Here is a 288,358-nt window from a genome sequence, read left to right as displayed (position 1 = left end):
TTGGGGTCATCTTTGGAGTTTGTCCGAACAAAAACTTCTTGTTTAGATGTTTTCCCTAGAGGTGAAGGAGCATTCTGGAGGGAAAGGATCATTTCCTCAGGCTTGATCCATTTCCATTTTGCACACATTGGAGATCCCGTGACATTTTTACAACTATCTCCGGGAGAAAGGTTTGGAAAGGTCTTAATGACTTCTATGAAGCAATCAAATACATACTGAAAAAAAAATTAAAAAAAGCTTTTCTCCATATGTTAAGGATCACTAAGTAACACTCAAGTTGCCCAGCAAAATACTGTATGCATCAGCCTTACCTCATGCCTTCCCCTCCTTAGAGAGCAAAGCCTTTTAATGCTTCTCAGTCCTCACTAGCTGCTCTGCAAAAACACCAGAAAAATAAAGGCACCAAAGAAAATACATTAAAAAAATCAAGCTGGACATCAAGAACTTTTTACTGAGAGTTAACTTTATTAATTTTAAGAAATGTGAGATTTGATTTTATTAATCAATGTGATTTTATTTTATTCCACTCTCTTTATTAAAGACAGATTTATCTCCATTTTGGATTGGCCACAATACAATCATGGAGGTGAAAAAATGCAAAAGAAATGTCAGCTCACATTCTTCACATTCATTAAACTCATGTGCTAGCAGTTTAAGCACTGTCTTAAAGATACAGTTTCTGTAGTATCTTTTCTGTATGTCTTGTGTTCAGACAGGTTATTCATGACAGCTGCTGTTAGCAGCTTCCATATTTCTTCACTGTCTTCAATAACTCAGTAAAATTTGTGTTTGGACACAATGTAGCCAAGATCACAGCACGCTACATGAAAGGTAAAGTTGCTGGTAATCAATGAAAACAACAAAAACTTTTTTATGATCAATTATGAGAAAGTGGTCTGGTAACATGTGCAATGTGTTAACACTGAGATAGGAAATACACCACAGGAAAATAAAGACTGGTCCTGTAACTGAGGAACTGTTTCCATCGTCAGATTGGATTAAACTGTAACATGTGCTGTGTGGCTGTGCATGTGAGCACCAAGGGCCATTTTATGGTCCTTTCTATTCAGTGGATTATTCACCTTGCCTATAGTTGTTCCTATCGAAGTAAAACACATTCAGTAACTCAGAATTACCAGTCTAAAAAAAGTATTCTTTTAGCAGGCTCTTGCAGTCAGTTTCACAACGGAAAAATTCAAAAGATGAAAACATTACTGCCTTTATGATTAGAACAACACCAAGGAGAGGAGTTAGATTCAAACAGTGATTCTTTTAATCCTAGAAAACTAGTGAGAAGTGCCTGAAGAATTTCAGTATCTATAGGATTAAATGTATTTTAAATACTCACCAATATTGTGAAAAAGACCAAACATCAGAATAGCAAAGGAAGTTGCAAATGTTCAAGATCTGTATGGATTTGATGTAGCAGATCTCTGTAACCATCACATACTCCAAATCCTAACAGTCATCATATTCATGGGTTATTCATCTGGGGTGGTTTCTGTCCCTTCTGTGGAGTAATTCTTCACTCCTGAAGTGAATCAGCAAAGGGGTGGCAGCTGCACCACACAATTTCCCTTACCACATTTGTGTTTCCTGCATGTCTCTCATTCTTGCTCTTGACATCCTTCCCAATGTTGCTCTTCAGCCTTCTCTTTCATTTGAATCCACGAATATAGGAATCAAGTCCTTCTAAAAGGGTGAAGCTCCTGTGAAGCTAAGACTGGAAGGAATCCTCATTCTACGATCAAGTAAAGGGAGAGAAATACACACAAAACATCATAGAACAGTAAATAGTGAAACCTGAGCAGCTTAGTTTGAAGACTCTCAAAAGCAGTTTTGAGAAGATGGAAAAGTTATGAAAAATTATATATTTGACAGAGAATGCAAGGTGCACTCTTGAGCTCTGTGGAAAAACAAGAAAATATTATTTCATTTGGAGCAAAGCTAAACCCAGTGCTTCAAAACCAAACAGCTGGTTCTTCAAGCAATGATATTTCTTAAATACATGATATTTTTATCTCTGCTTCAGCCTTAAATGAGAATTTAAACATCTTGAGAATTCTTCTCTCCCAAACCACACGCTCTCACTGAGTTAAACAGATTTTAGGGAACTGCAGATGAAAGAAGGGTATCTGTAAGTCATGGGAGTGTCAGTACATCCTCAGTGCTTTATGGCTTCTCAGCATTATAAATCATCTTCTAAGCACTGTAGATAAAGTCTAAGTGGCTTACTTGCCATAAATAGAAACATTAAAAAGAATTTTATCCTCTGTGTAACTCTGAGGAAGCCAGTAAGCAGATACTGCAGTTGAACTGAGGTAGCAATGTACAATTTTCTAAGCACACGTGCAATTCACCTCATGCTAATGGCATGTTTCCCATCAGATATACTACATATGCCCTTTTGCTTTCACTGGTGTTTTATCTCCCTCAAGAGACCTGTTACAGCCAATGAGTAAAGGTTGTGGTATGGGGAATTATTGTTGTTGTTGTTGTTGTTATTACTATTATTATTATTATTATTAATGAAATATAGAAGGAAAAATATTATTTATGTCAGTTTAGTGAACCAAAGCAGCCTAACTCCTACTCTTGAAGATGTGGGGGCTAAAATGCCAGAACTGAAGTGTTTTTACTTCAGTCTCTCCAGCATTAAACTTACTGTGCTCCCAGAGAAAAGCACACTCCAGAATGAACAAAAGTGATTTTTTTTATAAAAGAAAGGACAGCATGTTCTCACTTCTTTCTTTAAAGGCCATCTTTGATGTGAACACAAATTGACTACTCCAGATGATGCCATAATTTTGTATAGTACTTACAGGACAACAGACACATAGCAGTTCTTTTACTCAGCAGCATTTAGCATATGGTAGGCATATTAAAAGGGTCATATTTTGTAATAAATAATATGTATTTTCTCAAATCCCTCTCTGCTCTCAGCACCCTGTGGAGATGGCCCCCTGGCACTGAAACAGGCTGTGTGTCTCCCTGGGGAGTTGGACCTGAGAGACAGACAGGCAGTGTCCCTGTGTTCCCCAGCCCCACCAAGACCAGATTTGTGGAGCCCTTGGATTCCACTCAGTCACCATTTCCTGATGGAAAACAATTCAGATGAAAACATTTTTAGGAGCTCCACTGGATAGACAAAAGTTTTGATATAAGAACCTTTTAATCCTAGGTTTGTTTTCAAGCTTGAGAGTAAGGTGCCAGCAGCCGTAAAACTGCGTAGCTTTGTCAGCATTTGCTGAAAGTAAAGATTTTGCCTGCAGAATTATTAGTTCTTTAATTTGCTTAGCCCGACTGTGTTTGGGATAATATGCAAAAATCCAACCAGTCCTACTGCTGACACAAATCATCTATTCCTGTCACTTTGATCATTCTGTGACCAAAGTGCAGAAAGTTATTTGTTCAGGTCTGAGAGAAGAAATTGACAGTGTTTCAGAAAAACTGATGCAATTCTTACAGTGCCTGATCCTGGAGGAGGCTGAATACCCTGGGTTGATGGTGACCTCTGACGGGAGACAGGAGATTCACGGGTTCCACTGTGTTTCTCTTCCTACAAGCATTGAAGTGCCCTTTGAATTCTGGCCATGATTCCTTAGACAAAAAGAAGATAGATGGTAAAATTTTTTAATTGGGATGTTGTGTTTTGCTGAAAATAAAGGGGTTCTGCCCTCAAAAAGCTATAAAGTCATTATCACCTTCCTCTCTGCTAACATATGTCTTGAGCTTTCTATTTTATTCTTGAAATGTTTTAACAAGCTGATAAGAGAAGAGGAGGAGGGGAAAGAAGGGAAGGGAAGGGAAGGGAAGGGAAGGGAAGGGAAGGGAAGGGAAGGGAAGGGAAGGGAAGGGAAGGGAAGGGAAGGGAAGGGAAGGGAAGGGAAGGGAAGGGAAGGGAAGGGAAGGGAAGGGAAGGGAAGGGAAGGGAAGGGAAGGGAAGGGAAGGGAAGGGAAGGGAAGGGAAGGGAAGGGAAGGGAAGGGAAGGGAAGGGAAGGGAAGGGAAGGGAAGGGAAGGGAAGGGAAGGGAAGAGAACTGCTTTCAAAATTATTCTTTTGAGCACTGAAACAAGTACCTGGTGAATCCATCAGATACAGTGTCAGGGAGTTCCATGTTTGGTTGCTTTATTTTTTTACACATTACTTACAGAACATTAGAATGGAATCTGCTTTTCACAGCACTGTATTGCTGTGTACAGTGAAGGAGATGCTCATCTGCAGCTACATCAAATAATGTGGGATCTTTCCCATGACGGGTTTGAAATAACTAGTAATATATATATTTCTGAGAGAAGAGAGAAAAAAAATGGAGAAAGACAACAGCCTTTTTTATTTCCTTTATGAAATCTGCTTTGATTTAACTCTCAGAGGAATACATTAAATGCCTCTGGGAATAATTGTTCATGTCACAGAATAAAGCTCATGTAGCCTATGAAAATGTTCAAGTCTCTCCCTTGTTTCTACTTCTCTTCCTACTTATTCAAGCTGATTTGCAGCTGAGAAAAGTAAGTGTCTAACAGTCTGTGAAGGACAATGACACCAATTCTCAGTAAACTGTGACAAATTACAGTGCTCCACAAAGCCAAAACCTTCTGTTTTCACCAGTCATCTGTCCAACTCCTCACCTTCAAGATGTTCTCTTTTTTGATTTTCATAAAACCCAAAACATCACTTGAATTTCTCTCTGCTTTTCTAATCTTCTGCACCTCTCACACCTTTAATATTTATGCTGTTCCATGTAATATTTTTGTGTATTTTCAGCAGAGCAAAACCTGCCTGACTGATCATTCCATTCAATATTACTGTCACATTTCTTCATTTTTGCACTTGGAAAACAGGACATTTGTTGTGCCTTCTTTCTTCTTGAATGTTTATGCATTTATTTTCATTTAGATTACAGACTGCATGTCTTTCTTTTTAAGACATCTCAAAAAGCTCTTAGTTCCTGTTTCCTGTAGTGACAATGTTTATTAGGGGAGTCTCTCTTTTTTCCCAGCTGGTAACTCAGTAAGTGTCTGATACTGAGACAATACTATTAGACAGATTAAACACCTCTTAGTTGCAGATCACTGGTCCACTGCATCAGTTTGCAACCTAATCAGTTGCCTTGCCACTGTGGCAATGAGCTCCAAATCTGCTCCCCAGAAAAGCAGTTCTTTAATTCTGCTCTACGCTGAACTTGGCATTTCTAGGTCGCATATCTTATCCTCTGGAATAGCCATTAATTTGTACTTGGTGCATCATAAATCTCCCCAGTCTTTCAACAGAGTGGTATAAAACTGCAAAATCACAATAAGGGTTTCTTTATCAATCATATTAAGCAAACAGCTCCCCAGCACCTTTTCCCTACCAGCGCAGGCTCTGTGTAATGTAAATACTAATGATGAACATTTATGAGAAATTAGTATGGATCCAGATCCTGATTGATTGAGACCTGCAAAGCAGTGTCAGACAGACATTATTCACAAGAATGTTTTAAAGCACTTTTCCAAAACATTTGAATCAATAGACCTTGTCAACCTTTATCCTGTCCTGCAGAACACTGTGAAACTAAACAACTCTTAATGTGTAGTGCTGTTGAAGCCACCCAGACAAACCCCACTCAGAAAAGAGCTCTTATGCCTACTGCTGCTTTGTATGATTCCTGCAGGCCACTGACCAGAGACACTTTTCAGAAACAGGTTTGAAGATCAACAGCTCTTCCTATTAGCCCTTGTGCCCTGAGAAAACTAATAATGATCTCTTGATTGGAGTCTGGAAAAATCTGCTTTACCTGAAAAGATTTCATTGGCCTCTTGTGTTAAAAAATATAATTTTCACATAGCAATACATTAGTACATAAGCTAGAATAAATTTAAAGTGTAAAATAAATTAGTGTGAGATAAAACTCAAAAAGCTTGGATTGCTGTTGGATTGCTGTACATTACAGCTCTGACATGGCTTTACAGTCTTGCTCTCCTAGCTTATATAAGGAGGACAATGACCAGAAAAAAATTGACATTAGCAATGATCCTGTTGTGAAGTGGGTATCAGCTTGGACATAGAAATCACATACTATTGATTCCTGTTTTCTGTGTTTTAGTGTTTTGTTTGGTTTGGTTTTATTTTTTAAGATACTAAGCAAATTACAATAGAGGCTTTATTTATATTCCAAGATTTAAAACTTTAATTAAAAACCTTGGCCAAAATCACCGTGGTTTTACTGCACAAGCTTAAGAGTTTATGTAACTGAGCAGAGATAAGGCTACCAGTAAGTGCTACCATTGGTGGTAATCCAGCAGAGAGTCAAAGTTACTTGTAGGTGTAACAAGAAGCCCTGGTATCAATTCTTCACAATTCTTCTGCAATTTTGAACACGGTAACAGAACATGTTGCACTTGTCTTGCATCTAGCATCATGAATCTTTCAGCAAGCCTTGCAACTTGAAGATTTTTAAACTCCACACTTCACCTCTGGACATGTGCTTCTATTTTATTACCTACTTCATTCACCCACCACTTCAGACTAAAATCAATTGTGCCACTTTAGAGGTATTTGCTGTAGAAGGTGCTTTAGTGTGGGGTTGCTGAAGGAGACAGCAAGAACCTTGGTTTAGTGACAAAAACATGGAGAAACACTGTTAAGTTACTCACTTGTGTAACTTCATGCATAGCTCGTCTTTCTGGGCCACAGTTTCTTTATGATTAATGTAGAATTTCAGCTGTCTGCATATCTGTCTATGCTACAGAAAACTACTAAAATGTTATCTAACAAAAGACAGCACACATGGAAACACACTGATTTCACAAATGGAATTGCACCACAGAGCCTTTCAACACAGCTTCTTTTAAATTTCTAGACTTCCTTAATTTCTACTCTCAATCCAAAATGAAATGAGTACCAAAAACATTTTCAGGAAACAGAGATGGCCAAGAGGAAGATGGGCAAGGCCTGAGACAAGTTTTTGAAAACTGTTGGAGGAGGCTTCCAAAGAGGAATGAAAGCAGTATGTGATGTTTTCCCCGGAAGGCCTGGCTGATAGCCTGCAGACAAAAGCAGTGCTTTTGCTGTTGAGGCAGCCTTAAAATGTGTCCTGACAGATTGGCAAACTCAGCTGTAGCACCAATCTGGAATGGAAGAAAGGGCCAAGAATAAGAACTGTCTCTTCAGGAACAAAAGTTACCAGGAGCACTGCAAAGCTCTGCTGGGGGATTTCAAAAGCATCCAAATCAAATTTAAGGTCTTGAATCTTTTCTTTGAAGCTCCTTTTGGTGTGGACCCAGGTTATATAAAATATCTACTGAGATCTGGAAAAGCCCAACAGCACCTCCCACAAGTGCAAGGTTTCCTCTCTCAGGAAAACACTGCAGTCTCAGGAGCTGGTCCATTCTGTGGCATGAACTCCCCATGAACTGGGAACTGAGTGCATCACTGACTTCCTTACCTGCTCTAAGGTCAGGGCAGGTTTTTGTCTATTTTTACACGCTCGTAAAAAATCTATTCCAACAAAAATCCTATCAAAACAGGGCACCTTACTGAGCACATTACACTCCCTACAGAGAGGATCAGAGGACAAACACATGACAGATGGCAGGTACAATGCTTAATGCACTGGTGAATGGTACTCAAATAGTGTGGTGATAAAGGCTGTAGAAGAGATGATATAGACGAAAACAGGTAGAATACAGGGTGCTGGGGTTATGCAATAAATCCCTGACAGTGGGAAGAACAATTGCTGTGTGGGCTCAGCATATAGAAAAGTACAAGCAAAGGATTCAGTTAGCTGCACAACAAAAACACACACGGTTGTTAGCAGGGTTTCACTGATCTCTGTGTGTGTCTAACAGGTTTTACCCAAGAGGGTGACATATTAGTTTTAATAATTTCAAAGAGGACTCTGCCCTCAGAGAAATCTTTTTTCCTCCATTCACTACCTTACATCTGTGTTGTTGTCCATCTGGCAGGTAAATGTTATTAAAGAGTAGTTGGTAAAATGGTAAAGTTTGATGAATGCATGAGGGAAGTGCAGGCTCAGCTGGTAAGTAGTCTGATACAGACAATTTTATTTAAATATATTTAAAACATTTGGGGTCTACTTGCAGTTTAAAACCATGGGGGATGAAAAGGAAAGGGGCAAAGAGAAGTAGCTTAATGCTAATCTACATTTAATTTTATTTTCTATTCTGCAGTGAAGCATGGGTTCTCCCTCTTGTTGAAATTAAAGATGAAAGCAAAGTTAAAACATGAAGGGGAAAATGTCAAGAAGCTCAGAAATGAAGTGCTGGGCAAATGAAGCCATGTTATTAGCTATCTCAAGTTTTATTGAATACAAAATATCTTCCCCCATGACTGAATGTTGCTGGTTTTCATAATAAATCTCTGGGAATTCTAAACCACCACTGTGTACACACAGTCAACGCATATAGATCATGTTCATGCTAACTCTTGGACATTGTGCACTCTCCCTGCACTAATCATGACCCCTTTCCAAATTTAGTGACTCCAGTTGCACCTTCTGTAGTCAAGAGGTCAAAGTCCAGAATGCAGGTGAGGGATTTGAGACTATGAACCACCACCTATTAGCCAGACTCTGCATTGACTTCAATGTGTATCCTGACTGCCAGTTCTATAGGATGGGCTGTCTGTGCAGTCTCCAGATCAGACATCAGCATTTGTTCCCAGTGAAATCACTCCAGCCTTGCACCACTGAACTCTGGTGAAAATTCCCCATTTATCAGCCATTCACTTGGTGCTTCTATCCAAGATCAGCTGTCCATGCCAGCACCTGAGCCCAAAGCTTGTGCAGCAGTGCAGCCCCCGCACCCACAGGGCACACAGGCAGTGAGAGCCACAGATCCCCTTCTCTGTCTGGGCCAGCTCAGGGACACAGGAGTGGGAAAAGAAGAGAGGGTAATGTTTGAGATTTTTGGGGGTTTTTTTTTGTGATTATATCTTTCACAACAAAATACCATGTTTTAAAATGTGAAGAGATGGCAAAAGAAATGCATTTTTGATTCCAAACTCACTGAAGGCAATGGCAAGAACATTTGAGTTTAACAGGCTTCAAACTGGGCCATTGGTATGACTTGCTCCATCATCTTGTGTCCTCTCTGTGGATTTAAGTGATATTGCTGTGATTTCCACTACATATTGCTTTGAACCTCTTACCCTACTGTTATAGAACAAATGTCACTTTTGAACAAAAATATATTTGGAAAAGAAGCTTGACACAAATTTCTGTTCCCCTGGTCCATTTTTCATGACTGATCCAGCTTTATTGAAAAAAAAATTAAAATTTCCTGATCTGTTTACTAATAAAATATTTCTAAGGAAGACACTGACAGCCAACTGTGTCATAAAGCCCATGTATTTTAGAGGAAAAATCTAATTAAATAAATACTAAACAAAAGCTATTAGACAGCCCACAGCAAAAATAGTGTGGTTATTGTTTCCTCCAATCTCACTGGTATTTATGTTGCTATAAAATCAGTACTGCAAGTAAACTAATGTAAAAACAATACTCAATATAATATCAGTATAATTAATATATCATGTGATTAAACTGCACATGCAAATATATTGGAAATTAGTCAAAATGTTGTTCTATGCTAATATGTACACACAGGCTAGGTTTTATATTCTAGTGCTTACTGGCAAACTGAAAAGATCCAGGTATTTTAATTTTTTCCTTAAAAATATTTGCTCCAATGGAAGTTTTGTAGAATTATAACTGGCTTTCTTTTGTCTCTTAATCTACTTTCCTGAAGACAATATTCTAACCTTTTCGTGTAAAATAAGCTGAACTGAAGCACCATCACAATTTCAAAATATTTGTAGACTTTTTTAGAATTTGAAGACCCAGTCACTAAGAGGACAAAATTGGGAGAGAAAAAAAATAGACAAGAAAAATAAGATCAATAATGAAGAATTGTCAAGGAAGAAATTAGGCTAACAGAACAAACATATAAGCAAGCGGTTTATCAATGAAAAAGACATTTAGACAATGTAAACCACAATGGGTAAAGATTAAAACTTCTTTTGACAGAAATAGCAATGGAACTTCCAATTTAATGAAGTTTGAGGAAAAGTATTTGTGTGGTCAAAACCACACATATGGACGTTTTCAGAATAAAGTTTCTGTCCCTCATCTAAGATGAAATCTGTTTTGGAATTGTATTTTTCCTGTCTCAAGAAAAGGAAGGAGAGATTACATGAGATCAAAAGTAGTGCAAACTTCTCAAAAATCTCGAGTCAGCACCCTCTGGTGCTAATTAACTGTGACAATTAGGGCTTCACAGTCCATTTTAGCATAAAGGGTGAAAACCTTGTAATTTCGTACCCTTTTGAAATGGGAAAATTGTTTTTTTCCTGCCTTACTTTGGAGCAGGGAGATCCAAGGAAGGACTCTGTGAAATGTTTGGGTTTTTTTTTTCCCACAGGAGGAGCTATTTGTTGCCAGCATTGCTCAGAATATTTGCTGCTTTTACTCCTCAGCTCCCAAACCTGATTGTTTAGGATACCTCCCACCCCCTTCTGGAACAAGAGCTTCTGTACTGGCCCTCACACAGCCACAGCCTCTGAACCTCCCTTTCCTCCAAATCCCTGCCTGTGCATCACAGTCACACACCTGTCCTGGCCATGCACTGCACCCTCCAGGGAGAAGAAAGGAAGAAAGAGGTATTACAGCGGCCTGAGTGGGTCGCTGCTGGTGAGAGAGAGACGGTGAATCTTGTATCTTGATCAGAAGGCTGAATTTATTAATATATGATATATAATACATTATTACTATACTAATAGAATATAGAGAGAGGTTTGCAGAGCTGCTAGCTAAGCTAAGAATAGATAGAAAAGAATCCACAACAAAGTTGTGTCCAGGGACTCAGTCCCCTGGCTTGCACTGATGATTGGCCCTTAATTATAAACATAGAAAATGAGCCAATCAAGGTGAATCCTATTGCATTCCACAGCAGCTGATAATAATTGTTTACCTTCTCTTCGGGGGCCTCTGGCTCCCGAAGACACAGAAATATGAAAGAAAAGGATTTCTGTGGAGAAATGTCTGCGACATCTCACTTTTCTAAATTGTATAAAAATAAAAGAAAAATGCTGATGTGGAATGAACAGGAAATTCCTTCACCTATAAAATATAGAATACTAATAATTCACTAAAACAATCCTACATTATAAGAAAATTGCAAGAAACAATGCAAAGAGAATTCAAGTCCATGCAGCTGAGTTTCAGGAACAGTCCATCAGCTGAAGTTGTTTCTTTTGGACATCTGAGAGTCCTTTTTGGTCCTGAAACAGCATAACACAATTTTAAACAATTTGAAACAATTTGAACAATTTTTAGAATGTCCTTTTCTGGCCCTTCAGTGCTTCAGCACTTCAGAGCTGCTGCCCGCCTATTTTCAATCTTTTTTATTTAATTTTAAATTTTTTTTTTTTTTTTTTTTTTTTTTTTTTTTTTTTGATCGAAAAGCAAAAGAGCAGCAGCCTAGCAAAGCAATGCCAGAGAAAGAAAAGGCCCTGGGGGCCCTGGCCCATACTGGACCAGGAACCCCAAAACTGGCTCACACAGGGGGACCCGGACCGGTAGGACAAACCAGAACCCCTAGAAACATCAAGAGGCCTCGCAGCGGGCCCGGCCCAGGAATTTCCTGAGCCCAGCATCCCAGGCCAAACCCATGAGGAAGGCTCTGCATTCCTACGGGCCTGAGCCTTGCTGCCAGCACAATGGCAGCACGGGCAGTGAGACGCTTCCTTTCCCCTAAACCACTGAGGCATGCCAGCAGCAGGGAAATAGAAGCTGCCCCGAGAATCTTCATCTCGGGTCTGGGAATGTTTGTTTCCCACAGCAAACCAGCTATGGTCTCCTCCAACTGTGCCCTCTCCCTCTGCAATACATCGGGTTTGTCTCTCATCCGCCCCCTGGCTTCATCCCCATCCCCTCCGGGCTGGGGATCAGAGGCAGAACTCTCTGGATGCACCTGCCCCCCCATGCCACTAGGACACAAGAGAGGCGGCGGCCTCCATGGGACAATCCCCGAAAAACCACCCCCCAAACCGCCGAGAATGCTGATCTTAAAAACAGGCAGCTGGACTGCCACAACAGTGAGCTGGCGGGCAGCCCCCGCTCCACGGAAGGAGAGACCCCCTGCCGGAGCGACTGCTGGGACGTCCGGTGGAAGCATCGGGGAGGGAGCCGGAACCGGGGGGGGAACCGCGCTGAGCGTGGGATCCGCCGCGGGCTGCTCCGAGGGTCCCGCGGGCTCAACTCCATTTTCTGCTGCTGACTCTGGGGTCTGCTGTGGAGGCGGCGGGGACACGCGGGAACACGCTGGTGCTGCGTCCTTGGGCTCTGAAAACGGCGGCGGGCACGGCACGGGCACCAGCGGAGCTGGGAGGAGCGGCGAAGCGTCGCCGTTGCTTAGCAACAGGTCAATCGGCGGAAGTGCTGTCTCTTCGGCCTTCTCCGACACAGGCTCTGGCGGGGGCAGGGAGACCGGTGCCACCGCGGGCGGGACCTCCTGGAGAGGCGGAGACGGGATCTCCTGGAGTGACGGCTCTAGCAGGGCCGTGGAGGAAACCTCGGAGACCGGTGCCGCCCCCGTTTCTGAAGGCGGAGTCTGAGAGGCCGGCGCTGGCTTGAGCGGCCGCTCCCATCCCCCCGGAGAGAGAGAAGGGGGGGAAGGAGGAGGCTCCATCTGAGCATGCTCTGGAGCAAGAGTAAAAAAAACTTCTTCGCGCCGCGAAGTTTCGCCCCCCCCCGCCATGAAGCAGGGGGGGCTGGGAAGAAAAATGTCCTCCCCCACCGCGTCTTCTGCCAAAGGTGGTGGAAACGGAGCTTGGCCATAACAATTAGAGATCCACTGAAAACAAGCTGCTCTGCGCTTCAGGACTGGGAAAAGCTTTATAAATGCTGGGTAGATGGAAGGCAACACGCGTCCCTCCAGGTAGACGCACTGGATAATCGAGTCCATGCACTCCCAGACAAAAGCATCTAAAGCATATAAGACATCAGCAAAGAACCCAAAAAGCTTTGCCCATCGAAAGAATTCATAGATATCTGTTTTTGACAAAAAGAAACCGTCTTCCCTGCACCAATGTTTCCAGAGGGCTATTTTTTTCTCCTCTGAAGGGGAGAATTGAATCTCTTCTGGCAAGGCATGGGTCTGCCATACAAACAGCCACAAGCTACGAAGGGCTGGTTCATCAGGGATAGAAAAGTGAACAGTACCTTTTGAAAGAGTCCAGCTTGCTCTGGCCAGCTCCACAGGTCTGCTGCTCTTTTCCATCATCTTTCCTGATGGTTTTCCAGAAGAAAGATTCTCTTTGTGGTCAGCCTTGGCTGTGAACTCTGTCCAAATCAGGATCTTCGGTTCTTCAGCTCCTGGCTTGAATCCACTTTCTGAGGTCGCTTCAGAGCAACCATCAAATGCTACACATACAGGATTTTTACCCAGTGCAGCAATTTTGCTCCTCTGGTCTTATCAGATTAATTTTTGCTCTGACACGAGGGGTCACCAGATATTACAGCGGCCTGAGTGGGTCGCTGCTGGTGAGAGAGAGACGGTGAATCTTGTATCTTGATCAGAAGGCTGAATTTATTAATATATGATATATAATACATTATTACTATACTAATAGAATATAGAGAGAGGTTTGCAGAGCTGCTAGCTAAGCTAAGAATAGATAGAAAAGAATCCACAACAAAGTTGTGTCCAGGGACTCAGTCCCCTGGCTTGCACTGATGATTGGCCCTTAATTATAAACATAGAAAATGAGCCAATCAAGGTGAATCCTATTGCATTCCACAGCAGCTGATAATAATTGTTTACCTTCTCTTCGGGGGCCTCTGGCTCCCGAAGACACAGAAATATGAAAGAAAAGGATTTCTGTGGAGAAATGTCTGCGACAAAGAGGAGCTTAGTTATGGAGCTGAGGCTGGGCTAAGCTCATGAGGAGCCCCAATTTCTGCACACAGACATGAAAGCATGGATGGGAGGGGCAGCAGTGGGGCCTTATGGTAACACCGTCTTCCAGAAGCAGCCAGGCCTTCTTAAAACACAATGAAGTGACACTGCTAAATGTAACGTTCAGTTTTGCAAAAGAGTTCTGCATTATCTGGTAATTTGTTTTGTTCCGTGACATTTAATTTCTTCCTACTTTTCCCAGGACAAATGCTATTCTCAGGGATGGCTGCATCAAAGGAAGTGACAGTGAAAACACATGCAATACCTTATGTGCATCTTTGTTGACCTGGCAATCATAAAGTGGAAAAGAAATGCTGCATACTTTACAGGACGCTCTAAGTGTGCATGGCACTAATAGTACACAGTACGTACCTGCAAATAACTTTTCTTTTATGAGATGGCCGTTCTTAAGAAGGCAAAGTCACAAATCACACCTTTACAGTCTAAATGGTAGTGGTAAAACAAAAGTCTTCAGGTACTGGAGTCATGTGTAGTTGCACACATGTATTTGTAACCCAGGAGAGCAAAACCATAGGCTGGGATAAATAGGATATATGGCTATGTAAAACACAGGCCTCCAGAAAGAATTCAAAGCTGCAGCGCTCGCTTCTTTTTCTAAACAGAGCACTGTCATATTTATCAGGTGAATTAGATACAGAGAAGTTTCTTTGTTATTTAACCAAACTCTGCATAGCTGGAGGCAGCCCCTCACATTCAGGAAACTACTGAGGCACTGATGGTGGGCAAAAGGAGGAGAAGAGAGAGAAGAGCCTGTGAAGGGAATGAGGAAGGCAAATCAGGGCTCAGGCTATCATATTTATAATAATCTTGAAGGGCTCTGTTGGAGATATACAGTCAGCTCATGACAACTGAAATATGGTTTAAGCAATGATATATTTTCTGACAGTTTACAGTCTTAGCCTTGCTCTGACCAGTACAAAATATCCTCATCAGCAAATAAAATTACACTGTCCCCTCATCTTAAATATCCATTACAGTCTGGAAAATTGAAGTTGATATCTGTTTCCACAGTAAAACACTGTTTTTGCCAGATATGTCTGAAGTGGTGTGTTTTGGTAGTAACTAAAATTAAATCATGCACAAATAATAAAAACAAGACTCTCAGCCCTTATATTTTAATGCAGAAGATGCAATTAAATGAGAAAACCCTAAGCAAATGTAATTTCAAACCAGGAGACCTGGAAGGTGTCTATTTTGTTCAGAAAAAAAGATGATTTAATGACTTGAGTTAAACAGAAAACTTCAAAATGTTCAAATTTATTGTGAAATGAGATTATGCCTGTGGCTGCCAACCAGCTGGCTATAATATGCAGGCTAGCTGCCAGCAGTGTGCTGTTTTAACAAGAAATGTAGAGTCCCTAGGCTTGTGGCATCATTATTCATTCTCCCCTTCTTGGAGAGAATACTCTTCTGCTTTACAGATCTGTTTCAGCAACATCCAGTATCAGGTACTACTAGTTCTGTCTGCCTGGAGTTTCCACTAGAAGGAACATGTTTCCTTGGTCAGTAATTCCATGCACAGCTTCAATAAGAAGTGAAGCCTTAGGAACTCTGCATGGCAAACTGCTGAAGCAATTGTAGCACAACACAATGAAGAAAGAGAAAATTCTCAGGAAAAAGGTTGGTTTGCCTTCAGCAAACAACAGCCTGCAAGTACTGCACTGTGTTAGAGGTCCAGACCTTAAAATATATTAAAATGCCTCTTATCAGTTTCAAAAGAAATTAGACAACTCTGCATGTCTGTATGGATCAAAGGTCCAGCAAGTCCTAGATTAGGTGTAAAGCCACCAAAAAAAAAAAAAAACTCCCTCTTGAGAGCTTTTTCCTTAAGATTAATTTCTAGATCCTAAACACTTTAAGTTAACTTCAAAAACCTTTAGGTTTAATTAACAAAATTGAATTTTGAAGTATAAATTTGAGAAGCCATTGTAGTATATGAAGAATACAACATATGAAAAGATATGGTAAAGAAACAACAAATATCAGGCTCATTGATGGGAAGGCTGATATACTGTGAGCAAATTCATGTCCTCATAAACCTTCAGAAAAATTTGTTATGATCGGAAACTCTCTCCAGACAAAAATCTCACTCTGTGTTTTTTGATGCTGTGTTTGTACTTTCTGAAAAACATTGTCTTGTTCCTCTGCAGTGTGGAAATACTGTTTACTTAATGTGTCATTATAATTTCAGCCAAAGCCAACCATGCTGCATAAACCTGAAAGACATTTGTAACTGTTCAGATTTATGAAAACTGGACATGACACTTTCCTTACTACAGAAATTGGTCCCACTATATCTTTGGGAATTTTTTGTTCTTGGAGGCACTCATTTGCATTGTACTATCTCTTATTCTTATAATGATGAAATTAATTTTGAGTGTTAATTGCACATAACTCAAGGTTTTCATTCCTCCAGAAATTTGAATTGTGTTTGTAATCTAGCAGTTTTGTCCCAAAGTGCTGAGCAGCAGCCTGCCTCTGTGGAAAGGGAAGAGCATTAGAAAGAACTGAAACATTGTCTATAGCAAATTTATATTTGGGACAGAAACGCCCTCAGGACTCCAGTCTGCAAGTCCACAGTCTGGACTGCAGTCAGGGTAGGTGCCCCACGGTGTGAGCTGGCACATCAGCACGGGTGTTCTAAACCAGGGTGAGCCAGTGCCTGGAAATGCCTGCTTTCCTCACTGAACAGACAGGGATCTTGGGCAGCCAGCTTAGAGTAAGCATGCAGTTTTGAAGAGGAGAAAGCTAGAGCCCTAATGAACCCTACCCCATTTGAGAATCACAGAATCACAGAATGGAAAAGGTTGGAAGGGAGCACTGGGGATCATCTAGTTCAACCTCCCTGATCAAGGAGGTTCATCCCAGAGCACATGGCACAGAGTTGTGTATTCCAAACAGTTCTTGAATATCTTCAGTGAGAGACTCCACAGTGTCTCAGGGCAATCTGTTACAGTGCTCAGTCACCTGCATGATAAAGTCGTTCTTTATATTCAGAACCTTCTGTGGAACTTTCTGTGTATTAATTTCTGCTGGTTGCCTCTTGTCCTATTGTTTCATGGAGAAGAGCCTGGATCCATCCTCATGGTGCCTTCCCTTCAGATAAATGTATACATTGGCTAGGCTCCCTCTCAGTTTCCTCTTCTTGAGGCTGAACAGGCCCAACTCTTTCAGCCTGTCCTCCTGAGTGAGATGTTCCAGTTCCTTAATCATCTTTGTAGACCTCTCCACAATCATCATGAACCCACAGCAAAATCTGCCACTTAGTTGAGGGTACTTAGAAATTGTCTTATTACATCAACATGCAGTTGAATGGAGCTATAATGCATATCCTTGAAAATATCACTGTAATTTAGGACAGATTAAAGCAGAACAAGTATCCAAGGATCTCAGTTTCATTTTCAGATCCACTACTTGTGATGCTTTCCTCAGCAAGTCCCTTAACCTCAATTCCACTTTTCTAGACAATCATCAGTCTTCATCCATGACTTTTGAAAGCTGTTCTGAGTGCTTTAGGTCATATAACATGCTACAAAAGAAAAGAGAAAGAGAAACAGTAAGTAATAATGATTGCTAGGAACTGGAAAGAATTTGCAATTATTTCTTTGACAGCCCAAACTGGCTTTCACTAAGAAAGCTGCATTTAAAACCAAATAAAGTGTCTAGATTAGTTCCTCCTCAAGCAGAGTCAGAGTTGTGTATAAGTGATTTCCAGGCCATTATGGCACAGCCTGGAGCAACTCTAATGAGACTGTCTGCCTTGTTGGATTATTTTTAAATACACTTTTTCCAATTACTTTCTAAAATGTCGGTTTCTCATGTAAATGAAGCATGAAGCTGGAAAATCCAAAGGCTGTTTTGTGGGGGTGTAAAGGGAAAGAAGCTGGCAAGCAAATCAGACTCTGAACTACTGGCATCACTTATTGTGCAGGGTTGAGAAAGGAGCAGTAATTTATCAAAAGTACAGAGGAATCAAAGTACTTTTCAATGTGGCACAAAGATTTAGACCAATAATGACCATTATACCCAGAGTAGGGAGGCCTGTTTGGTAGGCAAAGTGCTCGTGTGTGTGCATGTGTAACTCCAGATCATCTCCTCTCCAGGTGACCTTCAAAGGAAGGCTCTAGGCAAGACAATCAAAAGGATTTCTACACGTGTTTGTTATGAAATTGATTATAAAAATAAATTTGTTTCAAGCCTAACAGATGTTGGCATTTTTTCCTTTAAAGACAAAAATGAAATAGATCACTGTCCTAAAAAAATCTCTACATTGCAACATTGCAGGAAAACACTTAAAGCTAATGTATTTGCTGTTTGCAATATTGATTTTCAAAATGTTTGCTTTTTCCTTTGCTTTGTACAGGATCCATGTCATGAAAGTAAAAATACTTCAGAAGGACTATGCCTCTTCAGTTTTTAAAGCCTAAAAAACAGATTTAAGGGCACTGACACATCTTTTTTTGTGCTGTAATGGGAACCAGATGCATAAACATCTTTCCAGGAGCCTTTGATTTTGACTCTGCAACTGACAACAGTTCTGCTGAAGTCAATAATGATACTGGCTTACACCTACACTCAGAAACTCATTTCCTTCATGTTTAAAAGAAACAAACAAACAAATGTAGATTCCTTTAATTAATTTTTCTTGCCCTTTTAAACATTTCAGTGTGTTGCCAGCATGCATAGTCCTGATCACAATCAGAAAAATCTGTTAAACCCAGTTTGCTGGTGCTCTGTCTTGCCATTGCAGGAGACTTATTGAGGCTGTCATCGCTGGGTGTTATTTTCAGAAAGTGAATGAGATGCTTGTACATGAGAGCTATCATGCTTGAAGTAGCTGCAGAAGAGGCAGGGAGTAGTTCACCTTCCATTGAAAATGCATTTTCCCCTTAGACTGTTTAGCTGTACGTTTTCCTTACTATATAGGAATATATAGGAAATACATACTGTCTAGAAATATAGGAAAACAGCAGTGGCATCCAGAAAAGTGTCAGTATTGCTCACTAGAGCCAGGGGATGACAGCTAGTAGTGGTGACACTTCTCATTTTCTACTTTTGGCAGCACTAAGAATTCAGCAGGGAGAAAGTGCTGATGCATTTTATGCCTGCTTTATATGTTTCAATCTACTGTAGTTAATGTTTACTGTTTGTGTAGCAAAAGCAGTCACGTATTTTTCAGCTGTACAATGATCACAAGACTGGTGAGAACAGAGCGAAACATTGAAGACAAATCCAGATAAGGGCCTAGAAAATTAACTATTTCCTTCTAAACTGCCTGTCTATACTATACAATATGTGTAGTATTTTGGTATACAGTCCATGGACAGACAGAGAAATTAGAGACACTATGACTAAACAAGGTGCCAGAAAGTATCAGTCAGCTTTCAGTCAGACTTGAAATAAAACCTTTGAAAGAGATCTAAGGTCTGAGTCCAAAAGCCAGTTTGCTTTTGTGTGGAGCAGTAGGGACAATCCTATGCCAAATTAAAAGTGCTAAGTACACAAACACTTGAGGCCAGTGCATACAAGACAAAAGTTTTATTGCATTTATTAAATTATCTTCTTCCTGACATACTTGGAAAGATCAGTACTGGCTTAGGTGTCTTCTGAGTCATGGTGATGAAGGATACCGTTCTCTTCCCTGAATCCTCTTTTCTTCTTATCTTTCACATCTTTTTCTCTCAGATTCTGCAACATTCATTTCCTCCTTTCTCACCTCTTCTAGCTTCTGTTCACAGCTAATCAAGTCACAGATTCTCAGTCTTTCTCATAGAGAGCCAGCTGCCATCTCTGTCCATCCAAGAAAATGTAAATTTATTAACTTCCCTACAGAGAAGGAAAGACATAAAGATTTGAAAAGTATGTCAGTCATTGAGGAGAAAGAAATTTCCAAACAATGAGAAGGAAAACAGGACCCCTGGACTGATGCCAAGACTGTGGTAAGGGTAGAAGAGGATAAGGGTGAAAGAAAGGTAAAGGTGAAAATTCAGCTATAAAACTGATACCTAGGAGGAAATCCATAGTAACTCGAGTCTTGCTTATCATTAACTTGTGATTGTTGAGGGGGTGAAATGTTTCTCTTTGCTTTTTCAATTTATATTTCTTCTTACTTTTTACACTGTACAGGAAAACAGTTTTAAGTTCACATCCACTTTTACTTTAAGGCAATATGTGAGCAGCAAGGCTCACAATATGTGAGCAGCAAGGTCCAAGACGGGTGTATGATATGTTTTCATGCAACACACTCTGCTTAAAGGGAAAAGCAGACATTTTATATATACTAAACTGTGAGTATCTTCCCAAAAGGATGATTCTCCCTGGAGTCAGATTAGATAATTCTGAAATCTGCCTACATTAACAGATTTTAGGTGTGTGAGTATCTGACATCTTTCCAACACATATTTATGTCCATTAGGTACCATATGACTGTGTCATAAGCCTAACCCAGATATCAGGGAAAAAAATTGTGACAAGCTCTGTCTAATATGCTAGGAAGTGTTTAAATCCTATCCATTATGTTGAGGACAGTACATTTGTTGTGGTTGACATGTCAGCTGCACTTGTTTTCTCAGTGCATTGTTACAATACATTTAGGTTGTCACTCAATTTCTGTCCTCTCTAGAAGAGCAACAGAAATTCAATGGATATGTAATTATCACCATGACATTTCTTCTCACCAGGAGCATGATTGATTTTATTTGTAGTTTTAGTATGACCAGAGACATAAGTGGTGATTGAGATAGAAAGAGGAAGCCCTTTCTTTTTGTGTACATAAAGGAAATGTGTGGCTCCAGATCCACAATTATGGACATACAAGCAGAGCACCTTATATCTGTAGACACCTACATGGCTGAAAAAAGGCACTTCACCAGATGCTAAAAGTCATATTTCTCAAAGAAGTTTGTCTCTAGCAAACATACCCTATTTTAGGCACTGCAAATTCTTCTTTCATGTATTTCCATTCAAAGTTTGGATTTGGTGACCATAATGTTATCATTCATTATAAAGGTTTCAGTAGTGGCCTTAGAGAGGATGCAAAGGATGGAGGCAAAATATTTGGGTTTATCATGGATACTGGGAATTTTAAACTTCATCCTAGATGAAAAAAATTCTGTTATACAAGCTTCTAAATAATAGGCAATGTTTAATCTAATTAATAATATTTTAGTATCTTACTAGCATACCATAAGAGTTACTCTAAAGAATTTGGAAATACATTCTCAATCACCATAATAGTTTACATCCGGACATTAAGCATGGAACTCTATTTATAGCATTCAAAGCTCTTAACAAAAGGGCAAGCAAGGCAAAACTAATTAATTTGTATTGAAGATGAAGAGTAGAGAGAAAAAACCAGGATGATAATTTTAATTTGAAATCTCCACAGCATTTGGCACATGTGATGAAACATGCATGCAGGATATTTGAAGCATGTATTATTCATCATTCAAGCAACATTTTAACCTTCCATAACTTAATTTCATGGAAATTAGAAATGTCTGCTCTAGAGGCTGAGATTGATCTAGTGTACAGTCATTATCTTTCCTCCAAACTCTCATTTTAACAACACCCTAAGAAATGTATTCCAGATTTGTTTGGGATGCAGAAAGAATCTACTCCTAATATCATAAGGCTGCATTTCTTGCTGCAGTTGAATGGAAGCTTCACTCAAATTTCAGTAGCATTTTAAAAACAGATTCTGCTTTTGCTTTTTACATCTGAACTCAACTTTTTCTTAAAGGGAATTAATAACTTGCTGAAAGAAACTATAAGCCTGAACATGAATATTTACCTTGTTCAGTCTTCCTTGCTGTGGTCTCACACATGCAAACTTCAGGGCATGTTTCTCACTCATGTCAGGCTCTCAAGAGAGACAATTTGGGTGGTTTTTACTTTTGTACTGATTGCCACCGGGAGCTCCTTAGGAAGTGAGTTCTAACGCTTTCCAATCAAACAGATTATCCTGTAGTGTTTAAAAGTAATAGGTTAGACAAGTGCCAGCCACTTGTCACTTCTCTTAAATCCTTCTTTTTAGTGTATTAGCTGGGTATCAGAACCTTAGGAGAATTAAGAAGGCATTTGTTTTTTCCCTAGCTTTGTTCCCTAGCACTCACTCCTAGCAGTGTGAGTGGTTTACCTCACTGAGGTCCAGGTGGCAGTCCCAACCTTGAGAGAAATAGCCAGTTCATGGCAAGAAGTCCTGGCCTTGCCCTCAGAGAAGCAAGGCAGGACATACCTGCTACACAGCAGCACTGCTCCAAGGCAGGACATCAAACACAAGTGTGCCTCGGAGCACTGGATGTGAAGCAGTGCTTGTGCTCAAGTGGCTCTTCTGCAAACTCCCTGCCAGCTCTCACATCTGCAGCTGCCTTGTGGCAATTCAGCCTCCACATCTACCCATTGTAGCTCAGCACAGCTTGTCCTGCTGAAAGAGCTCTTAACAGCTGCTCTATATTACAGTATCTTGCTTAACTTTAAACGCAGGGAGTATTTCTTTTCCAAATGCAGTGCTTTCTGTAAACTGTCCAAAAATCCATTATTCTTCCACATACAAAGGATCTGTACCTGTCCTGTGCCTCCCATTGCTGCTGCAGGTGGATGGCACGGTGCAGGCACAGACACACAGCTCTGCAGATTGTGATGTACTGCTGGGTCTGCTTCCAGTCCTCACAGTCTCAGCTCACGCATAAAGATCAAAAGCTCTGCAGTGACACAGGTAGACACATGGGTCACAACTGTAAATAAGTATCGGAATAAGAATCCCAATATTACCGGGTAGATTGTGCCTGGGCCAGTCTGACGCTTGCTGCTAGGCCAAAGGCAGCAACTGTGGCGTATCACCCCAGAGACACCTTTAGCTTGCTGGAGATTGCAGCTGGGCACTGAAACAAGTCCAGGCTTGGTAGGAACCCCGTTTACCTCGGAGGGAAGGCTTCAGGCGATGGTGAAGAGAAAGGAGACGGATTCTGCCGGAGGGTTTATATCCAGAGCTTTATTCCATGGTCACAGAGGTCTGACTGTAGGCAACAGCTCCAACAGAATCACGAGCACATGGTTTGATTCACCTTTTAAGCTCCAGGGGGAGGGAAGGGGCAAGTGAGCCACCAACCAGGTGGGAGGGGCAGGGTCTCAGGGGAGGAGGACACCCAGACAGGCCAATGACCTCTGGGCATAGGGGCATCTTTTGAACTTGACCAACCACAGGATGACCTTCCTGGAATGTTAAGCCTGATTGACAGGACTCACTCAGCAAGGGGGCGAGGGGGAAGGGAGAGAGGTACAGGCACACCTGGGAAGGGACCCAGAAGTTTAAAACAGGCTATTACAACACACCGCAACAAATAAGAAATCTCTGACTCTTTTGCTAGCAGAGGAAACTAGATTGTTTTCAATATCTTCCCAATGCTCTCATTTAACAATAGTTGCACGTACACTATTTTGCACAGCTTAAAAGTTTAGTTCTTGATCATTGTGCTAGGACATAAAAACAAATAATCACGTAGTGTAGCAAATTCCTATTTACTTACTGGCAGATTTTGCCTCATCAGGTAGCAAAAATATTGTGTCATTTTTTGTCATTTTCCAGGAAAGACAGACACATCCTGGCTGGAGGGTATGAAGGGAAGAACATTATTTGCTTTGAACTGGTTATGATTGCCTGAAACAACAAACCTAGAACTGCAGTGTAAGTTTCTGTCTCTTGCATGTCATCATGTTTTCTCTGGGCAATCTAGAAAAATATGTTTTGACTGAGTATAAACATTCATCATTTAGTGTCAAGCTTGATAGCAAATAGTATGACACTTTTTAAGTGAAACACCATTGTAAACCATATAGACTCATATTCACCACAGGAACTATACATTTTATTCCTAAAAAAAACCCATAAGCTTTACATATGTGTATGCTGGACAGTAGATTGCAAAATCAAATGAGATTTGCTTGTAACATGCATAGGTGCATATACAGAATTCCAGAGCTCTACTGTTGTCAGGAGCAACATGGATTAAATAGGAGAGAAAGGCTGGGTCCTAGGTGTGCCCCACTAACAGGGAAGTTTGTAATGAAACCTTGGATCAATTCAAGCTGTGGAACAGTAAGTCCCCGTCCGAATGCCACAGCATGCTCAAAATCAACTGCAGAATCCATTTTTGACAGAAATAAACACAGCTATAAAGGAAAAATATAAAATGGTGTAAATGAGGACAAAATAAAGTGACTGGGTTCCCAGAGAGCAAAATCAAAGCCAAAGTATTTCAAATTTTCTTCTTCATTACCATTTATTGGGAAAACAGATGGTGGTAATGAGAATTCCAGAAACATGAACAGGACCTACACAGGATTATAAACCTGTAAAATACAAACACTCGCCATAGAAGTAGAACTTGTGTCATCTGGGTCCAAAAGCCACCAGTTTCATATTTAAAAAAAAAAAGAGGAAAAAGTCCTCAATTTCCTGCAAAATATGCTAGACATTTTTGAGCAAAGTGTTAAGTTAAAAACTTATTTTAATAAATGTCACCCTTAAAGCCTACTTTAAATAAAGGTTGCTGCTTGTGTTCACCCTTAAAACTTGCTTTAAATACAGGTTGCTGCTTGTGGCCCTGGGTGTGCCTAGCAATGTTTGGAGCATATTCATTTTCCAGCACAGCTTGTGGCTTAATACGGTGCAGACTGTGTTAGTGATTGTTGTCATGACATTTCCCTCTGCAGCATTAAAATATTTTTTTCATTTACCCGCAGCTATTATTGAAATGACATAATTTCCAGGTTCCATGAACTCACCCCTTGTCTAGAATAATATGTTGATGAGGCATTTGTATGAAGAACAATGTTTTATTATTAGCAGTAAAAATACATAGGTCTTCACAATGGACTTCGTTGCTACTTGTGCATGGCTCTGCTTTATTTCTGTGTTCTGATCTCATGAGAAGCAGCAGTTGTGCTGTGGTAACACTTTACTCTCACAGCAGCATCTGCAGTGCTCAGCCATCAGAGAGTGGTGGCAAACCCCAGCGGTGCCATCTGAAACTCTCCTCCTGTGGCTCTCCTCTCCTTGGCAGCCGCCTCTGCTCTCTGAGCCTGCTGCCTGCGCCCCTTGCTGGGTCTCTGTAGGGCACAGCTGATTCCAAGGAAAATTTACTTTTTTAATAAAACTGGAATTTCCAGCCAGCATAAGAGTGAAGGCAGTGGAAGCAAAATATGAAGCAAAATGAGCACAGAGTGGTTGGTTCAGGAGCTGGGAAGGCTTCTGCCTTTCTCTGCTGTCCCCAGAAGGTGTTTCTGATGATTCCATTCTTCTGTTGGCTGCCTCAGGTAAACACCCAGAGCCTCCACTGCATCCTTCCCACAGGTGCCTGTGCTCTGCTGTTCTATTCCAATCACAGATGTTATGGCACACCACATCTTGGTCATTTAAGACCTTGAAAACCTCTTGCAACAAAAGATGAAAAACCCCACGATTTTGAAGTACACCTGTGAAAGAGCAAAAATCAAAAGAAAATTGAAGAGCATCTGGTTTCCAACATTTTTTGGAAAAGGGAATGCAAATTAGATTATCTGAGACCCTGTAAAATTGCATTTTTGAACACCTCCAGTGGTTGAACTTTACCAAGTCCCTAGGAACATTGTTACAGTGAATTACTGTCCTCACAAAAAAAAAAAAAAATTCTTTCTTACGTTAAGATGAAATGGCACTAAAGAACCTTATGATGTCAAAGAACTTAACAAATCAAGATCTAGTGCATCGCAGACAAAGCTGGCTCACTCTTTTTCTCTTTCATAATGAAAAAAATAATTGGATGTGTAAAATCATGTTCCCAAGAAAACTGGATTTTTTTGGAAGCCATATTTCCTGCTGGAAAAAGCCATTCTGGAATGCCATTACCTGTACACCATACAACTATGTCTTTGAGATAGCTTCAAAAGGGGCAGCACAACACTGAACTCCCTGTCTCTAATCCTTATCTGTAAAGTGCAGCTAGTGAATCTTTCCCTCTACTCCCCTAACCTTTTCACAGGTTGTCAAAGTGGATTAAGTTATATTTTAGGCATCTATTTCCTGGCACGTTCAATCTGAGTTAAATGTCACAATACACCTGAAACCCTGGCTTGTGTTCTTACAGCTGTGGCTTAGTGGAGATTTTTATAGTGACTAATACAATGAAACTAACTTTGCTGAGATTTCTATTTTTATAGGGAATAAATATTTAGGCTTGCCAGAAATATACCTCTTTCCTAATTAAATTTACAACTATTTATAAATTAGAGGAGTATTTCCAAATACATGAAATTAAGAAAACATGAACAGGAGAGGGGAGAAAAAAGATGGCGTTTACCAGCTGACATTACAAATTTCAGAGACTTCCTAGAGATAACAGTGCTGAGCAAAATCCCAGTGTGATCACACAATGCTCGAGACTTTATCAATCCTTACAGCTGTTTACTGAACATTGTAGCTTTGCAGTCATCAGTTGCAGCTTCATTGCCTCAAATACTCTCACAGAACTCAGGCAACAGTCCTGGCAGTGTCTGGTAAGCTGTTAGTGGTTTGGCTTAGCAAGTCACCCTGCCTAGAGTCTTTTTCCCTGTAGAGGCAGATGTGCTTATGTATGTCTGATGTTTTTCTTAGAACAAGCTGCTCAGATAATGTCACTGCAACTAAAAAATTTCAAGGACATACTTATATCCAAGTTGAAATTCACCTCATTAAAGTGAGTGATTGGCTCATTTTCGAGAAAACTGCATAATTGACTGCCTCTGTGTAAAGCCCTCACTTTTCTCTCTTAAGAAAAACTCACATTCCTCTTAGTGCCCAAAACATAGATCTCAGCTGCTGTAAAGGTAACTCTAACACTTCAAACAAATATTGGCCAACCCTGACTTGCTGGCAGGTTTCCATCTCCATTATAAAGTTCACTAGTCAAGGACTTGTAAGCATTTCATTTTGAACTCTATATAGACAGCTGACTCTTCCACTATTTAAAAAAAAATAGAGCAACCCTACAGGGTAGGACAATTCAATTATACATTTAACCTTATGTGCAGAAAACTTCTCAAGTTTTCTCTCCAGACTAGAGAAAAAAATGCTGCAAATTTGATTTTGAATTTCCTGAGATCAGAATAAGTCAAAGCATTTTTGTTGTCCTGAAGAGGATAGGATTTAAGGTGATTTGACAAGTTATGCCAAATCAGCACATAGGATACATGTCCCACATGAAGAGATAACACAAAACTGATTTAAATAGAGCCCTGGAGACTACAGCAGTAATTCCTACATGCCACACAAGCCAGTCTAGGACACCAAGAGGTGACCCTGCCACCCTGGAATCAGCCCTTACATACTACCCTGCAAGGCAGGTCTGAAGTCCAACTCTCCTTTTATGGCTGCAAAATTCAGAGGGCCCAGACACAGCCCATGCAATGGGGAAGAGCCAATGTGCTGGAAAAAATTTACTGTGTGCCCTGAAGCATTGCATTTGACAAAACTCTGCCACAGCTTATGACCAACAGCAGTCATGTAATGAGGCCCCATCCTTCATGGAAAGGCTGTGAAAAATCCCCTCCAGAAGGAAGCTCAGTGCAGAAGCAGGTGCTCATCCTTCCCCATGCAGTGCATTTCAATTGCAGCTCAGTAATAAAAAACTTCAGAAAGAAGGAAGTTTTTTTCAGGATGTTCACCTCTATTTTGCTTAAACTTTTCTCCTAAAATATATCACTTTCAGACACAGCCCTTAATGAAGTCTGAAGTGATGCATTGTGCTCTGTCAGCCTGGAAAGAGGAGCTTAAGAGCAGATAGTTAGTCAGCTATTAGCTGATCAGCTGTTAATTCTAGGCTAATAACACCCCTTGATGTACGTGGGCTGTACAAATATTTCCTAAACCTTTTGATTGTTTGACATTCAGGTGAATTTAGCCAATTTAATAGTGAGCAATTGAGTTTCACAGATGACATTTTTTCAGCCCTTGCTTGGCTGCTTGTTCACCTGCAAGACATGGAGGGGGACATTTGTGGAGCCTGAGTATTATTTGCACAGTAGAACAAAACCTTTCTCTGGGATTGTGAGTAATAAACACTGACAAAAATTAACGAGTAAGTCTCAAGCTGTGTTGCTGAGTAACTACATTTATAGCTACATAAAAAACAGACTGCAGCTATACATTGCCTCCCTGCCAGGAGGTGAAGAATCACACAAAACCCCTTGTTATCCCCTTGTAAAACCAATTGATTTTCAGACTTCAACATTTCAAAAAGCACAGCATCTTTTGGGAATACCTACCATGATTCCTGACACAACTTGACTTCACCAAGTAGGAATATTGACAACTTAAAACAAAGGAAAAATGAGAAATGTGGGAGGATATTTAAATTAGGAAGGGCCCAGTGGGGCGTGTAATTGCAAGAAAACCTTTTGTGGTTGTCCACTGCACCAGTGGCAGGAAAGGGCACTGTTTTCAGGATTTACATGAATAAGACAAGACAACTTCATAATTGTCAGAACTACCCTGGATTAAAAGCTGAAAAGAAATTGTTAGAAAAGCACAGGAGTCAACTCAGAAATTTAAATGGCAATTGAGGAAACCCATTTCTTAGTATATTTATTTGGAAATAATTTATGGGGAAAATTAGGACATTCACAATGGGTTTTTAAAAGCAGTACCCATGCGTGCAGTCACAGTTTAGGCTAGGATCTGTTAACACAGAAAACTCTAATTTGTGGCGTATGTTTCCAAATAGTGCCTAAGTACCTCAGGAATTTCAGTCAGGAAAAAGTGAGCCACTGCTGAAGGTCTAGAACATGATTAGTAGCCTGTCTAGCTCAGTGGTACCTTCAGAGACTATGGGAGGTGTTCTGCCTGTAAATGCACATTCGCTGCCTAAGGGCCTCTGCACTGAGGTCTTACAGAGACAACTGGTAAAATATTTAATAAGACTTTTTTCTTCCAAAAGCACAAACACACAGAGGCATTTTAAAATGCAACAGTAGTGAATGTTAGGATTCCACACAGCAGCTTTTTGATACTTCTTTCCAGCCAGTTATGAAAGTACCAGTCAGCAGAGTCAAACTTCTTAAAATATACATATTTGCTCATAAATGGTATACTTGTAAATGTTTGCTAAAATAGACCCAAAAAGAATTCTACCCAGATTTATGATTCCTGTTTCAAATATATGAGATAAGAAAGAAGTGCTGCTGGCTCTGACTGGATTTTGCCTAGATTCCTGTGACTTTAATAATCAGAAAGTACTTTTGTTAAATTCTGGTTCTCACATTGCAGAGAAATGGTGTTGCTCCAGGTGCCATTAAATTTTTCCACTGGTCTGCCTAGTCTATGAACTGCCAATTTTTTTCCTTAGTTAAGAGCTTTAAAATGGGGCACATGGCTGAAGTAGATGCTTTAATCTACTATTTTTATATGTTATATAGTGTACTAGTAAGTATCTTACAGCAAGAGATTCATGGCTTCCCATGAGAATGAAATTAGGCAGCTACAGTAATCTTACTCACAGATCCCTTCTGTGACCAGGAGTGGCTCCTTCCATCTCCACTCTCAGAGCAACTTGAATTCCGTATGTCAGCAAAGCCTTAGCACATTTCCAGGTTTCCTGCTCATCCTCAGCACAGCAGGCAAGGGAAAGTAATTTCATGAGAATGCGTGGATAGGAAGTAGCTTAAAAATTCTAAATCCCTTGCAAAAAACTTCCTACATCTATGGTTTTCTGATATGGAAGTAATGACATATTTAGGCTGGTCTAAGTATCCTGGACTACCTTACAGCCTCTGACTTCTTTCCAAAGCAAGACAAGGAATGATACCAGCTCTAAACAAAACAGGTCCATTCAGAGGAAACATCCAGTTCCGACAAGCCATAAATACTTCTCTACCCTGTCTGCAGTTGTCATTTATTATGTAGATATTTCCTTGTAACTATGTGCTTTAAAATCTGGACCTCCTCTGTACCAGTACAGCAACTACACAGGTAAAATGACAAATGCTTGATCATCAACAAAGCTGTTTTTCAGAGGAGGAACCTGGCTACAGTAAGAGATCTCTCCTACACTTTGCATGAGACTAAATGCCAGTTGCCATGTGAAATTTGCACATACCTCTTGGAGGGGCAGTGTCACACTGGTGACATTCTCTGAATATCCTGGCAAAGCAGGGTGGCAGAAGAGACAAAGGCACTGTAAGCTGTCCAGGAAATACACCAGAAATCATGTTTTGCACAGTTGTGAAGGCGTGGTTAAGTATTTCCTTATGGTCCTCTGAATGTGAGTGGGGAAAGGAGGTGTAAATAGGAAAATAACCTCTTCTTTGGAATTACCAACTCCTTTCAAAGACAAATGAGCAAAAATGAAGACAGAATTTTACAATAATAGTTTCAGGAGAAATACAGCCTCAAATTTCATTCATTCAGAAAATGTGCTTAATATCTGGGAGGCTCAGGGTAAGAGGAGACAAGTTCTGAAATGTGTCTATCAGGCAGCCGAACCGCACAAGCATTTCAGGAAACTCAGGTACCTCTGTTCCCTTCCTGCCCCCCTGTATTCTCCTGGGACCCTGGAAGGGGGCGAGTTGAAGGACAGAGCTCCTCATTGATACAGTGACTGGGACATACACATTATCTTGGAGAGATAAGGATAAGATGATAAGGAACCTTGCAGGACATTTTTCTGTCACTACCAACTGTTCTGCAGACCTAGATATGACAGTGTGAAGCAGATTTCAGCAAACAATTCTAATTTAGTCTTCCTGTATTACAATGCCAAACATTATTTATGATCTTTCTAAACAGAATTAATGGCAAGAACCATTAAAATTGCAAGGACAGACTTCAAGTCACCATTGTTGTACAATTACCACATATATCAATCATTTATTGTATCTGAATGATTGCTTTTAGCATGAAGGAAAGCCATAGCAATTCCCAGCTGTGAGTCAAAGAATCTGGAAAATATGTATTAAGTAATCTAGGCAGTACAGAAATCTCACTTTCTTTTCTAAAGCTACAAACATTTTCTGAAACCTTGTGGTGGAGCCCTGAAAGTGACACAAAAAGAGGTCATGGCAGTCACAGAACACTGCTGTTGCTGTGTATTTTAGAAGGACTTCAATTTGAACCATGGAGCTGTTTAATTGACTATGCATAATATCCATCTATCTTCCAGTTGTCCCTAGTTACAAATAATTCTGACATGCACTAATAAGCCACATATTGCTGTTGCAAACAGATACACCCAGATTAACACAGAACAAGAGACGCTACTTTTATACTGCACAACCTGCTTTCTTGTTTCCTGGTGTGAACTGTTTGTGGTTTATGCTAGAAGCACTTTTTAATGGGAGCATACAGAACTCAATATTACATTCTTGTTTTAAAGTATGTGTTCTGGACTTAACAGTAAGAAATTCTGGGGCTTATTGATTTGGAATGATGGAAACCAAGCTAGCTGTTTTTGGCATCTATAAGCCACCAACACAATGTTGTGAAAAACCCCTGAAATTTAGGAATATCTCAGATGAAGCATTCCCACTATATATAAGCAAATTTTGTTCAATATAGATAAATCTTAAGAACAGCTGGAGAAAAGGATTCATAAAATAGCCTGTAGAGTGTAGAGACTTTTTAACAGGAGGAAGCCAGAAAAAACCCTCACATTTCTAAGAGTTATTATGCTTGATGAAGTACAAACAACTCTATAAAATCCTTGGTGAAGCCAGGCTCCAGGGTTCTCAAACTCATGATATCACAGTTCTATAAATGTGTAAGAGGTGTGATCCTTCATTTTACTCTTCCTTCCATGTTCTTACAAGACAAGAGCAATCCCACTCCAAAAAAAGAGGAATGTTTGCCTATAATACATCTAAGCACTTTCAATAAATATTTTACAAAGTTAAAAGATAAAAGCTGAGAAGGAGGGATTTATTTGCCGCAGGGTTGGTTGCTGGCTAAATGCCATGCACTCAATCATGCAGCATTGGAGAAATAAGATCCCAAATGCTGAGAAATACTCACCCTTTGCATCCACTTGTCTCAAAAGTGTTCTGTTATGAACCTACACCACATTTATGGAAGTACACCAAGAGCAATGAAAAACAGGCACTCAGACTCCAGAGTTCCACACAGGTAGGAAACAAATACACTGAAAAACCTTTTACCACCCATAAGCACTGCACAACTGCAGGCTCTTGGCTTCTACCAGAAGTTTTGCTGGAAACAAATCCACTTCACTGCCCAGTAAAACTGAAAGGAAATTTAAGAGCTAAGTGAATATTGAAGCACTTTTTTTGAAGTTCTTACCAAAGAAGCAGCATCCACAGCTGAAATGTTCTATGAACAAAACTTCTGCTTGGATATAAGTTGTAGCTAATGCATCTGTTCTACTTTTTATACTTCTCAGCATGGATACATGTAGAGTAATAAGTTTACACCTGTTCCTGTGAAACTTGGCTTCTGATATGTGAAGAAAATCTGTTCTAGAGAAAGAAGAGAAAATCTAAAGAGTTGGAAAGAGTTGCTTCACTGTTTCCTTTTCTGCCTCTTTATAATTTCCTTGGAGCAGATTGTATTAATAGAAAAATGGAGAACATGCACAGGGAAGTGAACTTGCTTGTGTTCACAAAATTTAGATGACTTGTTAGTGCATTACAGGCAGTATATAAACCCTGAGCAACGCAAGAGCCAATACTGAGCTCTGCAGGGGCAATAAAACACTTCCCAGTTATCCTTGAAGATCCAAAAGAGACTGCTCACACTGTGTTTGACAGCAGAGATAAAATAGACACAGTTAGTAGCTAGGAACCTGAGGTCTGTGCTAATGATATGTCAAAAATAGTGTAAAGTTTTCCTGCAGGTGGTCAGGCAGATAAAGCATTATAAATTAGCAAAAAAGAACTCTGATTTGAGTCTTAACATCTCATGAAAAATAAATTTCTTCAAGGAGAACTGTGCAGAAGCAAAGTCAGACTGGCATGCCTTAAAGCCTTTTTGACACCTCTCTATACATTTGCATTTTATGAAAGCTGTATTCCCTATGAAAAACTTGACTAGCCTCTTTAGGACACTAATATTCTGGTATTCTATCTGATTTCTTAATTTACTGACTTTTGAGTCTAGTTTTTAAAGCAAACTTGCCATGCATGAAGGAACTAGAAACATTGTTCATTTGGGCAACTCCTGACCAAGTATGCATTCTTGATGTTCTGTGCATCTCATTGGTTATTTAAAGATGATACTTTAGTTCAAGGAGGAGATAGAGTGACTCTTTTAAACAAATTTAAATAGAGATACATGCTTTAATAAAGCATAACAGCCTTTTCCTTTCACTTCAGTTTTATAGCTGCTCAGGTATAGTGCTAATTTCTCTCTTTCTCTGGCCTTTAATTAAGCTTGGCTCTATTGTGTCTGTGGAACAACAGTTCTTAGAATAACTTCCAATTGCTTTTCACTTTAAAACAAATTCTGATTAATTTACAGTAGCTTTATGTAATTTTCTGGACTGTATTTTTGGTTTATGACAATTAACTTCTCTTTAAACAGATGGATGCTAATACCTCACATAGTCTTGAAATCTTCTATTACAGTGAATCTACCTAAATTAAATCCAGTTTAAATCCAGTAAGGTTTACCAGGAGGTGTAATACTTACATTATTTTGTATTGGGGTTATAAACTTATCTTCACTAATGCTTAGAATTGTTCTGTGAAATTTCTTTCTAATGTTCCAGTTATGGCTGGGAACACCGAGTTTAGGAACAAGCCTCTTATGCATTAACATAAAATGTTCATGAAATAAATGTTCATGAAATGTTCAATACCTTAATACATTTAATTATTATTTATGTAAAACCCAGTATGATTGTTTATATTTTCTTCTCATAAATACTCTTTGTTAAATTAAATACTTTGGTGTGCTTTTCTGAAGCACACGGACTAGAGTCAGCTCAGACTTCCAAATTAAAATAGCATTATCCTATACTCTGAGATTTATCCAATAAATTTATATTTCAATCTAGGCAATTGATTTCTAGCTCTAACACAGTCACAATGAAAAATCCCCAAGTAATCCGAAGTCTTCCCTATTCCAAACCAGAGATGAGAAGCACCGTGGGCTTTAGGAAAGAGATGGGAAACTCAGCAGAGAAACCTACAGATCTCTCTGCACTGAGTTAACCAAGAAAATGTACCTCTTATTCCACCTGGCTAGCCAGCTCTGTGCCCAACACACTGGACCTGAGAGGACTTGCACACAAGAGCAATTCCAGACCCCAGTTTGTTCTGTGCGTTGCTGTGGTTTCTAGATTTGCCTAGATCTAGGTTTTTCTAGACATTCCCAGTCCTGGAAAGTGGGGCAAAAATAACCCCAGAATTAGGTAGCAAGCACAGAAATGTTCTCTTCATCTTCCTGAGCCTGAAAACACAGAGGTTTGTCCCCATGGTGAGACATGCTGAAGGAGCTGAAAATCTGTCTTGTTCCAGTGTCCTTGGTACTGTGGTGCATTAGTCATAGTAATGGTAAGAAATTACTATTTACAACTCTGTGATCTTATACTTAAGCCATTGAGGCAGCATTTCCAAGGCCTCTGTGTCAAAATCTTCCCCTTATACTTCCCATCCTATTACAGTCTTATTGTTATTCTCACATACTTACACCTTCAAACCTTGATGGTGTTGTCATGACAGGTTCTATTTTCAATACCATGGGCATCACTGGCATGTGATGCCTTCCTCTCCTAGCTTCCCCCTTTCATTCCTTTTTTTATTTTATACATATATATATTATATATGTATATGTATATGTATATGTATGTGTATATCTATATCTATATCTATATCTATATCTATATCTATATCTATATCTACATCTACATCTATATCTACATCTATATCTATATCTACATCTATATCTACATCTATATCTATATCTATATCTATATCTATATAAGAAAAATACAAAGCACAGGGCACATGGAAGCAGTTAAGAGCCATCTTAATCTTCAAAATGTATTATTCCATTTTTTATGTGTACAGAAGCATAACTACTAATCAATGTGCAACACTGGCACCTTACCAGCATACTTCAGTTAACACTAAGAACATTCTAATTGGAAAGAGCCCAGAAGGAGTTTGTGTGGATCCTAATAATAAATATACGTAGCATTTGGGGAAAGATGTCAAAAATTCACCAGAATCATTATCACTACAGTTTACTGCAATTCAGAGTCCTCAGAGGAGGATACTTGTCTGGGATGCTGTCCCTGCTATTCTCAGAGAGACATTGAGTAGAATTTTCCCTTTTCTGTTTTTTAATTTTCTGTCTTTCTCTTCCTTTGACTTATTTGTCCCCAAGAGTGCCCTTAATCAGAATATCCACCAACTGTGAACTGTCCCCGCCCATAAACCTTGATGAGAGTGTCTCAACACCTTTCCTGTAAAAGTCTCCTGGGCTATTCCTAGGCACTCCTGCTACAATGACATAAAGGATTTATTTCTTGCTCTCCAACAGGCATGGTATCTCTGTACATCTGCAGGCATGTATAAATTCATAGATATTTATTTGTGCTTGCAGGCACGTTATGCAAAGTGCTGAAAGAAAATCATAATATTCTTTTGGGGCATCCATCTGTTTCTGTGTGTCAGCATTGATGTTTCAAGAAGAAAATCCTTCTCTGAAACACTTTGAATTTGCTAGTATCCTCTTTTTTCCTCTCTAACTCAATCTCAAATTTGTAAAGGAGTTGACACCAGATGGTAATGCAAAATTTGTTTTGTTTGCTGTGATAATGTTATGAAAGTGAGTAAAATATGCCTTTCTAAAGTTTCCTACAGCCATATCCCTCCCTCTGCCCTAAAAAATGTAACCTTGCTTAGCCAGGTTGCTTTCGGTCTTCAAAGCTGTGATTTTTTTGGTGTTGCACAATGAAGCACTGAACTCATATCTGAAGAGTAACTACCTTGTCTTGCTTACAGGTAGCTGAAAACAGCACATTCAAGCCCAATATGTCAAATGCAAGTCCCACATGATGGGATGAGCACTGGAGGCAGTGGTCATCATCTGTTCAATTCGTTACTTGCAATGACACATCCTTGCCCTGACAGAAATCTTCGAGGCTCCTTTCCTTTGTTCTGCAGGCTGGGCCACTTCTGCTCTGGGTTGAGGCAGAGCCAATCTAGAGCACAGGGGGAGGTTGAGTGGCCCCTTTCCCTCTGCAGTCACTCGTTTTCATTTGACAGCAGCACCCAGACACAAGGAAGGCAACAAGACTCAAATCATGAAGGATTTCACCTGGGTATCTGCAGCTGAGTCTCCACTATGAGCACAACTGCAGTGCGAGAGCAGACATAAGTGACCTAGGTCCAAGGGTAAAAGTCAAGCTGAAACCTCAGTAAGGAGTCTCCTAAAATGCACACAGTACCAGGAATCATTTGAAGGTCTTAACACAGCAATCATATACCTGGAAATCTTAGGAGCAAACTCTATATGTCCCTGGAAAGAATTGTTATATCATCCTACCTACAAGCTTTTTTTACATCAAGTGTTCTTTTAAAATAATTTACATGTAAAAGAGATTGGCTAAAAGTCAAGTAATATCTTGCCATTTTAATGGTTTTGCAGTTCTACTCTCCCTGTGAGAAAACAAAAAAAAAAAAAACAAACAAAAAACCAACCAACCAACCAACCAAAAAAAAAAAACCAACCAAAAAACAAACCACCAAAAAACCACCCCACCACGTTTTCTCAGCTGCTTCAGGAAAAGCTAAAGCAGTGATCACATAATGTGTACTATTTGGGTAAAAAGGCACAGAGGAATAGGTTATCTACAAGGTCTTTCAGAAAAAGACTGACTCAAAAACAGAGCAGAGGTCAGGATTTCCACTGAAAAGTCTTAGATTAATTTAGTATATTCCAAAGTAGCCAGTCATATATGAAGAATATAGAATTCTTTTCAGTTTTTCTTGTGGCTTCTCTGAGGTAAAGCAGAGTCCAGGCACTGGCTGCAGGTAAATGAGGTGTGTTTCATTTTAGATGCATATACAGGCCAGGCAATTTTAGGTTAGATTTCTGTAAGATCCCTCTCTGTGGGAAAGGCCATATTGTAATGCATCCTTCCCTGCCCCCTGTAGCATTTCATAAATCCTTCTCTGCAGGAAACTGAGGTTCAGCTGTCACATTCCAAAACCTCTCAACTGGTATAAATTTTAAGTTGATGATGATATACCCAGTCTTAACTATTCCTTTAATAGCAAACCATGTTTTATTACTTTAATAACTAAAAATAAGATTTATAAATTTTTTTTTTCAACAATGAGAGCAATAAAATTACAATTACAATTATGTTACAGAATTTTAAATGGTTGTGGATTTTTTCCTGAAGAGATAGAAAAACAAGCCAAATAATATGATACAGAAGGCAGTTTCACAGAAAAAAAGCAATCCCAAAAATGTTCATAGCACCTCCTTTTGTTTGCTAACGTGTTAAAACGACTTTTGTACTTGATGACAAAAGTATTATTGCCATATGATAACAAAAATTCAAGTATACAGATTATATTTTAAAATACACATCCAAGAATTCAAGTAAGCCATCTATTAGCAAAGAGTAGATACATATAAAGGACCTTGGAGTCTTTCAAACCTATTGTCTAAATCAGAGTTCACAGTGAAAATTAGCTGCAAGGCTATCGAATCTATCAGAGGAGATATATAAGTTGCTACATTTCTATAACTCAGGATCCATTTTCTCCCCTTCTTGGACTAGTCCGGTAATTCCAGCTGTATTTGAGGAATGTTTCAATTTAAAATTAATTCAGAGTAGGAATCATAAACATTTTCTTACTGCCCAAAACAAAAAATAGCAACACACAAGAGATGTATCTCTTCCTTCAGACTGTGACCTCTGCCCTAACCCAGCTTGCTTTTCCTCCATTGCAGGGCTCAGATTTTCCTGGGCACATTGTTGCCTTCTGGGGCTTCCTGATCATTTGCACTTGGCAGGTATCAGGAACAGTAACCTCCATGTTTCAGTCCCTAATCAATTTTTTTAGGATTGGATTATTAATTTCAGTCACAACTGTAACCAAAATGTGAAAAGAAATGCAAGCATCCTGCCTGCCAACCACAGAGGAAGCTGTACTGCAAGACCCCATTTCTGCCTGGCATGCAGCCCCTGAAACTGTTGGCAAGAAATTCCCCTTAAGGCTGCAGTGCCACAGTGTCGCAGACATTTTTTCATAGAAATCCTTTCTTTGGGATTTGTTCATCTTCTGGGAAGCTGAGGTGCCAGAAGAAGAATGTAAACAATTGTTATCGGCTGGTGTGGAATGCAACAGGTGCAGCGGTGATTGGGCTTCTGTGAGTGTTTGGATTTGCTAACCACTCACAGGAGAGTTTGTCCTTGTTTCTGCTGGACACAGAACTTTGTTATTCATTCTTTTCTATGCTATTCTTAGGTTAGCAGCCTCTGCAACTTCTCTCGTTATTCTTTTTAGCATAGTTATAATGTATTATATATCATATATCAATAAATCCAGCCTTCTGATCATGAAACAAGATTCTCGTCCACTTCTCTCACCCATGAAGACCTCATCAGGCCACTGTAATACCAAAGGACTTTCATTGCATTTGTGTCTTCTGCTTCCCCTTCCTCAAAATAAAAGAAAATAAGACAGAAACCAAACATCTAAAAAATAAGTCTAAAAAATACCCAAGGAAAATACTCAACAAAACAAAAACCCCAGTTAATTAAGGTGGTGTGCTTGTGAAGGGGATATTGACTGCTGATGGACAGAATAGATTGAAACCCTATTCAGCTTCTCACTATTTCACTTTCATCCCATAAATCAAGTAAGGGAAGATGAAAATTACTTATCTCACCATTAATGCTCTGAATTGGATGATGATCCTTGCCTATGTAGAGACGATGGATTATTGTGGTCTTGATTAAATGATTGTTTTAGAAAGTAAGAAATATGACATACTACACTTCCTCTGATGATGACACTGAAAGTGCAAGGTGTGAACACGTGTTTATGGCAGGCTGTCCTGAGGGCTCTGAACCTCATTTAAAAGCAAACTTATTAAAAATCAGAAAATAAGTATCTACCACCCTGAAGACAGCAACACATCTTTTGTCACAATGCAAAATGCATGGGTGGAGAGCTGAGAAAATCCTCTGCAAGAATGTGGCTTTCAGGAGACTTCCAAGAAATCATATCCCCTTGATCTCCTTTTCTTTGCCTTTTCCCAATCTTTGAAACTCACGCTAAAATAAAGAGCTTCTACATAAGTACAATCTACACAGGAGTCCAGAAAACAGCCTGTGGTGCATTCTCACCTGCATTTTAATGTGCTTTAAGCTGCCTTTATGTGTCTTTCCCAAATTCACCAAACTGAGAGCACAGCTTTACAAAAAGCACTCCAGTTCCAATTTACTTCAGAACATCAATTAATTTTTTGATTCATGTGTGAAGAAGAATTTATTACCTATCTTCATTTTTAGCAGATTACTTAATTTGCTGAGGCAAACCAACCAACTGTAAAATCAAATTATTTAAGGAAAATTACAGGATAATAAGGTAGTTGGCATTAGTATAATAATCATTGTAATGTGCAGAATATTGCATATTTTGTGTTTTATTGTAGATAATACTGCAATATGCTAGTGGAATTTTTAGTGTCAGAAATATGCTGGCCATATATTTCTCTTTCTAAAGTAAATTTTCCTTTTAAACCTCATTCAGAGAAGGAAGGTTGTAACACTTGATTGCATCAAAGACATCAGTTTACAGGATAACATTTGGGTGACTCTTTCCTGTGATTCAATCTAAAAACAGTGAAAATCAACAAAAGTCAGCAAAAGGGGTTCTGAATTTATTTTGTGTGCTTTACCTGAATACCCCAGGCAGAGTCTGGTCTGGAGTAATCCCCTGAAGGATCAGTGAGCCATCATCACCAAAATGAAGTGAAAGGCTGCTTTTTGGAAGTGGAATATTCAGATTGAGGCCATTTACAGTACAAAAGGAGTTTCTTAACCTGCCTGCCTGGTAGATGACATTAACCAAGGAGTGGGCAGGGACAACATTGTAGAAACAATATGTGCATGTGCTCATCATGGAGATGCGCCATGTATCTCTCTCTATGGGACAGTCTTACTTCAAAGAACAGTTTTAAAAGCTTTCCCAGAAAAAATAATTACAAAATTAAATATACAAAATTATGCATATTAATATGCATTATATGCATTTTAAATGCATATAGTATGCATTTAAAACACAATTCTTACTTAGGTTGACCTTTTAAGGTTGAACACATGTAAAATAATTCTGGATGAGAGGTATGAATTAAATTCTTGCATAGATTTTTTTTTAATTAACTGATGTGTCAATTTCAATTTTTCTATTTTAAAATGAAGTACACAAAAAGTACACAAAATGGTAAATAAAAAAAGAACAAGAATTCCCACTGAGTACCTCAAGACAAAATTGTCATTCCAGCAATTTTTTTCTCCTAGCTATCAGGAGATGTCTCTTCTCAGAGCTTGAAAAGGTGCTTCCAGATGTACTCATATATGTTTATACTGATCTAGTCAGGAATTTTTAATAGAGAGGAACTTCCAGTTAGATTTGGAAGCCACATGTAGGCTACTTTATCCCTCTCCTGAAATCTTACCTACAGAGTTATGGCAAAAGGATCCATTTTCAGCAACAGCAGATGCTCTTGTTGGTGGAATTCTTCAGATCAAACTATTCACCTCTTGAACGTCTCCATTTGTACTACTGAACAGAAATCTCATATATGCACATAATATCTTTCTGTTTTCACTTCACTGATTCCCCTCTTCATGTGGCTATGTCAATGCTGATGTTTTCATCATTCTACTATTTATCACTGGCCAATTTTATTATTTTGAACACAAAACCAGAACAAATGTTGGAAATTTTTTCACAGCACGTATTAAATCTTTGAGAAATATTATTGAATAACTTTGGTTTTTTTAAATCATGGATTTAATGAGCAATATTCACTAATGGTTCTCATACTTCTTCAAACATATTTAAACTAGGAAACCTCTCCTCAGCTTAATGCTGAATTTCATTCTATTTATTCTGCTTATAATAGAATCAGAAACTTTATCATCATTATCAGACAGATCTCTCAGACTTCACTAGGACTTAGTCACAGGATTAAAGCTCTCCTGAGAGGGTTAGAATTACTTGTGTGAAAATACTTTGCTCTTCTGTGCTCACAGTTGAATTCCCTGATCCCATAGATTAAAAGATTTCTGTGTCAGTATCTAATCCTAACGTCCTGACCTACACAGTTTCCTCCCTCTAAACAAATTTCAAAACTGGGAAAATATTTGACATAATTAGATTATTTTTTTAATGTGATGCAATCTGATCCCCTTTACCATTATTCCTTATTGCAAATACTTTATGAATACAGATATATATTTGCACACATATATACACATCTAGTTGATTTAAATGTTTATTTTACATGTACATATATGTGCATTTTTTTACATATATATGTACATAGATGCATTTCCCAATGTTTTTCTTACATTTGGCTCATCCCTATGCCTGGAATTTTCTTTTGTGTACTTCACATACCTTATCTGCTGAGAAATTTCCTTCTTTTTCATCTCAATACCGAAAGAAAATTCTACACGGAACTAGCCAGAACAGTGCCTTCATCACCATGTTCCTCTCTTCATCTCCCCTGCCTGAGCTCTGTGTGAAACACACAGGGATCACATCTCTATTTCCTTATCTTCTACACAAAAATACATCAAAACCAGCAATGGATGCAGTGTAGCAGCAACAGAGAGTCTACTTAAGCCTCTCTCTCAGCAGCACCATACAATTAGGAGATGAGAGATGGCAGAGGCAGCACTGATTTTTTAATAACATACTGTGATTCATTGGGCTACAGAAGATGTGAAGTACATTGCCCAGACAGTCAATAAGTACAGCTAGTTGAAGTACAGCACAAGGCTAATTTCTAAATAGAATTTCAGACAATCATTGTTTATCATTTTGCCAGCTACAGACTCTAATGTCTTTGGGGCTTGTCTGGAGCAACTTGAGGAATCAATCAACAGTTATCCATTAAAAATTATTTGTCTTTTGTTTATAAATAAAATGTACATGGATTATTCACAAGTCACAGAAATTAAGTCCTGCCCTTGTCTTATGCCATATCTTCCCAAATAACAGACTTTTGTTTTACTCTCCTCATTTGCTTCCTGTTTGTTTACATTCTAAAGCTGTGGCCTCAGTGTCTGATCTCCAAACAAACATACACTGAGCCTGTCAAGAAACCCTACTGACAGAAAACTTTAGTCCATCAAAATATGAGTCAGTTCCATCTCTAAGTCAACAAATAGATTGCTCTTGATTTCATGAAATGTATAATTAGTTCAAGAAGCAGCTATTGCCATCCTGTATCTTCCCTGCGTGCTCACAGCAGCTCAGCCCTGCCTTTCCTCACCACTCCTCCATGCACACCCCATATAAACACTTATTCCTGAAACCATTCAGCAATTTGTTTTCAGTCAGCAGCGCACATGCAACCAAAAGTAGGGTGGGAAGAGAAGGGAGGGAGAGGAGAGGTGGGGTGAGGAAAGGAGAGGAAGGCCACAACATAAATGTTGTGGGTGTGTGACATCTACAGCTTTTCACTACCAGTTGTACACTTGTACTTTCTTTTGGGTTTCATAGTAAAGTGACAGAAACCTGTGAAGCTGACCTGATTTTTCAGCATATGAAAGACCTGCCAGAAGTGCTTCTACCACCAGGTCACTGTTTAATTTATTCCCTCTTCCAGTGGGGAAAATGTTTGGTGTTATTTCAATGTTTCTATCTTTTTTTTCCTTAGTGTAAGCAGCACATCAAAGGGATAAGAAAATATTTATATTCTGGATTGACAGGGTGAAACAAGAGATGTTAAATTATTTTAAAATGCCCTGTTTTGCTAGTGCACTTAAAACATTATATTTTCTAAAGATATATGTCTCAAAGTGTTGATGTTGTCGTCCAAATGAAGAAACCAGTAACAAAAGAATTTGCTTGGATTGTTCTGAAATTAAATTTGTCTCAGACCAAGCCAGGTGTATTTTTGGGGTTTTTTTATTGTGGCTGTTGTGCCAAAATAGTTATTACTCCCACAACTCTAGTCATCTTTCTAAAAATAACCTTCTCAGAAACAAAAAAATGTAACATTAGTAACATTTTCCAAAATTATCCATGAAATAAAACCAGAAGTACTAGAATCAAAGTCATCCTCTAAAACCATCTACAAAATCACAGACAAATGAATCTTTATTTACAAGTATTTAGGAGGCCATACTGACCTTCACAGTTCTATAATACCTTATTCCAGACATTTCCCATTTGAAAGTCTGATCTGGTTTACCCACTTAGATGAAGCTGGATGATTCAGCACTGAGCTGCAATTTCTATCTTTATTAACAATTTAGAAATGTGATAAACTGCCTGTGAATTTAATCCACAGAATCAGAATTTACTTCATATACTGGAGAATTAAAAAATGCCAAGTCTTAGAACACCAGCCCAGCTACCCTTTTGCTTCTCTGCAGCTCCCCAGGTCTCCTTCAGCTGTGATGTGATGTGATGTGCAGAGCAGCAAAGCCCATTCCCAGAATGTACCCATGGATCAGGACCGCAGGGATGTGACAGACTCATTCAGACTGTCTGTGAAAGAACATTACAGACAAAAAATAGAGGCTAATTAGCAAAATACAGGATGGTGCAACAATGAGAATCTCAAATCAGCTGGAAATAACTGCTTAGAAAATGTCAGGGCAGGAAGGGGCAGCTGTACTAAATAAGCTGCAGGAATGGGAGGTGAGATAGTCAAGCTCACTTTTCATCTTGACTACAGACATCTTGAATAGCTTCGGACAATTCAAATTGATCAACATTTTCAAATTTGGGTCCCCATCTTTGTGCATTAAATCTCCTGGTTTCACTAGTTAATACTTCTGCATGTCTAATAGCCACACATTAAAAATCTAATGTTTGAGCACCTCCATTTGAAAATGAACATTTTTTCAAGTGTCAAACTGTCAGTTTTTCTCCTGAGCAAAGTATACTAAAAGAGCTGTTGTGTCAGCTGAGAAACTGATAGATTAATAATGATAACTGAAGAAAAATATGATGAAAACCTCAAATTAAATACTGTACCAAAACATCAGCATTATGGTAAGGCTTCACACTGAGTCCCTGAGGAAAGATCATTCCATTTTACACAGCATTAATGTGTCCATTAGAGGGGTAATTTAAATTATTTGCAATATTGTATCTTCTGCTAAGTATATTTCAAACTGAAAATACACCAAGAGATAGTATATTTTTTAGATTAACAAATTCCATCTAGCCTTATTTGGAAATAAAATTTTTAAAGGTGGTGAGTAGGTCAAGGCTGGATAGCAATTCCCTCCCTCCACACTCCAATTCTCATGCATGCCCAATGGAAAAGGACACAAAAATCTCCTTTATTCACATCACCACTGTCTATGATCACTTTGTGATCTTGCCTGGGTTGTTCAGGAGGTGCCTTAGCTGTGTCCAATCATAGTCATCAAAGACCGTACAAGCTTCACAGCTGGTGAGATGGGGAACCTTCACAGCCTCATCAAAGAGAAATATAAGCACAGTAACAGTTTTGTAAATAAACCTCAGATTAATTCTTCATGCCAATTCTTAACTATAGATCTATTTCAGATTTTCATCTGTCATTTCAACTTACTGCTGACACCTGTTGTCAAAACACAAATACTGTCAGAATTTTAAACAACCTTGCAGGCTACAGTGAAGGTCACAAAATGAAAGGGACTTTTCAGCAGAAGCATCTGGACAGAAGATGCAAAATAATGTCATGCTACAGCTGAATAACTTTTATTTCTTTAATGTCTGGTCATTTTGGAAACAAAAAACATATGTAAAAGGTAAGACTTCTACCCTACTAACAGACTCTTATGCACCTCTTTCTCCTATTTCAATGTTATATGCATTAATTACATTTATTGTACCTGTTTCTCTGTGTTGACTGCTTGTCTGTGTACAGGACATTACCAATATCACTATAAATATAACACTATTCACTAATAGCTTCCCCAAATTTCTTTTGAGGGTTGTTCTTTGGTTTTACTGGGTTTATGTTGAGTTGTTTGAGGGTTTTTTGCTGTTGATTTACTTTTCCTTTTGTTTGATTGGTTGATTTTGTCATTTTACTGTTTATGTTCTCTTCCATCAATTTAGACAATTAATTTATGTTTAAATGCACCAGGCCAGATCCCATCACACAGAGGGATAGTCACAAATGCTAGGGAAGATAGATGTCTCCTCTGGATCATGAAGATCAGCTTCCCCAGGCAAGTAATGAGTGCACAAGGCTAATTTGACTGGACTTTGCAAAAGCTCCTCTCCATCTGACCCTTGCAAGATCCTATGTAGATTAGGTTTCCTAAGCTAAAATACTTTCTAATATAATCCATATTTCCTAGGGAGCTTCATAATCATCTTATGTACAATTGCCTTTCAGAAAATAATTTTCTGTATAAATCAGCTCTGCTTGGCCTTTGATCTTTTCCTCTTACTGTTCCACAGTCTTCAACTGGATCTCTAAACCTTCTCATTGCCAAGCAACACAGGTGGTGGTGGTGCTGCTGCACTAAGACAGGATGTATCAGTATTTACACCTCAGATATGGCACTGCTTTTATCTTTTACTCATGTTCACAATTAAAATATCAGACATTATGAATTCTAGTTTTACTTTAGAATAGCTTCCTTCCAGATGCTGCTATTTCATTGATGTTTTTCAGTGAGTATATTTTCCAAGAGGTACCTGCCCCTATTTGCCACTTCTATTTCTGTACAAGGCTTACATAAGTGCTTGTAACTTGCCAGGTACTTTTATGTTAGGTATATCTGTGAGTTAACTCTTCAGGAAAAGAAAAATGAACATACCTAAAAGCAATTGCCTCAGAGTAGTTCACATCCTCAGCTTATCTCCTAGTAAAGGACTAGTTTTTCAGTATTCTGAGTTGGATTCTTTCACTGACTTTAAAGATACTTGCTTATTTGTGTTTATCATCTGCCCTTTTTTTTTTGCCCAGACAAACTATGTTTTGTCCAGTTACATCTATTGAAGGACAAATTGATTTCCTACTCCAATATGTCAAACACCTGTTCCACCAAAAAATTTTTATGTCTTAAGTTTTGCTAATGACACTTCTAGGGAATAACTAGAAGTTACTAGAAAAACCATTTGATCAGTTTAAATAATTAGCATAATGGGTAGAGGCAATTCTACTCCACGCATTACTCCTTGCTGTATAATGGATAGATGGTCCCAAATACAAAGTGGTCATTCAGAACACCATTAAGGGCTCTGTTTTAGAAATGCTCATAAAACGGAAAAAACGTGTTAATTTGTATAATAATGAGACAGACTAGCAGCTCCCTAGCAACCCCTTTCCTAGGTCCTGTGAAGAGAAAAAGGATCTTTGCACAAGTCTGTACAGAGGATCAAATTATTCTTAGCTGTCTGCAATGTGCTAGACAAAAATCTGCCTGAGGTACATTCCCTGCTCTCAAAAGCATCAGCTCCAAAAGTGCAGTTGTAACTATCTACAACTGCTTACATTTATCTTATCAAACGTTTATGGCCCGTGTTACAGAGAAGGATAAATTATTCAATGTCATGGTCAGTTTCGGTGTTACAATTGAAAAACTCTATGTTAACAAGCTAGCTTAAAAAAGACAAATTTGGCCTCACAAGAAGAATCACTAATGCCATAAAATCAAGAAAAAGACAGACTGTCTTATAGTGGGAGTAGTTTTAGTTACATTGATGGCAAATAACCAACATTCATGAGACATGAATAATTTTATTCAATATTTAGTATTATATTATTCAATAGAAGTTAAATATATATTACATATTATATGTATTATTCAATATAATGTAATTTAATATATTATATATAATATATATTATATATTATATGTGTTCAATATAAAATAGTTAAATGTATATTATCAATATAAATCTGTTGCACTTATTTCTAAGGATCATAACACCTTTTCCTATAACAAGTTTAATTTGAGACTATCATCATTCTTATATTTTACATGACTACCTGAAATCTGTCCATGCAGTGGTAAGGCTTTCAAGTTCTTGATTAACTTCTTTTTTATGCACTGTTAATTTCCACATTATTCATTTTCCTATCAGAAAATTATTACATTGACTTTTACTTATATATTAAGCCAGCATTTGGATTTGTTCCGTTTCCTGTATGGATTCTATACAAAGCCACCAAAAACTGCCACAGTTTTAAAACGGAAATGTAAAAATCGGTATAAAGTTGGCCATCTCCATCTATATGTCTTAATTTTCCAGTTGATTCAGAGAGATATACATTGTTACTTTCCCTTTATGGCTCTTAAGCATTCAGGATTGGGCAAATATAACAATTTCCAAGCTTCATTATAAAAAATACTCCATGAGTTCTGATCCTGTGAGGACATCTAGTGAGCAGTTCCATATAGAAAGAAAACAGTAAATGCTCCTACAACATGGACAATTATCAGATTTTGATCAAGACTTTTGTTGTTGACAGATATTATTTTATTTGTGTCATAGCAGCATCTAAAGCCCAGCAGCAGTTGAAGGCTCCTTATATGCTTTCCTTTAAGCATATAAGAGAAATCTATGCAGAAAAGAGAAATCTATATCCCAAAAGTTCTCACTCTCAGGAAAAATTATTTCACACATTTTCATATGCAGCTATACAGCTCTGGCAGCACACCTTTCACAGCCTGTTTGAAACATCTATCCTGATATTATTGCTGTGATTACCACAAGGTAGACAGACAGCTCTGGCAGCAGCAGGAGCTTTCTGGGGGGGCTCTCCAGGGACGGGGTGCAAGGAGCAGCTGCCAGTCAGCTGTGCCTGGCACTGGGACCTCTGCACAGAGAAACTCTGGAGCAGCAGGGAAACCACGTGAGAAGTAGTGGAAGGGAGTAGAAGGTCTCGTGTTTCACACAGACTGCACAAGACTAGATAAGTCTGTTTATGGAGAAGAAGAGAATGACTGTGACATCCAAAGCTGAAAAAATGTCTGGATTCAGTTAAGAACATGATATACAGACAAGATTTATCTCCCTTGTTTTCTCTTTTTTTCCCCAGGTAGAGAGATTCTCCAGGTCACTGGCATATTTCAAGCTGAACATAACATTTGAATGTGATTAACATCAACGCTTTATTAGACTGAAAAAGTGAGGCATTACAAAAAATTCTCAAAGTTTGACTTTTTGATAAATAATTCTATTTGCAAACTTCATACCAAAAATGTAATATCATTCAACAAATGATCAGCTATAGAGTGCCTTAGCTACAAAATATGCTGTATCACCTTAGTGACATTTTGAAGGAAGGAAACAACATTTTGAAGAAAGTCTCTTACATTGTGCCTACTTGTAATATCTTAAAACTTGGAAGATTTAGAAGAATACTACATTCAACTGTCAAAGACAAAATTTCATTTTGTACACTACATCAACATCATGTTAATTGACTTTTGTGTCCAATTGCACTTTCCTAACCCTCTTTTTGTTCTCTGCAAAGGCAATGGCCCTCTCATTGAAAGACTGCATATAAAAGACTCAGACTATTCTAAATTAAAAGCCCAAAACTGTTTATAGCACAGGTATTAATTGATAAGGCCTCCAATTTCCATCTAATTATTGTTCTAGCCAATTTCTCCAAATCCTCATTAATATTTAAGAAGTTGACAGGTAATTCAACAAGCTTAATGAAAACTAGTAATGAGATACAGAAGGTATTTTTGCTATGTCTCATGGCATGAGCATAGGGAATCCAAAATACCTGAACACCCTGTGAAAGGAAGACCAAAAATCAGTAAATGCTTTGGTAAATTCATTAGTTATGACCTGTGCTAAGGTTTTGCATGTGTAATATTTTTTAGTCATGCAGACACATTTACAGTTTCAAGAAACTCCCAGTCTAGAGGTCTGCCATTACACTGAAAATCACCCCCCCGATGTTAGAGGAGCTAGCAGAAAAAAAAAAAAAAAAAAAAAAAAAAAAAAAAAAAAAAAGAGAGCTAGTTCTTTGTTAGTTCTTTGTATTTTAAAAAAGTAATTAGGTATTGTTGGAAAAATATCTTTCTCAATTCCTTTTAAAACGATTCACAGAATAAATGGTAATGGATGTGTGCAAATAAGCAGGACTTAAAACTGGATATGGAAATTCTGAAAGCATATTTCTTTTTTTTTTCCTACCATGTAAACATCTAACAAACAGCACATACTGAAATGATTGTCTGAAAATGTTTTGACAACTTCAGAAAAAGATACTTGATGCTGATTTGATTTATGAAATTTTGTTAAATATCTGAAGGACAACTGCTATTATGTGATTTGATGAGTTATTTTTTTAAGAAATCTAAAATAAGCTTATTATCTGGTATTGTTTCTCCTCTGAGACTTTTAAAGTCAGTCATATATACTTGAAAAAACTAACACTAGGGAAATGAAAACATTTAAAAATTGCTGCAGAGATACTTTTGGCATGAGTCTTCACACCAATAGTCATGAGTTTTTTGGACCACCCAGAAATAGTAGTGTCATGTACCTATAATTAAGTGAAAAGCAAAGGTTTGGAAGAATGTAAGAGAAAAATAATTCTGATATCAACTACAGTATTCAGTGACTGTACCCAGTATAGTAGAAGAAAAATCCCCGTTCATCAGCAAAACATCATTGATTCTGTTTCTCACATCTAAAAGAAACCTGACACATTTAGCAGCTATCAAGGGCAAGAGCTACTCATTCATCAAAATAATTGCCTCCTAAATGGCTGTGAAAAACTCACCCTTGACAATCATTATACAAAATGCATAACATGCATAGACCTGCACATAAAAATGTTAGTGTCTTGTTTTATTGTAAAGGAAAGGTTAAAATGTGACCTCTCATTTTACTCAATATCATTCACAAAACTGTGATTTTATGAAAAGATTACTTAACATCACCTCTGTTGAATCTAGGGCATTAAATTCCCCAGAACAATAAATATGAAGATCAAATGAGCTGAATAAGCAAGGAGTGCTTTCCGTCAGAACAGCCAACCTACCTTAACTGCATCAACTCATTAGTTCAGGCTCTCATTTTTCTTACAGCTTCTGATTCCTTGCCATGGCCAGGCATCCTCACCCAGACCCAGGCAAGCTGGATTGAACTATCCCTGCCCTTGCTAATGTATCTCCTCGGCTCTGTTTGAACAGGGGTAATGATGTGCCCCGTTAAGCTGCGCAGATCAGAATGACTCAGAGGAAATGAGTGTGTTCACCTGAAGTAGTGGAGGAAGTGCTCTCACCATCTACTTCTTGAGAGCAAAGCTGTGAAATCTTCCAATGCTCCTGACAGGCTGAGGAGGGATGGCATCATTTGTTAAGCAGCTTACTGCCCTGGAAGTGAAGCAGTTCGGGGGAGTGGAGCTTAATTTAGGCAAACTGCTTTGCAAATACAAATGCCTTTACATGAGAGAACCAGGGGGATTCCAGGGGCTTTATTCACACTTCTACACCCCTTTCTTACTATAGAAGTGCTAGGAAGCACAGCGGAGGAGCTCTGTGTAGCATGACTGGGGTCAGCTGTCTAAAATCAGTCCAGCCATCTCTAAGGTGGTGATTCCCAAAGCCACCCTGAAGTCTGTTTCTTTGACTTGCTCCCTTGCAACTCTGTGTTCATGAGTTTACTTCAGCAGATGCAGTCACAAACAGCACAATGATTCAGCTTGTGTTCATTGCTTCATCTACTTTTGCACTTCTTTTTCAGAGCACTGATGAGTGGATAAAAAGGTGTGGCTATACAGGACCCAGCCTACATCTAGTGCTACTGCTTTGCACTGGATCTGAACCAAGCTGTTGGGACATCACTGTCATAGGATTATGTCACTGAGTTTATCATCTGTGTTTGTGTTAGTAACTCTCCTGAATAAATCCACACATGGTTTCAGGAGAACTTTTATATTCATGCCCTTATTTTGCATCAGTTTATTAAACTACTCACAGCAGTATGGCCATTTTCACACATCTGACATCCTACTTCCATTTTGTTTGCCATTTCCCTGCTTTTCACTACAGCTGATACGCCTGATTTTTCACCAACCCTGGGAAGTGGAAGAATAAAGCAGTAATTCTTCCCTCCATCATTTTCAAAGCTGAATACATGATATTCTCATTCAAAATCATACTAAATTATGGCATGTAAAAAGATGGCAAGTAAATACCCACCTTCAGTGCAACTTACATTTGTGGTTTATACAGTCATCATTTATGAATGTATTGATCTTAGACTTTCACTAATTTCAATAAAAATACCTTGCATTCAAGAAATGAAAGCTATATAAAAGCTTAAATTTGCTCACTGTCATAGAACTATAAAATTTTAATACCAACTGCAGATGAAAAAATGCATTAAAAATTCAGCTGCTGGGAATAATAACCATGCTACACTCTAAAGGACTTTTATTTGTTTATTTCCATAAATAAAAATATTTCCATCAACATAACACTTCATTGTGTTTACAGCAACTCAGTTGGTATGTTTTCATACTCCTGTAGGTATTTCCTCTATGATGTAATGTAAATCCTCACTGCTTTGTTTGTTCCTGACACTGAATCTTTCTTTTTTCCATATAAGCTCGATTACTATTTTTTCCCCCTCTTGTTATAGCTAATTTGCCTGGTTAACTTGGACCTTGAGCTCATGCTTGCTTCTAAAGACAACCATCTGGATCACATGCTGGGAGAACTGAAGCATGAGGATGAGAGGGGAAAAGGAAGGAACTTTATTAAACTTCTGGCTGAATTTTGCTTTAATTTCTATCTTTCACCACACCTATGTTCTTCTGCAATAAAACAAAGTACTCACAGGAAAACAGAAATGGTAAAATTAAAAACTTCTAAAAATTACTGATTTTTCTAGATATAACTCCAAGAACACAAAAAATACTCCAGATTTTAAATACTGAGCCAGGAACACTAACGCATTCATCACTTTCTGGCAATGTGTCCCAAGAAAAAATCACAAGTATGAGTAAATTTTTCAAAAAGAAATAGATTCACATTGACTGAAAAAAACTAATTTTTTTTTGTTTTGCAGAGAATAAAATTGATTGGAAAGCTTTTTACTGTTCAGAGAATAAACAGAAAAATTAAACACCATTGAGAAGCAATATTCCAAATCAATTTTTTTTCCTAATGGACTATGATTTTATTTTAAACCAATTAACATGGTATTACCACATTTAAACTCATTTCAGGTTTTGAGTAAAGTAAACACAACTTCTCAAAACAGAAAAGAGCTGTTTTAAAGCTTTTAAAGTCAAAGTATCCTATTCTGTAAATGTAAAAACATAAGGTAAATAAATCATTATGTATTTTGCTGGTCTTTTTCTAAACAAGACTTCACTGAAATGGGCATGCTTATACTGTCAGAGTTCAACAAAAACAACATTTTTAAATGAAAAGCATACCGCCCAAAAGTTTCTAATTTACACTAATATTACTGTCATTAAATGGAAGTTAAGCTAACAATCAGCTACGTCCCAGATTTTCATATGTATATGTATAGAGAGAATATACAGATAGTGTATGGAATGTTTTAAAGTACATAAATGTACCTGCTGCTTCTGAAAAAGGAAATTAGCCATCTAATTCTTTCTGACACCTTTGAGAAATTAATTCAAATCTAATTTTGCTATCACATTTTGAATTCTTTCCTCCTAAGGGGATATGCAGAAAATTCTCATTTTGCATGAAACAATTTCATTTTCTTAATTATATTTTGTTTAAAGAAAAATTGTTGGGGGAAATCTTGGCAAATGTTTCCCAGAACATAGGGTAGGAAAATTTCACCATTCATGTTGGACTGTGTTTTGTCACTCCTACTAGACAACACAGAGTCACATCAGTAGCTGGACTAATGGATCATTAGGGAAAGACTGGGATATCAGCACAGTTGTCTCTGCTCTCCCTCTGACTGCCTTGTTTGTTCTAAACAAGTAATCCATCTGTTATTTTCCAAAACTTAGAGGAGAAACTCATAATCAGAGCTAGGGAGATGCAGTTGCCATGAGGCCCCTGGCTAGACTGAGCTGGCTTCTTTACATGTCATGTCAAATCCTGGCAAGTGACAGAAAATATTGCTGGAGTTCATAAAATAGCCAGCTCTGTTAGTCTGGGTCCAGCTTTCATTTCTGCAGCATCTCAGACTTTCTCAATATTTTTGAATGCAGCAAAAGTATGTTATTCTACATTTTTCTATAGAATAATGAATACCAGAAACATTGAAGTAAAGCAAAAAAACAGAGGAAAGAGGAATTGTGTTTATCTATTATTGCCAAGTTTCAGGAAGAGGTATCTACCTACATCTGTACAGGCCTCATTTTTCTCACTGACCTGTATATTTTAGCCCATACATCAGTCATGTTTTTCATATTTGATTGCCATTCTTCTGGTCTGTGCAGCTCCACCATTCTTACTTCTGACAGTCAGTACACACACTGACACCTGCAGCAGCTGTCATGACCCAGCATTTCTGCCTGCAGCCTGAACTGTCTCACCAGAGGCATTCATCACCTGCTCAAGACAACAAGCTACTGCTGTTCTTTCCGTTTCACTCCTTTGCCTTTCTCAAAATACAAGTCATAAGGTCATCAGCAACTGGCACAAATCTTTGTTTGGCTCTGTGCCTCCCTTCTAGGGGAGAATCTGTGAGTTGCCACATGGAGGATGCCATGCCATAAGTGTTTTAGTTTACCAAGCTGATGGGTTAGGAGCACTTCTGCACATGGGAGTGGATAGATCTTCTCCCAGAACACACTCTGAAATGCTACAGGGAAGGGCTGCTAAGAGAAGTACAAAGGGTTCTGAATTTCGAGTGCCCAAAACAGTGCCTATCTGCAGTTCCTTTATGAATGCAACTACATGGGTATGGCTCACCACTGTAGACACACTCCCACCTCCCAGAAGATGGGGAGACAGCCCTTGCCATTTGTCAAACAAAGATGGCAAAGTATAATTTAGGTGTTAAAAGCCACCAATGCTACAAGTGTCAAGCAAGTGGCACAGTGTCCCCTGGATTCTCAGCAGTGCTGCAGATCACAGACTTGCTGCAATCACCTCCCATGACCTCCTAAGACCTATCTTAGCACAGCAGCTACACCAAAAGTTGCAGTCCTTGTAGGTCTTCAGAAGATGGTTCCCTGAACTCCCCTGCACCTGCTGCAAAGGATGTCCTCTCCTGATCAGAAACAGGAATATTGGGTCTCCTTTGCACTGATCCTGCCCTTTTACACAAAAGCCATGAGAGCAAGAACTGCATCCTGAGATGGAGAGCAACGGCTGGAAAAAAGTAGCCTGCATACATACAGCACAGTCACACCCACATTGCTTGGTTTATATCAATAAACCAATTTTATATCAATAGCAATCCTCTGTTTCCTGCCCTTTTCTTAAATGTATGTCCCATTTACCACTCTTTTAAAATATATGTGGAAGAAGATTAATATTTACACTGTAACGTCTGACACACCATATCACTGTCCCTTGACACAGAAACAAATACACTGTACGTGTATTATTATTGCTGTTAGGTAATAATAACACTGTAATCTTTAATGAGATTGGACAAGTCAGCAAGTTTTTAATATTGCTGGAAAATAAAATGCATTTTACCCCTGCAAGCTCATGAAAACTAGGAGAAAAGAATTGAATATTAGATCATTCTATTACTAGAAAACAACGCTGATCATTCTTGTTCTGCTTACTCCTTATTAAGACTACCTTAGTGCATTTATTCTGTTTGATACACCATTAAGGTACTAAAAAGCCAGTCTTTATGCAGGTTTTCATTCTTTACTTCATAGCTTCTGAATAACTCTAACTAGACTTAAAGTACTATTTGGAAAGCCTGAAGTTAAATAATTATCAATTTTCCTAGAAAACAGGTTATTTTAAACTTGTGTATGAATTTCTTATTAAATCACAAAATAAATGGTTGGTAACTGTGTGGACACTAAATTGATCAGAGTCGCCAGAATATAAACTAGAACTAGGCAAAAAGCTTAAAAAGAACAATGCTTTAAAAGTGGGGTTTTAAGCAATGGAAAATAGTCTGTGATTTTCACATTTCAAACCTGTCTTGATGGATTGTGGTTAACAAGATTATGCAAGATATGAAGTTTATGCAGGACATCACTTCCTACAGCTGTAGTTAATACTACAAATTTGCCGCCATAGTTCCATAAAATAAGGACATTTATGAAGTCATGGAAGAGTATATTCTGAGTTTCATTTATGGAAAAAATAAATTATTATTTATCTCACAATGACTATGCCAATCAGTGAGGGCAATGTTAGTTACCTACAACAGATTTTAGAGGACTTTCTCATCAAGCTTTTCCAGGGAAACATTCAGTTATAAAATCTGAGAAAATGCAACCAGAGGAGTTACACCAAACAAGTCTATTGTGATCTATATGTGTTTTTAAAGAAGCAGCATCAACCTGAAATATTTAATTTTTTAAGCTTCTTTCATTCAGTAATATTCCACTTTTAACCCAGCTGTGACTGTGGCATACACTCAAACACCCAATGTATCCAAAACTCAGAAAAATGGCTGACACCAGACTTCAGCTGAGAGCACAATGCTTTCATTTACTTTTCTTCTGTTTTATTTACTGTCATTAAAATTTTACTGTCATTTCAATCTGTCACTTCAATGTCAATTTTCTTTATGATATTCTTCTGTAAGCTACAGCCAACTATTATTGCTGATGCTAACTCCAAAGGGAAGATAAAGATTTTTCAAGAGGTTTTTAATTTAAAAAAGGTTTTGCCTACTTATTTTACAAAGGAGGACATCTTGAAGATATGGCAAAATCAATTATGTTCATAATTTATAATTTTTGAAAGTCCTTTACTTTTCTCTAACAGAATATCCATCTCACTACCACAGCTTGTCACATTCTTTCTTAGGCTCCATCATTGAACTAGAGATTCTAATACTATGCAAATATTTTCTGACTTGAGAGGTAAGTAAATCAGATTTATATAAAAATTTTGTAAAACCTAAGGCCTCATCAATACCAGGAGGTGAAGGGCTGCTGCAAAACACCTGATAACCCCAAAATAATTTTCCGAAATATAAAATAGTTTCCCACTTTGTTTCAAAAAGTACCACTTTACTTTGCTTTTTAATGGACTTAAAAGATGTGTTTCATCATCATTTTTGTGGGTCATCACATCCAGAAAGTCTAAATTATAGAAGGAAAATGCTTTAACAGCCAGTGTGTACATGTGTGACTTACTATTATGTGAAAGATTATTCGTAACTTCTCATTCCCTAACAGCAAAATAATTCAAATGAAAATATCTTCCTTGTTTCCATTTTTTTTGACAACATGTCCTCTATTGCATTCTCTGTTAGTCAGCCAGTGTGTCTGTTTTCCAGCTGTGCACATAGTGTTTTACAGAGGAAGAAAAAACCTGCATGCAACTGAGATTCCTTAGGAACTGAGTATATTTAACTAGAGCCTATCAAAAGGATTTTCTAGAAAAAGAGATTGAAAGGAAATAAATGCTTAAAAAATAGACCTCAGATTTTCATATTCTAAATCCTTAAAGAATTAATACTGCCACAGAGCAAGGGGCAAGAGCTACCTACGCTTAAACTGCATTTGAAAAGTAAAAGCACATTGACAATCCCCAGTATGAAATGCTACTGAATCTATTGCTAGCAAGGGAAGTAACCTCAGAGTTTAATACCTGACACATCATGAACTGGGCAAAATTCAAAATGTCACAAAAATACTGCAGTCCCTACTAGTAGAAAAATTCAAGTGCAAAATGCAGTTGCAAATTACTTGTGGAATTTTTTACAGACACTAAAGAAATATAAAAATATTTCAGACCACTTTTACAAACGTTTATAAAATATAAAATTTCTTCTACGTCAGAAAAAAAATATAGAAGAAAAATTTGAAGACAATAAAAAGGAAGTGATAATGTTTCATAGAATGCAGTTAGCTTTGATCATGAAATTTGAAATTTTCATGCTCTATTGTGCAAATAAATCCTCCATTTACTTCCCACTTTCTTTTAAAAAAAATCTAGCATTGTCCCTGAATTGTGAATGAGAACAATGCTGAAGGCTGAGATTGGAAAGACAACAGGACACCAGCCATTTCCTAAGCATTATGTGGAAGTTTAAATATCTAAAAATTTAAGTCCACAGAGCCAACCATAGAAATAATAAATAATCGGGTTTTAAGGATTAAAAAAATATATATATACATACCCATAGTTTAAAAAGCATAAGCAGATGAGAGATTAGTATAGCCCATTTTATTTAAATTGTCACTTTACTGACAGTCGTAAGTTATTGTACCTGGCTTCAGTTTTTAAATATGAAGATAAAAGCCTTTTAAGTATCTGTTTCTGAATGGCATTCAAAAGAGATTAAGCTGAAGAAAATCTACAGTGAATATTACAAGAAAAGGATCCAAGGGAAAGGTTAGACCACTCTTCATTCTGATTTAAGTTTGATGATGCACTATACATGATGAGGGTACCACTATCTCACAACCCATCAGCAGGTAATTCATAAGGAGGTCAAAGAAAGGAAAAGGCCATAGAATCATGCATAATTTAGCAACTTCATCAATAAACAATTCTTCAATAATAAAAAAGAGCACTGAAAAAGGCATGTGGAGCAGGATAAAGGGAGCAAAAATACCATCAACACAATCTGCAAGCAAACTTCAACTTTGTGTGCATGGAGAAAATTACATAAATCATTCCCCAATTTCATCAACATGATAACCATGCATGGAAATACAGACACACATATATTTATACTTTGAACCTTATACTTGACACACTTGGGATGATTTCACAAAAATAAGTAGGGTAAATAAAGAAGAAAAAAGAACAAGACATGGCAGAAAAACAGTAAACATTCAGTTACCTTGATCTTCACAAAGTTAGCTTTAGTAATATAACAGTCAATATTAAAGGCAAAAAAGCAAAATCTTCCAACAGTGAAACTGTTCATAGAAACACATAACTACAATGGTCTGATCAGACCTGACATAGCTCTTTTAATACTGGAATTATGTCATAGTCACAAAGGATTTCACCCCATTGTGTGTTGCAGAGTAACAGATCCTTTTTTATAGCAATGTGGTGAAATGAGTATTTCCACAAGCTATTTGTATTACAAATTTGTATTACAAATTACTGGAGAACAGATCATCCATAGTAAGATCTTCTATTTTAATTCCAAGAAGAACTGTCATTCTAAATAGGTTTCTGGTAACATTGTTGTTTAACCCAGCTCAGGAGTCATGCCCCATACTGCCCCTCAAACACTCCCCCACCAGTTGGACTGGTGAGAGAATTGGAAGAGTAAAACTTAGAAAACTCATGGGTTGAAATAAGCACAGTTTCATAATGAGAACAAAAGCCATGCATGCAAGCAAGAACAAAACAAGGAATAGATTCACTGCTTTCCATGGCAGGCAGGTGTTCAGCATCTCCAGGACAGCAAGGCCCCATTACACAGAACAGTTGCCTGGGAAGACAAATGCCATCACTCCAGTCATCCCCCCTTATTCCTCTTTTCCCCCATTTTATATACTGAACATGATGTTGCGTGGTCTGGAGTATCCCTTTGGTCATTTGGGGTCACCTGTCCTGGCTGTGTCCCCCCCAGCTCTGTGACCAGCGTGGCAGTACAGAAAGCAGAAAAGGCCTTGGCTCTGTGTAAGCCCTGCCCAGAAATAACGAAAACATCTCTCTATTGTCAAGCTGTGTTTAGCACAAATCCAGAACACAGCCCCATACCAGCCATTGTGAAGAAAAGATTGAAAAAATCCTTTCAGGAAAAACCATAACCTGTGCAATCAACCAATGTTAAAGTCACATAATGAAATTTTGTTTCAATAAAAATAATACAAATAATGGTAGATTTTGTTTCTGGAAGAAATCTGCCTCTGTAACCAAAGCTGCTGAGTCTCATGTTAGTTGCAATGACTAAAGCAGCAATGAAGGAATAGAACTTAGCAATTATGAGCCTGAACAAAAAGGGTTGATTTTTACTGAAAAGACAATCAAAGTTTTATTCAGTACCTCTGCTCTATGAATCATGTCCATTCCCAACAGGAAAACTTATGAACGACAAATACAGTTTCAAAGTTTGTTCCACAAAGACCATGTTCCTTAAATTTCATGTTTATAGTCAACATAAGCTACCTGAGTATCTTTTTCTAGGCACCCATATATCTCAACCCATACACACAAAAACTCACAAAAATTTTCACACTTTTTAAGTGTCATAATTTCCCATAACTTCCTGTCACAATTTTATTTAAAATGGGAATTTGCTCAGCTGCTAATGACACACATTAAATGAAACATTTTACCTTCTAGATGACATATTCTTTCAATTTTGAGACTGGAAAAAACACATATTAAACAGCTTGCTTATTTAGTCATCTTTTTAATTACATCATAACATCTGATCAATTTAGGTAGAAAACATACACATACTTTCTGATTCATCAAATAAAACCAAGTAAATTTTTATCATGATTGTTGGTATGGAACCAAACATAATCATAACAGAGAAATAAATATTAACTGTTGAAAAGCCTTTCTCAGCTGATTGATATCCTTTCAAACCATTATCAAAATCTGCCCTGTTAAAATACAGTGATGTAGAGAATGAGCAGAGTTCAAAGGATGGAGACTCCACAACCTCTGTGTGCAATCTATTTCAGTGCAATACACACACCTTTTCTGCAGCTGTACTTCTACTTCAAGTGATTTTTTTTCTGGAGAGTGATAGCAAAAATCAACTTTTATAATATCTTATTTATAAAGGAACAAGTGTCTTCACAACATAAGCTTGACCTTCAGTCACTGTAATCACCTATTTTTCTTTATCCGTTGGCATCATTCTTGGCCAACTGACCTCTAAGCACAAATGCTCTTTGCTCAAGTTCAATTTGACTTGACACCCGAGCTCTAACACTTAGGAACTAGCACTGTCTCAGAAAACATGCCTTGTCAAAAAGACAGTTCAACATAGCTGTGTGTTCCCAGGCTGACGCTGCATGGGGCCTTTGTGTGCCCTGTTGTGCCTTCACTTTAAAGCCAAGGTAGAAACACACAGAGGCAGCTCACAGAGAAATTGAGCAGCACAGGAACCTAATGTCACAGGAAAGTTTTGCAAGGTGCTGTGCTTCCCTGTGATGAAGGAGATGGGTTGGCAGGTGGAAGACACACAAAGAAGAATCCTTCCACAGCCACTTCTACTCAAGTTGGGGAGGGATCAGTTCCAGCATAAGATGTTTGAATTAGGATGTCAATTTTTAACGTACATGAATGGTAGGTGCCTGCCTTTTCATTACAGTTGATGAAGATCTAATCTATATAATCCAAGGAGAGGAGAGCAAATAATTCCTCCCAAAAATATACACTTCTTGTCTGTTTAGCCTTGTTTTACCTTGGCTGGCCTTGGTCTATCCTGGAGCCAGCTGACATTGGCTAGGTCAGATGTGGAGATGTGGAAGAAGCTTCTGGCAGCTTCTCACAGAAGCCATGCTTGTAGCCCCCTCCTCTGCCAAAACCTTGCCATGCCAACACAATACCGAAAACCCTATATAGAAAAAAGCTGTTCTTTTATTCCACCTACCTAGAGCTTACTAACTGTCTTGGTTAGGTCTCTAGGTGGTAATGGCTCCTCAGATACCTGCATCCCATGGACAAGGCAAGCAGATATTTCTAAATTCAAGTATTGAAATCTTTTATTTCTCTTTTACATCTATTTTCATTGATACAGAAAAGAATATAGGAAAAAATCTAAGTATATATTTATGAAATGTAAGTATATATTTACGATTTTTATAAACTTTTTCAGTCTTTGTAAGTCCAACTTCTAAATAATCCTTATAATTCAAAAATAAAGATGATTCTTATTCATAATTCAAATTTTAATGTAAAATATTAATTCAGCATAATGCTAAAACTAGAAGTGCCTAGGCAACCAATGAAAATTAGTCATAGAACTATGTAATCCTTAAGGGCATCTGTCACTTTGAGCATCTATATAAATCCATCTCTTTAGAGCAAAGCAATATGCACATGTTTAAGTCCAACTGACTCTATATTTGCTTTACTCCAGTGGGATCTGAACACATGGTTCTGTGCTTAGTTAAATTAAGGTCTAGGGACTAATCCAAAGTCATTAAAGTAATACAAAGATTCCCCAGAGAATACATTTCTATTACACACCTCTTTGCAAATGCAATTGCTTTGTTATTGTTTAATGCGTATTCAGTCTTCTGTATATTAATATTATTTTAATAATCCACTTAAAATTCAAATACTTTTGTCTCATCTGAGCATTGCTGGGGTTTTCCTCGATCACAGCACTCAAATCCTGAACAGATGTAAAAACTTACCAGTAAAAGGAACATATTCTGTTTAATAAATGCATCTTTTTGGGCAGGGGGTTATACTGAAAATCCTGTAATGAAAAAAAATGCAGTAGTACATTATGTTATTCCTCATTCTTGTTATTCCTAATAAGAAAGGAAAGTCTTAAGCATTAAAACAATATATTCTTTTATTCTCAGATTTTTAAAAATTACTTTCTCCTTTAATTTCTATTTAATTTCCATTAGCTCTGAAATGAAATTAAAAAGTAGTGATGCAAGCTCATTAGTGGCCGCTAATTTGCAGTCATTCTGTAATGTATTAAATTAGCCAGCAGGAAAAATAGAAGTTATTTATTTATTCCCATAGCACTGACTTTTTCAAATGTATTTTATTTGAAAATATAAGTTTTTTCTTATAAAGAAGTCTCCATAACATTTACAAAAAAGACTTCTCTCCCTAAGTAAACTAAAAAAAACTATTCTAGAAGTAGAAAAGTAACTAAAATTTTAAGCTTTATTTCTTTACATTATCAGTAAAAAATATGTAAAGAGAAGTGTTCTGAAAGTTTTGTACTAATTTTTATTACTCTTTTAATGACTGTTAATAAATGTCCTTTATACCCTTTTAATGCTTTAAACATACTTTACTTTTCTCCTAATCCTACCTCACAATAAAAAGTAAATACACTAATAATTAACCAACAATAAAACCCACCATGCTCATTAATACATTACCCAAAAAATCTCAAAATTAGCAAAATCTCAAATTAGCAAACCAAAACCACTACAGACTTTTATCAGCTTCAGTCCTCCTTTCTATATCTATCTATATCTATATCTATATCTATATCTATATCTATATCTATATCTATATCTATATGTGTATATATGTATGTATGTATGTATGTATGTATGTATGTATGTATAGTTATTTGGTTATTTTTAACCACACTGAAGCGCTTTATTAGAAAGCCAACTTCTTTCCCAAGACTTTGAAGATCCAGGTCTGCTTCATAAGGAATAGAAGAACTAACGTAAACTTAAAAACATACATAAAACCTTTGTGAAATTGGGGCCAAAGGCAACTAGAGAAAAAAAAAGCTTTGAAAACTTAACTTACACTTCAGTGATGGTTACCAGCTTTATTTCTGCTCTACTAATTTGTAAAATTCAGGTTACCCAAAGTTCTGTCTCAAAAGAGGTAAATCAAATGCCTATACCAGTAAGCATTGAACAGCAGCGATTATAAGCTTGCAGCCTATAAACAAAATAAGTAAATACTTATATTGCAGAAGGAACCTCTCAAATGTGCTAATAATGGTACACAGGAAATGAGAACATTTTTTAAGGTATTATTTGCATTTTTAAGAAAGTACCTTGATCAACAAAATTTGATTTAATCTAAAAATCTGAAAAATTTTACTAATCTTTACACATATGCGGAATCAGACTTCAAGCCACCAGAATATTCAGCACAAAATATTAATCCACTAGGATATTACTGTAGTGTAAGATTTCTTTAAAGGACTTATTTGTTTCTAGAAGTCAGAATTCCTGTATTTGAAAAAAAGAAATAATTAACCTTTCCCTGCAAAAAAGCAATAAGATTTCAGGCTACTCTGTAACAATTCCTGTGGAAAGTATTTAACACTCCCTACCAAAATTCTCTTGACAAATATTTATATTTCACATATGTTCATTATGCATATAAGGCAAACTTAGACGCCCTATAGAAATGAATGTAGAGGCATGCAAATCTGAGACTGTACTGCTGCATCAGTAATTCTCAAATTTTGGCCTATAACCTACCTATAGGATCCATAAATTGCATAGGAATTTTGTTTATATCTCTTAAAGACAAAAATCAATAGTGTTTTCACTTAAATATGCAAAAGCAGTAATTTTGACAGTTGATATTGGCACATTGGACAATGATCCATTTTGCCAGGGTGTGGAAATTTTAGGCTTTCAGTGCCTTGACATTCTGTTTCTAAAGTTTGGAGTGAATAAAATAGGCACAAGATAATAACTGAGTTTCTTCCGAGTTTCTGTATCTAGTCAGTTCTCTGGTCAGATAATTTATGAAGTCTGGAAGGCAATAGTTAAGTACTGCGTATTGCAGGTGGGTAAAATAGATACTATGCCTTGTGAAAAAGAAAAGTTTTTTCCCTAAGAAAAGCCTTAACAAAATGATGTAATGAGTGAAAATTTCACCCTGGGATAATGTACATTTTGGTAAAGGCATATTCAGCAAAATAGAGTAAAATCTGAAGGCTGGATCTCACTGCAGGACACACTGTGAACCTCCTTAGAATTTATTGTGGCTTGAAACTGCTGGGTGAAAGGAATCCAGAAACCAAAATGTGAAGCCAAGCTCACTTTGTACTTCACTGTTTCATTTCTCTGTACATTTCCAAGTGTTCCAATGAAAAGAGTGCTGAATTTTAGCATAAGAAATGCTATTTGCATTATTTAAACGTGGAAAACAGCAATATTGACATAGAAAATCCAGTTCAATCTTGCACTATCAAGAACTCCAGTACAAGGGTCATGAACTCCAAAGCAGCTGCTGAGGACTGCTCCTCCAAATACCAATGCTGGGTTAAGAGCTGAGATGTTGTTTAACCTTTAACTGTGTGATGTTATTTACAGGGCAAAGTACTTTGGGGTCCCAACATGGTTATCCCTTGCTGTGTGTAATATAGATGTTACGGAAAATACCATAGGAAAGTACAACACACGACTTCCCTGGCCAGGTTTCACAAACACAGACAACTAAACCATTGCTTAAAGAATTCTTTTGAAAGCCTTTAGGGCTTCCACATTCAAATTATAGACTTTAAAAATACTATTTTCATATCTGTTTTTCAGCAATGTTTTTATTCTGTTTTGATCATTTATTGCTAGTTGTGCAGGGTTTGGGCAGAAGCAATGGCAGGTTTGTAGCACTAGAAAGAAAATTTAAAGGTGTTGAAAAAATAGACATATATAGAAAAACAATAGCCTTATTGCATAAAATTGCAGCATCAAATAATAATGTCATTATAAAAAGGAAATATATGGCTTTTTAATTTACTTGCTTGCTATGTTTTGCAGAATATGAAAATACATTTTTCCACTTTGCCAGCAGCAAAACTTGAAATGAAAACCTTTCTGTCCTCTCTGTTTATTCTATCTCCAAGTCCATTTAGAAGTGTTTTATCCTGAGCAAGGGTCTCTGGAGACGTATTATTGTGTTTGGAGACTATTAGGGTAAATAAAGACAGTTTATTAAGAAGAACATCTTCATTCTTTGGGGAAGAAACTCAGACTTCTCAGATCTTTTTCTAAGTTTCCACTACAAACTGTTGCACTTTGAAGAACAGGCTGCATAGAATCAACAAGTTATACTTTTATATTTGCTTCTTGGAAGCAAATATATTATATCAGTTCCTTTCAGTAATTCAGTATCCTTCTCCTCAGAGGTAGTCCCAGTGGGAGGAAAAGTTTCCCCAAGGCAACAATTCCATATTTGCTGATCCACATGCAAGCAGAAGTTTATTTTGGAATTCCGTCCCCTCCCTTCTGCAAACTTTTCAAAAACTAACAAACAAGAGATGCTGGGGCTCTGATAATGTTTGGTTGCTGAAACCACTTTGGTATTGAATTTATCATGAATAGGAAGCCTTCCTAGAGATACTGTTGTAATGAAAATTATATTAAAATTAACCAAAGGTTCTCAGACATATTAACAATATCAAACTGCAATCTTCCAGTCAGCAAACACAAATGTTAGTTTTCTTGTTAATGACAATATTTTAAATTCACAACCATTTATCAAAAACCATTATGGAAGCTGCAAGTAAGCTGAATTTTTTGGTTCATGATTCACGCCCCCTGAACATTCAGCTCTTACTCGCAGTTGTCTGCTTATTTCCTCCAAAGCTTTTAACTTAGGTTTACAAGCTCAGTGCTAAACTTAAGACAGGATAGTATTTCAGAGTGCACAATTACCAACTTGGCTAAATGATCATAAATCCTAGACAGATGAATGTATCAAAGAAAAATCCCAGTGTTAGTAGGAAGAGGCCATGAGAACAGAAACAGAAGCAGCACCACCCAGAGGTGGAAAAAAAAAAGCTCTTGAATTTACAAGGATATTTCCAAAAGGGTTATCGGGAAAAAATCCAACATGAGAACCTTCAGATACATTGAGTGTCAATGTCTTCTTTGAGATGTCAAAGTGAAAGAAACAAAATTCTTTAAAAGAAACAATCTTTGACACAAAAATTACTAACCCTTCTAATACAAAAGTGATAGCAGAAGGGAATAGAGAGAAAATATTTTACAGAGATATATATTTAGAATACTATGTACCTCATTTATAATATTTTACACAAAAGGGTCCCAGTAGTGAAAAAAAAATGGAAAATTAAATAGAAAATACAACAGGGTACTGAAGAAATGACATAGAAAATAGTAAAAAGATGAAATCCCTTTGGTTTAACAAAGCTAATATGAAAGCTTTAAACAGCAAGGAACATACAGTAGTCCTGTCTAAAACAAGACATTGGGAAAGGTCTCCTCTCTTAGCCACAACTCACCATAGCAGTATACTTACCATTTAAGTATCTTTTATTTTTTAACAATAAATCTTCTCAAAGCTCCCTAAAAGCAGAAAAAATAAGAAGCTGAATGGAAAAGTGGCCTGAAGAACCAGGCCTGAGCATCAGAGTAAGTACAATACATACACATGTAACTACACACAAAACCAGATAATACTGGGGGATTTCTTTGCAGGTCACACTTAGAACATAAGTATTTAAGTAGCACCAAAAAAACAACAAAAGCATTACTTTCCCCCTCATCTTTCAGAGGAAAAAGTTTGACCATTTTAACAATGCTTTTGCATTAGATAAAACGTTTTGTGTCATGTCATGAAGCAATGCTATTTCCATTTAAATTGCAGTACATTCTAAATATCCTAAAGATAACTGAGCAGTATGTATTTTTTTCTCTGCATTAAAAAAATACATAATTTCTAAAGAAATAAACTTTTATTGCTTAATCTCTGAGAAGTTTCAACATTAAAAAAATTAAAATTACCTGTAATTAGGTGATATAGTTAGCAATTAAAATCCATTTTTAAAAAGGCAATACACATTAATTAAAAAACACTTTTTAAGAATCTTTGAGGCTTGTCTTAATTTTTTAACGACAGTTTCTAATTTTCTAGGGTTTATTATTTTCTTTGATTTCTCTGTTTTCTTTCTTCTTCAGAAAATAGTGTACTTAATCCCAGCCTTTTGAGGTCATTTCACAAGAACAAAGTCCTTCCCACCATCCTCTTGTCCAGTCAAAGTAGGTGTTTTTTCTTCATCTGCCTGGGTTGTCTGAGGATGACCACAGTAGATGCTTGATTTGGGAGATGCTTGGTAGGGGAGCTTTTCCTGATCTCTCTCTCAACCTCTGGCTCAGGCATCCATTTCTTCATAACCTTCAATTCTTTCATGCTGATTTTGAAATTAGCTGACATATTTAACGTAGTTTCATCTTTGAAAGTATTCATCTCCAGAGCCGAGACTGATCTTTTAATCAAACTTTTCTGTTAAAAAAGGAAACTTAATTTATTTAGATGTTCATTTGAAATAAGATTTATATATCACACTCCCTTAGTTTTAATAGACTGGATTTTATTTTATATAAAGTTGTAAAGGGAAAGAAAAAAAAGAATTACACGGGGACTACGCTGTTGGGAAAAAAATTATTATTTAATAGGAAGAAAGATCTGCATATCTCAGGATATGTTTCAAAACAAAGGGATCTGAAACATTAATTCAAAGTTATTTGAAGCTCATAGAGGGCTAAAATCAATCTTCCTTAAAAATTGTCCCAAGAAATTTGAATTAAATAACCCTAGTCTTTGTAGGAAAGTTACATTTTAAAAAAAAAATATATGCCACTGGTGGTGACATTTACAAAAAATGAATTGAGGCATATTCAGAAACCAGGAGAAAATACAGCAAGACTCTCTATAATGTTTACAAGTATACATGTATTATATGGAAATATAGTCAATATCTGAATGGAATTATGCACCCTTGTACTTTGTGCCCTCATCACTGAAGTTATTATTTTGTTTTTGGTGAACTCAAAAACAAAAGAATAACTTTTATCCTCTGGTATTTAATTTTTATTAATTATTAAGCAAATATTATTTCTGAAAACAAATGTATCACTTCTCAGTCTTTTTGTGATTTCCAGTTCACTAACTTGCACTTTAATACTAGGCATAAAACACCTTTGTTAAAGAAATGAAAATGCAATTCCATGTCAACTGCCTCGAATTTACAGGGGGAAACAATTCTTACTAATAATTAACAGGAATTTTAAAATAAATGAAGCATTGAATAATTTTGAAAAAATTTTAATTAGATCCTGACAAAGCATAGGAAACAGAAAGATCCTTGATTTAGAGTAAGCACTACTTAGTACAAACTAAAACATCAATGATTTATCAGAACAGGAAACCAGTCAGCTTCATCTATTCAGCTACCTGTACATGTATGCAAATTAAAATGTATGTTAAATGGAATGTTTGACTTGTCTCAACACATTGGAATATGCCAACACTGACATCTACTGGTGTTAGTCGGGTTTGGGGTAGTTTTTCTGCAAGCACTAAATTAGAAATGTTTTTTGTGCATTCATGGACCTAAAGAATTGTACTTTTGTTAGTTGCAATTTCACTGTCAGATGTATATTTTAGAGAATTTATATATTCTCATTTCTGCTGATTGCAATGTATTTCTATTTAAAGGTCTATTAAATGATCAGAATATTGAGTAAGTGGCAGAGGGGAGAGGTTGTCTCTCCTCTGAGAACCGGCCATTTGATTTAACAAAAAAATGCCTTCTGAAGTGCATTTGGGAATTAAAAAGGAATTCTTAAAATGCAGCACTAACCCATAAGTTGTAGCTCTTACACAGAAAAAAAAAATGCAGGTCTAGTTTGTTAACTCTTTCTGGAAGTTCTTTTTTTCAAATGGAAGCTTTTACCTACGTCTCAAGGAAAAGAGAAACAACAACTGAAACCTTAACTTCTGACAAGCATTTTTCTGACAAAATTTTTTTTTGATATCTAAACATTTGGTGGTTTATTGGATTTTAGTGGCAAGGTTTTGACAGCAGAGCAGCTGCACTGTGACTTCCATGAGAAGCGGCTAGAAGCTTTCTCCAGGTCTGACAGAGCCAATGCCAGCCTGCTCCAAGATGGACCCACCATCGGCCAGGGCCAGCACCATCAGCAATGGCAGGATAACTTCTGGGATAACTTATTTAAGAACACAGAGGGGAAAAAAATGGAGCAGAAACAACTGGAAGCAGAGAAGAGAGAAGGGAGACTATGTGACAAAACCAGCTGCAGAGACTGCAGACACCAAGATGAGTGAAGAAGGAGAGGCAGGAGGTGCTCCAGCCCCGGAGCTGAGATTCCCTGCAGCCTGTGGTGCAGATCATGGTGAGGCGAGATGTGCCCCTACAGCCCATGGAGAATCACAGAGGAGCAGTGACCTGCCTGGAGCAGGAGCCCCACACACTGGGGAGGCCCAAAGGCAGCTGTGATCCTGTGGGAAGCCCACACTGCACCAGGCTCCTGGCAGGAACTCTGGTGCTGAGGAGAGGAGCCCATGCTGGAGCAGGACTTGCAACTCAAGGGGGACCCCATGCTGGAGCAGTACACAAAGTGGCCCATGGGATGGACTCCCTTTGGAGCAGTTCATGGAGAACTGTCTCCCATGGGAGTGAATCCATGGTAGAGCAGGGGAAGAGTGTGAGGAGTCTTCCCCCTGAAGAGGGAGCAGCAGACACAACACGTAATGAACTGACCTCAATCCATGCTACACATCCCCCTGTGTCATTGGGGTGGAAGAAATACACAGTTCCAGAGTAAAATTAAACCCAAAATGAGGAGGGGTGGGGAGAGGGTGGTTGGGGGATAATTTCTTATTTTCCTATTCTGATTTAATTGGTACTTAGTTACATTTCTATATCTCCAGCTCAGTTCTGGTTTCCTCATGATGGTAAATGGAGTGATCTCTTCCTGTCTTTATCTCAACCCATGAGTCTTTCATTGTATTTTCTCTCCCTTGCCCAGCTGAGAAGGAAAGGGATCAAGCAGCTTTTGTGGGCGCCTGGAATCCAGCCAGCATCAGCCCACCACAGGTCATTCTGACTCTTCAAGATGTGTGTCTGCACAAAAGGAATGTCCATTAAAGCTATACAAGATACAAAAAGGTATAAAACAATCAAAATATTCCTTATAATTTGGGGGTTAAAAGTGATTTTTAAGGCAACAATCCAAAAGAGCTGGCCTTCTTTTAGGGCACTTTTGTCATAAATAGTTTTCAATTCAAGGAGTTTATCCTAAATAATCAAATGGGAGTTAATGTAAAACAACAACTAGACTTTTCATTTCTGGAAGAGGGAAACAACATGGAGGAAAAATTGCAGGTGATAACAATACTGATCTAATATTGTTTCCACCTGCAAGCAAAAAAGGGTAAAATCAGAAGTCTCAGGGAAATGCAGGAATTCCTGTATGAATGAATCTTAACAAACATATCATGAAGCTACAAATCCTGTTAAAATTTTTGTAGGATATCTGCAAGAATTAAGTTTGACAATCATATATAGCCTTATTAAAAATATATTTATCTTAGTACTGGTTTTCATAGCTAAAAAAGTAGCTTTTTAACTCTCAGATAACCGATTCCTGTAGAGCATGCAGGCCTGCCAAGATTAAACAGGAGTGCAAAAACAAAGCGTTGTTGCTATCTGTTTAATTAAACTTAATACAGTCAGACTCAGGAGAGAATTGTAGCTGACCTTGGGAAGTTTAAGTCTTGATAAATTGATACATCCTGCTCTCCAAGGCGTTTTTTTGCAGGTATGAATGAAAAAATATATGTATTTTTAAGCCTGTGCATATTTTTCATAGGGAAGACAAGATTTTACAGCAAGAAAATTATTGCTTTCTTGATCTGAGTTACCATAAAAATTCCTGCAACTGTAGGTGTCTTTGGACTTTGTTGCAGCCAAACAAGATTCTTTCAGAGAAGAGCACAGAATTGGAAAAAGAATAGATCTGCTGCTGTTTAAACTATTAATGAAGTCATTTGAATTTTACTATCTGCTACATGGAAACCATGCATGCCCCTACACAGATCATTTGCATTTGTGAGATTATCCAATTTCAGGGAATTGTTCAATTATGAAATGTGAGCAACTTTAACAGAATTAAATTAGTGTCAGATAAACGACCCCTTTGACCTTCAAGGCTCGCATATATCAATCAACATTTTAAAAGAGAGCCGGTGATTGCAGCTGGTGCCACGAGGTGGCAGTGCTCCAAAGAATTTGGTTCTCTGGATTTCAAGGATTAAACGAATTCAGCAAAGAATTTTACTATGGGCTACTTTTTTAAACTTCTCTTCCTTTCTGGGGAATGTAGCTCTCAAAGTAAAATTTCCTTCCCCAGAATTTTTACTAATTTATGAATTTTACACTCACCTTCATTTCCTCAACCTGTTGACAACTTGAAAAATTAAACCACTCTCATCTTCAAATCCCATCCTCCCATAGATTCTACAATTAATCTCTTCTAGTTCTACTCCCATATAACTCCTTCTACTTCTTGCTTATTTTAAGGGGTTCTGTCCTTCACTCTTCTCTTCTTCTATTCAGTATCTAGTAATGTCTAGTCAAAGACCCTGTACAAGTTCCCTTTCCATGGTAATCAATTATGGTATGATTAATTACTGCTCTGTACCAACAGAAAAGTCAGATGATCTTTCTCTTAGGGGTGTGAAGCTGCCACTTTTAGCTCAGCTAGGCTGACAGAAAATAATCTAATGAGCCTTTACCTTTTCAACTTTCATGACCTCCTCACTACTTTCTTTCTCCATTCACTATGTCTAGCAGAGACTCAGGACACAGGTATCATTCACAACACTCTCAAATCAAACTCTTTTTCTAATCTCTCCACAAAGCTAATAGCCTGGTATCTCATTTCGTACCCTGCTTGCTGCAGCATCAGTTTCTTTAGCCTAGACAAACATCACCTTGCTGTGTTCACAGTCACTCAAAGTGCCACCATAAAGATCATAGTGCTTCCTTGGACAGTTATCCCATTCTTTGAAGTAACAGAAGGAAAAAAGTTTTAAAAGATGCTCCTTTGCTTTCAAAATCTTCACAGCGTTTTTGGGGGGTTTTTTTGTTTGTTTTTGTTTGGTTGGTTTTTTTTTATCTCTAGAACAGTAAAATGATAACTTCTAAGTTTGTGACTTCTAAGACCATCAGTGAATTCCTAAGTTTGCAGGATTCCTTTCTGAACACATTTTTGCCCACCATCATAGTGCCTCTTACACCCAAGAAATGCTCACAAAAGCCGTTGATTTATTCTCACAAGAATTTCCCTAATTCCTATCCCACCATGTCCTGCAAAATAATTAGTGACTGGGTTACTGGTATGCTGAGATCCCTATTTACAATGCTGAGCAGAGTCCTTATTCTCACGGAGTCCCTATATTCTCTGAATATATCTGTCCAACAGACAGAAAATGCTGCTGAATCAAAGGCAAATAGTCTAACAAAGGCCATGAATGATGTTTATATGGTACCCAAATTGCTGACAAAAGCAGAACACACAAAAACCAAAGGGAAACATCAAGGCCTAATCCTGTAGCCTGAAATGATGCCATCCTTGATGCTTAGGATAATCTTGACTTCATCAGAAGAATTCAATTACTAAAAACTTCCATAAAGCAATTTGTGGATTCATATTTTAAAAGCAGAGAGAAGCATCATTATTAGCAAACATGACCTTCTAAATAATACAGATAATAAAATTTCATCAGTATACATGCACCAAGCTCAAAACTGGCTGGATGAAGCTGAGGTTATACCTCCGAAAGAAATCTATCCTTGATATGAAGGCTGTAAATAATGGATCACTGCAGAACCTGCTACTTTCATTGCTATACATTGAAATATTATAGCTGCTGTCAATTTGCCTAGATTGAAGCCTCAGCTACTGGATTTCTTATGTTTTTGTTTAGCAAATCCTGTTGCATCAGGATGTATGCCATACAGATACCATATTCACCTCAACTCTGTCTCTGTCTCATGTGTAAAAGCTACATAATGCACTTTTAAATCTTAATACAGAACTGGTAGTCAAGAAATAGAACACACAAGAATTGACACTTCTGCTTGCTCCCCTGGAACACTATTTGAACGCTCTGTTAAGGGCATTAAGTGCACAACATTCCTGAAAACATTCCTATGGAAGGAGAATCACAGATTTAGACAACAGGAAATCAACTGCCCCTCTCTAGAACTTAGATCCTCCAGGGGCTGCAGGCAGATATTTCCCTCCAATTCAAATCCAGAACATGGAGCCCTCTTCTAAGGGTTGATGCATCCATTCTTTCAAGAAAGGGCATGGTGATTTTTCTTTCTTTTATAAGAGGAAAAAGGGCAGAGATGTGATTTTCACCTGTTTATGATATTATTGAAACATAGAGTCAGGGTAAGAGAATTCATTGCTTATCTGAGGATTCAAAACTCAGCACTAGATCATTTGACCATTCTGGGTACAGGAAGTTGTGTCATTGAGCAGAAAAGAATGCAAAAGCCATGCAGCCAAGAAAAAGAGCAAGTGCTGACATGACTATCTCACTTATTAGAGCACTTACCTGGAGCAGAAAAGTTCTGTATAATATTTCTAATCCCAAAAGTTCTTTTCTATATTGTTGGTAATGTCTCACTGCCTTTGTTTTAAGATAAACATGTTTAATTTAAAGTTCAGAGATTGTTACAGAGACATCTTCTGTTGCTTATCTTTCAAGACTGTAAAGCTCCTTTCAGAATTACTGCTTTTCAGGATACAATCTCCCCTCCTACAAAGTATGACCCTAATTCCCTATTCTTGTCCTTATGACCTTGCATTTGGCTGCACTAAAGTGTGTGTTTTTCAAGAGAACCCAAGTTAACAAGCTACACAAATTGCCTTGTAAAACTGACCAAGCCTTATCCTTATTTACCACTCTACCATCCTTTAGTCACTACAAATTTTATAAGCAATAATTTGGTATTTTTGGAGCTGGTCACGCACAGAAACTAGAAGTTGCAAACTTCCAGTCTCAAAAACCATCAGGAAGACCTTGGGAGTATTATGGCTCCAATTCTGAATTTTTTGGTATTACTATGTGAACAAAAAAGACACAAAAAAGGAAAAAAGTAATAAACAATGAAAAAAAGAATATGCTTCATATTGATTCATATGTACATTATTGATGCAAAACACATTAAAATTTTTAAAACCATTTTGGAATGCACTACCATCAAAGATAAAAATTGGTATCTAATAACATGATAGAACGGGGCAGGGTTATTCCAAAATTCATTTATGTTTCATCACTTTTTGTAGAACAAATTTTTTGAAGGATCCCTTCTTACATGCTACCTCAGCCTTAGAAAAATTAACTATGGTATATTTTGTTCCACTTCAGCTCCTCATTCATTAAATATTCTTCAGTTACCACGACTACCTATTATATATGCAATTAATATTTTGAATACAAGTTTTTCTAGGTCCCAGTTCTGTATGTGCTTCTTTTTGTGCATGTGGGAGCTCAACAGAACTACACTCAATTAGTTAAAGTTATGCCTGTTCCTGAGTGTTTGTAGAGTCAGGACTGAGGTAAGACTTTCTGTGATAAAGAACTGGTACGTGTGTACTTTAAACCTTTTACTACTGCAGAATTTTACATTCACAGAAAGCCTACTGTATTTGTTTAGTATTTCTTCTCATTTCAATGGGACCTCATGTAAGTAGAATATATTATTAACCTGAATTGTGGAATATAACTTATAAGTCAACAGAGTGCGGTTTATGTTTAAAAACAAACACTTTTGCATTCTAAGCAACGTACAAGTCTTTTAGTACCCTTCTTCTACTTATTTTAAGACACATCTACCAAGTAAGGGAAATTTTAAAATCTTTTTCTTTGCCACTTTAAAATTACAAAATACTGAAACACCATGAACGTTATTTTTCAACATGTAATCCTGTACATTAATAAAGTAATTAAGTCATAGAAACTCTGAAAATAAGTAAGTTCATACCTTTTTCTTTCAAATTGCACCATCAATTAAGGTTCTTCCTTCTTCGTGTCCTCTGCTGTAAGTAACATCTTCTCTCTAAAACATGATAAAACTCTTGCAAATAAGGAATATGAAAATTAGAAAAGCAGATGATTAATTCCTGGATAATGTTGATCTCTAAAAATGAAAAAAATACATCAAGAATCTTAATCTCTAGATTCTTATGTATGTTAGCTGATCAAATATTGCATCATGACATACATCAGACCATAGTATATAAACTGCAAGCAAAACAACTTGGTATAAAGAGACTAGTCATTTCTATTTGAAGTAAAGATCATATTATTTAGAAAAGAAAGAAAGGTAAAAGTTAAATAATTGGTAATAAATCTAAAAGAAAAAAATAAGTGCAGCAGTCATAATTTTCCTCTCTCAGCTTAAGGTCTTTCCTTTGTTGCACTGAAAATTTAAACGAAGTAATGCAGATTTACAGCTTAAATTGGGTATGTGAATTAATGTTCTGTGAAAACATTAAATACACATTAATCTTTAAATACTCTCTCGGGACAGAATACCTTGCAAATACCCTTAAAATTTTGAATTATTTTTATTATATGCTATCAGTTGGAATTCTTCCTAGATTCTCAATTCAGCTGTTGATTTTAGAGGAAATACTGGGTCTTTGACTATCTTTGAAAAGTTAATAACTGAAAAATTCTGCTATTTAACTCTTCAATCTAAGTTGTAGTAAAGGTGATGAAAGTTTATTGACTTCCACAGGCCATGGATCAAATTCTAAAAACAGTCTTCGGCTTCTGTATGGACTCTACAAAGTTAATAAATGTCTAATGTGCAGACAGTTACAATGTGAAGAGCAGTGAAAAATATGAAAACTGCCTGAGATGTAAAAAAAAAAAATAAACCACAAATTATTCCAGAAATATATGGTACTTTAATTCAAGTTTGTAAGTGCCTTCATGGCACTGGAGCAGACCCCAGATTAAAAAGGTTGACAGTCCATTTTGAAATTACACTGAACAGTTTTCAGGTTTTACTATTTTTCTGTGCTTCTCCTGAGACAATGACACTTTCAACAACTTGCTTTTTTGTTATAAAGACCTATGCCTTATGCTATAAACAGATATTATACAAAGGATATCAGCAACAATTACAAAATGAAGTGAAGAAAAACACAAGATTGATTTATCATGCAACACATATTCATGTCATAAAAATATTTTGTATTTCCTTACAATAAAAAAAAAAAACAGCAAGAAAAGAAGTCACATATATAACAAAATTTCAGCGTAATATGGTAGAACTTTGACCATCAAAAAATTATGACATGAAGTATATATAGGTACATATACTCTCTGGGCACGTATACTCCATCCTATGGGAAAGACTGAATAAATCTCTTCATTTTAATTAAAACTACCCAAAATAATTTTTTCAAGTCATTCAATTTTAATATATAGAAAAGTGCCTAGCTGCCTTATACTTCAACACAGCAGTTTCACAGATTTTACAATCCAAAGCCTCTACTGAAATCAATTGCTTTTTTGCCTGAATGAAAACAGCATCAGGGTTGTGAAATAAAATGTGAAAGTTAAACATGAAAATCAATCATATAATCAAATCAATCATATAATTCATTAGATTGATTAGCATTTAAGGCATTCTTACAGCAACTCCATATAATGCAAAGGAATTTTTTTTAAATAATTGAACAGGTTAGCAGAATGACTAGAAATAAGAGAATAACTGTTATAATAGAATAACTGTTATAATAGAATAATTGTTCTGATGTATGAGATTAGAGATCAGTGCTTTATAAGTAGATCACATTCATTTAAAATTAGAAAGAAATATTTCCCACTGCTTTTTTAACTCAATAGCAAGTATATAATCTTCATAAGTGTTTGTAGTAGTTTAGGATGCTCTAACACAAATCACTTTCCCTACAATGCAATTACCATACAGTTAAAATTTAAAAAGAAAAATGTCAAAAAATTTAACTTTGAACTTACAACATTTAGAATGATTTTTGCGAACAATGGCTCGCTAAATAATTTTTTAATTTCTAGGGATTTTTTCTCTAAGTTTTATCATTTACTTTAAATAAATTTAAACCAACCAAAACCAATTTGAATACTATTTTAATTGCATTACCATTGCTGCTCTTGTGTAGAAGTTATCGTTTCATTGAATGAACTAAACGAATGCTTTATCAATGTAAACTGAAATATTTGGGGCATGCTGCAGGTAAAGGTGAATGTTTTTACAGCACACACTCTCCTAAAACAGACTATTTATCATGCTTTGGAAAAGGGGACATGAAAAAACAATACTATGTGTGTGGCCTACATTACCTTCACTTAATGCACTAAATACAGGTTTTTTAGAAAATCGTGCAGTTTCTGCACCATTGATAATCTGACAGTAAGTATTTATTGAAGGTAAAACACTCATTGTCTGTTGACACTATTTGTTTTAATATATAATCTTGCTAACCAAATGATCTTTAAGCAATGCAGATAAGCAATGGCATGCAAAGGGTCACTTAAATGCCAATTTGACTGTTTCATAAACGTAAGCATTCTTTTCCCATGACTATTCTCAGCTACTTAATTGAAAGTATTATCCATTTACAAACTTAAGGCCTGCCATAAAAAGGCTCTCTTCTGTATCCAATAGACCTTTCAGGACCCTAAGAACAACAAAATCTAATAAATAAAGGTTCCTTTTCTTTTCCTCTTTTCTTATAGAGAAGAGAAGAAGTAACCTATGGTCCATCTAAACAAAGCTATCTGTAAAGATCTTATTAGCAGTGGGGACCATAAAACTGAAGAGTCTGACTTGGCATGGGATGGACAGGATCAGGTAAATTAGGACACAGTCTGTACTGCTTTTGTAATCCACACTGCTACTAGAGAATGACAGATACACCCTATGACAAGAGCAAGGTAATAAGCAGTTGTCCTTAAATTACAGCTCTCCATGTAAAATCTCCTGAATTTCAGACAAGCACTGACTGTAATACAAATTCAAGTTAATGAATTTTTAATACATCTTCTCTATTTAAAGATGATGACTTACAGCTGGCATTGCTTATATTAAATTTGTGGTATTTTCCATTGTTTGTTTTTAATTATTTTGATTAGATTATTCTTGGAATTGTATGGACAAAAGCAACCCCCACATAAGCAACTTCAGTTTCTGCTGCAGTCAAGAGAAGTTTCATCTGCATATAACAGGACTGGACGGCTCCTATGGGTTTTAAAAAACATAGCACAACTATTTCAAGGAGATAAACAGAAAATTAAACTAGAGATACCGAACTAAATCTGATCATTTAGATCAGGAATGGTAATTGTTCAGATCCAAACTTGAAGGATGGCATCATTTCTTTGCCACACTTGGCAATATTGCTATGCACCAATAACTTCATATATTTTCAGTAATTTTTTTATAATTATGAAATTAGTATTAAAAATTACTTGACATTTGAAGCCTGAGGAGCCAAATATTTTGGCAGGTCGTGCTCTTCTTGTAGCTCTTTCTGAGCTTTGTCTGGTTTAATTTTTTACATTGCTTTTCTTCCTATATGTAGCCTATTCAAGGATAAAGGCAGTACTACCAGCTGCTGAGGTACACAGATATTTTCACACCCACTCTGGAGCAATGGCACACAAACAGCTCTGACCATCAGAAAAATGCAAATGAACTAAACTACAGAGGTTTGAACTGCTGTCATTACACGTATCACAGCAGTGCCCACAGCTATTCAGTACAAGGAATAAACAGAAAACTGTAATAAAACAAAATTTCCAGTGTGCTCTACCTAAATTTTTCTTTCAGAATAGTATATAAGATTGGTGCGTTTCATAATATTACAATGTGAATAATCAAATTAGCATCAAAATAACATTAATATGCCGAACTAATAAACTTAGAAGAGTATGAACACATCTGCAATTTTTGGTGTGTTTTTAAGCAAATTCAAACATACATACAGTTTAAAGGATAATACTTTTTGAAAGTTTCTTCAAGGTTATATTTACTAAATACAGGAACTCCAGTAGGAATATGTAAGGAATTCCTACTGTTTTCATCCACAGCTGCTCATTCCTTATTATTAATTGTGCTTACTTTCACCAAAACTGGTTTTACACGCAGCAAAATAAATAACAGGTACATGTTGAAAAAATAATAATAAAAGAGAGTTGTAAAGACAAAAATTCATCTAGATCTTTGATTCTTTTTGTAGAATACCCCCACAAAGGAAGTTTGCCCAGTACGGCTCATAGTAATCTAGGATCAAAAGCAAACAGCAAAGAAAAGGCACTACTGAAGTCATCACTGCTGCCAAAGTGTCTGCATCTGATTCACAAAACTGAGCCTCAGAATCTACACCCTTGTGCTGCTTTTGCCATGTTGTGATGACCTCCAGAGATCTAGTCCAACCTCAGCGATTTCAGAGTTCTGTTTCCTGCATCTTCCTAAATATCTTTAAGACAGACTAGCAGTGCCATCAATAGAAAGGATTCTCCTGAACTCCACCTAAAAGCTTGTATATGTAACAAAATAAAACAGGTTCAAGAAAAAAGAAATAAGTATAATCATAGCATCAAAAAGAAAGAGAACAACACAGTGGGGAAAGTGAAATTTGAAGTGCTTTGTTTTGAAAAAGTCTATCTCAATATAAAAAGTAGGTCCACTTTTGGGCCCAGCTCTTCCTACTATACCATGGTAATCACTTCTGCAAGTCTGGGAAGGCTTGCAGAAGATACCTAAATGAGTCACTACCTTGTGAAGAGTCTTATTCAAAAGTAAAATTGCTTCACATGTTGTCAGTTTATTTTTGAATCAAACAACACTGTTTATGGTAGCACATCCATGCAAAAAAGACAAAGGAACAAAGTTAGATTTTTAATGTTTAGCAGAGAAACAGAAAACTGATCAAAATTTTACACAGACAGAATAAGCTAACAAAATTCTAGACTACAAAAAAGCTTTAAAGTAATATGTTTACCTGAAAATATATCAATAAAATGCACCAAATATAAGACTATGATCTTTTCATTTGAATGTCACATAAGTTTCCATCATGATCTCTTGTCAAATTTAAAGGAAAAATAGTAACTCAGATTCATTGCCATTTCCAGCTTTTGAAATGTCTAGATACTAATTTTTTAAAAAAAAAACTACTCAAGTGACGTCCAAAGAAACAGAAGATACTCAAAAACATTTGATGTCTTAGACATCAATATAGCTAATTGAAACAGCCAAAACTAAAACTACAGCAGCTGTTGCTTTAAAATCATGATTCAAAGTTCTGTGATCTCACCTGTTTTGTGAAACACACCATGGAGAGGGGACTTCAACACTCTCTTGTTAATGAATAATGGAGGCTATACTAAGCAGAGGGGAATTCCATTAAAACTAAAGTCAAAGAACATGACCCAACACTCTTACTATTACATGAACTCTTTAAATTTATATAATCTCATATTCTATTCAGTATTTTTTGTAGAAACACCAGTGAACTAGCACACAACCTTTTAAATAAAAACATTTATGCAATTCAGTTACAAATGTAACATAAAATTACAGTGACTAAAGCAAATAGCTGCATTTTTCATCTGACTGCTTTGTATATAATCAAATTTGCGAGTTCATCTACACAATCAATCAGTTTTTCTTGAAATTACATGGGGTCTGGAAGTCACCAAGGAAAGCAAAAGAATTTTGAAATCATACGTCACAACAACATGCCAATGAATAGTCTTCTATAGAAATATGAACATATAGTACATTGTCATTATTTTCTCTAAAAATACTTCTGCTAAGGATGCATTAGAGCTTTTAGCTAGTTCATATGCGATTTTAAAACCATTTCTCTTTATTTTTTCTAAAAATTTATCTCCATTCATCTTTCTGTGTGTAAAAGTGAAAGCATGCACTTTCAAGTTCAATAACAGATTTGAATTATGTAGTACTTGTGTTAAATACAACCAAATGTATGTCATCTTGTCAGGTGCCAATCTTGCAAACTACTTTCTCTTGTAAGACCACTAAACACACATTGATGACTGTGGTTGCAACAGCATCCCCACACTAGCAAAATGCCAAGCTGCCCAAAATATTTAATACTGTCTAAAAAACATCATCACAGTATCCTAGTACTGTTAAATGACTAGGAAACTGTTTTGCTGTCAAATACTACTATATAATTTAGAAGCAATAATTATAGTCTTTAGTATAATAAAAATTACCATCAATGACACTGTAATGTGTATTATTAATACATCATTTGGCATATTTAGATTAGCAACCAGCAGATGAACTGATTTTGCAGAGTATACTCTTCAAACTACCTACAAACACCATTATTAATGCCTTCTTTGCCTCACTCTTTGACAGTAAGACTAGCTCCCCTCCAGGTACCAAGAGCCCTAATCTGAAAGACAAAATTAAGCCCCCATGATCCAAGGCGAGAACATCAGTGACCTGATACATCACTTAGACACACAAAAGTTTATGGGGACAGATGGGATCCACCCAAAAGTACTCAGGGAACTGTTGGAAGTGCCCACCAGGTGGCTTGTAATCATTTACCAGCAGTCCTGGCTAACCAGGGAGATCCCAGTTGACTGAAAGGTAGTAAATGTTATGCTCTTCCACAAGAAGGGACTGAAGGAGGATCCAGGGAACTACAGGCCTGTCAGCCTCAGTGCCCAGAAAGGTCATGGAGAAAATCATCTTAAATGCCATCACGTGGCATGTACAACAAGGGGATCAAGCTCAGCCAGCACGGGTTTGTGAAAGGCAGGTCCTGTTTGACTCACCTAATCTCCTGTGACAACATGTCCTGTTTGGTGTGAAGTAAAGGCAGTCCATGTTGTGTCCTGGACTGTAGTCAAGTTTTTTTCACCATTTCCCACAGCACGCTCACTCATGGAGAAACTGGCTGCTCATGATTTGGACAGATGCATTTTGCACTGGTTAAAAACTGGCTTGATGGCCAAGCCCAGAGAGTGGTGGTGACAGGAGTTGCACACACCTGGTGGCCTGTCACCAGTGGTGTTCCCCTGGGCTCGCTATTGATGTAAGTCCTGCTAAACATCTTTATTGATGATCTAGATGAGGGGACAGAGTACACCTTCAGCAAGTTCTCAGACAACACCAAGTTGGCTAGGAGTGATCTGCCTGAGGGTAGGAAGGTCCTAGAGAGGGATCTGGACAGTCTGGATCAATGGGCCAAGATCAATTGTATGAGGTTCCATGAGGCAAATTGCCTTAAATTTCAGTCACCAGTCCTTCCCTTGTGTCACAATAACCCCAGGCAGTGTTAGAGGCTGGGACAGAGTAGCTAGAAATCTGCCCAGTGGAAAAGGGCCTGGAGGTGCCAGTCAACAGCAGCAGGACTTGATCCAGTGTGTGCCCAGGTGCCCAAAAAGGCCAATGGCACCTGGCCTGTATCAGTGGGGCCAGCAGGACCAGGGCAGGGATTGTCCCCCTGCACTGGAACCTGGTGAGGCCACACCTCAAGTTCTGTGTCCACTTCCAGACCCCTCACTGCAAGAAACACATGGAAGTCCCGGAGCGTGTCCAGAGGACAGCAGAACTCACAAACCATCTGGAGCACAAGTCTTGTGAGGAGTGGCTGAGGGAGCTGGAGGTGATTAGTCTGGGTATATGGGGCAGAGGAGACCTTATCACTCTCTACAGCTACCTGAAAGGCGCTTGTAGTGAGGTGAGAGTCAGTCTCTTCTCCCAGGTAACAAGCATTAAGACAAAAGGAAATGGCCCAGATTGCACTGGGGGAGGTTTACATTAGGCACTAGGAAAAATGCCTTCACAGATAGGTTTGTCAATCTTTGGAACAAGCTGCCCAGGGAAGGGGAATTCCTGGAGGCATTTGAAAGAGATGTAGAGGTGGCACTCGGGGACATGGCTTAGTGAAGGACTTGGCAGTGTTAGGTTAATGGTCGAACTCAATGGTCATAGAGGTTTTTCAAAACTGAATGATTAATATTAATTATATGAAACATTACAATCAAGTACAGATGGCAAATGAGATTTCTGAAATATTGTACTTCTACTGAAGTACTGGAAACATTTCTGACATGTAAACAGAAAATATTGTAAGGAAAAATTAATTTTTTTATTAAGAATTTTTTTAAATTATATAATTTCATTTTCATCCATTTTCTTCAACAGAACTCTAAGCCATTTAACAGAAGTAATTTTGCTACCACAAATCTTCTAGGAAATATTAATCCTTCTCTGTAGAATAATGCCTGCCAGCTGAAACTGCTCAGGTGACTTAGGGCTCTGCTGCAAGTCCACTGTTGCCCCATGGCAGAACGCAGTGCTGGGACTGATGGGGAAATTCTGTCATCTCCTTGTGACTCACTCCTAGAGACTCCCTGTCCCTTACTCTTCAGAATAAACTTGTGCATGTTTGGTTCTTGGCTGACCAGGAAAATTGGCTGCTAATGCTCTGGAATTCTAGACATATGCCCAACTTTCTTCTTTTTCCACTCAGCTTGAAGACACACAATCAGGGTCAAACTACAATCAGTGGAAGGAGCTAAAAAAGCAGCTGAAACAAGGCCCTTAGACATTCAGATGTTTTCTCACTTGACTAGACCTCTGCTTTATGACAACTAGACCTTGAAACAACAAATTCACAAATATTGGGCAATCAAAAAACATTCCATCTCTGTCTGTCTCATCTTCTTTTCATCCTGATCTCTTTCTTCTCAACACCTGTATGTGTGTTTCCATGTAGCTTTTCCAACCTTATCTCATTTATTTAAGTTTAGGCCAAAGCTATCTGGTACCTCTGCACAAAACACTGCCTGGTAGAAACATATCCATTCTTGGTTGTCCTCTCACTATATCATTGTCAATGTAATAAATAGTGCTATTTGTTTCACAATAAGCATAAATAACAATTGTAAGGCAAAGTAATCATTTACATCAAAGCTGTGGAAGGAATTAAGTTAGGGTTTTATTTTAGTGTCTGGTTATAGTTTTGGAATACTAGAATGCTAAAAACTGACAACTTATGAGAAAAGACACTATTCCATCTTGGCAACAAATGTGTCCTACTGTCTGTATACACTTCATACATGTTCTCTACTGAAAATTCTAAGCTTTGTGGAATTGACAGGTTTTGTCATGTGAAATATCACAAAACTTAAAGGATATTGAGGATTAAACTATTTTCTAGGAAGGCATCCACTTGTTAAATGTAGATTAGGATTCTATTTATACATTGTTCTATGTGTAATCTTCTTTCCAATCTCATAAAGAAAAGCCTAACCCAACATCTGACCGAATGAACCTTAATTGGTTTTTTCCTCTAACCATAAGCTGCAAGACCAGTATGAAGACCTGTTTTATAGAAAATCTTTTTTTTAAAGAGCAGGTGGTAAGAAAACAGCTTGCAGACCTCTGCTATAAAGTATCAGAACCCTAAGCATGGGAAAAACAATACCATCTCACAATAGTACTAAACCTGCTTCACCTGCTTATTATGTGTTAACAGCTCATCTTTAGGCCAAGATTTATTTTCTGCTGCTTGAGATTCTTTCTGAACTTCTGAGGGAAAGAGAAAAAAAAATGGTGTAAAAGATGAATGTAAAAAAACATTTAAAATATTTTTGTCCTTCCTGACAGGTAATTCAGTACAGAATTTATTATATGCAATTATTCTTTCAAAATCTACAAAATACCTAGAACATTGTATCAACTTTATCTGAAGCCAAATATTTCCTCAGTATTTCCTCAGCTAATTAGATTTCCAAAAATAAACATAGTAATAGGAAAAGGACCTACAATGATTAATACTAAATAATAGCATTTATAAAATTTCTTATCAAAAGTCTGGTTTGTTTCTCCTACAGACTGCACTGATAAGAAAAAGAGCTAAATATAAGAAGAAACATATATGAGAAATTTATATGAACAGATGTATGATCCTTTAAAGCAAATAAATCAGTAATGCCTCTAAACATTAAGCAATTCCCCAAACATATCTAAGTTCAAATATTTGAATTTTGAAAACAGTTTGAATGACAAGAATAGAATGATGGGTACTAATACATATGAATATAGATGGATATCTTATGATTCCATTTCCCTAATCAGCATGCTACTTAATAAAAGCCAAATTCTTTATAACCATCAGTTGGAAAATCAAATTCCATATGAAAAGAACAAGAGGCACATAAAAAGAGAAAAATAAGAGTACACTTGTGATTTATGAAGTACCAAAATGTTTTCAAGGAGTGTTGAATTTCCTTTCCATTTTTATCAGTTTAAAATATGAACTACCTATCTTAACAACTCACAAGCAAATAGAAGCACTATAAACTTATTATATTTTAACATTCCTAGATAATTCAGAATGTTACCAAGCTTGCTTGGTGAAAACTTGGCAGGACTTGAGGTCCATTTTTTATTTCCTCATGTTCTATTGGTGCCGATTGTATAAGCAAAAGAAGAAAACTAGTGTTAAACAAGAATGCTAAAATAAAATTATATTACTGCCTTACAGAAAAAAACAGCATCAAAGGAAGATATATGTGTAAATTAAATTTTGAACCTTCATTAGACAAATTAGTTTGAAAGAAACAAGTGCATTCAGAGACAAACGATCTTAGGCTCATCTTTTGCAAACATTTACATACATGTTTAACACTTTAATATAAATGACTCCTCCATGGAACTGCTCATAGTAGGGAAGTTTGTGTGTGCAATTCTCAGTTAATCATTTTCTCCAGAGGAGAAAATTATAATTCCTGCACTAGCAAGAAAGCAATTACAAAATTTAAAGTTGTTTTTACTTCACAAACATACTATTTGTGCTCGTCAAAGCAGTGTTCAATAATTTCTCTTTTTGGATGAAAAAAAAAGAAGCAGAAATAAAATGCAGCAGCAGCTCTCAGCACAGGTGGTAGTTTTAAGGGCATTGTGTGTTCTGAGCTCCTGGTCAGCACACAGACTTTACCCATTGAGCCACACGCTGCCTTGAGGAGCCCGGTGCTAAAGATAGCAACAACAAACAAGTATCACATCTAAGCTACGTTTCCTTTGAGAGTACTGATCTTTAAAACTGCTACTGAAACATTAAATATTTCTGGGGAAAGAAGCCACAAGCTAACGCAAGCATGAAGTAAAGCTACCAGTTGAACTTGTATTAGAAACAGTCTGATACTTCATAGTTTACTGACACTATAAATGTCCACTTGCTTTTTAATGTAAGAATCTTCTACTTGGTAGAATTTTTATTCCACTGAGTGGTTTGTCCTCCTATCAATTTAAAAATATTGGTTTCCAAGGCTTAGTCTTTTTTGCAGAACTTTAATACCATGTAAGAATGGTTTGAATTGTAACATTTTTTTCTTGTCTATTAGAAAATGAAAAGGAAAAATGGAGTCTGTGGCTAAAAAAAAGTGATGTATAAAAAGTGTGGCATATAAAGCCAAAAAAAATGTAAACTAGAAAGCTATAGAAAGCTATGGCCTTGCATGTACATGTTGTACATGTTAGTGCCTTACTTTTAACCAAAGCCTTAGTAATTTATCTATCTTTGACAGGAAAGACAGCTTAAGAAAAAAACAATTCATATTACTTGTTTTTTTTCATCACCTTAAGAACAATGCACTAAAGTAGAGAAGTGGAGAAACAACTCAGACTAAAAGAAAGAGATTCAGCATTGTCTTCTCAAGCTATACCAACCAACCTCCCTCTTCTTTGCAATACATACATGTTTTCAAGCATGGTGATTACCAAGGACTATTAATTATTACAGTCCATCTAAGCCAACTGTGATTCTTTCCCTATGCAATTTATCCAACTCATGGAAGCAAAGAGAAATTTTCACAAAGCCCTTCACTCAACCTGGCTGGATCAACTTATGTTTCTAAAGTATTGCATAATATGCAAATTTTACATATTAATTTTCCTGCTCTATCAAAACCAACAGAATTATATGAGCAAATATTATCTTAATTTAATTTTAGACACCTGTACATGGTATGCGATTGCTTTCCTTTGTTGGGTGTGGTGTTTTCTCTTTTGTCTATTCACCCTGGTTGAATCACAGGCACAATTGTGTTATTTTAATAAAATTATGTGTACTGTCAATATACATACTATGGGCTGTGTGTTTGCATTAACAAAAACAAGGCCAAAGAGGTGTGATATGAACTTTGGGAGATAAAAGAACTGTGGCAACTCTTAATTCCTGTGGGAATCAATTCTTGAGTGTTCTGCCCCTTGTTGAGGAAGATGGGTCCTGCACCAGTATTTTAACCTAAGAAGTGATCAAAACTTCTACTGTGTCTTTAAAAAAAATCTTTAATTAGACATAGCATTCCTCCCAGAATGTAGAAAATTATTTAGGTACTCCAGAAAAAAAAAAATCTCCAGGTGTCCAGAAGTGGTGGTACCCACCCCTGGAGAGTGAGCAGCTCCCTTCAGCAAGTGGCAGAAAGTCCCACAGCCTTTGCCATGATTAACCATATTGACTGTACTCAATACTGTGTGCCTCCTGAATTTAAAATGTATTACAAACTCATAATAAAAAGCATCATAGTCTTGAATTAGGTACATTTTAACAGATCCTAAAACTGTGAGAAAAGAATTCCACAGGTTATCTGTAAGCAAAAAATAAGAAAACCAATAGGAAAATTAGGGGTTTCACCACTTGAATAGAACTAAGCTAAATAAATTGAAGTCTTTTGCTTATTTCTATGATGTTTACAATGCATGATAGCATTGAAAGTGAAACGAAAAAAAATAAACATTTTCATCAAGCCTCCTAAAAATAGTTTTATTATATGTCAGTATATTTGTAACATAATTGTCATGTCAGCTGACCAAATGATAAGTGAGATACTGTAATGTTATAAGCAAATACCTGTTTACTTTTGTTTATGAAGCAAATACAAGTCTATATCTTCTAGAACTTTTCTCCATCAAACCAATTTTGTCAGTGTTAATGCATTACAGAGAAAATTTCAAGGCCTCATTACTGAGATTAACTTAAAAGAGCTAGAGATGTTTTTTAAAAACTAAAATATATTCTATGATGTCTTGCTGGTAGTACAGTGGGCTCTATAGTCCTTGTTTGATAGAAGCATTCAAATTTGATGTTATGCTTAGAGAACAAAAATGTTTATTTACTTACCATCCTCACAAGGTCCTCTGAGCAACCAGCTAAAGGGGAGCTGCAGGTTCTTCACCAAGAAAGTGCATTTCTGAGACAAATAAACACCTTCCTATGGATACTAAACCAAAGATATACTTAGCATCTCAATATATTTCAAGGTTAGCAATAAGCCTCGAAGCAAAAGAAATGACTCCACACATTGGAAATTACATTATTCTTATAACACAAATTCTATGTTTTCACAGAAAATACTATAGGAAATATAACTGATAACCAATTTCCCTCAGAGGATACAGGTCTAAGTAATGATGTTCCACTGAGTTGGCATTTTATTCCCAGGTAATGCTATTTCAGTGCACGGGGAAATCCAGCACACAGTCCCTCAGCAGCACCATAAGATATCAGTGCTAACCAGTCATAATGCAAGATGGAGAATAAGATAGAGAACATAATTTTCTTTTTTTTCCCTTGTGTAAGGAATGAAAAAAACATATTTAATTCTAAGAGTAGGTTTTCATTTTAGCAGTTCCATTCTTTTCTTTCTTCATTTAAAACAATATATTTCTTACTTTATTTGAGAATATAAGCTATTAAGTTGAGTATAAAGTAAATAATCCGTGCATCATCATCATGATCATAACAATAACAATAAAGTATTGCTAAAGTCTTCAATCTAATTATAAGGTCACTTCAGGTCAAAGACACCTGCTGCAAAAGCCTTTGAATTCAAATAAAAGGTAATCAGCAAGAAGGGTCTCATTTATCCTCACTAATGTTTGTATGTCCAGACCCAAAAAACTATTAAACAACAAAAAAATGGAACAGAAAGCTATCACTGGGTTCAATTTTTAATTTTATTTTTAACTAGATTGATCAAATATTTGAAATAAAGAACTAAATATCACATTATCCCAGGTCAGATTTTCAAAGTTCAGAGCCCAGCAGCTTACACTACAAAAAACAAAAAATCAGTTTAAATATCAGGACTTGGCAGAAGCCAAATTTTGAAAATCCTCCCTAAAACATAAGACAAATTTATTAAAAAAGTAACAAAACCATACAACTCTGCACACATTACCAATTATTTCTGGTAAGGTAAAATACAGCTTACCAGGTCTAATAATTTTTTAATCTTCTTCACATTTGTCTGAAGAATTTTTGTAATCAACTGACAAATTCCAACCAAAAAGTCCCAAATTATTACGTCCCTAAAATACAAGTCAGGCACTGAAAAGGCATCATCCCAATGCTGCCTCACTGAGAAAAGTATTCTCTGATTTCCATGCCAATTGAAATACACCATGAAATATACAGAAAGTGGAGACACAGAATGCCTCAACCACACAAAACAGCTCTCAGAAGAAAATCAAATCAGAGGACATAAATCAACTGGAAATGCAGTTTTTTCTGCAGAACTGCTGCTCATGGACTTTCAAATTTTTCAGGTGGGCTTTTTTCTATTCCAGTTTTTGTATTAAATAAAAAAAGAGTCGGCCTCACATTTAGGGAATGTAAAGTACTGTGCATTTTAGCTGTCTTGGAACTGAGACAAAATTAGCAGCCTTGCCTAGAGAGGACAAAAAGCCATCTGATACTAAGTCAACCGTTTAGTTAACAAATGAATTGGCAAACTTCTGGTGAAAATCAAGGAAAGTTTTCTCTAGTATCTACTTGACATTTAGTATTACTGATATCACCTGCTGAAATCAATTGAAGGAACTCTATTACAGCAGCTTACATGATTTACATAACTTTGACAATAAAAGAAATTGTCTTACAAAGACTTCACAAGCTAAACAATAACTGAAAGAAGGAATACTTCCAATGATATTTCAGATGCATATAATGCACTTTTTCATCTGTCATACTGGAATATGTCAGCTTAAAAAGGGAAAGGAGAATAAAGAAAAATATGTTTTAAACTATAAGCATAATAAAAAATAACACCCCAAAAGAGGTAATGTTTTAATGTATTTTGATATTGGCTCAATTTCATTTTTAAGGGACATAAAAAATAGCAGAAGAAAGAGTGAATAATATTCTATGATACATTAATGTCTTTAGACATTTGTTTTGTCTGGCTTCTGTGTTGTAACACATTGTAGGAGCTAGAAAAAAAAATATACAACTCTTATAAAAGTAATATTTACCCAAGAGAAAAATATTGCTCTTGTTCTGGTTCATCTAGTTCCATTTTTATGTTGTATTTATGGCCAAGAACACTCTCCAGGAGTTCTTTGATCATCTGGTCTGAGGGAGATGGAGAAGTAGACTGCAGGGAAGCAATTATTTCATCAATAGACCTTGCAACCACTTTCACAGGCAGCACTGGGGTGGAAGTAGACTCTTCAGATTTGCTCTGCTGGAAGTTCTTCTCGTATATTTTTGAAACGTCTGGTCTAGTTACATCCCTTGCCTCTTCCAACTCTTCTTGAGGAGACCTCACACTTGGCTGCTTACTTCCTTTTCCCAGAATCCTTCTCAATTCAACAGCTAAAGCTTGTTGCTTGGCTTTTGAAATCACTCTGTGTCTCCTCTTTCAGCTCTCCCTAGTTATTTTTGCTTTTTTTAAAATGCTTTCACTTGTATCAGAATCTGTAGAGCTAAATTCAATGCTATCTTTAATGACTATACCTGTTTCTTGAGTTGTATCGCTTTAAATTCTGAAGAGGCATCTGTAGCATACACACTCAATCCTTAACTTTATTCACAATTTTTGTCTTTTCTAATGAGATAAGGGAGCTATTAACATGAAAATTAAATCCAGAGTAATGACCTCTAAGGTGGTCCTGGGTGTTTGTCTGCTACAATTTTTTTTAGTGGTACCTGCAAATGATACTATTACTGGAAAAGTTACAACTGTAATTTCATGAATAAAGTTGCAGGTTTTCTGTTGATTTTTCCAGAGCAACTTCCCTGATTTTTTGTCAGCACTGTTTTCTATAGATTTATTTCTTCTAATCATCACCCTGAGTCAGGAGTTTGTTTTTTCATGTCTCTTGCTTCAGAAGACACCCTTACTTTCTGTGAACTTCAGAACACCTAGTGAATTAATTAAGAATATTTTTATTTATATTCATGACAGGCTCATTTAGACTCTTCGACCTCTGGAGAGGATAATGTTCTTAACTGAGGCAATTGATCTGGTGTTAAATCTTCCAATAAGGGCTAAATGCTCATGTTCCTGAGATCAGTAACTATTGCTTGTTTGATCTTCAGACTATCCCACTGAGATTCCTTGCATTTAGTATCATGTTCCTTAACCATATTCAGTGCCTCCACATAATTCAGTCCGGAGTACTGATGTTTTCTAGCAATTTTCTCTTACTGTATGCAGTCTGTGAACTCAAGCAGAAATGAGGATTCATATTTTATGCACATACAGAGGCACCCCCTTGCAAGGCTCTTCCATTTTGCTAAGGGTCTCATTGGTGTTTACAAGATTGTTCCAAACAAGTGTTATGAAGCACCAGCAATAGCTATCAGCATTTTACATCAGGAAACTGAAATAATTTCTAATTTTGGGAGTTGGAAGGAAACCTCAAACAGGAATAAAAAGAAAATGAGAAAGAATAAAGCTCAACTCTTTCTCGAAGTAAACACAAATACCTTTCCACCGACAAAACAAACAAACAAGCAATAAAGTCAGTGACCACTGAGCCCCTCCAAGTCCCACTCCTGCCTGTCCCGAGAGCCTCCTGGCTGGTCCCGAGGCGGAGCCGCCGCCGCTGCCTCTGGAGCCGGGCAGGGCAGGGACGAGCGGCGCGCTCCCGAGCGGGGAGAGAGCGGAGAGAGCGGGGAGAGAACGGGGAGAGAGCGGGGAGAGAGCGGAGAGAGAGCGGGGAGAGAACGGGAAGAGAGCGAAGAGAGAGCGGGGAGAGAGCGGGGAGAGAGGGCGGGGAGAGAGCGGAGAGAGCGGAGAGAGCGGGGAGAGAGAGCGGGGAGAAAGCGGAGAGAGCGGAGAGAGCGGAGAGAGAGCGGAGAGAGTGGGGAGAGAGAGTGGGGAGAGAGCGGAGAGAGAGCGGGGAGAGAGCGGGGAGAGAGCGGGGAGAGAGCGGGGAGAGAGCGGAGAGAGCGGAGAGAGAGCGGAGAGAGTGGGGAGAGAGAGTGGGGAGAGAGCGGGGAGAGAGCGGAGAGAGAGGAGAGAGAGTAGGGAGAGAGCGGAGAGAGAGCGGGGAGAGAGCGGAGAGAGCGGAGAGAGAGCGGAGAGAGTGGGGAGAGAGAGTGGGGAGAGAGCGGGGAGAGAGCGGAGAGAGAGGAGAGAGAGTAGGGAGAGAGCGGAGAGAGAGCGGGGAGAGAGCGGAGAGAGCGGGCAGTGCCCGCAGCCGCCCCCACCGAGCTGCCCCGGCAGCACGCCGCACTCAGAGACCGCGACGTGAAGTGTTTTATGAGTCGGGCACTGGTGAGACATTCCTCTCCTAAGTGAGCTGAAACGCATCAGCCTCATCTGGGCATGTCATTAGAAACGTGTCTCTTCCAGCTTACCCGCGGGATCCTGAAAGGCGCAGGATGGGCAAGGGATTTGTACCTTGTTAGCCTCATTTCTCTCCTGTGTGTAGCAACCCTTGCTCTGCTGTCAGCTCTGCCCTGATAACCAACATATGAACTGCACTTCTGGGAGCTTGTGCACCATCCATTGCAGTTGTTTCCTGGGTGCAATTAGTTTCTTACAAAACTAATTTTTGTTATTGTCACAGTCTCAGCTTGGAGATGAAAGCCTAGTCAGCTGTGTGTGGTTCATTCATCATCATCAATAAAGTTTGTGTTATTGGGATTTTATTTTCAGTACTAGCAGTTGTGCAACAGTAGAGACTCCGTCTGAGAGTCCATAAACCAAACAGCTTTGCAGTATTAAATGAGCAAAAATCTGAAACCAGTTCTCTGAGAGGAGTCCTGGCACCATGTCTTGCAGTTTTACTAGCCAATCCTTCAGAGAACAGAGATGTCGAACATATTTGATAGCTGTCTGGTGAAAGATAAATTTTAACAGTGGTTCTTTTCACACATGAAGTATGTACTATAAGTGGACCAAAAAAAAAAAAAAAAAAAAAAGAGTGTTTTGGTGTCCAAAAAATACAGAAAAGATAGCAAATGCCAAGAATCATCAAACTTCAGGAAATAAATTTTAAAAATTAATTTAGAAATTAAAGAAAATGTGGAAAGTTGAACTGAATCTATCAAGATGGTCATAACCATGGCCTACAAATCTACAAGGTGTCATTGATCAGGTTCCCAAGAAGGCTGATGGTCTAGAACACATGCAAAGGTAAGCAGATTATAGCAGTAAAGGGAAAAAATTAGTTTCCTGCACATAATATGAATGCAAAGTGCTGGAATTTCCATGAATCTCTGGATTGTAACAGTTCACAGAATTATGCTTGTCATCCACTTAAGACTGTTATGGTGAGTAAAAATAAAGACTTTTTTTTCCTTTTTCCACTTTGGAGCCTCCAACACCCATGTGATCACAAGGAACTGTAGGGACTAACTGCAGATATTGGATTCAAATAGGGCATTAAACTGATTGAAAAGCTCTGCTGGTTTAACAGGCAAATATCTCGTATTATCTTCTTTCTTTGTAGCTTTCAGCTACATTTTTGTGGTTTTTTTCTCCTGCTTAATTGTATTCCTGGGGTTCAAGGGGTACACGGTGTCTTGCTTGCAAAGAGCGAAACTTATACTAGGCTAGATAGCTAAGTTTCAGCTTGATAATGCAACTGAAAACCTGTTGAAGATGAAAGTTATTGGCCAGTCATTACATGCCAATTAATAGCAAGTTTTCTCTTCTGATAGCAAGATAACTGATTAAAGCCCTGTAATATGCCCTAGAAGGCTTCTCTATTTGGTGCCTAATTTGCTTCTCTGTCTGTCTAGCAAGAATCCCAGAGTAGCTGGAGAAGCAGTAGGTAGAATATCAAACAGCTGTTCTGTGTTGAAGGATTCCTGTTAGCAGTCCAGGCCATTAAAGCAGTTCAGAACAGGAATGAAGTGTTCGATTGCCACATTGAAGATGAATCCTATTAGCAGTTTAATGCAGATGTAAGCCTAGAGAACAGATTCATTTCAAACTAGTTAAACAGTAAGTAAAGCTTCAATGATTTCGTTTACCTAGAACAGTTCCTCTCTGCAGGAGTCACAGTGGGATGTGGAAGAAAAAGCCCTGCATGTGAAGAGGTATTTGCATCAGGAAGTTCCAGTAAGAACCTGCTGAATGACAAGAAGGATTTGCATAAAAAAAAAAAAAAATTAAAAAAAAAAGTGGAGTCTTAGGAGGAAGGAAAAAACCTTAGACACAAATTTCCTCTTTAGGTTAATAGTGGTGATAAAATGGCAAATGAGTATGCTGTGTTATCTTACTGCATCTGTTGGCTGTCAGTTCTGCTTGCAGAAGGGCAGAGGCTGGCTCCTGGGGAATGCAGTTACCCTGTGAGAGAGGTTCAAGCCTTAGTTCTTAAACATGTCCTCTGTTAATGGTCTCTAGGCCTCGTAAGCAAAGCAAGTAAACACCCAAGGGGATCTGATGTCAAGTTAAGTCCCAAAATGCTACATTTTTTCCCCTACTAAGCCACACATGATGCTTAGCAGCCCTTCCTGGAGAAATTGTTGCCAGTATATCCTCTAGATCCTTTTTCTTGAACTCCAGAGATGATAACTGCACAGATTCTCATCTCTGATACACAGGAAAACAGATAAAGCTTTTCCCCCCTTTCCCCAGGTATTACTATTATCATCCCTTAATGATCACAGCTATGCTTGAAGCCTGAGGGTGGGTGGTTTTATTAACATTAAGTATTTAGTTAAACAGGTTAAGCCCTATCTCTGAAGATTGCAAATTCCAAAATTTAATCAGTAGATGAATCTTTATAGTTAGCAAATGGATCTAGATTTGGAAAACCTTCTGCAAGTTCAGTCCCTGGGTACACATTATTATTTTTCATAATTAGACCTCACCAGATCACTAAGCTTTCTAATGTCATATAAATTGTGTTATCTAAGTTATTAGTCTATTAATGTTATAAGGAAGTTTTTTCCTTCTCAGGAAGAAAAGCAATCATTAAAAAATTGTTCAGTTGGTTGGAGAAATTAAAAAATGCAATTCCTCATCTCTGACATTGTCTGAGTCCATGTCATGTAGGAAGTCCCACCCCCAGTGCACATCACTTCCAGGATCCAAGCACATGATAGACTGAGATGCACACAGTGCCCCACAGACACTGGGAGGCAACTGGAGTTAATCATGCTTCCAACAGCCACCTTCATTTAGGCAACCCGAAATCAGGACAGCATGGTGCCTATGAAATACCTACCCCCTGCTATGGGCTCTTGAGAAAATACCACAGAGAGACCTTGGAAAGATGAGCAGTTCTTGTTTAAAGGAAAGTAAGAGCATAACTACTTTGCCAACTCTGCGGCTCACACCTAGTTTGACTCTACATGCTAAGCCTCACCTTGGTATCCTTTTCCAGCTGGCTGTGACAATCTTTGACCATGTCATAGTCCAGAGCTCCCCAGCCCTGCAGGGGGGTGCTGCATTCTCCCTTCTGCTGTGCTACAAAGCACCAATCCCGTCTGCCTCAGAATGACTGTACACGTGCTCAAAACTATTCCCCAATGCCACAGTTCAAAAAGAATAGCAGCATATTTACAAATACATTTTCACCATGACATCCAAGTAACATTATTCCATTTTAGAAACTAGAACAAAGAGAGACTGAATGACTGTCTAAAGTCCCCTAATAGAACCAGTGGTAAACTCATAACTGAATCTGTGCTTCTGACTGATAATAAAGACAAAATCAGAGGTATGTATACTCAGGAACAGGCTACTCTTCGCTTTTCCGGGGCATCAACATGTTTAACATTTCTGCCAGGCAAATATATAAAATGGCCATAAATAATCAGAGTAAATGGATTAATTATAAGGTAAAATTCTGAACTGTGAATTTGGGGCATTGGGAATGTAGCACAAAAAGTTCTCTGACAGTTACACTGTGGGGACAGTAATCTGTAGCAGAATTGTAAACGGCAGAGGGGTTATCTCTTAAATCAGACAGTGTCAATACTGAAAAGTCTTTTTGTTAGTTGCATCCCGCTGAGCTGAAGGAAATACTTTTTTTTCCCAGTGATCAATCTATATTGAATCCCTTGTGCAGTAAGCAGCCATGGAAAGGTTTTGTGGAATTAGTATTATAAATCACACATTCAATCCCTTTGTGAGTGTTGAAAACATTGTCATTCTTCTAATCACTATATCCTATCTTTGATCCATAACAAATATGCACACCCAGCTCTACTAATCTCCATTATGATTGTAAGATATCTGTATTTGCCAGTGCCATGACAGCAGAAATAGTTAACATTTTTTCTTCCTCCTAGGATTTTGGGCTTTGTCGTTTTTTTCTCCCCTCCCCATTTAAGAACATTGGCATTTCCTAATATAATATAATGTAATTCAAAATAGATATAAATAAAAAAGTTGAGAACAAGATGAAGCTCTCTATTATAAAACATATTTATAATGAGAAGATCAATACAATGAGAAAATCACTTGGTCATTTTGAGTGATAATGATTCACAGATTTATTTTTAGCATGACATGACAGTAAAGTTTCCAAGTACATGCCAATTTATTATATAGCCCAAGAGAAATTACATGAGTTACTTCTGGAAGGCCATCGCACATGGCTGTTATTATAGGCACAAGGTCAGAGACATCCCTGGTGTTGAATAAGCCTGTAAGCAATAAACAGAAATTACAGCTAAACACCTAACAAGGTCTTTTCGGGGATTGGGCTTGCTTTAGTTTTAAAATTTGATTACATTTGATGGTATCAAAGATATATCTCTACTCTCCATTGTCTTTCAGCTAATACAGCAGGTTTCCAATTGGCCATTCCAGTCCAACTCATATGTTCTCTCAGGACAACAGCTTGGTAGGGAATACATAGGTGTAGATACAATGTGTTTGTAGATCTCAGGTTTCACAGCTGAAGACTCAGTTTTGGTGGACATAACAATCTCACTTAATCACAAGAAAAATCTTCACATCACAGCAACAAAAAGAAATACCCCTCAAAGGGCAGGGAGAGTTGTCTGCAGAGGCTGAAGTTCCAGATACCTCTAAGGATAATGTTTGAAAAGATTTAAAGGATTTCTGGGAATTGATAGATTTTGGAGCAAATATTCATAGATCCTGAAAAGGGGGAAATGGCTTGTTCAATGGATAATAGCAAAGCCAACTGATGACCTATGAAATTGTTTGGATGGAAGAGAGGAGTTTTCTCTTTAGGAGGAACTGAAGAAAAGTTCAGATGTTAGATTCCCTCTCAATCATCCCACTCTTAACACATAAAAAGGAGTAAACCTGAAACTACATGCACAGCAGAAACATTTCAGCAGCTGCCTTGTTGGCTAGAAAGGGATGGAGGAGGAATGAATTAAATCTGATTCTTACCTTGTCTTTCCTGTAGCTGCACAGAGAACTGAACCCAAGTGATGGAAGCCATGTAGTGATCTAAATAATCTTCATGATGTCAGTCTCTTTAAACTATTCAGCAGCTTTCAAATTCACCCTTGAAATACTTGAAGCAGCAGCAGAAGCTTAGATCAGCTGCTGGCATGATGAACCACTCTTCAAAATACTGAACCAGCTTCTTCCTCTGGGAAGTCCTAACATTTCACTAAATCCAGACCTTCCTCTACTTTTCCATAGTCACTGGTTGACTATACTACTTTATGGATCTCATGACTTTGGGTGTTACCAGTTAATACTCACACTCTCATATTTCAGAGTAAAACTACAGATTGTGTTAGGGTTTCTGGTCATCCTTTTCCAGCATCTTTTTTGCTATACACAGGTTATGTCCTGTAATGGAGTAAATAGCCAGTGTTTCTATATCTGTGAAAATGCTGCTACACACCCCACAATTGCTCATTGTCCTTTTTAATACAGCTCAAGAAAATGAGCAGTGAATGCAGCTTGAATTAATTTATGCTCTAGGAACTGCAAGCTGGATAACACTGTGGAACTGCTCCCTGAGGAGGGCTTTAAATAAGCCAGCCTTTATTTTGAACATTTAATTCTTCAGAACTGTCGGGCAAGGAAGCCATCTAGAATGGATACTGGTATCTCTCAATGCTTTTATGCAGAACTACTGTAGAGACAGAGACAGTGAAATGAATAGTTTTTGCAGGTAAAGTAGAAGATAGCAAACAATTTGAATATATGTTGATATGCAGTGAAAGAAAGTAGCATTCCTTCACTCTCCATCGCTCAAAATTAAAGGTATCAAACCAAGTCTACCTTCTGCATTGGAAAGTCAGCTTGCAAAGGAACTGGGGTAGTATATTAAGATGTTTATTACAAAGAGCTGATCAGCTCTGAATCTATTGTCCAATACATAGATATGAGTTTTTATCAGGAAAGCGAATATTCTCAAAGATAACTCACTGCAGATTTTGGCGAAACAAGGCTATTGGAGAGTGGAAATACCTTTGATTTCAGTGGCAGATATTGTTGGGGCAGGGGAGGCAGATTTTGGCCCATTAAATTACTGAGGCAACTTTAACAAAGAAATAATTCTAGAATTCATGCATAGGCGCATCTCCTATCAAACATTGTTTCTTATACCAGTTTGTTTAGATTAACTGCACTCACTGCCTTAGTTTGCTTTCTCTGCTTCCAGCAAAAATCTGTATATATCCCGAAACACCGTTTTCGGAATGTGGGGGAGGTTCTACAAAGTGTGTGACATCTAAGTACTTGTGTTTATCTGTGCATAATCATATTCCCATCTCTTCTGATAGTTTTTCTTTCATGCCATAGTCCTGTGGCTGCTATAAAACAACGCACCCTATAAAACAAAATAAACCAAGCAAGATTTTCAAAAATATATCAAGTAATTGGACAAGAACAGACACACTGATTGAAATACATGACAGAAGCATTTACATTTTGTTTCAGTATATCATAACATAAGTAAAACAAACTATAACTGAAATAAATACCTACATGACTGCTCTTGAATCAAATTATAATTATCAACTGGATTTATTCTGGTAACAGCTAAAGCAAAACATACTTGATCAATCACATGATGAAGTGTGGGCATCCTGCCAGCTGCAGTTCTGGAAAGAGCATACATACCTCTAACCATATTAGCAAAAATAATCTGGTTGTTTATGATGGGTAATGATTTACATAGTTAAGAACTCTTTTATTACACTATAGGAAAAAAACTCCAAAAGAACACAAAACAGAATCTCCCTTATTCTCATCACTGTAACCACTGGATATCAACATTCATAATTGTTCATTTCATTATTTGTTCCTCTTTCACCTTTAATTGGTCAGATACATGAGTATTTTCAGATGGTGGGATGTTATTTGTTACGTCATTCAAGTCTTATGATATCAGCTCTGCAGGATGCCTAGAAAATGAAATGCAATGAATTGCACTGAAAATATAGAATGAAATGAAATGAAATGAAATGAAATGAAATGAAATAAAATAAAATAAAATAAAATAAAATAAAATAAAATAAAATAAAATAAAATAAAATAAAATAAAATAAAATAAAATAAAATAAAATAAAATAAAATAAAATAAAATAAAATAAAATAAAATAAAATAAAATAAAGCCTGCAACGGAACATCAGTGTTGTAACGAGCTACACAATGTCTCCAGGGCCTGGCAGAGCGGCCATGAAAGGAGCGCGGCCCTGAGCGTGACCCGTGAGGGCCCGCAGGCCCGGCGCCCCCGGGAGCGCTGCCCGGGCCCCGAGGGCGCGGCCGCGGCGGGACCGGGCCTCAGGGGGCCTCGGAGGGGCCGCGCTCCCTCGGGCCCTCGGGTGACACTGCCCGGGCCCCGCAGCCCCTGCGCCCGGCGGCCCAGGGGGCTGGGAAGGCGCGGCCGAGGGCCCGGCAGCGGGCAGTGCCCGGCCGAGGGGGTGAGCCGCCCGGCCCTTCCTGCTGAGGATGGTGCGGCGGGGAGGGCACGTCTAGCCCGCCCTGGAGAACCAGAGCACGGCTCCTGGGCAGCAAGAGGGGCTGTAGGAAAAGGGGTGCCCTACCTTGGGCCGGCCGCAAGAAGGAGGCCACTTGATCGTCACGGTCGGAGATTGGAAGAATATTCTCACTTAGCAAAAGCTCAGAAGCAAATGATGACCCCATGCAGTGCCCTCTCTGCCCGGGCCCTGCTCCCCAGCGAGAGGAGGGTGCAAAGCCGCCTGCTCGCCCCTGAGCTCCGGGGGCAGGGGCGCGGGAGCGGCCGCCCCGACGGGGGCTCTTCCGGCCGTGTCTGGGGGACCCCCACGGGCTCTTCTCAATGAGACCTCAGCCACAGGAGCGTAGAACCGGGGCGGCCGTGCCTGTGTGAGGGGCGGAGGCAGGGAGGGAAAACAGTCCCCCGATCGGACGCCTTCTCTGTGGCGAGAAGGAGAGGCGCTGCCGGCAGTCACCTACCCCCGCTCCCGGAGCACCCACGATCCCTCCCGGTCCAAAGCACCCGGCTCTGGGCACAGGCGCGCTCCCAGACGGTCACTGTTTGCCCGCTTGAATGGGGTGGGATTTCAGGTTGGAAACAGACGGGAAGACAGATTTCCCATCGTGGGGGAGGCTGGGGTCCCACGGTGTTTTCGGGGACCCGCTGTACAGTCTTGGGCCAGTCTGGAAAGCCGGGTGTGAGGGAGCCTCTGCAGGAGACAGATCCAGGCAAAGGAAAAGAAGGATGTAAGGACAGGACAGGGAATGCATACCGATGCGGAGATAACCTCACAGCTCCTTCCCGAGGTAAACGCCTGGCCCGCGCAAGCACTGCCGAGAGAATCTCGTTCAAAAGACGATGATAATTTGGATAAAATAGAGAAAGCCCCTGCAAGTCAAAGCGAAGGGCCGGCAGATGCTGCTGCTGCCAGGGGGAACTGACTGAAACAGCGCTCCGCGTTAAAATTAAAGCTCCCGCCGCTTGCCCCGGCCCACGGGTGGGAGAGAGCCTGCGGGCGGCGCTCCCGGGCGGCGCTGGGCCCCAAGGAGCTCCGGCCCGTGGGCAGCGCCGCGCCGGGGCCGGCTCCGGTCCTCCAGCAGCTGCGGGAAGCCCCGTCCCAGGGGCCAGAAGGCGATTCCCAAAACTCAGACGCTTGCTGAGCGGCCTTTGCGGGGCCCAGCTCTTCCTGACAGCGCTGGTAACACGGTCTCCCCTGGAAGTCCTGCCCCCGCTCCACAAACATATTTCCGTATTTTTTAGGTCAGGCTCTATGTTTGCACCGTTGGCAGAGCTCACTTGTGGAGCAATGAGCTGAGACCCTGATCCCATCTAGCCGGGTAAAGCTCACCTCAGCCTGCACTTTCTCCAGGTTGCACTAAAAGCTCGTCCTGAAAAAAAAATTTAAAAACCAAAGAAAGAAAAAAAGAAGAAACAAACAAACAAAAAGTGTACAGAAACTGATGCTACTCGAACGAGAGCTGGGGAAAGGTGCTGTGTAATTAGGGGCAGTGCTACTAACCTGACTCCTGAAAACCCCATCAGCTAGGTGCGACTGGAGAGCTCCTGGCTACTACACAGCGTCCTGCATCCTGGGAGAGTGCTTCTCTGCTGAGCCTGCTGCAAAGGATACTGAAAAATCCCGCTGGACTCGCAGAGCATCCTACATAGGGCTTCACCACATAAAAGCTCAAGTACAGGGCAAGGGCAACTACCAAAATACCCGCTTTTTCCTGTGGCTGTGGGCAGAGGCGTCCTGACCCTCTTCTGGACTTAAGGGAGGATTTTCTCCACCAGGGCTGCACCACAGCAACCGGACCAAAGAAAATTTCCAGCAGCGGCTGGCTCTGACTAGGGCTTGCTTATTATACATCAAGTCGAGAGGCGCTAAGCAGATTAAGAGAAGATCCTGCCTGCGCTCTCACCTCTGGGAGCAACCTCGGGAGGGAGCTAAGCCCGCAGCCGGACAACAGGAGGCGCTGAGGCTTTGCACAAGCCGCCGCTCCCCTCCCCTCCCGGGCCGCGGGCATCCCAGCCGGGGCGGCCTGGGGGCGGCCGGCCCGCAGGGCGGCTTTGCCGGCTCCACGTTTGCTCCGCCCGGTGAAACGCCTCCGTGGTTTGTAGCAGCATCCGATGAGCGTGGCCGGCTTAGTGCCTGCCCTTTTTTCCAGGTACGGAGTGACCCAGCTTGGGCTGCCCGGCGTCCCGTCGGGTGTTGCTCCCGCGGGGCTGGGCTCTGGAACGCGAGGCAGCACCGCCCCGAGGTCACCCAGCGGGGGGGTGCCGGCAGCGGGGTCTGTGGGGCAGCTGCACTGCTGCCAGCATCCCCGCATGCGGCCGGGCTGCCAGGGGGGAACCACACTCCGCACACCTCAAACACTGAAATGGGCAAGCCGCCACCGAAGGGTCTCTGTTTTCAGACATACAATACACCGCTTCCATTAGGAAAAGAGGAAGGATGCATACATCATTCTAATATTTCTTAGATATTCCATTGGGGTTTGTCCCAATTTCCATGGGTGTAATTTGACTATTTGAGAAAGCAGGGGTTTAATCCAGTGCTTTTATATATTTTATTTCCTTCAAGACATATTTTCATTTGTTGTTCTCATCTGTTGATTCCAGAGTTTTGTTTGTTTCGAGGATTTGACTTAATTCTGTTGCCAGATAAAAAATTTTAAAAATTAAAAAATAAAAAAATTTTAAAAAATAAATAAAGGAGAGAAAGAACAAAGAAAGGGGTAACAGAAAATGCATTCAGAGAACAAGTTAAAACATATTTGTAGTGGCAGAGATATGCTGTATCTCGTCATTTGAATTCTGTGCCTCTATAAGAAACTTTAAAATCCTGTTTGTGGGGGTGACATTTCCACAGATCACTCGAGAACAAATCACAGTGGAAGCAACTGTGGCCATATTGAAGGATAAACACGTCAAGCTGAAATTCATACCCAGGTGTGAATTATAGTTTGTGTATTATAGTTTGTGTGGTATGATGTGCAAGCCTTTTTCAAAATCCCAAGAAGCTTTATTTCCCCTTCAAATTCCCACTGTTGGAAAAGTTGTTTGGGTTTGGGGGGGGAAGGGTTATTAGCTGCTGGTTGGTGATGTAGACTTTTTGTTTTGTTTTGTTTTGACTTTTTGGTTTTTGTTTTCTAGTATCAGGTGATAAAAGTTCTAGTAGCTAGGTGGAACGAACTCACAAGGGATAGGAGAGAGAAACCTAAGAAAAGTCCGTGGTGTTGACATAGGCTCGAAGAGCCGGACAGGACAGAAAATGTTTGATCCCTCTGCAAAGACTGAGAGATTCCTTCCATAATAATAAAAAGCTTTTTCCAATGTCAGTTTGTTTTATCGGTGTTTTTTACCTTTTACCAGCCTGTGTAGAATCCTCCTACCCTGTTCGTTGTGAGAAATCAGGTCAATAAGCAAGAAGTTGGAAATTTGATACTCACTACCTATTATTGCTGCTCCTGGGCTTCTGGCATCAGAGAAAGCTTCCAAATGAGCCTTCTGGGCTGAAGGCTTTCCACAGTAAAGATATAAAATGGTTCAAGTGACTCACCTGATGTTTGCCAAGTGGAGGTTAATATCAGTGGATCCGCATTCAGGCCTCTGTCCGTATTTATTGGGAGCCCATAGTATTATGTCTCAACACGGTGACTCGCATGGTTTCTGAACATAAGGCACCCGAAAAAGCAATATCATTATCACCATCAACATAGGACGGCACCCCGTTTGAAGGGCTATTTTAGCCCTGAGGAAGGGGGGGTTGTGGTGGGAGGAGGGTTGGGAGGGCTTTGGGGAGCGCGGAGCCGAGCCTCCTGCTCGCAGCCCGGAGCGCCCAACCCGATCCCCTGCCCCGAGGGCGGTGGGAACGTGGGGCACTGCGGCAGGGCCTGGAGGGACCCTTCACAGCGGGAACCAGCTGTGGAGTGACAGGCGGGAGAGGGGGGAACCTGCGGACTTTAGGACTCGGGACTTTGAAGCACGTCCAGGCCATCAAGTTAAAGGAGCATCTACCGGCCTTTAGTAAATATTGCCTCTAATCTCAGGGGTTTAAGGCTGGATGGCCTTTTGCGTTCTCTCCAAATAGAAGGGGCTGCCCTTCCTTCATCTGCCTCATTTTATTTCCCCCTATCCCTCCTAGCATTTGTCCTGTCCACCTGAAAGGGTGGTCGTGCCCGTCCCCCGTCCCATCCCGTCCCGGCCCCCGCCCCCCTCTGTCCCCCTCTCCCACCTCTGTCTCTCCTTCTTTCCCCACAAGCTTAAACCAATTACGCAGCTTTGCAAATAAAGTGCCGCCCGGGGGGAGTTGCAGGCGAGGGGGACTGCCTTGTTTGCAGGTGCATCTCCGGCTTTGTAGGTGCGAACGCCTTTGTGCGGCGGACAAATGGGGAGAGGAGGAGGAGGAGGTGGGTACTTCTGCGACGTAAGATCCACATCAGCTCAACTCCACTCACATCCCAGCCGCACTTCCTCACTTTCTCAACTGTCTCGCCCCACACCGCTCCCTGCCTCCTTTTTGGCTGGTTATAGAGCAGAATTCAGCACCCCCCGCCCCTCCTGAGAGCTGGCTTCCTGCTAGGTCGGGCTTTCGGGCTCTTTTCCTGCTGCCCGTCGCTCGCTTGCAAGAAGGCTGGATGGTTACACCGGGCAGGTTGGCTCCATAATGTTAGGGACTGTGAAAATGGAAGGGCATGAAACCAGCGACTGGAACAGCTACTACGCCGACACTCAGGAGGTGAGTAAATCCCAGGGTCTGGCTTCGCTGCTGCCCCTGTGCAAGGGAGGGGACGACCTGGGGGTGGCTAGGGGTCTGGAGGGGGCAGCAATCGGAGGAATCGGTTTGCAGTCCAGATCCTGCCAACGCAAACGTACCTCCCCCTCCCTCCGGCGCCGAAACTGGCTTGGCTTCCCCAAGGAAAACATAGCTTCCAGGAGCCCTGGAGGCGTTTGGGGAAGACTCGGGGCGGCTGCGAGCCCGCCAGGAGGGCCGGGGGGCCGGGGGAAGCCCTTGATCTCATCTAAGAGGCGTAATCTTCTCTCGCGGCGGGCACAAAAGCACCCCGTAAACTCTTGGCTCGGGGCAGAGCACTGGCCGCGCCGCCGGCACCCGCCGCCTTCCCGGCAGATGGCAGGGGCGGAGGGAGACGGACGCCAGCGCGTCCTGGTCTGGGGCAGCGCCTTCCCCGAGCTTCTCGGCGGGACCCCCGGCCTCTCTACTCGCCAGCAGCGGGCCCTCACCTGTTAAGGCCGGGGGAAAGGAAAGCAGGGGAAGACCAGCCGTTTGTCCGTACTTTGCGGACGGGCTGCCCAAGGCGTGCGCTGCTGCCGCGGGCCGACTGGCGGCGCTGCCGAGAGCCGGGCCGGGAGGGGGCCCGCACCGGGCCCGCCGCCCCCCGCCCGGACCGGTCCGGACCGCGGCGGGCGCTCCCGCTCCCCGCGCCCGTTTGACAGCGCCGTCCATAAGGTGGAGGAGAACCGGCCCAAGCGCCCGCGGCTGCGGCGGAGGAGAGGGCCGCGGCAGAGCCCGGAGCCTAACCTCGGGGCCCCTCGGCCCTGTGGGGCCTGGGCTCCGCGCTGTGCCGCTGAGGCTCTGCAACGGAGGTCCCGGAGAAGCCAGCGCCCGGCAGCACGGGCAGCCGCGCCGCGGATTCCCGCCCTGGAAGGAGCCGTTTTGAGGAAGTGCGGCAGCGAGGCAGCACCTGGGTGTGCGCAGCCGGGCATTGCATCAGCACACCCGGACACACGGCTCCGCAGTCCCCACGCCTCGTCCCGCACCCGAGGCTGGCACACGCGCCCAAGGGCCACGCGGACACAGGCAGATACGTGTCACCCGGCTGGCATCTCCTTTAATAAAGGAAAGTCGGCTAAGGGCAAACAAGGGTCATCCTAATTATGTGCAGTTTCCAGACTCATTTTTCCTCGCTTATAAGCACTGTCCACAAACATAAAGTTAAGGGAACTTCGCTTTTACTATTTTTTTAAACTTCAATCTTTCCTCACCTCTTGCCATTTAATTTGAATAACTGCAAGAATGCAACGTGGGAAACCCAGCCGCGCTCTACCATGTCAAATAATTAACGTGATCCTCTAAATCAAAAGTGCGTTTATAAGTTCGTGAAAATTGTGGGGATCAGAAATGAGTTTTAAATATTTAACCGTTGCTTAAACCTCCTTTTCTTAGCCATATTAGCAGTAGTTCGAGTAAACTGGAGACATCTTTCTCTCTCCTGTTAAATCAGATGCCATAGTGGAAAGCACAAATTCAAGCTCTCCGGCTGTGCCTTTTTTAAGAGTTGTATTATGTGCTAGGGTGCTTCAATTTTTTCCACGTTGTGCAATTGTAAAAAATCTCAGAGAGGAGGAGTTCAAGCTTTTCATACTTTGAGATAGTTTTGGTGTTTGATTGGTTGGTTGATTGATTTTTTTTAAAACTTTAATTTAAAGACTTTTGATAGAAAATGTAGACGGGGAAGCTTTCTACAGATAAAACAGGCCAACAAGACCTGTTTGGTTTGGGTGGCGGTTTTTTAAATTATTTTGCAACAAGATAGTATTACATCTTGTATGTTTCTTAGAAAAGAAATTTAAATTATTGCGGGAAGGGAGACATGCGTGAGATTTTTCTCAGAAAATACAAGCAGTCTTTCTCCTTAGCGCAAACAGTGTATGCCCACCAATTTCAGTACTCTGATGAGTTTAAGTACTTAACTAGCGAGACAGGACACATAAAAACAAAAAGCGGGAACGCGCCGGAGAGAACACGTCGTGCCGGGGCAGTCCGAGCCCGCAGCCCGGCTCCGCGAGGGCTTGGAGCGGCTCGGGGAAGGCGGTCGGTCCGTGCGCCCCGCTGGTCCCGGCGCAGCCCGCGCAAGCTGCGACACGCCGGTAACCGGCAGCACGTCCGGAGAGAGCACCTCCGCTCCGTGTTTGCTTATAAATGTATAGAGATATGAAACAGGCTTTTCATGGAAGCAGCTGCCTTTCCGTGCGGCTTCGGGGAAGCTTTTTCCCTGGTGTCGGGGAAGCGGCCGGCGTCCCGCAGCAGGACGTTCGCACGGCTGGCTGGGCCAGGCGGGCGGATCCGGCCCCTACGGGGTCCTGCCACACCTCTCTCCTCTCTAACTCCGTCTCTTTGTCTCGCTGCCCTAGGCCTATTCCTCGGTGCCCGTGAGCAACATGAACTCGGGGCTGGGCTCCATGAACACCATGAACACCTACATGACCATGAACACCATGACGACAAGCGGCAACATGACCTCCAGCTCCTTCAACATGTCCTACGCCAACACGGGGCTGGGGGCTGGGCTGAGTCCCGGCGCCGTGGCCGGCATGCCGGCAGGCTCGGCGGGGCCCGTGAACGGCATGCCGGCCGGCGTGGCCGCCATGGGCACGGCGCTGAGCCCCGGGGGCATCAACGCCATGTCTGCGCAGCCGGCCCCCATGAACGGGCTGAGCCCCTACGGCGGCATGAACCCCTGCATGAGCCCCATGGCCTACACCCAGTCCAACCTCGGCAGGACGCGGGACGCTAAGTCCTTCAAGCGGACCTACCCCCACGCCAAGCCGCCCTACTCATACATCTCCCTCATCACCATGGCCATCCAGCAGGCACCCAGCAAGATGCTGACGCTGAGCGAGATCTACCAGTGGATCATGGACCTTTTCCCCTACTACCGACAGAATCAGCAGCGCTGGCAGAACAGCATCCGCCACTCGCTCTCTTTCAATGACTGTTTCGTCAAGGTGGCCCGGTCCCCCGACAAGCCCGGCAAGGGCTCCTATTGGACCCTGCACCCCGACTCCGGCAACATGTTTGAGAACGGCTGTTACCTCCGCCGGCAAAAGCGCTTCAAATGCGAGAAGCCGGCGAACAGTAAAGCCACTCAGGAGGGCAGGAAAGATCAGGCCGGGGCCTCTAATTCAAGCTCCAACTCCCCCCTGCACAGAGGCCACAACAAACCTGCGCAGCTGGACACGGCCACCTCTCTCTCCAGCTCCAACCCGTCCACCAGCCCTCAGTCTATGGACCACAGTGGATCAAGCACGGAGCTAAAGACCTCGGCCTCGGCCGCCTCCTCCACCATCAGCTCTGTGCCCACCTTGGCCTCCGTCCCACACCCCCCTCACTCATTAGCCCACGAACCCCAGCTCCACCTCAAGGGTGATCCCCACTACTCCTTCAACCACCCGTTTTCCATCAACAATCTCATGTCCTCCTCGGAGCAGCAGCACAAGCTGGACTTCAAAGCCTACGAGCAGGCTCTGCAATATTCCTCTTACGGGGCCAGCATCCCCGGCGGGCTGCCCCTTGGCAGCGCCTCCATGGCTGGCCGGAGCAGCATCGAGCCCTCGGCCCTAGAGCCCTCCTACTACCAAGGTGTGTATTCCAGACCCGTGCTAAACACCTCCTAGCTGTGCAACCCCCGCCGCCGGGGCCGAGACCCCTCCTCCCCTCCCTGGCTTCTCTCCCCGCTTTCCCTGAGACAGACCAAGGTGTTTCCGCACGCTGCGTGGAAAGGACTGTTACTTTTTAATTGTCTCGCAACGCGTTGTGTGTTGTTATGATCCACCACGACCTCCTGCAAAGCCGGCCGCGTCCCGCTTGTACATACTCCCTCCGGCCCCTGCCGCCCAGCCCCTCTCCCCGGAGACCGCCCCAGCCTATGCAGGGTGTTATTAAAAAGAAGAAAAAAATGTTGAGCGTGTAAACTACTTGTTTGTGCTTTCCGCCCCCTCGTCTCCCTCCCTTATGTGTTCTATAATCTCATGTAAGTTTACAGGTATGTGGCAATACTTTAACAATACGGAGATGAAGAAGCGAGTAGGCATTTAAGACTTTTTTTTTAATTAAAAAGGCTTTGAAGGACAATACTGCTGTGAAGTAGCAAAACACTAAGAGAATCACTAAGCAACAAGAGAACTATTTACTTTCTCGGATCATCCTTTTGATACTTGCAAAATAAACCTTCGGCTACTACAACCCACACAGAACCCAGATGCTGCGGGCCGGATCCTGCACTCCCGAGGGGACCAACTGGAGCTTTGGAGTGCAGGATGCGACCCTTATCTTTTTCCAAGTGTTACCTGTTTTGGGATGTAATATAAAGTTACAAAAGGTCACAGCCAGTTGGATTTTTTTTTTCCCTTCCCATCTGTTACTGAAGATTCTAGTTCATCAGGAACTCTCATCAACATGTGGATGACATACTTATTTAATTTAAGTGTATCCATTGTGTACCTGTTAGAACTGTGTATCTATAACCAGGTTATTTCCCCCCTTCCCTAGGAAACATTGACTACTACAGTGATGCAAGGAAAAGAGGACAGCTCTGTCTCTCCCCGCTTTTCAAACTTGTCTAATGAATTTTTTTGTGGCCATTTAATTATCGCCATCGTTAGCTTATTTCATCCAGTGTTATTGCACTTTCCACAGTTTTACACGGTGTTAGCATAGCCAGACGGGTTTTATTATTATTCCTGTTCGCTGTTTCAATGTTCTTAATTTATTGCATGGTTTATATTGTTTTCTTTCTTTACAGCTGGAAATTGCTTTAAATGACCGTAAAAAATAATTACACGTGAATTTAAGAAATTTTGTTAATTTTATAAATGTGATTGTAATTGAAAAAAATATTTTGATTTAAAACGATAACTGAGGATTTAATGCGTGAAGTATGTTTTTGATCATTTGCAGTTAAGGACTTTAAATAAATCAAATGTTATCAATTAAATACTTCTGCTATTTTCTTACATAATTTCTGGGGCGGGTTATGGAGGACGGAGCCGTGTTCAAGAAAATCAAAACGTAGTGCTTAAGCGTGGATGTGGAGAGGAAAGGTTTGTACGGCCAGGCTTGTGCAGAGGGAAGGCGGGGAACGCTCCCGCAGGGTACGCTTGTGGGGCGCTGCGATGCCACCGGCCTGTGAAGCTGAGTGTGTGGTAATGTCCTTTATTTTATTTTAATTTAATTTTTTCCCTAATTCACCGTTCTGTGATATGTTGAGGGAGGGCAGGAAAAAGCCACCCGAGGCGATGTGAGCTCCTGGGTGTTTTGCGGCCAGGGCTGCCGGGGCGGCGGCAGCCGGGCTCGGCGTTTCTCCGCCGGACGGGACGACGCCCCCGGTGAGCATCCCCAGGGCGGCTCCACGGCCGCTGGAAAGGCCCAGATCCCGCTTTGCAGTTCCGGCTCGGAACCATCCGTCGGAACGACACCAGCAGCCGCGCTGGAGAGCTCTGGTCCCCAGCAATAGACTTTGTCGGGGGAGGGGAGTTTAAGTGTGAACGGATTTCGCTGTGCAGAGCCCTGTTCGTGCACGGCCGCCAGATAAAAGAACTGTGTAATTCTCGTCATTATCACATAATTGCCCCCTGACGGGTTAGGGACAGCGGCGACAAACTAAATTAAGGTTCGGCTTAGAAAAGAAAAGCCAAGCCAGCGTCCCAGAAATCTCACTACATTCCTCCAGCACTAGTACCCAGCTAAAAACGGGAGGGAAAAAAGAATCTTGGGAGAGCCCCTCCGCTTTGCAAGCGTGGCCGGATCCGCGGCGATCCCGCTCGGAGATGCCGCACGGCTCTCGGGGTGACGCGGGGCTGTCTCCGCGCCGTGCCGGGCGGGTGCTCCTGGTCGGGCGGGCGTTCACCGCAGGTCCTCCCCCGGCTGCCGAGAGCGAGTCCTGCGGCCGGGGGGGAGCTGGGTCTGTCCCGGTCGCCGTGTGCGGCCGGTTACCCCATGGCCCGACTGTGTGGCACCTTCGCTTCTGAATGTCCCGAAACGGCAAACACCAACAGACCCCCCGCAGCCAGGGGCAGCTCGGGGCTGCTCGGCACCGGGTCTGGGCAGGCGGATCCTATTTAAAGCCCGCTTCTTCTGCCAAGAGGAGCTTCGTGAGAATCGAGACAGGACGAAGCCAATTTTCAGCAGGACTTCACTTGTCTCCCACAGACTAGTCTATAGAGAATATGCCATTGCAGAGTGGAGACATTGATTTAATGCCTTGGGCTTATACACGGAAAATATCAATCGACTGACAGCGATAAGGCAGCAAGTTTCTCATATCAGCTGAGGAGCACAGACCGTGTGTAATGGAAATATTTGGGGCGTGGGTAATAAAAGGGTTTAAGCGGACCGACGCGGCTCCAAACCTCTCAGAGATAAGGAGCGGAGCCTGTCACGGATGCAGTGTGTGCCCTTTCGCCACTCGCAATCAAGATTGTATTCCTCCCCTTTCTTCTCGTAGGCAAATGGTGTCTGCGGTGGGGAACGAGCCACTGACAAGACAGGGATGTAGCTCATGTTAAAAACGCGGGTCCCCGGCGCAAAGCTCTCACATTCTGTGATCAGTTTTAAGACTTGGAAATCAACAGCAGGGAGAAGAGTTCCGTTTTACGTTCCGCTCCTAGCTGCCCTGCTGCTGCTGCTTTAATCCTGTGCTCAGGGAACCCCCAGCCAGAGGGCAAATATAAGCTAAAAATGGGATCCACGAGAAGAGGGTGCATCCCCCCGCCCCGCAATGTGTAGAGAGGAGCTTGCGAGCGTCTCCTTCCAGCCGGACCGGTCGCTCTGTGCTAGAAGGGAAGGACCGGGCGGTGCGGTGCGGGGCTTTTGCTCCTGTCAGAGATGGTGTCTTAGCCCCGCGTCCGGGACAGAGGCAAAGCGGGACCCCGCTAAGCTTCAGGTTCCAGGCTCCGACGAACACCTCAATTTATAGGGGAACTTCGTCTTTTCCTGTTCGGCAAATTACCTCCGACCGGCCACGTGCGGGGGAGCGAAAACGGCTCATTTAGCGTCATTAAATACAAGCGGGGAGTAAATCGGGGCGGCGGGGGATCTCTGTAAAGATTTACGCGGAGTTTGGGCGGTGAGGAGGCCCCGGCCCGGGACGAGGGGGAGATGCTGGGTGCGCCGGCCGGGCAGGGGCTGTCGAGGCGACGCGGCGGGGACCCTGCAGCCGGGAGCGAGGGGACGTGGAAGGGTCCCCTGGCCAGCGGAGCCTCCTCTGCGCGGGGTCCCACAGCCCCGAGCCCCCCGGCAAGAGGGCACGATGCCCCTGAGCCCCCCACCCGTGGCACCTCCTCGGAGCACCTGCGAGCAGCACCTGCCCTTCGCAGAAGGGAAGAGTCGGTGGAATAAAAGCAACTTCATCCGCTCAATTCAAGTGGGAGAAATAAAACAAGTAACTGCTGGGTTGTTTCCTGGGTGTGAATGGACAACACTGACATCTATATCGGCAAGCAATCGGAGGATATACATTATTTGGAAGGAATAATTCCAAATGTTCGGGACTACTGAAAGACAAAAAGACAGAAAAAAATTGCCGGACAGTTTTTCATTTGAATCCTATTAGTGTCAATAAACCATAAGTAAATCGTGAGAGGACGGTGCGAGAAAACACTTCAGCCATTGGCAAAGCTTCAAAAATTGTTTTGAAATGGGTTGAGTAGGTATTGAAATTGGTCCGTCAGCATAAACACGAAATAAATTAATTCCCTTGCTATAACGCCAACTAGTCTTTAGAAGAGCAATTGTCTCCGTTTTTTACAGAAATGTGATAGATAAAACACCCGATTGCGATAACAATGCACTTTGTATGGCTTCTTTCCTGTTTTGATGAAACGGATTCTGAGCATATATCTGCGAGCATATGTGTTTAATCACTCTGAAAATAACATTTTAAAATCAGAAACTTAATAAATAAATAGATTCAGTGTGCATTTTCTTGATAAATTTAATTCACGAAGAAGCAAATTATCCTCATATAAACATGGGGTATAAAATTCTCTCGAGACGAATATAGATGCATATATTGTATATATTAACATACATATAATTAATATGTATTTGTTTCCAGAGGAGGCAAGTGGAAATATACATAACACACAATGACCAGGCAAAAATCACACCACAATAGCACACAGAGTGTGACCGGAGTAAAGAATGCAAGTCCCTGCAAAACTCCCACGCTGCAATGTTGTTTGGGAAATATAGGAGAACGGTTAATAGGTAAAATCAAGATGCAATTCCTTTGATTATTTACATGTCAAGGGTCGTGCAGCGAAATGGCTCTTTTTTCCCTTCTTCTTCTTAATGCAAAGCCACCCTTCTGAGCTCCTGGCAAAAGCAGGCAGACTAATAATATTTTTTAAATAAATTGTACATTTTCTACAATTTGTAGTTTCGAAAGGTCTGTTTCAGCCGGAAAAAATAATTAGGGGAAGAGAAGAGTGGAAAACGGGAGGCGATAAGAAGAAAACCTGCCTTTGTTCCCTCTGGTTATTTTCTAATAATTATTCTGACCATTGTGACAAAGTAGCAGTTAAGGATAGATTAGTGTAAATAGCGTCACATTTCACTTGCAAACCTTGCAACTTTCTGGCCCAAGCCTTGCCATGGTGTTTGTTTCTCCCCTTCACCTCAAACAGAAACTCATTGAGATTTCAGATCTTTGAACTTTGGACAGATCAAACTGCCAGCCCTCACCTTTGTCTCCAGTCATTAGGATTTAAGGCATATGTAGCCTCATGGCAGAATCCATTTGTCTCTACAAGGGAAAAAAGTCCTCACTTCTCCCTCACCCTAAAACTCCTGCATTTAGTTGAATTCATAGAAAGGATCATTTTCTGGAATGGCACCTCTGCTGCGGTAGCATTGCTCGAATGTGCTTTGCTCAGGCGAGTTACTTGAGGGGAAGTTCGTAGTTGTTTTGCTATTATTATTGTACAATCTGTAACCTGATTTTTCACATGAAAAATCCCTACACCTGCTCGTTATTCCAAGGGTGAACTACCAGCAGACAGGGTATTACTATTATTATTATTATTATTATTATTATTATTATTATTATTATTATTATTATTATTATTATTCCAGCCAGCAGGCGGAACACGCTCTGAACCGGAGCGTTGCTGCGTTCCCCTCTGCCCGGCGCTCGCCCAGGCTGTGCCCTGCAGCAGGGGCAGCTCTGCAGCGGCGCGGAGGCGGCGGGAGCGGGCGGGACGGGGCCCCGGCGCGGATGGCACTGACCTCCCTGCCCGTCCGGGTCTTCCCCCGGTCTCGGCAGCCCAAGCCTTGCCCAGCGGACGGCGTTGCCCTCTTTTGGTTCAGCCTAGCTCAGGGTTTGGGACCCTCGCCTGCGTTCACTGAGCCGCCCGAGGGACTAGAGGGGGTCGGGGGTCTCCAGATGGGTATGTTTCTGGGGACGGCATTTTTGCCTCCGAAATCGGGCCCGTTCACACGCCACTCGGCAGTGAAAGAGTGTCGAGCCCGCTGCTGTCCGGTAGAGAAGCCACCTCCATGATCTGGAGCGGGGGCATCCCCTTGGCGGTCGGGTCGCCCCTCGGCCAGGAGCGGTCAGGGGGAGGTGCCCGGTGCCCCCGGGGCTGGCACCTGCTCCGGTGAAAGGAGGGCTCCGGAAGCTGCCGCTGAGAGAGGGACCCGTGCCATTGCGCTCCCCGCCAGGCTATCTATCAGAGCAGGGGGAGCAGGCGTGCTCCCGGGGACTCTCACTTCACGCCGAACCTGCCCGGGCACCGAGGCGCAGGGCAGCCTGCCCCGGGACTGGGATCTGGCCCTCTCCAGCAGCCACGTCTATAGCAAACACCGCCTTTGTGCCCGATACCTCTAAGTGCCCCCTAATCATCTACGTTTGCCATCTACTGCGCAATAGCTGAAATATATTTTCCCCTTTATTCCTTCTATTTCCCGAGCCTGCCCGGCGGGTTGCTAACACACATTTCCTCCGCTTATGACCGACAGAGAATGTAAACATGTTGGTAACTAGGAGGTGGGCCTCATTCTGCAAACCGGGATCTCTCCATAGTGACTCTCAGTAATGACCTCCTTAGCATAATAAAGCCCGGGGGGCGGGGAATCTTTGAACTGCGGGGCAGGAGATTGGAATAAGAGCATGTCTGAACTTATTCAAATGTATGCAACAAGTTTTCTAGTTCTAAGGTTATCGGATGTGAACAACAGACTTTTTACCTCTTGTTTTTCCTTGCCTGGTTGCTTTATCTAAGGAAATACTTTACCGACTTCAGGTATGTCATTAACTTATATGAAATAGAAAGGAAATAACAAGTGACAAAACCAAGTCCCGAATCCACATTTAGTCCGGAAAAACCTCAAACCGCTCCCCCCCTCAAACCCCCAGCAAACTAATAATACAGATTCTTGTTTAGAGAGGGGGATGCCCTCTAAGCGCATGGCAGCAGACCTAACATCACGGCCACCAGGAGCCCTGGCAGAACGAAACGGCGAGCAGAGGTGACCCAGCGCATGTCACAGAGGACCCCCTTTTCTCCCTCAGCAGAGCCCGTGGTCGGTGCATACCGCTTGCCCGTCTCTGCCCGTGGACACGAGCAAGCCGGGAGCCAGGGAGAATACCTTCGGGTCTCCCTTAAAAACACTCCCATCGCGGCACCGGTGTCCAGAGGACGGGAAAAAAAAGGAGCTGCTGGACGGTGCCGAGCAGAGCTCTCCCCACCCCACCCCCCGGGCAATTGTTCCCTTGAGCCCCTATTAATGCGGGACATATGTTATCCACAGGCAGTAGGCAGCGGGAAGACTTCGCCATCTAACTTGTTGCTCAACTTACGAGGCGGTTCTCATCTTCTCATCAAAAGCCGCCGGTCTTTCTTCTGCCGTATGGACAAAAATGTGAACAACAATGCCCGCCTCCCTTCACTTCAAAAGCTGCCAGCGCAGAGGCTACCCAGAGAATTTTCTCTCTGCCTTTCATTCCCGGTTTGAAAAAAGGCACTACAGGGCCAAGGCGCTCCTAATACTCTTTGATGGGGATTGAATTCATTATCTCCAATAACACAATTGTGCTTGGCCAACGAAAAGAGCAAAGTAATACTCATCTAGAATTAGATAGCAGGGCTCAGAAGAAAGGGAGCGGGAGGGTGGTGAGGGGGTGCATTTCAAAGGAAAGGGGGGGGAGAGGAGTGTAATGAGAAAACACCTATATCACAAATCGGCTTGAAAGGAGGGGGTCCCCCGAAGTTTAAATTGCAGAAGTGTATTAAGTGGCGGATTGTACGGCTCCAGGCATGTTGGTGGTCTGACTGCGCATTCCTCCTCCGCCGACCAAGCCGGCAGCAGTGGGCTTGGAGGTTCTTGACATTTCCCTCCAGGGGCGGCCCCGGGCCCGGAGGGTTCGGCCGCTCCTCTCTCTCCCAGCCCCGTGCCAGCCGGGCCGCGGGCGGGGGGCGCGGGCTCGGAGTTTGCCCGGGCGCAGGGCGGTGCCCGCCGCCCCTCGCCGCTCGCACTGACTGCGGGCACGCAGCGGCCGTGGGAGCTCCGCGGGCACAGAGCAGCCAAGCACGCAAACAGGGCTCTGCTCCGGCGCTCCCCGCCTCCTCCAGGGACCGCAGGGATACGCAGGAGCCTGTCCCGGGGGGCGGGGTGGGGTGTCTCAGCACCATCACACCCCGACACCGTCCGGGGCAACGGGAATGCAACAAACCGAGGGCCGCTTTTTGCGAGGGCGGCGGGTGCAGCCCGGGCAACCGCTGGCCCAGCGGTGGAGGGAAAGGGATGGAGGAATGAATGAATGACGGAGCGGATGAATGAATGAATGAACGAATGAAGCGAATGAATGAATAACGCGTACACAAATAAATAAATAATAGAGCACAAAAATCAACCGATTGGAAAACCGCTGTGTTAATATGAGAGATTAAAATATTTGCCTGTTTGGCTTCCAGCGTAAATGTTTTCTATCGGGTGTTATCCAAACAGGCTAATTTTCAAGGCCAAGCAAAATACAGCAATGAGAGGCTAAAGTCATTGCAAGTACGGCGGGCGGTGATGGGGCCCGGGGCGGGTGCATCCCACGCGTGTCAGCGGGCGCAAGGAGCGGCGGCCAGATGAGCTGGAGGTGCAAACCCCCGCGTCTGACGCGTTTCTGCGCGCCGACAGACACGCATCCATCCCACCACTGAACCCGCTTGTGTTCCCGAACTTCCCAGCGCCAACTGCAGGAGCCCCATAAGAGCTCATGCAAGTGCAGAAGCGGGAGCCGCCAGAACCCCCAGAGACGCTTTTCCGAGGCAATGCCCTCTAGGCGTTGGCAGCCACACGGAAAGGGCCCAGCAAATCGCATCGGTCACCCAGAAACTTCCTGCCTTCTCTGCAGCCTCAGAGGGACGCCACACTTCCCAAAAGTCAAATTGCGCCCTGGGGAACACGAGTTCTTCCAGTCCACCCGAAACGGGGAGCTTGGAACCTTAAGCTGGCCAGACGAGTGCTTCTCTCTGGCAATAGGAAATCTCATCATCTTCGTTAGCAGGTTTGCCCCAGAAGGGACACACTGGCCAAACGAGGGGACAGGAGGAGAGAGATGACCTCCTCCAGCCCCCGTGGGGGTTTCATCATGTGCAATAATGCTGACCCTGTCACCTTTCCTCTTACAAGACAAAGCTGACCTTCACAGGACTGATTTCAGTGGATCCACACTCATCCTTTTAAACACTCCCTGGGCAGGGGGTAGATTTTTTCTTTTTTCTTTTCCTAATGAGTGTGACCGAGATTACACGGGCCTCAGCAAAGTCCGAGGTTCAAGGATTTAGAATATTTCCCACTTTGTAAAGTATCACAGAGGTGGGTGGTTGGGTTTTTGTGGTTTTTTTTTTTTTTTTTTTTTTTTTTTTTTTTTTTTTTTAATTTGAGGGGAAGGGGCTCCTTATTTGTTTAAAAATTTTAAAGAGATTTAGATAAGGCATTTGCTTCCAGGGAAAGCAGTATTAAAATTCTTGTGCTTTCTGCAAAAGTAGAAGCAGACTTCACATTGTTTCTGCTGGGGTCTGTTTAGACCAAGCATACACGTTAACTGGCTAACTGAGCATTTTACAGTTTGTAATTTACCTCCCCACGCATAATGACTTCTCCAAAGTGTACATTAAATGACCGTATAGTTCATGTCCAAGAATTACTCTTTACAAGACTGCTTACCTTAACGATCAATGTGCCATTTATACTTTTACACAATAGACTTTAATTGTTACAAGGCTGTCCTTTGGTCCATGTGAAATAATTTGTTTTGTGCCATAGCACAAACAGGGGATTAGGAGTTCAGGTAAGGAATAAGCAGCAGCAACAACTTAATTCCTAGGCAGCAAAGATCCTGCTTTCACGCCAGATTTCTTTCTAGTAAAAAGGAGAACACTGCACCACCTCCAGCTCTCTGGACCACTCAGCCATTAGTTAGCCTGTATTTCTTTCTGGTTAAATCTCTCCCGGGTTTCGTGCCCTTCATCCCTTCCAGAGCAAAAAGTTGTGTGAAATGCTATGCAGTGCTAAGTAAAAATAAACACTAGAGATTTACCAAATTAAACAGAATCCCATTTTTTTAAAAATCATGATTTAACAGCGAGAGGTCAAAGGCAGCTCTGCAGATCTAATTTTTAGTATTCTGTTTTTCCAGTGAGATTGGTACAAAAGCTTCTGTATTTTAAACTACCACTTCCATTTTGGAATCACAGCTGATTTTTCCCCTCCTGCAATTACCAGCATATCCCAAATTCAGGTAAAAACTGTAAAAACCTGACAGGTTTAGGACAAAGACCCTCTTTATTTCCCAGTGTCTGGGCACTGGCAGAGCATTGTGGTGGCCCAATCCTCACCCCTCACCTCTGCCAAGCAGTGGATGGCTCGGGGACACACACACCTGAGTTTCCTTGGGTGTTTGAGCAGAATGAACAACCTGTGTATGCATGGCAGGCAAAGCCACTCAGAACATTCCATTTTTGAAAATGAACCCAACAACAAATGGATCCTGAGCTTCAACGTTTTTGTGACAGCTTTAGCCTGTTACAAAACTGGCCCAGGCATTACCAGTGATGGATGAAATGGGGCTGGGGGCCTGGGGGTGTGTGTGCCCTGTGGGGTCCCACCATCCCCTTGGGTGTGGGACACAATGGGGAGAGACATGGGCAGTCTCAGCCTGGCTCCTTCCAATGTCCTGCTCTGCTCAGATGTCCATGCTCATCCCCTCACCTTTCCAGGCTGTTGGTGCCCTTTGACAACAGCAAAAGTGGGAATGACCTGCTCAGACAATGATCTCCTCAAAAATTAAATGAGGGACATACAAATTGATGCAGTAAACACATTTTGTGTGTCCATAAAAGTGCAAGCCACTAGGTCAAACCCACTCAAGATCCGGAATGGATAGGTGAGACAACCAAGAGGTACATAGCAATACTCTGCTGAATGATTGAAATGTCCAAATGCTTCTTCTTTCCTCGACACTGTTCTTAGAACAAAGTCATCCAAGATCACCCTCTCAATACCAATAATTGAGGTGTTTAAGGTTGCTGAAGGATGGCTGGGAGGCCACTGGGATGCAGATGGTTTCTTCTCATCCATTTTCAGCAGCCGGTGGGTTCGGTGGGTTTCCTTCTGTTGCTTCCAGGAATCAGGGGGAGACCAACCTTCTGATGAGTTTCTTCCCCACTGGGAGAGTCTCACACACCAGCACACACACACAAACAAGCACAAACACACACCCAGAGAACTGGGCTCAGAGCTTCCCCAGGGGAGGGCTGCACTGAGAGGCCACCTGCTTAATGCAGGCTCCTGGAGAGACAAGTGCCTGGGCCTCTGCCATGCTCAAGCCAAACCAAGGCTGGAAATACCTTAGTGCCAGATGCAAGGGGTCGCCAGAACTACTTCCAGCCTTAGGTCATCAGCTCTGTATCAGGGTCTGTTGTTTCACTCTGTTACAGAGAAGGTTACAACCTATGGGTTACTGGAATGTAATAAGTAAATAAGACCTAATTAAATAATAGCTGTTCTAAGTGCCTTAAGGAGATACAGAGCTCTTTAAAGGATGGAACTTTCACATATTCTCAGATAATAAGGTTATCTGCACAGTAGTTCTCAGGTTTTTGGCAGATGCATATTCAACTGAGAAGCTGGAACATTTCAGCCTACTGTGCTGGCTTAAAGGTTTGCCAACTCCTTTAAGTTTCTGGTAAGAAGAAATACTTTAATATAAATTAATATGTTTTCTAAGTCATAAATATGTTCTCATTGTATATATTGCCTTCATACTAGAAATGCTGGAATAGAATAAAAGCAATGGTATATATTAATCACATAAGATATGCATGGAGAGGAGTAATACCTTTTTAAATTTGTGATTTCAGAAGGAGAGAGGTCACTGTACTTAACCAGGTGAATCGTTTGTGACTGGGAAATCCAAGAACAAATAATCAAAATACATGTATTTTGGCTTGAATAATTCATAGCAGCCAGATCCTCCAGACTGCAACAAATACACAGCACACGTTGATGAGGTAAAGTATGACAGTGCTGTTCCCATGTCAGTAACATTAGTAAGGAAAAAAAAAAAATTAAGAAGAGGGAAAACCACAAAGAAAATATTAAAAAAAAAGAGGAAAAAAATTTCTCAATTTTCGCCTCAAAGTATCAATAACGCCTTTCAATATTGAGCTGCAAACCACAGCTAAACCCCTATGAAAATAGTCAATACACAGACACACGAGGACACAGAGCTCTTTAATTTTCTGAAGACTGAGGCTAGAGGTCTCCTCAGATGCAAGGACCTGCGCTCTATAGGCTTTGTGGTTTGGCACAGGTTCAGCCTGAGCCAGAATGAGGGAGCGGGACACTTAGAAAATTAAAGATCGACGTAGAGAAAAAAAAAAAGAAAGTTTTTCCAATATAACACCGCTTTAATTACAAATTTATTGCTCGGCTTACAAAACACGGGGGCGCCTCGAAACGCTCAGAGGAGGAATTAGCGCCGGGGCGGACCAGACGTTTGTCACGGCGGCGGGCCCCGGGCCGCTCTGCCCTCCCTGCCCCGCGCGCCCCGCCGGTGTCGGAGCGGCGGCCGCGGCCCCTCCCGGGCGGGGCGGGGCGGGCCGGGCCGGGCCGGGGCGGGGCGGCTCCCGGGCGGCGCTGCGGCCTCGCCGCCGGCCCCGGCGCCCCGGGCGGAGCGCGCTGGGCGGGGGGCCCCGCACGCCGCCCAAGGGGGATTTCCCGCTCACGGCCCCGGGTGCGTGGGGCTTCCGACGGCGGCGGGGGATTACCGGCCCCGGGACGGGGGCGCTGCGGCCGGGACTGCGGGCAGGGCGAGCGGCGGGCCGAGGAGCGATCCCCGGCACGGCGGGGCTGCTCCTCTCCAGCCCTCCCGCTGCAGAATGCGGGGGTTCCGCGTCGGTGTCAGCCCGTGGCTGTGTCGGGAGCCACACGCCCCTACAAACAGGGGTTCAGCGCCCCCGCCCCGCCAGATCCGGCTGCTGAGCCGGCTCCGGCCCAGAGCTGCAGGCAGCGCCTGCTCAGGGAATCCCCTCACGGCTGGCAGCGGCTGGAGCGCTGGGGGATTTACTCTTCCTCTTCCTCCTCCTCCTCCTCCTCCTCTTCCCGCTGCCAGCCGAGCCCCGGAGCGAGCTGGAGGCGCCCGCGGCAGCCCTGGGGTGCGGAGCCTCCTCCCCCTGGGCCGCCGGCGCTCCCCCCGCGGGGCTCCCGCAGCCTCACTGCCCCTGGGCCGCTGGCGCTCCCGGCCACCGCTGAGGCGCCGGGGAAGCAGCTCCCTGGAGGGTGGGTATCCGCTAAAACTGCCTACCTGCCTGCAAGGTTATTTATTTATTTATTAACTGTTCTTCTGATCTGTGGTTTTCTCAAAATAAATGGAGGACTGCCCCCTCCCCCAGTACCCTTTATCTAAGTCGGACTTAAATATATGCCAATGGCCCCTGTTATAATCATGAAATCAAGCCACCTCCATGCCAACGGGTTTGTCGTGTGTGTGAAAATGCCAGTCCCGTCGAGGGTGGATGTGAAATCTGATCTTGCTTCAGTCTCAACTGAAAGAAATGATTCATGCTTGACCGTGTCTCCTTGATATTTCTTATTTCGACTTTTCCTGCTTCCTCTGTCCTGCCTCCTGGTTGACACTCTTTCCAAGGGGTCCTTCAAACACTCGAGGATTGCAATAACAGTGCTATAGTCAAATATTTCCTTGAAGGGTTTTATTACTGGGCTATCTAGAACAAAAACAAAAGGCATTTTTCAAAACATCTCTTTAAAAGAAAAGCAGACATCAGTTGTTAAAATAAAGGAGGTTACATGGCAAGCCACTGGTGCATTTAACAGTATCCTCTCCTTCTGAGCTGCACAGTATTTGGTCTTTATTTCAAGAAGCCATTGTGAATGCCTGATTGCTGCCCTCAGTTTTAAGGAGTTTGCTCCCTAGGTGATGGACACTATTTTGCTAGCAGGGGTAACACTGGACATTGTCCTCAGCCAGATGTCTGCCACATCTGCAGGCAGGTGGAGGAAGGCAGCACTTAGCACAAAGGGTTGTGAGTGTGAGGAATTCAGGCTCAAAGACCCTGAACAACCGGGGAGGTGGCCTGTGCCTGTAGAGAATGACTGAAGCAGGGATGAGAATGATGAGCAATGACGGCTTGGAAGAAAGACTGAGGACATGGAAGGAAGGGATATAAAGCAGACTGTAAGCAGGGGAAAGTAGACCATGTGGTCACAAGTCAGGAGAACTGAGGGTGCCAGGAAAGGCACGATGACTGCAGAGAGCAGATGGCTGATAGGGGTTAGGGGACAACGTGAGTGTGGACCACACCTGGAGCAGCTGTCTGCCTTTTCTAGGAAGTAAAAAATAATAGGAAAGCAATCTGCTGGCTGTTGCCCCCAGTGCAGACAACAGGACACATACAGTGGAAGTCCGCCTCTGAACAGCAAACAAGGAAGCTTGCTTTTTTATGTGTGTGTTTAAGGCTGAATTTGACCTCGAGCTGATGTCATGCAAATCAAGGGCTGTCTGTTTCCCTCTAAAAGGCAAAAGAAGTCCAAGGAATCAGCCTAAAATGAAGAGCTACTTATGTTTGAACATCTCCTGGTTTGGGGAGTCCAGAGAGGCTGAGTCAGGGGCTTCAGAAGTTGCTGTCACCTTTGCCTGGGGTCAGAAATAGCCACTGCTGTTTATTTGCAATTTGCAATACACACTAGGCCATTTATAAACCTGTGGAAGGACAGTCCCTGCTGCTGCACTGTGCAGTCGAAGGATTTGCAAAATGGGATCACTAGTGTTTCTTGGTATTATAATGTCACAGTGTCTCCAGGTTGGTTTCAAAGCATGTAAGAGCATGTGGAGAGCACTACTGCAAAAGTTACAAAGCTATAGGCAATAGAGACTCAGGTTAGATAAGGGGCTGGCTGGGTGGAGCTGGTGAACAATGCACGAAAGTGCTTTTCTTTCACTGATCTTGGTTCAAATTAAGGTTAAATTCCAAAGGGAATGTATTTTTTTTTCCCCTCTCTCAATCTCTCTCTCTCTCTCTCTCCAGGAAGAGGTTTTAAAGGCCATCATTTTCAGTTAAAAAAAAAAAAATCACAAAGAAAGATACATGTTAATACAAATGTAGCATTCCACAGAGGGGAGCCAAGAGCTGCGGGTGTCGCACCCACAGCTTTTATTCAGCCAAAGCGAGTTCAGCAGTTTCAGCACCTGGCAGGGGCAGGATTGATCCTGCTGCCAAGAAATGGCTATAGTAAAAGCAAGACCACTCACATGCCACAGAGTCTCTACAGAAAAAATGCTGATATACAGGAGTGGGAAAAGGGATTATGGAAATAATACACAGAATTCAAGTAATTTTTACTGAAACGACACATTTAATTTGTGTGGCTCAGAAATCATTACCTTTACCCTTGTAAAAAAGGTATATTAACATCTAATCTACGCAAGTATGTAACAGAAGGAACTAGAATATGACTTTTTCTATTAAATCGATGAAGCCTGGTGCTGTAACTAAAGGAAAATGCAACAGGGCTTCCAGGTTGCTGCCCTTAGACCTGCTTTTGTTGGAGTGGGGGGAGAAAAGTAAAAAGGAAAAAAAAACTGGATCATGTTCTTCACAAAGCAAACTTCACAGATTTATTTTGCAATCTGTCCATCATTACTTTTCTGCTTTAGAGCTGGTGTTGCAGGGTGCTGTAAGAAAGTGCAACAGATTCTGTGTCCTCCCAAAATCTGAAAGCAGAAAGTGGTCTCTCCTGTGATAAGAGCTCCCCAAAATGCAGGGGCAAAGGTGGCACACATTTAATGCTGGCTTTTCTTTGGTATGACAAGAGCTCTTGAAAATCAATGGGGAAATCTGTGGTCTTGATCCTGTGAGATAGTACAAGTTTGCTGTAGGGGAGTTCCTGGCTCTCAAAGGAGTACACAGAACCTCCTCCCACAGCCTGCTCCCCAACCAGAGAGAAGCAGTCATTTCTGCTATGCTCATGGGCATTTGTCCTCCCTGTGGCTGCTCTTGTCTTTAAAGGTAAATGAGACATCAAAAAATGTTATATGCCAGCACAAACTACCATTTCCCCCTCAGCTATATGATCTATGTGCCTCCTACATGGTACACAACACAAATCCACAAAATACAAGCCTTTGTTTTATGAATTTTGTCTCTTTTCCTCTACCAAAATAAAATATTTTGGCCTACCAGTACAATGAGTGCCTAATATTAACCCTCAGTAGCTCCTCATTACCATTAGAAGGCTGGAGCAGGGACTTGAGAATGATTGCTTCACGTGTCTTATGGCTGTGCAGCCCAAGGTAGCTGTGCTGGCTGTATTTTAAGCAGTATGTTAACATTCTTAGCAATACTTTGGTCAGACCCCAGAGCTATTCCATGTCAGCTCACCTAAATAACATTTAAGTGTCGCAGAGCACAAAACATTGCTTAATTGAACAATAGTAGCTTAGAGTCCATCAGTGCCATAGCTGATCATCAAATGCAGCTGATGATCAAATTATTGATGGACTCCAAAGCTAAGTTACCAGCTGGACACTTTTTCAGCCACGAGGGCAGAGACTGCTGTCAGGTAGAACAAAAGTCAAGTGAATTCAGAGTTCAGCCTCACAGATGAGAAGTGTCTGCTAGGGAAGATGGATACTCAGTGCTGGTATTCAGCTCTGCAGATTTTTTGTTCCTATGATATCCTTCCCCACGTCTTTGAGTCCTGTTTTTGACCTCCTCTTTCTTAACCAGCATCAGTGCAGTGTTTCTCACCCCCTTTTCACGAACAGTGCAGTATAACTTTTCCTACTCAGCAACTGTCATCCCTTCCTGCCAGCCCTAACTGCCTCTTGGCATTGCTCCCTCCCTGTCATCCTCATGCCAAGAACAGCCTCACCCCCACTCTGGGAGCACAGCAATATTCCAGCCCATCACATCTGCCCCCCAAATCACTTCTTTCCATTGACATTCCACTAACCTCTACCCAGCCACTATTCTTACCATCCTTTGACATAGCTCAAATTACAGTATAATTAAAATCACCATGGAACACAACTAAACCAACAAGATTAACTACACAATCACTTTGGGATTTTTTTTTTCAGCAGCCTGACAAGACATCTACCTGGCTTCAGCAACTCTGACTTTCAGATGGTTGTGACAAGGATATATTTCTTTCCCTATTGGGCAAGATTTATGGTCTAGCAACAAAAATCCAGGATGTAGGCATCACTATTAATGAAGCAGAGTTCACTGAAACGAACTTCCTAAATCTATTTTACTACCTTTTTTTTTTTCTTTTTTGTATTACTCTTTTATTACTGTTTTCTGCCTCAGATAATTTTTTCTCTAGTCTCTTCCACATCCAGAAATTGTTAGAGAGGAATGGAAATAAACACTCCGAAGGGCTGTCTAGGACAAGGAGCACAAGGTCCTGGGGTGATGCTGTGGCTTAGAGAACGAGCCCGCTCCTTGAAGTCAGGAATGCACACAAAAATCAGCTCTATATAGACCACATCTGAATGCAGGAAAAGGCTGTTGTGTGCAAGGAAAGCATCTGCATGTCCAAGAATTAGAAATGCCTTACTGTCTGAGCAATAAGTGGTATCAGAAACTCATCCTGTTCAGTTTATCCAAAAGAAGATTAATGGTAATCTCTTCATGGTCTCCAGATACCAAAATGGGGAAGAATTTGGGGAAGTACATTGCTCTTTGAGTTCTCAGGAAAAGGAAGCATAATGGGAGCCATAGGTCTGAAGCTGAAAGAAGACATGCTAGAAAACAAGTTCAACAGATCATCTGTGCAGTCCTTCATCACAGATCTGTAATTCCCCACACATTTGTAGTTCCACCTGAAGGCCTGGGACTTCAGGTGTTACAAACCAAGGAGTGCTGGAATTGATGTAGTTGTGGTTGTTATCCTGCTTTCCTAGGGCAAGTGCAGCTGGAAAGCAAGAGTAAGTCAAAAATGAGGAGCCTGCCATCTGCTTTTTTGTATGTTGATTCTATAGTGCTTCTCACATTTATGATGTGTAATAGCTTTTCAAGCTTTTAAAAGCTTTTTCTTTGGGGTTGAAATATGCTACATGCACATATTATAATCACCATAAATTGACATGGCAGCTAGCTAGATACCTGTGCTGTATACCAATCATTTAGGTAAAAGAGTAACTGAATAGGAACTAAAGACATAACTTACAGGTTTTGCAAGCGGGGGGTGGGGCAGAAGGAGGGAACAGGACATGCCTGTGACAGGTGGTGGTATATCTCCTACACATCCTGGGTCAAGAGGGTAATATGTGGTTCAGCCTGCCAGACCTCAGCTTGCTTTACCACTAGTGGAAAGCAATAGTCATGGCACCTAGTCAGACACCTGCAGCAGGTGGTTTTGGAAGAGCTCTAAGAGGATAAAATGTCAATAGCACTGAAAAAAACCAGACTTTTAATGAGATAGTAGGTAGCAGGTCACTCAAGAGTTGGCTCTACAGGAAATGAGGCTGTGTGAGGGTAAAGTTCTGGAGAAAGCACCTCGTAACATGCAAGGCTGGTCATTTGCAGACCAGATTTCAATGAATGGAAAATTACAAGGATAATGCCATTACTGGAAAACAGGGTAGATTGTTACAACAGACAGTTGTGGATTTGCTATGTAGGACTATTGAGAAAAGTCTTGTGGGATTTAAAAAAACACCCACTGATGAAGTGCATTTTCTTTAGGCACAAGTAGTTCAGATTTATAAGAGTCTTACTCTAGTGGATGTTAGAGCTTTGGGGAAATAAAACTATCCTCAGCAGACAGGTAAAATGTGGAGCAAGCCTGGCATTTAACTGCTTGAAAAGCAATTGAGCTGAGTTTCTCCATTATGTGATCAAAGAAGAACAAAACCTTCCTGAGCTTGATTCCAGTATGTGCTGTGGTGGTTGTTGCTGTACTCAAAGGTTTGGTGCTGCAGCTGTGCAGATTTGAGCAGTCCCTCTCACTGACCACACATTTCCCTGGGCACTGGCAGCACAGCCCTTAGCCAAGCCTTTGCTTGACACATTGCAGGGTGAGTTTGTGTATCTTTGTCCTTGCTTCTCCTGCACTTCAGGCTCTCAGGAGGGGAGTAAACTGCAGTCCCCAAATACAACAAACAGGTGCAGTTAGTCCCATATGCAGTGCCTTTGGGACAGAAGGTGGGAGCAAGCCCTGTTCTGTGCAAAAGGCCAGGCAGACAGACATCTCTGAAGAGCAAATTCCTGATGCAAACTTTGATCAGGATGCATCTATAGTAATGTTTTCTTTATATTAAAGGTGTATTTTAAAAGCCACTCTCCCATCTGGCTTCACTTTCTGTGCTTTGATTCATGTCCCAGAGCAGTCTCAATGCACTCAGGATCCCACAGAAATGACACAAAACTGAGAGATGTGATTCTACTGCCTGCCACCAGGCAGCCCAACCCAGGGATTTCTGTGGAGCCAGCTCCAAAGGTACAGCAGCTGGCTCTGGGGGCTACATGCCATCTTTTAGCTCTCAGGTCTGCTTCTCCTGCACTGCCTGACCTGGTAATCCAGACTTAGTCTCAGCTCTTCCAGCAGAGGTGCGGCTGCCAGCTGAGCACAGCCCTGGTTCACGCATCTGTGATAGGTTCCTCACTCTAGCAAGCATGTACAGAAACACTGAAAGTAGTGCAACAAGCAGATTCTCTGAATGACTTGGGCTGAGACTTGATTGCCTGTGTAAATCAGAGATGTCATTGGGCACAGTCAGGCCTTGGTTGTTGGCAAGCCTGGGTATGGTATTAAAGACTGGCTTCCAGCTCTCTGTGGAAATGCAGGCCAGTGGTTCCCTGTCTGCTGGGACCACACAGCCAGACAGAATCTCAAGACCCTAAAACGTTTTGCAAAGCACAGTCACCTTTACCTTTCCTCCCTCCCTTTCTGTCCTGACCTCTCTTTCCCTTTGCCCACTTGACTGGCACGTACAGCACCGCCCCTCCTGGCCACAGCCGGGCTGATCAATCCTATCTGGCTGCCTTCCATGGGGACCCGTTCAATTAGGGAAAAACATAGTACAGGAGATGTCTGGGCCCAAGCAGTGAGGTGCTCTAAAGGCCCAAGTGAGGATGTCTGTCTTGGCAGTGCATGTATGTGCACCAGGCAAGGAATCCTGCACCCGTGGGGAAAGGGGAATGTGAGTCTAGCCAGCAGAAGAGACACGCCTGCCTTCATGGTGCTGCTGCTGCTGCTCAGTTACTGCACACAACGCAGCTGTGCCCATGGGATGATATCCCTTGTGGGAACAGTCTGGCCCTAAGACCACACTAACCTTTCTGAGCTCCACTCCCCATGACAGATCCCCTAGAAATCCAATCATTTCACTTGTATCTACAGATGCCCTGAAACTCCACAGGTTCCTCTTTGTCTCCAAGGGAGCCTCCCTTTTGCACAGCTGAACATTGCTGCAATTCACAAAAGCAAAAACCCAAAGTAAATTAGGATGATACAATTCAGTTTTGTTGAGTCTCCAGTATAGTCTGTGGAAGACGTACACAGTTCCAGAGATTTTTCCAGATTTTTGGCACAGCAGCCAAATATTGCTTCCCAAAGCATTCCAGCAGGGACATTATTTGTGTTAAGAACTACAAGATTACAAAATTGGTTGCCAATATGACTTCATAGCTTGTCTTAAAGCAACTGCTGAATAAATAAATGACAACTTTGCTAGAGACAGGGCCCTTGATTTTATTCATACAGTGGCAACTGATTATCTTGGATAGCTGAGAATGAATCCCTGAGAGCTGTAAATTAGCAAGGACTAGATCTTCCAGACATTCCTAGTGGTCATCAGCCTGGTCCACTGAAAAGGCTGCAGCCCCTCAAGCTGTTTGCCACTGCCTTCCTACACAGAGCTGCCCCACCTCTGGCCAGTCCTGTAGCCAAAGCTCATTTGGGCACTTCTGCCAACTTAGGGACAAAATACTATTACATTTTCTTTTAAATGTGTTCTGAGATTTACTGATGAAAACTGTAGAGGGGTTCAGATCCTACTAAATATAACTCAATATTTAGTATTCAAATACAACATTTTAGTGTCCTGTTTATATTGAGAAAACCTTAACAATAGGACAACAGAAGTAGAGGGGACACTGGCGATTTTCATACTGATTATCTACTGACCAAAACAGGTAAGTGTTAATTAGAAATGTTTTATTTGAAATTTAGAACCAAGGTAGCTTGTTCTATCAAACACAAATTTAGTGAAAAAATTAAAAAAACCCCAAATTTCAAATAAGTTCATAGCCTTTTGCTGACATGCCAACTTTAACCTCATTGAGACATCTACTTTCAAATATTAAACAGCTGTGTCTTGCTTTCACTTCTGTGAAGTTTTAAAACTCCATATGTAAGCATAGAAAAGTATTTCTGCCACTCATTTTAACAAATTTTTCTCTTCTATGTCTGAAGCATGGAAAGCTTCCGCAAATGCATATTTGGATTTCACCCAATTCTTTTTGGTGTTCTGCTCAAAATTTAATTATTATCTTGTACTTCAAACACTGGTAGATTGTTAGGGTGAGGGAAAATATTCTGTGTCTAAAGTAGAAGACACAAAGCCCTATTAATTTTATATACCCTATTAAAGTACCAAATGGGATGATTTTAGTGCTATGAGCATGTATTGATGAAGACCATACTACTTGTTACTTTATTTCTAGTGAAGAAATGAATAAACTTTTTGATTTTACTGCGACATATGTGAAATCTTGATTCTAAAGAGTACATCTAAATTGATAGCTATATCCACTTAGACATATATCCACTCCAGTAGCCTAATTTCTCATAGATTGATTTTGGAGATGTTTAACTCTTTGACCATAACACCTGTGAAATGGGGGCACCACATCAGTGAGTAAAATAATAATGAAAAAAGTCCTGTGGCTTCAGACAATAAATTAGAGTACTACCAAAGTAGCTTTTCATTTTTGCATCTTAATGTTTTGACTTTTCTTATAGGTTTGTTACTGAAATCAGTTCTGTTAATACTTATTAATGAACAAATAAAACTGTCTCCATCCTTTGAATTCTTTGGGAAACCAATATATTTTTAGAGAGTGTGTGACGTGCATATCAATCATCACAAATTTATGTCATGTATCCTGCAAGGGCAATCCTAACCTTTTCTTTTCATGGCCACTGGGAACCAGTTGTGACCAATTCTATTGGTTCTATTTCTGTTTTACCATACGGAAATGGATCTGCATCCATCATGTTCAGAAGCTGTTCCAGCCATGGTGAACTTCTGTCAACGTGGCACTGCATGGACCTTTGGCCCGAGGTCACGACGAGGGAACTGCCCAGCTGCCCCTGGTGAGGCTTCTCAGAAAGGAGAGTGACCCTCTGCAGCTGGCAGCTGCCTGGGCAGCACGCCAGAGCAGACACAGCTGTAACAAACACTGTGCTCAGCACTCCTGAACAGGGACTGGCAGGTTTTGAACAGAATATGGTGATTTCAATGAATCAATTCTCAACATTTTACATTTCAGTACAAGTTTCAGGTTAAAACTTCCAAGAAAATAAAAGTGTTCTTTTGGAGGCTGGTTTTTTTGTGTTTTTTTTTTTTTTTTTTTTTTTTTTTTTTTTTGGCTGGTCTGTTCTTTTTTTTTGTTTGTTTGTTTTTTTTTGTTTCATTTTGACTTTTTTCAGTTGGACTAAACATTGCCCTTGCTCCTCCTTTCTGACAAAGGAAGGAAAAGAAAACCATTTCCAAGTCAAGGACTGCTTTCCCTTTTCCTCAAGCTGTTATATTTCGTAGCTTTTCAGTCTATTATCTTTATTGCCTGGCTTTGCACTCACCAGCAAAATTAGTACTTACTCATCACAGTACATAATAGGACTAAGAGAAAAGCACTGCAGGATTTGGTCCCACTATTACTGTGTTCCATTAATTTTACAATGAAGTCTTGGCTACCAACATAAAATCCTAAATTCTGAAAACACTTCTGTCTTTGTATTTCTGACATTTAGTTGAAGAGAGTTACCAGGTACATGTTACCTTAAAATTGATTTTTAATGACAATATTTTATAATTAACAATAAAAAACCACAATCTGTACCCAACTTCTTTTGCAGATATTTTAATAAAGGGATTATAAAATACAAAGGAGAGAGAGACAGGTAACCTGAGATGCAATTTTGGAATGCAAACTTTTAGTTCAAATGTGCAAGCTCAAACTTAACAAATGTTTAAAATATTTGAGTTTGTCAAATGGTGCCAAAATAAACCATGTCTTTTCTAAAGACTACATATTTAGCTAGGCACTGGCAATGTAAATCTTTCAACCATTTCAAGTATTTGTTTAAAAGCCTCCCAGAACACGTGGGATCCCAACAAAACTGAAGAATGAAACGTTTAGAACACTGAAGCTCAACAGCTGACTTATAATCGACCTAATATGAGAACACTACTTTGTCTTTTTGAACTTGTGAATACATTTTATTTACCAATGCATGAGAAGAACAAACAGAGAAAGTCCAGTTGTGCAGACCTGATGTGAAATGTTACAGCGATAAGAGGCAGCCCATGAAAGGGAAACTGCCCAGCACTGATTTCATGTGCCTTCCATCTGATTCTTGCATGGGAGCAAAATCTTCAGCAGCAGAAGTTAAGAAGAAGAAAACTCAACAAAACCAAGAGCCTAATTCTAATAGAAAGAAATAAAGGCACAGAGAAATCCTGACGTTTAGATGGTAAGTTCATTTGTGTACATGGATTAAAGGTGTTATAACATCTGGTAAGACTATATATAAAGTCAGTTTTGTAAAATGTTCCTGATTTGGAATAAACAAATAAATAAACATGCATATGACAACATACTGACATCACCAAACCATTTCAATATGATAGCTTATTTATAAAAACAGTTTTAATATTCCTTAACATTAATGATTAACTAGCGAATTTCACTTTGCCATTAATGTATTTAAAGAGGAACAAAACAGAATTCAGCTATAGGACTCCACTAACAAGACTGAGCTGTCTAAACTTTTCAGTATCAGCAGTTTTCTCAATACAAGTACAGAAAGCCATGCCACCAGTTTTCAGCTGCAGGCTGCATGAAAAATAGTACTAAAAGACTAAAGGTCCACAGTTCTTTTCTGTTAAAGTTGATTTGTCACAATATTGTTAATTAGTGAGGGCTTAGGGAAGGCTTACTAGGAATATAATTACAGTGCTGAAAAGCATTAATAATGCTCTTATCCTGAGCCAACATGATGCTATTTACATATTTTACCCTGGCATATACCAGAAATGGCTCCCAACACATAACGTACTGCAGGATCATCAAGAGAAAGACACAAAATCTCACAGGGGAAGAATATTTCTGAATATCTCTGTTCTATTCAAGACAGCAGGGACCCTAATTTGACCAGTAATTACAGCTGTCACCATAAGATGCACCTATGGTGAACTATCTTTTATCATGAACTGTTTTTCCACCAGGAGGGAAATGAATTGCTACTCCTGGTACATAATTGGATGCAATCTCATCTTTCTCACATATATTAGGATAGAAGTGACAATTGCATTTGTCTGTTGTATGAGAGCAGGCTTCTTTTCACTTTCAGAGCTCTGCACAGGCATCAATCAGTTCTCAATGAATAATCCATATGATAAGCCCATTAACCCATGTTGTCATTATCGCCTCTTTCTGCTGACCAGAGCAGATTTCCTGCCCTCATTACACTGAGAGGCTAAAGTTAGGCTGGGCTCAACAGGACCAGAAGTTCTGCTGAGGGCACTAAAGGCTGGGCCTCCGCTACCAGACCTATGTGATTTATGCTGCTCACTTCAGCAGGTGAAGAAGTGAAAGTGCTTTGACATTAACCACATAGATACTTTTACAAACACCCTGGAGGAGCCCAGGAACCTCTTCAGGGACTGCATACCTTTAATGACAGTCACTAAGGAATTTGCCAAAGACCACACACCAGGTTGTTAGCAAGGAAGAGGGAGAACTCAACTGGTTTTGAATCTTTCTACTCTCAACATAGCAAATTTCCCATGGTCCTTTCCAAAGAATAAAAATATTTCCAGCTGAATTTTAAAAATCAACACATCTGATTTAATTACAAATAAAATACATTTATCCACATTTGCAATTTATGACAAAACACCCTAGCCTAAATTATCACTGAATTCCAGGCTGCTTGGTGCAAGACAAAAGACAGAGTCAGGAAGTATTTTTTCAGCTTGGGTATAATGTGTTGAAAGGAAAATTATGGAGCATAACTATAACTTAATTTTACTGAATCAAGTATTACCTGCAATCAGATGTATCTGACAACAAGCCTGCTAGATGGCTTTTGCATGGCCCACCCTACTTTCCCAAACAAAGCCAATGGACACAAGAGGCTGGAGGTCATACAGTCTGGCCGTAGGAAGCCTGCATTCACAAGATTATTCACTTGGACACAGAAATACTTGGGGAAAGGTGAGGAGCTTTTGACACTCCAAGGGGAAGGAGGAACTCAGCACATTCATGCATGGAGCACAAGCCCTGATTTAGTAAACTTGCATTTTCAAAGTAGCAAACAACTTCCTCATAAAAGCTGCCAAGCAGTAACTAATATTTTACACTGAAAAATAAGTACTTCAAAGTGAAATTAAAGCAATGTTTAAGAAAAAATGTTTCATTCTCACAGTGAAGGAAAAGCTACCTTATTGCCTTACAGGGATCTTTGTCCCAGAGGCCATGTTTAACTTAACTAAGAAATCACCTCTAAGAGGGGGCTAATTTGGAGATGGCAGTATTTCATATCACCATATTCAGCTTGGAGATGCTGTTGATACTTTGCTACTGTGAGTATTAAAGAGGAGCTGTGAGAAGGGATGGAATAAGAGCTCATGTCAGTAGGGAATGTTAAAACAACAGGTGACATTCAGTACCCATAAATCCTGGGTTATTCAGAAAACAGTTCTGTCTTCATCCAGGCTACAATGAACTCTGAACATTACAACTGAGGAAGGAGATCTAGAGTAGTCATTTTGCTACAGAAATATTAGTACCAATAAATAATCTGTCATAAAGCAATCCAATGCTAAAAATGGTTACAAACAGCACAGAGATAAAACAGACAACATCGTTGTGACAACCATTAAAGTCACATTTTGTCTGTATCTTGAACACTAGGCACAAAACATGTTGCATCTTGGTAAAAACACTGCAGAACTGGAAAAAAACCAGATTAGTATGACAAGGCCAATTAAAAACATGGGACAGATCCTTTAAATGAGACTAGGGATTCTCTCTGGAAAAGAGAGAGTGGGGGAAATGATGCCAAATATGTACAATCACATGGGACATGGAAATATGAACAGGGAATGGTTCCTCACCATTTCTCACGTACAAAAACTAGATGATAGCAAATGAACAGAGCTGGTTCATAAGAGAAAGGGAAGTATTTTTTCACTCAATGCATCATTAACTGCATAAGACCTTGTGAAAGGAACAAGTAGACACAAACAATTTTAATGGATTAAAAAACAGGTCATGAAAAAATGCTGCTAAATACAAAGACACCATCTCTGGCTTAGAAAGCCTTTCACTAACAAACTGCTGGGACACCAGCTGGGAGAGTGGCCACTAGAGCTGGCCTGACTTTTTACCCTTTCCTAGGCATCTTCTATTTGTTATTGCCAAAGGCAGTCCTTGGGCTTTGGTCTAGGATGGCACGGTAGTCCTTACATTTTTGTCTTTATTTCTTCCTCACTACCTCCTTACAGCAGAAATGGTTCAATAGCACTGACTGCTCAGGAGATCTTGTCATCCACTTTGTGCACAAAGCTCAGTGAGGACAGTAGGACAAGGAGCTGTTGAGTCTCCCAAAGAGCTGAACAGCAGCACACGGGAGACAGTGAAGGGGCTGGAATCTGGGGGGTGGCAAAACTCTGGTTTGCAAGAATTAAAATTTCTTCCCACTGAACAGGTGTGGGGGAGAGGCTCCAGACTCACTGGCTATCTTAGGATTGACCAAAGGTCAAAAAGGAGCACTTCAGAAGTCTCTAGAAGTGACTTGGGTAAACGTGGCTTGGAGGGATGCTACTTATCTCCCTGCAAGAGGTTAGGTTTGGTCAACTGAAACCAGGAGGGGCTTAGGTCTGCAGTTGAAGAAGGTTTAACATTTAAGTGTTTGAAAGAAAAAACCAGACATTAAAATGTTTCTCTCTACACCTACACCTAAAATTAAAATGTCATTTTCTCCAGATAGACTGCACCATCACAACGTCTGAACAAGCAAGCATTAAGAAGTAAAACCATGTAACAACATTAAACACAAAGCAAAGCAGACAAGTGTAAGCCTCAGGAGCTACATCCACCTTGCCTGAGTTGGCTGCTCCTGAGGAGACACTAAAGCCCAGCTGGCTGCTGAGATTCTTTATTGCATTTGGGGTTCTCAGAGATTACAGCTGCTTTCTTGAGCAGGATGATAAGAGTACTGGCCTGACAACGGGAGATGGTTGGGTCACAAACAAAAGTCTAAGTTCAACTCTAATGTGTCTTAGAGTCTGTAATGTCTGTGTACCCCAAATTTTCCTCCTCAGCCCTCAGTTTCTCCCCTCCCTGTAAGATTCTATGCTTCAGCCTTTTAGTTCTAGGGCACTTCATGAGTACAAAAAGCTGAGGATTGACAGTTTAGCCTCAAACCCAACCTGGATGATACTCCTGCACTGCAGGGCAATCAGAGTCTTGTAGGAACGGGATGAGAAGAGGCAAACACTGAAAAGGTGACTTTTTAATTTATAAGGGGTTTTCTGAAATCTGAGAGCTTTTCCCTCATTTAAAAGGACAGAGGAGTGACTAAAAACAATACACTGTCTGAGATACTGTACAATGTCACAAGGCTTTCATGTTGCAAATTTTTAAGCTGTATTTCCATTGAAACCTAAATGTAAATTTCTTTTTAATATACACTGAAAATGCCATGTACTAGCAGAAGCTATTCAACTGTTGTATAAAGGTATACATTTATCCTGCCCTTTGATGTAGCCACAGTTACTACCTGCAATTCAATGGGCTATGAGTAAGGAGGAAAAAATATCCACTATACCAGCCAGAGATATTTCTTGAATGTCAACCTACTTTATCAATTAATATATTTAACATACAAATACTGGACTATTTGCAGCCTCAAAAATAAAATAAGGGATTTAAATTTTGAAACTACTTTGCAGCATTTTGAACCTGAAGCCTGCAGTATTTAAAAATTCTATGCCTTGCAGCACAGTATAGTCTAACATGGAGAGGACAGAGTGTTAAAATAAGCATCTACATAATTTTTTACAATACAGTGTGCCACAATGCATTTGGTCAAAAACAAACACATGTTTGCAGTGAAACATTTTAACAAATCACAGAACTCAGCAGCAAAGTAGTTAAACATTTATGATTTGATTTTATCTCAGCTTGGAATGTCGCTGGAGTGTCCCACTTCTAACAACTGTTTGCTAAGTTAAGGCTTCAGTGTTTACACAGTGCTGAATGAAGCAGCCTGGTCACCAGATGTGAAAGCTTCCTTAGACTACAGCTTTCAATCAGATCACGGTCCTAATGGTCCCTGCTCCAACCTTCTTCCTCAGGACGTCCACCAGCCTTTCCAACCTGAGAGGGGGCAGGGGAGAGGGAGAGGAGAGAAAAAAAAAGGAAGCTAACGTTAGGAATGTTCTGGCTGAAAGAGACAGTGTTTGCACTGAACCAAGCTGTCCTGGTGGTGGTCACGCTCAGAAACAAAGCACTACTGTAAAAGACAGACATTAAGGGAAAATGCAGACAACTTGTGAAAAACTTTTTAACCTACAACCCAACCCATCTGCAGCCAGTGATATATATCAACTCACTTTTCCTTTGTAGTGCATGGAGTATCTGAGGTCCCTGTATGGCATTTATACAAAACCCTGTGCAGCAATCCTGTGGTACAATATACACTTTGGTGTAAGCAGGACAATTAATTTTTATACTTTAAAAAATATGAGCTGTCCATGCTCTTGTTAAATGTAGCACTTAACTATTGCTTCCCCTTAAATACTATCTTGCCTATTATCCAACAGATACTTTTACTGTTCAGTTTATAAATTTATGTCTAAAGGCTGATGTGTTTTATGTAAAAACTTTCTCAAAATACTCAACAAGCCAAGTTTCTAAGGATGTGGATGATGATATTTTTAAGGTGGCCTGCATGATTCTTGTGTCGATACAACTACAGAAAAATTAACAGTCTAAGTAAGTAGGACAGAGAGCTGCCCAATCCTCTTAGATTTGAGGCACAGGCACTATAAACATGTTCAATCTCACTGGCTTAATTTGATCTTTCTTTTGTTAAAGTATGTAGACAAAGGCAAAGGACTAAATTTCTTCATCATTTTGTATCTACACACATTTATCTTCAGCATTCCAGAAATCATGTATTCAAGCTATTTTTTCAATCTGTCTGTATTTTATGGTATCCTTCAATGAAAACTCTCCCACAAATAAACTATCTGTATAAAAGCAGACAGTGTGTAGCAGAGCACTTTCAGAGCCACGTCCAGAATATTATACACACAGCTTCCACAATGGATAAACAGAGCTGTAGGTTCAAATAGTTGTCTTCATTGTTACAAAGTTAACAATTTTTTTCTTATCTTGAAAGACAATTAAAAAAAATGTTATACAACATGAGAAATGCAGATAGGAAATAAAAATAACACAGCTTTATCAAAATTGCAAAATGCATTTTATCTCATGAATGCATTAGTAACTGCACGTAAACTAGTCAACATGGATTAATTGCCACAGGTCATGACTAATGTGCTTGGTACGTATTGAAACACACTTGTTTTCCAGGAACCACCAAGCACGATGAAGCTACACCTTTCATTGTACTCACCAGGTGACTTAATTCCTGAAATGAGATTAAGAATTCACCACCCAAATGTAATCATCAGACAGCAGGAAAAGTATGTGGAAAGTTCAGCTCATTCTAGCTCTTACACAGGGACTCTGAGGGAATGAGTGCACAGGTACAAAGCTGCTGCTTAGGTAGCAACTGCTAAAAAACTGCTCCTCTCCCTTCAATTTTCCAATAGTCACTTCTCCTTCTTAACCAACTAGTGCATTTCCCCCTGGCTTTGTAAAATAACTTCTACTACACTTTGTCTTATAGAGGCAGCACCCAAACAGCCATATCTCAGTGCTGTCAGTCCATGCAGGTATAAAGTCGGGGATTTCACAAGTTATTTGCTCCTGTAAGTTTTCTCACGTGGATACATCAATGTTTTCTGGATTTTAATTCAGTTACTGATCGGTCAGTTTTGTCAGCCTCTCTTATTGAGAGGTTTCCCAGTTACATCTGCTGTCCGTCCATGTGCAATTTCAGAAAGCAATGGCAATTAGTTCTCTTTCACTAGCATGTGTATTCAGAAGCACAGCAGCTTTCTCAGCCATTTTAACTGTTGCTGGAGGTCCCTTTCACACTAGCACCCTCTCTAATGTACTTCAGAGACATAAAAGCACTGGAGAAACATTTCAAACTGTTTGGACAAACAGAAGGCTTGGGCTGAAAATTGTTTTTCTGGGAGACAGCATAAAACCTGTAAAATCTGAGATCATGGCTTATTTAAATCACTGTTCAGTTAAAAAGAAATATTGTGTGGCTTATACAAGGCAGGGGGTGGCGGGGGGGAATGACTTCAGTGACTGAGGCTCCTTTTGGGGAAAAACAAGTTGGATGTCACAGCTAACACACTGTCCTACAACTGGGTTTAGATGTGCACCACTCTGTGACCAAGCACTGGCACTGCACACCAGAGCAGAACAAGTCAGTGAAGAGCTGCCCATGTTTGAAGAGAAATACCACTGGGATGAAAGTAGCTGTCTTCTGTTTAACCTTGAAACTGTCAGGCTTCATTGAAAATAATGAGGCTTAACAATCATAGTTTCTGCTTTTCAAACGAATGATGACTGAAATCATCAAAATGAGGTATTCCTCCCCAAATACACACCATGCAGAGCTTATTTGCCTTTTGTTTCAGTCATATGTGAATTTTCAAATTTATTTATTCTTTATCAGGAGGAAAAAAAAAAGGTAGCAGCGAATTAAGACATTGTACTTCAAAAGACATTTAAGTAAAAACGTAAAAGAGAAATGGCAGCAGCTATTTATAAGATAAAACAACAGAGGGCAAAATTTACCCCTACACAGACACAAGACCCAATATACCACTGAAATCCCACTTAAGCCTACAAAATAATGCTATGTGCTGAATCAGTGGTTAATAACTCTTGATACAGGCCTCAGGGGGCTTTTTGGAATGATAATCCTGGACTCTTTGTTCACCAAAGGCCCAACTCTGTCATCCCAACTCACACTAAGCAACATTTTCTTTGTGAGTAATAAAAGGCAGCTAAAAAGGCTGTTTGTGCCAGTGAGGTGCTACCTGCGAGGGGTGAGGGTGGCAGAGCCAGCCCTTGTTGATAAGGCTTTGTGCCCAGCCCAGCGGGACACTGCAGGCAGCTCCCTCTGGAGACTGAGCATTTTAATGTGGAAAACTGCAGTAATAGTTTTATACCTCAAAATCAAAGGTAATTTAACCAGAAGAATGGGAACTAGTCTCAGTGTTTGCAGGGTTTTATTCAAAATATGGAAGACATGAAAAAACCAACTTCTGTTGCTTTGTGTAATTTCACCAAATTTTACTTAACTGAAAGCAGCACATTTTATTGTATTCTAAGACAAATTCTAACCAATTCCAACATTCTAATGAGATTTGCCTTTTTGCTTGTGAAGAGTCCTCATAGTATAAGCTAAATGTGCAACATTGCACTTTCTCCTGAGATGTAAGCAAGGACACTCACTGAATTTGCATCTCATGAAGCAACTAAATAAGTAATTTAAGAAGAAAGCATTTGAGTTCATATTTTAGATCAGACAGAAGAATGATAAGGTGGACAGGCCATTCTATGGTAGTGCTGAAGGTCCAAATGTGCAAGGACAGACACACACCTTTTGGAATGCTTTACAAAGCCTCTTAAGGGCTCACTCCCCATTCTCACAGATTTCAATTTCTTCCTTAGAAATTTTTGAAAACCGCAGTAGATGATCTTCATTATTCCTTGGTTCTTCAAATACTTCTAGAAAATCTGTCCCTTAACAAATAAATTCTCTCAATAAATGCCTCATCAGCATTCTTTATACAATTATTTTATGCATGCATGCAAAGTGAGTATAAAAGGACATATAAAATACAGGAAAAATCTATGGATTCAAACAGATAGGCTCAACTTTGGTTTCATTCCTATTGATTTACATATATCCAAAAGTAAAAAGTAAAAATGTCCAATGCTTTTCAAGATAGATGGAATTTGCACCAACAAAAAGCACAAAGATGATGCTAGAAACATTTTTTATCTACACTACATACTTCTGTAATGCTCCCAGGAAATGGAAAAAATAAATAAAACAAACACACAATTTAGGAAAGGGACATCCAATCCATCATTATTTTTAAGTTAGCAAAAGACACAATGTTAAGAGTCTTGAATTGCAGTGGCTTAATGGTTTCTTCAAACAAATTTGGAATTAAGAAGTTGAATCTGTGTTCTATACAGAAATAAAAAGAATTCCATAAGGGGCTTTCTGCTATGATGTTACAGGTTTAATTATGTCCTTTTGAACATGTTGCTAAACTTTAAGAAGATCCTCATCTTTAGAGGAAAGAACAGGAACATCTGAAAAGGATCATTACTAGGTGAGTCTTCCCCAAGACCAATTCTCAACCATTCTCAAACTTTCTTCCAGGTATTTCAAACTGTGTTCCCTTGTCACCCATGCACACAGCTGTCAATGCTTGGATGGAGAGTATGTTGTTATGTGGAGTGTTCTTACACAGATCCTGAATTGCTTGACAATCAGCTCTCACTTTTAGCAAAGCTTTACTCCTGTGAGTAAAAACAATTTTGGTTTTAGACTTGGTCTCCATACAGCAGACTTAAAATCCTAACTGACAGAGAAGTTTGCTCTGGGAGCTCAGAAGCTGAACAGACTGGTGCAAGAATGCTCCCCACCACTCTCTACTGCCCACTCCTGTGCACATTTTTGGCCTGCTTCCCTCTTTCACACATTCTGCTGAAGAAGACTAGCTCTAACCTGTGGCTTGGGATCAGGAAAAACTCTGCAACTGCATAAATCCACAGGGGTTGGTACATCCTTCCACACTGCTCCACCTTTGGCCAAAGGAACTCACTCCAAAGACAACAGTGGCCTTTACTCCCAAGTTCTGAATATGACAGCTATACAGTCATGGAGTGACCTTCCTGGGAATCATGCCCCAGGAAGAGATAAAATGGACACCCAACTGACAGAAAAGGGCACCCTTCAAGTAGCCCATGTCCTAATCTGCAAAGCAATATACAGACTAGCCAAAACCAATAGTTTCTACCTGCAAATGGAGGAGTTAAGTGATAAAAACCAAATCATTCTGGATTTTGAAATGCTATATAAAGGCTTATAAACCTAAGCTATAGCCCTTGGTTATCTTACCAGTAGATAAGATTATGCTCAGGCTATGAAGATGGTCTTACTTGCATGATTTCTGGCTTCTTGTGGCATGTGTTTTGCTGACACTAATTCCCTTTAGAAACCAAGCTTTTGAAAATACATTAGATAAATAAAATGCATTGGACAAAAGCACTGCAAGCAGTTTAGCAGTAGAGTTCAGTTAATGGTTGTTTGGTGAGTGTTCATACAAACAAATTCACTTAATTTCATTTAGAATAAAACAACTCAATTCCTTTTCCCCTCCTTTCCTTCAGCTTTCCTCTCGGATAAACTTCATAAAATTCTAAATGGCTTACTTGTTTTCTGGCATTTTCTGTCAATTCAAGGAAACAAATGACAAAGAGAAGAGAGGCTGCTGTGATACTGGTCTTGCCCAGAAACCAGTCACTTGGATAGGATCATTTACTCAGGAGGCTGGAGCAAACTGGTTCAGCTCTATTATCTGCACAGGGGAACTGGACCCCAGCTGCTTCCCTCTCAAGGGAATAGCACTGTGCTAACACTGGGTGTTGGGGTGGCTTGCTCTCAGTTTCAAAATTTTAGGCTGCTTTGAATAAAATACTTAAATATTCCATGTTTTGAAGCCTGGTGTCAAGGATATGACCTTGCAGTGCATGACCTATCTACCATGTTACACAGCCATCACCCCCTTACTCCTGGCTGATTCAGCTAATTTTTAATTACCCTTATTCCTCAATTCAGGTATTATTTTTGCTACCTCAAAAGTCTTCCTTTTTAACAATAGCTTTTTATCTTCTCAGTAAAAATCACTGCCCGTTGAATTTAATGGTCTGTAACAATTCTTTCATAAACCATCATAGTGATAAAGACTACATGTGGCTCCAGTCACAGCTGCCTTCCTCTTCTTAACCAAGTTCCCTCTGCATTTTTTGTATCAGAGTCTGGGTGTCTTTCTAAATGCTGGAGTTCAGCCATGGTTTTGAACCTGATGCTGAGCACAATTCAGTGCCCTCTGTCAGACAAGTGTCTGGACTGACTGGTATTAATGGTCCTTCCTGGTCTTAAAACACACACCTCAGAGACTGATTTAGCAGCATCAATAAGCTCTAAACCACGGTAGACCACAGTGTTGAATCAAATCACAGGCACCGCTGCCAATTCCTGCCTGCCCAACACTGTTTGTAATGTCACTCCAAAAAGTATGTTCCATTAAATGTACTGGCCTTAAATTTGGCAGGGCAAATCATTCTGCCCCTGAAAAGCACTGTCACCAAACAAGCATTCCTATTAAATCCCTTTCAGCATCTTCTCAACCCAAAAGAGTAATTCTGTATATGATTAAACTTAGAAGCAAATACAGCCAGTTGGGCACTTGACAGCAGACATATTTTAAAATAAGCCTGGCTTACACAGGCCTTGGCTAAAATATTAAGCCTTTATCTGTGGTCCACAATAACTAATCTTGTCAAACTGTTTGCCCTCCACCTTCTGTTTGGAAGATTATGAGCTAGCTCACCATTACTATTCACCTTGTGCCATCACTAGCAGCAGGAAAACTGAGCAGTAAACACAGTTGGTCTATTTTGACAGCATTTCACCCTACTTTGCATTGATGTAGATTGCTACACACTACAGGATAATACAAAATCGGCTTCTATGCTGGATTTAATGCCACCTTGTGAAAGGTATCACTCCCTTACTTTCAAATGCTTGCTTAGGACAGCATACACTGACTGCCAAAAAAAAAATGAGCTTCTGAAAAAGAAAAATAAACCCTGAAACATCTATGCTGTATTTCAGTACATCGAAATCTACAACATATCATAGAGATCAGGCTCTTATTATTGGATGGAACATTCACATCTGAGCATGTGGCTGATATTAGAGATCAAAAATGAACAATAGCTGAAATAGAGGACATATTGGCATATTTAAAGTCAAATGATACACAACAGATTATTTAAACAAATCTTCAAATTTCCCTTATCACTCCAGCTTGAATCCAACAGTTTATTATGGCAATTTTATGCAAAGCATATATTTGTGCCAAAAAAACCTTTTATATACCTTCATAATAAACTTGAATTACTTTTAGCACTGACAAGTACTGTTTTCCCATATTTGGTGTCACAGCTGTTCTCTCTTCTTAGGAGAAATCTTAACATGGGAACCTACGCCTTACAGTGTACTCCTTATATTTCCATGAAGTTTGTGCTGACATGAATAGGCAAAGGTCTCCTGGATTTTCTAGTCAAATACCTCCTGGCAGTCTGTGTCGCCTGCTTATGGAAAACTAGCAATTTTACCTTATGGTAATATGTCTTCCCCACAGAAAGTATTCTGTCATAGTACTTATTCATTCAAAGAATAAATAATGAAAAATGAATAATTAATGAAATATTAATTCCTGAAAACTCCTGATGAACACTAGTCCTGCCCCTTGGTAATGATGTTTGATATCATTAGAGTGCCATGAACCAGGCAATCTTATTGTGTCTCTGAACTGTTCCTCACATTCTTGGGAGCAATACAGTCTCAGATCTGGGTTCTTTATGTCTACAAACATAATAATAATAAAAAAGTATCCCCCTGAATTAGAGACTCAAATTGCTGAATACAGAGCCTTTTTGTCTAGGCTTCTCAATTTGGGCTTTGAACTGTGTCTGGCAACAGCTTGCCAGTTTCCTTATACTATATTCCACAGAAATGTATTTCAGGAGATAAAAAAGGACCTCCTTTATTGAGGATTTTGGTTTGTTCTAAATCCATCTTCAGGAAAATTTAAAAGCAATGTCAAGAATTTATTATCTAAAACAAACCATTTCAAATTTGCTCAAAATGGACAGTTAAGATTTATTTACAGATCTGCAGAGAATGGCCTTATTAAGAGACTCTAGAAGTTGAAAGTACCAGTCTGAAAACACCACATTACACCTTTCTGCATGTTAGACTTGTAAAGTCAAATCTGAACCTCTCAGTTGCCTATTCCAATCAAGCTTCACTTCTTTCAGACGCCTTCTGGTCAAGTCCTGTTTACAATGAGTTTGCACAATTGCAAATACTGATGTGCTATGGTGTTGGTTTTGGCTGGGGTAGAGACAATTTTCTTCTGGCTGGTATGGGGCTGTGCTCTGGATTTGTGCTGAACACAGAGCTGATAATAGAGAGATGTAGGTTTTACATAGGTTTGTTGTATTTTATCACCAATGTGATATTGCCCAAGCTGGAATGATGCCCACCACAGCACTTAGAGATCGAGTAGCAATGGAAACAGGGATGGACATAAGAGGAAAGAATTTTACTAAGCTCTTACTAGTGATAAGTCCTTCATAATGGGCTCAGACTGGCAGGTGAACTCTCCACCCCTCTGGTGGTTTCAGGACAACTCACACTTGGTCATACTTCTGTAAAGTATTTCCAGAAAAAAGGGCAGTCTTCCATCAAAAACTAACAAAAAATCCATGGACAAAACATCCTCTCTTCCTCCTAAAGTTTCCCTTGGTGGCAATTCTGCCTGGTGGTGACATGTTGACGAAAGCATAAAAATTTGGCATACATAAAGAGTTACAAAATTCTTCAAAAGCATGGAGTAAAATCTACAAAATGTCTTTTCTGTTGAGTGCATGACTTAGATATCCCTTTTATCTGATGCACATATGTTATATCCCTTAAATAATTTATGATCATTTTATCAAGGATTGAAATAGAAATGACAGAAATACATATATCATGAGGCACAAAGTAAATTGCTAAATAAAATAATTTTATTGTACACATTTCAATACCTGCACAATACACAATATCTGCAATGCCTTTCATTCAAAGGCTGAATTCTGTTACTTTCTATGGGCAAGAATGCCATGATCTGAAGCTAAAATGGTAAAATTTGGTCCTAAAGATTTATGCCTTCCAACAGCTCAGTGTTTGGATCTGTATCCTTATAATCACATCATAGCATAATGTAGAACAGGAAAGTTGAACAACTTGCCAACAAAGCAACAGTGGGGATTATGGGGTTATAGCTATTGTTAGCTCTCATAAACGCAGTTGATGCTGCCCTTCTACAAAATTTTGTTTAAAAAAAACAAATCTATGGAAAAATCTGACTATTAATTAATGGCTCAGTAGTAGTTCAGAAACACAAATTGTTATTTTTTCTCAGATAACTAGCCCCTGGTTTAGTAAAGGAATACTTAATTTCAAGCAGTGGGGAAATTTAAATTATTTCAAGTTTGCTTAAAATAAAATACTTTTTTGGCCTAGTCAGTTATTTCTTTTTGTTGATGTAAAGAACTGTCCCAGCAATTCTCTAAAAGGTTATACGTAATTCAGAAGCTTCAGAAAGTCTGGGCTTTCTTTTTGAGCTTCTGCATATACATTTACAGTATTCAATCTTTTGCATATGTTAAGAAACAGTATGAGTATTAACAGAAAGAACCGCAAATTTATTTTTATTCCTTCAGCCAAGCCACAAATAAATGACTCTTGCAAACAAACCAAATACTATTTAGTAACGGCAATGTAAATGCCATGGACTTATTTTATTTGGATATAAAATATTAAATTAAATGAGTATTTGCTGTGACACTTTTTTTATCATCTTAAAAAAAAAAAAGCAAGTCTGAGAAAAAGTTTTCTTGCTATTCTTCAAGGAGCACTCAATCTGCTGTTCAAAGTTATTTAATAATTTGTCATAGAATAGTTAACTATAAGCTTACAAATACTGTGTCAGCGTGCTTCTTCCTATTGGGCAAACAACTTCAAAATCTAATTTGTTTGTGTTATTGGTCTTACTAAATATTAGTCTTTGCAAGTCTGGTTTACACCACTGAAGTTAACTATGCCAACACTCTGATTTTGTTCTGAAGTATTCCACAACAAGCTGATATTATACAATACAAGCCCAAGAGCTAGCTGATCCAGTTTACTGAGTGTATACTTAGTGTATTTTGCTACTGATAAATCAATAAAACCATGTTGTAATCTACAAACTTCCATCTCTCTGAAGCAGCTATAAGTAAACTGTAAATGAACACACAGGTCAAAACTGGGATGCTGTGATTATGTTGACTCTGAAAACATTTGACTTTCATAGAATACATTTTAGTGTTTGAGAGAATGAAGTTTCAGCACTGCTTTTATTTTCGTGAAAGGCTGAGATGATAAATATTCAAATGACAATAAATATTTGTGTTTATATTGTAACTACCCATACTTTAACAAAACCATGTCTGCACTGCAATCCACAATGTACAGAGGTTAAGCAAAAGTAAACCATAGCTACAAAAAGAAAATAAATACTTGACTTTGCCTGTATGTGCAGTTTTGCATTCTTCATCCATGTGAAACTCCCTGCAGCCAATGGATATCTTGGCTGTGCAAGGAATGCACACAAGGCATACCTGTCATTTCCTTTGATTGGGACTTTTTGTCTTCATCTGTTAAGTGCACCACTGAGCATAATACTGGCACTGATCATAAACTGCCAGATGCTACAGGCCTCACTATAACTTATGAGACCCAAAATACCTGGGAGAAGGATATCCTATAATCTGCTCTGGCAATATCACACATTTTAATTGTATGAGGCTTTCAGGAGTGATACCACAACTTGCTCTATTAAGGACATTGCCTAACTTTTAGTGTCTTGCTTCAGGCTGTTCAGAAGTCCTCAAACTATCTTTTCTAAAATTAAGGCCACAAGCTTCTTTGAAGGTGATAAAGACAGCAGCAGTGCTACCAGTTCTCCTTTTCAAGACAAACATAAAAAATAATACTTCCAGTTAGAGCATTCAGTCAAGCTAAGGAAAACTTGATTTTAACCCACATCTGCCACTTTTTAGGGGAACAGTACACACCAGGGTTGAAGACACTTCTATGTTTTTCTTTCTGAAGTTGTGAATTTCTACAGAAGAAACATATGAAATGCTATTAGACCTGGAGGTGTGATTCTGTGGGAGGCAATCAAGGGTGCCCACCTGGAAAATGGGAGCTGGAAGTTCTGATACTGGTTTTGTATTTATGTTCAAGAGGCATTGAATTAAACTGAGAAAAAGCTCTAAAGGTGTCAGAAACAGGTCTTGTTTCTCAGAGGTGAGTAGACTATTTGCTCCTCTCTGGTCCAAGCAGCCTGCATCAATTTCTGCTACATGCACTGCTTCGAAGCAAGGAACAGAGAGCATCCAGACCAGACCTGTGTGGCTGAAATGCCTCTCCAAGGTGCAGGATATCTGAATCTCCACAAATGGAGGAGAAAACTGAGATCCATTCTGTCACACCCTGGAGGAGAATCCCTGCTCCCAAACAACGACTTAGAAAATGAAGGGTGGGATGGGGGCAGATGCCAAGGACACTTTTGAAAGAAATGTCTGAGGTCACACTGCTCTGCATGGATCTGTGAAACCAGCATGCCTCACTCTGTCTCAGCATGTGCTTCTCCATTTGGGTCTCCAGGAAAACCAGGCAGAAAAGACAAAAAGTCAATTGTTTTATATTTTTTTTCAGTTAGAAGTTTTCTGCTTATGCTTATCCAAGTCCTTCTATCCCAAGTGCTTATCCAAAGTGATTCTTGGGCAGAGAAGTTAACAGTATTAGTGGTAGTGAGTTATTAGGCACTCTCTCCATCACAGCCTCCAAATTTTTAGCGACATGAAGTGCCCAATTAAAAAATTGGCATAATTCAAAAAAGATAATATAATCCAATAAGGAAAATACATTTCATTCCAGCTTTCCAAAAGTTACATATTTCCTTTTGTACAGTATGAATAATATGTTAGCCTTACCAAGGGAAAAACAATCTGCCTAGTGATACAGAAATGTGTAACGACAGCAGTCCAGAGAATATGCCAACGATGACTGAATTTGTTCAGCTCACCTTAGATTTGAATATTAGTTCAATATTTTATTTCCTTCAGACCTGGAAAATTGATTTCTGTCTATATGTTGAATTTCTCTGAGGCTGCACATAACCCCATTGGCTTACTCAATTTTTTTTTTTTATTACAACAAACATGTATCTCTACAAGACTGTTTAATTCATCATTTCACCATGCATATTAGTGCAGTTCGAGGGGAATTTTACTGAGAGGAATCACTGGTGTTAGTGCAGAATTCCAAGTATTCTAAAAAATCCTGACCCTGCTATGTATTGCTTTCAGTTATATCAAGCATGACTTTTTTCACACATTTCAATTAGTCTTATTTCCTCACTGACTAAAGCAGACTACTCCAGCCTATTGCCCCCTAAATCTGGTACATTCTCACAGCCTCTAATTGCTACTCTATGGTAATAATTTCGTATGTGATATGAGTTACAGCTACTAGATTTTGTGTTTTGAACTTTCTCATGTTCCTACTCATGTCTGGTATGCCAAAAAAATTTGTATCAGCTCTGCAGAATTCTTCAGAGTATGTGGTAGTTTTGTGTGTCTGGGAATCTTCCATCTGGCTAGTGTGGGTTTCCTAAACACCATAAAACCCTGCCTGTGGAGATTGTGTATCTCTTATGGGCCCCATGGAGCTTTTAATCTGCTTTTAATCATTGTATGAGACAGCCAATACATCAGTCCTCATCAAGGAGTTTTTTCCATTTTGAATCCCATTTAATAAGTTTTGATCCAATCTGAAAACCAGAACCTTTGTTAATTTTGCATTCGTATCTTAAACCGCTACAAAAGTCGTCTTCCTTTGCTTTCCATTTCCTTCCATACAAACTCTGATATCCATTGACTTCTGTGGATTGCTATAGCAAGTACAAGATTCTTAGCACCTTGCCCTCACTCACTTGTCTTTTGAATGTACCCACCAGCATCTGTTTCTCAGCAAACTACAGGTCATACCCTTAACTGGGACAAATGAATGCAACTTAGTGTGACAGAGCAAAGTCAATTTGCTGTAACTAAGAAACTAGCTCTGTATCTACATTCTTCAACAAGACACCAGGACTTACTTTACATTTCAAAACGCCAGCACCACTTAAATTATTCCCCATATGATATTAAAAGATTACCAACTATTCAAACTCAGCAGAATTTCACAGCAGCAGGCAGCTCAGTAGTTATCATTAAAAAGAAAATCACTTTTGGCATGTGCTAAATTATTTACTGACACAAATGAGTGAAACTATTAGTATCTATGAAATTGTACTCCTAGCCTCCAGTATTTAATGTTTTGATCTGGCATGCACCAGAGTATAATTTTGTACGTAAAAAAACAGCAAAAAAAGCAATTTAGTTTTAATAGAAAAGTCTCAACATCTAAATATAACATCTTAATAAAGAAAGAGATTAAATCATATTTATTGTTTTGAAAGAAACAGCTCTCTCAAATTTAAAATAAAGCCAACTGAATTCTCTAAGACTTGGTGGTTCCTCCAAAACAAACAGCTTTAAGTCCCAGTGAATGTACAACTTGTTTCTTTTGTGAAGTGCTTCTGCCTGCAATTTCTAATTAACTAGCTCCATTCTTTCCTACAACAAGTAGCTCAATGCATACAAGATACAATGTATACTTCAGCTAAATATATGTAGGTATGATTTTAAAAGGAGATAACTAGTTAACAACATTTGCATGTTGCAAAGAGGCTCAATTAGTATAATAATTCTGAAATCTTGCTTTTAGCCTGTTCCCTGCATAGCTGCCCCATACTGAATACAATCTGCACACTAAAGATATGTTTGCAGTTAAAAATCTCCAGAGACTTTAGACCCATACATAGAGATACTTATTTCACTCTTTTCTGAGACACTGACCTGTATCCTCATTTAAAAATGAACACCACATCTTTATGTTATTAAATCTTTGTTTTGATCTATTAGTATTCACCAAAGTGCCATTTTATACAACCCCACACTGAATAGGCAAGGCTGGAGGTAACCATCTGCAGCTTTAGAGTCAGTGTTTGAATTGATGAAAAGAGCTTTGTGTTTTCATTGCCAAGTTTGATTCTTCCAGTCATTAGACATTCCCCTCAGATCGCATCAATGAAGTGAACTCCCTTACACCCATGTGTTAAATTCTCTTCTCCTCATGGTTTCCTTTGCCAGCTATACTCAAGAAAGACTGCTGGGTCTTAGCCACATTCTTCTCACAGCTGTGTTAAAAAAGAGCATCAGAGCTTCTTCCCAAAATCCATATGTGTATGTGGTCAGTCCCCTGTCGGAGGGTCACCTCACATTGTGGTGTGATTATTCAAATATTCATCCTTGTTCTTCAACTGCACTGCTCTGATCATTCTGGGAAAGATTAGACCCTCCAGCCAGCACTGAAGAACGTGTTGGACATTGATGTGAAATACACACAGCTCCCGCACTCAGAAGGCAGATTAGTTTTACTTGCAGAAGAGGGGGACACTAACTACTTAATAAATGCTTGTTTCTTATTTCTTTACATTTTTTGTATTGTTTTCATCCATGTCAACTGTTTGTTATTGTTGTTTCATAGATCAACTTATATATCAGCATCAGCTAAGAAAACAAGTGAACAAGTACAAAAGCAGAGAAAGCATTTTCAAAAAGGCTGGAGGGAAATTCAGGACTAAACAAATAAAGGATGTATTCCAGTCACAATGAAATTTAGGTGGTCAAAAAAACCCCAGACCCTAGGGGTAAAGCAATGTTATTAAGGATAGAATTTAATTCAGAAGACAATTTTCTTATGTATTAAATCAACTAAAAAATTTTATCCAAAGCTGTAATTCTCCAGAATTCCTCTTTAAAAGAAAGAAAAAGAAAATTGAAAAGGTCTCTAATAAACAGTTAAGGACAAATGAAGCAATGACTTCTGGTTTAGATCATTTTTATATTAACTTTGTTCATAGTCAGAACTACCTTGACAAAGTACACAAGCAGGATCCTACTCACCATTTATGCTTATTTTCATACCTGTATATTTTAGTACTGCACTGCTACTTTGTGGATTATTTGTGTTTATTTTTAGAGGATTATATAGAAATTCTACCCACTCACCCTGCTCTGCCACTTCACACAGCTACACGACTATGCAAGTGTAGCTGTGCTCACATGCAGAGCTGCACTTTACTGAGCTAGAATCATTAAATTCTAGAAATTTAGAGAAAAAAATAGAAGCCCCCAAAAGACAAATTGTATTAAAATTCATTCCAGCTGCAAAGCTGTTGCAGAAAAATAGAACATTTCCTGGAAAAACATCAAAAGTGGCCTCAACCTTTACTGATAATTGGCTAATATTGATTTGGTATTACATTATAACCTGCTCTGATCTCACTGACATCAGCAACCACTCCACAATCCCAGAGGTTCCAGCCGGAAGGACATTTTCAAAATGCCTTGCTTCCTCTGTTGGCAGAGTATTAATTAATTCACAGGCTCTCTGAGCCACCTTCATCAGGTCAGCCCCATTTCACTGCTGGGAGTGCACCAGCTGGCTCCTGGCTTCTCAAGCAGGACAAACTTGCAGGGGCCTGTGGTACTACACCAATATCCCTGGTGAATTCTGTGCTCCTGTCCTAATTCTTTGTAACCACAAAATAGAAACATCAATTAAATACAGAAAATTATAGTCAGAGCTATTCCAGAGTATTGATTAAAAATATTACTGTGCAGAACATAATAGTATATTGAATAAATATGTATTGTTTTGTGTGTACATACATGTATTTATTTACATAGACCCCAGTTAGAATATGTACTTGCTTCATAAAGTATAGCACTCTCTTAAAAGTCTAAGCGTATCTTGATAGTGTCTCAAAATCAAAAGAGATTCAAGCAAATGCAGCTAAATCTAGGTGGCCACCCTCTGAGCATCGATCATAAATGTTTCTTGTTTTACACCAGCACCCCTGTTAGGATGGTGAATCATCTTCAGAGGCAAGAGCAGACAGTCTCAATTTATATCTCACACTGCAGCTAGCCAACGTGAGATGCTCACCCTACTTCAATATAAACAGATGTTTACTACACCCAAGTTGACTATAAGTAGATACCAAAACATCTCACTTCTGGTTCACATCCCCCTGCTGTTTTGTGTGGGATAGGATCAAGAAATTTTTTAGATGCTTTTTGTCCTGATGGAAAGCACAGGACCATTATTCTGACTCAGGTCTCACCTCTAGAAAGCAGCAACTACTGGTGGGTACACAAATGGCTGACATGATGCAAATGCTGTGGAGAATTACAACTCTCTTTTAAGCTCTGTATATCATGCTGAATGCAAACACTGAAGTTTTTAAGAATATTAAAAAATTCTTTAGTGTTGCCAGAGAACAGATTAGCAAAGGCAGTGTAAAACCACTGTAAACTACATTGTATGAAGATAAAAAACCACTGTAAACTACATTGTATGAAGATACAAAGTACATCTTTTCTCAACATTCTTAATTACAGTAATGTTCTTTCTTAATGAAGGTCATAATTATTTCACTATTCTGATGTTCAACTGTTGCTATTTTACTGAATAATATTGAGAAACTATGCAGCTGACAAAACTACTTCCTTCATATGTCAGAATTAAATTTTAGCTGAGCATTTAAAATAGTCAAGAAACCAGATTATTTTATAATGGTCTTTAGTCTATGAATTTTTGTGACACATTTTAAACAACATTAAGCATCCTCTTAAGGCAGTGATAATAATTAATACTACTGTAATTAATACCAAAAAGCCTTTCTGTTGACAGGTTTATAAATTGTCAGTCCTTTTTTGAAATGTAGAACATCCTACATCTTCTAAATAAAATGCTAAGCTAACAAATGAGTTCCTGCCTAATTGCCAAACACTGATTTGTATGAAGCAGTTGAGGTTACAAAGAAATTGGGAATTCTCAGCCCGGTTTCCCTGCTGATGAGTACGAACTGTCTCTGTAGCTCTCCCAGAGGTGTCAGAGGAATCTCTATAGTGTCACACAAGGGTTCTTAGCTCAAAGTAAACACACTTTCCACAAACTCAGCTGCTTAATCTGTTTGCAGGTTGAATTATAAGATGGGGGTGGATGACTCCGGGTGCTGGGAAGACGCGCAGAGCATTTCCACAGTTTCGTGGTAAAAAGGGCATGCTATTGTCATCAAAAGACTCCAACCAATTGTTTGATTTTGCTATAGGCTCAGTCGTCTGATCTTAACAATAATGAAAACTAACCTGACCAAAATTTTCCCAAGTAGTTGAGCATGTTAAATTACGTAAATTCTTTTCACTATAGCGGTGCATCACCACTACTTTAATTCAGTTTGTGGCTGCAGTTCTACTTTAGCCACCCTGGGTACATGGGATTAAACAAGATTGTTTCACTTTAGGGAAAAAAAAAACAAACCACTAAAAACTCAACCTCTGCTTAAATAGCTATATTACTAAACATTTATAAATAAAACTAGATGTAACAACTAAAAAAGTTAAAAAGGTTCTACCAATATTCTCTTTACCATTACTTAATTTTTTAATAGGTTTATTTTTGTCAAGCACACACCTCTCAAACTTTCAAATATGTCTAAGCGCTCAGAATAAAGACTTGAATGATTATCAAACAATCACTGGAGGATTTAAAGAGATGACTAAAAAGATGCATTTTCATAGATAAATACCTTAAATATATTTTATGTAGCTATGAATAAATAAAAGAGATAGGAATATAACTATTTTTAAATAGAACTCAGCATATGTTTTTTTTAAAGAAAAGCTTTTGTTAGGTCCTTGCAATATATTATAAGCCAATTTCTGGCTACTCTGTAAATATGTTGTAGACATTTAAGTTGAAGACATATATGGACAGACAGGACAATTTGCATCAGCTCAGCATCGACCACCTTGGAAGGACGAGAGGAGAATTTTGCACTTGATGAATGTAATGCAGAGATGAGAAGCGCCAGACTGTCAAGAGGCACAACTAGTAACAAACATGACAATAAGTAGTTCACTAGAGATGAACTTCAGGTTTTGGAGTTCAGTAACCTTTTAACAGGGAAACTCATGATGGCAAAGAGAATACAATCTCTGTTCAACAACTCAGAGCCTTCCTGTGGCTCTCAGTGAGATTTTGAAGCCATCCCTAAACAACCCCATAAGCATTTACCATGGCATGAAACCTGCCAGATGTGTAACAGACCAAAAATGAGAACCGTACTATTCTACCATGCAATTATAAAGGGAAATACTCTGTAGCCATAGGATTGCCACAGGGTAAAAGAACAGTGAAAACCATTCATAAGAGATGGAAAGACTTTCTCTGTGCCTTGCACATGTAGGAAGCAATTTCCTTAACAGTAATGAGAGGTACCCTGACTTGCCTAATAGCACAAAACTGTTAAAATGATCAGCTTCACACTGAGTAGGAAATGAGCTGACAAAGGAAGAATCATTTTAAAGGACCTTTTCTGAGCACTGCCACACTTTCAGTTATAGACAAAATACCAGAAAAAAATGCTTCCTGTGGATTACAAGTACAATTTTTGTTGGAAGGCAAGTGACTCACTTTTGAACTTTTTCATTGGCCTCCTGCGAAGCTTCCAGGGCTTTCTGGAGCTTCAGCTCAGTGTCCTTTTGCTCGGATCGAGTCTGCTGCAGCTGAGCTGCCAGCTCTTCAATCTGGCCATAGGTTAGGGTCACAACATCCTCCCTTCCCTGCAGTCCACCTTCAGAAGTACTGAAAGCACAGCTAGGCTGGTTCTTCAGACCCAATCCTTCCGACAAAGACTTGTATAACCTGGGAAAAACAAATTACACATGTTAAATTTCAGTCTAAGGTTGAGCTGCAAGAATTAATTAATATATTCAATATGTCATATATTTGCACTCACATGCACTAGTAACAAAACAAATTATACTTCAGAAGTGACAGAGAACAAAAAAAATAAACCTTTTCTGCAATGCTCTTCTAGAAGTATGTAACAACCATAAAAATTTGAAAAAGTAAAAAAAAAAAATCAGCAAAAACTCAAGAGGAAGTATTTTCCAGTTGTAGCATCTTGTTGATCACCTCTGAGTTGCAGCAAAAAGTTTTTATTGTGATTTACATAAAGTTGAATTGATCAGTATAAGTTACTGATGTGTTAATAACTTGTGGTACATAGGACTCTCTTTTAGGCAGCAGAACCACCAGCTACAGGGGATTTATTTGCAAAAGAAGACTTTTCAATAAAATGAAAGGAATAAAACCAATACAATTCAAAAATTAAAATCAGTAAATCAGCAGGATTACTTAGTAATATGATTTGCACATGCTAATCAATTCTAAATGTCTCAATTCAGTTTTATCCAGGATTTTGAGGTAAGTTCATAGAGATTCCAAATCAAAGAGCACAGACCCAACACTCTTTCAGTGCACAAACCAGAATATAGTACTAAATGCTTTGTATTTGTGTGTCAGAAAGTTCTGGACAAACCAAACATTATTTCAGTGTGGATTTCTAGTAGCCATGCACGCTGATTAAAGTGTTCAAGACAGTCTACATACCTGCTAGTATGCAATAGCATATTTTCTTTCTCTGCAGTTTATTAAGGAATTTGCATGGAAAACACTGACTGTTCCAACAGCCCATGAAGGAAAACCATAAATAAACTAAAACGTAATATACATGAACAAAGAAAATGTGGATGAACTAAGAGAAATGGAGAAGCTAAAAGGTCAGAGTGTTGACATATCATCATGCATACTACCTGTGATTATCTGAAAATAATGTGAAAAATCTTCTCAATTAAATGAAGACATACTGAAAATATAAATATTCATAAAGGGACATAAAAATTCCCAGAATGGACTAATTAAAAAAAATTACTCTAATAGTTGCACCTAAAATTTACTGACTGAAGTTCCACTACAGTTGAGCATTGATCACCATGGAAAAACACAAAGGTATGCAAATAATGTCGAAAGCAGGTTACTGAAATACCACTGCTGCCCACTTCTTGAACACCTGGCACAAGATTAAAAGAAAAAAAAGACATATGAGAAGCTAAACTGTTCAGTGAATATATGGGTCTGAAATATATGGTCAAAAAACTGGAGGATAGACTAAATGTTCTACCTTGTTCACACCAGCTCAGAGTTTTTTCCCAGAATATATGAAATATAAAATAATTTATTTAGATCCTAAAATACTGGCTCTCTGTGGCTACAACCAGGCCTGTTTTCGAAGACTGGCCATGAAAACCACATATATACTACTACAATTGCAATATAATACTACATGTCTTAACTCATAATGATTGCATCTGAGTGACCAATGGATTCTGACGTATACAGAATCCAGTTTGTAACCAGTGTGATTCCTCCAGATAAAGGCACTGTGATTGATAGATCTTTTAACAATTTTTTTCCCCAAAAGCATGTAATTTCCAGACTTCCATCAATATGAGTTTTGGTAAAATACTTTTATTTCATCCCTCCTGAAATTTACTAAATTAAAATTCCTTCATTCACTTGAAGATTATTTCTCCGTGCTATAATAAAAAAATAAATGGGAGTTCTAGGCCTGAAGAATGGGTCACAGAAGTATTTAAGTAGTTCCTGAATTTCAGTAATTCACATATTCTTGTTAGTAAGCCTTTTGCTTTACTATGGCAATGTGGCCTCTTTCCTGCTCCATCTTGGGTCTGAGAGCTTCAGGGACCTGCCTCAACTGTGTCTAGGCAGAAGAAAAAGTGACATGAATTGATATCACTTGTCCAGCTCAGTAGAGAGCAAGAGATTTTCTCAGTCATCAAAGTCAGAGTAGCTTCAACCCTGCAGAGAAATATCCGCAGTTGTAACAGCTCCCAGAAGGACTTGACTTTGGCTGAAAATCAACTCTATGAAGTGCTGCTCCTAAACACTTCTCACCTTGCCAGGCATACTTTTGCTGCTAGGTGGGAAATGATTTTCCACCTGAAGCAATAACTGAACAACATAGCAAAACCTTCCACCTAAAGGAACAAAAAAAAAAAATCCAGCGAAAAACCAAATATTCCCTACCTGCTCCCTCCCATTGCCTCCACCCCAGTGATAAACATATCCAATGTTCCCAAAGGCATGTAGCTCTGACCTTGGTTTTCACCACGAATGTTTCTCACAGGTCCTGGAGACCTCTCAGGCCTCAGCCTGCACTCAGGATGGCTTTGAAGAGCGTCCCCTCATGCTGCTGAGTGCACTCAAGGGCCAGGCAGCATCAATACCTTGAAAATACTCCCTCAAAGGTGCTCTTAGGAAATACTGCAATAAGATGGTATCAAAAAAAGCCCATAAGCCCTAAAAGGACTTTGAAATTTTGCTGTGAAGTGGAGGATATTAAATAGTCAAGTTTGCACTACATGTGAGTCAGGAGCCTGACAGCTGGTAGGCTGGTAACTAGATGACATTGCCCTACCATAGACAAATATTTTACTAGTCTTCCTCTGCCTGCATTTACACAAGGTAAGAGGACTGTGTTTTCTTCCCAGTACAACAAACCATCTCTCACTAGTTTATCTGAAGGCAGCAGCCAAAGGCAGACTCTGGCACACAGGCCATGGACCATGTTACAGTGGGAATGCTTATTGCACATAACGCAGAGTATGCTCTTTGCACTGTCACAGTCCATCACAGAGTGTCACTCTCTTGTGTGATGTACCCATGCATTCATAGTCTAGAGCTCAGGCAACCTCAACCACTTGTTGAACAGAGGCCACCATCGATTTTCTTCTCTGTGGTGGTTGGGCATACAACTTCAGCATTTCACAGGACACTATGCTGACAGATTGGTTCTGATCATGCATGCCCAGACTCAATTACATCTGAGTATGGAACAACAGTGAGCGGCACCTTGAGATTCAGCCTTAGGTCCAGAAATGATCTACAGAAATGTGCAACCTCTACCAGGGTCCTAAGAGCCTGGACATTAGATGATTCAAACATAGGTTCATTAGCTACAGTGAAAGCTTGAATTGACTACTGTCCACCTTAGAATTTCTATGTTTCAACGAATATCAATTTAAGGCCACTAGCAAACACATTTCTCCTCCTTGAGCCTCAGTCTTCTTATCTTTAAATAAGAGCGATCACAATTCTACCTTTGCAAAGTGCTCTGAGCTTCACTAATGTGAAGAGACTCATCACTGCTGAAAGAGCTAAGTTAGATGCAGCACAATCAGAACTTAGGACAAAACTAAATCCAGATGGTCTTCTGGTGATGCCAACCAGAAAACATATTCCTTTCGGCTTCATTTTTACTGTCCAGGACCACAGAAGTACCCACACTATTTCCCTCTGATTAGCCTGGGAGGGGGAGTAGGACATGGAGTTAATAATCTGAGCCTTTCTTGAAGCTGAAGAACTACCAAGACATGCTCTCAAACAAGACATAATTGGAAATTATGTTTGTAATGCCTCCATTACAAACTCTTCATTTAGGGAGTTGAACTGTAATCAAATGTCTTCTGTTCACTTTATGCAGCCCCTGGGCGAATAGCTCAGATAGCACAGCCTCATGTGAGTGATAGGCACATGACATTCAGCACCACCTATCATTCCTCACATTCACCATGCCATCAAACAGTCTAGGACCTCCACAAAAATAGTTTCTGGATTAACAGTGTTTGGATGAAACAGAGCAAAACATGCATGGGACTGATGAATAGAAGGAAGTCTCTTTTGAGATGTCTGCAGTTATAGTGCTACTCCCTTCAGCTGGAGCACAGACCTGTGGTCATTGGGAGTGGGGCTGTGGCTGAGCCTCATCCCCAGTGGGCACAGCTGTGAGCAGCAGGTGAGCAGCACTGACAGCAATGAGCCATGGAGTGCCCAGGGGCACTGACCCACCACCAAAGGGAACAGAGGCACACAGGTGCAATGCATCAACATGAGGATAAAAAAGGTTGGGTTAAAGAACAAGAAGGGCAGACACTTGAAGGCTTCTGGTGTGGTATGGTGTTGCTCTGTGTGGGTGAATGCTTAAAGCCTTCTGAAATTGTATGGTGTATGGCAGCTGTCTCAGCTGTGGCATATGCTGTGACACAGACCCACAGCTAAGGAGCTAGCTTGTAGCTAAGAAATCCACCTGAATTCCCTGGGTACCTGATGGACCTGGGACTGGGGTCTCTGCTATCTCTAATCAATTAGAGACTGGAAGATTGCCACTTAACTTTTCTTCTTACACAGAGATATAGTGCACATGAGTTCACAGAAGAGACTACTGTAGACTTTATGCTTTAATACTGAATATTACTTGCTACATGTTAACATTAATTGCACATCTTCAGGGTTCCACAATGTATCTGTGCTACTTGCAAAACACAGATTCACAGGCTCTCAGTTTTTTTCCATGAATTTGAGGACTGCAATACAGCAAACTATTGCAAGTACTGTTTGTAGTTTTCCCAAATTATGTTATTCCTAGAACCAAGCTTTCCATAAAAATGTTCCTATCACATTTTGACAAAGAATTGGCTGTATTAGCATATTTTAGCCTAAGCATTTGCTGGGTGTACCATGAAGGCTTGCTTCTAACTAAGTAAAATTAACCCAAAATTAAAAAAAGAAAAAGAAAAAAAAAGGTAAAGTGTTTACTTTATTCCACTAGATGCTACAAGTAAGAATTTTGCTATCTTGTATCTGTTCTTTATTGTCAATTCATATGCTTTGGCTATTCTTAAATATTTGCCAATGGCTTTAGTTAACAAAATAACTTTAACTTAGTATTTGTAATACTGTAGTTATTCCCTACAGTAATGGATTATTTAGGTAACACTGCAAATAGAGAGGGAACCTTATCTATTAATCGAAGATGGAGCTGGCACCAAGAGTGACCTCAGTATGTGAATATAATGGGCACCTAAGATGGTGCCCGTGACTCCACGTTTTAATGTGTATCACAACCTCCTGTCTGCTCTCCCTGGGTGGTGCAAGCATTCAGCAGAGGCAGAGCAGCCCCTGGCTCAGCTGTGGGCAGCAGGCAAAGCGAGGGGCACGGCCACCTTCCCCTGGCCAGCCTGAGCTGGCAGCACCTGCGCCTCTCTGCCGGCTGCTGGGTTGACATGGATCACTGAAGGGGTGTGTACGTGGGTGGTGTGGAGCCAGCAGCTCTGGCCTGGGGCCAGCAGGGAAACTGCCGATGTCAGGGATTTGCAGAAACACGAACTTGGTGGAAGAGACACAGAGGATCTTGTCCTAAAGGTCATAGCGATTTATTTTTTATACTGACACTGTGTTTTCAACAACATTTCTGACAACCATTTAAAGAACAGTGCACCATTCTCCTCATATATAAACTGCATTAAGAAAGCAGTAACTCTTGGAGGTGCACTAAAATAACAACCACTGGCGTACCAACAAAATCTGGTAGAAAACAATGTACTACTTTGTAATTTAAAACACTATGTATTACTTTTTGTCTTTTTCTGATGATCCTTGCCAAGAGCTTCATCCTGAACACTGTCACTCATAAGAAAACCAGGGCATAAAGGAACATCAAGTTTTCTGACCAGACTTTTCAGGATCAGCTCCTACTGTCCCCACACACCCACCAACCCAGTCTAGACCTTCAGCAACCCCTTCAGTTCCCACTGGCTTGACAGTACTGCTGGGTGTGAACATTTACTCTCCAAAACCCCAACCACGGGAATCTTCCCTGATGACAAAGAATGGGGGCACTCAAGAGCCAGGCATTTCTGCCAGAAGCCTTAATTGATGATGCCTGTCATCATAGTTTGAATTTAGATTTGCCTGCAGAGCTAATAAAATCTAATGGAGATTTCTTTGTTAGAAATTAGGCATGAAGTTAAGGCTAATATGGCTTGGGCCTTTAGTTTCCTTTGCAGCTTCTCACTGGTAAAGATAATGGCATCTGGCTTCTATTTTACATGAGTGACCTACACGCACACAATTTTATTTCAAATTAATAGAATCCTTTGGCAAAAAGTAGGAATACTAGTGAATCAACTCATATTAGATAAATTGCAACAATCCAGCTGAAATAAATAAGAATCCTGACCCTGAAAACTGAAAGTCAATGAATTGTCCACTCAGCGCAAAGGGGCATGCCATTTATAAATCTATATAAAAGAAATCTGATGGCACTGATGCACATCATAATGCAGGCATCAGAATCACCTGAAAACAAGCTCAATGTAATGACTATGTGCTGTTGACTTTTATTTTTGTCTCCAGGGAATAGTGTTTACTTTGCTTTAAAATTTATATGAGTCATTTTGTTATGTGCCTTTTTTTAATTAGTCGGAAAGAAATAGCCATTTGAGAAAGAGAGCGGAAATCAATTCTGATTCGATGCCGATAGCTACTGTGCGATGTAAACTGTGTGTTCTTTCTAATTAAATGTAAACACGTGCAGTTCTAAAGTCCAGCAGTGATGACAACTACTAGAAAGGATTGCCTAAGACCTGGTCAACTGATCCTTGTGAACCTTTTGTTCATACCGTAGGCGAACTTGTGCAATCTGTCTCAGGTGAACGCCAGTTGTAACTGACTTTATTTTAGGTCATCTTCAGAGAAAAGACTTGACAAGAATGTGGAGAGCTCTGTAATACCTCCAGTTACCCATTAACTATGTCCTTCTGATAGCTAATCAATAGCATTGCATGGAGCCAAACACACTGCACTGAACTGCCCCTCTTCCAAAAGCCAAGTCTTGGTAAATATTTAATGGCAGTAAAGGTGTTTTGACTCTTATCAATCTGATATGTTAAAGAACTCTTGAAAGAAACTTTATCTTGCTTCTATCTGCATAAATAATTTGTTTGATTACAATTTTAGTCTTATGCAAAAGCACTGAATTTAATGATCTAATGCTTTTAAATCAAGGCTTTGGACAGAGAAAATGTAGTTTCAATCCACATGTCACAATATAAAGAAAACCCAAAGTTTATTTCCTTGATAAAATGCCAACTAGAAATATACATCAAGGAACCTAGCCCTTTATACTCTTCAAGTAATACTGTGCCAAACTTGCTCAAAACCTGTTATACAAGTGCGTATTTGAGATTTTCTTACAAAGCTTCAGTTTCTGAAAAATTCTTAGCTCTTATTCACATCAAGACAACGTAGGACTTTCAGCTTCTTTTCACAGGAAAAAAACCCCCGACTCTAAAATAGTTATACTAGGATCCAGAGACTTTTTGTACCCGTACATTGAATATTCCCATCTCCAAGTGGGTATATTCATGTGATAAGTTTTATTAAGCATGTTTCCATTTTCTATTTTTTCTGTGTGAAGCTGCCTGTCTAGATTTCTAACAAAGAAACTTTTGTCCTGATCCTTTCACATCATGCTGGTATCCCTCTGCTAGAGCCAGGTAGGACCCAAAGACCACCTTAGACACTTAGATGGGCTTATTCCATGCCTCTGTGCTAATGTCAGAGAATGGAGGAATCCTCTGACTCTCTCCCACAGCACAGTTTTCCAGCCTCTTCTGTATGATCCAACTTCAATATGAGCCTAAGTATTTTGAAGAAACTGATTCAGCAATGGATCCAAGATTTTTCTTGGAAAATAATCTGGGAATAAAACATTGATAGTGTTTCAGTTTCCAAAATGTGAATCACCATAAATGTTTTCCCAGAAGAATAAGCATTACTTTTTCCCCAGTGTTTACATGGCCTCCTTTGTGCTCTTGATGCCATTCAATTGTCTTCAAAAATAAAGACCACAGGAATAATTCCCAAACACTGGCATAGATAAAGTGAACAGCCTGAAGTTTTCTAATCACTAGTAATTGCCTCTGGTGAAAACACTATTATTTAAAATCATAAAGGCATATAAATTAATCAAGCAGTGAAGTACATGGCACCATTTAGGAATGATCAGCTGAAGAAAGCCTGTTACTAAAAACCTCAGAATATTTCTTGTACTTAATACAATGTTATCTTTATAAATCAGACATGATTGTGAATTTTATGGCTGTCCTGATTTGCTATTGTGATTGCTTGGCTTAACTCCTCCACTGAATCAGAAAAGCAAGAGACAAAACTGTCTTGGACCCCAAGCTGGAAGCCAGTCCTGCCTTCCAGCATGGCCAGGAACATCCAGCTGAGGAAGAGAAGAGTCTCTCCAGGAGAGGGCAATCAGAAGAACGTGTTTCAAAGATGGAATAATTGAATACATATGGTATTTCAGAGAGGGATGATCTCATGGATGAGCTGAGTAGCCCTAAAGCTAGAAAAAGTAGCCCTAAAGCTAGCTCTCAGTGTTACAGACCTGAGAAGGGGAATCACATGAGGCTCTGCTCCTTGTCCCTACTTTCTTGCTGAATGAATGATTCAGTGGGTTAAAAAAATCTTTGCATGATTAAAAAAAAAGAAAAAGAAAATGTAACTTTTAAAATTTGAGGATACTTCCTTTCCTGTCCCAAGAAAATAAAACAGAGTTTTTGAACAGTTTTGTCTGATCTTACTCAAAGGTGGTACTGAAAAATATTATGCAACTCTGATAAAAAGCAAACATGGTGTGCTGTGCTCCAGCCCATGCCCAACTTTGGTCACCAGAGTGCCAGTAAGTGAGGTACTGATGTACTCTAGGTGAATGTGCCCAGCACAGTTTCCCCACTTTCTTGGTACTGTACCCAGCAACAGGAACTACTCTGCAGTGGCTGGTGACTCACTAGGAGGACTGCATGGGCTGCAGTCTGAAATCTGTCCTCCACATAGGTAAAGACAGCCAAAATGTCGACTAATGCCATCATGGCTTCTCCAAGTGCATACAAAAATGCACTTGGCTTGGGGATTGCAGTGTGGATACGCACTTAGCAACTTACCTCCTGAACGCCATGTAAATGCCACAATGGCAACATTTCACTACTCAGTAAGTCCTGTCTTACCCAGCTGCTGCTGCCAAACCCTTGCTCATATAAATCATACAGCTCCGTGGACAGTTAAGCACTATGAAACAAGGCAGTTAAAATGATGGCTTAAATGATAAAGGGAGCGCCTGGGAAATTTAATATAAGGGAAGTCTGCTTCCCTATTGTACCAAAGCTTACTGAAGCAACTGGGCAGACTTGTCTGGGCCATTCTCCTTAACGTGAGACAAGGGCACATGCTAAGGGAATGATTTAGTGGATTGGGGATAAGAGCCCTGTCTTGAATTCCCTCTTCTATTTCACGTCTTCTGTGTGGTACTGAGCAAGTCACAACATGCAGAACTCAGCCTGCCATGCTGAAACTGGGAATAAAGTGCCTTTCTGTCGTGGTTTGAGATGTCAAACCGTGACACTTTCCCTAGCTGATTTTCTTTAAAATCGAAGCTTTCGGGGTCCTGGATTTCTTCTTCTTATCTGCATGTGCCGCATCTTGGAAACCTGAGGCCCAGATTGGTTCAGGTCTCAGTGCCAATTATTGTTCATGGAAAGACACTAAAGAGGTAATTAACAGTACGCAAGCATTAACAATGCACATCAACGTGGTTAACCTCAGCAGACAGGTCTGGGAACCTGTTTGGGGTCCAGGTTTGGGAACTGCATGGAAAAAACAGTTTTTCACGAGTTTTTGCCTCCCCATTGCAGGTTCAGCTGCCACTGTCACCACGGGGCACAGGCAGTGACAGAAGCCTCCTGTGCTTTGTTGATCTGCCCTGAGCACAAACATCCTTGTTTTCTGATATGTTCTTTCTTTCCTCCCAGTGAAAGGGGCCATCAGCTGGATATGGCACATGACTGGAAGCCAAAACACACAACTTTCATACCTCTTGAAAAGCAAGACATTAGACTGGTGGCTGTTGGAGAAAAATCAGTGAAGAGAAGCTCTCAAGCATAGGAGTTGGAAAGAGGCTATAAAGTGCTCAATGGATTTCTGTATCCAAAACTTTTTAAATCAGCTTCCCTCACCTCTCTCTTCCTTTACCCTCATGAGTTTTGACAATTGAGTTATAGAAAATGAATGTGTAAAAAATTAATATAGTTGTGCACTTTAATTTAGCTTGGTTGAAGAGGAAAATAACATTTTTTCACTTTATGACACAGGATTTCACAAGAAAAACTGCAGTTTTTTCTTTCATTTCTCCATGACCAGCAGGTAAAGTGAAAAACTGTAGCAGGAAATATATTGGCTGCACTGAACCAAAGAATTAATTATTTTCTCAGGACCTGACAAGGAAACTGAATGAATATGAAAGCTCTTGTGAAATCTGGCCAACACAGAATTCAACACTCTTCAATTCCTTATTTATTTTTTGAACAGGACAAGATAATTATTGGTATGAATACTGCTTACTATGCTTATACACATGCAACAGATATTATATCCTCCTCTGATATGAGCAGTAACATTGCTCAAGAGGGAAAACTAAATTCCTACATCATGACATTCCTCATTCTACTGTCACAACTGTAAAAGTATGGTCAAATGACTCCTTTGGTACAGACAGTAGAGAAGAAGAGCTAAATGGAAGAATATATATTTCTCTATCTCCACCAGAGCCATTAGGATGGAAGTCTCATTTACAGAATATGATTGAAACAAACAGAAGATTATCTTATATGAGCCTGGATAACATTAAGATCCTGCCTACCTCAGAAGCAAAAGAAAGATAAATCAGGTAACATGAACCTTGTTATCCATCCTTCGCAGTCTTTTTGATGAAGGACAAATTAACAGAATTTCTTCCTCTTTGGTGAAAGCTCCTCCCAATTAAATATTCTTTAATGATAGTGGAAGCCATTAGTGCATTTCCCACTGCTTTGAATTTCTTTGTATCAAGAAACTAAAGGCTGTGGCCATAAGCAGGTGACCTTCTGGCTGCCTAGTACAGCTAAATACTTCCTGGAAACCTTGCTACTTCCTCCTGATCCCTGTGAATGGAAGACCAGAAGAGAAAAAACGCAAGAAAATATGACTTAATGCAGCCAAAAATACGGGCAAGACAAAAACATTCCTTCAGGAATAAAAAGAAACAATAAATAATCTAGATGTTTGAAATCTTGGCCTCAGCCTTGTTTGTTTCAATGACATAGATTTGGTATAACACAAGTTCTTCACGGTATATTTTCAATACAATGTACATAGTTGTTACCTTAATGAGATATGTAAGATCATGATCAATGAATCAACACCATGATATGCCCCAAAGATATTTTTTCGAGGACAGCAAGTGAGCGGATGTCATTCCTCTGTTTAATCAGGAGTTAATGCGTGTACAGTAATTCCTTATTTTCACAATATTCCTTCTGACAAAGATAACAACCATAAGAATGGCTCCCAGCTGGCTAAACCTGACATACAGGTTTTGTTAATAAAAAAATGCATGACTTAATTAATGAAATGGATCTATTAAGACTGTCCCCCAATCAACTAGAGTGGCCCCACCTACAGCTGAACTTCACATGACCTATCTTATGCAAAAAGAATTGTAATAACTTGTACTGGAAGCTGCAATAGAGGAAAGGTTGCTATGAAGACAAAATATGACTTAGAAATGCATATAATGCCCCTAGAGGAGAAAGCTTAGTATTTTCACTTTTACTCAGCGTTTTCCTTTACACTGAATAATTGAAACCACTTTGCTAAACTATGTAAAATTATTTCACAAAGAATAATTACATTTGATCTATTAGCACCTGATACTATCTATTGTCTAAATTGCTTGCATTCAATCCATGAGTAATGTCAACAGTATTAACGTCCATTATGGAAGAATTAACTGAGGAAAAATAATTTTTAAATGTTTGACATTCTCGTACCCTTTCTCTAGCATAATGTTCAAAAGAATTATCATTATGCCAACATATTATTGGATTTTTTTTAAGGCATGTCTTTATTTAAGTCTGCAAACTCAGGGTCTTTAAAATCACAAATAATTTGCCTGTTTTGTTCTGGCAAGCATAAATTTGTAGCAATCTAGTAATTTTACATTCTTCTCTTTTCCCATCTAGCTGTCCCACACTAATTGGCTGTCCAAATTCACCTCCATCAACTTTGGCAGGCTCAACACCTCCTTCAGAAAACCAGGTTTTCACCTCCCCTCAATCATAAAGAGCTGCACTGTTACAAACAGGAAAAAAGGAATGCTGCAACATTTCTACAACAAAGTTGTATATATATATATATATATATATTAATTTGATCACACACACATACATGCCCCAAACTGAACTAATGCAACAGCAGATACCTATTTTTTTTTCTCTCTTGCAGCCTCATTCCTATTTCAGAGATTTCCAAATTCATGCTTGCCTTTTGGCAGAGGAAATCCTATGAACTGTTTAAGATTACATTCTCACTGAAAGCAATGAATGCCACAGTCTTCTCCAGAATATAAAGCTACTTTCTCTCCTTGGAATAGTAACTTTACAGTAATTTGGAGGAAGCGGGAGAAACAGTTGGTCATTAAACATTAAATGTATTAATGGGGCACTCACAGTGTATGACTCATCTGGAAAAGGCAGTTCTGTACTTGCATTTCAGAAGGATTGTTGCAATACAATAGCTACTGTGATAAATTTAGGTTTATCTCACTTAATATTTAGCAGAACCTAATAAAGAAAACTTAAATCAATGCACTTTCCAAAAAACACGTGAGTAGCACTGTGTACATCTTACAGCCAGGGGGATAGAGAGGCAAAGAAAAAACATTCCAAAGGAGGCCCCTAATTTCCACTCCCCAAACAGAGACCCTTAGGACTTGGTGTTTACAACTTACAGGGACTTGCGACTCCAGATGAAAACAACGAAAAATCAGAACACTCAAAGCAGAAATCCCTCAAGCACTTAAGCAGCACATATAAAATCATCCACTTCTTCAGACTCATGTTGCTCTTGAAGTCCTGCTCAGTTCTCTGGAAATCTCAGACCTGCAAATATGGGTGAAGCACTTGGTAGCAGTTTCTTGTTACATGGCATAGTTCGAAATGGAGCTTCTGCAAAGCTCGGAAAAATGATCCAAAAAAACCCCCCAAAACCAGACTATACAGGATGCTGGCTTGATTAGTAAAAAGTTTCATATGATGTCCTGGAATGGAGGCAAAAGTGATTAATGTAAAGTCTAATCCATTAGGAGATACAAAGAAGGAGATAATTCCTAAGGACAGAAATTTTGTTTTCTCTCTAGACATTGTGAATCTACCCTTTATAGTAGTTTTTTTACCAGTCCTAGTTGTTCATGATCTATTGAGCCCTATAATCATATCACTTTGATGAAAGCTTTGTGCATTTCCTTACTCTGAAGTTCTGACTCATTTAGGTGATTAGGAGGCAGAACAGTAACAGAGATAAAATAACAGGACCACTTCAGAGCACACTTAAGTCACTGTGAGAACTCTCAAGTCCAAGGTAAATATATCTGTTCATAAGGAACTCCAGAAATGGAGGCACTAAGAGAAACAGGCATGTGCACAACATCCTGGGCTTTTACTGTAGGCTTTTGTCTTGTTTTGCCTACTTTGTAGCAAATGAGCTCTTAGTTTGTTTCTGAGGAAAAAAAATACTTTGCAGGAATCTGAAGAACAGAAACAAAATGCTTGTGTCTAGAGCTAGGGAAAAAAACACAGCTCATAAGCCATTTGTAAGAGCAGAGTACATGGCAGGATTTTTAGATGGTGGACAAAAAGGTTTGGGACATAAACCCCAGATATTTTACAACAAATAAAAACCAAATCAGCTCACTAAAATAATCAGAACCTGGAGCCTGATGTACCTTTATCAAAAAACAGTTACATCTTGCTTATGTTTATGATGAATAAAATTCACTGGCAGTTTAGGAGCAGGCAATGTTTCAGAGGGAGACTCTGAGGAAAAGAAATGGAGTATGACATTCCCGGGGTAAATATGGTGTGTGTGGGGAAGAACTTCAGTTGCTGGCCCCATCAAGTCCTGACAAAAGGAATGCAAGAGCTGTTCCCAAGGTGAAAGAAGACAGGCTGAACAATGTGGCTAATGGGATCACATTGAACTAATGGGATCACCACGACTTGTTTTACTTCTGTTGGTGCATGTCAAAACTCTGATGTGTTTTAAAATGCATTCTACAGCAGCAAGCTAAATCTTGAGGCATTTTGGAGAGAATTTACATATCTTCAGGTTTTGAGCCTTGTGTAGAAAGTCTCTACTGGGTAAGAACACTTCGAGTTCAGAAATTTGCAAATTGTAAGAGCAGATTATCTTCTGTCAGACAAAGGAAAAAAAAGAAAAAGAAGGCTCAAACACGTATCTTATTAAACAGGCATTTAATGCTGCTGCCCTGATATAAATCTGCAGAGGTTACAGACACCTCACACTTGCACAAGCCCCCCATTGCTCTCTTTCACAAGCCAGGTGTAGACAAGTGAATAAACACAGTCACACTGTAGCACCCAACTATACTATCACACATTTAGATTTGGCAAGTACTGACAACACTTGGGAATGCTGTACGTAATATTGCTGGTTTCTAAAAGCTCTGAAAACTTGCTTAATGCTCTTGATTATTGTATCCTCAAAGTATTCTAGAATTATCCTTAGTCAACACATAAGCATTTAAAAATAAAATTATACCGGTCAAAATGATCCAGATTTGGCACCTACAGTTAAACTATTGCTCCAGAAAATTACTGTTTTTTCAAAGGGGCACTTGTGGGTCCCTTCCCAGCTCTCTACATGCAAACTCAGGTGTCTAAATTTACATCTATGAGACTGAAAATTTTGGCCACACTGTTTAGCAGGCAGATCTGCTGGGAGGTCTCTTGTAACAAGATTTTTTTAAAGCCTCACATTTATTGGACAGATACTGGCCCAATTCCAATCCACAATGCAAATCCAAAGAAACAGCTCAGAGCAAACCAGCAGCCTTATTAGCCTTTAAAGATTTCATTTTCAGGAACTCAAGACCCTTTATTGACTAATGAAAGGTTGGGTCCCCAAGCCCACAGACTGATGTTGCTTGGAACATATTTTAATCATTTTGGAGTGCTTGCAGCCATCTGTCTAAAGAGCTTTGATCACATAAATGCACTCTGAACTGCAGCTCCTTCAGACTCCAAACCCTGTCCAAAAGCCAAAGGGAACCCGCAAGCATGGCAACTTTGAGACAATTCAAAGCCTTGCGATGTGATAAGGCTGCTTTTATTATTTAGCACATCATTAGATTTAATGACACCACAGATAAGAGATGCACTAAAAAGATACCATTGTCATCGCCTATCTTATAACAGCAACATCCAACTGTGACTTTGCTTTGTTTCTACCCAACACTTGTTACTTACTATGCTATTTCAAAAGAACAGTTAAACGAAACAAAAGGATTTCTTTTCCTGCTGCAAACATCAGAAATAGTAAACCCCCCCCAAAAAATTAGGGGTTTGTTTTTTTAATACATTCCTGCTTAGTTAAAAAAATAAACAAAAAAACACAAAAGAGAAGCAGAGAAATCCCAAATAATCTACTGTATTTTCAGTTTAGACTATTGACTGTTGGGCAGATACCGCTTGCATATACATGCCTATTTTGGCCAGCACTGAATACAAATTTACATTGACAAGAGAGAGATCCATTACAGTTACAGCTCTCAACATTAAAACATTTTTTAACAAATTTTACACAATTGCCATTTTTTTATTATTTCCTACTTTTGAAACAATTTGGCATTTCAAAGCTTGTTTTGTGGTGATCAGTATTTTTTGTTGTGGTGTCTTGTGAATGGTACAGACACATGCTATGAACTATGAAAGCTTGGCAGCAATGACAGTGTCAGGCATGAAGAAAATCTATTTTAATTACCACAGCCAAGAAATTGCTCTCAAAAATCAAAGCAGAAGCCCTAAGAGAGTGGTAAAAACTGCATAAAAGTATCTCTCTTGATGACTGGAGAGACACAGTGGTGGAACCTGTGTGACAGAGCATGACTTTATTTGCTCCAAATGTCAGCAACCTCAGCGAGTTCAACTCTGAGATTACAGTGCTTGTAGGCTTCTTTTCATTCTGAGATCTCGTTCTCAGCTCTCTTCCTCAGGACATTAGCCACCAGTAACCAGGAGAAACTTTTAGTGGTGCACAGTATAATACTGTACTTTTCAATTCACTAATTGTCATACCAAGTGTGACTCGCCAGCAGTGTGAAACAAACAAACAAACAAACAAACAAATAAATAAATAAATAAGAAACATTTTTGTGTGTCCATTCTGTAATGCTGATACAGTACAGATTAAGAGAAAAAAAGATGAAACCATACCATGAAAGGCTCAGGTAGTGGAAGAGCTTCTCTAAACTCTTTGCTATCAAGCAAAATACAGCACTGATGATTCACTCAGCGTAACTCCCTCCCTCTCCTTCTGTGGCTTTTCCTTCCCAAACTCAGAGCTCCTCTGCTAATGAGACAGCAACCCCATACCACTGGTTACATGCCTGTCTTGAGGCATCAGGAAAAAAGACAAGTGGCTCTGTGCTAGTTCTCCTTCCTGCCATGACCATGTAAATGGCTGCTTGTAAGAGCAAACTATTACTAGTATGTTGCACTTCACTCAAACATCTGAGAAACTCAGAACTGAGCAAATCCCAGCAGGCCCACTTATTCACTGGAAAACTGTGGCTGAAGCTTCCAAGTTTGTCTCTACTCTCCTGAAAATGACAGTTTTCACACCTATGCTGGAAGAACTACCCATACCAGATGAGTAACACATCATTATGGAATGCTGGACACAGGTTAAAAACCTTCCAAAACACAAGGCCTCTATCACATTAGTTAGAAAAGCAGTTAGTGAGTGGGAAGCTAAAATGGAAATTTTTCCAGTAAAAGGCATGGCATGCATTTATCACTTTAACAAAAGCTCTAAGTTTAGATGGAAATTGAATAAAGAAAATACCTTACTCTCAGAATTCTCTCTTTGTAAACAAAACAGGTGAGCAGCCTTCTGTTTTGTGTTCTGTGACAGGCAGAGGATTTCTTCTGCCACCTGCATTCTTAGATACTCCCTAACATTTTTCCACTGTGAGCAGTGTTTAATGCAGAGTAAGAAAAGTAATGTTATGTTTAGCACTGACTGAAAATTGCTCATGTAGAAGGTCTTCTCACCAAAGATTTTTTTTAATTGGGAAATATAAATTCCAACACAAAAAAAAAATGCTGTTCTCCTGTGGCACGTTTTTAAGTGAAAAGTTTTCTTTCACCTTACAGTATTTCAAACTGTAATGCCATTTGATTTCAGCTCTTTAGCTGAAGAGAATTGAACTGAAACACATCAAAGTCATGATTTTTCAAAATAATTGAATTGACATTTTAACATAAAAACATGTCCTGGAAAAAACCAACAGAAAATGAAATGGCATTTTAAGTCCTCCTGACAATGTTATTACTATATTTCTAAATATCATATTAATAACAAAAGAATTCCCTTTCATACAATATTTATAGGGCAAGACAATTTTTTTTTGCACTTTTAGATTTTCTTCCTAACTTCTCGTGGGAAAATCTGTCTTCCAAATAGCTCTTATTACACACACGGTTTTCCTGTGTTTCTTTAACTTGCTCTAGAGAGGGCTGCTTCTTATTCTGTATCTGTTTTCCTTCTCTCATTTTAAAGCAAGAGTACCTGCATTTTCATAGTCTCTAAAGGTGTTATGCAAAAGAGTAAAACTTCTTATTCAGTTTATACAAATAAAGCAGCTGAAGCAGAATTTAGTGATGTAATTAATCTATATTCATCCATCATTTCATCATTTCAATGGTAGAACTAGAATATGTAGCCTTTGTCCACACACCCTTTCTACAGATAATAGATTTCATAATCCTGCATATACTCTGCATAGATTCTTCAATTTTGATTTTGTGCATTCTTACATTGTATAGAATAGATATCAACTTTAGTGATCTCCTCATCCTAATTTTTACAAGTATTTCTATAGGAGTTTTATACTTTGTATTGCTATCTACTCCAAACTACCACTAGCAGTCAGTGGGTTGATTGCAGGTAGTTCTTCCAGAGACTTTAAACCTTCCAAGAACTCAATTTTATTACGCTTTAATTGACTTTGAAAAATGGTTCCTAGATATCCCTAACTATGGGCTTATTTCAAAAGCATGGAACAAAGTTACATCTCTCCTAGACTTTTCAGCTCACTGAGAAACCAAGGAAGTCATAACAGAAAACCCCACAGAGCAGAGGTAAAAAAGAAGGTGAGGGAATCAGCCAGGCAAAGGACAGCTGTGAACATAATGCCAGCAGGGCCCTGCATACAGAGTCGTGAGACCATACCAGCATCCAATGGCCAGGAATTCCTTTCTGTCAAGCAAATTGTTGCTCTTAGAGAAGAACAGAAACTCATGTGAAAAGGCCCATCCCAGCAAAAACGACAAAGTAAATGTTGTTTTAGTTCACATTACCCCACGACAGCAAATAGGTAGAGAAGTCAGCTCAAGTCCTGTGCAATACAGTGTAAGGACCTGTGCAGCACTTCTAGCCTTAAAGAACTTGGCACAAAAAGCTGTTTCTCCCCAACTAATTTGAAAAACGTAAGAAACTTTGCCACTATAACAGCCAGTAGCAGGAGCAGTAGTGGATTTAGCATAGCACAGGGTGCAAATTAAAGCTGCATCACAGAGCTTGTTAGGCACTCCAGTCCATATTCATGCTGCTTCCTCAGTCCTGCTGCTTAGTGTTTCTATTGGCAAGGCACCTCTGAGGGCCAAGAGCCAGCCCCTGGAAACATGAGGCACAAGGATTTCATAAAGTATCAGTCAGACCAATCCAACAGCAGCACAAGGCAATTTGAGTGTACTGCATTCTGGTTGCAGGGATGGCGTGAGGTGGTTTGTTATTCCATCAGGTGCCTTGGATCTTTGACAGTTCAGTGCTTCCTCTCTCTCAAAGTTTTCATAAATCACTAAAGCTGAGTTAGAAAGTGTTTCTCCATGCTAAATTTTTTTTCCCAGTGAGATAGGAAAACTTTCAAAGTCATGTCAGGGCAAGAAGCAAAACATTCACATTTTTTTGGTGTGTTTCTAAATGAATGAGGGACACAGAAAGCTTAAAGACATGCTGATGGCTAAAATATTTCATTGGAGGGCAAAAAAATTAGGTACCCATGAACCTCCAGCAGGTTCAGATACTGCTTCACCTTTTCATTGCTTGCCAGACTGCCACTGTAAGCACCAAGCCTATGGTACACACTGGAGTTTCTCTCCACCATCCTTTTTCTTTGCAAATGGCCAAATACTAACTGGAGAATGGATGTGAGTCTGGTCTGCCATGCTCCCAATAAATTTTTCTATCCACAGATTTATTTCTAAAGTCAGTGTCTCTGACTATATTACTGTTAGAAATTTGAACAAATGCACCAAGTGAGACCATAATCAATTCCAAGCTGGAGAACAAGAAGTCTGGGAATGGGGCAGGGACAGGAGGATAATAAATTCAATAAAGTGTGAAATACACAAGGATAGCAAGGGAGGGCTCTGCCTTTACTGCTCACCTGCACCAAGCCACTGAGAAATACAGCCATCTCAGCAGCACCAGCAAAACCTCATGCAGCTGCTTTCCAGGGAGAGCAGCTCACTGATCTCTTCCCCCTTGGGCTGTCTGATCCAGTTCATGAAACAGCCCCCAAACCTTGGACTTTTATCTCCTGTGACACCAGCAAGAGCTGTGATTGCACAAGCAATAAAATGACAAAGGAAAGAAGTCACAGGGGACATAGGGGCTTACTAGTGGGAAAATGCTTATGAGACTGAAGACTGACTCACCTAAAATCCCAATTCTTTTGGGGCTGCAGCACCTCACTGCAAAGTGGCACAAAACAGAGGAGGAGAAGACTGAACACATACATTCCAAATAATCAGGGTGTTGGCTCCCCTCAACCCCACAATTTGACTAAAAATGCACAGAAACCTCCCATGATTGCTGAGAGAAAATGTGGCTTTAACCAATCTGTATTAAAGATAGCAGTATTTCTCCACCCCAATTTTCTACTAATTTTAAGACTCAGTTCAATAAACAAACAGAGAGACAGTCTCTGCTTTTCTTTTGTTATAACAGAAGACAAATAAAAACCTTAGTGTTCCCTTACAGATTCATTGCTTTCTATATGCTTGGCTGGATCAAACTGGAGCAGGTTAGGTTCCTCCAAAACATGTATTACATGGTCTCCCACTGCATATCCAAGCCCCTCATCTCTTTGGTATATAAAAAGAACCTATTCTGTGCTTGCAAGTGGGAAATTTAATTAGCTGAAGGTTTATGTTTAATGTCAGGTGTCTGAAACTCTTCAATAAAATAGAAGTCCCCGCTGCAAGAACAGAGAATACTTAAAACACAACTGATGTTCTCTCCTTGATCCAAAACTGCTCTTCAAAAAGAACTGTGTGGCTTACAGTGATACCATTACTTGGTCATTCTTTTTAATGACTGTAATTACACTGTGTCATGTCTAAAGCAACTCGTACTGACACAATGACAGCAACTGCCAGAACTGAGGCAAGCAGACAGGATGAAAAGAGCAGGAAAATGAGTCAACGGCCATAACTGAAAAAGTGAGATAAAAAAAAACAGGTATGAAAAGACCAGTTCTCTGAGGTAAGCTGCTGGGACAGGTGCTCAAGGCAGCCTGCTATTGCTTCAGAGGAAGGACTGAGATCACCACTCTGCATTAGTGGTTGCAGCTTCACTAATCCCACTGTAAATGGGTTCCAGTTAATTTGGGCTGGGAAACTGGATGTTAGAGCAGCCCAATCTTCTGCTACACATTGTGTTCCCCTGAGGAAAATCTAGATTGAGAGAACTCTGAAGAAGACTGAGAGATGGCAGAACAAACAGGCTGAAATGTTTGAGCAGGGGTCAGTCAGAGTACAGGAATCTGACTATTTAGGCTATTTATTGTATTCTGACTTGCTACTGCAGTGGCTGTGAGGATGAATATTGACTTTTTAGGCAGAAATAATTTATAGTTTTTAATAGCCCTTAAAACTGGAATGAAAGCAACATTCTAACAGCAAGAATTACACCATTCTATATCCATACACAGAGTCCATGGAGCATGGTTGAAATGGCACCATCTGAGTATTATATTCCATAACATCAGTCATGAAACTATAGAATGGAAGTAAATTAAACACACACAACTGTATCCAAAGCTTGAATAGAAAAGTCTTTTTATTCAGGACTAGAAGTAATGGCTTACAAAATATCTTTCTTCATCTATTTCGCCTGTTACAGGGTGATTCAGTTCTGTAATTAAGATGAACATTGAGTTTGCTCCTAAGCCTATAAGTTCTTTATTTGGGGAAATAATAAAAAACCTTCTTGATTTCCTACTTTCACATTTATCAATCTCAGTCTTTAAAAAAAATGAACTTCCATATCATTTTACAAGAGACTTCATGGGAAAAATATATGGACCTCCATAAAACCAACTGCTATTTAGACCATTTGCTTGTGCCACTTAAACATGAGTTCCAAGTATTCCAATTGAAGTATTGTAAGCATTGAAACTTGTAGATTTAAATTCTGTTAGATCTCTTCAATAGTTTTTAACTTATAAAGTGCTACAACTGGTTAGGGAGCAAGAAAACTGCTGACATTACACGCAGAGAAACTACCCCTATTAACTGAAAGTTTGAATCTAAAAATGCTTATTTCAGGTAATTATACTTATTAGTACAAAGAGCCTTACTGAAATTAAATTTCCATTTCATTGCTGAGAACCATCACATAACTGTAAAATAAAGCATCTTTTGCTCCCATGCTCACCATAACTTACATATTCCAATTACTTTGCAATATTATATTGCTTTTGACTGGGATAGAGTTAATTTTCTTCATAGCAGCTGACTCCAACTGACCAAAGGCATACCCCACACCAATATGGTGTCACACTGAGCATATAAATCTAGGGGAAGAGGGAACCTGATTATAAAATTTCCAGATCACATAACTGAAAATATGCAAATAAAAAACTTGTGACGATGTTCAAACAACAGAGGTATATGAGAAAGAGGTAGTGGGATTAACATTCCCATGTACTTCAAAACTGGTTATTTGGATATAGCCTTCTTTGGCCACAGAGGATCTTATGATTTGCATTAATCTCTAGCTTAAAGAGCACTGTGTGGAAACAATTCTATTAGTAAGAGAGAAATTCTATGCTATTCCTAACTCTTATGCAAATTATAATTTCTGGTATGTATTTTTGAGTTAGCATGCAGAAAACGCTATTTTCTTTTTGAAACTTGACACAGAGGCAACACAAGAAGAACAAACAGAAGCACAGAACTTGCCAAACTTTATTTGTAGCCAGCTTCTTGGCCCTTATGTATCTGAATTAGCTTCTTCCTCCTTTTAAATTCCATTTCACTTCTCTGTCCCTTCTAAAGAAGACTGAAATTGTTCTGGGATATACTTTCTTTTCAAAAAGTCAAAAGTCAGAGGGAAAGAAATGTTTCCTCATATCTGCAAAAGCTAATTTAAATTTTGGGTTAGGCCATTATGGATTTCCATGAAGCTCCAGTTTCAGTTAGGATTTGCTTTTCATTTCACCTGAAAAGAAGTGTGGTTTACTTCTTTCACAACTGGAGGAAAAAAAATGAATGTCTTCAAACACAGGAAGCTACCAGATCAGAGAATTCTAGAATAATGAGGTTGGAAGTGACCACTGGCAGTCTCCAGCAGAACCTAACTTCTTCTCAAATTGATATCAATATGAGATCACACCATGTTGCTCATGACTTTATCACATTAGACACTGGAAATCTCCAAGGATGGAGATGGTAAAACCTCTCTGGCAACTTGTTCCAACGATGGACAGCCCCCATGGAACAAGTTTTCCCTTGTAACCTGTCTGAAATGCTCTTGTTTCAATTCAAGTCAGTTGTTTCTCACCCTGTTGTCATGGAGCGCTGTGAAGAGGTCGCCTTTCTTGACAGCCTCTGCCCAGCCTCTGTTAGGCTGCCATTAGGTCTCCCTGGAGCCAACAAAGAAAGGAATATTTTTTCTTTCCCCGGCTGTACAAGAGCACTACCCTTGGTCTCTCTTTACATTGCAAATGCTAGGGTTTCCTGACTGTACCAGTTGCCTTCTGTCAAAGTTTTTCCAATTTATAGATGTCTTACTTTTACTGGGGACCCAAATCTGAATAGTGTATTCTAGATACCAAGAATCTTCCCTCTGCAGAAAATAGAAGGGGATTTTATATTTTTCCCCTGAAGGTCTCCACTTGTTTCCCTCCTTTAGGCATGTCTGTGTGTACTTACTCACACATACAGATAGTCTGGACCTAAGTATCTCTCCCCTGATTTTGTATGATCAAATGATACTTTGCTTTTCCTGGATTATGCCAATGTTAGTGAAAGTCAGGTTGGTATGAAAATGCACATTTTAATGTCATTGTTTACACATGTATGCATACAAAATAGTTAATATACACAGAGTCATTACTTTTGTGACCAAATCCTTGAAATGTTATTGTGTGTTAAGGCACAAGTACAAGTGATGTAGGTATTACTTCTATGCTTTAATGGAAGCCTCTAGTCGTTTTGTTTTTTTTTTTTTTTTTTTTTTTTTTTTTGTTTTTTTTTTTTTTTTTTTTTGTTGGGTTGTTTTGTTCTGTTTTGTTTGTTTGTTTGTTTTTGTTTTCTTAAATTGTTTCTTCTAAGTTAAAGGCTGATGTAGTGTCCTGGTTCTGGCCAGGACAGGGTAAGTTTCTGCAGTAACCAGGAGGGAGCATGGCTATGAGCCAGAGGATATTCTATACCACCTCATGACATTTTCTAGTTGGGGGAGAAGGGAGTCTTTTCTGGGGAGAAGGGGTTCCTTCCCATTGGGAGAGTGTGGCTGTGGTTGGGTTGGGGTTAGAATTGTGCATGTGAATCACTCTCTCTCTTTTGTATGCTTTTAAAATTAATATTGTAGCTGTTACTGTTAATTTTCTTGTCTCATTGCTGTTTGCAGTAAATTATTCTTATCTCAACTCCTGATCTTCACCTTCTCTGCCTCCAATTCTCTTTTCCATCCTGTTGCAGGGGAAGAAGTGGGAGGGAGAAGGGGGAATGAGTGAGTGGCATGTGTTTTGGAGAGTCTCAGCAAGATCACTAAACTGGGGTTACCATTCCTAAACCATGACTCATAGAAATCTCGGTTAAAAAAAGGAGAAAAAGAATAAAGTAGGATAAATAATTTTTGTAAGGCCAGGGAAGACCTAATAGCAAAAGGAGAAGTCACCTAATGAGCCAAAATTGTTAAGCCCCTGTCATGCTGGGGCTTAAGGCAGAAAGTGTAAGCATCTGGTGAAGACATGAGAGAACAGTAGTGAAGGGAATGTGCACCCAGCATTGTCAGATTGCAGCTTTACAGTTCTCATGAAGATTGGAGCATGTGTGTAAGCATATATTTTGCTCACTGGGGAATTATGAAATCCAAAAGAGAAGCAACTCCAGGGAATACAGTCTTGAACAGCAAATCATACAGCTAACCCACTTGGATCAAAGCAGCAAACTTCCACCCCAGTTCAAAACAGACTGTCTAAAAACACTCCCAGTGCTTGTTCTAGACTACCATAGCATGGCAAGCACTATGAGGAAATAAGAAGACCCAGCAGACATGTATACATGTGTCCCTTCCACATACAAACCAGAGTGCAAATTTTCATTCATTTGGGATGGCTTGGGAAATGCACTGTCTACCTTGCCATTCATACTTACTGTGGCCATCCCAGCCTTGGCCTGGTACAGTTCCCAAGGCTTTATGCACATGTGAGATATATTCTTTTCGGTTTCATTTGGCATGTGTTTAAAGTACTGTCACACTATTGGATGACAAGGGCTGCAGATGTTCATGTAACTTAAAGGAAACTGTAACCAAAATGTCAAGTTCTTAAGAATCCTCACAATGGTGCAATTAATTTCTAACCAAATCAAAAGACAGGCCTGAGAAATTAAATGTTGCTGCTTATGCACTTATAGGAATCCTTGTTGCCTTTTACAACCCTTGCAAGTTCAGCTCCAGGTGGCCTCTGGCTTTTCAAGTCATGTCTTTGTATGCTTCAGACAGTGTTTCCATACAGAGAGGTTGTGGAATCTCCGTACTTAAAGAGATTTAAAGGATGTGGACCTGAGCAACCAGGTCTCAGTGGCCCTGCCTGAGCAGGGCTGGACAATCTGACCTCCAGAGGTCCCTGCCAACCTCAATCAGCCACCCTGTGGGTCCACTCTGGGACACATTAGCCTCTAGAACAGTGAGGTAGGTAGGAGATAAAATCTACTTTAGATGTTATAACTTGTAAAAATCAGTAGTGCTACAATAGTTCTTGCTCCAGGGGATAATCAGGTGAGCATTTCCACACCTTCTGGATAGATGTTGCAAATGCTGTCAGCCAACTTACAGTTTGACTGATCAAATTAAGAGCTATAAGTTAATAACATGATACTTTCTAATGCTGATTCCTGCAAGGCATTATTGTTGATATTTCTGGGATTTAAAGCATTTCAACTAGTAAATGGCTGTTGCTGCCTACTGTACTTGTTAAACATCAAATGTTAGTGCAAACTTGATACTCTAGGCCAAAAATGGAACTCAAAAATCAGTGGAAAGTCTCCTACAATGTGTATAGACCAACACAAACAAATTCTTAATTTCTAAAATATCAAGTTAAAAAATTGCATTTCAGTTTTTAAATTAATCAAAAAACCATCCCATTTAAATGAGTAATAAGGGCACCATAATAAATTCTTTCCAGCTTGGTAAATCATACCATAATTTGTGCACACACTAAATGCTGACCAAATTCATTAAATGCAATAATCACAAATTGCTTGGGGTTTCTATTCACTATTAACAGGCTTTAAATAAATGCCTATGAGATTTAGGAACAAAAGTTGTTTTTGAAACTTCCCTCCAAGGTTTTAATAAACTTAATGAGAAGGGGAAACTTGAAAAACCTCTAGAAACCTGAGTATTTTTCACTTTTGAACGCTGAAACACTGAAAACATACACAGTTCTGCTATTTCAAATGCTTTTTAGACATAAATAACTAGTCCTCTTTATTTCCAATGAGTATAGTATTCACACTATATTTATTATTTACCTCTGTAGCCCACATCCCTCATCACAGACATTCAGCCTTCAGATTCACAATTTTCAGCTGTGTTGATGCCAATTCTCCTGCCTTTAACCTGCTGGCAGCTCTGTATCCCCTCTCACACAGGAGGTCAGGATGAAATGAGAGCTGTAACCCAAAATCACTCCATAAAACAACCTAACTCCTTCACTAGACCACACAGAGCTTTTCCTTAGGGACTAAAACCCACTGATCCATGCAAATGTTCAGGGCAGCCCACCTAAATTAATGAGAATGGGTATTTCTCTCATTCTCCATACTGCTACAGAACATGAGGAATTAAAAGGCACATATATTGGGGTTGAAGAAGAAACCAGTATTTTAGAATTACAGATTTATTATTTCAAAATCTATATTGACTAGGTTAGGTATGTGCAAACAATCAGGGAAGAAACAAGCATTTATGTAATCTGGTTCTTTTGTCCATGCATTTTTAAGTGATCACATTGCCATAGCACAGCTTTTTAGTGCAAAAATCAACCACCAACTTTTCACTTCCCTTAGAAGAAACTAATACAAAATGCAGGCTATAAGAAAGGGACTCCTACTTCAAAGAGGTGGTTGGTGAGCAGTAAAGCAGAAATGCAGGCTTTGATTCATTGATGTATTCACATTTTTCCAACAAATACCTATTTGATAAGGCCATTTCCTCACTCAGTCAGACATTGTACAGAAAATTTCCCCTATGAGTCACTCATTCATATTAGAATCAATCATTTTACCTGTAATAAACACGCAATGTTTGGATTTCCTCTTCTAGTCTTTTGCACTGTTGAAGAGCAGCTTCCTTTTCTTGTTGCAAAGCTATCAATTCTGCCTGTGAAATGATAAACAATCGATAACCAATTTATTCAGAACATCCATACATTTTTGAAAACACATCAATCTCTCTGCAATAATTTCAACCATTATAACTGCACACATAGGGTTATACTGCTGTATGTAACATAGTGTTGTGGTTTAACCCCAGCCAGGAACCATGCAGCTGCTTGGTCACTTCTCCTTCCTCCCACTGATGGCATGGTGAGGAGAATCAGAAAAAGAAAGAAAAGAAAATCAAACTTGTTGATTGAGATAAGAACAGTTAAATAATTGAAACAAAGTAAAATATAATAATAATAATAGTAATAACAACAATAATATTATTTATATGAGTAATTGTAATAAAAAGGAGAGCAACAGAGGGAGATAAATCCCAAGACAGGCAAGTGATGCATGATACAACTGTTCACCACCTGCTGACTAATGCCAAGCCTGTCCCTGAGCTGTGATCGCACCCTTTCCTGGTAACGCCCCCCATTTTATATCCTGGGTGTGATGTTTTATCACACAGAATGTCCCTTTGGCCCCTTTGGTCAGTTTTCCTGACCATGCTCCCTCCCAGCTTCTTGTGTACCTCCTCACTGGCAGTGCAGGACACACTGAAATCCTTGACTTGGGGCAAGCACCATTAGCGACATCTAAAACATCAGTTATCAACATTATTTGCATACTGAATCTAAAACACACCACTGTACCAGCTACCAGGAACCAAATGAGCACTACCCCAGCCTATTTAATTCTTATGAAATATTCTTTCTTTTTCTTGCACTGAAATTTTTCTATTTTTTTTCATGATTTCTGCACTAGCAGGATGATGTTTTGAATGGCTTCTCCCATGTAAGTTTTTTGAATACCTAAGGTTAGAACTCTTCAGTTCAGCCAAGTGGTTATCAGCAAACACATTTCATATGACACGTATGTGTTGCTATACTGCAAAATTGTTGACCAACATATAGAAAGTGAAGCAAGGCCCTTGGCCATGAACTACTGACACAGGATTCTGGTCTGCACATGGCTCCCTGGCTCTTAAGGGCAGCTCCCATGGTAGCAGCCCCTGGCTGATGTTAGCAGCAAAAGAGCTGCTGGATAGGCAGGACCCTGAGCAGTGGCAGGCAGCAGGGACTGCAGAGACTGGCACCGACAGTACATGCTGGGATCTGGGTGCATTCTTACCCAGGATCTGGTTTATAGAGGGGTGAGGGAATCCTTGAGCAATCACCTTCATCTCCCATCTGTGAGCTCCACCGGACACTCCCCCTCCCATCCTTGATTCACACTGAAGGGAGAGTGACTCATGACCATAATGGAAATTGCAGCATGTGGCTTGTAATTCACGAAGGTAGCCAGCCCCAACAGGCCTTACAGTTAAAGAGGAGGCAGGGAGAAATAAGTATTCATGCAGATTTAATATGGGTCTATAGTTTAATCACCATTAATTTTAAAAGTCCAGTTTCAATAGCACTGCAGGGCTGCCTTGAGGGCCCAGGTACCATATAAATAAATCAGTGGGTGATTTATTATTGTAACAACAAATAAGATCAGGCTTCCACAGCAATTCCCTGACACATGAGCCTGAGCATTGGGCTGTTTTCCAATGTTTTTAATTCATGGTGTAAGTTATTAATTGTACAAATTGCAGAGCCCTTAACCAAGAGGCACATGTGTGAGAAATGCCAACTGTGGATTCTGCCAACTCTTCAGGACAGCGTTGCGGAAAAGTTTCTTGGTAAATTAAAGACCTGTTATATGAGCTACAAACCCATGAAGGGGAATGCACATAGTTCAGCTTCTAAGTCTGCCAAACTCACTGTATAATCATGAACAACTCTGCCTGTATGCCTCAAAATCTCTCTCCTAAAACAGGGCTCCCGCTTGCTTCTGTTTCCTGTTTGTCTGTAAGTCTTCAAGGCAGGTGTTTTACTGTTTACTGTCAACTCCCAGTCATCTATGGGCAATTCATTCTGCTGGTTGATTAATCATGTCCTGGATACTTGGCTGATTCCTGACAAATTTTATTGAACACTGCATTGCACAAATGCAGCTACACAAGCAGTCTCTGAACCGTGCTGCTCGGTGGGTCATGTTGCACCCAGGGTTTTGCACTGCCCAGGTACAGGACCCACTGCTGTAATTGCTCCTGTGAGAGACATCCATAAAGTTTTAACAGGAAGTTCCTTGGTGAATAAAATCTTTCTTACTATATGGGGGGCGTTCCTTCAGCTTTAAAAGCAGAAAGCGTTAATGTTTAACATCTGAGTGACAGTGGTTTTGAGCTTCTGATACTGAAAACAATGTACTGCATGCTGGCAAGCCCTAACTTCTGTCAGAAAGAGGTTAAAATCCTCTGCAGGTGAGCCTCTTGCCTGGTGCAGCTTGCTGCCTTGCAAGCAGAACTCCCAGAACACAAGATGTTAGCCAAACCAAGCTATTTTCTGTAATTATACTGCTCTGTAGGTGAAACAACATTCTTAAAAATTGGAAAACACACTTGAATCAAAGTAGGTGGTTTGTTCTAGAGGCCAGTAATTAACATCCTTGCCAATTTTCAGTGTACTGTGAAGTGTGATTGAAATGGTAGACTGGAAGGAAATGTTTGCAGCTGACACACCTACTCAGAGAGATTAACGGCTAGTCTCTTTGGAGAACTATCATAAAAAATACACCTCATGTTCCACTTGCTGTTCAGGACAAGAGTCAGAGGCATTAGAGCCTTAAGACTATTATTTATGTCAGTTTTTCAGCAGAAAAAACTGCACTGATTTGACTGGGTTTGCATCTGGGTTTGTACCAATAAAAATATCAGCAAAATCAGGTTATTTGGATTTAAAAAAAAACAACCAACCCGAGAGCTACAAAAAATGAAGGGAAGAAAAACAGACATTTGTTAGCCTCCTCAGTAATCTTCCAGTGGAGTTGATACTAGGGAGTTTCATGAGACCAACAAAAATCCAAGCCCAAGAGTCTCTGTGCACAGCATGCAGCCATGTGACAAAATGACCCATTGTTCACAGCCCTGAAGGGTGGTAAACACAAATAAGAGTCAAATATCCTCACAAGGCAGAGATGTCTTCCTTCACTAGAAGAAGGAAAGCAAAACAATGCTCATCACAAAGTTAAATTGCTAACTAAAATAATGGCATCTGCTCTACAATAAAGAATTTGGAAGACTCCTAAATGTATATTGAAATCCATCCATACTGCATATGGCAAAAATCCTGCATGAGCTCACCTCTAGTAATAACAATAGCTGCTTGAGAACTTTTTAACAAAATATTGTTCTTCTGGAAAATGTCAAGCTGTGGAAATCAGAACTTTTCACAGAAATTTATTTGTTTTGATTAAATTGTTTTGGAAGGTAGGATAAAGAAGAAGCAAGAAGAAGAATTACACACAGGTTCCTCTAGCGGTGGTTTCCCATGAAAAGGTCACTTTAGAGGTGAGCTTGGTCACTTTTTGGTATAGGCGTCACTCTCAGCAAAGCTCCTTTTTAACCCCGAAAGGGTATTCTGATTACTTGGATACTGTGAAAAATATTTCTGAAGATTTTGTTGTGTCCAGAAGTTCCTACACTTCCATATTTGGTTTAATGTGGATAGATCCTTACCCATTCTCTGTCCACCTTCCTGCAAATGAGAATTGTTGTTTCTTTATTTTCTCATTTTGAATTTTAGCAGTTTTTTGGTGAAAATTTAAATTTTCCAATTAAATATAAAATCTAATTGCTATCTATCAAACTTAAAATAGCTGATCTCAGCTAAAGAAAATCTTGGTACTGATTTTTTGCTTTTGCTTTTGCTTCAAAACATTTAAAGGAACAATGTCATGCGCATGCGTTTTCTTACCACAATGTCTGGAAAAATACAAGACATAAGCAAAGGAAAACAGAGGACAAAACTAGTATTTATCTTTTCCTGATTCCTCTAGGGCAAACATGAGCACCCTCAACTCTAATCTAAATTGAAAGAGGTAAGAACACACAGCCTCCCATGCTGTCAGGTTCTCTCTGGAACCTCACCTTTGTGCGAGAGATGGCTTTTGTAAGACTTTTCAATATCCAATACAAAAGAAAAAAATCCAATTAACTTCACTAATAAAGTTTCACAGCTTTATTTTAATTTATTTATTTTCTCATGCATTTATATACAACATATATATAAAGCATTTATTTTTCCTTTTTTGAGATAGGATAAACAAACAACCCTTTCTGTTACCTCTCACTAAGCAGGCTCTTCATTACCCTGATCAATTTAAATGCATGTCTCCTCAGTACTCTGTACTCATGCCAGTAGAAACCTCTCACCTGACACATTCTTGTACTCTTTTTGTTCCCAGTCACCCTCCAGCCTGTTCTGCACACTGGTATTACCCAGTTGACAGTGGAAACTCTTATTCATCCTGAAAAGATAATACCTTACACTTGGCACTGAAATTCCACCCCACTGCTTTTGTTTTTCCAGTACTTGAGGCCATCCCAATCTTTCTGCAAGACAGCTTGAACCTACTTTGTAGTAATAATATCTCCATGCCTTATTAAAAACAATTCCCAGCTCTGTATCATCAAGCAATTTTGTTGGCACATTGCTGCTCTTCCTGCCAAAGGTTCTCAATGACAGCATTAAAGAAAACTGGTTCAGCACCAGCTGGTAAGAAATTGGAGAGAAATTCCACTAGTGAAATCCTTGGACCTTAACATTTCTTCCTTCAAATCTGTTTGCTGCTGCCTTCCTGCTAGCTAGTTCCTTATTGCCTTTGACTAATCCCTCATCTCCTTCATGGGTACATGACATTTTGCAGACAGACATGAGCTAAACGTGCCCATTCTTCCAAACAAGAGACGCTGGGTGAACCCAGTGAGCAGCAAGCAGCATTTCCCACATTAAGCTTGTGCCTGCTTGTAAAATAACAATATATGCATTCCCCACTCTAATTAATAATTTTTCATATGGCACAACCTATAAGCTTATGTGTCAGGTTATATTAAAAAAGTTTCCTTGTCTAAATAATCAGTTATAATATCAAAGAATTCTTGCATGATCATTCTTGTGTGAAAACTGTACTGCAATTCACTCTTGATGGATCCACGCTTTAAAAATATTTTCCTTCCAAACTTACTCTGAAGACTGGACAATAAATACTAACAGGTCTACAGTTGGCAAAATTACATTTTTCCCCTTCTAAATATAGATGCTCTCTCTGCTAATTCTCTGTCATATTACACTGCACATGGCCTCATAAGATTTATTAAAGAACTTTACTATCATTCCTGGACTTTCAGGTATCAGTTCTTTCAGAACTGGAGATGGAAACCATGCATTAACCCAATGCAAGCACAATAATCTATTGAACAGCTGCCATGTACTCCATTTGCATACATTCACTTTTCTTAACCCTTGTCCTCACAGCTGGCATCTTCATTGCTCAATGCTGAGAGAAACAAAAATTAAAATCACATGCTTTTAGACCTAATCCAGAATTACCCCTGATCTCCGTGCCATTCTCAGACCAGTGGCATATTTCCTCTTTCCTTGTTCTCATTTCAGTTGTTACCCTATTGTTTGTTTCAATTTCCTTTCCAAGGGCAAATTTAGCTTAACCTCAGGCAATTTTCATTTGTCTCTATATCTCCTGTTTTCTAAGACATAACTTCCTTGCTTAATAAGTACCCTTCTTGTGGATAACTTATTTGTACGTTATTTGCATGGAAATTATAACTGACTCAATTAGAATGGGCACACTTTCTACCCAGTACAATTTCCCTTGGCTTGGCTGAGATATGTGTCAATGCATGAGTTTAATGCACTATTCCTTCACTCTGTAATAGTCACTACCAGCATTTTGCTTTCTACTGATACAGGATATTCCCACAGATTAGAAGAAGGTTGTGTGAGAAATCTGAGGATCTCCAAGTTAATTTCTACAATTTATATTCTCAGTCATCTACGTTCGGTAGAGCTGCAAAGGGGAAAAGGGGAAAAATGGCAGTAAAGGGGGAAAATGTCAGTCTTTCTACTCTAGGTCCTATGTTATCATCTGGGGTCTGAAATGGAATGGAGCCTCAAACAGACAACAGAGAATTGCTCCCACTTCTTGTGAGGAAGAATTGTGTTTCTACTGATATTAGCAGGCTAGCTGGACAGGAAGAGCTCAGGTGTCTTCTCAGGGCAACAGGAGACTGGGAAGCCAAAAAAGATTTCTTTCATTCTGAATTAGAATGAACAAAAACCCTCTCAACTCTGTAAAAAAACTTAAACTGATGAAATATTTTAATCTTACACTATTTTTAATGCTTCTACATTTGACACATCATGTCAGTAAGAGAGATACACACTGCCTGATAGAGCAGGTCATGTTGTGACACATATGAGATCCAACTTCTAACCGTTCTGTTATTTTTACGTTAGCAGCTGCTACTTAGTGCAGATTACAACAGCTCATCTTATTTTCTATATCAAAGTGTCAACACATCCAACTGTTTCACCAACAATACTAGCAGGTAATGCTTTGATCTAGAAAGGAATACAAGCACTTGTCTCATTAATTAGGGGATCAGAGGTTTTCAGGGTCAAGGAAAAGACTCCAGCTAACGAGAGGACTGAAAATGGCTAGCACTCCAATAACACACTAAGCAATCTCCTTTTTGTTTTAATCACCCTGCTGAAGTGTCAGATTGTTTCATTACAATACAAAGGGGACACATTGACCTAGAAAATGAGATAACGTTTCAACATGCATTTAAGTATCAGCTGGCCTTGATGACTTTAAAAATTAAAAGGTAAAATTAGAACTTACTATAGTAGTTATTAGAAAATACTGACACATCATGAAATACACAATTAACAAGAATAAGTCCAAATTTAAAATAGAAGAATTAAATGTTTTACTTCTGAAGTTTGAAATGTAGGTTTCAATATTCACCAAATAAAACTTCTAGGAGATAAACTGAGCTGGAAAAGTTTGGAATTGTAACTGAAGTTATTAGAAATTCATGCAAAGTTGTTTCTCAACACACAATTTTTCTAACAGAAATAGTTTTTCTAAACCTGTCTCAAATTAAGAGTAAATGGAGAACTGTATTACTGGTCCCTGATGGATCTGCACTGCTGTGGAGGAACACTACAGGTAGAAAAAATACAATAAAGAACCAGCTGAGAATGTGAATTTCAGGGTAAGGCTGGCAATTGTGGGAACTCTTGACAGCCTTTAAGTTGCAGCCCTCACCAACCCTCTGCCACAACCACACCCGGGTTGACATACCCTTTGGGCACAAAGGAAAGGTGTCTCAACAGCAAACATGACCTTTATGAGTTTGCAGCAGGATGAAACAATTAATCATAATATTTTATTCTACAATCTAATACTACTGTTGGTCCAAATAAATAGCTGTAATGAATTTTTTTTTTTTTAATTAAAAGCATCTCACTGGATTGTTAAGATACACTGGTTTAGATGGAAGTATTTCTGAGGAATGTCAGACAGGATTTCTGAGAGAAGAGAGAATTCCTCCCCAGCCTTGTGATTAGGTTATTTGTTTAGAATGCTGAAACCTAATGTTGACTCCCAGCTTCTTGCATTAACCCACTCTGGGCATCCTGGTGGACTCCTCCCAATGAGACTGCTTCCCTGCTCCAAAGTTATGTGAATTATCCATGGTACTGGTGACTGTCATTGTCTCGCTTCTCTCTCCACAACTGACAAAAATATTTTTTTTAAAACGGCTAAGCATGTGAAAAGCAGATCCAAACAGGGATACATCATGGAAAACAAGATGAACTCCAGAATTCAGCCATGAAAATGTTTGAGGGTGACAAACTTGGATCAGGGAGCTGAAATAAGGACATTCCATACATGATGTGAGAGCATCAACAGTGACTTTTAAAACTGTATGATTTTAATTTACCTTACAAAGAATACGTTAACGTTTTCTCTTATTGGAATTAAAAGTTTTAACCCTGAAATCTTCTTTTTAAAAGAAAAAATGGAATTGTCATTTTCAAGAAGCGTCGTGCTTCACCTCCATCTTACGTAACTTTCCTCAACTCAGCCTTTATTCTACCCTAATTTAATATTTTTAAGGAGTTTTTCGGATGACTTGTAAGAGATGCCACTATCTGACATTTAGACTCTTGTCTCCATCACAACAAATTCCCCAGTGAGAATACATTATCATACCAGATGAACATTGCTTGCATGGTTGTTCATTTCTAAGAGATCCTGTTGTGACTGGGACATTAGCAACGGGTCACAACAAATTCTACACAGATTGTGCAATTAGAAGGAAAAAAAAATCACCAAATAGCTTTTGACTGCTCTGAGAAAGAAAACGAAAGAATACAATAGCAATTTTGCTGAGACTAGATATGTATCTGGTTAATTTTATTACAATAAAAGCAAACAATATCATTATGCCTGACATGTGACACCTTATTCTTGTACTACGTGGTCACACCACATTGGGAAGAAGCTCACTGTACCAGCAGTATTTAAGAAGTGGTTTGCTCCTTTACAAGAACATATTACAGGCACATTGGCCTACAGAAGTGGGCCTATCCCTGGAGGTGTTCAAGGCCAGGCTGGATGGAGCTCTGAGCAACCTGGTCTAGTGAAAGGTGTCTCTGCTCATAGCAGATAGACTGGACTTATGATTCTATAATTCATCAATTACCACATTATGTAAGAAAATATCTATATGAAATGCTCATGATAAGTTTCAGTGAGAATTAAGGATTTGCTCATCTAACCTTAGATGAGACAAATTTTCTTCATCATCTGCAGTATTATTCTGTAATAAGCTATATTTTTTCCAAGCAGTATACTGATATACTGAAAATTGCAGGAAAAATCACCTATTCAAAGGACAATCCAAGGCAGGTGGTAAGAGTGTGAGACTAATACATGGAAGCATTTTGTTTTAAAGAATGATTTAGGGAATGAGGATGATTCATTGCGAATTCTGCCCTTGTGAGGTTGATACAAAACTGCAATTGACTTCCTAGGGTGAAGATTTCATTTATGGTTTCCATTCTTTTGCACACATAGGTTAAAAACCCCAAAGATACCATCATACATGCCTACTGTGCATATGGATAACTACCCAATGATACTGTAAGTCTTATTTTAGGTAAGATATAACCATAGTGGATGACAAAAAGGCCCCTGAAAAATTCCAAGGATGACAGCTCCAAAATACACACTCATAGCTGGACTGCGCTTTGCACATAAGTAACTCCATGTGCAGAGACACTGACCTTTTGGTAGGAGGGATTTTATTAAGAACACAATCTGAGGGTGCTTTAAAGAGCAAATAGATAGGACTCTATATACAGGTAGGTAGATACTTGACTCACTACTAAATCACAATGTACACTGTAAAAAGAACATAAAAAGAAAACAATCAAGAATACTTTGTTTTAATAGAGAAAGGAAAACCCATTCACGACTGCAATTTCTACTCAGTAGTCATGGCTTTACAATCTATATGAAAATAACACACGTTGATTAATTTCTTTACTTCTCAGATTAAATACCATTTACAGCTGTGGATCTGTGGAAAGGAAACATTACTTCATTTTCTGTAATTCAGGTTTGGCCTTGGTGACATCACAAACTTTTTTTCTAATCCAAAAATCTATCTGGAAAAAGCAAATTCAAATAAACAATGGAAAAACATCAGCAATATAGAGAAACTTGTCTCATTTGAAGGTAAAATAAAGAATATTATTTTGGGCATGGTGTAACCATGTACCTCTTCATGGCTCTATTGGTAACTGGACTGAAAAACAGATATTCCCCTTGAAGACATATCAGGTTACCAAATAGAAGTTTAAAACAAAGGATAAAAACCATTCCTGATTTACTTTAATGATAGGCATGTTTCCCTCAACTCTGAGAGGCCTGACTTCATACCATGAAGATGATTGCACTGTACATGAAACTTTACTGGCAATCTTCTTAGGGAAAATCAAGAAGGAAACAACTGTGTAAGCTGGAGCGAGCTGAAGAAACCTTCCAGGTGGTATCTGAGTCCTACTGGCAGGTTACTCTGGGAAAGCTTCAAATATCAGCAACCATGATAAACCCTTTGTCCACAAAAATTACTTTGGCCACCTATGATTTGAAGTCAGTATCTGCCACAAGCAGCAAATTGTCAGCACATGATCCAAAAGGTAATGTCATGTTGTCTCAGAAGCTTTGTGGTAACAAAGACCTATTCAATAAAACAACTTTACCCTCAGCCCCAGAAGTGTCTTATCCAGTTTGGGGCGGAACGGTACTGGCAGAATAACAGAAAAAAGTTCATATTACAGCCAGACATGTTTTATCTGTGCAGCAGCCAGAAACTCGGTGCTCTCAGGGTTCTCCATCTGGCACATTTTTGAGGCTCCACTAACAGATCCCGAACTAACCACAGCACCCAACTCTCTATTGCTAAAAAGAACAGACTAGAAATTATGTTCTGACCTTGAGATCTACTGGCATGACTTTACTCATGTTAAAAAATGGTCAAAAGTTCTCTCCTATTCACCTTCCTAAAAGGAAGGGCTGCTACCATCAGACTGTCAAAGGGCCATAGGCCCTAGCACACAGTATGGTTCAAAAGCATCGCCTGGGAGAGTGGGTTAAAACCATGCCAGGGATTTCTCTAAAATAATGCATGAATGGTTGCATGCCATTGTGCACGTCCATGCCATGATCCTATTTTGTTACTAGTCTATGTTCAGATAACTAGTCTTGTCAATTTATAAGGGCTTAATAAACTTGATTAAGGTTGATAAATGTGACTTTCTCTCATTCCCAATAATCACACAGCTGTTAAACAGGGGTCACTGACATCTCCATTTCAAGAAGGCAAGGATACCTTCAAGAAGGCAGCAGTGTCCAATCACATTATCAGAATTTAACTAAAATTCTTTCATAAAAGTAATGAATCTGTAGAGGTCTATAAATATGAATTGGCCCAGTTACATCATATTACTCTTCCAGGATTTGGAAGGAAAGGCAGCTAAGAGATTAAGAGTTAATGTTTATTACTTCACCTTGCGGCCTTCACCTTTTGACTAGCAGGTATACATACTCAAATTAATCTGATATTTTTGTATACAAAGAAACACAGAATCAGAGTGCTGAGTTCAAAAGCAATTTTTATATCTAAGAAAAGAAAAAAAACCCAGTTATTGAATAAAAGCATTTGTTATCAGGAAATTTAGGAATAAGAAAGAATCCATGAGTATGCCCCACACTGACATGTGCAGAACATAAATACTAAGACATTCTCAAATGCAAGTCTGTTAGTACTTCTCATTTGATTTCTGAAGTTCTTATCAAACAATATAGCAAGGTAGTTTGAGTTCTTTCTCCAGCTGGATTATGTCATGCCTAGCAGTTTTGGGAAAAAGACAGGAGCTCCATGTCTGCACTTGAGGCTGGCTGTAGGCGCCATGACCTTGAGTTACTTGTGCAACTGGAGTGACCATGGATTTCTGAGACACTGTGAACAAGCCACCATCGTGTCTCCTGTGATGCAAACATTCTCAACAGATAATTTAGAACAGTTTCAGTCTCTATGGTTGCAATGCCACCTGTGTAAAAGGGATCAGTCATGTTGAGTCTGAGTAGTTGATTCTGAACAGAACAGAATTCCTGAATCTTGCCGTCTCCACAATCTTATAGCAATGCTTTCTACCCAAGGAGAACTCAGAGTAAGGACTTAAACTAAGAAAAGCAAATAGATGTGTTTGTGAGAACATACATTTAAGTATTTATAGAAAACATTTGTTTGAAAATAGTACTGGAGAAAATTCAATAGAGGGCACTTTCCTATCAAATCAGCAGGCAATGGATCCATCCATGGTTTGTTATGGATGCTATACTATTAGAGAGATCTGTTGATACAGGTGAGTTACCTTCACTTAGGACTCAAAAGTATGTTCTGATACTACAGATTTCAGCTCCTTTCTGTTAAAAATCTACTATTTTTTTATGAGGTAATCATATTACCTTCTACATTCAGTTAGATTCTAGTAGATCTTTGCATTAGGCAAAAAACATTTTTTTCAGTTCCTATGTACATTTTGGTACTTAGTTGCCTGCAGTTGAGTCTGTTGCAACTCAGACTCAACTACATTTCAACTGGGAAAAAAAGTAATATTGTAATCTTTGGAGTAAGGGAAGTCAATGAGAAAAGAGATACATTACCCATGATAATTTTCTTAAAAATTGTTAACATGTGAAATAAAAGAATATAATCCACTGAAAAGATAAACATTTTTCTCAACTATCAGATCTTCCAGCAATTTTCAACAGTATAATCTAATACAGAATGTTTATTTCTTTCTTCTTATTTGTGCAACACTGAAAACATAATTTTCATCAACAAAGATTGTTGTGTACAAAAAATCTTCATGATAAACCCAGACAGTAAACACTTATCTGTGTTACTTTCTTAAAATTTTAACCAATCCTTTTGTTTTTAGTCATTCAGCGTATATATTCTACTTTTGCTCCTATTAGACATTTCTCAACTTGAACACCTGTTGAACTAAACTTGTCTTGCCAGAATATTTTTAATTATGCAATCTGTATTCTGTCAATGGCAAGCACTTGAGGAGAATTTCTTTTATACCTTTCAACATGCCCAGCAGACAATTAAGAACTCAGTGTACAGAAATATTTGCCAACTGAAATGTTAGTAAGACAAGTTTAATCAAGTGATCTTGACTAACTTTTACCAAAGAATCACAATTTTCATCATCAGGTTATCACTTCAAAATACCACTTTAAATGCTATTTCTTAGAAATTTTTATTTACTCAAGCCTTTCACACAATCTGTAATACATGCCTGACTTGCATAATACCTCATCCATAGATCCATTAAGGCTTGAATACTTTTTTTTCATGGGTAGCACAATGAATGCCAAATTTGTCTCCAGCTTTTAAGAAAATTTGGTTTTTGCAGGGAAAATCCTGACCCATTGAAGCCAACAGAAGTTCACTGTTGACTTCAATGGGATTAACATTTCCCTGTATTTGTATACATGCATTCTTTCTATTTAGTGACAAGTATTCCAATTACATGTGTGCTGTACCCAAGGATAAGTCTAATTAAGAGAAACAATTTGAATTAGTCTCTGAATTAGTGTTTGATGACTGATACTATAAATGTAGATATTTAGACAACCATTGTGCAGATCCCTCTCCAATTCTGTAGCAATAAAATGATGAGATATTTCTGAAGTGCAAGGTGCCACCTGCCATTTACTTTTAAAGTAAAAAACATAAGTGGGTCTCATCAGAGGAAAGAAAAAAGACTGTACAGCAAATTTTGCAAAGCATCTGAAGAGCAGTAAAAGAATTCTTAAATAACTATCACTTTCAGAATGATGACACTTCTTTGGGGAAGGGCTGCAGAGCTATTAAACTCATCCACAAACAGGGAAACCCATTACTTTCTCTTGGAAGCTGCTGGATTGGCAGCCCTATTGCATAAGCATACTGTAGTAGATTATCTCCGTTGTATGAGACTCCACAAAATGCTTTTGATCCATTTCATCTTGCAACTTAGCAAAGAAATGTTGCAATAAGAAACTGCACCAGAGATCTGAAAAACTTAAGCTCTGGATTACCATATTGTGTTGTCCTGCCATTCAGTGTGCCAGACAAAGGCAGTGGTGTTTCAAGTAGAAAAAGGAAAAAGAAACTGGTCACAGAAAGTGCCGAGAACAGAGTAAATAATATTCCTCCACATCCCTACTCTTTCATAGATCTGTTGTTAAAAGAGTTGCAGCAATTAGGCTTTTGTTAATTACCAGCTGTTGAAACAGATGTGTTGACTGTCCTTATTAGCCAACAGCTGGGACAGGAGAACAATTGATGCTCTCTAAAATCAACAGCCAGCTGCTTTGCAGTAATTATCTCCTATGGATAATACAGGTGATAAAAGCAGCAAAAAGGTTATGAGTTTCAATAACCAAGGTACTGTTATTGAACATTACTGGAATATATGGTTAATTTTAGAAAATGAGTAGAACAGTAAGTTGCTATGTCTGCTTCCTATCTGCATTGTGTCAAGGTCACTTTACATGCAAACAGTAGGGGGAATATAATCAGGAAAAAACCCCAAATCACCACAATTTTTCTAATTTTTAAAGCTTCTTACTTATTTTTAATTTCTTGTTGATTAAGAAATGCTTTCTCTTTCAGGTGACTATGACTAGATGTCAGTCATCATTCACTCAGTTTCCCATATGCCTCTCTTTGCATTCAATTTTACCATAAATGACTTTGCAATGTGCAGATGGCTATTCCTACCTGTTGGGAAATTTTATTATACAATATGTAATAAAGAAATGATTAAAGAGGGGGGCCATCTCTCTAGAGAGTTAGATTCTAGTCTCAGGCACGTAATCAAATCCTAAGGATATTCACTTCACTTCTTGGAATTAAGTTTCCCTAGCACTAAAATGGGGGAAGTATGTTTATCTTGATCGATCACTTTATGATTGATGACTTTAACATACTATTTAAGGGCAAAGTAATGCCTGCATAATACATTACTGTAACAGTAAAAAAACCCACATGCTTTTCTCACAGTGCAATATGTCAAAGGTTATAAAATGAATAGTTCTTTAAGAAGGCCAGGTCCGGGAGCCACAAGTGTAAGTCCCAATATCTAAATGGATATAATATCTAAATGGAATATACTAACATAGGTAGTCAGATAGCTTATATTTACTTTTGCTCCTGCTTTATATTTTCTCATCTCGATACCCTATTAAATGCATTGAAAGAAAAGCAAAGCAGAGATTTTAAACCATTTCTATTAGCCGCTCAGTTCATCTTGAGCCAACAAAAGATATGTCTACAAGAACCTACAACCATGTCTATTCACTAATTAGTCTGCACTTAAAGACACTGCCTTACTGAAAGCAGGGATTAAGGCTGATTGAATACTATGCCTTTCATAGACCTCCCTTATGTCTCTGTTGGGTCATCATAAGCAGCTTGTTCTCTGAGCTTTAAGTAAGGAAGCTTGAAAATCAGTTCTGGGCTCATCAGTAGGCACTGGGGCAATTAACAGGAACTATCAACATTTCAAGGGACACATGAAAAAATTAGCTAGTCAGATTTTTCAGTAACAGGGATGAGTAAAAACACATCATATTCTCATGGTAGCTATATTTTAAGAAACATACACTGCAGTGTACACTGTTATTTTGAGATAAAGCAAAGCAATGTACTTCTCTGTTCCCACTTCAGATTCAAAAGGAAAAAAACCATGTCATTAGAGCAAGAAAATCGACATGGCTCCTTCAACACACATACTCTCATCAAGAATCCACAGCACACTATAAAATAAACAGAAAAGCTGAGTTGAGTTGTCAGTTTCCTACTTTTGGAAGAATGATAAAAATAATGAGGAAAGAAAAGGAGAAGGAATTGTTTTAAGCAATGGCTTTTCATTTGCTTTTCATTTTCTCCTTAGTTCTCCAGCTGCTTCTCTCTCCTTTTGCAGTGCTTTGAAGCCGTTGCACCGGGTTTTCCCCAAGAAGGCAAAATTTGGCTCTTTGCCTTTTGTTTGTCATCCATGAATGAGTTGGCAGGGGGGACTGGGGACAGAGGAAAGTTTTGGTCTCACTCTGCTTTGGTCTACCAATGCAGATTTAGACTGTGCCAATGAGGATAATTTGAGCAATGACAGAGCTCCTCTGCCTTAGGGAGAGATCTGAAGAAAGGTTTCTATCCAATGTGCACAGATAATTCAGGATAGAATTGGGAAATTCTTCAGAGCTGGTTTCTGCATGGATTTCCATGGCAGAAACTACCACAAAGCAAGCAGGAAGTTGAAGCCTTATAGATGAAAATGGTGATGAGCATTGTTTCATTCACCTCGGCCAAGACATACTGTAGGGAATTTTTAAACTGCATGTTCTCAGCAAGGGCCTCTGCTGCCTAAATCCTCCAGTTGAGATGGCCAGTTCAGGCCTCTGAACTGGTCACAGTTGGAAGTGTATCTCTGCAGAATTAACCACCAGCCCCTACTCTGAGAGCAGAAAAGCACCTGAGGGTGTGTACTGTGTGGCCACTGGCATGCTGACAGGGAGCTGAAAGCACCTGGACTTTGGTCCCACGTCTTGCAACAGTCACAGCCTGGAAACACACAGTTTTGACTCACCACCTAATTACAGCAACACTTCCCAGCTGAAAAACAGACCTAAGATCTCAATTAACACATGAATCGAACACATTCTGTCTGCTGAGCCATTGTGAACCTCCCCTGCACCAGGCCACAGCAAATCTGTCCCAATGAACTTAATCCAATATATTTCAATTTCTTGGTATCTATCTAGGTTTTGCTAACAAAACCTACCATACATAACCATGAGCCAATGTTGTGTTTCCCTTTGTATTCTGTTTTCAAATAAAACATCTAGAGACAGCACAGGCCAGTTCCCGGAGAATGTAAAGTTGAAGACTGCTGGCCAAATAAAAACTTTTCTGATATCTCATAAAATCTTTGTAAATGTGACAATCAAGCCCTCAAGAAAATTCACCTGGCAACAGCTGCATTGAAACAAAGTTACTTCGGCAACAAGTAACGTCACAGTGTTAATAATTGACATGGAAAGAATGAAAAGGTGAGGAAGGGATAAAGAGGACAAAGGAGAGATTTCAGTATAAACTTCTGCTGGTAAGTAATCAATCAAAATTAAGATTGAAAGAGTGGTATGAATGTTATATTGCAAACTGAAGCGAGCTTGATATCTTGGACTGCTGAATGGTGCTTGTAAAACTCCATTTTCTGCAGCCTGATTTGCAAAATTTGACAAACAAATCCCCTGCTGATTTGAATCTACTTTCATTCAATTCTCCCCAGAAACTAAAGCAAACGCAGGAACAGTGGTTTCTCATGTTTGCTGTATGCAGGAAAAGAGTCATGCAATGCCTGGTTCTGCAGGTTAAGGCACGAATTAGCAACACAGTGGTAATGAATGAGTTTCTCCATTTACATAATCTAACAAAAGACCACTCCCCTTGGAGGGAGGAACTACATCCTAGAGACACTGTTTAGAAGAAACTGCTTCTGATGACTAAATTATCAATAGCCTCGAGTGAAATGGATTGCTGTCTTAATATCCACCACTACTACTGCCAGAGGTCAAAGCAGCAAGAAAAAGTGTTGGGACTACAAGTTAAAGAAATCAAGACTTGTTTTCTCAAACCACATCTTTTCTGTATTTCATAATGAAGTCCATAATGACCAAATTTGGATTTTTATATTAAAACCTGTAAATTATCACTGTTTCATTCATATCAATATTACTTTGCCCTTTGGCCCAGAATCCTGGCAGCTGGTAAAATTTAACTGATTTCTACAGAAGATATATCCTAAATTTTATTGAAGTATCAGAGTTAACAAAATGAAGAACTCATTCAGTAAAATGAAATAGTTCAAAAGAGTGGACTCACAAAATAAAGGAGTTTGCAAGTTCAGGCCCAGAAGCTACTGTTTTTTAGTGAAGCCTCAGTCCATGATCTGTGAAGATACACTGAAGTTCTACCATTACTCAAAGATGGAAATCCAGATGTGCTCCACCTTTTGAGGGGAAAGAAACCACTAATGCATACCAGCTCTTAGCAACATATCAGTAGCTGCTCAATGGAGATGCCATCAATACAACTTTTTTATTTTAATTAAAAAAAAAAATCAAATAAAATCTTCTAGCAAAGCTCGAGCGGTACCTTTTGAAATGGAAACAATTAAAGATGAACCACAACTGTCAAAATTATGTCAGATGAGTCTTTGCAGTTCACTGGACTTAATTACTTAGACCCCAAACCTGCTTCTATTGACGTCAACACAAGTTGTCAGAGTAGGGGCAAGGGGTTTCTTTCTGGTCTAGTCACTAATAAGTTGTTACTGTTGGCATGAATTAATAAACTTCATATTTCCTATGAAGATTAATTAATTTTTCAGGCTTCAAGAAAATGATACTTCTACAGTCAAAAAATCATTGTTTAATACTTGGGCTGTCTGCTGAGGCCTCACAGTGTGACACAAATTTAAAATACAACATATTATAAAACTTAGCTTTCTTTTTAATTTACTGCACTGTGGTATTCTGAAAAATTCTGAGAACTTTATCCAGCATCTAGGTGGTATATAACCTTCCACAAAAAGTCTTACTTAATTTAACATCAACCAAATGGCAGTTTGATTGCCTGTTTCTCTGGAAGCAAGCTGTTTTATATAAAACAAAATCTGTATCTTAGATAAACTGCTAGGTCAGAGTCTGTAATCAACAATGGCTTTTCAATCCTAGGCAACTACTCCATCGACAGGGTTACTAGCTTAACTCTTTGCTTGTCCTACCCTCTTAGAAGATTTTTATTTTATAGGTATATTATTTTTAAGAATCTTTTGTAACCCTCCTTATATTGTAATTTGGAGAATTATGATCAGGGATAATTGCTTCCTAGTAGCTATAAATATCATTGTTATTGTAATTATAGTCTTTAGGTTGAAATATTTATGCCACAAACATTGAAACTAACTGCTGGTATCCACAATAAACTTCACAACTCAGTAAAAAGCCCACAGTAAGTAAATATTGATTGACAAATTCAAAGTATATTTGATGACACGAGTATCTTGCTATATCACTATTACTGCATGGAATTAAGTCGTTGTTACAGAATGGAACTTTCCCCATGTTCGTCAAAATTACAATAATTTAAACTAACCATTCTTAATCTTTCCTTCAGTATAAATGTAACCAACACATTTTGCAATTGTTAGACCACAGGAAGAAACACTTCTAAGGAACAAAGATTAAATCAAGAATATTGATTAGAAAATTTTCCTACACTGACATGAATTTTAGGAATTCAATTTTATGAAGAACACTTTGTTATAGAAGGTAAGTAATGGCTTAATTTTTTAAATTTTTACAAAATTTTTTACAAACTAGAAATGGGAGGACAACATCACAGAATCTGTCTCAAGGCCAGCCTCATCTCCTAAGCATGAATCTAAAAATGTAGGTATCATTAGCAACTGATGGAACAAAAAGAAGGACAAGAAACATATCCCTCCATTTCCACGGAACACATCTTTATTTTGTTTCATTATAAAGAATAAGGGATGAAGCCATGCAATCTCTCACTGTCAATGCCTTACCAAACTTCAGGCAGGAGCCCATTGAATACCCCCACCTTAAGCAGTTCTCGGCCCTTTGAAGTGGAAGGAGCCATTGTTCACCAACCAGTCACCTCCATATCACTGCTGCATCTAGAACACACAACCTCTCTTCGGTGACAGAGGAAATTAAGACATGATCCAAATTCATTAGCTCAATTCAAATGCAATGTTAACACACTTAAAGGCTGATTTAAGATTCATTTAGAACTATTTTAAGTAGAAGACATACAAAGTATTATGTACAGCTATATCTTAATAGTGAAGTATGTACAGTCACACATCTGAACCCAACTGTGAGTGTACCTCTCAACAGAGACCTATGTATATAATTTATACACAAATAGTACACACATAGAAAATATGCACTTTATCTCCCCTTTCTTCAGCCACCTGAAGTGAGGTGGCACTTGCAAAGACCATTTCACATATCATCTGCCTTTATCTTAAGGACAGACTGCCTACTGCTGATATATCCCCCTCTTTATATTGGCCACAAATGGATCCCTGACAAGTGACAGCTAAAGCCAGGTGAGCTAACTCCTTACCTGGCAGAACATTAGTAAGCTCATGAAGTCAAGTACAGAGACATTAGAAAATACCAGAGGTAGGGTTACCAGGACATACACATCATCATGCTACTTCTAACTACATGGTCATTTTTTTGCATGAATGACTACTGTCCAGTGAAAGAGCCTGTAACCTGTTCATTCCTGTATCTTTTCTTCCAGCCAATGGGATGGGACTGCAGTAAGAAAACATCACACTTCATATTTAATGTAGTTGAATGCTGCTCCGCAGTTGTGGAATGTGTCTGTCCTTTGGTGACAGCACTTTAGCATGAACTTCCTGAAAGTTTTCAGAGGGACTGATAGTATGTTACCCATTTTCTGACTAGGCAAGATAAATCCCTTGTCTCTAATCTGCCAAAATACCCTGCACTCACAGCTGCAACTGGAGTGAATGAGAAATGGAACATAAATGCTATATAACGCCTTCATAGCAGAACTTAGATGAAATTTCTGAAAGCTTCAATTGCACTGAAAACAATTTAGAGGAAAAATAAAATATAATTGGTACCCACAGTTACCACAAGTGAGAAAGTTTATTTCCAGTGTTTTCTGTCTGTCATCCATAACTGAAAAACCAGGCAGATTTTAATCCATGAAACAGCACATCAGTGAAAGAAGGGACTGTATGAACAGGACAGACTACACCACACAAGTAGGAGGCTAATCTTCTCAGTTGGAAACTAGCTGGAGCAGCCAGGATATTAAATCAGCAACACAAGGGGAGATTATTTGGAAGGCAAATGAGGTACATGCTCAAATTCAGTACCTAACGAGCAAGTTGAACCAATGTGGCAAAGAATATAATGAAAAGAATCTCTTCAATTGTTTATGCTTTTGATCCCAGGAATCTGGGTAAGCAGCAATAGGAAACTCTAATTGATGGGAATAAATTTTATATAAGCAATATTACTAAAATCTGGTGGGCAACTGGCATGTTGAAGACCCTGATTAACAGGAAGAATAAGAGAGGCAGAATGGAAGCAGGATGCCTTAACACAGCCCTCCCCCACCATGCCATTATTCCTTTCAGAATCATCAGTAACACAGGACCACAGCTCTTGAACACGTAGAGGTCAATATGCTAACCAAAATAACTTAAGAAAGAGTTACTGGTCAGCTAACTAGGGCACAGAACAAGCTTTTCTTCAGCACATTTTTATAATCTTTGGAAAGGAAAAGAATTATGCTACAGGGCCAGTTTAGGACACATATTCTGTGAGTCCTTAGTGGACAATTATAAACTAATATTATACATTTCAAAAACCATATATTATTTATGAATATGAGGTAAACATTCTCAATATAAAACTAGAAATATCAATCAATGAAATAGATATGGATATCTACTTGGAGATAAGTGATAATAAACTGATTGAATTTCACGCGGGATAAAGCAACCAGAATCTTTACATGCTCGGAAATATTTAAACAAGTATTTCAAGTACTTGAGAGAAAAAAAGATAGCAGAATGTCATAGAAAACTAGGGAGTCATTTAAGGGTGGCTATCAAAAAAGTGATCTCACAATCAAGTAAAAGTACAGCTCCTTTTTCATGTAGAAAGTAAATGAAGTTATGATTAAAAAAACCCCAATAAAACAGGAGTGTTCAGTATATACATTGTCTGTCTTTGGAAAAATCAGGATGGTATAGTTACAGTTGATGTAGAATGAATAAGAACTTTCAGTTTATTAGAATCTAAGGATGGATAAGTTTTACATTTACAGATTCAGACAATTTTTACTTTAAGTGTTGCAGTGTTAAAATACTAGGACATTCCCAGACTGGAAGAGCACTAATAACATGTCAATAGAAAAAAAAAAAAAAGAAAGACTAGTGAGATTAAAGCTGGACCATATGAGTGAAAACACTGGATTCAATTAATACAGATTTTAATGAAAGAGTACAATTATTCCCAGTCAACATATTTTTGGTGGAATAGGTCTTGCAACACAAATCTGATCTCCTTGGACGAGATTAGAAGAGGATATTGTATAGTGGTGTTTTAGGCTTTCATTTGTCAGATGTAATAAATTGATAAAAAAAAAATAACTACGCACCATCAAGAAAAGTTTCCTAAGTGGGTTCTGAATAGACTGAAAGTTAAAAACCCCACAAATCCCCCATGTTCCAACAGGAGGCAACTGTCACTGAGTACTACTAGAATACTAGCAAGGTTGCACAGGTATCAGTACTAGAATTTCCTTATTCAACATGTCCTCCAATAATCTGGGAACAGGTAGACAAAGCTAGAAATGTTCATGAACATAAAATAAGTAAATAATGATGATGAAACAATGTTTTGGGTCACTTGGTGGGGTATTCAAATCAAGGGCATTTTAATACAACCAAATGCAAAACTCCCAGTCTGAGAACGGTGAACACAGGCTACACTTAAAAGTAAGAGCAACTATATTCTGAAAATGCTGACTCTGATAAAGATATGAGACTTCAATACAAGATGACAGTATAATGCTGTGGAAAAACTGGGAAAAAAGCATATCTTTTTGGTGTATACACAATAAAATTGTATCACAATGAAGCCATTAAGGTGACTTGATTTTATGTACGACACTGAGAAACAAAGACATAAAAATGCATTTGTGTCCAAATTTGAAAACAAAAGGAGGGCAAAAACCTAGAGAAGATGTGGAAAAGAGCCACACCAGTAATGCAAGCACTATAGAAAAAGGCATGCAGTGAAGGAACTTAGTCTGTTCAGTTTATAAAAACCCCTGAGGACATGTGCTAATTTTGAACAAGTATCAGGAATGGAATAGTTTTATGCTGCTACTGATTCTCATTGTCCCTTGATAAATGGACAGAAAATACAGTGTGTAAAGGAATTTTTAATCAGGTTGAGTAGGAGCAACTTGAATCACTGGAATAAATGATCAATAGGAAATGGTGGTCTCTCCACTTTAAATTTTTACACCAGACCTAGATATCTTTCTTGAAAGCAGGTTTTAAACCCCCATAAATTCCTAGACTCAACACAGTGACAACTGGTGAAATTAACGACCTATGATATTCAGAAGGCCAACTAAATGACATAAAAATATCTTTTGGTCTTGGCCTAAAGTGTTAGGAATTTACAATGATAAATATTCTAAAATGTAAATCTTATACATCTTAAACAGGCATGCAAAATTTGTGGGTATTTTTGATCCTGGATTTTTCATGCCTTGATTTCCTCACACAGCACAAAGAAAGCATTTCTGCAATAATACATTAAATCATTGTTTATTAAGCATTTGGTTTCTGTAACATTGAATACTAGAGAAAATCCCCATGATGGTTGCTCAAAATTCTGTTTTCAGGGAAAGGTTTGAACAGTATCCAGTAAACAAGGGATTGGCACACATAATGAACAAAGAAGATAAAAAAAATATATTGATTGGCTGTTCTCTGGATACTGTGTGGAGCAGGAATGCTGTGAAATAAAGCACACATGATCCTGTAATGAAAAATGTTAACATACTGTTTCAGGGGAAAGGGGAGTAAATGAAGATGCTTGCTTCAGAAATGCCAGAACTGAGGTTAACTCTTGATTAACTGGCTACCTCAGTGTAGCATTCTGCATGTACACCAAATAACCCTGTACAATTGCGCAAATACACAATACTCATAATTATTGTCTTCCTGAAAGGAAGGAAAATGTTCTGATGACTAAATTTGCTGAAAGCAAGGCCATTTGCTTGCCCAATCATGCACTCCTTAAATCCCCTGCAATTTGTCAACTTTGAATGCAATATTTCTCCAGAGGCTACCAATGAGCTTTTCACATTTTGCTCATGTCATCCATTTTCCATTTGATTAGTGGAGACCTGAAGTAATCTTTCTGCTTCACAGAACAACTAAAGCCAACACACAGGAAAATAGCAGTATCTAGGTACAGTTCTTAGGGACAAAGGTCTTTGGGGGTGGTTGGAGTCTTGGTGTCTTAGTGAACTGGCCGAGACAGATGAGGAAGAAACAAACATTCAGACTAAAAAAAGGAAGGATAAAGTAAAGAAAACAATGAAGAGAGACAAAAGGAAAAGAATTTGAGAATGGGGAATAGAAGAAACCTACATGATGTTGAAGGTGTGGTATAAAAAGTGAGAAGACAAAAGTGATAATTTGTGTGGAAATATGGAAGAGAAGAATGCAGCTCAATGTACTTCTCAGAGGTAGGTCAAAAGATGGAAAGAGCAGAACATAATGCAAGAATAAAGATAAAGATAAATATTTATTCATATCTCATTTTCTTTTGTGTGACAGAATTTCTGTGATTTATTTTTATATTTCACTTTTATGAACCTTTCTGTTTAAAAGTACTTACTTAAACAATGTGTATCTTAAACAACGTGTATCCCCATATTAAATGGGATATTCTTCTAAAGACAAATAAGTGATATTATTCTAAAATTTGAAAATCATACTCACTTCTTTGACTTTAACATCTTTTAAATTATTTTTAAAATGTTTTTCCAGAGTCAGAAATGCCACTGAATGAATATTTGACCACAAAGGTGAATGAACCTAAAACTTTTAAAAGTGGCTTTGGTGCCAGTATCTTTTCAACATCAACTTAATTCAAGTGCCACCTCTTTTAATCTTCACTACTCCCCCCAAAACTCCCAGGGATGAGTTAGTGTTCATGTCATTAGAAAATAATGAAAGGTACAGACTTTAATTTGATAAGTTAAAACTCCTTCAAGGCCTAATGTCATCACTTTAAATGTAGCATAAAAAGAGTAATGGAAAGAAATGATTGAAGCTCTTCGTGGCTGTACTAGCCTTGATAGATTTAAAATTTGCAGTTCTGCTACCGGAGGCAGTATTTCCCTATATAGAACAAGCAAACCAAAACCAACCAACCAATCAACCAAAAAGTTTATAATGACGTTAAAATTTTTCTAATTCCATAGGCAAAAGGATCTCTCTAAAAACAGGATAAAAATCAAGTAAGTTATCCTGTACCAGCCTCTCTTCCCCAACCTCATATTCCTTCCAATGTCCACATAAAATTAATGGATTCTACCCATAAACTTTACAGCATTCTACTGCAATACCTCCAGCTCAATACCTCCAGCTCACTCTGTGTAACTTTTTTGGTCTATCATTTGGACAGTACTGATAACCTGTTGCACTGCTGCCTTCTACCAAACAGTAATGCCTACTGATAAAGTTTGCCTGAACTTCCCCTTGAGTGGTACATTAGGAGTTCCACAAAAACTGGCAACTGAGTAGAAGAGAGAAACCCCTTTCTGAGTCCAGTTATTATTCTTCTGTCAGATTTTGCGGAAAGTAGCTAAAAATCAGAAGGTGAAAAAAAAAGACTGCATAATCATATATTCCTTATTTTCTTAGGGAAATGTGGCTAAAACTCCCTGTTTCCTCAATATTTTTTTAAATTATCTTTATTTTTTCCACATTAAAAGTACATTAAAATTAAAGCACGTCTCATGTACTGTTCTCTCGAGAAATAATTTCTCTCCAGAAGGCTGAGATCTAAAGACCACAGAAGGCTTCTAGTCACATAGGTACACAGAAAAAGAACAGAACAGTGAAAGGTCATCAAGAAGATGAAGATGAGCCTCATATTTACAAACCAGGACATTTTTAAACAGTTGTTTCCCATGGATTATATATACGATTACTGCAAACACAGGCCTAATGAGCATACATGAACATCTCCATCTCTTCTCATTCATGTTGAGAGTCTCTGATTGAAGAGTGAAAAAGGTAGATGAATTTTTGAGTTTTTACAGTGAGTGCAAGACCCATAGTTTCTATAAATTAAGTATACATATCACTAAAGACTTTGCAGGTGGCAACTTCCTGGACAGTGTCAGAGGTAGCAGCTGATGTGTCAGGTGGTTAAGAAAGCAACTTCCCAAAATCAAGGGCTGAACAGAGAAACCAAATCCATTGGATGATGTTTACAAATTAGATCTGAGTTGTAAATCTCACATAGTGACATATTTTAAAAACAAGCCAAATAAACTGTCTGGCTTCCCTCCAACTGCACCTTGATTAAGGCCAGGTAAGACAACACCATGTGTCCATGTAGAAACAGACATTCCTCCTCTGAGGATGTGATATGCCCGGAAAACCGTAAAATGTGGTGCTGAAGCTGATGAAAGTACATCCTACCTTTTCTTATCCCTGGATCAGAAAGGTGTGAAGTGACTAAAAGCAAGATGGTACAAGCAATCTTGCCAGCACACAGGCCTTGACAAAACAGAAGTGGGTGACCAGTGATATTTCAGTGGTAGCCAGATATACAAGAGCTGTAGTGTCAAATACACTCTTGAGTACGATGAAAAACCTCAAAGATTAAGAGACTGTAACTTCTGAATTTGTCCCTTTTTGGCTGTATTGTCTTAAGATAGAAGATTTCTCTCAATATTGATGCTATTACAGTACAGGAACAGAACAGGTGCAAAGTCTGGCAAATTTAGGAGGGATCCCAAAACCCTTTTTGCTAACTCACTACAAATGACCACACAAGCCCTTTTCAAGCATCTATATGTAAGTATTCCCAGGAAATACACTAGGTATAATGTATTTATAACTCAAACACCCTGACACTGCTAAACAGAGACAGGTCATCTATGGCTGGTCTGAACAACCACAAGTGTACCCATTTGTGTACAAACCCCTTGCAAGACAATTGGTCTACAGCTCACATAATTATGACTTCTTGGATAGCTGCCTGATTTTGTCTTAGATTTGTAATGGAAGTGGCATTTCACTGGTCCAGTAATACTAAAACTAGATGGTCACAAGGATATACTGAATAAATATATTTCATGAGGGCAATTCCATTTTTTAAGAACATTCAAATTTTAACTGCCAGAAACTGGCTGTCTTTAATTTTGCTTTTATTTAACCATCAGCTTTTAGAAGGAGCAGGGAGTAATTTTAAGACATGTAAAAAAGTGAAAAGAGACCATTAGATCTATAGAAGTCCTGAAGCAGATCAAGATAGGTATTTAATGGGATTTCAACAACCATAAGTGGGTTAGATACCTAAAAATCATTGAAAGTCTTGAGAGATAGGTATCTGAACCACTTAGACATATTTTGAACACCATATTTGTCTCCCTCTTATCAATACTGCAGTATTGCCTCCAGAAAATATTATATGCAGAAAGCCTTTTCTTCCCATTTCACATATTGACATTTTCCAGCTTGATTTTAAAACACATCCACACACAGCTACACCTGGTAATTTAATAAATGTGACAACTTTCTTATCTATTAGAAATATAATTTAGGGCAGTCTGGATTAAATTATGTGAACTCTTTATATCTCCTATGCCCCTCATTTTTTGTCAAGGTACTGGTTTACGTCTTTTACTGATATGAAAAAATGCTGCTCCTGTGAGAATTTCAGTGATTCAACTGTGCAGATACTCGGGTGAGGATTTACCTCACAAACTCTTCCCTGTGCTCAGAGCAGATTCAGGTGAATATCTCCCAGATGTCCTTGTAGAATCCCTGAAAAAAAAGGGAATGTTAATGCCCTTATTTTTTGAACACCTTCCCTTGCAGTCAGTTGAGAGTGTGCTGTGTGTTTTGCAGGAGCCAGCTTTGTCAGAGCAGGCGCCCGTACTGCTGCTCCTGCCCCTTGGGAAAGCCATGGCAAGGTGGGTGCCCTGCTGTGTTTTGCCAAGAGAGATCAGTCTGGTATAATTTCTCAGACTATTAGAGGTTCCTGATCTGAAGAGGATTTGGCACATTCCCAGTTTGTTTTGTTGAGTCATTGTGTTAGACCAACCAGTATTAAATGAACTGTGCTCTAGTTAGGCTATACATCTTGGTCAAGGGGCTTCATATTGCTGATCCCCATACACTGACTTTGAATCTAATAAACTCACAATGTGAAAAATAAACCAGTCTAAGGGAGAAATCACCTGTACTCCTGTATCAGCACTATATTTTCTTTGATTTTTTTTTGCCTTTTCCCCACTTTCAGGAAACAAAACCTGACCTATATGGAGTGATCCACCATGAAAAACAAATGTAATTATGAAACAGATGTATTTTTATAAACAAGAATGGAATACATAACGTCTGAAGTAGAAGGCAGAAGAAATATTGCATTAATTTAAAAAATGCTAGAAAAAGCAAATGAGGGTTTCTTTAAAAAACTAAGAAAGTTTGTAAAACACGAACAATTTTAAAAGGTAATAATAAATAAATTTGGAACAGTACTATAAAATATGCTTCTCATCAGATGAATGTTTTAAATACCGATCCACAAATGATTTTCAAATTTCAAAATAAGCACTGAAATAAAGTGATATCTTAGTTTGTACTTATGTCGTAAGTTAACATTGCAGAAGGTCAACACACACCAAACACTAGGATTTTATGAAAAACTCTACACAGGAAAAAATTGTAAGACAACCTTCTTTTTTTCAGGGAGGGTAGTCAAGGGAGGACTGTGCATAGTTTTTTATTCTTTTTTCATTGTTTGCTTTTAAAGTAGAGTACTGGTAAACATATTTCCAAATACTGGAATGAAATATCACTTTGCAACAAAACCACTGGTTTTGTTATTATTTACCAGTATTATTATTTACCACTAACCAACATTCAGCTTATTTTATTCTTGCTAGAAAATAAGACAGCAAAGATAAAAATGTAGCTTAATAGATTAGGGAAAAATACAGGCACTATCTGATAGACTAAAAAAATCTAGAAAAGTTCAAAATGTTTTCAGCTAGGCACAAAAATGCTGTTAATGATTAGCTGCATAACAAGAGATTTATCTCTGTCTTTTTTTCCTTTCTTTTGTGTTGTGTGTGTGTTGCAAAGGCAACACAGACACACTGCAGGTCTGTCTGTGCCATTCTTAGGCCACTTTCAGGCCGATTGAGAAAAGCTGGAAAGTAAACACAGGTGTTTTAAAACTGGAGCGCTGTCATGGACAACCACAAACACCCTTAACTCTGATGTGGCAACGCCTCTTTCCCGCCCTCTCTTTTTTAAAGCATTACCCAAAAAGAACATGTCAAATGTTTCACCTTTCACCACCTCAAAATAACTTGGAGCTTATAGCATTGTTTGGCAAGTCTCAAGCAAAGAGATCATTTTTTCATTCCTTTTCAGATATAGCCAACTCCAAATCAGTCACATAAAATAAAGAGCCGTTCTATTTCTAATTAGTTTATTTTCAGTGTCCACTGAATTACCTGCAAGTAATGTTTCAAGTGGAACATATCCTTCCTCAAATGTAATTCCGGTTCCTTGTTTTTATGATTGAGGTTCAACTAAAAAGACAGTGAGGGGATTTTGCAATAGCAAAACGAGATTTAATCCAGTGGATAAAAGAATAAATAAAAAACTTAACAAAAGAGTGCCATAAATCCCCCAAACCAAAAGAACAAACCTTGGGTTTTTTGATTATTGTGCAAGAATATATGCAAAACTGGAAAAGTACTTGCTTGTAAATTAGCTGTTCCAGAAAAGAGCCCATCCTGTTAACTGCCATGAAGTATGGCTAGCTAAAGTATGGAAAGCAAAAGCAGAACAAGTCCCCAGAAATTATGCAGCCCCTACTCATTTATTCAGTTGAGGAGTGTGGGGAGAAAAAATTAATATATTAACAAAAATGAAGCAAACACTGACAGTTACAATTTAATTCTGAAAAACTGTTAAACAACACAGAGATGGTTACACTTGGGCTGAAACTAATAACCCTATCAACACTCCTAGCCCCAAAATACAGATAGTTCATAATCTAAATATCAAAATCCAGCTCCAGCAAAAATCCTGAAATCTTATACTCAAAGCAGCGCAACTCTCAGAGCTATACCAGCGGCGAATGGATTGCAAAGGTATAACATTGCTGAAAAGTTAACATATGCCAAAAGCAGGTCTTACTTATTGTAAAGGATGATTTTTCTTTCCAGCCTCTGCCTTCAGATTCCAGAATGATTTTCTTTTTGATGTAGACGCTTACACACACCCTGGTTTCAAAAACCAGACACCAGACTTACTGTGTGTTCTGTGCTCCAACTTAAACAAACACAAACGACTTCATAAGACAGACAGCACTCACGCATACATTTATTTATGTTAGGACACAAGTGAGATTTTTCTTTTTTCCAGATTTTGTCCACTGTGGTAAAGAGATGGTGTTATTTATTAAAGGATCTGTCTGAACAGCTTGCCTCATCCCCTGTTAACTTCACCAGGCATTCAAAAGAGTTCACAATCTTATTAAACAGGCTACAAAAGGTGACTTGCAAAATTGAAGTCTGTACTAAAAATCAGTTATCATTATTTCTTTTAAGCCATTTTATGTAATTTTTGACCAAAATTATGAACTACGTTGTGTAGTTTTTTATTAAATCTAAGCAATAGTACATTTAAAGCTCGGCCAAGAAAATGCAACCATAGCAAATATAAAGCATCAAACTTCTGCCAGCTGCCAGCATCACTCACAGTGCTGTGCATTACCTAACAAATACTTAGAAGAAATCACACACACAAACACATTTATTAAACTACACTATTTCGCCTCATTTGTTGCTATTTCTGGCATCTGCATTAAGCACACATGACATGAAAATCATATACCATTGAGACTATTACACATAATAGACAAATTAAACCAAACAATAATGTGTATAAATTACCTTGTTCATTGCTTTGCCTTAGAAATACCTTCCTGCTAAAACAGGAGGGATTTATGCTTGGCAAAACAACATAGTTTAAGCTGAACCATTAAAAAAAAGTGCACTAGTACAATAGTGGAGAAAACCATCGAACATTCTCATAGCAACAATACAGAGACAGCTAAAAAAGGAGAAGAAAGCTTTTTGAAATAACCCTTTTTAAGTGCAAAAATTTCACCCCGTAAAAAGATGCAGCAATAATGGTGTTGTTTACCTGCAGGTCTGTGAAGTCTTAGAAATATGCTTTAAGCAAACGAACTGAGTTGGGGGAACTTTATCAAACCACTAACGAACTACCATTAAACACAATGACAGATTTATCCTCCAGCACTATGGTGACCCCCTGGCCAAAAGCTAATTTCTCATTCCTCCGGTCTTTTGTATTCAAAGTTATTATTCAGTCACAAAACAAGCTGATTTTTAAAGCAAGAAACTTGTGTCCCCATTTTGAGACAGGACAGTGTTTTCATCTATGTCTACTTCACAAGAAGTTGTGTACACTCAGCTTTGAGCAGTTATTTGATGCAGCTCTGGAGAGCAACTTCTTTTTTTTCGTGTGTGTGTGTCTTAAAAAAACAGGAGTAAATATACTGTAAAACTACAAGGAATACTAGTAAGCTGTAACTGTGACAAGTGAGTTCTACTTTATGAAACAAACTGGGAAGCCGATTTTGTCCTTTAAGAAATGGGGGAAAGAAGCCCCACGAGAAACGGATAAAAAACTGATTCCTGATCATCTGATTTTACTCAGAGGAATAATAGGTACCTTCCTGAGTGAGGCTTACTGGATTAGGCCCCAATTTATAAAAATGTTGTTTCTGGACTCAGACCTGCTGTTCTATGCTTCAGGACAGAATGAAGCTTTTAGAGCTTTAAATTCTAAAGATAGGGGTCAGAAAGGAAACAATGTAAGAGTGTGAAATAAATTTGTTGCTGCTACATCAACTCTGCCCGGTAATTTTTCTCTAATTACCAAAGAAAAGAAATATGATGTCTGATGTAACTTTCTTCAAACACGAACATATCTCAGCAAGACTGTAAGTCCTTTTCTCCTAAAAAATAACTGGAAAAAAAAATATCAGAAGCAGACATTCCTTTGTGAGGACAAAGTTAATAAAACATTTTATTTGGGGAGCAGACATGATACAACTGGAGTTTGAAGGTGAACTCAGTTCTAATATTTAAAATTTGACAGCACTTGTCAAAAGATGTTAAAATTGTTTTGTGGTCCAACAAGTCACTCAGCAAGAATAATTTTTAAGCAGCTTTTCTTTTTGTTTCAGTTAAAATTAAAATCCATGCTGTGTAATCCTTGGAGTCAATCTGTAATTAAGGGGATTTGAAGAGAGACCACGCACTGCATTAATGATAAAATTTAATATCTGTTTTAATACTCCAACATAAGAAAAAAACCCTAAGCAACATACAAAAAAGCAATCATCTCCCTATTTTGTGTGAATGCAGCATACATACACCATTACTATGTGTAGCAGTGATGCTATATTTGATGTCAGCTTTTTGTTTATAGACCAAATGTTTCAGGATTTAGCATCTACAGAGCTTAAAACGTCATCTGCTTGAAAGCTGGCTCCCAGATTTAACAGGCTAGATAAACAGATTTTATTTTATCTAGTTTGGAAAATGAGTGGTTTTGTTGTTACTGTTACATAGCATTTCCAAAGGGAAGGAGTTATCAACAGTATTTCTCAGATTTCAGTCACTTGCTTCCCAGTCATTCAGCCACTGTCCTCCAACAACTGCTGCTCAGTTGTCAAAAACAGGAACAGATAACCAACTAAAACCAGTCAATTTTATGCTATACTCTTAAATGGTTAAAATCTTACCAAAAAAAAAAAAAAAAGAAGAAGAAGAAGAAAAAGATGCTTGGTATAGTAAGTCTCTCCTCCAGACTATGTGCAAGAAAAAGGTTTGAAATCTTCAGGTCTTTGAAATGCATCTAGCTAACAACAAGTAATGTATTCAAATAGTTTACTGAGAGTAAGCACCACTGAAAAGTGAGGCAAACAGAGTTCCATTTTAAAACTAGAAACTGTGTTAAATAGTTTCATCTTTTCAGAAGATGGGGCGAAGGATTACAGATCCAAAGAATTCATTAAGAAACATAGTTAAGGTAGAGATGACCTTAATGAGCTTTTGTAGGGAAAGGTTTTGGAGGGATATGTTTATCTATTATCCTGAGAAAGGATAATAGATTCTTTTAATGTTTACATCAAGGATTTTTTCCTGTTAAAATGTCTCCTGGCCTCAGCTCTTGTGAAAGAACTAGCAAAACACCAAGGTACTCTCACCAGATCTTGTTGCATCATGTAAGACAGCTAGTTTATGAAAACAAATTTTAACAGAATTTCCTCTGATCTCTATTTCTTACTAGTCCATATGTGTGTATAACAACCTAAGGCTTTAGAGATTTGGGACATAGTCCCATTTAAGTACACGTGGAATTCACAAGCTTCAAGGTCAATGCAAGAAAAGCTTCATTTTTCTCTCAAAATTTATATGCTACAACAATAACTATTACTGTCAGAAGAAGTACACTGCAGCAGTCACTGTGACATGTGCATGTGCACAGAATCTGGCCCATATGTAGATATACACAAGATCAGCTTCAGTGTTTGGAAACCTGGTCCAAATGCTACTTTTAATACAAAAAAATAGTTGAAATTGTATTGATTTTTTAAAAACAAATCCTCCCAATTTTCAAAATGTGTGTCCAAGTATCTGTAAACAATGAACTCTACGTGCTACTCATACCATCATGACCAGCTTAATAACCCCTCCAGCATAGCAGGTATTTCTTTAATAAAAAAACTAGCTTGAAATAATCATCTTGATTGTGATCCACAAGGAAATTTGTGACACTGTATGGAATCTAAATACATCTAGTAAAACTGTGAAAGATGACATCTGTTCTTCAGTGGAGAATCAATTCTGGAGATGAAAAATCCAGTATCAATAAACACAGTTCAGAAAATGAAGCCCCTGAAGATTTCTTCACATATTGAATCTAACTAAAAATGACATTTTGGTCTTTGTTTAATTTTAAATTGCAAATTTGGCTGCTCAGCAGATTAATACTATCACTAATAGACATTAATACCATGTTCAAGCAATGTGATACACACTTACTTACACAATTGCATTGGTTACTTCAGCTTCCTACCCAAAGTTTAGAGACTTTAAAGCTATTTTCTCATTTTACCCTCCATTCATTTTTCTTTGTAAGATATATTTACCTTACCATTAAGAGAGGCTGAATTTTGGAAGTAACAACACAGATGACTGAATTTTGGGGGCGCAAAAAAATAAAAGTTTTAATTGCAAACACATTTTGAAGGAGAAATCAGACCTTCTTTGAGCTTTTTCAGTGAACAATTCCTTTTTCCTGTGATGGTAATGAACAATTTTGATTCAGCTACATGACAGAGCCTAATATATGCCGAGTTGAAATCCTAATACATTGATATACTTCTGCTGATAAAAACTTTATTTTACACATTGCAAGATTTCAAATAATTAAAAGGCATGTTAAATCATATGTCCAGTTTTATCTGTGCTTGTGTTAATCCTGAATAGGTAGTACACCAGGGTGTCTGCACAGGGCTTTTTAAGGTTAAGGTCTGGAAACTCAGAATTAGCAAATTATCAAATTTACTACTTGACCCCTAACATACAGCTTGCTCTGCTACAGCTGACTCCTAGAGAAAAGTCCAAGTCCAGATACCACTCCAAAATCCCATGAGGAAAGCTGTGGAGATCTACTGGAAGGCAGATTAGAAAGGTTTTACTGCATTAAGCCCAGTTTCATGGAAGGAAAAAAAAGTTCAAAATAAATCCTCATCCAACCTCTACTTCTGGTCCTCAAGCATTTTCCTGCTGACCTGCATATTGCTCGGGTAGAGCTGCACTCCTGCTGCACAGGAGGAGCACATCTCTCCCTGGCAACATGAGTGTGTGAACAGCAAAATTCACTTTTCCATTACACCTCTGTGTGGCCACAGCCATGGAAGTCAAATCAGAACCTTCCTCTTATTTATGGGCAAAAGGGATTTTCAAAAGCTTCTCAGTGATCTAGGAGCACAAGTGCACTAACATCAAAAATGTGCCTTTGCACCAGACCAAATTAATAGATGGCAATTAAACATGATAGGCAAAATAATTCCTGACTCTGAGTAAGTGATGGCTAAACACCAGGCTGCACTTGTCAGAAACAGACACTTTTGAATTCATCTCACTCTAAAACCTGAAGCTGCTCACCTGGGAACAGGAGAGACATCCAGACTGCAGTAAAACTAGAAATAACAACAAACATGTTGGACCTTGAGGCTTCTGAATCAAGGCCAGTCTGCAGCTTTACAACCATACCAAGACCTAATGTTTCAGAGTCTTCTTTCAGCATCTGTCCCCCTTTCTACTCTTCATACACACTTCATACGATTTCTTGCATACAAAATGCTAGGAAAAGGTCCTCCAATTCTAAACAGATATTTGGATACACTTAAATGTACAAAGGCCAAATATTCCTTTTTTGTAAATACCAAAAATTCTGAAATGTTTATATTGATCCTTTATCCTATCCTTGGTTTCCTGTACCCAAGATCTAAAGTAGATTCTATCAATTCTGAGAGGTGCTTCAGATAAGGAGGTCATGGATGGGTCAGAGCAAGACCTTTGGTATTTAATGACCCTGTAGCTTGTCTTTTGCACAAGAGCTTAGGTTACTACCTTTATATGTTTTATTGAAGGACAAATAACTCGCATGTCATCATGCATCCAGGCTCAAGATTTTGTTTACAGTTGCTGTTCAAACAAAACAGGATCATTTTCCTGTGCAGCATAAAAAATGAACAGTGTATGGTATGACACTGAAAAAAATATTGAAAATTAAGATTTACCACACTTCTTTCTGCATGCATGGAGAACAGAACTCATATGGAGAAAGAATAAAATTTACAAAATAAAATATAATACAGAACCATGATACTCCTCCTCTCCATTAATGAAATTTGATATCTCATCTCCAGCATAATTTAATACATTAATATCATTTAATACCTTCAATAATGAAAAATACTTAACTTGGCTAAATATTTTGGGTTTTTTAAAATTTTATTATGGTACAATGCTGATAGATATTTTGAAAGCTGTGCCAGTGCAGATTAGGCATAATGTTAATAGAAAGTAATGCTAAGGCTACCTTTAAACATAGCAGAAAGCAGTTACCTTTTTATGTAAAAAGCATGTTCAGATTCAGAACCTCTGAATTTAGTTTGGAAATGTGTTTTATAGTATCTGAAAGTGGCAATTAAAGGAAAAAATACTAGTTTTCTTATAGTAAGTCTGATACATTAGGCCTCATGATTGCTTTAGAATTAGATGAACATATGGCCTTAATTCCTGATCCATGTAATCCTGAAATGAAGGTCCCTAATAGTAGGAAAGTAAAAGAATTTTTAAAATAACTGTTTGAAGTGCAGTAATATGACACCTCGTCAGAACTTAGAAAGGTTCATAATTCTGTTGACTGTTGACATTCTGTTGGCATTACTGTTGACATTCTACTGGGCAGAAAAAAGGGAAAAATGAACCCAGGACTGGGGTGACAAATTATACCACTGGAGATTATACATATACAAAGATTGTAACTACAGTTAGAGTTTCTGATTTTATCTTATTTTCCCTATAATCAGGGAATCAGCATAGAATTGTAAAGGTTGGAAGAGATATCTGTGGTCAAGTGCAACAATTAACTCAGCACTGCTGAGTCCATCACTAAACCATGACTCTAAGGACCACCTCTGCACAGTCTTGAATAAGCAGCTTTCCTAACATGACTGTGGTTTCTACAGTATGCTTTGCTTATATATCGGACTCTGTGATTCAAATTTACAAGATACTGATGAATTTCAGTGTATTTTAGAACATACCATTTTTTTAATCACAGGTTTAAGGCATGGCTGTCACCTCTATGGAGATAAGGAGTAAAAGACCATGTAGCAGACAGCTTCATAATTGGCTATGGGATGCCTGTACAGTTTGTTTCATCTTCTCCAACTTCAGAACATCTCTATTTAAGAATACAAATTTCTGGAATATTTGTAATCTAAGATCTGACCCAGGCCCATAAACTGTTCCAGTTTTGAAGTCCTTTAACAGAGTTTAGACAAAACCCTGCAGAACACTGAAATGTGGCCCCCTTCAAACTGTAAGACTCTGTGGCAGTGTAACTCAGTAAGTAAAAAGCTACCAGAAAGTCAAATGTATCAATCATACAAAATGAGATCCATTCTGCTATAAGGAAAAACAGATGGGTGAAAACATTAAGTACTTCTAAAATGCTAAATTAATATGCACAACTACAGAATGGTTAATTAAAAAACATGGATGAGAGGTTCTTGTTGACATGGTCATAGAAACCTACTACCATGAAAGGGATGATTTCTTGCATACCACAAATGATGAAGTGAAAGCAGCCTGACTGCGAGAATGGTACTCCAGATTTGATCACCTGAAACCACAATATGCATTCCAAGAATCTGCTGCATTAATCAGAAATAATACTTCTGGTAATCAGAAGCTGTACCACTGACTGACCTTATGGGAGGACAACTTCCCCCTATGAAATGGAAGCCAAAAAATAGAAGACTCAGCCAAAAGGTTTGAATGACCACATCATCACCAACGAGAAAGAGGGCTGTATGTGGTATATACAAACAGTTGATGCTTGAGATTGTCAGGAATAATCTGGTGCCAAGAAAGATTTGAAAGCAGTCAAATAAAAAGCAACAGATCTGCATGGAATTGTTAGTGGAACACATGAAAGCTGGCATCAAACACCAAGAGTGGATGAGTAATGAATTCCTTAATGGTTAGAACTGAATCAAAGTTCAGTAAACATACCTGCTGTTGTTAAAATATGTTCAGCATCTATTCACAGGAGAGAAGAAAGACTTACACTCCTCAGGCAAGATGAAAAAACTCTTTGAGCCAAGACATTGCTTGTTCATTCTACCAAGATGCATTCAGTGCCATTCTTGGGCAGCTGTTTATAGCAATATGAAGCGTGCTAAAGAGGTACAGTGCTCTAGACAAGCATTATTAATTATACAGATTCAACTCTTTCCAGGATGGACAACTATTGTTCACTCCTATCCATATTACTTTGCTTAGAAATGACTCTTAAAGACTTGAGATCATAGTAAGTAAGAAACATCAGTGTTTGGTCTTCTTTTCTTTGAACAGAGTCCAAGAAATCCTGAGCAGCTGCTGTGCAGAGAACACTGTACACACAGGGCTGACGTGCCAGATGTGCAGTCAGGGAAAGGACAGCCTCAAAGGCACAGGAAGGTGGCATGGCCAGTGCAACCGAGGAAATGAACACATGAACTTGGGTATGGCTATTTGTTTCCTTCTATTTGAAAACAACCCAAGGTTTGAATGCTTTCAAAATTCTCGCCTGCAGCAATGATTTAGTGAACCAAGAGCTTACAAATGTCCCTGCCATCTATCCACACAACACTTAATGTCACCAGAAGCTGAAAATCATGCAAGTACCAATGTTACCAAACATAATTTCTTTTAAACTCCCAGGTAGACATATAAACCAGATTTATTGAACTCTGGAAGCCTGTGTTCTGGGCAACTTCCCTCTCAGTGAAGGGAAAACATCTCATCATTTTATTCTCATGTTTTCCATTAGGGAAAAATATTGTACTATTTGCTTATGGTACATTTAAGCAATTATTCTAACTTTAAGCTTCCTACACCAGATATTTTTGGTCAATGAATAAAAATGTCTATCAGTGCTAAAAAATTAGCTACCAGATGGGAGGAGACTAACAATGTTACTGCATTTGTGAACAACTTTCTGTCAAAACCTACATAACTAAATAAAGCCTACTAGCTAGTCTTGATGGCTAAAAAAATCCAATTAATAAAGCTGGTTACTGATTGTGATACTAGTAGATCAGATTTCTGATTCATGGTCAAATACATACACTAAGCCTGTAAGGGATACACATAAGCAAACTGCTACACTCCTAAAATATATGACAGCAGATGAAGGAAACCCTTTGAGGCATCCCTTGAGGATCTCCAGCCACAAATGATGAAATTGGCTCCAAAGAACAACTGGGTCCAAGGAAACTTCTAATGACTGCTTTAAAGACCAGTCAACAAGTGCTCACATTTTTTCCACTGGGCTTGAGGGGGCATGTTGGTCACTGCAGGATTATATGAGTTATTTTCTCTCTCTCCAGAAATACAGTTAACTTGGTGGGCTAACTGTCAGAGTCTGTAGCAACAGCTTTTGGAAACACTGTAACTTAAAGATAAATGAACACAGAAAATTATTGTGGAAGTGAAACATGAACAGAATGACTTCTGCAGGAGTTTCTGTGGCCTCATTTTAGCATTCATTTATGGTACAATGCAACAGCTCACATTGATATCCTCTGAGGTGTATGGTGTTATTTAATAACAACAAGTCATAAAGTGACTAATCATTCCTCTAGCATGGATAAGAGCTGAACAGACTTATGTCTAACCTCAGTGACATACTTTAAGACCTTGTGATTAAGTGTTTCTGGGTGCAGCAAAAGCAAAGGCTCTGTTCAGTGCAATTAAGATTGCAACTGTGTCTACCCTGTCTGATAAAGTGTCTAGGAAGCAGCAACGGAAGAAAAATGTTTGTGCATTCTTATTCATGTCCAGGTTGTCAGCAGCATGCTCCAAGTTCTACTAGTCTTTTATTTTCACCTCCACTATGCAATTAAAAGCAATTTAATAATGAAAACTTCATCAAGCATCCACTCTAAAAATTAATAGTGATCTCATGTGCTTTATAACAAGTTTTATTGACAGGGTAGCAAATTTTTCTCTCACATTGCCCAGGCATTTAAATGAGGGCACATCCTATGTTAGGGTAGGTATTGATGAGACATAAGAATCCATTATGGCTTTCTACAACCTGAACAACTCTTCTGAAAGGAGAGTAAGAGGAATCATTCTTAGAAGAAGAAACCGAAGTACTGAAACAGCTCTTGCACAAAGTTAGAAATTGCTGCTTACTTTGACAAATCCTGCAGTATTTTATCCCCATGGAAGTTATTGGAAGAATAGCATGAAGATCCTTTCAGGATTAGCTGTAGCAACATATTATTTGCTGGAGATAACCTCCTAGAAGCCTGTTAACTATTCCCATTGGTCCTGAAATGTTCCTTTGGTTTCAGAAAAACAGATACAGACCATAAGTAAATCCAAGGGCATAGTGTATCTCCTCTCACTGAAAGACAGATCTGCTATCTACTTCATCCCTTCCATTTCCAATATGAAGCTGGCATTCTATCTTCAAACACACCTATAAAATAATTTGCAAATGTGACAGCAGTCTTTTTTTCTAGATAGCAGCACATTATATCAGGATGAAAAGCATGGTTGCTTTTGGGTTAACTCCACAGAGTGAGATCATGAGCTGAGCTTTCACAGGTTGCTATTTTGTTAGATACAGAGGGAACAATGAACATTGGCCAGAGGAATTCATAACAAAATGTCTGAGAAAAGCGTGGATTGCCCAACATACGAATATTGCTGTGGTGATTAATTGAAAAAAGATGTAACACCCATCTCACCAGTGGGCAACAGAGCCATTCATCGGCTAGCTACAACACACGGGCAAAGCAGCAGCTCTTCTCCATCAGTCCCACAGCACTGCAGTAACTACAGCCTAGCAGCCACATGAGCTGAAGGCGGCAGAGGGGTGTTCTGCATGTGGCTGAGCCTTGACGCATCCCAAACTCACATTCCAGCGGGATTAATGTCATCTCTGCTGCCCCATGTAAAACTATTATGAAAGGAAGAAATTAATAACTATTGCAATATAAAAAATTGTATGCTGAAATGGAATTTGAATACAAGAGACTGAAATCTCTTGGTTTGCCATCACTGATTCAGACAAATTTCCCTGGATTAGGTTTCAAAAGCATGTGCCTCTGTTGAAATCAGAGGCTCTATAGCCATAAACCAGCTCTAAACTTATTAGACTTATGAAACTTCAGCTCTGAAGCACCAAACCTAAAATCAGTTAGAATTAGTTTTTGCAAATAAAGACCACATCACCTGAAAGGACTTTTTTTCCATATTGTGTGCCTCAATAGGAAAAATAGCATGAGATTTTCAACAGTAGCAAACATTTTATACTTCATTTTAAGGCTTTTGAAAATTTTTTTAAGCTCTTATAACATCAGAATCTCTTGTGATTATGCCCTTCACAGATGACAGGTTGACCAGTCAGCTCACCTCGTTTCTGTGCTTGACATTGTCAAATAGGCATGGAAAAATGGTTTCTGCTCTAAGAATCTGGGAAATTCTGGGAATCAAAAAGAACTTAATAAAAATTATGAAAGGCATCAAGGAATACTTAAATTAACTATTCTAAACTGGCTTCTTGACAGTCATCATCACTGCAACAAATACCAAACTGCTATGCATTGAGATTTCCTGCCCTTGACCTGATTCTTACATGTCAGCAGAAAGCAGATGACATCAGGCACAGTTGCATTATAGCACTACTGTAGACAAACTTCTGATGGCTCCTACAGGTCACTTTCTTTGCTCTAACTCTTTTATACTCTTAATAAAACTATGAAAGCATGTAGGATAAATTCTACAAAAATAACAACTAAAAAGAAAGGCAGATATTACAAAAATAAAACCCAATAATATCACAAGATGTAACATCTAAACCAGCCTGAAGGAGATTAATAACCCTTACAAGTTCAAATGACATCATAATTCAGTGGAGCAACCTCATTTAGGCAGTAAAGGTCACCTGATTCGTATATCACTATGAAATAGTCCTCTTCTTTTCAAAAGTTTGCCTTAAAGATAAAACTAGTATGTTTTTCTGATCTTTAAAGTAGATTAATAGCTGGTTTGAGAAGAGTATAATATCTAATTAAAAATTACAAAATAGATGAGGACTGTGGAAAAAAATAAAGTTTCTTCTCTCTATTTCAGTCAAATCCAGTTAAACATTTTTCATGAAATTTCACATTAAGTTATTGGTTTCACAAGACTTATTTCCTATTCTCCTTCAACTCAGTAAAGAAGACATGTACAATGGCAAAATTTTTATTTTTCTTTAGAAAAAATGTATTAGTGAAAACTCTGAATTTGAAAACTACACACTACAAAGCTAATAGTAAAATGAATGAATATTTGAAAAATAATGAAGAAGCAGCAATTCTTCCACTTTTCTATGTTTAATTGAATCAGTTGTTTCTGTGTATTATGGGAATACATTTATCAGAATCAGTAGAGACCAAATGTTAATTATGAAGGCCAAGTAAAAACGAATAATCTCACATATAGACCTTGACACATTAGAACTGCAAAGCACTCTCAGATCTTATTTTATGAAAATGTACTAAGAGCGCAAATGTATAGACCCTTAGGAAGCAATTATCCCAAAAAGATTTAGCTATAATTCAATGTGAAATATAATAAGAGATTTTAAAAAATGGTTTCACAAAGGAGAGGATTATTTTACTTTAACTATGGAAATAGGGGCCCACATGCTTCTCTGCATGACCTCTCTGCAGCTGTGGGCATTGCCTGGAGGGAAGATTTGAAATCGGCTTTTTCAGTCAATTAATACAATCCCCTATGACCAACAAGAATATTACAAAAAGTAGGGGTGCCAGTTTGGTATTGTGGGGCTGAATGGCCCACAATACTATAGGAATTTTCTATGCAATAAATACTTTAAATATGGAAATTTTAAATCACACACTACTAACATTTACACAGAGGTTAGTTAAGAAGAGGTATCTTACCAAGATGTGCAGATGTTATATGGCACAGCAAGATGAAATAGCATGTTACAATGTGCACTGCATGCCACCTGTGCCATATGTTTTATTTGTCACATTATCCTCAGGGGTGACATGGAATCTAAATGTGTAAAAACCAAAAATCTGCAGAAGAGTGATTTCATCATCCTTGTGATTTCCAGATCCCAAACCAAGCCAAATTCCTGCTACCACGCATCTCCCACAGTTATAATGTGTCTCCCTGCCTCTTTGCCTCACTCCTGACCATGGAGGGCTACTGTCTCAAAGAAGGGTGGCATAGCCCTGTGAACAGATAAACTGAAAAATAAATCTGAAAGCTTGCAGATTATTTTACCTAATTGACCCTAACATCAGTGGACTGAAATTGGTTGCTTGTGGATTGCTCTTACACTGTTTTCCTTCCAAGCAATTTACTACTGTGAAATGATTTTAAAAAGTAAAAAACAAACAATAGCCATTGGGTTTTGTTCTTAAGTGTATTTCACTAGAGGTAATGATCTCATCTTTTATCACAAACTTTCACACCATCCCTAATCTAGCTGATCCTGATTACTTTACTTTTATCCAGTTAAGATTGCAAATATCCCTGCACCACAACTGATGTTTACACTTCTGTTACTCCCTTAAGAAAATCCGAAGCAGATCAAACTCCTCATCCAGAGGATACATATTTTGCCAAACTGAATCAACAGATTGCCTCAATGTTAATTAAGTGCAAGACAATAAGGAAAATGACAGTTTTTAAAAAAAAAATCATTAATACAAACTTTCCTGGAAAGACTCAGAAGAAATACCTGGATACCTTCCGCTGGACAGGTTAATAATACATAGCACAGTTCCCCAGTAAGCATGTGGAGGTGGTTAAAATAAAAGTAATTCCTTGGATTATGGTGACAATAAAAGCTGAGTTGATATTTACCCTGTACCACAGAAAGAAATGATGTGTCCCATTTCTCTAAAAATGGACAAATGTCCAGAAGGTGCTCTGCAGTGGAGAGGGGACAGGATGGGATGCTTGGGTCTGTACCTGCACTCTGTGTGCAGCCTTGCAAGAGCTACTGAGTGGATACAAGGGGCAGGAGGTGACAGCCAAGAACATGAGGGTTTCACAGGGGCAGCGTGTGACCTGTCACAGGGCTCTGGCTGGCTCTTTCCTTCTGTGGGAGCTGTGCTGCTGACAGCAGCAGGAGCACCCCAGCCATTTGCAGCCAGCCCCAGAACCCTGACCAAACCCGCTCCTAAGCGAGTCACTGACCTGACTTCCCTCCTTACTGGACATCAGTTTTCCAGGCTGTGGCTACACTAAAAGTCAGTGATAAGCTTTTCATTTACATGAGGTCAGGATGCATGCTCATGTGCTGTGTATCAAAGCTAACTACCATTGGCAATATTTCATTGTGGCATTTTAAAGTTTTCGAGGTCAAGAATACAACCTGGCCTTTAAAAAATATTCTAAAGGACATGCCCTCACTGTAGGCAACAGTAATTTGAACTGAGACTAACTCTACAGAGCTACAATATTCAAAAAGTTCAACTTTAAAAAAATTGAAAAGCGATCTTTTTTCCTCCCCAGACTCTCATCTCTAAGAGACTATGATCAATTAACCTTTAACTTTTAAAAATAAAAAAATTCCTGTGACAGTCAGAAATGAAATTCTTTAAAGATTAGGTGCTAGGAGAGCAATATCAGGCTTAGAATGAAATCCTAGTAACGCTCCGAACTATCAAATCACTTCTTGCTCTGAAAATATAATTATTCTGTAAGCGTTATGTCAGACAATATTAAATGCAAAAAGCGTAGCTTAAATAAAACTTTTTTTCTGGCAGAAAGGCTCTCTGCACAATATTTTCAATGACACAGAAAAAACAAGTCAGCTTGCAATTAATGAAAAACAATACTATGTTCAATAAGTAGCATGCTTGGCAAGCACTTTTGGTGACACCAGATTTAAAATAATGCTGTTATTGCTGTCAGAAACAGCCCCTGAATGTTTATGATCTCCCTTTCTAGTCATCTGATTGCACAACTGATTTTGTAATATTCCCTGTAGATTTTCATGGCAATTACAAACCCATGGAATATATAGCATTTGTGTGGCACACAGCCTTTATCAATTTATTATTATTATATTTATTGTTTTTCTTAGTGAGAAATGTCAAACTGCACAAGGATTTAACTTATACTTTGCTTCGGTCATGCTGTTGTATGTATAATGATGCTTCCCAAATAAATAAAAAAAAAAATAGAAAAAAAGAGGTAGAGGAAAACCTATCTGTAAGTGAGATACCTTTGGATCTTACTGTCTAAATAAAGCAGTTTTAAAATGACAACACAGTATAAACAGAATAGCTTCTGTATTTGTATTGTATCTCCACTACCAATAAAAGAGATTTTTAAGAATAAAGTGGCTGAAGAGGTGTGCACAATGCTTGCACATCTTACCTGGCACAGTCTCTCATCCTGGCTAGCAGTGAGATTGCAGGCTATGTAGCTATCAATTCCACTGACATTACAATTTCCCTTTCTCAAAGCAGCAATAACCTGTCACTTTACACTGTCCTTTCTCTGACCCTCTCCCGCCTCTCTGCTCATTTTTATTCTTATTGACAAGACTTATTATTCCTCCTCCCAATTGCAAGTAGCTACCCTTTTGCAAATAGTAGTATCAACTATGTGGTCACTAGTAGTATCGGTCAACAATGTTATTAATATAGCACACACTGCTGGGAGCAGATCAAACAGCCATGCTTTAAAATATTAGTTTTGCAAAGGTACCATGAGGCAAATAATTGCAGTTTTCTTCACCTTATACAATGTAATATTGCAAGGACAGATCTCAAGAATTTAGTGTTAATTACCAGCCCAATAATTTGGAGGATATGTTATGTTTTTTTTGTTGCTTTCAAACGCAAAATAAAATAAAACCATAACAGAAGGGTGCTGTATCTGTGTTTAAAGAAGCAGTTGTTGGCAAACACCATAGCTCACTTCTGCTGAAATGTACACAACTGATATATGCAGCCCAGAAAGCTGGCACCAGGGGCTTACAACCTTAATTTGCCTGCAAGAAGAAATGGAGATTTACCTTCAGAGCACGTTCTTGATTGTTTTCAGCAGTCATATGTCTCGTGTTGTTTGCTGAAGTCTGGTTCTGCTCTTTCAGATGATGAAGCTCCTGCTCCAGCCGTTTGCACTGCAACGAGGAAAGAATCCCATTAAGGAGAGGAGTGTGGGCATATTTTTTTTCAACAAGCCAAAAGACTTACCGTAAATAACCCCATCACCATTTCTGCAGTAGTGAAAGCATCAGACAAAAGCAACTTACAATCCCAGACAGTACTAAAGCTACATTTTAAAAATGTGCATCATTATTCAGTTTTTTCCTGGTCCAAAAGTATGTCAAAAACGCTATGTATCAGATATTTATCATAATGTTGGGTTGAATTTCTGCTCCTAGTTATGCCAATATATGGCTAGATTTTGGCTTTTATGTATTAAGTAAGTAGATGTAAAGGAAAGAATTGATCCTTTTTGAAATGCAAGCGAATGAAAGACCCTCCTCCCAAATCAAGGATCCAGCCTTTTATTAGAAAATATAGATGAAATTGTTAGATTTGTATTTTTTATACTAAGAGGTTACGCTAATTCTCCAAGACTGTTTTCTTTAAACATTTAACTTAATGACAAAAAATGAGAAAATTAGCACTTACTACTGTGTGCCTACACGTGTAGACTTACTGCTGTCTGCTGAGCATTTATTTTAATGACTAAAAATCTGCAAGTTAAAACCAAATTATATTTTGCTCTTTTTTATGTTAACTATAAAGGTCTTGCCCAGTTCCTTGGTTTGAAAGAGCAATTAGCTGTCTGCAGACAGTTCTTTACCTTACAAAAAACCCCTCCTGTTCTACAAAAAAAAAAAAAAAAAAAAAAAAAAAAAAAGAAAGCAGACAAAGTACCAAGAAGACATATGGAATAACAGTTAGAACTAGGGAAAAGCAGAGTACCAGGAGAAGCATTTTACAAAAACGTATTACAAGCCAGTAGTTTGAATATGATCACCAAAACCCACAGCTAGTAGTCTGTAGGAATGGAAGACAATTAATTGATAAAAATATTTTAATACACACTTTATGAAAACACTAGCAAATAAAAAGAATAAGAGTTGTGCTATAATGCTCATGTAAGCATTGCTGTCTCAAAAGACCTGGAAATGTCAGTCTCTCATGGTGCCTTGGTGACTGTGGACAACATAGAACTGAACTTCCCATCATATATATGCACCCTATTCCTGAGCAATTCAGCATATGGGACAATGAAGCCTGGCTCGTGTAAACTCTAAAAAAACCGAAAAACTGTGAAACAGAAAGTTTCAGAAGTGAAAAAATTACAAATGAGGTCTAAGTAAAATAATGAATGCTACAGGATCTTGAGACAGAAATTTAAAGACATGCCAACACATACAATTCTTAAACACAAAATAAGGCCTAAAAATATACTGTTCATCAGGTATCCAGTATAGTATATAAACTGGAATGATCCAATCCTCTATTTGAATAAATTTTAAACATTTGTAGGAGCTCAAAAGTACTATTAAAAATTCCATTAACATATCTGTTATATTTCATTACTTCTGTTAGAAATCTCAGCTTATTTCTAATAGGATTGCCTATTTTAAAGGCAGTGAATTTTTCAGGCCTAGTAAATTCTCTCAATGTCTGTTGTAAACTTTCTTAACGTATTAATGCTCTTAAGTTTCATTTTTATTGCAAGAAAAAATATATTTTTCCACAGATAGGGTAATACAGAAAAAATATTAAGATACATTTGATTTTAAGTATTTTCCCATACTCAAGATATTTAACGTCTGTGTTATCACACATACACATACACATACACACACACACACACACACACACACACACACACACACACACAATCACAAAATCCCAGATGCAACTCTTTTTCCATGTCCAGCATGAAAACTATGTGTTTGCAGACATGAAGGTGCTGCTAAAAGGTTCTTCTTATTGAAGAACTAAACACAGACTATGGAGTTTTTTTCTCTAGCAACATTTTTTTCCTTGGCATATGTGATCTAAACACCATTAAAAAAAAAAATCAATCTCCCACTGCAGGCACTATACATTACATCATGTATGATCACCAGGACACTCCTCTGCTTTGCCAACATTCTTCTTCAAAACAGTGTTTTGAAATTCACAATTTGACAACAACACAAGTTTACGTAGAGTAAATATTATTTAAAAGACTAAAATCTCAAATCACCTTTAAAACCTGAATTTATAGTCATGATATTGTCTTGATTCCAAAAGGCATGTGAAAATATGCTAAAAGCAAAACCTAACAATATGAATACATGAGAAAAGATCTTGGTGTACAGAGCAGATTGTACCACTGAGAGCATGAGTGCAATCTTAATTCTGCTCTCCACTCCTGTGAAGACAGGACACTGAAATAAAGAGCAGGAGTGGGACCCAAGGATCCTGCAGAGCACATAACAAGTAAAGATACAGTAAAGATGCAACACAGGTAACTTAAATGGATAAACCTCCCTATCAAGTCAACCTTGATATGATTACATTTACATCAAACTTGGGAACATTTTGTAATTTCTTTTTCATTTCATTTCTACTGAGAGTGTTGATATCTGAAAAAAACCCCGGGGCATTTTCAACTAGTATACTGCTTGAATTCCATTTGGTACATCATTGAAAGAAATGGTGATCTAATTTGACTTTGCACCTAAGTGTTTTACTATGTTGAAAACAATGCATTAACAGAAGATATTCTGATTTATTCTTGGCTGTCTAGGAAGAAAAATCTTCAATTAACCTCTTTGTGAAAGCATTATAATAATAGTCTTAAACAGCAACACTATGTATGTCTCAATAACATTTTATACATTACAACTTTGATACTTGAGCTACTTTGGAAATATTAAATCAGCATTCTAAAGGCAAGCACTCCTTTTCATAAGAGCAAAAGCATGTGAAATTTTAGTGTAACCTTGCTGTAAAGAAAAGTTTTAAAAATAGAATTTAAAACAATGCAGCCCTTCTATTCATTTGAGCCAACATTTTTTGAATTCTGTGTCACTAGTTGTTAGCAAGGTCCAGTAAAAATAGATGTTCTTTAAAAGAACATGTGTTTTTATTGGTTCACTCCAGGCCTCTAAAATGCCAACAGCTGCAAGTAAGAAACTGGATTTCCTTCTAAAAACACATATAAAAATACTTTTTGGAGCACAGTGAAGAGAAGACATCATCCAACTTGGTACTGACAAAAAGGAAATGTTGGATGTATCCTTTTAAGAAAGCTGAAAGCTAAAGGAAGTGTTTAATTTTGGGATACTATGTCTAAATTCTGTTATCTCAAACTTGCAAAAACTCACACTTGGGAAAACTTCAAACAGACAGTATATTTTGTGCAACACAGGTTACCTAAACACTGGATCTGAGGTTTCATTGTGCCCCTAAATGCAAATTCCCATGAGTTCAACGTGTTATGAAACATGGGCTGTCAATTGAGAAAACTGCTTCTCTACCTCAGAAACTTTGAGTACATCAAGGAATACAGGAGCAGTGTGGACACATCTCAATAAGAAAATGTCTTGATCAGAACACTGATAACCTTGCCAAGTAAAGGATATTAAAGCCTCAGAAATGGGAACATAATTTTATAAAGGTATCACACAAACAATTCACTAAGAATTAACTTTACTCTATGGTCTACTGTGTGCATTCACAGTTCTGTAGCTGAAGAGGCAATGTAGACAATTGAAGATACAAAACTCCAAAATCAATCCTGACAAAAGTTTCCTCTCTTCTTTCAAACCCACACATCTGTTCTCCTCTCTGAAAGTATTTCCCCCAAACAGTCTCCTTAGCTAGCCTGAATCAGGTGATAATGTACTTGACAGACAGTGAACCTCATTAAACCTACTCCAAGTGTTCCTTGAGCAACCATCACTGCCCAGCTGACAGTTGTCAATACAACAACATCCATGACTCGCAACAGGACCTCAATCTTCTCTTTAACAGTATTTCCACCGTGCAACTCTTCTAAATGCATGCAGTCTCTTGAAACAAATACCTCTGTACTCACCAAAGGATATATCACAAGCAGCAAAGATACAAAATGAAAAGCAAAGCAGGTAACATACCGAAAGGATAAGAAGAGATTCAGCCAGGAAAGCAAGGATAGAAAGCAAGTAAACATATCCTTCCCTCCCATCTTAAAATGGAAATGATTAGGCTACTGTTGAGTCTTTTTTAATGAGCATCAGGTAACATGATTCAGCAGAATGAGGATGTTTTGTGAGAGGCACTGGTTCAAGCTGCAGTGGGTGCTGACCCCGTTCAGTGACTCCCCAGGTGGGAGTGTTGGAACACTAAAGGGAAAATCCAGACAAATTGAAAAAGGAGCATCTGCTAAAAGGGACACTGATAGAGAGGTCAAGAAATGGACCAGGAGAATATCACTGAGTAAAATCCATGAGGTCCACCCAGAAAGAGACTGTTAAAAGACAGCCTCAGCTCCAGTTATACAAAAGGAGTAAAGATGTTTTACCTTGAATCAAGTATTTCAGAAGATAGAAAAATCAATGCAAATAACCACTTAATAGTGTTTGGCCTTTACTAGAAAATGAGGTTGCATTAACATATCAAACATAACTTTAGCACTTGTATAAACAAATCATCTTTAACATGCTGTCAGCTTTTCAGCATTTTCTTCTTCAACTTGTACCTGTAACATGTTAACAGTGTTACAGTGCCTGCCACATCTACACAGATTGATGAGTTTTTTGATCGTTATTTAACATGATCCTTCAGTGAGGTATTCTCAAAGTAAAAGGTTCAGACATTACACAAAAGTAAAGAAAAACCTGCAAGCCATTGGAGAAATAATGTTAGTAGGGACAAAGATGGAATACAGCAAAGCAAAACATCGAGCAGAGCGGCCTCCTGTCCCCACCCATGTGGTCCCTTGTGTAGTTTGTATGAAGACACCTATCCCCAGAGGTTTCATGCAGAAGCCTGTTTAACTCTGCACATCTTAGGTCAATCAGGCTGCTTTTGAGCAAATGCTCAAATTTTGCTACACCAGGGTCCCTCGCTTTCATCTCATTGAATTAGGATGGTAATGCCAGATGAATTTCTCATTTTGTATTTAAGCACAGATTTGACCCAGGAAAGGGTACTGTGACACTACCTGGCTCAGGAAGCAACAGCCAAAACTGAAAATAACAGAAAACCATAACACTTCCTTACTATAAATGCAGTCCTGGTGGCTATTTAATCCCATTACATCTATATTTGATTTTACTATTACTGTATGGCATATAATATTTTTCATTGCCTTTCATTAAAAGGAATCCAAACTAACCTCTCCTTAACTTATGGCAATATGCTAGGGGAAAAAAAGTCAACACATTATGCCATTTATATGCTAGGGAAAAAGGAAAGGAATTGATTTGTCTCTGTTATTAAAGGTATGGGGGTCAAAGTCTAATGAAACAAATGTACTAATATGAGGCAAAATTCTACACTAAGTTCTTTCCTCAGATCTGAATATTATTTGATTGCCTTATTCAATTAGTACGTAGGAAAGATAATATTTCATTAGAATACATTTGTTTATCTAGAATCCTTATCAAAACTTGCAGAGCTTACAAACTTGAAAATCATCACTGACATAAAACACACAAGAGTACACTTGAGGAGCTTGCTGAAAAAAGCCACAGTGCCTAGATAGAGGCACTGTAAGGTGCTTGTTCCTGTGCTGACCTGAGTGAGGTCAGGTTGGTGAGGCAGGTGGATCTTTGGTCCAATCTGATCTCACTAGTCAGTCACAGGAGGCCTCCCTAGTTTAAAAATACATAGTCACACTCTCCCACCAATAGCTTAATTCTGTCATTAAACTTAAGGTAACATATTTTTATTCAGTCACACAAAAATCAAAAGTGAGTGCTAAGTCACTCACTCTGGGTCAGCCAGTGCATAATGACTTGATTGCATATCAGGGCCTTCACTTCAAACACTGAGTACTCTGCCACATTTTGTGGACTTCTATGCACAAAGACCTTGCTCAACTGCAATTCTCAATTACTGTAGTAGTGTGAAATAAAAATAACCTAGCTCCTACTGAATAACTTGGGAAAATGGCTTAGGTTCTCCAAATTCTGGGAAAGTCAGAGTCCATCTGAACGGCAGAACTATTTTCCCACATGCATTTTTTTCCTTTACGCATTTTAAGAAAAATGTTCAATGATCAAAGTAAGTGACACACCATACATTGATGGAAAATGCATCAATACTACTAAAAGACAAGTTTATGGGGTACTGAGATCCTACTACTACACAGCACAATACTTCCTGAAGTGATAAAGTGCATCTATGTTTTGAAATCAGTTAACACATATTCATTGCAGTGAACAAGTGAAGTACAAATAATTATTCCAGACATGAAATATGAAAAAGATGAAGAAACAAAGCTACTTTTTCACCTGTTGTATTCTGAAGTCTTCACCTGTGGAAACCTAAATGCAATAAATAAGCATGTGAAGCAAACAAAACCAATTCAACTGATTCTTCTCTTAGTTAGTTGTTTTGTCCACCTTTTCTTACTTTATTTATAATGATCTGTACTTCAGACTGGCTCCCAGCTCAAATATGCCAAATGGAACGCAAGCATTCTCACTCTGACTGCCCTTCTTCCCCCTCTCTCAGTATTTTTTTTTTTTTTAACAGTCTGCCCCTTGTCCCAAATTCATCACAATTTCTGGAGAGGCAAACATCTTGCACCACTTGGATGCTATACACTGTTTCCTTTGCAGACAAAAATAATACCAAAGTCATCCAGTCAAAACACAAACCAACCTTTGGTGTCACTGTGAATTATGTACTTTGAACTGCAGATGTTTCGAAGCACTTATATAAATAGAATTTATCCCTTTTTTCTAAAGTAATAATTTTAAAAGAAATAAAGAAATAAAATAGTTTCTACATAATAATCACTAGAAAAATTTCCCTTTAAATTATAATTTTGTATTAAAGTTTTCTAGCTTCTGAGAAAAATTACTTCAAAGTTTTGGCAAACCATCAACAAATGTGTTTGAATGATTATTTATACAATGCCCAGCAGCTTAGAACTACTGGAATTTCAAGAAAAAAAAGTGGTTTTGTAGAGTTTAGGCCTCAGAAACACACGCATCTTTAAAAAGTTATATTCAATTAGTAAGAGAAACACTTAGATCTAAATGCTGCCTTTATTTTTTTGGGGTTTTTTTTTGGCAGCAGTGCAATGCTGTCTTGTTTCAAAAAGCTACAAAAAGAAATGCATCAAAATACAAATAAAACATTTTTGTTTCCTTTGTCACTATGAGCCAGTTGCAACCTGCAGCATTAAGGCAAATAATATCCTGTAAGCATGACTAGGTTTCCTCCTACCATTCCTCTCCCTGTCTATTTCTGAACACTTCAAATGCAGCAAAACAAGTTTTCCTTGATTTTCGTTTTAATGGTTAAAGGAACTGTAAGTGTACAGTAAGAAATTCGGAAAATTTAGACCATGAAATTTAACTGTTGACACCCTTCATGTGAACCATCCTTACACGTGCAGTGATTCCACAGCACTGAGCAGCACTGATACCCACCCTACTGCATTCTCTACATAGTCTTACTTCCCTGCAATGATGATATTTCAAAGATCAAAACAACCCTGATCTACTTTTCAGTGAGTTCAGCACACAAAGACCTTCTTAATCAATGAAACTCATTATAAAAATGTGCAAGAAACAGAGAAAGGAAAAGGTGACGCTCCTGAGCTGTGTGTGACTCACAGGTCATTCAAGCACGGTTCCTGTGCTGGCTGCGCACTGGATGACCACGCCTGTGCTAACAGGGGCTGCTGACAAACACCTCATCTGCAGGAGGAAACAGAAGCAGGAGCTGCTCAAGCCACATAACTGGGTCACCTTCACATTTTCCTGTGTCCACTGCATATAAGTTAACAAACTTACCTCACCTCTGAGTTGTTTCTGATCAAAACACAAACCTAGTAGCCTGGTGTCAAACATTTATTCATGAGGTTGTACTGGGTCTGAAAGCAAGCAAAAATGCATTCAACTAAACTAAGAGTGTTTTTTTCCTAATTGCCTGTCATATATAAATAAGCAACTTCTGCTTTACATCAAAGTCACATTATTAATTCAATTTTTTAATTTCATGCCTATAAGTCTAATAAATAATGTATAAACTAAGCATGTAAGCAGATGAGCAGTACACAAGTAGGATGCCTGCTCACGCCCCACTGCAGAGTTTTAGAAAGTCTAGAGACTGTCACAGTACAATGACATTATAATTCTCATGTCACTGTTATATTCAAAAGCAAAGGAAACTACCAATACTCCCAAATAATTCAGGAAAGGGAAAACACTAATTTAAATTTTATCACAAGAGCAAAAGAGCACTCACTAGCCAAGATTATCTTTTAAAAGTAATGTCAAAAAATTAAAGAATCTCAATTAGCTAAATTCTAAATCACTGAATAAAGGTCTGCAAGTACAGTAACAGTCAATGGACATTTAGTAAGCCCAGCATACTGATACAAGAGATTTCAGATCAGAAACTTCTGCATAGAAAATAATTCAGAGCAATTAACTTCAACCTCTTTAAAGACATTTAAAGAATAAAATTACACAACACCCAAGAGGTTTTGGAATAAATCTGCCATTTAAGCAGAACATACATTAATATACCTCTTACATGAAAACCAAGACCTAAATACCCTACTGACTACCTGAAATAATTTCTACCATGGTTAAGGACTAAGAAGTACTGCAAGAAAGGTCACCAAGAAGCAAGTCAAAGCATCCGAATATTAAAATATTATTCTGATCTTATTTTATTTATGGTCTTAGCATGCATTTTCCAAATTAATGCAAATCCCACATACTCATTTGCCAGGCAGCTTTGGTCAAGGATTATGTGTTACTAATGGATGGAACACAAATTTCAGAAAGACATAAACTATATTTTTAAATAACTTTAAAAAAGAAATTTAATTCTCCTCCTTTTTTGCTGAAAGAAGGAAACATAAGTCTTCCTTCTCCAAGTTCCTTAGCTTCTCCCTCCTTCAAATGCAACATCTTTGTTCCCTTCTTTTGCATGGCAGAATGTACACCCAACGTACACTCTAATTCACAGTTCTTGTCTTGGCCTGAATAAGGTTCACTTCACTACACCACTTCATCTTTTGTCTACATTTTTACTTCACCTTTTTACCATACATACGCTCTTTATTACATGATTTGTCTTTAATTATACTCATAAATAATTATGTTGTAACTTTTCGTAAACACTGACTACTCACTTTTTCCAACACTCAAATCAAATTAGTACATAGCAGTTTCTTGCTTTGTGGGGTGACAAATTAACATACAAAGTTTAAGAATCTTAATCAACTAGCAAGATCATGTCAGAACTGGGATTACTACACCCCAAACCTTTGCTTTATTGACCTGACCAAATGACATGGAGCTATAGCTTCATGTGGCCACATGTTGTGCTGGTTCCTCAGAACGGTCAGCACCATTACAACCAAGTGGCCTGTGGCCAAGAGACAGCTTGTCAAACACACCATGACAGAAAGCTGACAATTGCTTTTGTTTACAGCCTTTCCCTCACCCTCACTTAATAATCTGCAGTGCTGGCACTCAAACAATGTATATAGTAGAACAGAGGCAGTGGAAATGTGGAAGCTGCATGAAAAGGAGAAATTTTAGAAACATTCACTGCCTAATTTTCCAACTAGATCTAGAAATTGGGAATCTGATTTCCAGATATAGGCAAGGCACTCAGCTGCAGACTGAGATTATGTTTTTAGAAATACAACCTTGTTTAATTGAATGTAACCAATATTAGTTGACAAGAAAACAAAATTTGGTAAGCAATCTGTCATTCTAATGAGTTGGTTTTCAAATAATCTTCAATGGATTTTTGTAAAATCCATATGCAAACAAGGCTATTGCTGAAACATTAAGTTGGCATTTACTGCACAAAAGGACAGGAATACTTCTGGTCCATCTTTAAATATCATCACATTTTTCAAGAAAACAGTACCATGGATCACTGTATAGATGACAGAGTTTTAAAACCTTTTTATTCTGCTATTTATTCTGTTATTGCAGGTGTATCTTGTAGTAGATACTGTCTGTTTGTCCTGGTAAATTTCATACTCTCAATTGAGCCATCAGTTGCTTAAGTAGCAGTTCTTTAATATTTTCTGGTGCATAATATGTCCACACAAAACTTGTTAAACATGTAATAATAGCTACTTTAAACTAGAGATTATTACAAACGAAAACAACAAGTCGGTAGGTGGAAACACAAACTTGTGCAGGTAAGTCAGAGACAACAGGCACTTTTCAAATAAATCATCCCAATCTGTAGTATTTGTTCTTTTTCCATGGATTTTTAGGAAACTTGAATACTGAAGGACATAACTATAAGAAAGCAATATTAATGGCAGTGTTTTAACTAAGTATAAGGGTGAAAATGAAGAAACTAATTAAAAATCGTCAAATGTTATTGTGAAAACACTTTCTGTCTCATTAATACAAAGTAATAGCAAATAGAGCTAGGTAACAGAAAATACATAAATTGTATTCTAGATAGCTTTTATAGGTTTTTTATATGCACTAAAAAGTGGAATGAAAATAATTTTAAAAAATCAAGAAATTAATCAGCTTTGCACAAAGTTTAAATAAATCATACATAGAACACAAAGGCATCCCACAAAGAAAGATTCAAGAAAGTAAACCAAAGCTCTGCAAAACTAAAACAAACCCACACATTTAGAAATTATATATTTCTGATCTTTGGTAATACAGAGAAATGCCTGTATGATTTTGGTACATGAATAAGACTTTGCAAACATTAAATAGCGTTGAATCTGAAGATACTATCTTTGTAACAAAATTTAGCTTTAGCTTCATTAAGGTGTTTTGTAGATATCAGTGTAACTAGATACCCAAATAGATGCACCTTCTCAAGTGGGCTGATTCTGCAGCTTTGAATAACAGTCACCTAAAAGCTTTCAGATATGTTACTGAAACGCAAGAAATGCTTAAACCTAAAATCATCTGCCTTTGACCTGTGCAATTATCAACACTGCTCTCATCCCGCAACTCCATTCTTCATGTACAGGGGATAGGACACCCTGAGGGGAGAAAAAAATTAAGAAAAACACAAAGACAGAAGAATGTTATGAGAACATTCTAAGACAGAAGAATGTTATGAGAACATCTAAAAGCAAAGTGATAGGCCTGCTTGCCAAAACAAACGAAACGGGTAAAATGCATGACTACTTCTGAGAAGAGTAGAGACACCATACAAGACACCATACAAGACATAAGGAGAACATGTAAGGACTGACACAGCCGCTGGCTGGCCCAACTGTAGAAGGCCAGCTGATGGAATGATTTAGCATAAGGTATTAACCATAATTTTGGTGTTTCCTCTTAAAGGCTGGCTGCATGCTCTCCTTTTCACAGTGAGTCTTTCAAGACTTGTTTTTCAGACTAAGATTCTGTTGAAGTCCTAACACTCTGATTGTGAACAGAAGCCCAGTCAATGAGGCTGAAAGAATGCCTGTAGATTAAGAAAGAAAAATTTCGTCTTAAAGATGAAGGAATTAAACTCAAAGAGAGACCTGGTGCTCACTCCCATACTGAATACAAGACAGCAGATCACTTTGAGAAAAAAATTAGTGAAAACTATTGTTTCCTAACATTGCTTGGATCTGTAATACCATCTCAGAAATAAGAAAATCCTCATCATAATTATAACAAGACTTGAAAGAAATTTTATCTATTGGTGAAAAGTCATCTCAAGAGACAATGAGGAGCAAAGTGTTCATAGCCATTCTTTTGACAGAGAGCTTTACACTCTATTTTGCGGTTTCTCTAATCTTTGATAATACTTCTGCAGATAGCAGAGAAAGATGTTACAGCTAATTAAGAAATAAGCAACAGCATAACTGAAATATGACCAATTACTGATGCACAAATGTCATTATATATATATATAAACTTATATTTACATATTTATAGGTAGTAATTAATAAATAATAGGTAATGTTAAAATTGCTCTCTCTCAAAAGATAGTTATCAATTCTGTTATTAACAATATAACATGCACATTCATAAGCATTACTGCATCAATATTTTAAACTAATTAAATACTTTGTAGTTAGACACTTGCGTTCTGTATTTCTGATAACAACTCCAGAACTGCAAAAAGTTGTCATACTTGTATGATTTAATATGTTCTTCATCTGTGATAATTTTTCTTTTGTTATAGCTACAAGTATACTTTTTACATAGTCACAGCTTCTTAAGGGCCTTTACACATTTCTACGTATTTGTATCGTGTAATTTAAAGATGCATTTTCAATACAAAAGTAAACTATAAACCAAAATCATATTTTGTGCTTCATATTTAACAGCAAATTAAAAACATGACTGTAAAAAATGACACCAAACATTAACACAGAACACATTAATAAGTTCCCTTACTAGAGCATCTTACAATCACAAGCAGACTACATGCAATAGGAAAGCCTGTCCTTCATTTGCAATAGAGGGTAATGGAAGCTAAATTTTTCTTGTTCTCAAGCAACTCAGCTTGAAAAATAATTAACAGTGAATAAACAGAACATGGAAAAGAGGCTAAATCCTAGATACTCACAATCTGAAGCACGAAATAGTAAAGCCATACAACAAACAAATGTAGGCATACTTGGTGAACCAGACAAAGATAAGTTAATGCTACTGTGAAATCTCTCTTTCATAAAGAGAATATTGATAGATTTTCTTGTTCCTTTTCTTCTTGTCAGGATCACTATACACTTTAAAGCAGAATATGTAAAATAATTTCATCAAGCCTAAGGACTTGGAAAATTGATTAACAGCTTCACAACCAAAAATAAAGGTCATGATATTCAGACCAAGCCAAGAGAGAAAACTACCATTTTGGTAATTGTTACCTGATTATTTAAAATTGTTGAAAATGTAGAAAAAATAGAACTATCAAAAACATTTTTAAGTCCCAAATTTCTTTTTATTCTGCTATTGTAATCATGGTATTACAGGTGTACCTTTTAGTACATACTGCCTGTGTGTCCTGATAAAGGACAAAAGAAAAGGAAGAAATGGAACTAACAAAAACATCTTTAAGTCCCAAATTTCAGTCCCAATCATCTAAAATTCTGTTGAAAATCAATAATAGCTTGTCATCATCATAGTAATTTTTCCTTATATACTCTGTTACTGGCAGACCTTAGCTGCCTTACTCATCTCCTCTCTTTACAGCTTAGCACACATGCTGAATCATAAGGATGACTGTGGAGGGTATTGCAGTGCTGGAAGAGAGGTCAATATTCCACCTCAGGGACTCTGGAAATAAAAATAAATTAAGTCAACAAAAAGTGGCTCTATTCATTCTTCTTAGCTCCACATCCCACAACACTCTTAGTCAATTACTGACTTTGTACAAGTGGCACAATAAGCAATATAGTTTGCCCGCTATTCTTTGAAGATTTCTCCACTGTACAAATGAAATCCAAACTTTTCATTCTGCGTATTACTTTATTTTCAATTTATGCTACTAGTTTGAAACCTATTTCTCCTTGAAGGGACCACGTTCATTTACATCTTGACGACAGGACAAAAATTGGCGCCAGAAAAGTGTGCATACAAAAGTCTAATAATTTTCAAAGGAAAAAGTCTGAACATAACCATACTAGAATATTTTCTCCAAGAACATTTAAGCTTTTACTTCCCTATTTATTTTAATAAATCTCATTCTCTTTCTTAAAATTATCTCACTTTTATCCTTAATTTCATGTAATGCACAATTTACATGCTACTTAGCACTTTCTCTGCACCATGGAGTGCTATCAGAGAAAAAAAACTGGATTACTTTTTTTATTTAAGCAAACTCAAAGATGCTTCAAACTAGGAATTCACCTAGTGCATTCTGACACAAATGGTATTCAGTCCAAAGGTCTTGACTACAATTAATCTGACAAAAAGACCCAGACAAACAAAACACCCATAACCAAACCAAACCAAACCCCTCCCCATTCTGGAAAGGGGTTATAGTGGATGTAAGATGCTGAGAACTACTTTGTACTCCAGATCCACCACTTTCTAATTCACACTACTTGCTAATACAGACATAATAAAACACAAAATTGCCACTTACGAACACTAAAGAAGGGTCAAGGTAAGAGGAGCAAGTGAACATGTAGGCCAGGCATATTAGCCTTTTCAGACTCCAGATTAATGATAAAAATGAAACACAAAATATTCCTTGTTGATTATCAAAAGAATTCTTATGCAAACTCATCCGCATATCCAAAATAACAAAGTAATTTTGCATTAAGTTTCCTTAGAAGGTTGACTAAGGAAACCAGCTTTTCATACAAAGCACACAGTTCTGGGTGAGTTTCTTTCCAACGTTTAAGAAAATCCAACATTTTATCCAACAAGTAACCAAAGCAAAATCAGATTCAACGTTCAGTACCTAACTTGAAACTGTGAAGTGTTAAGTATCATGGAAAACCTACTTAAGGTACCTCTACCAGAGTTCTGGTACCTACAGACCTTATTGCATGCAGAGTTTTTGTACCTATAAATGTCATTGCATGCACAGTGATACTCTTCAGAGGGAAAACTGTTTGAATTCTGCTTTTATAACATTGGAAGTTTCCTCTATGCATTGCTGCTACTGAAACAGGTGATCAATAAGCATACAAAACATTTTTCCTCTCTTTCATCCTAGGGTTTTGACATTAAATATTTAAATTAATTCCAGAAATTGGCTTGAAAGTCTAAGCTGTATGAATATAAAGCTTAGCCCATGATAGATGAGTCAAACAGCAATTAATAGAACACACTTGCATACTAATTTACTGCCATTTTCAAAGGGGTGAGGAGTTTCTAGCTACTGAAGAGAGGATGAATGTTCAACTGGAAATTCATTAAAGTTTACAATTAAAGATATCAAGCTTGATCATGCCCTCAAATACTATGCAGACATGTATTTTCTGAATTCTGCACAACACACTGTTTGCAGAGGAACAACAGGTGATTTAACAATGCAAACAATGATGTGTCTCCAGGCATCATTCAGTCAAAACCTTATGGCAGCAAAAAGAAGAAATGCAGTATCAATTAAAATTTTGCTTCTAAAGCTCAAAAAGAAAAACCATAATCCCTGTCTTCAAGGAAACACTTCATTAACATTTACATATTTACTCACACTTAGCATTCATGGACTAAATACAAAAGTTCAGTATAACAGCTCCTCAGGGTAATTTCCTTCAGATTCTCCTCTCTCTCCATTAATGACCTACCATCTGACCCGCACTTCAAGAAGTATTAACTCAAAAAATACAAGACTTCATGCAACCAAAGACTCACTGAAGTCTAAACTAAGGAATAAATTGCAAAATACTTGCTTTCACTAATGAAATTCCAACTCCAGTGAAACCAAAGAGTTTCATTCTCTATTAACAGATACCTGCCTACAGAGAAATCACAACCTCTGCTACTTCGGCATGAGAGACAAACTGACACAGACAGTTAAGGGACACTACAAAAACAGATTTGTAGTGTTCCAGATTTGTAGTGTCCCTAAACCTTCTCCTACTATCCTGTTTGAACACCTCACCACTCAGTAGATTTCTTAATGCTTTGTAAACTGTGAATTACATACTCTGATCAAATTAAACAGAGCACTATTGCAAAAGATTAAACAGGCATTATTTTTGGGTGGACATTCTACACAAATCAGAAAACCCATGCAAGAAATCAAGTTTGGCCAGTTTCTTCTCTAGTTAGGTCTCCAGTGAACTGAAATTCCTACCTCAGAGGCAAAAAATACTTCACGATCTCCTAAAAGTAGCCAAATATTTAATGGCGTTTTCTCCTGGAAAATATTCATGCTAAAGCCAGCACAAATACACCCAAGGTAGAGAGTCAGAGCACACCTAATCATCTTGGAAAGTAAAGCATTATTACATATTTTCAAACTGGGTTTGTTTTTTGAAAAACTAAGTAGCCAAGTAGTGAAGAACAGGCCCTTTTCTGAGATGCAAAAGATTCCCAATGCTCTTCAGCATCATGCAGGATAGTTTTACTCCACATGTCCCAAATACAGCAATCATGGCTTGGTTTGGCGTTTGGGGAGATTCACTTGGTTTATTCTGAGAGGGAGCAAAGAAAACATGGATTTAACCATGTTCAGTATAACATGGACTTCCTAAAACATGAATTTGGTCAAACTTTCAATGGATTATATTTATTTAAGTACAGAGGAAATGAAATGTGACATTTTAAAGCACTGTTGCAGTGAAATGCAATAGACTAAAACTAATATTGCTTATCAAAACCACTGCTCATATAACTTTTCTTTTTTGTGATTTCCCTTCAGGATGCCTTTTAGTCAGCATTACCTCCAAAGAAGAGACATCTCTGAGGTTTACCTGAGGCCACTGATGTGAATCCCAATCAGACTGACAACTATTTAATCAACTCCTCTTTCTTTACTCCCCCAGTCACTGTGCAATTTTTAATGTTAAATCTCAAATTATTTTTCTTTTTTAATCTACTCTATATCTTATTCCATATCCCCTTCACTTTCTCTCAGGACTTGGACTAAATTCACAGGGCAAAAAGGGGTATCTTGCAGACAGAGGTCCTCTCTCTGTTCAGCCATCCTGCTGACAAGGAATTTTCCCATGCCCATTCATCAGCTACCTCTCAGAGAAAAGGATGCAAATGGGAACAACATCAACTTGCTGTTGCCTTCCCAAAGGAAACTAGCCATTAGTGAACAAGCATGGTTCTTGGATCCTCAAAGTACAATAAACATTCCCTTTACTTTCACTTTCCTCCTGAAATAAGTTTATGACCAAAATCATCAACAACAGTATCCAACAGCAGCTGCCTGGTTCATAAACAACTATGCATACTGCATCCTACTTCTTTTCCTGTTCCCAAATAAGTGTGGCAAATGGAAAAGTAGGGTAAGCACCTTGAGAGAGTAGGTAGGGGGATACTGTCAGATACGCTCCTGCCAGCCAAGAACTTGATTAGCATCCTTAATCAAGAAGTGCCAAAGGGTACCAAAACACAGAGTATAAAACCAGACCTCTAATTAAAAGTACAAAAGCCCCATCCCACATTGTGGTTTGGTTTGCAAAGGGATCACCTCTGTCCCAAGAGTCATGAGGCATTGTAACCTGTCACCTGAGTATTCCCCTATTAAGGGTCCAAGATTTGTAAATATTTTTTTTTCATTTATATTTCTTGTTTTCACATTTCATACAACTCTTGGACTTACTACCTCAGTAAGACCTGTTCAGTCCAGTGCTGAGAATGCCTTAATGCTCTGTAAGTCACAGGCAACACAGAGTTCTTCCTTTTACATTACTTGGTGTAAAAGGAAGAAAATTACTTTAGCAGAACAAAAACAAAAAAAAAGAAAAACTAGCAAGAAGCTGACTAGTTCTAAGTACAGACATTTATCAGTTATTAGTCATTAGTCGAAACTGATAGTGATGGGAAGTCAAGCACAGCGCATCTCGTCATTGTTTTCAATGATGATAAAGTGCTGCCTGCTGCCAAGCAGCGCCTCAAAATGGAGAAGGATTCTTTAACTTGCTTCAGATGAGCAACTGGGTGCCTGCCAATTTTTTACATGAACAGTCATAAGCATGTTCCTGCACAGCAGGATGTGGTCAAACTATTCAAAGCTGTAAAACCAGGTTTGCTTGCCAGTTACGCTATTGCTTCGAGATCAGTGTACTAGAGGTAATACTTTGCCAGCCATGAAACCACTGCTATTTCTTAAAAGCAAATTATATATATCTCTTTAATATTTAAAACTCTGTATAGAAATGACTGTTACCAATTAAAAACCTCCCACGTTTACAAAATTAGTTAGGACTGGAAACATATCAAACACACAATTTCCTAATCTCTTAATGAGCTTTAAAAAATCACTTCCTTCAAGCTGTACCAATTAAAAGGTCCCCTTTCTTGTCTAAACCAGAAAAAAAAGTAATTGTAATGACTTACTCAAGTCTTTGGCTGCCAACCCTGTAATGATATTAACATTCCTGTCCACAAGGTGTGATGTGGCTGATAGGTTGCTGAGACACTGTACTGCATTGCCTCCTGCTGGAAATCACTTCTTTAGAGTATTTTATGAGGATCACACAATGTGACTATGCCATATGGAATCTCTACTAAGTGTCTGTCACTCACTGGATTACTCAAGCAAGAGAGATTTCTCAAGAAAGGTAAAACTGCATTATGATCACCTGGACAAACAATTTTTTTCCTTGAATGAGTTAAGACAAAACTGAATGTTACAGACAAGAAAATGATGTTTTATTTCTTTCAGAGGATCAGTCATAAAACACACTGTAGATCCTCAGTATCACACAATATCTGTTCACTAACAAACATATCTTAGCAAATACAACCAAACTGTTGAGTTTGTTTTTTTAAGGGGGTTGATACAGAAGATGGATGTCAATGTTTAGCCATGCTTTAGTTGTTTGTTTATTATTCACTTGAAAATACATACTAAAAGTAGTATCAAATATTTGAGTTTATACCATTTCATTTGTTTTCACACATACAAAAAGTAGTTTGCATATTTGCTCAGCAATCTAGTGAAAAGATCTGAGATTACATACACTTGCACAGCTCAATACAGTGAGAGAAGTGCCTCAATCTGCTTCCTAGTAAGAAGCAATGCTCACACTGGAAAACTCAAAAAATACACAGAGGTTCTTGGATGTTACAGGTAGAAAAAACATTTTTATGGCCTTTCCAAGACATGGACAGTGTTCTTCATTTTTTGAAGAATAAAGGAATTCAAATAAAATCTAAACAGAAGAATCACAACAAGCTAATCATTGAGTATGCTGCAACTTCAGTCCAACTAAATGCAGCTCAGTAGTACAGCTACGAAAGAAAGCATGATGAAACTGAATTTAAAGGACTAGTTGGAAGTAATCTGTATTTACCTGGTCATAGGAAACGCATAGTTTAAACAATGTCCATTCTCTGAAAATGTACTTTATTCCTCACTTGAAATCAAAGCAATGTGTTTAGGCTGTGAAGGTTTTCACATTATTGTTTCTTACCCAGAAAAATCAGAAATCCCGTGAGTTAACCCTCAAAAGCTAGACACTACATAGGCTCACTGTGCTCAATTGCCAAATGCCAGGCTATCGTGAAGGAAATCACAGCAAAAAGCAATAGATGCAGCTTCACTAAACACAGTCAGCCCAGACTCTTGTTATTGTGTAGGTGGCTGTCCATCATATGGAACCAGCTCTGGTGGTCACTCAAATGACTTTGCTGTCTCCAGCTCCACACAACAGCAACCAGGAACAAAGCAACACCATGTCTCATGAAACATTCAACCTCCATTGCCCAGTGACCCCTGAACTTTACAAATGCATTTTCCAGAGGACAGACACAGTATGCTAATGGCTTACTCTATTCCTGCTTCTTCTCAACCTGCTCTCAATTCTCTCCTTCATATTTGATGTCACTTCCACAAAAAGAAAAAGATTTTAACTTGCATTGTTATGAATGCCTGAGACAACCCCAGATCTAACTTCCAATAATTTGCATTTGTTATGCTAAGCATATACATCCCCTGAATTATATCTAGTCCCTTTGTGGTCTAATGTAGAATCCCTCTCCTATTGTTCTTGCTGTTAGCACTGTAATAACTACTGCTATTGCAATGTTAACAAAAGACTACTAATAATTCAAGTACGGGATGAATTCCCAAGGAATCATAAAGTGAGAAACACAGGTTGAAAAGGTAGCTTCAATTCCAAGGACCTATTTTCTAGATTCAACAGTAACAGCTGTAAAAGCATCACATATTTGAAAACACACGATGAATAGTTTTATTAACAATTAATTTAAAACAATGGTGCTATAAATGGCTAGTGGTATCATACATCTTCATTTTGTGAGGATTTATTATTCTATTAATTTGTTTTTTCAGCTGCAGTATCTAGTTAACATTACCTGTGCTTTTTGCTGATATGGCTAAAGATGGCTTTGCTAGCGGTGACACTTGAGCCATTACTATCCAAAATTATTATCTTTATTAATTTTTAAGCTGATTACTTGAAAATATTACTCCATAAACAGGCAGCTTAAAATCAATTAAATTAAAACGTGTATTAAAATGACTGACAATGAAATTCTTCTTTAACATTGATAGAAGTTTCATGGTCCAAGAATGCCTGAAAGTCCACTTCAGCAAAGAACCAAAACTGAAATAATAGTTGCTGAAAGCTTTCCTGTTACAAGATGCTCACTTTTCAAATGCCCTGTGCAAGAAGAACATAAACTTTTGGAAGGACTTTTGGACAATTCCCAGCACCTGTGCTGGGAAACATCCCAGCAATATTATTATAAAAAGAAAAAAATAGACTCAGAAAGTAAAATACCACCAATAATACATTAAGAGTTTTTGCAATACATACTCTTGACAGACACAAAAAATATTCTAAGCACCAGGCAGATGGGGCTTTCAAGGTTAAAGTACAAGAGAATGTAAAAAGTGAGTGAAAAAGCATGAAAATTACAGTGTTTGTAGAGGGAGAACTTTTATCACAGGACTTATCAGTAGAATATAAATTCAATTAACATTATTGATATCATTAAAGATCACAAACCTGACTTTAAATTAGTTACATATGGGCCAACTTTGGTTACTTACATTAAAAATCAAAATTTTCAATATTGGAAGAGTCAGATTAAATTTGTTGCCTGGCATAAGGGGCTTCATACAGTCTAAGATCTTTTCTCAGGAGATATATTCCCTACTTGGTCTGTTCCTCCTTACAACTCTTTATTGAGTTAAAAATGCATTAAAAACAGTCGATAAAAAACCTAAACTCAAACCAAAGTACTGACAAAAACTCTTCCGTGAGATGAAAAATGCAAGGAAACTCTCTTTATGATGAAGAGAATGAAGACAATTACTGTTCTGTCAAAATAGGAAATTGCAGGCAATGAGTGATCTGAGCAGAAGAAAGAACCCCGATTCTTTCAAGTCACATAGTAGATGGGTAAGACTTTGAGAGTCAAGGACCACATGCTGATTTTTATCTCCTGCACGTAAGGCAACAAAGGGAGGAATTGCTTGCATTGTTGCACGTGGTACTGTTACCTTCCTTTAATGTATATTTTTGCTACTTGCAAACCTTTATAAATCTTTTCGTCCCAGTTAACTGTCATCCAATGCATTTCACCAATACAGCACACTTCAAAACTAAGCCCTAAATAGCTTTTTAGATTGGTCAACTCACTGAAAATCATTTTGTTTAGAAAGAAGACAGAGAGTAATGAAGTGCAAAAAATGCAAACATAACTTTTCTCAGAAACACAGTGATGCCATTTTAATGGACACTACTACCATGAAGAAAAAGTTGATTAGTAATCAGACATTTACTACAAGGGCTCTCATTTGAGATTTTCAAGAGAGAAAAGTAAACAAAATAGTTTTCTTCCCCAAAAGTAAACTAACCCCTGCCCCCCTCCAAGAAAAAAAAGAACAAAAAAAGAAATTTTCTACTGAGTGATAATATACGTGTAGAGACTTACTTGAGATAAAGCAGCATCCCGTTGCTCTATTACTGCATTCATTTCCTCAGCTATTATTTTCTTTTTACGTTCTTTGGTCCTGTGTATTCGGTTCAGAATTATAGCTCCATTCTTCAGTATATCTATCCCTGTGTCTGCATTGTTTATTCTGTTCAGTAATTCCTGTAATGTCTACCAACAGCATTATATGTTAGTCAGACATGAAGTTTTAATATATTTTATTTAATATAGGGTTTTAATTAATAGGCACATGTGAATTGTAAATTGACTGAGTGAAGTTATTGAATTTTCATATTGCAGCAAAGATGTACATTATTAGTGTGTCAATTCTTCTTTTTCCCACATCTTAGTTCATGAAACCCACTCAATTGAACTTAAGCCTCTAAGATATAAGACTGACATCAAGAAATCTCCTCAGAGAATGGCTTACCATGTCATTTTCTTCAGGGTTAATATTTTCTAGCCTAGAAAAAAGGGACACAGAAAGCCTGATCAGTAGCATTTCCTTAGTGCAGCAAAATGAGTTCGCTTTTTAAATCTTTAGAACCTCAAGTAATTTCATTCTACTAGTCTTTAGAGTCAACCATGACACTGAACATATTAAAGTGCCACCTGCTCGACTCCATCTTTCAATAATGCTCCATATCTTCAGCACTGACTTCAGACTGTTAAGTTATTAATGTTTACTGCTATATATGACTACAAGGATCAATTGTTCATATGTGCTTAGATGAAAAAAGTTCCCCAGTGATAGAAATGACTGATGCTTTTATTTTATTTATTTCTGGGCTTACAACTTTTACATGCTGGGTTTTTTTTTTGTTGTTTTTATTGCACCCCAAATGAAACGGAACATGGCTTTTGTTGATAGGGGTTTTTTTTTAATTTTTAAGGAATTCTTTTTCCACCTCTTTCTTCCAAAATGAGGGAAAAATCCCGGTTGAAGTAACTTTAAAAATATTTTGATTTTATATCTTGCATAAAATAGGAAGCTAAGCAAATTCTCTGCAAGGCCCCTATTTAATTCTGGAACAAACCTGCCTGCATTTTCCTCCCTTTCTATTTCAATAGAACATATATTGACCTGTCAAATACAAAGATGATATGAGGAATTTAGTCATACAGCATTGAATACTGGCTGTGTAAAAGTAGCAAGTGATAGCACAAAAATCTAATAAATGGGATAGTACACATTTTATTTTATCTAAGGTTAGTTAAATGGGCAGAGATCTTTCTTCTAGAAAAATGAGCATATTAAAGTTACCTTACCACTCCACTGCTACTTACTTAATGGTGACTTCTACTAAAAGTAGCCTATGATATTTTAGGACAGATACAGTACTATTAAACATCTTCTACACAGCAACACTTCAGCAGTGCTGTGACAGGCACTGCTCCAAAGCCATGATTTCAGCTAAAACACATTATAGAACACTTGACAGCAAGCTACCACATTTTCCATTAGTTTTGCAGATAACAGTACATAAGACATAGTAAATCAACAAGTACAAAAAATTTTAAATTAAAAAGAAATATTTCAGAATATACTATCAGTGTATATTTCAGAATATACTATCACTGTTATATTTACATGGCATTCAGAAGCAGTAACTACTCCAACATATTCACTCAGCATCAGAACTAAACAAAATAAAGTAAAAGCTAACCTTTGCTGGGTTTGACTTTATTCATAAAGTAACACAAATAATAAAATAACAAACATAATAGTATTAATTATTATATTATTATAATAAATTCTCATAGCTGGATCCTTGGCCCAGCTTTAAGGTCCTACTTTAAGATCCTGTTTAAGATCCTGCTTTAGGTTTTTACATTGTTCTAAGTACCACTTCATGTGGGACTTAAAAATGGATCTCCAGCTAGTTTATATTCACAATGAAAAGAACAGTATTTGTCAAAGTAAATTGGCAGGACTGACCCAGCTCCTCCAGAGGACTTCTACGCTGCTAAAAGTGTGGGTCAACAAAACCACCCAGCCAACCAACAGGCTGGGTAAGCAAGATACCTTAGGGAGAAATGGGAGTGGAAAAAAGAACATGAACTTCTGCCATAAGCATACCTTCAGCATATAACTGCCACAAGGGATCTATCTGTAGGTATACAAACATCTCCTTAGGTGACAATATTTTTAAAAAAGTAGCATCCAGAGCTGTGTAATTGCCCTGGTAACTCTCCCTGTGCTGTGCATAGACAATGAATGAAAGCATTATGATTTTAAACAGCAGTAATCAAGGATTCCTCCTCTCCCACTTCTAAACACATTCTGATAACATAACCCCTAGAGCCAACAGGCCTGAAAGAATTTTAGTTGTTACAGTTAAATAATTACAATAGAACTGCTCCAGCTGCTAATTTAAAGAAAGAATTAAAGCATTTGATAAAGGTTGGCTGGCTGTTCAATATTGCACTCTTGTAAAGTTCTCTGATTGGAGTAAGTCCAAAGCAGATGGGAAGAGTGACTTGTGCTCTAAAACTTGATGAGTGTGGCACAAGTAGCCAATGTTCTTTATAAAAACCCCAAACCTCTATGTGCTCCACGTCTCAGACAGGGAACTTGACCGTTTGAACAACCACCATAAGGAAGGAAGAAACTATCAAGGGTGGTAGTTAGAAAAGAAAGCTCATGTTCTCCACAGGGAAATCTCTTAAACCAGTTCTGAGACTGTGAATGGCATCAGGGTATCAGACCTCTCTATAAAGCATGGGAAAGAACACCCAAGTGGATGACAGCTAGTACAACTGCTGTTCTCTAAATGATAGCAATAAAATGTAATAGCTTGGCTTCAAACTACCAGTCAAGGGAGTTACTGATTCTCCTGGGAACAAGTACTACTTTGGCATTACCAGTGTTTCCAGTGTCTTCTGCAATTACATGTTTTTGAGGAAGGTACTATGCATGTTCTCTGAGAAATGGAGTTTCTTCTCTTTTCTCATACTTTTGCACAGAACTAAGTCAGTTTACAAGAACATGAGTGAAGCAGACAGAAGGGGTTGAAGGGAAAACAAGTGAAGGTGTTCTGAGGGATTCATGTGTATCAAGAACTGCCACTCACGTGTCTGTGGATTCCACTGCAGAGAAAGCAGCAATATGCCAGAAACCCAAGTCATTGACCAAGTTTGTTGACCAGAATAATTAATTTTCTGCATTACTTGAGAGCTTTAAGATCAAAGATCTTGAGTTTATGCTAACTGTTTATATACAGGATCATGTGATGTTTGAAGCCATACAAAACTTTCTTTACTCTTGGAACATACAAGACTACTCTATTAACTTGTAAATTCTACAGAGTAATGGTGGACAAACTATGTGCAGATTATTGAAATTAATTTAGATAATATTGTCTGGCCTGAACTATAACAATACTCAAAAGAAGATGACTGGTTTTCTGCCTGAAACAGGAATGTTCTTAGCAGAATCAATTAATTAAAACATCATTGCCTTTCATTTAGTAAACTAATAACTGCACCTTTTCAGTCTCCTGCCATGGAAAGCTTGTTTCTTTGTACTTCCCCTGGGAGAAAAGTAAGAGAAATTTCTCAGCCACTCTAGTCTTTGTGGGACTAACAAAGATGATCACCAAGATCATCACAAATCAGATGGCCAGGGATTGTATGGAGAAGCAAACTGTAGCTTCAAAGCTACCTATATCCCAAGGGAGAAAGAAACCACTCTTTATAATTTTCCCCTTAGTTCTGTTTAACATATGATTGCCTATTTCTGTTGAGTTAAACTGGCATACATAAAAATCTGTGAACTATTAATTGTACCCTTATTACCTTATAAACTGCTCCTACACTAAAGATAGGGAAAAAACCCATATATTTTTACTGTGTCACCCATATAATTAGTAGAAATTTTGCTGAAGGAATTATCTAGTGGGCTTAAAGGCTTGATTGATTTCCTATATGTTGCATCTTTTGACTGACATTCTGGTACTCTGTGTCAAAAGATCCCTATAAAATGTCACATTCATCTTATTTCTCCCTCAATAAATCAATACTGGAGCTTTAGATTATATTTTTAATTTTTGTGATCAAAATTATTCACCTTCTCTCAGTCTCCAGAGAAAAATAGGGTTTTATAAAACAGCAAACAAATTAACCAATAACACAGTAAGACTAGCCCCAGTCTATTTCATTGCATGGATAATAATGTCTTAAGTTTTCCTATAACCACTGTTGAGCAGCTTATGACTGTCACAGAGTGACACAACAGCCTTTTTACATGGTGCAGGAAATGTATACTTACTCTTTGAGAGACTCTTCTAAACGCTGCACTCGCAGAAATGCTTCATCTCTCTCTTCATTGGCTAACCTAAGCCTTGCCATGACAGCCTCATCACGTTCCCGTTGAGCAGAATAAACTTCTTCCACCAGAGCTGCAAAAGTGTGTTCAACAAACAAGTTTGACAGGGAAAAGCACTATTAGATGCACTTATGTTGGCCTTTGCCACCCCCTCCTAAAATCAACACTTCTCCAATGACCTTGGATTATTCTGCATAAAGTCTATATTGCTTCTTAGACACAACACTAAATTGCTGTTAATTGTTACACTCAATACTTTAAGGTATTAAATAAATCTATGTGTTTTCAAATTCACCCCTATAAAATCTAACAGGGAAAGAAAGTGATTTGCTGGGCGTTCTGAATACTTGCTTAATGGAAAAGTAATTCTTAAAGCTCAGAATCATATAAGACACTAGCAAGTTTCTTCTAGGACACTGAGTTAAAAGTAATCACACATTAAAACTATTACCATCAGACCGCTTCCTATCAGGGTGGCACAGTGATATTAAAAATTCTAATATTTTTATAGTCTATCTCTGGTATCACAAGAGTGGCACAGCTGGCATGTCTCCTTCTCTGCCAAGCCTTTACTTTATTGTGTAATATACTGTTATATTATCTGTTACAGCATACATGGACCTTAGAGCATTAGGTACCAATAAACTAAGATTTACTGTCTATCCTTAGGAGCAAACTAACACCTTCAAGTCATTCCTCATCCTGAGCTTACATTTTCTCCCTGCCTCTCCCCTGTCAATATGTCTAACACCATCTCTGGCACACTGCCAGAATCCTTACCCCGACCCTGCCTCCACTAAAATCTTTATTCATACTTTCATCATTTCCCCCTGCAATACTGCAAATCTCTCCTCACAGTCATCATAAAACCATGCATTCAAAATGTCTAGGGACTTTCAGGATGCTGTAAGACTGCTGTCACTCCAAGACAGAGTTCTATATTCTCTCTCACTGAAACCTCAAAAAACTCAGCTGAGGTCTATAGGTTCCTGAATTCTCCATTCTCCTTGGCCCTTCTAGTCTGTCAAACTGGAGTATAGCCATAGTCTCCTAACATAGTGTTTTTCAAATTTTGATGTTTCTTTCTCAAGAACTTTCTCTATTAAGGCATTGCTGCTGGGCTTCCTTACTCCCTTCAGAACTATCTGCTCCTCCCTCAACCACTGCTTAAGTCATTACAATCTCAAAGAAAGTCTTCCTCTCTCTTTACTTAGTCCCTTCTACTACAAGTCTAGAGCTTTTGTCCCTCCATTCTTACCTAATTGAGATCAACTTTTTGGCCTTTATTTGTTATTTTACTCTTACTTCACCTCTGTACATATTGCACAAAAAACTTCATAGTGGAATATATAATGAAACATTATATTTGTCTTCACAGAATGAAACAATAGAAACACAGTAGCACATTTTTGTACCAACTATATTACTGGCACAAAATACATTTTATCAGTACCAAGAAAAAAGGAATCTTGTCCTCAAGCTGGGGAGCAGACTGTCACTGAGGAGTAAGGAAGCATTTTTTGCAAGCCTAGCAAAACGTTGCAGGCTAACAGCCCATTACACAAAATCAGACAGGGAAAGGCTAAATATTAATTGTGAAAGTCCAGTCCTTCCCCCTCAGAGGAGCCACAAGCCACGTCATCAGGTCAGAGCTGTAACAGTTATGTCCCAACAACACCAAAAGAAATTCAGCACTGGAAGCACAGATTTTGAAATGTACGCAAAAATTAACAAACACTGATTAAATTCTCTTTAATCCAGAAGAAGGGTGTTTTTTTTCCTTGAAGATCTATTTCCCCTGTTTGCAAAAAGAAAACTTTGCCTGATGTGGAATGGAAAAACTAAGGACTAAGGCAGCTGTAACATTGCCTTTGCACTGGCTGGTATCCAGCAATAAGTTTACAGCACTTGCAGAGAATGCATCTGATATCTGCAAAAGTAGGTGGCTCAGCAAGGACAAGAAAAAAAACATAGGAGGTAACCTAGGCTGTGCATTTCAGCTCACCAGACTTCCATTTCAATTGCTGAGATCTGTGATGGCAGGGAAACTAGTGCCAGAGCAATGACTGCCTGGGTGAACTACAGTGCAACTGCTATGTCCTGACTGGATCTGGAATACACAGGCAGCTTGACTCTCTATGGTAATTATTACCTATCAGTACCTAAATATATTTGTTTGCTATGGCTTCTCCAGTAAATTATGTCAGTGTATCTAGCATCATAAACAGAGACACTTCACAGAGAATCCTTTCCATAAAGCTGCAAGTGGAAACACTATGCAATTTTCACCTTGAAAACAACTGCTGCAATGAACTGAAAGTTGTCTAAAATAACTGAAGATTTGGCACTTATTACTATTCTGAGGTTAATTATTTTCCAGTTTAGCTAACTTCTTTCTGGCCTGTTCAAGTGCACCACTTCTGTCAGACCTTAGAACACCCTCACCTCAGCATGAAACCCCACAGTTTGTTGACTCCTGCAATGGATTTTGAATGTACACGTACACATAGAGCGACTGTCTTTTGGCATATCTCAGTCCCTCTCTGCATAAATATGGCCAGTGGTAATAATGACTATACAGGCTTTTAAAAGACAGATTTTTTTCTTCTTTGTCATTAAACCAAAGTAATGTACACGTAACAGTATGAAAGCATTCAGAAAAAAAGATTTTTCAAGTTATTTAAGCATCCTGCTTATCTGAAATCTTACCACCCCTGACAGCAGCTCAGATGCTAATTGCCTTTGAACAGTGAACCCTTCCCCCACCCAAAAGTCTATTACAAAACACTGTCTTTTAACCAGCAGCTACGAAAAGTACTTTATTGAGCAATTCTTTCTTGTTGTTTTCTTATCCTTCCACTAAAGTAAAGCATTGGTGTAAATATCCCACAGACCAGATCCACAAACTGCATTAAAAAATTCTATATAATTCATGTAAATTCTATATATTATATATATATATATATATATATATATATATATATATATATATATATATATAAAATTCATGTCACTTCTATGTCATTCTATATCAATTAAAAGTGTCTGGTTTTTAGTTCTGTTTCTTAAAAGCAATATTGCAAGTTTAATTCTAAAACAGATTAGGGAAAATGTAGAAAACCATGTAAGATGCTTGCATAGTAATCTAAATTTAAAAAAAAAAAAAGATACTTAGATACATGGCATATTAATACAACATAGCAATACTGACACTGCCAAAAGAAGTTACTTATTTAAAAATACTTAAAGACCTCATCTAGCTCATTTTAATGGTCTGTGGATGACTAAGTCACCTGATCTCTTCACCAGCCAAAGCTGAATTCAGTTTTGATGGTTTTGTTACCCAGTGGCTATACATTTCTGACTCCTATTTAACATTTTTTAAATTCCTTTTTTCCTACTCTAGGGAATATTATGACAGTCACACGACTGCAGGTAGTCTGAACATTCCCCATTTACACTGAGCTATGGATGAGTCACCAAGTAGAAGTTCAGGACTGTAAGGACCACAGCATGCTTGAAATAAGTGAAATGCATACACATTTAGGTCTCAATGCAGCAGCAAAGCAAAACATTTTGTGCCATATCTAGGAAAACAAGTGATGTATAAGCTTGTCCAGTTAGAGTCTATGAAAGAGTGACATGACATTCTTTCATATTAGAAAGAGTAAAAATTATCCAGATTATCATCCCTATGCTTCTTTAAAATGTGAGGTGAAAAATGATTAATACCAAGTCACCCTTCTAAATTCCATTCAAGATATGACATATCCAGCAAAATTCTAACTCCATACTGCTACACTGCCTGATCCAAAGAGAAAACAGATCCAGCTACTTTTTCACCAACTGCTCTGGTCACCATTACAAGGTTTTCCTTGGAGACCTTCTAGTGGCATACCAGCCACCCCTATCCTTTCCATCTTGAAGCCTGACCAAGAAGAAACACAAATTTGTACAAAATTCATATTTCAGGTAAGAAAATGACACACAGAAATGCAGTATGAATAGTCTAGTATTAAGCTAAAATGAATTGTGTCATTTACTAAGACATATATATATATATATATATATATATATATATATATATATACACATATCTATAATGGAATTCAAGAGTTAAAATATTTTAATCCCAGAGAACTGAATTAAGAAAAAAGGATTATTTTCCCATGCTTGCAAATATTGTAGTATATAAAAGTACAGCACTTTTAGTTTAGTTGTATAAACTTAATTTTTTAAATATTTTAATAACATCTTTCTCCTTGTAACTAAACTCCCTGCATACTCTAAAAGAGCTCTTTATTTTAAAAGAATCATTATGCTAAACTCATCAATTCTAAAACATTTTTAGTTTTTAGTAAAGAAAACAATTGTAAACAGAGAGCTTTTGTAAGGTAGATAGCTATTACAAAGTTCACTTAGAAAATCAATATAGCATTTTAGCTGGAATTTGCTCATTAAACACCCACAGCTCTAATGCAAATTATGATGGAATGAATAAAGCAAATACATATGCTTCTTTCTTTTTATTAAATGTAAAATCTACTGTTAATTGCATCTGGTATGTCATATAAACTTTTCTCCTTAACTATTAAATGGAAGCTTTTACAAAAGTCATTAGAGATTCTCTTTCTTTGACTTGTATAAATTTCAATATTTGTTCAGTAAAGGTTCACAGCAGTTAAATTACATTAACAAATATTATTAGCTACTATGTAAGCCAACTAAGTAAAATACTTATATTGCAGGTAAAACAAATCAATGGGTGTTTACAATAATATTTGGATATGTCCATTTTTAAACAAGCTTATCAAATATCATGTAATTCTTAGTCAAATGAGAGAGACTCAAAGTAGATTTTTTTATCCCAAATACTCAAATTTGTTTAGTAAGCTAATTGTTTTCTAATATGGGCAAAAGTAAATATGAAGAAGATGAACCATACCAAGTATGAGTTTACTGAGTCAAAGCAGTGTACATATTTTCTTAGTTGAACCTGATTCTTTTGGCAAACTTATCTCCTATACTTTTTAAACCACTTTTAAAACAGCAGTAATGAGAAGGTGTGCTGGAAATCATTCTAGTTTAAACAGTGTTTCATGATTTTCCAAACATGGAACTTTGGGGGAAGCAAGGAAAGCACAAGTCCCAGGATAAAAGTCTGTTTGCTTATTTCCTAGAGGTCATCTGCGTAAATAAAATAAACTGAGTAAGAGAGGCAAAAGAGGAAAACGTTGGGACTAAAAACAGAAATCACTTATTTATGGCAGCAGAAATCACTTTTTAAAATTACTCATAAAAAAAGTAAAATTAGAATACAGGCCAAGTCTTCTAAAGAAAATATGAGATCACTACACACAGCGCTACTGTATTTCAGAAGATACAGTAAATATTATTACACTACCATAACTGATTTTCAATATAAGTAAGTTTTACATATATATTAAATTTTATTTGACTGTATGGATATATGCATGTTCTCCTTGCAGAAATACAAACCTGTATGTATTTTTCATCCACTTAAATTAGAAATCAAAATCCTCTGAGATTTCCTTCTATTAAATTTAATGACTGTGCTCACAACTCCTAAATAAGTCAATCTTATCATAGACAAATAAAGAAAAAAACCCCTGCATTGCCATGAAAGCCTTTAAAATGTGTCATTAATTGGTCTCTGCTTATACATGTTACAAAATGCAGATAATCCCCAGAAATGTTCAAATTCTAAAGCACTTACAAAGTTCTTATTCAGGTTAATGGCAAACTATCAGGAGCTCCAGGGCTCACTGTCAACTTAAAAATAGTGTTGACATTTTCTATTACGAAACAGATAACTTAAGTTTCTAGCTTTTTTTGAAAGCTACCATTCATTTACTTTCAGTTATGACGTACAACTGAAAAACTAAAAGTAAAATAGTGATAAGAAGATCATAGGAAAAATACTGAAGTGTTTTCACCAGTCTGTACCAGGAGTTATAGACTAAAAGTAATTTACACCTAAATGTGACTTTATAGATAAAGCAATCTGAACAAACACTGATAGAACACACTGACTTCTTTATTGCTTTGTGTTTGTTGTATGTATTTAGTGCATAGCATTCATCTGCTCCTACATTTCCAACGCTATAAAAAGAGTGTCCTTAAAAAAAGGCTAAAGTTGTTTAGTGGCAGCTCTGCATAGGGTTTTCTTTATGTACTCAGATCACAATTCAATTAAAAAAAATAAAGTGGAAAAGAATAGGAGACAGCATTATACACAGACCCCAAGGCAGTTCTTGTGAAAGCCAATCCCTGTACAATACTTAAGCCTCTGCCTCTAACACACTAAACACAGCTGACTTCAAAATTTAAACCATAATGCTGTTAAACGTTTTTCTTCAGTGGGTAATTGCTGATGCCTGAATATTTATTTTTAGGGGGGAAATATAAACATTGCATTAAAGTTTGCAAGTTATAATTTGTCACATTAAAGGAAAGTTTTGTAACACCCCAAGAAGTAGATCATTTACAGAACTTTTTATTCCTGAATAAAACCCAATTCTTAATGCTCACCTAGCACTTGTGTGGAAGAAAGGACAGACTAGTCATAAAAAATGAAGAAGAAACTGGCTTGCTTTTTACATACAATTTCCACAGATAAATAGCTCAGTAATTGACATTTTAATCTATGCCAACTCATCATATAATGTACTTCAAAGAGCTGTATGCAACTTTTTGACAACCAACAATTCTGACAATCTGAAGGTAAAATCATATAATTTCAAATTAAGCTGTTAAAAATTAAGCCAAGAATTTCCCAGTCACGATGCCCCCACCTTGTGGTTTTTTTCTGTTCTTTAGATGGATTGTTTACCTTCCCATATAGAGGATTCAAATCATGCAGCTATTTTCAAAATTGTGTTATTTATCAGGAAATATTTTGAAAATATATTCAGGAACTAGTATTCATAATAAAGCATTTAATAGGACAAACCCCCTAAGAGTTATACGGACTAATTATGTAAATAAATTATGCACAGAAAACTGGTTTAGGGAAGTATATGCATTACCTTCTTAAACTGTAAAATATCATCCATATTTAGGTTTATAAATATGAGAGTTGGGAACTACTGAGTTCTCTTGGCTAAAGCCCAATATTGGCCTTATTTCAGTTTAATTGGAAGAGGATCTTGAATTCATCTTCTCCATGAGATATCAGGAACCTGGATTTCTGTTTGTACCAAAGGTTAATAAGAAATGTGTCTGCAAAAGTCAAACAGCATTAAATACCAAAAACTGATTATTATTCTGCAGGAGTTGTTCTGTCATTCATAATCTCTCCATGCTCCAACCTTCCACAGCTAATCTTTAATGGATGACATGCAGGAAAGAAAAATAACATCTAAAAAGGGACTCTAAAGTGAGCTTTGAAGAAATGGAAAATACTTTTCTTCTGTGCTGAAAGTTATTGCCACCCAAAGTTTATTACTGGCAAGATTACTAATTTCCTCTCACTTTATGTATATTAAATCAAATTAACTCTAAACTAACAGCCACTTGGATATTTGCTTTTACTTTTGCTATTAAATCTATGGCATATGCATATTCAGTAATTATTTTTGAAGTTAATTTAGAAAACTTCAAATAATGTTCATTAATATTTCACAGAATCACAGAATCACAGAAATTCAAGGCTGGAAGAGACCTATAAGATCATCAAGTCCAACCCATGTTCTAACACCTCAACTAGATCATGGCAGCAAGTGCCACATCCAGTCTTTTTTTGAACTCTTCGAGGGATGATGACTCCACCACCTCACTGGGTAGATGATTCCAGTATCTGACTACTCTTTCTGTAAAACACTTCCTTCTTAATTCTAACTTGCATCTCCCTTGGTGCAGCTTGAGACTGTGTCCTCTTGTTCTATCTGTTGTCGCCCAGAGAAAGAGACCGACCCCCAGCTCACCACAGCCACCCTTCAGGAAGTTGTAGAGACCGATGAGGTCGCCCCTGAGTCTCCTTTTCTCCAGGCTGAACAACCCCAGCTCCCTCAGCCGTTCTTCATATGGCTTGTACTCCAAGCCCCTCACCAGCCTCGTTGCTCTCCTTTGGACACGCTCAAGCAACTCAACGTCCCTCCTAAAGTGAGGGGCCCAGAACTGGACGCAATACTCCAGGTGAGGCCTCACCAGTGCCGAGTACAGGGGAAGAATGACCTCCCTGCTCCTGCTGGACACACCGTTCCTGATACTGGCCAGGATGGCATTGGCCCTCTTGGCTACCTGGGCACACTGCTGGCTCATATTCAATCGACTGTCAACCAGCACCCCCAGGTCCCTTTCCACCTGGGCACTATCCAGCCATTCCGTCCCCAGCTTATATCGGTACAGGGGGTTATTGTGGCCGAAGTGCAGGACTCGGCACTTCGACTTATTGAACTTCATCCCGTTTGATTCTGCCCATGCATCCAACCATTCCAAATCTCTCTGCAGAGCCCTACGTCCCTCAAGCAGATCTACACTCTTTCCCAATTTAGTGTCATCAACGAATTTACTAATAAAAGACTCTAAGCCCTCATCCATGTCGTCAATAAAAATATTGAACAGAACTGGCCCCAACACAGACCCCTGAGGGACACCACTGGTGACTGGTCGCCAGCTGGATGCAGCACCATTCACCACCACTCTCTGGGCCCGGCCATGCAGCCAGTTCTGAACCCAGCAAAGGGTATTCCTGTCCACACCATATTCAAGAATTCCAAAATACCACGAATGTATATTCACAACATTTTCATAAAAACAGACCTGAAATAGGGACTTCATTATAGGTATATTGCCCTAGCTTCCAAGAGACTGAAAGTTGTATGATATATACCACCATGTTAGAAGTACTGCTTTCCTCTTTTTCCACACTGTATTTCCTATCATTACCTTGGTGTTTCAGAGAGCATCTACAGTTCTCAGGTAATAAAAATGGTGTGAAACCCCTAACAGAGCTGGACTCAACCTTGCTGAGCTGATGTTGATTTAAGAAAGTATTAAATTTTGGTAACATTATTATTAAGATACTGGCATAAAAAAAAAACCAACTCATGGAACATCTGTTGCTACAGAAAGATTTAAGCATAAATATTTTTATTTTATTTTTGTTCAGAATTATTGTTAGTCTCAATATATACTCTGATAGCAAAAAAAATATTCCAAGAGCTCCAGTTCTGATGTCAACTATCTTATCTTGCTGCAGTAATGGCACTGTGAGAACAGGGCTTTGATATTTTTTCCAGTCTATTACTACTATGCTCTATAACTTTCCCTTACACTCTACCAGCTCCTTCCTCTATAAATTCACATATATATCCCCTGCATAATTCTTCCATTAGGAAAAAATGAAGTCGCTTACTTACTACATCCATCCAAAGTGAGATCTGATCTTTCAGCTCGGTTTTTGAAGACTTACTCCCTTGCAATGCCTCCATCTTGATTTTCAGTCTGTCCTCAGAAGATGTATGCTCCTTCCCCTTTCCACTCCCACAGGTGACACCCATTCCCTTTTCTGTTCAATATATGAAAGCTCTGCACACCCAAATTTCAGATCTGGCTATTCTTCCTGCTTCCTATGTGGCGTTCCCTTTTTTGCTTACGCTATCCTGGGGTCTGTTCTTTTATGATGTGTGCTTCCCCGGCTTTTCCAGATGTTGCCTCCACCTCTGTTCTTCTTCATGAGAGGGAGCAAAACTAACAGTAGCTTCTGACATTGGGTCAGAATGACACAAAATCCAACAGAAGAATAATGAATAAGCTACAGGAACCTGCGGTTACTATGTCCACCAGAAACAACAGTCTCTAATGACTAAAAGTCTGAAATCAAAACTTGAAATTCTCTAATTTTCTTTAGCCATAACTAGCTAACATAGAGATAGGGATCCAAGGAAGTTTTAAAATATGTTTTCAAGGCTAGCTAACAAAATTTAAAAATGAAAACATTCTGAAAATAAGTTATTTACTTCATACAGAATAATACTTTTCTTCCATCATGTCTTCTGCTTTAATTCTACTTTTTTTTCTTTTCTCATGAAGAATTGCACAAATTTACCCTTTTTTCTTTACTTTTTCTTTGAACAATTTAAAAATCACAAAATGACAATCTTTAGATTATTTGTTTCTGTAGACTGTTGTAGCTTCATTTCAAAATGCTCCTTTGTCTTCACTTTTCAATTCTTTCCATGAGGTAAAACCTATCAATTAGAGGGTTACCTTTCAAAACAGAATTCTAATATTCCTCAAAGTAGATAACACTTTTATGGTGTACCTTTCTTATGTTCTTTACAATATAATTTTGTGGAGTCACTTATCATAAAGTCAGTACTAAGTAATAATAAAAATGCAAACACCCATATTTACAAGCTTCACTATACCATGTGTTACACACTGCAGTAATTAAACATTAACTAGTAACCTGAAATTGCAGCAGCATGTGTTCTCCCTTTCTCAAAGAACTTAATGCAGGGGGATAAGTTTTTCCTTGAACACACCGTCTGCTCTTTATTAGGTTCTGCTTGTCCATTAGAACTATCCCCAAGGCTTTTATGAGAGAGACACACACAGGCTTCCACAAATCCAGTCTGGTTCACATAATTCCAGATTTTAAACCATTTATCCGAATTTGGTAACATTCTTAGAACTGTAAGACAGGAAGCAAAAAAGTGTGAAGCATTAACGATGCTTCCTGTTGGCAAACAGTTTAAGTAGTAAGGAGCCTCTTGCCCTCTCTCTTCAGCATTTAAAGGATTTTATACTTCCTGTACTCATAAAAGGAGAAAAAAAGGTTATTTTTTAAAGGTCATTGTTATTTCACTATGTAGCTGTCTTTAAAATTTGGTTTATTCTTCCTTTAAAAACAGAATAAGCATGTTAAATTATTATTTCCATATTCATGCCACTCTGTTTTGAAGAAAAAAATATGCTTAGGACATCAATAGAAAGTTTAAGCAGTAGTGTAGGAAAACAACAATTTCCTAACTAGTATTTCAACCATATCCATAAAAATGAAACTATCTGTGTTTTTGACACACCTTTCTTTCCAGGTTTTAATGAGCAATGAACACCTCTACCAAAGAGAACCATGAACAGAGGTAAAAACACTGGGCAAATATCCAGGAACAAACACAGAACTTCATATTCAAGCCAAACAATCTGCGTTACCTTTCGGCTGGTGGATATAACAATGACACACGCATAGTGCAGATTTTTCTTTTGTGTGAAAATAAAGCAAGCAGTTATGTGAAATTAAATAAGAGTAAAAATTATGCCTGTATTTAATTTTTTTCCTAAGATGTTGATTAGATTTGACTTTCCCTTCCCCCACCAAGAAAATCTAGGAACTCTCTTTTCCATCTATAATATTCACACTATACCATATTCTCAGAAGTTTGTTATTAAGTGGAATGTCAGCCATCTGTTTTTCAGCTAGAGAGTTTATTATCTGCTCCATTTTCCTGAAGACAGTTACTCCTCCCTTTAGTACAAATATTTTGGGAACAGCTATTAGTACTATTAATACTCTATGAAGTGTGTGTGACCTATGAGGAAACAATTTTACCAAGCTAACACTTTCTTTCTGAACAAATGATTCCATTAATTTATAAAAGCACTCCCATTAATGTCTTTTAAACATCTTCATGAAAACCTGAGATTATTTTTCATCTAAGGGTACACTGGATACACAGTCACTTTTCAATAATAAGAATGCCCAGCTTTATTACATTAGCAGTTTCCACAAGCACAGAATACAAACTGTCTCCATGCTTGTATGTCTATCTAAAGAACAACAACAAATATAGGCACATGCTCACTTTCAGATATAAACTTAAAAACCTTTCCTTCTGAGAATTCATATAAACTTCATTCACTGGATATATGGCATCATCTGACAAAAATTCATTTTAACTACCAAAAGAGCAGATTTTTCAAGAACAGCACAGGTCCCTGGTTGAGGTGAATGTGAGACTATCTCCAAACACGGAGAGGGGGTAGTATTGCTCTGAACCAGCTAAAACAATAAGTGGTATTTGAACTGCTGGTTGAAAGGTAGAGGCACTGGTAATCATTATTTCCCCTTGTTTGTTCAGGACCTTCCAACAAAACAAACAACCTTTTTGTGATTGGATTGACATGGTGTTAACAATGCATTTAATGCCCAAATCAGTATGAATACAGGTAAAGCTCCTACTAATACCAGTACCAGGATGTTAAAGCCATCTATTTTCTAAGCAACTCTAAACAGCCACACATAAAAAAAAAAGTCAAATCTTCCCTCCTTTAGCAAATAAAGCTAACATTCACTAGGCCACGTCATATAGCAACCACGGGTACTGTATGAGCCATACAGCCATCTGTTAAACGCTTGCCTACTGTACCTGCAATCCTTTCTGCAATCTTGGCTTCTGTAGCTCTGTCTTGCAATTCTAAGTCCAGTTTCATTGTCTTCAGCTCCTTGTCCTTTTCAGCCAGCTTACCTTGAAGCTGAATTTAGCAAGTGGACAGTAAGATTCTTATCTGGTTGAAACTGTCAACAAGCAATTCAACCACAATAAAATTGCAAACAATGATTTCTCACCCCCAAAATACAAATACTAAGCGTTAAACCAGAAGTTCAATTGATTATATTTACATGTTTAAAGAACAAATGTTAAGAATATGATTTATTTTTAACATCTGGGCTACCTTGCTCCGTGAGACAAGCAGCAATGCACATGCCATTGTTTTTATTTGTGATTCTCTTCCTCAGGTATCACCAGCTGTAGTCCTTCTTGCTGAGGAAGTTCAGAATTGCACAGAATATAATGTAGGTTGTTGCATTAATAGCCTGTTTCCTACCAAGATACAGACATCACAGTCTGAAAAGACTGGTGTAAATGCATATTTTTCATATTCTTCATCAGATGGAAGATTGGTATTCTTTCACATACCAAGGCTTTTCTTTTAAAGGGTATTTACTAAATCCGTTCTTGGACAGATATCTGAACTTGAATATTCAATGACACTTCATGGAACAACTAGAGACTGTTAGATTTGTTTAGGCACATGCAACCACAGCTAACACTTAAAGCAATGCAGTGTTCAAGGAAGATGGAATTTTCTCCCCTTCAATAAAGCTGAGCTATCAGGGCACATTAATTGGATTCTACCCATGAAATCCTGGTCTAGTCTTTGGTCTTCATTGGTTTTCATCCAGGGTACAAGAATCTATGTCATTGATCAAAAAAGTCAGAGAGTAGGTTGGAGGGTTTTTTTTTAATTCCAGAGAAATAGCTGTTAAGCAAATACTAAAAATCCAAAATTACAGGAAACTAGTGATTGGTGCACTAAAATAAATAACAAAACTAAATCAGGCACAGTTTAAAGTGTATGTTTTGCAAGGCAATTATAAAAAAGCAAATATTCGTATCTTGAATATCTTAATTGTACCTTTTTATTTTTGGCCCTCAGAGTGTCCAATTCTTTTAAAAGGAATGCAGTTTCTGTTCTTCCACCTAAATCTTCAGCATCATTCCATAAGGATATAAATTCAGGGAGCATCCTGCTATCCTTTCTTTCTACACTGCTGCATTTTTGAAAGGGAACAAAAAGAAATGAAAAATAATTAAAAAACCAGTTATTATTCCACCTCTCTGAAACAAAATGCAGAGAAATAAATTATCAAAACTTGTTAACAAACTTGTTAACCACTGCAAATGTATTAAATAGTCAGAAAAAATGGATGCCCTTCTGCCACTTCTTAAAGCTGCAATTCTGAAAAGAATCTGCAAATCTGGAATAGTAAACAAATATCCTACAGTACTAAGGCAAAAACCAGATGAATATAAATGGGCTATGAAGCCTATAAACAGCAAATGCTTAAGGAAAGCAAATACTAAAAACCATTGCTTAACACAGAGAAAAAAGTAATAAAACATTTGGGGATCAAAGTGATGCTCAGGTCTAAGCAAACCAAATTTTTTTGTAGAATGATTCCACAAGAAGTGATATGAGAATATCCATTAAAAAATCTAGGAATTCGTCTTGAAGAAATCTGTAAAATGATGGTATAATTCTAAATATTATAACTGACAACAGGAATTCCATACTGTATGCCACCTGAAGTTTTAAAATAACTTACTAGCCATAGACAACTTAAACTAAGACAAGATTCAATGTCCAGAAAAATTCTCTCAAAGTAAGGCTCTCATAAAACTTCTTGAGTATCCATTGATACTCACAGATCATTCAGACCTTGTTTGTAACATGGCAGCAAAATTAGTAAATGAATGATTAGAAAGGAACTAGCAAATATTTTTAATATTTGCTTTAAGCATTTTCTGGTTATACATTTCATTGCTAATAACCGATAAGAAGTAGCCACAGAAAAGCTATACCCTCTGAACTCCTGCTGCCACTGTAGACATTACTTTATTTGTAATTCACATCCTAGAAATATAAAGAATGCTATCTATTGCTCCAAAGAGTCATTATCTTAGGCAGATAGTTGTCTGTACTCAGCCACCCTTTTTTCACCTGCTTCCACTGCATTTATTTTCTCCTCCCTTCTCCTTTAAACTAAAAATGATAAATCACATTGACAGTACCAGGACCACCATCTAAAACACAAATCAACACTAACTTAACATTTCCTAGATTTTTCTGTATCAAGAAATATTAACATATATTCTAATTAAAATCTATTTGGGCAAAGATAGGTTTTGGCATATAGCTTTAGGATCCTACATATGACATACATGGAGCTGAGATGGTTCACCATGATGACTGCTGTGGGAGGTTAATCTTGGTGTTCCAGACCAGCCTGATCGTCAGAGGGACGGGCAGTGGTGAAAGGTAAAATGAACAATTTTTGGGTGACGCTGTGCTGGGCTGTACCTAAGCAGTCTGGATTATATTTGGCATTTAGTGCAGGATGCATTGCCCTTACAGCAAATCTCAGCTGCTAATGCAAAAAGGCAAAAAGGAAAAAGTGTTAAGAATTGGGTTTGGCCCAAACAGTCACCATTAGATCATAATGAAGATAGCAAAACTGGGTGTAGAATCTGCTAGACAGGTGAGGAATCAGTGTATTTTTCAAAAGTATGTAATAGGGCTTTGCAGTCTTGATCCCATTTTCAAAAACAACTCTGACACTCTCAGTTGAAAATTAGTATTCAGACTGCCTAAGTCACTCAAAACTGGTAGCATGTTCCCTAACCAGTAAGCTAGTTAAAGGTGTAACTAGCCAGCTACTTATACCTTTGTACATTGGGTCACATATAGAATGAGTGTACATATTTCTTAAGACTGCTATAAAGGGCCACTGCTCAGTAAAAACACTAGTGATAAGAAATGACCAAAATTAATGACACAATAAAATCTTCAGAGTCTATATTACACTTTTCAATCATATTAGCCGTCCTCAGATTCCTGTCACAGACTGCTACAAAATACTACAGCTTCTCATCTTCATTCTTCCAGCCTCATCTGGACTTCACCCTGCTTTATTCCTGCTTCCTACTCATCACATTTCAGGTGCTTGTTGTCTACAGCCACAGATACTACTAGGTTTTCAAGATTTGTTTTTTATTCTGTTCAATATGCACCTTCAAAATTGTCTGTAGAGATCACAATCATTGAAATACCCACAATGTGTGATATAAACCATTGCAGTGATCATGTGTTCTATGAGTGCTAAAGAATACAGAGGTGAAATGCTACATTCTACAAGGGAAGACGGGCAGATAGGGTGATTCTAAGTAAAAAGCTGACTTACTGATTGTCATGTGGGAAGCAAATTTCCCTATATTTACTCAAAAAATGTGTATATTGTCAATAATTTGAATCTAGAAAAATTATGTAGAGGGATATTTCCTGGGTTTACCTTGATTCTTCAGAACCAGAATTACAGTCAGGTAGGACTCCTGCTCTTTGACTGCTTACTCGCAAATCTGAAAGTTTCGGTGCTTCGGTTTCTGCCTGGATAAAAAATCCTGTGTGTTTTTGAGAATTCTTATAAAACTGAAGTTCAGCACAAAAGTCTTCCTTTTTCTGATCCAAGGTACATGTTTCTAGTTGGGAAGAGAAGCAAACACATTTTCTCATTTGGATAATGAAGCACAAATTGAGATTTTTCATTTGAAAATTGCTTGTTATAAGAATATAATATAGTACTAGAAAGGAACAAGTGATTTAGTTTCAGATTCCCAACTTCTTTGTCCCTTCACTAAGGAATGAGACCTGTTACCTACAGCATGGATGGATGTAGGTAGGAATTACAACCCATTTACTGGATTTTTCTCATGGAAACATGAAAAATTCATCATCATTTCCTAAGCCCTCCTCCCCCTTAAATGACTTCTTAAAATAATGCTGACTGTAGAAAATTATTTACCTATCTCTTACAAAATTCAGCTCTACTATAGTGAGATATGATGAATTTCTGCTATAGAGAGGGAAATTTTTAGGTTATAACTAGACTCTTACTTATAGTGAGGTTTCTTTCAAACCCATTTTGGCTACAAAAGGAGTATCATCAAGCTGTAGTTAGTAAAAACAAATTTAAAGCACCATTATTCACTCCTGGAGAGTGTGAGGTACAGGCTCATACAACTAAAGAACTTGAAGAATGCAAAGCAGAAATTGTGCCAAAGGGAAAAATTATCTGATTAAAATGTTGAGTGTGATAGCTAGTTCTCTTAGCTTGGCTACTAGATATTTTTAGGACATATTTCTGATATCAAGGCATTTAAATGAAAGAAAGATCCACATACCACGAATGCTCTTTCATAAAGTAAGAACAAGTACCTTTTAATTATAGAATTATATTAAAAAATGAGAAGGAAGCAGCCTAAAACCACTGGAAATGGAAAAAAGGTGCATATATTTTTCATTCTTTCATTTAGATTAGTAGAGAACAAACAGTGGAGCTTTTGCTTATTTAATAAAGTTAGTGTTTCCAAACGTTTTGGATAAAATATAGGGCATATATTATTTGATCCACCTTATAACATCCTCCTCAAAAATAATAAGAAACTGTCTATACAGTTGAAATCAAGTAGAAATAGACCAAAATTACAAATCAATGACTATCATGAGGCCATCCTGCAGGTAAACACAGTTGTAAGCACAGTTTCCAAGTAAAAAATACTGAAAACTGTTTATCAAGTGTATTGCAACAGATTCCTCTTTCCTTAAATGAGGAAAGACACAAGATTTTAGGCAACAGCCCAAGGGCCCCAAGAGATGACTTGGGAATTGGCTGGAATCAGTTTAACAACTTCCAATATGGAGCTATGTGTTACCACCTCCAGGAAAAAGTTATGGGACCCACTGCTCATCTGTATTCTCTGCATCCACTTCAGTACAAACTTACTTGAATCCACTCTAACCAGTTCTGTAAACTGCAACCACTGATCTTTACACTAGATTAAACAACAATCAACAGAGTATCATCATCTTTGTCTTTTGATAAGTACAAAACTACTTTCAGTACTGTGACTGAAATATGTTCCTCATAACATTTCACACCTAGTCCAGAAAGAACACAAGACACAGCCACCTGGATTCTTCAAAACAAGTGTATGCTGTTTCCACTGGATTGAAATCCTGCAGGTTTTTGAGCAGATTTCCTCTGAAGTGCTGCTACATCTGAAAACTAGATTTGATGTCTTACTCCTCTTTATAGTAGGGAGCAAGGATCTCTAAAGAAATGTATGTTAAAAAACCCCCACTAAATATACTCCAAGAACCTGACTCAGTTTGGGAGTGATAATACATAAGGGCAAAACTTTGAATCCTTTCCAGTAAGTACTACCTGAAAACTAACCTAGTCTGAGTTTCCATACTTGAAAAGCATTTTATAGGGAGTTGTGTTTCCCATTTGATTTATATTATAAAGAACTTCCTATGAAATATCCTGTTCACTTCTCCTGTTTCAGATGCAGTGTCGGTATAAATGCAGTTGCAAATTATGCTCCAGGGGAGGTGCAATGCTTCACTTGCCATGACAACTTTTCCTCCTCCTCTCTAGGGCATCCACTTATTCTCTAAGCTATATATATATATATATATGTGAAGTGCCTCAAGCAAAGTATGTCACACTCTATGGAAGAATTCAAGCACAATGTATATCTGTTGAAATAACCAGTGACAGTATTGCCAGGAAACTTTGCTCTTTGTTTAGCATCATGGTACTCTACTTTGGCCCTATGAAAGTTGGAGAAGAAAAATCTCACTTCAGAGAGCTAAGAACTTTTGATGATGTTTTAGGCTGCTTCTCTTCCCTTAGCATGAGAGAAAGTTTTTATTCTTTTCACAGTTCCTGTTTTGTTAATTTGCTCCTTTCATTCCAGCATTTAAGAAGAGACCACAGAAGAGTGACTGAAGTTGGCAGAGACCACTGGAAATCACCTTGCTGGCACCTCAATCATTTGTAACAGGAAGTTGTCCCCAGCCACTTCTAGATCACCTGAGCCCTGCTGCTGTCCTTTCAGCAGATCATTAACATCACTGTAGTATCCCATGGGAACCTGGACCTTCGAACATGAGAGTTCTTCCAATTCTCTGAAGAAGGCCTCATCTACTTACTCAGCCCTCCTCCATGCCCCCTCCCTGTTAGAAGGATCAAGGCAAACACCACCTGGGTTCCCACACCCTGATCATCAAGCCTGGAGCCATACAGTCACATGCAACACTTCCCAGGCCACCCCCACAGTATCACTAATGCCTACAGGGAAGAGCAGCAGGGAGTAAGAGGGTCAGACGAGCATCAGCAGGCTTTCTGTAACATTCTGAATACGAGCTGTAAACAAGAAAAAAAGGTCTCTAGACAACAGGTCAGTTCACAAGGCAGATTTTTATTTTTAAGACCAGAAGTGAACATGACTGCATGATGAGGTAAATATCTGCATTAGCAGTTGTACTTCTGCTAAATCCTTAGTCCATGTCAAGATCCGTGTTTTTAACTGTAAACTACTGCAGCTAAAGAAAATAAAAGAGAATTTAGAATAGTACTAAAAGTGTGTTAGTATTTATAAATGCTAATGCTGCTTCTTTAGACAACATACATCTGCAGGACGCCTTTTCATCCAGATTCAATTTCCTCAAGCACATGTATAAGACTAAGTAGCATCACAGACAGGAAGGCTGTAAGTGGCATTCATGGAAATATAAGGTGAAATACAGAGGATCTGTTCTTTCTCCAGTGGCTTTTAAGAGAGAAGATGATGGCAGCCTCTTCCACCCAAAACTGAAAGCACTCTGCCAAGGGCATTAAGGTGAGAGGTTTTTATTCATTTAATAAAGCTGTAATGTTTTTTTTAATCAGCATGCAAAAATTGTCAGTAGAATGCTTTGGGGAAGACATTTTGAACACTGTCAGATCAATCGACATAGGATTCAATTTATTTTTAAAACCACTTTATTCTTCATATAGCCCATGACCCTCACATCAAATAATTTAGGCTTTGGTACGTGGTAGCTTGTCTTGTTGCTAAACCAAGTGGCAATTTTAATACATGCACTTCAGTGCTTTTTTCCTCATGCCTCCTGCAAATCGCATCGTGCACTAATTACCAATGCTGCAGAAACACACTGGGGAGTAAGTAGCATTTGCAATAATCAGGCTGCACAGGGAACATCAGAGAAAGGGTAAAACAGCCCTGCAATTTGGAAAAAATTATGTAGATTTCATTAAGTGGTACCACCACTGCTGATTCTGGTTCTTGGGTATACTAAACAAATTTTTTTCCATATAAAATGGTACAAGTTCAGTAGCCCAGATTAATATTTCACTATAGGGAGAAACTGAACAGCTGATCTTCTGTATGTATTTATCTTGAATGAATAGCTTGTTCACATTGCGGGAAAGAAAAGCAAATGTTAAGAAGAAGGAATATGAAGACACCAGAATTAAATCTGGGAATTGATTGTGAGGGACGTAAGGGGAAGATAATGCTGTCATGGCTGGAAACAGTAAAGGCAGAACAGAATTCAATGTTGTTAAGCTAGGAGTGGTTGAAAAGTCAAGTAAAAACATTAAACGCATCATACTGTGCAGACACCCACTATTCTCACAGCTTCTTCTGAGAAGCAGGGGATAAGCACCGAGATCAGGGAAAGCACAGCATTAGAGAATCCCACACCAACAGCGATAAATCACAGAAGGTGCGGATTCAACTGGAAGACTGAAGAGGCAACAGCATCCCTTGTTACACCACTCAGTACATTCAGCTGTCCCATCATCCAGCAGAAACTGAGTGGACACCCCCTTCCCTCTGTCTTTCAGCACCCTACTAAAATGCACTGATCACCTCAGAGGTTTGCAGGGAATCTCCACAGGATAAGAGTAAAGGGAAAAAAACCAAAACCCAATGGAACATGCACACAGACTACGGATCTGGTTGCAGATAAGTCTGGGGACACTAGAAGCTCCAGGTGCAGCAAATCAGCTTCAAGTGTAATAGGACTTACAGCTTGCTACCTGTAGCTTATTAGTATCTGTTTTAAGCTGGTCTGTGACATGTACATAGTATGTTCTCATCTGTCTGCAAAAGACTGCATGAGTGAACCAACCCCTAGCAGGATGGCAGTAAGAGGCATAATAGGAAAAAGCAAAAGCAGAAAGGAAGAGAATGAGCCATAGACCCCCTGGTAGCAGGAGCAAAGATGACTGCAAATTCAGTAGCTACGACACTGTGACACTTTCAGATTAAATACATTTGAAAATATGTAGAACAAAACATTGTGCTGCATTTGAGGCAGTCAACCTCAATTAATAAAAGCCTCCAGAATTCCTCCTGTTAATCATAGAATCATAGAATGTTTTGGGTTGGACGAGACCCTAGAGATCATCTAGTTCCAATTTCGCTGCCCTAAGCAGGGAGGCCACCCATGAGACCATGTTGGCCAGGGCCCCATGCAGCCTGGCCTTGAAAACTTCCTAGGACAGGGCACTCATAAATTCTCTAGACAACCTGTTGCAGTGCCTCATCACTCTGGTAAAGAATGTCTCCAAAAATCTTACCTAAATCTGTCCTCTTTTAATTTGACACTCTTTCCCCTTGTCCTATCGTCTACCTGTGTAAGAAATTGCTCTCCCTCTTTTTTTATAAGTCACCTTCAAATACTGGAAGGTCTCAGTGACATCTTCCCAGAGACTTCTCTTCTCAAGGCTGAAAAACCCCAGCTTTCTCAGCCTGTCTCTCCTCACAGGACTTGTTCTCCAGCCTTCTGATCATCTTCCTGGCCAAGTCTGGATTTGCTGCAACAGGCCCACACTTCTGTGCTGGGGTTCCCAGACTAGATGCAGTACTTCACATGGGGTCTCACAGGGGCAGAGTGGAAAGGTGCAATAATTTTCCTCAACTTGCTGGCCAGACTTCTTTTGATGCAGTCCAGGATGCTGTTGGCTGTCTGGGCTGCAATCACATATTTTTTTCTTCTCAAAAACACAACTTCAATGTCTGTGAGGGTTTTTTTTTTGTTTGTATAATATCAAACATTTTGAATTTCAAAGACGAGGGAATATTCACTATCCAACAAAACTATCCATGCAAAGAGCCACCCTGGCCCTATACAAAACTAACCTGTTTCCAATGGAATAATAGGACACATTTCCTATGGTTTAAAAGAACTTGATTTTGCCCCACTACAAATCACACCTCTACAACACTTGTTGCAATAGCTATTACTTTAGAACTTCACCTTCATTTCCACTTGACTAACTGCTACTCTTTATCGTTGGCTTTCAAATTATCTAATATTTTTCCTACAATAATAAGACTAAAAATGTAGCCTGACGGCCACTAAATTTTCAAGCCATGCAAATGAAATTAGTACTATGGCCGAATATTCCTTTTTGAGCTGAAAATGATGAGTCAACGATTTTGTCAAAAGACAAACATTCATTCACTAAGCTATTTAACTACTGGAACTTCTACCAAACAGAATGACTGTGAAAGACTTAGACTGTTCCACAGTTTGCCCTTTACTGAATGATTAAAAGGCATAAATCCTGAAAATGAGTAGGAACTGAAATTCAAGGCTTTTGTAGGCATAAATATGCAAAGAAAGAAAATGAGTCTGGTGGAAGAAATCTGATCCTATTGTCTGACATTAATGATAAGAGATCGTTTAGATCTTATGCATTTTCAGAATGCCTGTATTTTCCTTTTTCATTCATATTTGAGCTAATACAGATGCAATATACATGCATATGTCAAAGGTGCTCATTACTTTTGACTAATTTCCTTGCTGGTTTATCTTTCCCATGACCTACAAAAAAATTCAGAGTTAATCCTAAAAAAGGTGCTGTACCTAATTTTCAAGAAAGTAATTCCTATTTCAGGAAACAATTACAAAAGGTCAGTAATAAAAGGTCCATAATACATGCTTTCTCCAAAACAAGCAACATGAAAAAGTGAAGCTTTATTGTCTTCGGACTTACTACAGATTTACTTATGTTAGCAATTATTTAGGCCTCTTCAGTGCAATGCAGTATACTGAGACCAAGAGTAACTAAGAGCAAATGCCTGTCCCATCATAATGCAGTTTCCTGATGTTTAAAGAAAACAGCAAGCTTCTAGTTATTTAGTATTCAAGATTATTCAGTAGGACTCTAAGATCTCACTAAATCACTTCTGTAGCATGGAAGAATGGCAGTCATAGGAAACTGATAACAAGCAAAGACTGAGCTCAGAGTAGATTCGTAAAACAAAGCTAATTCCTTTTATTTCTCTGTGCTCTGCCCAGCCAAAGTACTATGTAAAAAGCCAAAGTACCTGCCAAATCCTTGGCAATAGCAAAGAGGAAATCACAACATAGACGCATTGTCCATTCAGTGCCCCAACTATACATGACCATGGGCTCTGCAGAGAGCATCATGGGTCAGCTCATAAGGATGGGGACTATCAAATTACATTTAAGTAACTCTTACTCATAAAGGTCCTGGATTTATCTCTGAGATAGTGTATCTCCTCTCACTTTAAGACACACAAGACAGATATTCATTGAAATAAGACTTGGAAAGAACATTTTTATACAAACTCTTAGAGATGTTTTTTAGGAGATGTGTAAGTGCTGTGATAGTAATTTTAAAGCCATTGGGACTAAGGCACAGAGTGAAGAAGTAACTGCATTGAGGTCATTGAGCAAGCTATGTATCCTGGTTCCAGCCGGGACAAGCTTTATTTTTGCAGTAGACAGGAGGGTGCACGGCCAGCACACAGAATTTACTCTATACCAACTCACACCATTGCCAGGGGCAGGGGAAAGGAACTCTTCCAGGGAGAAGAGGTTCCTTCTGGGCATGAAAACGTGGCAGCGGGAGCTGTCAGCTATTGCCTATTTAAGGGGGAAGGGATGGTTGGGGGACTGGGGGTGTGGTTTCTGTGTGAATCGTTTCTTTTCTTATTCCCTCTGTCATTAGTATTGTTGCTGTTACTGCTCAGTTTCTTATCTCATTGCTGTACCCAGTAAATTGCTCTTATCTCAACCCATGATCTTTGCTTTTCCGGCCTCACATTGGAGGGTGGAGAGGGAGTGGCACATGGTTTTAATGGAAGAATTAATTGGAGAATACCGTTCCTAAACCAAGACAGCTGTAATTGGAGCCCAGTGTGAGGCATGGTTGAGATTCAACAGATCTGCCCAGAGCAGGTTAGAAACAAATTTGATCAAAGTATTTGTTGTATTAGGTCCAGAGGCAATGCTCACAATGTTGCCTGGGCTGTTCAAATGGGTATTATTATATATAACCATGTATATATTCCCATAGATGCTCCTCACTAGGATCTTTTTCAGAGCAGGGAGAGGGATCAGGATCCCTTTGTTGCTGTACTGTGGGATATCAGCTTATGACAAGACAACATCAAGGACAATGAAAGTAATTTGGGATGTGTACTCAGTGTTTCTCTCCTATCCTTCCTCAGGTACTGCCTCTGGGGGCCCATTAATAATGATACCCAGTCTGTGGGAAGAACAGGGGGGATGACTTTCCCCAGCTTTTCACCCCCTTCTCCTCCTTCAGACCTGTTAAAACAACTTTTGACAACTTTTAATTTCTGCTGGATGTTAAGGAAAGCATATTTTTGTTGCTAAGTCTGCCACTTCTCCTCAGTGCAGTCTACACCATATTTAGAGTCAGGCCAGAGATTTCTTGGGAGGTCATTCAGAGATCTGCCCTGAGGGTGGATGGTCACAAGTGGCATAGAATATGGGAGAGAATGGGCCTATTTTTGGGAAAATTCTCTGCTCCAATGGTTTGGCAGTTCACCCCTGAACCAATACAAGACCCTGTTTAAAGTGACAGAATGCTGCACTGTGAGGAAAATGCTGTGGCAACTCCAGAGAGGAGCAATTTATTGCAGAGTGCTGGGCCCTGGCTACTCTTTACTGGACACAGCTCAGTACTAGAGAACACCCTCCAGGGGAGGAGTAGAAAAGCAGACCTACAGGCACCATGGCCTCATTGCAGCTGAACCAGGGGAACAACCGTGCCAGAAGAAGAAATTCAAGACAAAATCAGTTTTCTTAGTGAGGAATAAAGAGGAAACAGGGTCCACAGAACAGAAGAAAGAGGCAGGGCCAGAGATAACCACCTGATCCCTATTACCTCAGGAGAGGGTATTTTGAGGACCCAAAAGAGCATCATTGGGTTTTTGGGATAGCTGCTGTGGAGATAGAAGAAATTAGACAGCTGAATACCTTTCCTGGTGTCTCAGAAGACCCTGTTCTTTGAGTGTCGGCAGGCCTAAGTAGGCTTGAATAGGAAACCCCATTTGCCCAGGGATTTTGGAAATCATCACTAACAGGCCTGAAGGCAAAAATTTTGGATTATCAGGTGGAAAATGTCTGGATCCCAGCAATGACAGGGTTAATTTTTGTAGTAGCCAGGAAGGGACATGGCCAGGACACAGACATTATTCTATACCACCTCACCTCATGAGGACTCTTTTCTGGGAAGATGGGGTGCCATCTGGTCCACAAAATGTGTTGGAGGGAGCCATCCAGTACTGACCATTATTGGGGCAAAAGGGTGGTCTATTATTGAGTGTGCTGTGGTGTGTGTTTTTCTCCTGAATTGTCTCTTTTCCTATACCCTCTGTCATTAGTATTTTTGCTGTTATTGTTCATTTTCTTATCTCATTGCTGCTCCCATTAATTTGCTTTTCTCTGAACCTGTGATCTTTACCTTTTGTGGCTCCAGTTGGAGGATTGGGGGGAGCTGCATGAGGTTTTAGTGGTGTGCTGAACTGGAGAATACCATTGCTAAACCATGACACCATAACAGAAGGAGAAACTGCAGAAGTCAAAGGCGCTGGATCCACACTGCATCTTGGAGCCTGTACTACCTCAGTGATGGCCCTCCCTGCTCTTTTCTCCTGCTCAGAGATGTCAAATTCTACTCTTTTCTGTCAGAGATGTTTTAGAAACTAATATCTACTGTACTTAAAGAAAAGAATACTACTTATGAATGGCTAACTCACATTTACAGAATAAAAAAAAAATAGTATTAATTGTAAATAACTAAAATAGTATCCTTTGACACTTCTTTATGATGATAATTTTAATTCACATGACAGGTTAGGTTACAGTATTTGTATACTGGAAGACAGTTGTGCAATGTACAATATAAAAAAAACTTCCTGTAATTTCAATATTAGGCAGAATAAAGGAAATGGCCTTTTAAAAATTATATTAAGTATTATTCTAATGCAAAGAACTTCCAAACAATTCAAACTGTTTTAGAAGTCAGTTAGGTGAACGCAACAATGCAATTCAAAAATTGATCTCTGGCTACAGCTAAGCATTTAAGTTGCCCAAAAACAAAACAACTCAGAAGTTTAATGGTTCGTGCATTTTTTAATTCCTTAAAGAGAACAGTGAATCCTGTTTTAGCAACATAAGTTGGGGGGACATCTGTGTTATTTTGAATGCTTCTGTATTCACCTGTACTTGTGTGGCAACACCCTTCATAAAGAAATAAATTGAGAAAGAGATTAAGAACAGTTGGCAGTTATTCTGGCAAAGGCAATTTTTTACAATTCTCCAAGGATTCTGATTATTTTAGTAACGATGTTCCTTCGCCCGACTCCCTCAATAAGTCTTTTGTCCTCTTCTGCATCTAAACAGCAATTGTGTACAAACTGTTGAATATTTAAAATGGAAAAATGCTACTCAGTCTTTAATATATGTGGCAAATCACTATATTGGTATTCACTGCAGTTAATCGTGATGCATTTATTAATGTGTAAATATCAGACATTTCCTTTGGCATTCCACTCTCCGTTTGCAATTCATTAACATAGTGTTATTTTAAAATATTAGTCTCTAAGAAGACACCAGATTTTCATTGGACTGGTCTCACAGTTGAAAAAGCATTTTTATATTCTGAATGCATCAAAACAGCAGAATCACTAGGCAGTCAGTAAGTGGGATTCACTGAAACACAATGTTAGTTCTAATGGATGGATGATTGTGTTTGGTCTTCAGAAACTTTGAAGTATAGGTAAGTCTTGATCACACAAATTAATAAATCCTAAAGCTGGAGTTAACAATAACCATTACACCCAAATTCTGCAGCTTAGCCCAGCCAATTTTTCAAAAGGTCAGGTTGTGAACTGGAGAAGATCAGGGAGGTCCACCGCATAGCTTTGTTGCCAGGCATCTCTCGTCTGGATTGTTGCAGGCATTTATTAGTATTCGTCAGCAGACTCAACAAAGCAAACAAGAAATTCAAGCACGAATAATAAAATGAAATGCTGCTATATAACCCTTTGTCATTCAGCAAATATGGGACTTTTTAGCTACATTGTTCCTAAACCTGGGTTACTACTTTAATTTTTCTCCACAGTGCTGACTGAATGAGTATGCATGTGTGTTAAATGCAGAGCTCCCTTAACAACTGCAGGACTGCCATTTAATCTGTTGGTAGATGGACCATTTCCTGTGGGAACTCCAGCTATGATTTCCAGATCCACCAAATAAATCTCAGATTAAGATTCCAAATGAAACCTGCCTTTGGCAGATAAAAAATGTCAAGATGGATATAAACAGTAAAATTATAAATTATCTAGGTGTTGCACAATGACTTGATGTGCGTTTTTTGTTTACACTTTCCCTGATATCACAACTATACAAGGCATTCATCAAATGTCACACTTTCATAATACTGGAGGCATCATTAAAACTGTTTGGCTAAGGACCTTGAAGTGTTTAAGCAGTAGCTCAAAAGTATATTTGTGCAAAGTAGAAGAATAAATTTACATATCAGCAGCAGCTCATAAGGGATGGGTAAATATTCTGTTTATCTCTCATTGTAATTCAGGTTAGTTTAAATACAGGGTTTCAGGATATCATTACAGCCTATATGGAGTCATTACATAATTTCCAAACATAGTGTCTGCTGGAGTTTTACTAAGCATGCTGTGTTTATGTTTTCTAAACCAACAAAAAACAAAGTAAACCCTCCCACCCCATTTGTCTTTTGCTATTGTCATATCAGACAATTGCTTTTCACATATAACCCCCTTCCATTATCTAAATCTTAATGATCCAGAACTCCCTTTTATCTAGGCAGGGTCATGTTTCCCCGTGCCCATTAATTATAGTGAAAATTCTCTTATCCAAATGTACTCAACCTCCCCTACTACACACAAACAATTAAAGCTTTGCTGAATTAAGAGTTCTAAACAAAATCCCAGGAAACTACAGCTTTAGAAGTAAAGAAAAATATCGCAGTTTTAAGTGTCTGACATAAAAGAAAGATCACTCTGCATAAAGTAGCTGTAAGACACCTTGCCCCCGCACCCTTTACTCCAGTAGTGTTCTACTAAAGATGCAGGTGAACCCACAAATAAGAGTCGGCAACGCACTCTCTGAAGAACCTTTTTATAATAATGTAAAAATATTTTTGCTCTGAACATAAGCCTCACTCTACCTGTTATAAAAATAGAAGTAATGAAGTTTTCTAAAGAAGAAAATAACCAAATACCTCTTGCACTTGTGCAAGGTCTTCTAAAGTTCCTTCTGAAGCACTACTTAAAAATTACTGTGGTAGTAAGTGCTGTTCTCTCTGAAGTACATTTCAAGACATTCTGAAGTTAGCTGCACTCATACTTTACACACTTAAGATTCAAAGTGCAATACTTCAAGGTGTGCATTCTCCCCATCCTTAGTGCTTGCAGCCCTCAGAGCAGATAAGGCCCTACACGTTTTGAGTGTACCATAAAGGGTTCAACAAAATCATATTCACAACACTGCAGTGAGTCAGGCAAGTACTGGATATCTAGTTGTGCTTCTGATGAGGAGTCTTTCTGCATGCAGTCTGGCTAAAAATGTGCTGTATTCTGCCACTCAAAATGTACAAGGAAAGAAATGGAATGGAAAAAGAATAGACGAGAATTTATATGCATGAAGGCATGAGTATATTTACAGGAAAGACCAAGCAGTATTGGATGATTTTTCAGTTATCATTAAGTCATTCTTATCTTCTAAGTTATGTCATACTATTCCTTCTTCTTCCATGGCAGAGGTTTTCTTCATCCTCCATGCTTAATGTTGTTCAACAGTGACTAGGTTTTACTCATGAAAGTTCATCCTCTCAGCCTCTTTTCAGCCTTCTACATCATTCAGAGAACCTTGCAACTACTCTTGGCACTTTGCAAGGGGATCTGACAGCACACAGTGAGTTTGATGCTGAAAGCACAGCACACAGCACACTGATCAGCTGAGCCACGTGGGTGTAGAGGACGCTGTCTCTCTGCATATTGTGTAGATTTTTCTGCATACAAACCACCCTTGCAATATTCAGGCCTTCTTTCTTTTCCAAGAAAACATCACTTTGTTGCTAAAATTGGTAGGAGAGGGAGAACAGGCTCACAGTATCTCCTGTTGAGGCATGTAAAAGAAGAAAGAGACTTCACTATGACAAGTATGCTTAATTTTGCTTCTGTTATAGCCTTGAAAGAGGGGCTTTAGATTTACTTTAGAGTGTTTACAGTTGCAGTGGGTACATTCTGGAGAAATGGGCAGCAGCACCTTTACCATTAGCTGCTTTTTTACCAACTAGAGCATTTACAGCACCATATTACTCTGGAGGCTTTCTTTAACCATTCATCTTTGTGTGTGTCAAACTCACACAATAGGAATTCCAGACAAAAAAGTCCTTGCCATTAATACTGCAAAAACAAATCTACAAAAAAGCACATTAAAACCATTACACAACTAGAAGAGTTTTCTACTTGTAATAAGACGGTCAAAGTTACACAAAAAGATGATTTATTTTACTTAACCTTTGCATGTGACTACATTTCCTCAATTACCATGAATGTAAAACACCCCAAAAACCTACAGCTCACCACCAGATAGAACACCTCCATCACAAATTTCCCTGCACAAGCTGATTCTGCAGTTCTGTTCCAATCTACATTACCACAGCTCTTTAAAGCTAGTCTCCTCTGAACTAGTTTCCAGACATGCAATTTTGAAGTATATTTACAAGCTGCAAGCATTCTTTTAAAGATACATGGAAAGTGCCTATATGGATCATAACTAAAGTTGCCATCAAATTCCGAGAAGTGAAATTGGTTCACTGACATACAATATATGCTTCAAGTAATGGCTTAGCAATATATACATATTTATTTCTGTGCTTGAAAAACATAATAACCACCTTTTAAGAAAGCAAACAACTTCATAATTAAAAAAATCAATCTGTTAATTTGTCTTAGGAATTCACAAATAAAAATTATACAATGATTACAATGATTTTAATTCTGGAGTCAGCAAAACTCTAATTTTGTTCTCAAAATAGACCAAACAACACTTAAAATTCTAAGCCTTCTCCTAATTTCTGCCCTATCCTTAAAGCCTGGATGCTCCTAAATATGACATAAGCCAAAACATCACAATAGTTAAAGACTCTATAATACAGAAGTATAGCTGCACCTAATTAAACGTGGTACATGAGTCAAATAAGACACAAATTTAACTCCAGCATTTGCACACTCACCACTTTCCAATCCTGGTAATGTTTCTGAAAAAGTGCCATATCAAGTCCTAAACATATATGTAAGAAGAGAAACCACCCAGTATCAGGTTCCCTCTTGTGTTTTCACAGAATTAATGTTTGCATAGTTCCCATCATGCATGGAAACCCTACTGAAGTAACAAGTCTTGCCCCAATGCAATGTGCTTCCCCACACCCACCATCACTGCAATGCAAAGATAGGCACCTATTTGCCAATACAAGTTTATTTTCATAATTGAATACTATTCTAGGCTGTCTAGCTTGGATTCTGAATATTTTTCATTTCTAAGTAGCACAGTCCGCACTGGTCTGCTGCCAATGTTCCTGGTACATTCTCTCAAGTATCATTAGAGGGAAATGAAAAAAGGCATTAACCTTCTATTAAAAATTAGAGAAAGAGTACATTTAAACTAGATACAAACACAAAATAACGAACCTTGCACCCAAACTGTTCTTTAATTGTTCCTAATAGAACAGAACAGAACAGCGACAAAGTCTTCAATCCACACAGAAATACTATACTCTAAACAACTCGGAAAGTTAAAAAGAAAATCTCACCTTTCAAACACTTCAGATACACTCCTCTTAAACACTACCTTCCTTTCAAGTATTTTATTTTATAACATTGATTAACAGGTTACACATTATCCCACATAACCACCATAAACCTACCACTTTGCATCTGTTTTTTTCTATTTCTTAAAATTCTTGTTGCTTGACTGAATTTTCGTCTAGTCAGATAAATTTAATGTTGTATTTGCTTTACCATCCTTATTTGTTGACAAATAATGTAATCTCCAATATTTCAGTATGCTAATAAAATGTTTAAATTATTAAACATTATAGGGTTATTCTAAACCCAGCTTTTAAACTTCCAAGTTATAAGAAAGGAAAATCTAAATACAGTACAGTACCAACTGTACAAAGGAAATATGTGAAGATGACAGAGCAAGCAGGATACAAAACAGTACACTCATCAGCACACACATTTACACAGAAAAGGAGAAATTGCTGTGCTTAAGTAATACAATGAGAAAATGCACTAGAATATCTACCAAGCTTACACATTATGTTGCTTAAATTGACCTATTATCTTTATGATAAGTGAATGTAATTTAGCTGTTAATACCCAAATTAAATTCTAAGAAAAAAAACTTTCTCATCCACACCAGTATGATGACAAATTTGCCCATAATCCCTTTTTCTAACTTTGCCAGGAGCAAAAGCACAAAGAATTACATGACTTATTAATGATTATGCTAAATAAAAGTGTATAAATTTTACTTTTATTTATATAACAACTTCTGTTGGACACATGAAGTGTTAGCTTGGAAGAAGCAGCTGTCTAAACAGCACAAAATATTGACTTAATGCATCAGAAAAATAATACACATGAAAGTCAGTAGCTACTCAGTTTCAAAAATATCTCTGAGCAGTAGCAGAACATAATTTCTTGCAATTAGACAGAATATATTTCACAGAGAATCAGTTTCATTTGCCTACTTTGGAAAACTTAACCTTTTGAACCATTCTTAGGGTATGCTGACCCCTAAAGGTCTAAAAATACTAAACCTGATTAAGCCATTACACGTTTAAATTGTCAGAATACAATTCTCCACTAACTTACACCACCATTAATGTTTTTGTTTACAGAGTATATGATTCAAAAAACTTTTGAACTTCACTCAGTAACACCTCAAAATGCCATAAATTTAAAGGGGGTTATAAGCAGTTTATTTTACAGAATAATATAGGTAGAAATTCCTACATATGAAAGAAAAGTATCACCTACAAAATGAAGCATTTCTTCTTTCTTCTAAATAGACTCTCCATGAGAAATTTGACATTTATTATCTTTTGAGAGAGAATATATAGCATAAAACTCAAAAAAAGGAAAGGTACAAGAAGCTATGAGGCTCTGATATAGAGAGAAATTTAGATGTTGACACACCTAATCCATTTTGGATTTTTTAACCTACACAGAGTCACTTACTAGCAAAAATCCACTCTCAAGTGAGGACCTCTTTTTTATGTCTTTCCCTTCCTTCTACCAGTCACAATTTAGTCACAAGCTACTTCTAAAAATTCTCTTCTACAAAGTCAGCCAGTCAGTCAGTCATGAATGTACTCTCAAATTCAGTGGGTTTTTTTTCCCCTTAGGTTTCTGTCATGAAACATAGAAGAATGTATCTGAGAACAATTATGTCTGGTCAATCAACTAAAAATAAAAAAAGGTTCTTGCATCCTGATGAAGATGAAAACTCCACCAACTGGGGAAGCTCCAAGTTAACCAAGGTCACCTTTATCTCCAAGCCTTACCTTACTGTCTAAATTCAGTTGAGCTACTAATGAGAAACTCATTAATATTAGTAGATGGCTTAATCATACCCAAGCCAGGTGTGAACAGCCAAGAAAATTTCTTTAAGACAGATTTTCAGATTTATTGCTAACAAAAAAAAAAAAAAAAGTTGGAAAGTAAAGTGCAATGTACAGACTAAGAATTTAAACAAGTCTTCTGAAAGTTGTACAGAAACATTTTCAATAATCCAGAAAATAAAGGTGAAGCTTTGTATTCATGTAGCTGCTCTCCAGTTACTCAAAGTTCTTTTAAGGAGCAGTATGTGGTTACTGTTTTTTTTCTTTTCTTCCAAAGTCAGTCATATATCAGCAAGAACAAACACACTCCAGTCACTGCCTAGCACAGGTATAACACCTAAGGTTCCTTATTAATATCTTTAAAGTCCCTACCTTTTGACCAGTTCTCCATTTGTTCCTCTGAGCTTGTTTGATCTGGCACTGAGTCCAGTTTTTGCTTGAAGGTTTCAGAACTAAAATAAAACAAACTCTAGATAAATAAACTTGAAACAATATAATACACCTATACTTTGCCTTCATTTGACAGAAAATTTACAAAACAAATTATTTTAAATATTTATAGCAGCACAATGAAGTCTGCATACTTTAACAGCCAGGAAAAAATTATATTTCTCAGTAAAATATTTTTTCTTCACTCATCTAATTTTTATAATTGTTTGGTTCAGCTTTCTGTTGCATGTGATGTCTTTGTTGAAATATTTATTAGTTTGGTTTTTTCTTCTAGAGTCTGGTCTTGGAAGTACACGTTACTGAGCACAGCCCAAATCACACCAAGCAGTCCTGCTGCAGACGACAAGACTGCTCCCTTTGGCAGTTATTACAGACAGTGGCATGTGCTTCACTTCACAGCATTCTTTCTCTACTTTTAATTTCCTAGATAAAATACAGGTAAAGTGGTCTATGACCACTCCAACTCTGAAGTTCTTTCTGAACAGCTAAATAATGCATCCCAATATTTGCATGCATAATGCTTCAGACTATAGTTAATTACATAGTTGCAATATTTCATATAATCAAAGATCTTCAAGAAGAAACCACCAATAAGACTTACAATAAAATGCTATGTCTACCATGCATTATTTTGAGTGTTAAAATATATGCTCTCTTATGTGCTAAAAATTTAGTTATACTCAGTATTGCAAGGAAATCTAAATAAGTTTGTAATCTTGGTAACATAGTAAGCTTATCACAAATTGTATTACTTACTCATGCACCTTTTTAAAAAATATTGTAATAGGAAAATTTTTATCCTTAACTATGCATTGTGCTTATTTTGTATGTTTTCCCTGCTGCATTTTTTTACATTTATTAAAAAGATACATGTGCCTTGAAGATACAGTGACTAGATTATGAAAACACTCAGACTGTTGTCATTGTGTTGAAAAGTGTAAGAGATTAAATAAAAAATCAAGGACCTATTTTACAATTCAAGCAAATTATACCAAGACACATGTCCTAAATAATAAAGCAGCAGGAGAAATTATTTTACTATAGAACACCAAAAAAGCAGATTATTTCATTTTTATATTTAAAATTGAAAAAAAAATTAATTGTACAAACACTTTAGATTCAACACCAACACGAACGCCAAATATTCAAGAAATACATATTTAGCTCACATTTGTTGTTGACTATAAATGTGCATAATTAAAAAATGCATAGGATTTGATGTGCTTAGGTCTTATCAAAAAATAAAAAGTTCACCTCATATCGCAGAACACTGAGTCCCTTAAAAGAATCCCTCAAATGAAGCTGTACGCTTCTTCTTCAATTCTGTGTAACTGTGTTGATTTGAAGTTGGCAATCTTTTCCTAAGTTCCTCATTTACTTTTGGATTAGCTGAAAATATAGAGGGTTATTAATATCAAGAAATAGGTTCCTGTCAATGAAGCCATTTCCCTACATATTGCACAAAAAGGTTCATAATAATTGCAGTATTTTAATAAGATATTCATATAGCAAGACATGAAGAAAATATGGTATTTAATAACCTCTGGAGTATTTTAAAACATGTCTTAGGGCCTTAATGTGTCTAGTAATATACTATTTAAAACCATAATTTTATCCCTCCACAATATACAGTCATTCTTCCTCGCCATTTACCCAGCTAATGA

General features: G+C 38.6%; 2 protein-coding genes across 2 annotated transcripts; one reads left to right on the top strand and one right to left on the bottom strand.

Annotated features, from left to right (window-relative positions):
* The first annotated feature begins 104,503 nt into the window (after window positions 1-104,503).
* FOXA1 (forkhead box A1) lies at window positions 104,504-108,605 on the top strand. The gene is made up of 2 exons (XM_058807459.1): window positions 104,504-104,615; window positions 107,030-108,605. Exons 1-2 carry the CDS (start codon window positions 104,544-104,546, stop codon window positions 108,290-108,292), a joined length of 1,335 nt encoding a protein of 444 aa, XP_058663442.1. The 5' UTR covers window positions 104,504-104,543; the 3' UTR covers window positions 108,293-108,605.
* Window positions 108,606-136,635: 28,030 nt separating this feature from the next.
* On the bottom strand, window positions 136,636-288,066 carry MIPOL1 (mirror-image polydactyly 1). Its single transcript, XM_058807361.1, has 12 exons — window positions 287,949-288,066; window positions 286,617-286,696; window positions 269,721-269,907; window positions 267,287-267,422; window positions 266,236-266,341; window positions 253,784-253,913; window positions 249,944-249,977; window positions 249,514-249,684; window positions 227,857-227,964; window positions 182,359-182,453; window positions 155,142-155,372; window positions 136,636-136,810 (listed from the first exon to the last, which is right to left on the bottom strand). Exons 1-12 carry the CDS (start codon window positions 287,951-287,953, stop codon window positions 136,744-136,746), a joined length of 1,350 nt encoding a protein of 449 aa, XP_058663344.1. The 5' UTR covers window positions 287,954-288,066; the 3' UTR covers window positions 136,636-136,743.
* Between the last annotated feature and the right edge of the window lie 292 nt (window positions 288,067-288,358).

The sequence above is a fragment of the Ammospiza caudacuta genome, chromosome 6 (genome assembly GCF_027887145.1).
Source record: "Ammospiza caudacuta isolate bAmmCau1 chromosome 6, bAmmCau1.pri, whole genome shotgun sequence".
Taxonomy (NCBI): Eukaryota; Metazoa; Chordata; class Aves; order Passeriformes; family Passerellidae; genus Ammospiza; species Ammospiza caudacuta.
Note: the sequence above shows the minus strand (reverse complement) of the source record. Positions and strands in the feature narration are given on the sequence as shown.

What these genes read in the sequence shown, in the direction of transcription:
- FOXA1 (XM_058807459.1), top strand. Translation starts at nt 104,544, where the DNA reads ATGTTAGGGACTGTGAAAATGGAAGGGCATGAAACCAGCGACTGGAAC. An exon ending in ACTACGCCGACACTCAGGAG is followed by an intron (nt 104,616 to 107,029) that starts GTGAGTAAATCC and finishes TCGCTGCCCTAG; the next exon opens with GCCTATTCCTCGGTGCCCGT.
- MIPOL1 (XM_058807361.1), bottom strand. An exon ending in GATTGCAGAAAGGATTGCAG is followed by an intron (nt 253,914 to 266,235) that starts GTACAGTAGGCA and finishes ACACTTTTGCAG; the next exon opens with CTCTGGTGGAAGAAGTTTAT. An exon ending in GGGATGCTGCTTTATCTCAA is followed by an intron (nt 227,965 to 249,513) that starts GTAAGTCTCTAC and finishes TCCTCGTTGCAG; the next exon opens with TGCAAACGGCTGGAGCAGGA.